General features: G+C 36.3%; 7 protein-coding genes and 3 long non-coding RNA genes across 10 annotated transcripts; 7 read left to right on the top strand and 3 right to left on the bottom strand.

The window, feature by feature from the left end:
• Positions 1-22,618: 22,618 nt before the first annotated feature.
• Positions 22,619-23,503, top strand: LOC138324292 (uncharacterized protein KIAA1958-like). The gene has a single exon (XM_069269373.1). It carries the CDS (start codon positions 22,619-22,621, stop codon positions 23,501-23,503), a length of 885 nt encoding a protein of 294 aa, XP_069125474.1.
• An 11,153-nt stretch (positions 23,504-34,656) lies between these two features.
• LOC138324519 (uncharacterized) lies at positions 34,657-44,528 on the top strand. The gene is made up of 3 exons (XR_011208637.1): positions 34,657-34,723; positions 43,184-43,296; positions 43,914-44,528. It is a non-coding gene; the product is annotated as an uncharacterized lncRNA (long non-coding RNA).
• A 403-nt stretch (positions 44,529-44,931) lies between these two features.
• On the top strand, positions 44,932-86,006 carry LOC138324293 (mucin-17-like). Its single transcript, XM_069269374.1, is given in 15 exon segments — positions 44,932-44,947; positions 46,494-46,837; positions 55,416-55,483; positions 56,249-56,412; positions 65,067-65,953; positions 66,131-69,577; positions 69,689-70,000; positions 70,103-73,706; positions 74,591-75,117; positions 75,119-79,046; positions 79,170-80,443; positions 80,882-81,139; positions 81,388-81,615; positions 81,788-85,208; positions 85,990-86,006. Coding segments are annotated over 15 exon segments (18,495 nt in total).
• A 461-nt stretch (positions 86,007-86,467) lies between these two features.
• LOC138324294 (uncharacterized) lies at positions 86,468-105,789 on the top strand. Its single transcript, XM_069269375.1, has 11 exons — positions 86,468-88,178; positions 88,527-90,995; positions 91,421-95,437; positions 96,144-99,725; positions 99,951-101,948; positions 103,356-103,663; positions 103,960-104,024; positions 104,382-104,527; positions 104,723-104,905; positions 105,219-105,338; positions 105,764-105,789. Exons 1-11 carry the CDS (start codon positions 86,468-86,470, stop codon positions 105,787-105,789), a joined length of 14,625 nt encoding a protein of 4,874 aa, XP_069125476.1.
• Positions 105,790-105,947: 158 nt separating this feature from the next.
• Positions 105,948-134,900, top strand: LOC138324295 (polycystin-1-like protein 2). The gene is made up of 35 exons (XM_069269376.1): positions 105,948-105,969; positions 106,249-106,365; positions 108,622-108,744; positions 108,862-108,981; positions 109,320-109,436; positions 109,570-109,686; positions 109,978-110,103; positions 110,588-110,704; positions 112,082-112,201; positions 112,694-112,821; positions 113,471-113,687; positions 113,878-114,027; positions 114,190-114,400; positions 114,728-117,361; positions 117,627-117,802; positions 117,997-118,167; positions 118,331-118,590; positions 118,717-118,875; positions 119,120-119,335; positions 119,843-119,971; positions 120,831-120,933; positions 121,253-121,470; positions 121,787-122,032; positions 122,278-122,767; positions 123,193-123,356; positions 125,991-126,224; positions 126,539-126,712; positions 127,021-127,181; positions 127,430-128,288; positions 128,541-128,670; positions 129,375-129,604; positions 130,164-130,338; positions 131,317-132,000; positions 132,415-132,975; positions 133,362-134,900. The coding sequence occupies exons 1-35, from the start codon at positions 105,948-105,950 to the stop codon at positions 133,589-133,591; spliced, it is 10,089 nt and encodes a 3,362-aa protein (XP_069125477.1). The 3' UTR covers positions 133,592-134,900.
• On the bottom strand, positions 123,689-125,902 carry LOC138323048 (uncharacterized). Its single transcript, XR_011208517.1, has 2 exons — positions 125,715-125,902; positions 123,689-124,205 (listed from the first exon to the last, which is right to left on the bottom strand). It is a non-coding gene; the product is annotated as an uncharacterized lncRNA (long non-coding RNA).
• On the bottom strand, positions 134,668-155,967 carry LOC138323049 (uncharacterized). The gene is made up of 24 exons (XM_069267377.1): positions 155,828-155,967; positions 154,920-155,519; positions 149,278-152,240; positions 149,007-149,045; positions 148,373-148,498; positions 148,058-148,151; positions 147,483-147,883; positions 146,877-147,063; positions 143,681-144,396; positions 143,259-143,409; positions 142,505-142,855; positions 142,107-142,225; positions 141,613-141,843; positions 141,203-141,373; positions 140,922-141,082; positions 140,271-140,601; positions 139,756-140,143; positions 139,460-139,599; positions 138,910-139,048; positions 138,297-138,535; positions 137,612-137,789; positions 136,697-137,127; positions 136,262-136,520; positions 134,668-136,032 (listed from the first exon to the last, which is right to left on the bottom strand). Exons 1-24 carry the CDS (start codon positions 155,880-155,882, stop codon positions 135,512-135,514), a joined length of 8,991 nt encoding a protein of 2,996 aa, XP_069123478.1. The 5' UTR covers positions 155,883-155,967; the 3' UTR covers positions 134,668-135,511.
• Positions 155,968-169,596: 13,629 nt separating this feature from the next.
• Positions 169,597-174,214, top strand: LOC138324520 (uncharacterized). The gene is made up of 3 exons (XR_011208638.1): positions 169,597-169,759; positions 170,711-170,958; positions 174,184-174,214. It is a non-coding gene; the product is annotated as an uncharacterized lncRNA (long non-coding RNA).
• A 33,645-nt stretch (positions 174,215-207,859) lies between these two features.
• Positions 207,860-234,411, top strand: LOC138323050 (bone morphogenetic protein 7-like). The gene is made up of 5 exons (XM_069267378.1): positions 207,860-208,794; positions 223,089-223,231; positions 224,845-225,004; positions 228,702-228,866; positions 231,762-234,411. Exons 1-5 carry the CDS (start codon positions 208,467-208,469, stop codon positions 232,466-232,468), a joined length of 1,503 nt encoding a protein of 500 aa, XP_069123479.1. The 5' UTR covers positions 207,860-208,466; the 3' UTR covers positions 232,469-234,411.
• A 13,208-nt stretch (positions 234,412-247,619) lies between these two features.
• Positions 247,620-269,542, bottom strand: LOC138323051 (uncharacterized). Its single transcript, XM_069267379.1, has 4 exons — positions 269,353-269,542; positions 266,725-266,846; positions 248,492-248,597; positions 247,620-248,100 (listed from the first exon to the last, which is right to left on the bottom strand). The coding sequence occupies exons 1-4, from the start codon at positions 269,492-269,494 to the stop codon at positions 248,078-248,080; spliced, it is 393 nt and encodes a 130-aa protein (XP_069123480.1). The 5' UTR covers positions 269,495-269,542; the 3' UTR covers positions 247,620-248,077.
• Positions 269,543-272,964: the final 3,422 nt, after the last annotated feature.

The following is a 272,964-nucleotide window of genomic DNA, read 5'->3' on the forward strand; positions in this document are numbered from 1 at the left end:
ATTTTCCACGAGCATCACTCTACTGCTCATGTACCGTGTATTATGGATACGCCATTAAGCTGACTTAAAGACTAGATGTTTGATTGCACTCACGTCACCATGTCATAGGCATGTGTCACCATGTTATAAAATCGTGTCACATGCGTATAACTTCGTGTCACCATGTTTTATAGCAATCGTGTCACCATGGTTTAACTTCCGTGTTACCATAATATAGCATCGTGTCACAATGTTATAAACATCGTGTCACATGTTATAGCATCGTGTCACCGTGTTATAGCATCGTGGTTCACCATATCATCGTGTCACCATGTTATAGCATCGTGTCACCATATTATAATCATCGTGTCACCATGTTATATCGTGTCGTTATAACATCGTGTCACCATATCATATTATAGGCATCGTGACACCATGTTATAGCATGATGTCACCGTGTTATTGCATCGTGTCACCATGTTATAGCATCGTGTCACCATATTATATGTTATAGCATGATGTCACCGTGTTATTGCATCGTGTCACCATTAATAGCATCGTGTCACCATGTTATAGCATGTGTCACCATGTTATATAGCATGATGTCACCGTGTTAATGCATCGTTGTCATGACGTCCTCCCATGTTATCGTGTCACCATGTGTTATAGCATCGTGTCACCATATCATTGATGTCACCGTGTTATATGCATCGTGTCACACATATTATTGCATCGTGTCGTCATGTTATAGCATTATGTCACCATATTATTGCATCGTGTCACCATGTCACCGTGTCGCCAAGTTGCATCGATGTCACCATGTTATTGTCATCAAGCATGACATCCCGTCACCATGTATATTGTCACCATGTTGTTTAGCATCGTGGTACCATGATTATAGCATCGTGTCTACAGCTACAAAATGACAATGTTTAAATGACTTTTTTAATGAGAGTTAATTGAATAGTTTATAGTATATATTGCATCGGGTCAACCATTATTAGTTTCGTATCTTTGAAAAGTTATAGCATCGTGTCACCAGCACTATTATTGCATCGTGTAGCACCAAATAGCATCTCACTGTCCGCCTGTAATTATTAGAAATGCATCGGTTTAAACCAGTACTACTGTATATCGTGTTTCAAATATTTTTAATTGGATGATATTTTGTTTATTATTTGCAAGCATTTTTTTTATTTTATTAAAATACAAGAAAATGCGAAAAGACATGTTTATTTTTTTTAATCCTGCCCGGATTCCCGACCATTTACCCGGATATATTAGAATAACCATTATGGCTGCCTACGAGGAAATTATTCCAGTTCTTTAACATCGTTTTTGTAACTATTAATACATTTACTGATCTGATAGCTGAGATGGACTTATTTGATGGTTTGTATATTTTTTTCTAGAACTAGTGTTGCAAATTACGTAACTTCACATGGAAATGCGTATGCATTTTTATTATATGTCGATACAGTCGCTCTATTTTTGCGGTGTACAGTCAAACAGAAGTGCTTAGTTTAAAAGGTCCCAGTGAAAAGATTATACACAACGGTTCTGGTTTCTATTAAAATTCAAGAAACATATTACGGCTTTGTTGTTTATTAATATTTCAAACTGTTTACGTTGAATAGTTCAAAGTATTGTGGTATGAAAGTACATGTACATGTAAATAAAATATATAAAAGTAAAATCGATCAATTAATAATTATCGTGTTTTTCATCTTTCTATTTTTCATATAATTGTCTTAAAATACTAAATTGCTTAATGTCTAGAATTGAGTTTTTTATTGCTTCGGTAGTAAATAATCATAGGCATAAATATATTTATTACATTTTGGCTGATTCGAAGATATCAAGTGAACAAGTTAGGCCAAAAATTTCGCGACGTCTCTCTAAAAAAATCCCTTTGAAGTCAGTTGTTAGAGAAAATGTGGAAAATATGAGTCAAATATAAAGTGTTTTTTTTTTTTAAATTACGTATCCTGTATTATGAAACACTGATGTCCGATAGTTGTTTGTCTTCAAATTTCTTGTGGTTAACGCGGCATTTTAGTTCTTCAATCTGTACAGATACAGTCATTAACACTCAGGGGCGTGGGAGGCGGGGGGGGGGCAAACATGTTTTTGCAAACATGTCCCCCCCATTTTCGCCAAGTGAGATGTTTCTAAAAAATGCACATTGAAAATAAAATAAAGGGTCATCCTGCACATTTTTCCTAATTCATTTTAGAAAATTTCCCGCTGCGCGGCGTGTTTCCCAAAAACTTTCAAGCATGTAATGTTCAAACCTTGTAATAATGATAACTCAATATACACAAACAAGACTAAAATGTCCATCAAGAGATTATAGTGTTTCAGAAAAATGTCTCTTAAAAAGATTCATTTGTTTATATGTTTTAGCAAGACAATTAATGCATTATTATTTTGAGATACACAACAATATGCCCATGGTGTGAATCCGGTATACATGTACATATTCAGATCGAGCAGGGTTGCATAATGGTATGACGACATTCACAATTATCATTTCTAAATGCAGGTACTTTAAATAAAAAAATTACCGTGTTAAGAACGCTTTTAAATCAACCGAATACACTGTAAAACTCATCTCAATCATTCTAAATCGTAATATTTTTTCCCGGAGGACACCCCTGGACCCCACAAACATCAAAATCTCGCGTCTTCGGTGCTTGCAAAATCATCGTAAAACTCATCTCAGCCATTCTTAATCGTAATATTTTTTCGGAGACCCCTCGACCTTCCAAACGACTATAATCTCGCGCCTTCCGCTCCAAAATCATCAAAATACATCTTAAAACTCATCTCAGTCATTCTGAATCTTAATATTTTCTCCGGGGGATACCCCCAGACCCCCCAAACATTCAAAATATCGAGACTGTGGCGCACGCACGCTACTTTGTGTATTCATTAATTTCCTGTTAGCGACGCAACTGTCTATAGATGTGTACAAGGATTATTAGCAATGATATATGGAAAAAAAATTAAAGTATCCATGTGGGTGCAGGGCGCTTGGGGGGGGGGGGAGGTTTACAAAATATTGAGGAACCTTCCCCCCCCCCCCCCCCCCCCCCCTTACGTTTCATCTTCCTACGCCATTGTCACTGTTCTTGCAAAATAAGAAAGGTATATTTGAAAAATCCTTTTAAAAATGCAATTGACCTTGTGCGTCATTAACACATAAAATAACCTTTTTGCCTGAGGGGTGGTTTAAGTTTTTGTTTTCTTTCTTTCTTTTTTACATGTCCGTTCTGCCACACATCCCGCTCAAGTTTTTGTATTTTGTACACAGTGACCGGTTTAGTTACATGTCTTTTTAGTCACACAAACCTAAGCATTAAATGATAACTAATTACATTGTAGTGTCTCTATGATTCTTTAAATTCTAGGAATGCGATACTGTAGTAAAATCTATTTTAGACAGCGATAATGGACCGTAAATGTTTTAATGACATCAACAATTTTGTTGAAAGTGAACGTTTTTATAACATGAATCTTATATCTTCACTCTTCTCACTGTGAATTGCCCACAGACAAAGGAAAGGTCTTCAAAGATAGAACTTTGGAGTGAAAGTTTGACAAAAAAATGCATATTATTATATCTATAAGTCAATTAAATCAATAAAAAACAATCTACCAGTTCGGTAAGTCACCTAACTGGTACATACCCGTATTTATAATTAGAAGAGGCGTTTGTTATATTTACGATAATGTTTCCTTAATTGTATATATTTATGTATATATACATTGTATTTATAAATTATTTTCTGTAGAATACATTATTTATGATATATTGATTGAACTGATGATGCCGCGCAACCAAAATCACGCACTGAAGCCAAATTAGATATAAACGTCTATACAGTTTCTTATGATAAATAAACAAAAACTTACCGGTGTATACACAACGACATATATATCATATGTATCTGGCCTTTGGAGTTCCAATATCGAACGATCATCATACATAATTACACTGATATTTTGGTAAAAAATTAACGGTTTAATAACGCACAAACTGGGGTACAATGACATTACAGTATACACAATCTTCAAAAAATGAGTAATGTGTTAAGTTATATATTCTATTCTTAAAAGGTTATCGTTGGATGAATTTCTCCAATGCACATGTAGAAAAAATTGTAGAGATATGAAATAAGGTAGACGAAAAAAAACGCTTTATGATTTACAAGGGAGGTAACCCCCCTGTGATACATGTATACATGTACATGTACAGGTAGTAGGTAACTTGGCCGTTGTCCTGCGGATCTCAAAACAGTTTGTCAAAAAATAGGCGAGGTGTTCCGATTTGGCCTAGCAGATGATCGGGATCGTCTTTGTGCTTGACTGTATGGTAAAATCCAAATGCATTCCGAGTAGTCTTAATAGAAAACGTCTTAATAACTTGGCGACAGGATGCAATAACGCGGTGACACGATGCTATAACTTGGTGACACGATGCAATATTATTAGTGACACGATGCTATAAAATGGTGACACGATGCAATAAAACGGTGACATCATGCTATAACTTGGTGACACGATGCAATAATATTGTGACACGATGCTATAAAATGGTGACACGATGCAATAAAACGGTGACATCATGCTATAATATGGTGACACGATGCTATAACATGGTGACATGATGCAATAACACGGTGACATCATGCTATAACATGGCGACACGATGCAATAACGCGGTGACATCATGTTATAATATGGTGACACGATGCAATAACACGGTGACATCATGTTTTAACATGGTGACATCATGCTATAATATGGTAACACGATGCTATAATATGGTGACATGATGCAATAATACGGTGACATCATGTTATAACATAGTGACACGATGCAATAACACGGTGACATCATGCTATAATATGGTAACACGATGCTATAACATGGTGACATGATGCAAAAATACGGTGACCTCATGCTATAACATGGTGACACGATGCTATAACATGATGACACGATGCTATAACATGGTGACATCATGCTATAATATGGTAACACGATGCTATAACATGGTGACATGATGCAAAAATACGGTGACCTCTTGCTATAACATGGTGACACGATGCTATAACATGGTGACACGATGCTATAACATGTTGACACGATGCTATAATATGGTGACACGATGCTATAACATGGTGACACGATGCTATAACATGGAGACGTGATGCAATAAAACATCTAGCTTAAGGCAGCTATGGCGTTCCATATCATACAATGCACAGTCGATGTCGGGAACAGATCCGATTTGATGCATTCAACTCAAATATAAAAAAAATAAATGCTATTGCCGAAACCTTTTGGACTAGAGATAGTCTTAAGTCTTCAAAGATCGCTTTTATAATGAATAAGGGGGGAAAAACCACGAATAAATCACGATAGCAACTCGCAACCCAGTGGTACCGCGGTTTCATCGGTTTTCGACGGCGAAAGACCAAAATAGATTTTTTACACACAATGTCAAACATATTCAACTCAAATCATTAATTATATGTTTCAGAAGCATGTTAATGATGTTTTTGTGCAATATTTCATGAATTTCATCTACTAAACGAAGCATTGTATCCACAAACGCTGTAAGATTTACATTGTAGCCTACGTAGGCCTACTGTTTCTTTTTGTCAAAGTGACGTTTAAATAATGAAATGTTTCAAGATAAAGTAACACTATTATTTTAAACTATGTTAAGCAGTATATGAGTGCAAATTGCCACCATGATACCACAAATGAATGCTTATTCAATCCTTCAAAACGTCAGCTTGCAAGGTCGAATCACCCGGACTCATAGAGCACTAAAAAGTGACGTCATTGGAATGTTCGGGATCAAACCGTCAAATTAAGAAATGGTAATCAGAATAAAGAAATTAATCATTTATTTACTCACATCGCAATATTTTCATATCGCAACTGTTACAGGAAATTCTTATTACCTGGTATCGAGTTCTATGCCTGATTAATCTCGATATTAGTGCTGAAAATATCTGGTTTATTGATATTGTTCCGCTACTTTTGTTGAGTTTGAATTCGCAAATTCGAAGGGCGTCAGAACGCTTGTTTTCAACCGGAATCAACACCGTAGTGATAAAGACCTTCCAAGTGACTTATAAATCCTTGCATCGGGGGAAGAGGGACATAACAAGTTGATTTTATCAAAAAGTAAGAAAAATAAAATACATTAATTTTGCTGAAACTTTTAAAAATTATTCTGATTTCGGCACAGTTGGAGTCATGAAGATACCTCTAAAAATAGTATTTTTATTTATTATTAGTTGAAGTCATGAAATTACCTGTAACAGTATTTTTATTATTATTAGTATTTATGTAAGTAATTATTATTTTGTGTACATGTTTAGTCTGTCAAATTTGATAATTTGTTACTTCGTGCTTATATTTGCTGTGTTTGTTTCATAAATAGTGATTTTTTATAATCTTGTCAAATAAGAGAAATGTAAGCATCATATTCCACAGGTTATACCTATTGAACTCTGTATTGATGAGACTATCGTCTAATACATGTATGTCTTTGAAGGAAGATCGAATATGACTTGAGTTTTACAAACGTGTTATAAATTATAATTTATAAATACCATCAGATGTGATATAATATATTAGTCTCACCTATTTCGACGTATGTCGACGAGCACTTGATATAATCTGTATATATTCGTATTTTATGTGAGTATTGATATTTACACAACTCTGTTTAGTTACATTCCATACAATGTATACTGAGAACATATCACGAATTGTCCTTCATAGTAGATTTATGATACGGAATTTAGAATTTTCATTTTGGGAAAAAAACTAGAACAACTAATGACGGATTATTTGTATCATATGATGTTGCATGACTGTCTGATGCTAAGATGTACTAGCTGTTCGCGCTGTGGTAAGAAATTGTAATGTTTTTTTTATAGATTATTATTCAAATTGACACGAGAAGGTGAAGTATGGATTAATACTGATTTTATGCACCTTTTTTAATCTTCTTATTACGTGAATTGACTGATACTTTCTGACATTGCATTGTTATTAGGATCATGTTACGCCAATTACATTGTACCTCACGAGCAAATTATATAGAGGTTACACACTGAGTGGTTGTTGAATATTGAATTTATTCCACACGAGTGATTCATTTTTTAAAAGTTACCACAGACACTAGCTTTAGCGAGCTTTAGTGAATATTCAACATCCACGAGTTGAGTGACCTGTTTTTACCGCAATGATATTCTCTTTATGCCGATAGAAATACAGTGAGGATAAGATTTATTTATCTGTATTTCCTGAAATATGCAAATATGGTGTAGTAGTATTTTCATCAGCAAAAAGTACTAATTAATATCAAAAAGTCAAATTCTAATAAAGAACCCATTGATATCCTTTTCCCAATAAGAAATATCTTTAAAATGAAATGTTTCTCACTTAACATCTTATTGAGTTTAATTTTTCATAGTTGCTTCAATAATATAAAACCTATTGTTTGACTATATAAAAGCATGCGCACGGCACGGTGCCGTCTCCCTCCGCCAAATAATCACCAGGTCATTGTAATCAAGCTCAAGTCCGTTTCGGACTCGTTTTATCTACTAACTCATCAGCGAAATCCTTTCCGTGAAAATCCGTTACACATATTTTCATGCCGATTTTACACCCCGCATGAACAAGTCACGTATTTTGACACAATGACCACGACACATACGCTTTCCAACACCAGTTTGGACGTCAAGCGATGATCATAACATAGTTTGACGTCATTCGAATATTGATGAAGTTAACAAATTATGACGTGACACCAAGTTCGGTCAAAGTTCACCGTGTCAGCCAATCAGAATGCGTTTATAGTTTATAGCACGTGTGGTATAAACAAATAAATCAACAACTGCACTGTTAATTTAATACACCGAGAGTTGAATAACATCACCTATTGTTATAGAAATTGTTTTATTTTGCAAAATAATTCGTAGTAAAGAGAAAGTTATCTCCCACGTGCAGGAATACCTTTCACAAGGAACCAACCAATCATTTATGTAATGTCTATGAAATGGATTGTGAAAAAATACCACATGTTTTCATCATGTTTCATTTTATTTCTGCATTGTGCTTTGTTTATTTTATTTTAGAAATTGTATGTCGAGAAACGCTTATTTTGCTAAAGACTGTATACAAATAGTAAAGAGATACGGTAAATCATAGATCCTAACAGGTATAGTGTTATTAGCAGGAAAGAGCTGGATCAGATCGAATGATAATGATTAACTACATTAGCTACAATTACCTGCTAAACAGACGGAGATATATAGTCAAGTAACCAGTAAAATATCGACATAACATTTTTATCTTAAATTCAAAATATGTTGTATCTATTATCAAAATGTAAACACTTTGACTAAAGAAAAAGAAAAGGGATAGTGTAACCACGTGATTCGGAAGCTATTTGGAAGCTATTTCTTTTTCATCTATAGCGTTCACAACTATGAGTCGGTATTCGTATGTAACTCTTGTAAGCACTTGATTTCCATCTACCACATTCCATAATAGCTTCAGTAGCATTGTTACATAGGGATGCAGTTCTAGAGGAATGTGCTTTGTAGTACCTACTGTTATAGTTAAAGAGTGCATGAGGGGCGTAGGAAGCGGGGCGGGGGGGGGGGCTAGGGGGGCATGTCTTTTTGCACACACACCCCACCCCCCAAACTGCACATTTGAAAGAAAAAGGGTCCTCCTGCACATTTTTTTTTGTACTTCAATTAAGAAAATTTTCCACTGCGCGGCGCGTTTCCTAAAACGTCCATGCACGTAATGTTCAAATCTTCAATAATGAAATTCAATACATTTCAGCCATTTCAAATCGTAATATTTTTTCTCGGGGGAGACCTCCGAACCCCCCAAACAACAAAATCTCAAACATTCGGTGCTCACAAATTCATCACATACATCAGAAAACTCATCTCAGCCAATCTAAATCTTCATTTTTTCCCCGTGGGAGACCCCCGAACACCCCCCCCCCCCCCTCCAACACCAAAATCATTCAACAAAATGCATCGTAAAACTCATTTCAGCCATTCTAAATCGTATTTAGAACGCCTTCCGTGCTCAAGATTCATCATAAAACTCACATACAACAGAAAACTAATCTCAGTCATTCTAAATCTTCATTTTTTCCGGGGGAGACCTTGATCCCTCCAACACCAAAATAAAACTCATTTCAGCCATTCTAAATCGTATTTTTCCCGGGGGGCGCTCGCTAATTCAACAAAATGCATCGTAAAACTCATTTCTCAGGTAATAATAAGGTGTCACCTTCTTAGGTGGTGGGATGGAAAAGGAGGGAGAAAAGTGCCCTACGCCTAGTGACCATAACGACAGACCTGTGTGCCTAAAGTTTACAGTAGCAAGCTACATTTGTAAGTCATTTATGCAGGTACAGTATATACCTGTATCCCCGCGTACAATGTACAGTGCATATATATATCAGTGTATGTAACCGACTTGTGTACCAATTACATTGGGTATATCCAACACATCATTTATACATGTACATACATCTACGTACATTTAATAATATGATAACAATTAAAACACGGACGTATCTATAAATCCTTGATATGTATATGATGAATATATTGTATTTTGTGTGTATGGGTAACCACAAAAACAGATTAATGACTAAAATGTCTCTTGGCAACATGTATTATATATGACACTCCACAGTATTTTAATGTACATTTAATCACTTTTAGTTAATAATATTCTAATAAATGTACACAACTTTTGCTTTATTTCAATATAGATTTCTTTTTTATATAATATATATATAGATTTATATAGATCGCCCAAACTGAAAATATAATGAATAAATCAATATATATATCAATCAAAATGTATTTCGAATATAATGATGCAATATACTGAGCGCCGATGAAAACGCAACACTGTTATAATATGCAAAATTTAATGGCAACAAAAAAAAATTAACAGAAAAAAATCTTTATTTCATTACAAAGGTACACATTTCGAGAGCCGTTTCCTACCAGTGAGTTAGTCAAAGATTGCCCGTGAATGGGGATGAGACAAACGTTTCAACGCTACCCCCCAAATTCATTTTCACACTTTCAATATCTGATGTGGCCACCATTTGCCTCCACACAAGCACGACACCTACGTGGCATGGACCGAACCAGACGCTGAATTCTAACTGGCTGAATGTTCCTCCATTCCTCCTGAAGGACAATTTCAAGTTCGCGTCGATTACGCGGTTGTGTCTGACGTCGTGTCACAGCTTGACCTAACTGGTCCCACAAGTGTTCAATCGGACTGAGGTCAGGGAGAAGGCAGGCCAGGGCAGTGTTTGAATGTTATGTTGATTAAAGAAGTCTGTGGTCAACCTTGTTGAGTGCGCACGAGCATTGTCTTTGTGTAGAATGTCGACGGCGGGATGATTTCGAAAGAACGGTACAACGGTAGTTTGAAGGACTTCGTCGATGTCGAAGGATATCCCTCCCCACACCATGACACTGCCACCACCACACGCACGAATCGACGTAAAGCTCTCCCCGTCGTCCCCACACGCGTCAATATTACGGAGATGGAAGCAGGATTCATCCGTGAACAGTACGCGTATCCATTGGCGCATGAGCCATGTCGACACCTCCGGGTCCACGTCAGGCGATTTTGACGTCGACATTGTGTCAACATGTTCCCACGGAAGGGTCTACAGACTTTCAAACCGGCGCTACGCAGACGTCGGCAGACAGTAGAAACCGAAATTCGTCTTCCATTAATACCTTTCGTTGTTCTGGCCGTTCGGGAGGCACTTTGGAAGCGGTCACGGAGATGGGTGACCCGGATGTAACGGTCCTGTCGATCCGACGTCACTCGTTGCCTCCCAGGGCGCGGTCTATCATTCAGAGAACCCGTTTGAACATACCGCTGATGAAGTCTCACAATAGTAGAAGGCAAACATCCCATTCTTCCCGCAATTTCACACCGCGGAAGTCCGCCTACCAACATACCCCTAACTTCGTGACGCTGTGTATCCGTAAGTCGTGGCATCGTTTTCCAAACTAAACGGCGTTTTCAAAATCTGAATGTGGAAAACAGTCTTCCTGTCCACATGGACTGTACACGTGTAATGAGTAGACCAAACGCGCATTGATACCGAGTGCACTTGCAGACAGGTATTTTTTCAGCAATCGACCGCTTCATGGCCCGAGAGTAAGTTCAGTCATGCGAATCATTATTGTAAACATAGGTAAGGTGCTCAAAGTTTTACATTATTAATTTGTTTGATATGAACAAAAAATTTAATTGTAAAATATTCAATTATATAATAAAAAGTTTTGCGTTTTTATCTGCGCTCAATATATCACACGTGTAGAAACATATGTTTAAACAGAAATTAAGTCTTTGATTTAGATATCACTAAAATGACAATACATACAAATAAGACTCATCAACACTGTCCGCTTATGGAACGATTTTGCAAATTTAATTGACTTATCGTTCCAATCGCACAGCCCTGTGGTAAGGATCGCACACCGCACAGATATGCGGACGATGTGGGCACGATTTGCGCACGCAGTTTTTTGTACGTTGTGCGGTCACACAACTATACTATATACATCTACATGTAGCTCAGGCGATCAACATCAATTTAGTAGATGTAAGTAAAACATAACATACATATACACACACACATATATATATATTGTAAAATGTCAAGCAAACTCTGAATTCTATATAAATGTAAATATTGAAATATGTTCTTAAATCTGGCACTTAATGAGATTTTCCATATGATTGCTCGAATAAAATAAAATCGGTATACGAGTCAACAATATGTATAGTGGATCATAATTACCCTGCAAAAGTGTTCCCAAACTGATGAAACATATCTGAATAACTTAAACGTGAAATGATAGCACCTTAATATGAAATAGGCCGTAATTAATATACGACTCGCTTGTATTGCTAGTGTATTTTTTAACTATGGATGACTTGAATTATAAAAGGAGTAGATTGGTACAAACTGTTTTGTATCTGATGAAAAGGTTTCATACGTAGCGGATGATATGTCAATTACAAACAGTGAAACAGAATAAATATTGATATAATTGTAAAGAATGACAAATAAGTGAGAAAACATAAACTTTTTACATATTACCAGTTTCATTCACTAATATTTAAAGTCAGGAAACATGCAATGGCTACTTTGTTATCATTCGAAAATCCCTGAAAACCTGATTAGGACGCCATGTTTAAGGAATTCAAATGTTTCGCGAATAATTGTATCAACCAAATATGTATGTAAGACGCGAAATATTGTATAAACAAATATAAATATGGTTTACAGTGTTTCATAACAGAATAAAACAATACAAACAAACCAGCAATACCAATACATACATATTAACATTGTTATGTATGACACTAAATACATGTTGTTATTAGATAAGGGAGATAACTCCTATATCTTTATTATCAATACATCCTATAAAGGTCATATCATTGATTTAGGTTATAGAACTTTCTAGAATATTATCATGTATAAACAAATATGTTTGTAAACATGTTGATTATAAGTAGAGATCTAGAATGATCTATTTCCAGAAAGTTGTGTGTTTATTTGTTTACTGTTTTTAGTTAGATATTTCTAGGAGTAGAAGGTTCTCCAATATTCTTGAATTAGGGTTTAGCTATATATACTCCAACTGTCCAAAGCTAATCAGAACTGTAATGAGAACTGTAATGAGAACTGTAATGAGACCTGTAATGAGACATATCAAGAATTGTACAGTGCCATATTAGATTCTATTGGGAGAGCTATTGTGACTTTATCTGTGGATTATTACAACACTTTGTGTGGATTTATTCATACTGCCTGGAACTTTACAAAACATCTGTGGATATTCATTTTCGTCGTGGATTTGTCATTATTGTTAATTTGAAACCTGGAAGGATCAAGGATTATACCAGGACATTCGCATACAGATAAGTAACACTTTAAATCATCGTATTACTCTTGTACCACCAGCAATTACTTTAGATATTGTAAACCATCTCTGTATAATATTGTATATATAATTAAATTGTGTTTTGAATCTAGCTGCTGGTTTCTCATTTCTGTTATTCTGGGTCATAACAACATGAACGTTCTCACAATGTAATATGTTTGGTAAACTAACTGTGAATTCAATTTCGTACAGTATCATATTTGCACAATGAAACAAAAGATGTTCATCATTCAAAACGATCACAGTTATAACCTCTCATCTGTGACTATGATTTGTATTTGTTTTATTGTAATCCATTTATTAATTTAATTTTGTATAGATTGTATTCATTCTTATGACAAAGGCGTTTTCAATAAAACAATGATATCATGTCATTCACGTAAACTAGAGAATAGCATGAATAAACATATGATGTATGGAAATCAACTTACCTATTCACATAAATATGAATACATTTATTTATGAGCTGCTTCGATTTTGAATTGATGCTTAAGTATAGTTGGTTTTATTTTGTTCATTTATTATATTGGTGAACACATATTGATAACACAGAATCGCTGATAAAAACGTGTATAAGAAATACCCATTTAAATATTTTAGAAATTAAAAAATACACATGAAGCATTTGTCTAGCATATGCCTAAATTATTAAACACATTAATATGTAAAGTATCAAGATATATCATGAAATATAAAGCTAAGTCTACGTTACAAATTGAACACGTTGCCTTAAATGTTTTTCCTAGACATAACTTATATGATGGATAAACTGATATTGAATATAGATGTAAAGACATGCAATCTATGAAGTGTATCATAGCTTTGTGATTGTGATAAACGGTGGTTTATGGAATTAAACATTATACATCCTTAGCTAACCATTAGTCATGAAAGACGCCTATGATATTTGGAATCTATAAGTGCGATTCTTTAGAACTACACAGGACCTTGATTCCATCTTAACAAATTAAATATAGGGCTATCTGTAATCATCGGTAGTTATTGGTTATGACGTATGTATTTGTGAGTGTTTTAATAACAGTCAGAGTTATTTCCCCTTCTATCTGAAATCGACTATTTTAGTTTTCATTACCAGACTTAAAACGACTCAAATTAAAGTTTGGTACAAATAGCATATGCACAGATACTGTAAAAGAACATACGTTAGAGGTAATGCTAATCTAGCGCTTTCTGACCTAGAATTGTTGAGCCTAAAATATGATAGTGCTAATCACATTTCTGTAAATCTATAAAAACAACCATCATAGTGATGAACACTGTAATTGGATAACACCACAAACGTCTACAGTACAGATATTGTTATTAAATGTAACACCACGGCTAATAATAATAATTTCTTACCTAAAGATTGTACTTAAAACACAATGAAAACAACAAAAAATGTTGTTAATAATGAATGAATAAATTGCAGAATGCATAAATTTGGCTAGATGCCTAGAAATACTATGTTATGCGCTTCTAAAAGAAAAAAAAAAGTTACTTTCCTCTTTAGAGTAATTGCCATTTGAGTAGAAGATTATATCTCTATTTGAAGCAATCTATCGCAGCTTCGAAAGATTCCCCGGAATCTGGATCGATTGCTTCCACTTTCAGCTCTGTATCCCAAAATATCATTTGCAGTTCCACTGACCTGTCCAAGCCCCTCGAAGTATCGGGCATTTCAACAGAGAGCTTTCCTATTCTTTCACAGCTGGGGTCTGTGACATACATAGGGTCACTCTTCGTTGACCGAAAGATGGGGAAATCCATGCCAGTTGAATCTGCCTCAGAAATATCATATGTCATTGTGTGCTGTGGTTCGCCAATGACGACAGTATTATCTTTCACGGCGTGGATATCAAATATATCTTTGCATCTAACTTCGCCGTCCTTGGTTTCGTACCGCTTGGAACGTGTATGCACATCTTCTCTATACAGCACAGTTGTGTCCACACCATATGTATAGCGCAAAATTCTGGAATGAATGATCGGTTTATGACCATACATGACCGCACCCTTCAGCACAGCTAATGATGCTTCTTTTGGCCTGATGATATCGATATGACTTTCTTTTACTTTTGTATTGTTCGCAATAGATTCTTTAAGCAATTCCGAATCAGAAAAACCCCCAACCATCATAATCGCCTTGATCCCCTTCATGTTAGGGGTTCTGATTATCTCTTCCAAATGTTGAGTAATACGTGTCACTGATCTGCGGAACCACCTCTTCGCTAGAGCGTCGTCAACTTTGAGCTTGTTTTTAACGACAGAGACGTGTGAATTGAAGCCACTGGACAATTTGATAACGTTCGCAATAGTTTTTCCATTGAATCGTTTGCAACATTCATTCATTGAATGTGGTATCGTAAAGATGATTGGACTGTCTTACGCTTTGTACTCAACCTTTCTTTTCTTCATTTCCAGGTCTTGGCTCAGTTCCAGAAATTCAAATTTGTGCTCTGAAATAAAGTTGTTAAGCGCAGGCTTGCCTATGATTTCCGCAAGAAAATCAAAGAAAGCGTTATCCACTTTGGTTCCTCCCCAATTTCCACCACTGGCACAACTTATTGCTTTAAGCTTATCGTTTTCATGTACTTCTTGTACAGATATGTCTACAGTTCCGCCTGTTATAAAACAAACATGACATTGTAGGAATAATTTGAGTTAATCACATTTTGTAAAATTATGGCAACATAAAACAATCAATAAGTTTGGTTTTTGTAATGTCATAGTATTAACCTTAAGAGAAGTACATCTCTTAAAAAACTTTTAAGAAGTTTACAAACATTTATCCTTTTAGTTCAGGGTTGCATTAATAGATACAAGTTTTTAACGTTGAAAAGTCCCAAGGAAAGCCTTATTTTAGCTTAACATGCTTAATGTAGTAACTATACATTTTCTCCCATACTTCACAGGGATATCACGTGGTTGCTAGGGAAAAGATAACTATGTCTTTCACAGGGAGCCATGTAAGATAGAGTTGTCCCATGAAAGACAGCTATGTAAGATAAATCTATCTTACATAGCTGTGACGTCACAATTGCCGAACAATCAGATGACGTCATATCAGGCAAAGTTGACGTCATTTTTCTTCTATTTCGATTGATTTGCCGGATTTATTTACCATTTCATTTGTTTAATTTGCATTTCAAACCGTTTTACCTAAGATTTCTTGTTTTATATTTATTAATATAAACCAAACTTTGATGAGCTCTTTCGAATGGCGTTCTTATTTCTAAAATCGATCAATTATTTAAGAAGTTAAGATTTTGTAACAAAATGGCTGCCTCACCTTTTGTGCAAGTAACTCGACAAGCAATGTGAGAAAATAACTCTTTCATATGTAAATTATGTAGGATAGAACTATTCCACCCTCGGGTACAGAATTTTGGGTCAGAAACCTCGGCAAGCCTCGGTTCTGACCCAAAATTCTGTACCCTCGGGTGGAATAGTTCTATCCTACATATGTACATATGAAAGAGTCATATAGTCTTACACAGGGGGTGTAAGACAGCTCACATGCCCTAGACAATTACGTTACGTCATAAATACATCGGGCGTAACCGCAGGGTTCATTGTAGATGACGTCATCAATTTTGACCCATAATGACGTTCCTGCATAATGGCGCAACGAAACAGCTGGAAACAAACAGAAATTTCGTCTTTTTTCTACAAAGTATGGGAGAAAAAGAATCAAACATGGGTCTGTCAAGTGGACAGGGATATCTCAACCTTCGTGAAAGATATCGGCCGTCAACCTTCGGCAAGCCTTGGGTTGACCAGCCAAAATATTTCACTCAGGTTGAAATATCCCTGTTCAGATTCTATTAATCTGCACTTATATAATGGTTCAACGTTTGTCAAAGCCTATCATGTAAAGGAAAATTATATGAAAATTATTGTTTGGTTCAGCAATTAATAGTGAATATCAATATACATGTCTATTGACATTTGGTCGTTGTTTCCCATTAATGTTGACAATTTTCTGAGGTGTCTTTGTTGACTTAATATCGACACATTTGTATAGTTTCCATGTCAGCTCAACAGTAGATTGATCGTAACATTTTTACTTCGTATAATAATAAAAAGTATCCGAATATTTAGATGCTTATATTTTACCGCACAAATGGGATACAAAATACTTAATGCATTTTAATATACGGTATATAATGTTTACGGTGTTTATGATGCGGTACTTTGTGGCAGAAAATCAAAAACCCACCACTAAGAGTAAGTTCAAATAGTATCTTGACTTTATTCAGGTTACATTCATATTCCTATTAATTCTTATGATCTTTTCATCTTGTTATCTCCATGGAATTCGAAAATAAAGGGGTTGTGAACTTTTTATACATGTGATATTTTGTTCCGGTCACATGCCGATGTGGACTGGTTAACGAAGACATTATGTTTTTGTTATAAAATAACGTTTGATCGGCATTATATTTTGAACTATGTAGATAAGGCAATTTCTTTGTGACCTTAAAATTGAAAAAATAGAGTCTCACCTCCTGCGTCCAAAACGAGATAACGAGTGCCGGGGGGTAATCTTTCGAGACTTCCTGTTGTACTTTTCTGAAACGTATTTTGCTTTCCATAGATAGAAGCTACCTCAGACTCAAGAACTATCCGAAGTCTATTGCTTTGGATCCCAGCCTACAAAATAGAAAATTGATTGACTGACCTTCTTAGACTGACTGACTGATTGATTAGAGATGATACACCGCCGACGAATGGTATGTCTCTTTTATTGAAAACATGAGCAGTCGGATAAGTATTATCATTTGTAGCAACAGTAGCTTACTTCACGCTGTGACAATCACAGAAGAGTTTGAGCTTCCAATTTACTTTAATACTTTATTCATGCCGTCATATATATACCATCATGTGATCACAATCAGCCAATGAGAATTCAGTGTCATCGTTAAGCTAACAAGCAAAGCTTACCAGAATATATAACAGATTATTAACATGATTTTTTTTTATATTAGAGTTGTCTCCCCTTACCTGACATATTTGAGGACAATTTTATTCACGATGTAAATTAATTATTGCAATTACAAATATCAATTTATTTTGAATGAATATGGATTATTGTACTTCAGTCCTTCTGTGAAAGGAACATAATGCTATTTATATGTCTATTGAATAAAAAAAAAATTTAAAAAAAGAAGATAAAAAAAGATGCAGTCTCCCTTATTCAATGTAAAGTATTATATACAAAAAAAAGTGTTGAGTTATTCTTGTTATGTTGCACTATTATAATATTAGAGTTAAATTCTATATTTGACGTAATCTAATGATATGTTATTCACAAATAAACCAAGTTATAGATCGACTGCTTTGCAATCTTAAAAATCTAATGGCAACTATTTATTTAACAACAATAATATCTGAAGTCAAATTCTGACATATCATTCCTAATTTCAGTTAATAGAAATCTTAAATATCTAAACAAAACAAAAAAACAGCATAAAATTGCACATATATAACCCTAGAATGACTGTTTGTTTCTATATTGGGAAAGTTTTGATCACACTCTATTGCTTTGGAAAATAAAAAAAAAACCAGGGATTGGTCATTATTTGTTCCTTATGTTAGTCTACATCTTTCCATGAGAAAACAAGATATTCATTATTTGGTATGTAAATTAAAATGAATGCTAGTCTTTAATAAGCCCATCAATCTTCCAATTTCAATCAATTTTACCGACACATGGATATTAGACTATAGAAGTCTTTTCCCTAATGTGGTCGTCAATAGAAAGCCTTATCCTCACCATTTTGTATAACTGTGGTTTTCCTTTTTATTGCTGCTCACAAGGAACTTTTGTAGTTTACTAAATGATGAATCCCATTTTTTTAATTAGTCTATGCTGTGAATGAATCCTTAAAAAGACAACCAGAGGACTGATTATTTTAAATACACTGTACAGCTGAAGTGTTTCAAAAGTAAACCAAAAAAGATACATGTATATTTACATGTATACACTGTGTCTATATATGGTACATATATCTCTACTGCTTCTCAAAATAAAAAATTAGACAAGCATTTTTCTTTAAAACTCTGCTGAATTAATATCACTTCTCATTCTGCTGAGTACTTCCTTAATTAGAAACTTATCTGAAACTCACGAGAGAAAACTTAGTGCAATGCATACGTATACTTAAATGTATACAATGTCATTTTCAATAGCAATCCGTTTCTATTTGCATAGACATTTTCATAATATATGTAAATTGTCTATGTTGTCAAAAAGTATTTAATGTTTATTGTGTTAAAAAGGAATAATGTTTATGTACACATACAAGTGTTCATTGCATAGTACTGTAATGTGCGGTGTACATGCTTTACGGTGTAATTACGGTATCGGTACAGACACAAAAATGATACACAATCATTTCTGAGTATTCCTTTAGATATAATTTGCCATTAAAATCACGTCATATAAAAAATTGAGGATTCTTTTTTTTAATATTTTCCATCTCTGCATTCCGTACAAATATAACTGATCCTTATCAGAGTGTGTATATAACATAACGTTACAACGTTACATTCATCCGTGACTGTTTTAGAATTATGAAGATAGCAGAAAGATACATTTGTACCTCATTCAAGTACTTTCTATCTACTCATAAGTTGTCACGCCGATATTTACACCGAAAACAATGCGTTTCTGCCAGGTTTAGACAGGAAGTGCCTTTTTTATCCGATGTTCCTTACGCCATTACAAAAAGGCCGCTTGCATCATGCAAAGGGTCTATTGAATATTTTTGTAAATTTTAGCTTTATATTTCAAAGGTCACCACGGTAACCTGGTAATCATGACAGTTTCGACAAATTGTCCAGTTAAAGTCATGCTATTTTTTTTTACGTAAAGCTTTGTGAGTATATGCCAGATCTCCTCTTTGTCCTACATTGGTACATGTATCAGGACACATTCCAGTTTAAAGCTCAAAATCCGTTGACTAATGGGCTATTGACTCTACAAAACCTGTGTATAGTGACCTGTGTACCATGACAACCACCAATTTCGGAAATTACGGCCCCGCTCCACATACATATTCTCCCTGTTAAATTTTGTTGAAAATCGGTCCGATTGTTTAGGAGGATTTGTTAAGTTTTGCTGACGACAGACAGACATTCAGACAGGCCGGGTGAGTCTAGCATACCCCCCAGCATTGTTGTGGATATATGAACATTATACATATGTACGAAGTGTTTATAAATGAGTATATATAAATGAGTTTATCATGACGAGGCCCGGATAGGGCACGAGTCAATAAATTGTCATGCTTTGTAAAATTGTGTTTCTTTGATATTTAATATTTACTAAACACAATGTATCATATGCACTATGTGTTGTTGATCCGAATATTTAATTTGACAATTTCCACAGTGATCATGTCAGCATATTAAACCGACTATCACTTCGTCATAGAAACGTCTTTTTGGGGGGACGTGGATATGGCGAACTGGTAAAAGGCGCAGGTATGTTTGGCTAGGCGATTGGATGCCGTAGATCGTGATTTCGAGGCCCAGATAGGGCACGAGTCAATAAATTGTCATGCTTTGTTAAATTGTGTTTGTTTGATATTTAAATCATTATGACAGATACCAACGTACCTTCTTGGCAGCCTCCCTCATAAACTGTTTGGCAGCATCTGACCATATCGCAGGAACTGTGAGCACCCATAATATGTCAGACTCCTCAAGATTTGTAACAGTTTCGAAACAATTTTTCATCGCATGTTCCTTAAGGTAGCGGATCACTGCTGTAATGACATGCATGGCTGACATCTTGTTACCATTGACATCGGTTATGGTGAGACGTCGATTCAATTTCTGTAAATATAAAATCAATTTAATGGAGATGCATATTAAATGGCATTATTACTACACCAGGAAAGATACAGTGCATATAAAAAGTGTATCTTTAGATTGAACAAGTCATAAATGGCCTCATAAAAAATGTGGTAAATTGAACTGTTTCATTTTAATGATTTCATACAGCAAATTTCAGCTGCTGCTGTGGCAATATCATTTTTATACTACTTTGATTAGTTAACTAGAGGTTATTCTATGACAAGTTTGTTATCGCATCCAATATCAGCCCCAGACAATCATGTGTCAGCCGAATGGCGTAGGTCCGTGTGGTGATATCAGGTCAAGATCTGGTAATAATAACAATTCTTTGTTTCGCATCGAGATTATACTGGTCATCGATAAGGCCAATGTAATGTTGAACAAGTGGGAAGTATTTCATTATATGTTATACAATTATGGAATGCCTGGTTAAATGAACGATTCCAATATATGTATTTAAGCAAAGTATAGGCTAACTATTACTTGATCATGATTGATAAAAATAAATTAAGACAGGAAAATTGTATAAGTAAACTGGTAAAGTGCTCGTTTATGTCGGTACTTTGAATACCCGTATAATCAAAAATTAAAAAAAAATTATTGCACTACATCTCAAATAGAATTTAGAAATAAAATTTAGATAAGATAATATACTGTTAGAAACTTTACCTGCGTTTGATATAACTCCATCTTGAATCGTTTAAATAACTTCCATTTAGAGTGTTTTTTCTCTAAAGCTAGTTCTGCATATTTTTTTTCAGCGTCGTAACCAAATGAATGAAAATTTTCTTCAGCATCAAACAACACACTTGTCGAAGTCTTAGGGGATTGACCACATCCATTTGGCCAGGAAAACGTAGAAATATTCAACGGGTCTCTCTCGAAGTCGTTATAAGTGGAGAAAGCATATCCAGAATATGTCGTTCCAAAATCTATAGCTGCCACTATTAGGGGACGTTCAGAATACGCCATGTTTTGATTTCTGTTTAAATTAAAGCAAATTTGGAGTAAAGACACATCAAGGATGTTTTGTTGGTGTATTTACTATTGTATCACATACATGTTGAATCTGGTTATAGTATTACAAGCAAATTTCAGACCATGAAATACATTGTTTTGTATTGCACATGTACAATACGGAATGTTGTATTCACCTACTAGCCGGAACTACTTTTTAGGGGAATTCCCTTGTATTGCATTGGTTTATTTTGGGAAGAAAAAAAGTTTGCTTCTTAATAAATTGTAAATTTTATTTTTGTACTTTATTTAAAATATAAATTAATAAAAATAATGTTGTGGACTTAGAATAGTTCTGGGTAGAATTTAAATTTGGAATATTAATAGGAGGATGTTGGCAGCAAATAACAACAAGTTGTCGTCTGCTTACACCTTGATATCAGAGCCAGTGTTGGCTTTGTTTATAATGGCATTTTGTTGGGGATTTCGACATTTTACATGATTTACTGATGGATCCAGAGACAGATGATGAATCAAGCATTCCTCAAGTTGAAGGTAACGAAACACCGAAGTCTGGAAATGAAATTAGATCTAGTTCATCATCCTCGACCATCGCGTCTTGTGCTCCCCCTCCTCCTGACCCCACCCCCGATACCCATGGCCATGTTTCATCTGATTTAGACGACGCCGATGACCCTATTCCATCCAATATTTACACTTCCGGTGTCTCAGATCTGAGAAATTACATCATGAGTAAAAGAAATGAAAACACTGTTAAGAAAACTGAGGGATGCATTAAAAGATTCAAAGACTGGATCCAAGCTCCTCCTAGGTCCGACCCCAGGGAAGTTCTTCAGATTCTGCCATTTGAACTAGATACATATATTGGTGGGTTTTTGCTGTCCCTTCAGAAGAATGATGGTTCTAATTATGAGCCTGATACTCTTACCAGCTTTCACAGGGGTATCGACCGCTATCTGAGAGAAAATGGTTATAGTTTCAACATTTTAACCTCAGATTTATTTGCCACGAGTCGTCAGGTACTTCAGTCTAGGCGTAAAGAGTTGAAACAGAAAGGACTTGGGAATCGTCCCAATAAAGCTCAGCCTGTCTCAGACAACGAGGAGGAAATGTTGTGGGAATGTGGTCAGCTGGGTCATGACAACCCACATGCTTTGCTAAACACCGTCTGGTTCAATAACACTAAACTTTTGGGGTTCAGGGGGTGTGATGAAAACAGACAATTAAAATGGGGAGATATAGAATTGAAGCACGATGAAACTGGATCAGAATACCTGGAATTTAACGAAAGAACAACAAAAACAAGAGGGGGAAACAGTACTCACATGAGATCGTTTAATCCGAAACAGTTTGGAAATCCTGAAAATAAATCGCGATGTCCGATCGAGGCCTACAAACTGTACGCAAAGCATCGACCTCAGGCGATGAATACACCGGAATATCCATTTTACGTTGCTGTTAATCAAAACAACAGTGGTCAGAAGTGGTTCAAAAATCAACCCGTCGGAAGAAACAAACTTGGTGTAATGATGAAAACAATGGCAAGTAATGCTGGTTTAACTGGTAAGAAAACAAACCAATCCTTGAGAAAGACTCTGTGTACTGTTACATGAACGAATAACAGAAAGGAGAAACCAGCAGCTAGATTCAAAACACAATTTAATTATATATACAATATTATACAGAGATGGTTTACAATATCTAAAGTAATTGGTGGTGGTACAAGACTAGTACGATGATTTAAAGTGTTACTTATCTGTAAGCGAATGTCCTGGTATAATCCTTGATCCTTCCAGGTTTCAAATTAACAATAATCACAAATCCACAAGGAAATTGAATGTCCACCGATGATTTGTAAAGTTCCAGGCAATATGAAAAAAATCCACACAAAGTGTTGTAATAATCCACAGATAAAGTCACAATAGCTCTCCCAATAGAATCTTATATGGCGCTGTACAATTCTTGATATGTCTTATTACAGGTCTCATTACAGTTCTGATTAGCCTTGGACAGCTGGAGTATATATAGCTAAACCGTAATTCAAGAATATTGGAGAACCTTCTACTTCTAGAAATATCTTCTAACTACATTATCTGTTTTGGGACTATCGGACCTTCGGAATAAAAACTACGTAGGGTATGAGAGACATTTCTAGATTTAATATGACTTAGCCACACAAAGCTAAAACCAAACACGAAGTGGTAATCAATTAGCGTCTTTATGGTACATTAATGCTAGGAATGGGGTACATGTGGCTACTTCAAACAGCGATATCGGACTCAAAAGTTTTTAATGGACATCACCAATTTTGTTAAAAGTGAATGTCTTGTAACATGTAATTGTTTTATCTTTACGTATTATTAAAATGATGATTAAGATATCATTCAAAAGGTTTTGAATATTCTATGAACTTCTTTAAAACCATGATTACAAACTAATGAAATTAGCGGTATATTAATAGCTGCAGTATTAGTAAATTTGTTTGTACATGTATGATTATAATGGCTGATAAGTAAAATCAGAAGAGGAGTTTGTAATAATTACGATAATGTTTCCTTGATTGTATATATGTTCACGTGTATATATATATATATACATTCTATTTATATCTCATTTTCTGTATCTCTTATTCGAGGAAATAAAGTTTTAACTATGGAGAATTAAATTTTTAATGATATATTAATTGAACTGATAATGCCACGCGACCGGAATCACGGATGAAGCTTGTAAACAAATTAGATTATCGTCTATATCGTTTTCATATGAAAAAAATGTATCTTATCTGGTCTTCAAGTTGGAACAGTCACAACACAAATAAATGGATATTTCGGTACAAATGTGTTTTAAGATGCTCCATCGCCGACAGAGAATAAACGTTACTCATCATTTGAAAAAAAATGGTGTTTACTCATGTAAATGTATGTCTTACTAACACAAAAATATGTAAAATAGTATATTGTACTAAATGGTGCATGCGTGATCAGTACTTTATTCCATATAGGACATAGTGCTATGGACTTTTTTGGAAAGCAATTAATTATTTTTGACATTTTTTATTTTGAAGTAAAATTAGAAGCTCAAACTTTTCAATGACGGTAATGGTGTAAAGTATGTAGCCCGAGATACTCTGGCCCTGACACCAGACTTAGACATTATGACAGATAGATGTCTGGTTTAGGGCCAGAGCGCAGTAGTACTCGAAAACATGGAATAAGTCGACACCGTTTGGTATCGGGCCAGGCCCTAAACCAGACATCTATCTATCATAATGTCCAAGTCTGGGTGTTTGGGCCAGAGTATCTCGGGCTATAAAGTATGTAACTTTTGAAACTGAAAAAAACTTGATTCGTCCGCTCCTGTTTTTTATACTATAGAAAAAAAAATACCATTGGTCGGCGGTTTTAATGGTATAAATAACGCACGAACTGAGGTACAATTTATGAACATTCTGAGTATAATGTATTAAGTCATATATTCCATTCATAAAAGGTTACCGTTGGATAAATTCGAGCATTCATGTTCATTCCAACAAATATATCTCATACGTCTTGTAAAACACAAATTTAGATAGTATAAATCAGGGAGTTTGTTTGAAGTTCTTCTTTGTGGTACATATAGAGATTTGAAGCAGACAAAAATAACGCTGTATGTTTCACAAGGGAGGTAACCCTCTATGATATAGTCCTACAGGTAGTGGTAATTTGGTCATTGTTCGGCGGATCTTCATACAGTTAGGTCCGAGCCTATGTTCGAAGAAGTGGGCGAGGTGTTCCGATTGGTGCAACTAGTACGGCAACGATGTTTTTGATCCGTTTCCGGTATCGCTTCGGCGACATGAAGACCACGGTACTGTGCTTTGTATCACTAATTTGCTGGCGTTACGGATGATACCATGATTCATGGTATGTAGTGATTGCTGAAGAGTATGATAAGTTTCAACCAAACCAAAAAATATATTATTATCTGTTTTCTTATATTTCAAAAAATGCATTTGAATATCACACATGACAGAAAACACAGCTAAATTTTTCGTTCAGCTTCGATTTGCCGACTTATATTGAGGTATAGTTTTACTGTGATTCAATATTGGAAATCTTTAGAATTTCCCGTTTCCATTGGTATATAATTTGTTTACAATAATGTTGAAAATACTTATGAAATTCAACAATTTGTGTTCGATATCGGACAAGTGTCGCAACGGTTTTGAATTTCAATAGTGTGCGGTTGAGACACCAGTCAAAACAAAAGTGAGTGTACGGTTTGGATTTCTTTCTTTCAGAAAATGACATGAAAAATGGACCAATTTGTGTGCTATTTTTAGAATTAAATTCATTTGACATAATATTTAACGTTTATCCTGCAACTGTCCCACATACTGACCGATAACTACTGCCGGATAAACTTGTGCTTTATCCGTCAATACGATATGCTTTATCCGTCAATACGATCACGTGAATTTGTTCCATATCTGACGGAACTTTTTCTAACTTGACCCAGAACTTGAACCTTCCGGTGAATGAAACGTCATTCAGTCCCGCTAAAACGTGACGTCACATTCACCGAAATGACGTCATTTTTACGATATCAAAAAATCTCGTATGGCGGTGTCGTTTTTTCTTGGCTCATGACAAAGGTATGTATTGTTAAGTAATTCTTTAATGGGTATTTATTGTTATTTTAGTATTTTCCTTTCCTTTCATTGATATATCACAATGAATAGAATAACAGTTACTGTTTGTGAATGCGCTTATTTATTTCCAACGGCAGTAAAAAGGAGTACACTCTCATTCGGTTAAGTGAATGAATCTTTACCTCCGCATCAAAGAAGCGTCGCGCTTCGAGCGAAACAAAGTAAGGAACTGTCAATTTGCTTTCGTTTTGAATGACATAATGGTTGCAGGATAAACAGAATACACGGTTAGTATCTTACAATACAAGGTTTAGTTTGGTGCTCGACACGGAAAGCCGAGATGACTCGGCAAAGCCTCGTCATCTCGGCTTTCTTAAGTCTCGCACCAAAATAAACCTTGTATTGTAAGATACTAACCGTGTATTCTCTATGTATGCGCTAAGACGACTTAGGAAAGCGTTCAAGTAAAGTAAGTTTCAAATACTGGTAATGCTATCTTAATTTTGTAGTAGACTAGAAATGGGTATACTAATTCCTACCACAAAAGCCAGTGTTATTCAACTCTCAGGGTATCAAATAAACGATGCAGCTGTACAATTTGTTTATACCACACGTGGTATAAACTCTGTACGCATTCTGATTGGCTGACACGGTGAACTTTGACCGAACTACGTCTTTCTGAGTGTCGTGTCATCATTTGTCGACGTCATCAATAATCGAGTGACGTCATGCTATGCTGTGATCGCCGCTTGACGCCAAAACTGCTGTTGGATAGCGTACTTATCCCCGTCCTATTTCTATCGGCTAAAAGCGGATATAATTGTGGTAGAAACAGGTCACACGACTCGTGGCTGTTGGATATGGAATTTATTCCACACTTATAAGGTTTTTTTTAAGTTACAAAAGACACTCGCTAAAGCTCTTGTCTTTTGTAACTTTTAAAAAATAACTCACTCGTGTGGAATAAATTCCATATCCAACAGCCACTCGTTGTGTAACCTCTATTTATCCCGTAATGCGCTTGATATACAGTAACATTTTTGCATACATTGTACAGTTGTACATCGGCTATTGTAATTAAAAAAAAACATATCAAATAGCATGCACAAGGACTTAAAATATACTTACAGATACTTGGTGCAAATTAACACACCATAATAGAAATACATATCATGTGACTGTGGTTTAACATATATCCGCACCATAATAGATATGCTAGAACAACCAATTTTTGTCAAACACCAATGCATGTCAAAATATGACAACGCATGCTTAATTGCACTAGTGATTCACGGGCAAAGTCACTAATCGTTCAAGTTATAAAGGAAAAAAAGCTAAAGTTTAATAACAAAACGTGTTCGGATACGTCTTTATAAGTAAGAATATTATTTGATAAACAGTTGATGATTTTGGGGGAAATACTTGGTTCGATTTCTTCTTGTGTGTTGTCATGAACAACCGATTAAACAATGACCGATAAACCAAATATACAAAGATATATTTACTTTATCAGTTTTAAGAATACTTTAACGTTATTCAAGGAATTCTAACATTGACTTAAACTCAGTTTTTGTGACCTCTTGAACTCTGAAGAAATTAGTGCACCAAAATCTACATGTAACTGCCAATGTTAATATTGAGAATAATCATATATTGGGTTTAATAGCCAGACATAGGTACTGTACATGTGTACAGTGACAATATAAATATCGGTTATTAACGGGCACGAAATTCAATCTGACGTAATTTCAAAAATGATGAAGAGACATCAAGAAACCAAGACGTTATGCCCACAAGAGTATGATAATTAGCTAAAGTTTGTATCAATGTACACCCAACCCAGTGCCCATGGACTATGCCATACGATTTTAAACAGAAAAAGCATCGCTCTTTCCATCGATAAACATCCTATTCTACATTATTGTATTACGCGTGTTTAATGTAGAATAGGATTTTTACTGGATTTTTTTTTATCTAGGTCACTAAAACGTCTAAAAATCTCTAGTCTATGGGCACTCTGGTGGGTCTCTAATTATATAAACTGTAACTAATGGTTAATATGTTACGGTTAGATTCTATTTCGCATGGAGATGTCATCATATAAATAATACCAAACCGTTGCAATCTCAAACTCCAAACCGTACACTTTTTCGCAATATCATCGATCAAAACCGTTGCGCAAAGACTGACACAACGATGTAAACAATGGTTCAAACACTCTTTATTCTTCATCAAATTTAGCAAAGTGCATATCAGATTGATACATACATGAACCTAATAATTTGTTTCTCAGTCATATTTTGTGAATATCTTGAATAATAAGCAAGATTCAGATGAAAACTTAAAGTTTTTGTTAGGAACTCGCATTAAGCTGTATGTAAGTGTCACAATTGTGTGATAAATAGGAGTACTTTGAGTGAAATCACGATCATAATACAAGGTAGGATATCTAATTAACACTTGAGCTGAATATCGGTCTGTAACACCATGTGCAATGTATTTAAAGTGAATAGTCGGGCAAAGGAAACCAGTCTAAATGCGTTCTTTGGCCTTCCAAAAGTCATTGTATACCATAATGATGGTCAAGTTTCTGCTTACGGTGTCCAGTTTTGACCATTGAAATTTTGGGGAAGTCCCGTGTAAATTTAGCACAGTTCTAAATATAAATTCGCCAAACTCTTTGAAAACGAGGCTGCGTGGAAATGTCAACATGGACATGTGTTTTCTCAGTCGTGTCGGTTTCGTTTCGTGTGATAAACCACTAATGCGGTATGCAAATAGTTGTTTTGAGATGATACATTTGATGCAAATGAAGTATTCTTACATTAATGACAATGCTTTGTAATAATTTTTCGATAAAAGCATATTGTACATGGAAATCGACACAAATATTCGGCCGATGCAGAGATGGGGCCCCGGCAAGGGGCAATTATTGCAGCATCGCATTCGTCGTATTTTACATCAACCGAATCATGAAGGTTAAGTACTAATAATCGTAACATAATTTCCCATTTAAAACCACACGAAAACGTTCCATAGAACGTCCATGCATGTAGCTGTCAAAGATGTGAAAATAAATTAGCTCATACATAGATATTTTACAAGTACAATCAAGGACGTATATGAGAAGGATAGGTCACACTGGGTTTTGGGCAAAGACAGCGCAGGCGCTTTTGTGTATGTGCACTGACCGTGACGTTGGACGACGACTGATTTCCTTTGATATCCGCCGCGGCAGCCTTTGATGTAGCATTGGGGGGTGCGAGGGTTACCGTCTTACTTTCTGAAGCGTGCTGCCATTTCATGAGCGGTCTTATTTTTTTAACGATCGTTTAAGACATTTCTTCTAAATCTTCCATCTTTAAAGCAAGTTATAAACGTTGTGAAATTTAATTTACTTTACATTGGTGTTTCGTTTGACTCGATGAGACAAGTATTTGTTGAGAAAAACGGTTTTTATTCCCGGTTCATAAGCGTCTCGCGTGGTGTTTAGTAGTGTAAAGAGACAGACACGAATCCTTCTCACTTATAAATCCTTGGTACAATATATGTGTTCAATTATTCGTGTATTTTTTTGCAGAGATTTAATTAAATTATCTATGTCTCTGTTTGTTTTTTTTTTTGTAAACAATATTTGAGTTCTGGAGAGAGATGACATGAATGTCCAGCTGGAAGGAAAGAAACTTTTATGATGTATATGTATCGTACAATGTATATATGTAAACGTACATTCCATGTAGCTGCTATAGAATTACAACTAGGAAATTCTCTCAAACATTGATAATATTTAATTCTTCACATTCATGTAGGCCTATGCTGTGAGAATTAACACATCATATATATTTCCAGAAAACATATAGGCCTACATGTATGTTACTTTCCTTTTCTGTTGTTTCCTGTTCTTTTTTGTGCTCTGGAGAAAAAGATGATTGAGTTGAAGAAAAGTAATTAATTAAGAGAAATGTGTACCACAGTACTTTGTCTGTAGCCAAGGGGTTCTATACTGTTTTAATAGTCCAGTAATTAATAATTAAATTGAAGATTTCAAAATTAAGATGAAATTGTAAATTCCATTTTTGAATGAAGTGGTTCTCCTCCTTTGAGAGTACACAGTGTGTATACCCTTTTTGGTTTTTAGGAATAATACCTGAATAGGAACCTGAAATAACATGACAATCAATCAGGTATGTGTGTGTTGGGGGGTGGGGGTGGGGGGTGGGGGGCTAAAAGACAGAAGAATCATGAGGTTGGGAAGTTGTAACTTGAGTGGGGGGTTGAAATATAGAAGAAATAGCTACAGATAACTGGAAGTAGAAGGGTGCTTTATCATTGATCTGGTCATTGCATATTTGGGGTTTACATGGCTTTTGTTTGGTTATTTAGTCTCATTGATTTTGGAGCAACTTTGAATCCATATGGTACTGTATATCTTTCTTTTTTCCATGTGTAGCTATTTCTTCTGTATTTCACCCTCCGCCCAAGTCACAACTTCCCAATAGGTACCACTTTTTTGTTTAGAACTCAAATCAAAGACAGATGTACATAGTACTACATACTACATTTTAGTCTATGTGTTTGTAATCACTGTTACTACAGTATTAATACATAAATGGTCTATGTACAAGTTACACATAGACAATAAATGTGAAATTTGGTTCAGACAAAAAGATTTTTAACATTTCAGATAACTTGCTAGTTTTATGGTTTTATTTATATGTTGAGTCTACTCTCTTGTAAAGTAGAATTTAGAAATCCTAAGACAATGGTATCTATATTGCTATATGTAAAAAAAATCCTTATTTATTTTAAAAGTAATTGAAAAGCTATCTCACAAGCCCTGACAAACAAATGGGCCGGCATATGGATGCAAGAATTATAATCACTGGATCTAGAGGACTAATATAAACAAATATTTCTACAAAGTTAAACAATGAAAAAGTATTGCATCATAATTTTATTTAATGATTACAGTTGAAAGGAACATTTAATAAATTAATACTGTTTAAATGTTCTGTTCATGATCTTCTAGGTCCATATTGGAAAAGTTTACTTTCAAGAGAACTCATATCAACATTCTTCAGTCTTCATATTATGCTAATTGTATGTATATGTATACATACACTTGTATACAGGTCCAAGGGATGAACTTTCTGTATTCATGTCACTATGCATGCATGGTGCCTGAAAAAAAGAACCAAAAATTTTTTTATATCTGTTGAATATGACAAAAATTGAAATGATCAATTTCAAATATATATAAATGAATAAATGTAGGTTCATTCTACAGGGTTTTTTTTTTTTTATTTTAGAGAAAACATTTTATAAGTTGTGAATGTGTCACTGATGCATTTGATAGAATCAAATATTGTTTCAAAAACGATACAAAATTCATTATCTATAGTTCCAACAAAAATTCAGAATAATTATAAATGATACATGGCTGCAGTACATTTCAACTCTGTAAAGTTTGTCATATACACATGAACCAGGTACAGCTGTAATAAATATACAAACATTATTTATTATTATGACCAGAAATAATACTGTATGTGTCCTCCAAATATATCTAAAGAACAAGCTAAAACCTACATGTACATATGTATATGTGTATATCAGAACATATACAATACAATTTTACCAATTAACCTACAATGTAAATCCGGTATATACAATGTATGTGTATAACACTACCAGAACATGTACAGAACAAAAATTTACAAATTAAAAATCTATAAAATATATACATCAGAACTGTATGAATTGACCGGTAGCATAATATTATAGATTAATTGAAACAAATCTTAGCTTGATAATGCACTAGCGGTTACATTCTAACTGTACATGCATTACAACGGTACATTTTATAAATATACAGGGCATTCATTACCCCTAAAGAGGCCCCACGAAAGAACCGCTATTTACCCCAGGGTTACGTTTTACGCGATTGGGGAACAGGTATGAAACATGTGACCATATGTGACCACTCATTTATGAAAAAATACTGCTAGGGACTATTTACATAATGATCAAAATACGAAGACTCACTCACTATCAGCTGAGCAGGGAGTACCGGGTAGTAGGCCTACATGTAGGTACGTACAGTAGCGGTCCGGAGCCGCGTGCTCGTTTGAACTGTTCTCTTCACTATAACAAGTTGTATTAACACTCTCCATGCGTCGTAATGTTTACCGAGTCAGTTGTTGGGATTGTCGCTGCTCCATTGCCTTTCCTTTCGCATTTTAGGTGAGTCAATTGGTTGTTTTGGCGGAAACCTTTTGGTTCAAAACTACGGTAGCCATGTTTTGTTTACTACGGAGAGTGGTGGATGTTGCGCATGCGTTAGGATTGACCTGCACTCATAGCCGGTCGGGAGGACTTTTAGGATTCCCATAGATATTATTATTTTCTTCGCATGTACAGCGATTTTGACGGAAAGTTTTAATTTTCTAATTCATAAGAAATTATACCGGATATATTAATACCATTTTTACCGATTTTACAGTCACTTGCCCGACTATTCGCTTTAAAGGTAGGTTTCGTCCAATGAAATATAAAGACTACGAAATTGAAATTTATCCTATACATAGATATAATCTTCAGATCATTTTCAATGCATACAGCGAACAATATGGGTGGTCAGTTGCCTAGCTTGACCAGGAAAATACTTCTCTAAAAATAGAGCGAAGTCAAGCTTTACATAGAACATGACGTATTTTTTCCAAAACGAGGCCGCAGCAACAAACGGAAGCGTGCAACAAAATGTCGAGATGTCAGATAGAAGTGACAGTCTTGCCACGGCATGTTTAGTTAAAATACAACAACAACAAATCGAAGTGCGAGGGACTGTTTATACATATCATATAATCTAAAACACTTCATGTTACTTACATACGCTCGCTAACTTTGTACACCAAATATACATGTAGTTAGTCTGCGGCTATCTGTGCGCTGGCATATGCATATGTGTTGAAATTTAACTCACCACGTGCAATGCCGTTACACGAGTCCCAACAGATCCCGGCAAGTTCCGCTTGAGATGTGGCTTCTGTTTCTTCTATTGCTACATGCCATCTCTGAATTTAAATCCCTATAGATCTATCCTAGGGTGCTACCGAATCCATTATAATTTCCTCCACTTTGTTGCCGATTCAGATATATTTTTTTCATCTCACACACTTTCGTTCAGCCATTTTGTTTACGTTTAGTGCGTGAAAATGCGCATGCGCCAAACTTCGACAACGCAATCCATCGCAGCTTCATTTGCATATTATTTTGTCTGACGGACACCGTAATATTCCGAAGGATTTCCTTCAATTTTGTATTCAAGACACATTTGTTCAATCTCAAACACATAAAGAAATTAAATTGAGATATTTTAATATGTTTTTCATCTTTTCTTCCGCTTATCGCATTTCACAAAAAAATATTTATTTGGTTGGGCGAAACCTACCTTTAAACTCTACAAGTTGGAACCTACCTACTCGGTACTCGTATATCGAAGCGATACCGGAAACGGATCAAAACATCGTTGCCGTACTTCAGTGTGGAAGTAATTCCAAATAATACGTACATTTGTCCAGTTTCACAATGTTTATTTTTTATTTTAATTTTTTAAAACTTTTAACCGGTTGAGTGTTTTATTTGGTCACGGTTTCCGGTAAATCGAACATGACCACTCTGTCTAACGGAGGTTCTCCTATGCAGGAAGGATCTTAACTGAACTGAACATAGCGGCGTATTCAGTTTGTGTTGTGTTTGCCTTGGATTTTACCACCAATACTTGATGAAACATTATATTCGGAAGGTTTGTGAATTGAATATTGATCATAGTTGTCAGAACAATACAGTTACATAAAGATGCTCCACCGCCGACAGAGCATAAATGGTACCAATCATTTGAACAATATTTAATATTGGTGTTTAAAGGTGATCAAAACAGAAGGGACATGGAAAATGAGATAATACGCTAGAAACATTTGTATGTCCTATTTAAACATATATCAGTTTGATATTTGCTTATATTTTGTCTCTAAATAGTAAAATTAATGAAAGCAAACTCCACATCTTTTTGACGACAGATTTTTTTTTATGACTTACCTCCCTTGAGTTCCGATGAGTTGTGACGTCATCTGAGACAATCAACTAGCGGAAGCCGGTGTGCCGATCGCGGAACTGTCAACGTGCATGTGGATTTTAGCCACAGGTCTAAGTACTTTCGGAAATACACACGGAGAAAAATATATTTCAACTTATTGGGTTAGCGTGTTTATCCCCTACATAATGACACATTATTGACGTCATAACCTATAAAATGACATCACTATATGTAAATGATGATATGTCATTAATGTCGAGTATATCATTTCTCATCAGTTTCTCATCAGTCCAACATCATTGGGAAGCCACAAACGGCTTGTAAAGATGTATAGTGATATTTACAATAATGGTAAAATATTTATAAATGATTGCTTAAATCCTTAATAGTATGTCCTAGGTTTATGTGTAATATACTGTCTTTCCAAGGTTGATGGTGAAAATTTCGTGGCGTGGTTTTACCACTGCTTGTTTAGCCTATTTTTGAAAATATTCAGGTTTTCAGCATTGACCACATCAACAGGGAGAGAATTCCAGGACTCCACTATCCTGTTACTGAAAACATTTCTTGCCGAGTTGAGACGAAAGGGTTTCTTGTAGAGTTTTTTATTATGACCTCTTGTACCTGTGTGTCTCATTGGAGTACACATGTTCTAACTGGTAACAATATCGATTTTGTTGATAATTTTGAAGGTCTCCACCATATCGGCCCTCAGTCTTCTATATTCAAGTGTTGGGATACCCAGGGTCTTCAATCGGTCCGGATAGGAGAGATCTTTGAGGTTTACTAGTCTTTTTGTGCCTCTTCGTTGGACGTTTTCGATGGTTTTTATATCTTTTTTAATCCAGGGAGACCAAACGACAGAACAGTATTCCAAATGAGGTCTAACCAGAGTCTTATACAGTGTTTTAAAAGTTTGGTTGTCAAGATACGTGAATGTTCTAAAATGATACCCATGATTTGGTTTCCCTTTGTTGAAGCTTTATTCATCATGTGGAGTATCATGTGAGGGGTTAAACATAACGTCATTTTTCACGAATGAATAAGTATTAGTGTATGTATGTAATTTATAGTTTACACATAAAATTAACCGGGGAGTTTTGATATACATACTGGTAATTTTATGTGCAAAATGATTGCGGCCCACCTCCTTAGACTTACGTTTTGATGAAAAAATCATCCGTTACAAACATACGGAGACATAAAAAATACACGTAGATTAAAAGAAAAACAAGCCTAATTTATCTGTTGTGTCTTTGCTCGCCTTGAAAAGAAAAAAAAGGTCCTCCTGCACAGTTTTCATATGTTAAATATCTACAATCGCCAATACCGCAACACTGCCACATTGAATTTCCTGGCTCTTGTGTCACAGCTGTTTGTCTCAGATGACGTCACGAATCTACGGCCACCTGGTGATATCAGGGGCGATAAGCGATGCGATTCTTCTAGACAAGGGTCGTTGTGGACTTCGTTTCAAGCACATTTTATTGAAATAACATCTTTTTATACAACCTGTATTTTTTGTTGGAAATCATAAAATGCACCACAATAAACAAATATCAACATAAAAATAGCATATTTAAAATCTGTTTTTATCACTTTTAATCGTGTATATATATGTTTAATTAACTAAAAAATAATATAAAATAATTCATTTTGCCTTCGGTGCATGCGCAATCAGTACTGCATTCCATATAGGACATAGTGCCATTGATTTTTTCGGGATGCAATTAATTATTTCTAATATTTTTATCTTGAAGTAAAACAAGAAGCTCAGACTTTTCAATGGTGGTAATGGTGTAAAGTAAGTAACGTTTGTAACTGAAGAAAAATACTAAATCGTCTGGTCCTGTTTTTGATAGAGAAAAATTGTCATCGGTGGAGCATCTTTAAGGATATTACACGAAAAATATTTTTTATCAGCCTCAAAGTGCCCGGTGTGGATTACATCGGGGCTTTCAACACTATCGGCAATGGTGGGGTAGAATTCATAACCTGCCGGGAACGGAGGGGAGGCAGCGCATGATTATTTGTTCTAATAGACTTTATGGAAATTACCAAGCATCACAAATGAAAAGACTTTTTTCATCTTTTGGCATAGGTAAGAATTATTGTACACGATTCCTCTAGCATTCCAGGTTTCTATACGAAGTGTCATTAAACGATATAGCACAAGCAGTAACATTGACATATTAGTAAGAATTTTGGAGACCTCCGCGGTAAGAGAAATGACATTTTTTGCTTCCGTTTTCTCATCAGCTGTTTGGAATCCAAGGATCCGGATCAAGGAATAACTTCAAATCATATCACACTAAACTAGGATTGGATTTACATTTCTAACATCTTTAACATCTAAGGCTGAACCACATCACGCCAATCTTTCTTTTTAAATTGATGCCAACGTCAATGTACATAAAGGGATACTTGAAGTAACGTCAACGAAGCTGTTGCATATTAATATATTATTGTATACGAAAGAATAACAGACCCCAGAAAGCTTCATGCCTTTGTGAAATTATATAAATTCAAGAAAGTGGTACTATCAATACCAACGTCATATACAGATATAAATCGAAGCTGAATGGTAATTTGGAAGTTGTTTCCATTTTCCACGAGCATCACTCTACTGCTCATGTACCGTGTATTATGGAACGCCATAGCTGCCTTAAGACTAGATGTTTTATTGCATCACGTCACCATGTCATAGCATCGTGTCACCATGTTATAACATCGTGTCACCATGGTATAACATCGTGTCACCATGTTATAGCATCGTGTCACCATGGTATAACATCGTGTTACCATAATATAGCATCGTGTCACAATGTTATAACATCGTGTCACCATGTTATAGCATCGTGTCACCGTGTTATAGCATCGTGTCACCATATCATTGCATTGTGTCACCATGTTATAGCATCGTGTCACCATGTTATAGCATGATGTCACCGTGTTATTGCATCGTGTCACCATGTTAAAGCATCGTGTCACCATATCATGGCATCGTGTCACTATGCTATAGCATGATGTCACCGTGTTATTGCATCGTGTCACCATGTTAAAGCATCGTGTCACCATATCATGGCATCGTGTCACCATGTTATAGCATGATGTCACCGTGTTATTGCATCGTGTCACCATGTTAAAGCATCGTGTCACCATATCATGGCATCGTGTCACCATGTTATAGCATGATGTCACCGTGTTATTGCATCGTGTCACCATGTTAAAGCATCGTGTCACCATATCATGGCATCGTGACACCATGTTATAGCATGATGTCACCGTGTTATTGCATCGTGTCACCATGTTAAAGCATCGTGTCACCATATAATAGCATGATGTCGCCGTTTTATTGCATCACGTCCCCATGTTATAGCATCGTGTCACCATATTATTGCATCGTGTCACCATGTCATAGCATCGTGTCCCCATATCATAGCATGTTATAGCATCGTGTCACAGAGTTATTGCATCGTGTCGTCATGTTATAGCATTATGTCACCGTATTATTGCATCGTGTCACCATGTCATAGCATCGTGTCGCCAAGTTATTAAGACGTTTTCTATTAAGACTACTCGGAATGCATTTGGATTTTACCTTACAGTCAAGCGAAAAGACGATCCCGATCACCATCTGCTAGCCGGAAATTATCTTCAGTGTTGTTTGGCGGGAGGACGTTTGGTAGGTATGATTAGATCTATGGTTAGATCTACAGCTACAAAATGACAATTTTCAAATGACTTTTTTAATGACTAATGAAATAGGTAGCGAATATATATTATGTTTCCTAATAGTTTCGTATCTTTGAAAAGGTGTCTCTTTTCAGGGGTGTAAAAATTTATTTCAAAGCACTAGCCCAGGGCGAGTAGACACCAAAATCTCACTAGCCCGGCCTAAATATCTACTAGCCCAGCCAAAAAAAAAATGAAAAATTTATAATACCAGTATTTTTATACTGTATAAATTCAAATATTTTTAATTGAGTGAGTTTTTTTTATTATTTGCATCTACTTTTTTTTATTTAAATTCAAATAAACATTAAGAAAATCTTTAATCTGTGATATTTCTAGAACACAATTTTTAGATTTTTTTTTAATCCTGAAACCGGATTCTGGATTCCCGACCTTTGACCCGGATATTAGAATAACCATAACAAATATGGCTGCCTACTGCAGGCATGGCTTTGCCTTTGCAGCCGACTTTTTGAGGAATAGATTCCAGTTCTTTAACATCGTTTTTGTAACTATTAAAATTTACTGATCTGATAGCTGAGATGACTTATTTGATGGTTTGTATATTGTTTTTCTAGAACTTGTGTTGCAAATTACGTAACTTTCACATGAAATGCTATGCATCACTATTCACTGTGGTGATCGGGAGGTCTACTGTACCTGTCTACAGTCGTAAATAAATTAGACAACATGACTCCAGATTAATATTTAAAGTTAGATACAAATATTACATAGAATTGCAATGTTTTAAAGTGTTATTATGACTAAATATTGATGTTTTTCGTTTTGAGATATCTTTGAAAAAAGTCACTAGCCCCGGGCTAGTATGGCTAAAATTTCCACTAGCCCAAGCTGAAAATTTGGTAGCCCCGGGCGTCGGGCTAGTGGATTTTTACACCCCTGCTTTTTTATTATGATACAGTCGCTTTTTTTGGCGGTGTACAGTCAAACAGAAGTGCTTAGTTTAAAAGGTCCCAGTGAAAAGATTATACACAACGGTTCTGTTTCTATTAAAATCCATGAAATATATTACGGCTTTGTTGTTTATTAATATTTCAACTGTTTACAATGTACGTTGAATAGTTCAAAGTATTGTGGTATGAAAGTACATGTACATGTAAATAAAACAATAGAGAGTAAAACGATCAATTAATGTTTATCGTGTTTTTCATCTTTCTTTTTTTCATATAATTGTCTTAAAATACTTAATTTATCTTAATGTCTAGAATTGATTTTTTATTGCTTCTGTAGTAATAATTATAAGCATAAATATATTTATCACATTTTGGCTGATTCGAAGGTATCAAGTGAACAAGTTCGGCCAAAATTTCGCTCGTCTCTCTAAAAAATCCTTCCTTGCAGTCAGTAGATAGAGAAAATGTGGAAAATATGGGTCAAATATAAAGTGTTTTTTTTAATTGCGTATCTCTATTATGAAACTGATGTCCGATAGTTGTTGTCTTCAAATTTCTTGTGGTACCGCGGCATTTTAGTTCTTCAATCTGTACAGATATACAGTCATTAACACTCAGGGGCGTAGGAGGCGGGGGCGACATTGCAAACATGTCCCCCCATTTACGCCAAATGTGATGTTCTAAAAAATGCACATTGAATGCACATTGAAAGAAAAAAGTGTCATCCTGCACATTTTTCGTACTTCATTTTTAGAAAATTTTCCGCTGCGCGGCGTGTTTCCCAAAACTTTCAAGCATGTAATGTTCAAACCTTGTAATAATGATAACTAGATATACACAAACTAGACTAAAATGTCCATCAAGAGATAATAGTGTTTCAAAAAATGTTTCTTAAAAGATTCGTTTGTTATATGTTTTAGCAAGACAATTAATTCATTATTATTTTTTGAGATACACAACAATGTGCCGATGGTGTGAATTTGGTATACATGTACATGTTCAGATCGAGCAGGGTTGCATAATGGTATGACGACATTCACAATTATCATTTCTAAATGCAGGTACTTTAAATCGAAAAATTACCGTGTTAGGAACGCTTTTAAATCAACAAAATACATTGTAAAACTCATCTCAGTCATTCTAAATCGTAATATTTTTTTCCCGGGGGACACCCCTGGACCCCACAAACAACAAAATCTCGCGCCTTCGGCGCTCGCAAAATCATCGTAAAACTCATCTCAGCCATTCTAAATCGTAATATTTTTTCGGAGACCCCTCGACCTTCCAAACAACAAAATCTCGCGCCTTCAGCGCTCCAAAATCATCAAAATACATCTTAAAACTCATCTCAGTCATTCTGAATCTTAATATTTTCTCCGGGGGATACCCCCAGACCCCCAAACATTCAAAATCTCGAGACTTTGGCGCTCGCACGCTACTTTGTGTATTCATTAATTTCCTGTTAGCGACGCTACTGTCTATAGATGTGTACAAGGGTTATATGTAATGATATATGAATTTTTTTTTATAAAGTATCCATGTGGGTGCGGGGCGCTTGGGGGGGTTACAAAATATTGAGGGCCTTTCCCTACCTTCCCCCATTACGTTTCATCTTCCTACGCCACTGTCACTCTTCTTGCAAAATAAGAAAGGTATATTTGTATAATCCTTTTAAAAATGCAATTGACCTTGTGCGTCTTTAACACATAAAATAACCTTTTTGCTTGAGGGATGTTTTAAGTTTTTGTTTGTTTCTTTCTTTTTTACAAGTCCGTTCTGCCACACGTCCCGCTCAAGTTTTTGTATTTAAAGCGATACTGTACTTAAAGGTATTTTAGACAGCGATAATGGACCGTATGTTTTAACAAGGATTTATAAATATACGTCCTTGGTTTTAATGACATCAACAATTTTGTTGAAAATGAACGTTTTATAACATGAATCTGTTATCTTCACTCTTCTTTCTGTGAACTGCCCACAGACAAAGGAAAGTTCTTCAAAGATAGAATTTCGGAGTGAAAGTTTGACCAATAAAAATGCATATTATTATATCTATAAGCCAATTAAATCAATAAAAATTCAATCTACCAGTCCGGTAAGTCACCTAACTGGTACCTACCCTCACCTATAATTAGAAGAGGCGTTTGTAATATTTACGATAATGTTTCCTTAATTTGTACATATTTATGTGTATATATATACATTGTATTTATAAATTATTTTCTGTAGAATACATTTCCTATGATATATTGATTGAACTGATGATGCCGCGCAACCAAAATCACGGACTGAAGCCAAATTAGATATAAACGTCTATATAGTTTTCTTACTATATAAACAAAAACTTACCGGTGTATACACAACGACATGTATCATATGTATCCGGCCTTAAGGGTTCCGATATCGGACGATCATCATACAAAATTACACTGATATTTTGGTAAAAAATTAACGGTTTAATAACGCACAAACTGGGGTACAATGACATTACAGTATACACAATCTTCAAAAAATGTGTAATGTGTTAAGTTATATATTCCATTCTTAAAAGGTTATCGTTGGATGAATTTCTCTGAAAAAAATCACAGCTAAAAAAAAAATCTTCTGATGATTCTTGTTCAAGCATTCGTGTTGCTTTAAATAAATAAATCACAAACACACCTTCTAAAACACAAATTTAGATAGTATAACAGGGAAGTTGTTCTTGTCATTAATTTACTTACATGTAGATCTACAATGCACATGTAGAAAAAATGTAGAGCTATGAAATGGACAAGAATAAGGCTTTTTGTTTTACAAGGGAGGTAACCCCCTGTGATACATGTATACATGTAGTCCTACAGGTAGGTGGTAATTTGGCCGTTGTCCTGCGGATCTCAAAACAGTTTGTCAAAAAAAGGCGAGGTGTTCCGATTGGGCCGAGCAGGTGATCTGGATCGTCTTTGTGCTTGACTGTAAGGTAAAATCCAAATGCATTCCGAGTAGTCTTAATAGAAAACGTCTTAATAACTTGGCGACACGATGCAATAACGCAGTGACACGATGCTATAACTTGGTGACACGATGCAATAATATGGTGACACGATGCTATAACATGATGACACGATGCAATAAAATGGTGACATCATGCTATAATATGGTGACACGATGCTATAACATCGTGACATGATGCAATAACACGGTGACATCATGTTATAACATGGTGACACGATGCAATAATATGGTGACACGATGCTATAACATCGTGATATGATGCAATAACACGGTGACATCATGCTATAATATGGTGAATCGATGCTATAACGCGGTGACACGATGCTATAACATGGTGACATGATGCAATAATACGATGACATCATGCTATAACATGGTGACACGATGCTATGATATGGTGACACGATGCTATAACATGGTGACACGATGCTATACCATGGTGACATGATGCAATAATATGGTGACATCATGCTATAACATGGTGACACGATGCTATAATATGGTGACACGATGCTATAACATGGGGACGTGATGCAATAACACGGTGACATCATGCTATAACATGGTGACACGATGCCATGATATGGTGACACGATGCCATGATATGGTGACACGATGCTATAACATGGTGACACGATGCTATGATATGGTGACACGATGCTATAACATGGTGACGTGATGCAATAAAACACCTAGTCTTAAGGCAGCTATGGCGTTCCATAGTGTATACAGTAGTCGATATATTGTCCTGTACATCACCCTGATCAGCTTTTCTAGCCCCTTCAGAATCCTATGGATCATCGGTGCACTACACTTCTTCACCCTACTAAATCGAGACGTGTGTTAACAATTAAGAGATACTTCCGGTTTAGAAGGTATAACCAGTAATATGTTCAATAATTTTACGACGATTGTTTGTGTACAGATTGAGTACTGATGCCCCCGGGAAGCTTTCATGATAATTTCTGCACGGAACCAGCACAACAACAGAACGCAATGTCGCCGCCTTACAGACCCACCGATGTCTTTGATGGAAAGGTAGGGCCAAGAACTATCGCGTGAACCTGACATATATATAAATGGCGCATTAAGTATTTAAACCTGATATAATTACGTGTATTCGTTCACGGACTCCGTGATCATATTAAATACACCGGCTATTTCTCAATGAATTGTAATCAGCACCTAGTTAAATGTGATACCAACAAGGTACGGATCAACTTGACATAAATAGTTAATTGCACATTTTGGAGATATCTTGATTTTTGTAACAAAATGAACTACCATCAGAAATCATTTTTTTAGTAATCCGTTAGCAGTATTTTCATATGTGCCGTGAAGCTTTCCAATAAAAAATAAAAAAAAATCAGTCATTTTGAAGGCAATCGCCGTTTGTAAATTCTTCATTCGAATCCCCGTATTGGATATCTATGCCAAGGTTATTCACAAATGAACATTACTGTATATTACTCTTGACGGAATATAATGTTTTGCTATCGCATCACCCTAAATTTCTTAAGAATTTTGACGGAACGTTTTCTATTGGTTTTAATCAAAAGAACAAACATTCTTGGTAATCCAGTAATAAGCCTACACTGAGTTGTGGTTTCCGAAAGTTAAACAAACATATGCTTATAAAAATGTCTCATTTATAGGTGCTGAAGAACACATGCATTTATAAATGATGAGAAAACTTCTGCGATAAGGATGGCTGTGGTGCATTGGAGCCAGGGACATTGATCAAGGTTCCAGGCAGAGGATGTCTCCAGAACATCGATTCCTAATTAAACTCCTAACCTGTCTGTCAATGCAGAAAATTGACACTGTGATCAAAGTAGAAATAATAACATTTTAAAATGTTGGAAAAAACATTGACCCGGATCATCACAGTCACATGCACGACGGATTATCTGAAGCCCGGCGGGCACGAACTGGTGAATCTCGCTCATTTTGTTAGCCATTGCATCACAGGGATATGAGAATTAGTTACAGATTATATAATCATGGACCCACCAGAGTGCACTAAGACCATTTTTAGACATTTTAGAGGTCTAGATAAAAAAACCGGTAAAAAATCATACTCTACATGGTCCTATATACGAGAAAATTGGACTTCTAATTCTCAGATCCATGTGCATTGCATCACCAATCTTGTTAATTCGAATATAAAACTAGCAATCTACTAGGCACTATTGTCCAACGAAACTTACCCAATATAATGGGCAATTATTCGGGACATAATGTACATAAGAACAAGAATTTTCATTAAAATGCGCTATTTTCAAAGTAAAAAATCAATTTTTAGAATCTTTTAATGTCATATTCTGCCTTTTACAAGCTGCCTTCACTGCATAATTATAAGACGTGATAATATTTTTGTTTTGTCCCTAACCCAAATTCCATTATGTCTCTTCCGACACCGCCCTATTTAATAATTTCTGCCTTCGAACTGTGGAGTATGTCGTCTCCACATTAGTATAAGGAAAGTAGTCCCGTCTCCAGTATGATATCATTGGTAAGTATACTGTGACCTGGTTGTATACCGTCACTACAAAAAGGGCAAGAGTATCACTATCGCAGAGAAACACAACACGGATATACCACAGTCTCCCAAAACATACAGGTTTAAACATACCCAACACACTGCACATGGGAGACCGTCCTCAAATGACCATGGCTGTTACAGGACGTAAACCAAACCAAACGCCTCGATAAGTGTTCCCGTCATCACAAGGTATTAATATACTGCAGTCTCTCAAAACGCTCATCTTTCTCTGCACTCTGTATGATTGTAAGCAGCGACCGAAGTCGAGATTTTAATACTGTCATCTAACTGTGTTTGATCTCTTAACACCTCCATGTAATGTCTCAGATTTTAAGTTTGAATGAGCGGTTCAATCTTGTAAAGAGGTCTTCTGTTTCAGTGCTGTAATTCTGACTAAAATTTGATCATGACATGACATGTAAGACGGATGTCAATGACAGGGAACACTCACTCGTCTGGAACCACTGGTTTTATTTTCATTTGTAGTATTTCATCATACACATTATGTTTTGTTTTGTTTAAATTTCTCCCTTTTTGTTAATTCATATTTTGAACAAAGAAACTAAGTAGCTATTACGTCGGTACTTATACAATTTTAAAGCGAGTTTCCGTTATCAAGAGATGAAATGTAAAGGAATGATGTCACATAAATGTGTTGTCACACATATATGTCAGTGTGTTGACGGCTAATTTTAAAAGCAAATGATCCTGCATTTAGAGTAACGTAAACTTACCTTCTAAAATTCACGGAAGTTTGTGCTTTATTATAGTGTTTTATTTAGTGTTATTTAAGAAGAACATAAAGCAATAGGTTATCTCTCTAAATCTCTATTGAACGTGTAATAAATTTTAGATGTCGCCGTAGCTTTCGTGTGAATAAATGTATTATCTTGAGTACCGTGTTTAAGATGCCTTGCGTCTTCTTGTTGGCGAGCTAAAATGAAGACTTGGAACCATTCGATACAAACAAGGTGCATTAAACATGAGTCGTACACACAATTCGTCTGGTGACATATCCGCTTGGAAATGGAATTGGGAGCGTTTTTACGTTGTATCTTTTCTGATTGTTTATACACACGTAATATGTTCTGTGGGAGCACCTGCTCGGGACATCGTTAGGGACGCTGACAGTCAGGACGAACAGCTATTTCCGGTGAGATCGATACAGTCGGATCCTACCCGGAATCCCAGGCAACTGTGTGTAGTCAGTCTGGTGTGGACGGTTAAATTGCAATGCTGAAAATCTTAATTCGTTTGGCTATTTCATCGGCTTTTTTACAAACAGGTATGTTTTCAATTTCAATATTGATATTTTTTACTTTATAACTTAGTTTGAAACAACTTGAAAGTTGATATATTTAAACAGAATTAATGTGATATTCAAGATTTTTATTTTTATTTTCGATGATCAATTTCACCAAGTATAATCTATATAGAGAAAGAAAATATGACTATATGATTACGATATAACACTCAAAAACTTGGGGAAAATAAAAATATATACGTTGTATTTGAGATAATATGTGGAAAAATGGAAGCATTCCGAGAATATTCCAACGGGTTTAGGATTATCGATATGTGCTATGAAACGATACGAATTCAAAACGAATAGGACATCATAATTCTAAAACAATCTTTGATATCATGTAATTAATGCGTCTTTGTTTACTTTACCAATGTTCTTTTTCAGCATTCGGGGATCATTACGGCCTTTCCTCCAACATTGACGATGTAGACGAGAGCGCCAGTGAGGAGGAGAGCGTGGAAAACTTGGCAGGGGACACATGGCGGGTTACTCCTCCAGAAAACTTACATATAGACACGGAACATTATCTATATTTTCTGGACGAGAAGACTTTAAATGATGTACATAGTGATATATCCCGCCACCGGTCCCGGCGGTCAGTGGATGAATACCCCTTTGTGTACCACACCGGACATTTATACATTGACCAGGGGATTGACTGGCAGGATGACCTTGAAGAGAAATCATCCGGGGCCTTCCTTGACCTTCAGAACTTTCTCTTGGAATGGGTAAGTCAATTTTGTTCTGTAGAACTTACGATTTTACCCTGAAACAAAATTAGTCTCATAATGTGGTAGGTTCCGTTGTTGCGTCACAACTCCAAATTATTATATGTGTATAGAAGGAAACTATTTAAAATGATTTGAGCGATTTTTCCGATATTAATGTTGTCTGTAAATTGTGCCATTAACTATGTTGTAATACCAATGTAGTTATCTCATTACAGCAGTCGAAAAAAGTCGTTTCGAGTAGCAGTTACTGTTGAAACAGCGATGCTAGTTCTGACAATTTTTCAATTTACCTAAACTAATGTTTACCCAGTAAAATGATTTTTTTAAAAATTCTAGTCTTATTCTTATCGAGAATAAATTTGATACTGTCGTTTGATTGCTAATTAATTTTCTGAAACACACGCCGCATGGCCTCATATATTCATTTAATTTACTTAATAAATAAAAACAAGCAAAACACACACGTCAGATAGTCATGCATTTGTTTACTTGTGGTTACTTCTATACATTTTATGACGTTTGGACCTAAATATTTAACAAAAACGACATTTAATGCCCCTGACATGTTATTACACCTGAAGACGGTTCAGGTCGGGGTATTGGGGTCAGCCTTCAAAAATATAAATAAATATAGAAACTGGACCTAAATATTAGTTCCTTAGTATGTTTATACTGACGAGTGTAAAATTAAATTTTGGACAAGCAGCAGTCTCCGCACACAGGGACCTGGCATGAAAAAATTTAACCAATAGTATACATATATACTGTTAATCAAAAAAAATCGTGCCAGGTCCCTGTGTCTCCGCACGACTCCAAAATTGCAAGATATCCAATAAAAACGTGTATCAGATCAATACTGAGAGTTTATCAAATGATTTAATATACAGCCGTGTGCCAAAAGTCTTTGTAATTTATATTTTTTTCCTATATATTCTATGTATTTTTACATTTTTTCTTTGATTTTTCGTGATCTCATCTAGGCGTGGATTTTAATAAGATTTGGCATACTTGTAAAAATTATCAACACTTTCAGCTAATAGTATTTACATAATTTTCCTTTTTGCACTTGTTGAGAAAACCGTATTTCATTACCACGCAAAACTTTTTCGTTGCCATTTTAGTAAAAACAAAGAAGGAAATGATATCATAAGTTTAAGTGGTGCACAAAAAATATATATTTTGCAAACAATATATCGGAAAATTATACATATATTATGAGCTGAAAGTGTAGATAATTCTCTACAAGGGGACTTGGCTTTGGTGCTTTATAAACCCCTACGTTTGATGTCGCATGTCTTAAAACATATCGTATATGTGTGCTTACAAGAGATGTCGTTGTTACCCACATGAACCGTTCTGGAATAGGGATATGATCGCTAATTCATGCGGTTATGAAAATTATCTTCAGATATTGTAAAAACCACTCCAGAATGTCATTGTTATCAAATCGTTTGTTTTCACCGAAACGGCGAGGTTCGGAAGATGGCGAAATGTGGCCATCTACTATAAAGTAAATATGTCCCAGATTTTTTTGCTGGTTTAAATAAATAGCTTTGCATGCACCGACTAATTTGTCATATTCTAGAATCCGGAAAGATAATGAGTAGACTATTAAGGGATGCATTTAGTAGGTCTACTCATGGCGGAATCAAAGAATATGAATTTAAGGATGTATTCTTCTGAGGTTTCAGTCCCGTTGAAGTCTCGTTTCAACATAGATCAAAGAAGTTTTGAGATTTTAAAATACAATTTATCAGTATCTGTCGCAAGTTGCCAGATGCAAATTTTGTCAAAAAATTACATTTCTATTTTTAGGAGAATTTTTTATACGGGGATTTTAAGAAATGGCCCATTTGGCGGCCATTTTGAAATTGTGTCTTTTTTCGCTTCAAGTAGAGCCACAGTTTTACCATTTTTTACTGAAATTGCTTTTACTTAAATCATCACTGCGCCAGCATTTTTAGCTGTATTGAGCTAATTTTTGCTGCAAATTGTTACTAGGTTCGTAGTAATTAAAATATTGAGCATTAATATGTGTATTGATACACTTTTGTGACTTTATTTTTACATTTAATGGTAATTTGGGCACTTTTATTTTTTACTCTAAAATACTGAAAAATAACAAAAATTCAAATGGAGCAAAAAAGTAAGCACACGGACCCCCAATTTTTCTTCCTGATTTATAAAGAACAGCCGTTTTCCTATTGATATGCAAAATAATAACAAAAGTTTAATACCAGAACTTTTTCTATAAAGGGTTAAATTTGGCAAAAATGGCTGAAAATGGTGCATTTTGTAGCTCAAAATTAAGGGGTAGGGGTAGCATATGTTGTTATTCTGAGAAAAAATATTAGTCTAATTGATAAAATCTGGTATATTTTTAAAAAAGACTACCAGAAAATGAATTCTACAAACATTCATACATATCAAACACCTCATTAGGAAATTATGGCTTTAATCTCTGTCTTATATGGTCAAAACGGCAAAATTCCCATAAAATCCAATATTTTGCCAACTAGGTGTCTTTGAGGGACAAAAGCTCAAAAACGAGCACACGGACATATGTTTTTTATTCCATTTTCTTTTATTGTATGAGCTCCTTTTTCAAAAAATCTATATGAGAAAAAAAGTTTAATACAAGAAAATTTTGACTTCTCAGAGGTGTACATCCTTAATGGCGTCACGATTTGTTGTTGTGACGTCATATGGTCACAGCGACGTCAATGTTGACAGAAGAGTGCGGTTTAGAACACGACGCTACGAAAAAAATGTGATCAAGGATTTCTGTAACGAGACAGGAGTTATGAGTCCGTCTTTGTGTGATCAGGGACTTCTACAGCAAGACAGAACCTTAGTTATAAGTCTGTCCATGATGTGATCAAGGATATCTACATCGAGACAGGACCTTAGATATGAGTTCGTCCATGGTGAGATCAAGGATTTCTACATGGAGACAGGACCTCAGATATGAGTCCATCCATGATGTGATCAAGGATTTCTTCAGCGAGACAGGACCTCAGTTATAATTCGGCCATGGTGTGATCAAGGATTTCTACAGGGGGACAGGACCTCAGTTATGAGTCCATCCATGATGTGATCAAGGATTTCTACAACGAGACAGGACCTCAGATATGGGTCCATCCATGATGTGATCAAGGATTTCTACAGCGAGACAGGACCTTAGATACGAGTTCGTCCATGATGTGATTAAGGATTTTTACAGGGAGACAGGACTTCAGATATGAGTCCATCCATGATGTGATCAAGGATTTCTTCAGCGAGACAGGACCTCAGTTATAATTCGGCCATGGTGTGATCTAGGATTTCTACAGGGAGACAGGACCTCAGATATGAGTCCATCCATGATGTGATCAAGGATTTCTACAGGGAGACAGGACCTCAGTTATGAGTCCATCCATGATGTGATCAAGGATTTCTACAGCGAGACAGGACCTCAGATATGAGTCCATCCATGATGTGATCAAGGATTTCTACAGCGCGACAGGAATTCAGATATGAGTCCATCCATGATGTGATCAATGATTTCTTCAGCGAGACAGGACCTCAGTTATAATTCGGCCATGGTGTGATCAAGGATTTCTACAGGGAGACAGGACCTCAGATATGAGTCCATCCATGATGTGATCAAGGATTTCTACAGCGAGACAGGACCTCAGATATGGGTCCATCCATGATGTGATCAAGGATTTCTACAGCGAGACAGGACCTTAGATAGGAGTTCGTCCATGATGTGATCAAGGATTTCTACAAGGAGACAGGACCTCGGATATGAGTCCATCCATGATGTGATCAAGGATTTCTACATTGAGACAGGACCTCAGATATGGGTCCATCCATGATGTGATCAAGGATTTATACAGGGAGACAGGACCTCAAATATGAGTCCATCCATGATGTGATCAAGGATTTCTACAGGGAGACAGGACCTCAGTTATGAGTCCATCCATGATGTGATCAAGGATTTCTACAGGGAGACAGGACCTCAGATATGAGTCCATCCATGATGTGATCAAGGATTTCTACAAGGAGACAGGACCTCAGATATGAGTCCGTCCATGATGTGATCAAGGATTTCCACAGGGAGACAGGACCTCAGATATGAGTCCATCCGTGATGTGATCAAAGATTTATACAGCGAGACAGGACCTCAGATATGAGTCCATCCATGATGTGATCAAGGATTTCTACAGCGAGACAGGACATCAGATATGAGTCCGTCCATGATATGATCAAGGATTTCTACAAGGAGACAGGACCTCAGATATGAGTCCGTCCATGATGTGATCAAGGATTTCCACAGGGAGACAGGACCTCAGATATGAGTCCATCCGTGATGTGATCAAGGATTTCTACAGCGAGACAGGACTTCAGATATGAGTCCATCCATGATGTGATCAAGGATTTGAACAGGGAGACAGGACATCAGATATGAGTCCGTCCATGATGTGATCAAGGATTTCTACAGCGAGACAGGACCTCAGATATGAGTCCGTCCATGATGTGATCAAGGATTTCCACAGGGAGACAGGACATCAGATATGAGTCCGTCCATGATGTGATCAAGGATTCCCACAGGGAGACAGGACATCAGATATGAGTCCGTCCATGATGTAATCAAGGATTTCTACAGGGAGACAGGACTTCAGATATGAGTCCATCCATGATGTGATCAAGGATTTCTACAGGAAGACAGGACCTCAAATATGAGTCCATCCATGATGTGATCAAGGATTTCCACAGGGAGACAGGACCTCAAATATGAGTCCATCCATGATGTGATCAAGGATTTCTACAGCGAGACAGGACTTCAGATATGAGTCCATCCATGATGTGATCAAGGATTTCTACAGCGAGACAGGACTTCAGATATGAGTCCATCCATGATGTGATCAAGGATTTCTACAGCGAGACAGGACCTTAAATATGGGTCCATCCATGATGTGATCTAGGATTTCTACAGCGAGACAGGACCTCAGATATGGGTCCATCCATGATGTGATCAAGGATTTCAACAGCGAAACAGGACCTCAGATATGAGTCCGTCCATGATGTGATCAAGGATTTCTACAGCGAGACAGGACCTCAAATATGAGTCGGTCCATGATGTGATCAAGGATTTCTACAGCGAGACAGGACATCAGATATGAGTTCGTCCATAATGTGATCAAGGATTTCCACAGGGAGACAGGACATCAGATATGAGTTCGTCCATGATGAGATCAAGGATTTCTACAGCGAAACAGGACCTCAGATATGAGTCCATCCATGATGTGATCAAGGATTTCTACAGCGAGACAGGACCTCAGATATGAGTCCATCCATGATGTGATCAAGGATTTCTACAGCGAGACAGGACCTCAGATATGAGTCCATCCATGATGTGATCAAGGATTTCCACAGGGAGACAGGACCTCAGATATGAGTCCATCCATGATGTGATCAAGGATTTCTACAGCGAGACAGGACCTCAGATATGAGTCCATCCATGATGTGATCAAGGATTTCCACAGGAAGACAGGACCTCAAATATGAGTCCATCCATGATGTGATCAAGGATTTCCACAGGGAGACAGGACCTCAAATATGAGTCCATCCATGATGTGATCAAGGATTTCTACAGCGAGACAGGACTTCAGATATGAGTCCATCCATGATGTGATCAAGGATTTCTACAGCGAGACAGGACTTCAGATATGAGTCCATCCATGATGTGATCAAGGATTTCTACAGCGAGACAGGACCTTAAATATGGGTCCATCCATGATGTTATCAAGGATTTCTACAGCGAGACAGGACCTCAGATATGGGTCCATCCATGATGTGATCAAGGATTTCTACAGCGAGACAGGACCTCAAATATGAGTCGGTCCATGATGTGATCAAGGATTTCTACAGCGAGACACATCTCAGATATGGGTCCATCCATGATGTGAACAAGGATTTCTACAGCGAGACAGGACCTCATATATGGGTCCATCCATGATGTGATCAAGGATTTCAACAGCGAAACAGGACCTCAGATATGAGTCCGTCCATGATGTGATCAAGGATTTCTACAGCGAGACAGGACCTCAAATATGAGTCGGTCCATGATGTAATCAAGGATTTCTACAGCGAGACAGGACATCAGATATGAGTTCGTCCATAATGTGATCAAGGATTTCCACAGGGAGACAGGAAATCAGATATGAGTTCATCCATGATGAGATCAAGGATTTCTACAGCGAGACAGGACATCAGATATGAGTTCGTCCATGATGTGATCAAGGATTTCCACAAGGAGACAGGACATCAGATATGAGTTCGTCCATGATGATATGAAGGATTTCTACAGCGAGACAGGACCTCAAATATGAGTCGGTCCATGATGTGATCAAGGATTTCTACAGCGAGACAGGACCTCAGGTATGAGTCCATCCATAATGTGATTGATCAAAGATTTTTACGTCGAGACAGGGCCTCATTTATTTCTCACCAGTTTCTCATCAGTTTAATCTAGTTTTGAAAATGTTCAAGTTATCAACATTGACCACATCAACAGGGAGAGGATCTCCAATATCCTGCTACTGAAATCATTCCTGGCTGTATTGAGACGAAAAGACTTTTTGTAGAGTTGTTGTTTGTGACCTCTTGTACCTCATTGGAGTACACATGTTAACACTGGTAACAATGTCGATTTTGTTGATTATCATAAAAGTCTCCACCATATCAGCCCTCAGTCTTCTATACTCGAGTGTTGGGATACCCAAGGTCTTTAATCAGTCAGGATAGGGGAGATCTTTAAGGTTAACAAGTCTTTTTGTACCTCTTCGTTGGACGTTTTCTATGGTTTTTATATCTTTTTTTTCCAGGGGGACCAAACAACAGAACCGTATTCCAAATGAAGTCTTATATAGGGTTTTAAAGGTTTGGTTGTCAAGATATGTGAATGTTTTGAAAATGATTTGGTTTCCCTTTGATGTAGCTTTATTGACTTGAAAATTTCAAGGTGTTATCCATTGTAACTCCCAGGTCTTTCTCACTGTTAGTTTTCCCAAGCTGGATTCTGTAGTTGTCTTCTTTATACTGTACTGTCTGTTAATAGCGATATTACCAATTTCCAAATGTTTGCACTTTTCTTTATTTAGCTTCATTAAACAGATGTCAATCTAATCGGAAATTCCATCAATATTTTTCAGAAGCTCTTCCAGTCCTGTAGGGTGCTGATTTTCGAATACAATTTGGTATCATCCGCAAATAAATTGGCAACACAATTCACAACCTCTGGGATGTCGTTGATGAATTAGAAATAGTATGGGCCCGAGTACACTTCCTTGAGGTACACCGCTCTTTACTTTTTTGGTTTTGGAGCTTGTTCCATTTATAATTACCTTTTGTTGTAGTCACGATAGAAATTGATGCATCTTTGATAGAATTTTGCCTCCAATTCCATAGGATTTAAATTTATGTATGAAGAGTCTATGTGAAACTTTGTCCAAGGCCTTGCTAAAGTCCAAATAAATTGCGTCTATGTTGTTGTTGTTGTCAAGTGCCTGTGTTCAGTGTTCTAGTGACTCAAGTAGCTGTGTTATGAGTCCATTCATGATGTGATCAAGGATTCTTACAACGAGACAGGACCTCAGATATGGGTCCGTCCATGATGTGATCAAGGATTTATACAGCGAGATGGGACCTCAGATATGAGTCCATCCATGATGTGATCAAGGATTTCTACAGCGAGACAGGACCTCAGATATGAGTCCATCCATGATGTGATCAAGGATTTCCACAGGGAGACAGGACCTCAGATATGAGTCCATCCATGTGATCAAGGATTTCCACAGGGAGACAGGACCTCAGATATGAGTCCATCCATGATGTGATCAAGGATTTCTACAGCGAGACAGGACTTCAGATATGAGTCCATCCATGATGTGATCAAGGATTTCTACAGCGAGACAGGACCTCAAATATGAGTCGGTCCATGATGTGATCAAGGATTTCTACAGCGAGACAGGACTTCAGTCCGCCCATGTATTGGTCAGGGAAATAGTAGCGTATCCAGTTTGTCATGAAAATAAACTTTGTCGTTCACGTGTTGATCAGCGATTCTTCTAGGACGTAGATCACAAAATATGAGCCCGCTGATATTTTGATCAAGGTTCCTGATCATATCTTCATTGCAACCAAGGATTTGTAAGGCGTGTTCTGGTCCTAAGTTTAACCCTTCCATGTTATGACTCACGTATCCATGTAACCATCATGAACACAACTTGATCTATTCTATATAAATGGCTGTAAACATGTCAGTAGATATCAATAATTAGATACGTTACACGTCCTGATAATAACAATGGTCTGCCCCCGTCACATTGAGCAACACAAATCTATGGTACCGACAAGCGATCATTAATTATATTACTGGCGATAATGATTTCTGGTAAAATATCATCATTAATTGTTTTTTTAGAATTTCACTTTTCAATGATGGACCATCACCCACTTAATTTATTAGACGCACATATAATTTATGGTCTAGTAAAAATAATAAAAACTCGATAAATCTATGTTACAGTTTGACGACATGTTCTCGATTGGGCCGCTGTCGGAGACGTATCACACCACCCTTATCCACGGCTTCAGGTATGTCACGGCGGTCTTTATCAACACCTTATTTATTACACACTGTCTGTGTATCACTCTTAATATTAATCCCATACATGATTTAACCTGTTCAAGCAGATGATATAGGCAAAAATATCGTAAATGTTAGAAACCTGCGTTTTAATATTTTCTGATGCATTCTTTTAATGTGTGGCTTCGATTAAAAACAAGTCGTTTTGGTTTTATGCAAATTCTGAAGGGCAGAACTGATCTGTCATCAAAGTGATTGAATAAATGTATATTACATTTATATAGATACATTGATATTTAATGCTAGGAGATAACGAAAGGGGTAAATGATATCAGATCAGGGGATAGTAGGACCGATATCAGTGATATCTCACTAGGAAAGGGCATTCTAACACGGGATGACATATATGAGAGTATAATAACTTCTGCATGTGTAGTAAAGAGATCTGTGATATTCCGGGGGTAGGATAGAATTCAGTGGTATCCCGGGTGTAAAAGGGAAATGGATGGTACGGTTGGGATTAGTGATATCCCTTAGTAGAATAGAAAGCTAGGGATTAGTGATTTTCAAAGGAGTATGGATTAATGTTATTATTTTCGGGTTAAATAAAGGAACCATTCATAAAATCTATAGACACTGCTTGGTGTCAAAGCTATTGGTCCATTTTTCATATATTTTGAAAATGATACACAATGGCAATTGACATAAAGATATGAAGAAAAGAACATAAAATCTTAAACTTTGGACTGTGATATTATGGATATTTGCTGTAGGGAGGGCAGTATTGTGGTGACTTTCTCCATGGTCCTCAGTGCCAATGGTACTAACACTACCGTCACTATGGACGACGACACGGTCACTCAATTACTTCTCGACGCCATCACCAATACAACCATCGGTAACTTCACCGTGGACGCCAACAAGACATCCATCGTAGGTAAGTACTACCCCACATTTACCCTCAAATCAACCTTCATATATATTTAACTTAAGGGTATTAAGTGACCTTGAAGATGCTCCACCGCTGACAAATGGTATTTTTCACTATAAAAAACAGGAACAGACGATTAAATATTTTTCTTCAGTTACAAAAGTTACTTACTTTACACCATTACCACCATTGAAAAATTTTGAGCTTCTAATTTTACTTCATGTTAAAAATATGAAAAATAATTAATTGCATCCCGAAAAAATTCCGTGTAGCGATATCCTATATGGAAGAAAGTACTGATTGCGCAAGCATCAAAGGCGAAATAAAGCACTTTATATTATTTTTTTGTGTTAATTAGACATATATATCCATGATCAAACACCAATTATTTTAAACTAATGAATATCATTTATGCTTTGTCGGCGGTGGAGCATCTTTAAGATACTGAGGTGAATATCCTCTTAATTATATCCTGTCCATTATTCTCTAATAGACATACAGTACTTAGTAAATACACCCAAATACAAAATGTACGCTGTAGTATTGAAAAATGCACAAAAATAGTCTAATACTCTGTAGTAAGTACTTTCACCTGTAGTATGGTGATACCCTCACATTGACTGTCGTAAGTGTCCCTGAAATGTACTGTAGTATACCCTGAAATATCTTAAAATATTCTGTTGTAAATGCTGTTGTGAGCATCCCCGCATGTATTACATCAAATATACTCCAACGTTTTCGTGTAATGTACCTTGGTTACTCTCCTCAAAATCAATGAACTGAGGTTAAAACCCTCAACTGCAAAATACTCTTAGAGAGTCAGTGCCCTCAAATGTATTTGTAGTAAGTAGCTTCAAATTATACTGAAGTAAAAGGTGTTATAGATTATTAATTTATTTTACTTATGTAATATGTATCTATACGAGTCTGGCATAGAGGACATAGATAGTCATGAACCAGTAAATCTTATCTTATATGAAATGCCTTTAAACGGATTGTAGTTTTTGTCTAATCAATTATAATGCAGTAAACACCCTCAAATGTACTGTTGTAAATTACCTTAATGCGCTATAGTGTGCGCTATAGTGAATAATAGTCAAATATTGTAATTATCGTCAAAAGGTTGTTGTGGGAATAATTGAGTTTGCAATGCTAAATTTTCCTTTTAAGATGTATAATTTTTTGGGATATTTTAAATTTTGTTTCTATAAATTATTTTATCCTCACACATGGATATATTACAATATTGTCACATAATATTGTATCTTCTTGTTATAAATACAGCTATAAACAACATCAAAATATCGCAGCACATAGTTCCTTTATCCAAACTTGTTTCAACAAAAATATGTTATGTCTAGTTTCTAGATAAGGTTATATGATATTAAACTATCTTTTGCAAACTCAATTATGTACCACAACTGTACTATGGAATACACTGACACCCTCATATTGTAAGTAACTACTCTCATAGTTTGTTTACTAAGTGTTAAGTGGAGAGGTTTTAATGATGGGTGGAGGGAATCGGAATTAGTGGAACTTGGCCAGACGATTTAAACACTATTACGCGTTCAGACGAGGAATCAAATCCGAGGGGTGGGGTGTACCGCATCACTGCGACAATCAAAGTGTTCCGTCAGAATGCTGACAACCAGAAACAGTCGTCAAGGGATATAAGTATACGTCATCGTTGTTTTTTTGACTATATAATTCAAATATGATGAACTTCTACAAATTTATTTTATGAGTCTTTTCATAATTGATTATTTTATTTCGTGAATTCGGTAAATACACCTGTAAATGCTTTACACGCCACTTTCCTCAGCATCCTCAGCGAACGTGTCATTTTTTTTAGAATATCGAATAATTTCAGGAAAACAAAGTAACAAAATTTTAATTTGTTAGAGTATAAACAAATGATACTTCTTTATCTGACTATAAAAGTTAAGTACAATAACCTTTGAAATAAATGGAAGAAAACTCCATAGAAAAAAATGTGAAAAACCTGAAGAAAAAAACAACAGAAAAATAATGAATGACGAATACTTATGTGCCTTTACCTTGGGTAGCGTCCAGCATGAATCCGATATGTCTGTTGGTGTAACAGATTTGTCACCATTCTGGTACTCTTTAACTACACGTAAATCACTTGTGCATGCAATGTTATCATCACAACTGTCGCTCCTATACATTTTGTCCCAGCTGACACCGACTAATCATCCTATGTCTGCGACAAACCATTTTTATTTCAACCAGGAAGAAAACCATGGTCAAGTTTATATTACTCAACAAATTATCTAACCTGTTGCTGCCGATTTTCTATCATCAAATTGTTGTCATTTATTGTTTAAAGCACAAGGTGTAATTACCAGCCAAGACATTCTCTGTTGGTTTTGTGTTCTTGTTATATGTTGTACATTCTAGTGTCGAGTTTATTGATGTATTCGGATGCTTTTTCCAGCACTGCTTAAATTGTTTAATGAACCTGTTGCAATAAAGTACACAAAAACCTATCATACTTGATATTTGATTTTTTTGCTGTTTGCTAGTTATATTTAAATGTGCACTGTAGCTAATTTTGTAACCTTACCAACAACAGCTGGCATTTATGACAATATGTCTGCCAACCGATTACCATTACGTCATTATCATTATGACCTTACAGTTGTCATGCCGACACTCATGATGATGATAACAAATCAAGGCATTTAAGGAAATTAGATGATATATTATGTAAAATGCTTATTCAATATAAGAACAAACATTGAAATGTTGTCCTTAGACAGTCATGAACCGATGAATGACAGTCATGAACCGTTGAAAGAGAACTGTGCATAATCAAAGTTCGCTTTGCCCTTTTGAAAATCACTATCTGAAAACTGTTAAGAGAAAACGTTACTGTACACAGAATTGCAAAAGTGAACACTTTTAAAAGATATCGGCCTTTTTGGTGATTGAGGTGTGAGAAAAAGTCACAATTCTTGGGCGAAGATCGAAGTGATAAGATAATGATACCTCGATTGTCTCCGGGTATAACGATAACCGTAGTCATTGTTCGACGGTATCGTGCTGGTTGGTACCAAGGTAGCCCACACATATCAACACATATCCATATATGTCTTCTGTGGTCCACTATCAGATGGACACATCGTTATCGAAGTAACCGGACGGTAGATCATAAAACAGTTATTTTGAAGTATTTTGGATAATTTGCATCTATTTTAAATCATATATATGTATGCCATAGAATATTTATTGATGTTACGCAGTGTCGTCTGCTTTGAACAGTGACAATTGCTCATCATTTACGTCCAGATCACATGACCCGGAATAATTTATCAATGCTATCGATGTCTTTAGATCGTTAGTAACATGCACTGACATCTGTAACTGAATCATGGGTTTGAGAATCAAAATATCAATACATGTCTTTAGCACTGAAGTATTGTTTAGCACAGAGCATGGTACTAACATAATGTTAATAAGGTTCTCAAAATCACCTATATATTTAATTGATAAAGTACCAAAAACGTGATGGGATTTTAGTACGTCTAAAATGAAAATCAGAACAATGTTAATGAAATGGCAACAAAAATGTAATTAACAAAAACGTATCCTTATAGAATTGATCATCTTGTTATTAACAAGAGCGTATTCTTATAGAATTGATCACCTTGTTATGAATAAGAGTGTATCCTTATAAAATCGATCACCTTGTTGTTAACAAGAGTGTATCCTTATAGAATTGATCACCTTGTTATGAACAAGAGTGTATCCTTATAGAATTGATCACCTTGTTGTTAACAAAAGCGTATCCTTATAGAATTGATCACCTTGTTGTTAACAAAAGCGTATCCTTATAGAATTGATCACCTTGTTATTAACATGAGTGTATCCTTATAGAATTGATCACCTTGTTATTAACATGAGTGTATCCTTATAGAATTGATCACCTTGAACAAGAACGTATCCTTATAGAATTGATCACCTTGTTATTAACAAGGGTGTATCCTTATAGAATCGATCACCTTGTTATTAACAAGAGTGTATCCTTATAGAATTGATCACCTTGTTATTAACAAGAGCGTATCCTTATAGAATCGATCACCTTGTTATTAACAAGAACGTATCCTTATAGAATCGATCACCTTGTTATTAACAAGGGTGTATCCTTATAGAATTGATCACCTTGTTATTAACAAGAACGTATCCTTATAGAATTGATCATCTTGTTATTAACAAGAGCGTATTCTTATAGAATTGATCACCTTGTTATGAACAAGAGTGTATCCTTATAAAATCGATCACCTTGTTAACAAGAGTGTATCCTTATAGAATTGATCACCTTGTTATGAACAAGAGTGTATCCTTATAGAATTGATCACCTTGTTATGAACAAGAGTGTATCCTTATAGAATTGATCACCTTGTTATTAACAAGAGCGTATCCTTATAGAATCGATCACCTTGTTATTAACATGAGTGTATCCTTATAGAATTGATCACCTTGAACAAGAACGTATCCTTATAGAATTGATCACCTTGTTATTAACAAGGGTGTATCCTTATAGAATCGATCACCTTGTTATTAACAAGAGTGTATCCTTATAGAATTGATCACCTTGTTATTAACAAGAACGTATCCTTATAGAATCGATCACCTTGTTATTAACAAGAACGTATCCTTATAGAATCGATCACCTTGTTATTAACAAGGGTGTATCCTTATAGAATTGATCACCTTGTTATTAACAAGAACGTATCCTTATAGAATCGATCACCTTGTTATTAACAAGAGTGTATCATTATAGAATCGATCACCTTGTTATTAACAAGAACGTATCCTTATAAAATTGATCACCTTGTTGTTAACAAGAGCGTATCCTTATAGATATGATCACCTTGTTATTAACAAGAACGTATCCTTATAGAATCGATCACCTTGTTATTAACAAGAGTGTATCATTATAGAATCGATCACCTTGTTATTAACAAGAACGTATCCTTATAAAATTGATCACCTTGTTGTTAACAAGAGCGTATCCTTATAGAATTGATCACCTTGTTATTAACAAGAACGCATCCTTATAAAATTGATCACCTTGCACAACTTAACGCACTTCGTTTTTTAAGCTCTTACCGCACGTAATAAAACATTGGTCTTACTGGTTATGTTGTTTGCACATTGTTGTGGAATGCACAATTAGCATGTCACATTAAAACACAGGTAAAATATGCATTTAGGTCATTTTGTAAACCGGATGTAAAGTTTAACTTATCAAAGGTATTTCATTTACGGAATACGTGCTATAGTCACAATGAATATAATAAAAGAATGGTAGCACATGTTCTGTAAAGTTTATAGGTCACTTAATGTGGAGTCAAAGTTTATTATTTTGACACACATTTGAACAATAAAACCGTTTCTAAAAACACATTATTGAACAGACATTGCATACATGTTGATCACAACATATTTTATATACAACACACATTATATACTTTACATACAACACACTTTATATACAACATCACTTTATATACTTTATATACAACACACTTTATATACAACACTTTTTATATACTTTATATACAACATCACTTTATATACTTTATATACAACATCACTTTATGTACAACACACTTTATATACTTTATATACAACACACTTTATATACAATACACTTTATGTACAACACACTTTATATACTTATATACAACACACTTTATATACAATACACTTTATGTACAACACACTTTATATACTTTATATACAACACACTTTATATACAATACACTTTATGTACAACACACTTTATATACTTTATATACAACACACTTTATATACTTTATATACAACACACTTTATATACTTTACATACAACACACTTTATATACAACACACTTTATATACTTTACATACAACACACTTTATATACAACACACTTTATATACTTTATATACGACACACTTTATATACTTATATACAACACACTTTATATACAATACAATTATGCACAACACACTTTATATACAACACACTTTATATAATTTATATACAACACACTTTATATACTTTATATACAACACACTTTATATACAATATACTTTATATACAACACACTTTATATACTTATATACAACACACTTTATATACAATACACTTTATGTACAACACACTTTATATACTTTATATACAACACACTTTATATACTTTATATACAACACACTTTATATACTTTATATACAACACACTTTATATACAATATACTTTATAAACTTTATATACAACACACTTTATATACAACACACTTTATATACTTTACATACAACACACTTTATATACAACACACTTTATATACTTTATATACAATACACTTAATATACAATATACTTTATATACAACACACTTTATATACTTTATATACGACACACTTTATATACTTATATACAACACACTTTATATACAATACACTTATGCACAACACACTTTATATACAACACACTTTATATACTTTATATACAACACACTTTATAAACTTTATATACAACACACTTTATATACAATATACTTTATATACAACACACTTTATATACTTATATACAACACACTTTATATACAATACACTTTATGTACAACACACTTTATATACTTTATATACAACACACTTTATATACTTTATATACAACACACTTTATATACTTTATATACAACACACTTTATATACAATATACTTTATATACTTTATATACAACACACTTTATATACTTTATATACAACACACTTTATATACTTTATATACAACACACTTTATATACAATATACTTTATATACAACACACTTTATATACTTATATACAACACACTTTATATACTTTACATACAACACACTTTATATACAATATACTTTATATACAACACAATTTTATATACTTATATACAACACACTTTATATACTTTATAAACAATACACTTTATATACTTTATATACAACACACTTTATATACTTTATATACAACACACTTACATTTGTAATATACTTTACATACAACACACTTAATATACTTTATAAACATTACACTTTATATACTTTATATACAACACACTTTATATACTTTATAAACAATACACTTTATATACTTTATATACAACACACTTTATATACTTTATAAACAATACACTTTATATACTTTATATACAACACACATTATATACTTATATACAACACACTTTATATACTTTATAAACAATACACTTTATATACTTTATATACAACACACTTTATATACTTTATATATAACACACTTAATATACTTTATATACAACACACTTACATTTGTAATATACTTTACATACAACACACTTAATATACTTTATATAAAATACACTTTATGTACAACACACTTTATAGACTTTATATACAACAGACTCTTTATATACAACACACTTGATATACAACACACTTTATATACAATACACTTTATATACTTTGTATACAACACACTTTATATACTTTATATACAACAGGCTTTATATACAACACACTTGATATTCAACACACTTTATATACAATACACTTTATATACTTTGTATACAACACACTTTATATACTTTATATACAACACACTTTATATACTTTATATACAACACACTTTATATACAACACTTTTTATATACAACACACTTTATATACTTTATATACAACACACTTTATAAACTTTATATACAAGACACTTTATATACTTTATATACAACACACTTTATATACAACACCACTTTATATACTTTATATACAACACACTTTATATACAACACACTTTATATACTTTATATACAACACACTTTATATACAACACCACTTTATATACTTTATATACAACACACTTTATATACAACACCACTTTATATACTTTATATACAACACACTTTATATACAACACCACTTTATATACTTTATATACAACACATTTTATATACAACACCACTTTATATACTTTATATACAACACACTTTATATACAACACACTTTATATACTTTATATACAACACACTTTATATACAACACCACTTTATATACTTTATATACAACACACTTTATATACAACACACTTTATATACAACACACTTTATATACAACACCACTTTATATACTTTATATACAACACACTTTATATACAACACACTTTATATACTTTATATACAACACACTTTATATACTTTATATACAACACACTTTATATACAACACACTTTATATACAACACACTTTATATACTTTATATACAACACACTTTATATACAACACACTTTATATACTTTATATACAACACACTATATACTTTATATACAACACACTTTATATACTTTATATACAACACACTACTGAATGTATGGTACTTCCTTTATCGACAACACCCGATACTTCGAAACAAGAAGAAATGACAAAGAAATCAATCGATCAAAAATGAAACGTTTTTTGTTAACTTGTTTCTAGATTGCACATTTTCCTCTTTGTGTAGATTTCAAAACACCTAGTTTATATCTTTTTTCTCTTCTCAGTATTTCTGTCCTCATCCTATCCTTATTCAAAGCCGAAACATTAAATTTTAAAGAGAATTTTAGACTTCTCGATTGATTTCTTTTCGTTTCTTTTAATCCGAAGGACAAGTAGGCGATACAACAACGACAGTGGATAGTGTGGCTAGTACTGGGTCAACTGTCACCACAACACCAATAGATACATCGAATCCTTCAACTTCAACACAAGCAGGGTCTACATCGTCTACACCCGTGGCAGCAGAAGCGACTACAAAACCAGCATCTACAACCAAAGAAACAACGACTACCGAACCAAAAACAACGAACCAAATATCATTTACCACTCCAACCATTACTTCAGAATCATCAAAAACAACTACAACAACGAAAGAACCGACAACTGTTGAATCCACAACATCATCAGCTATACAATCAATGATAAGTGAACCGTCAACAACAGAATCAATAACTACAGAACCGTCAACTTTAACTACGGATGTGACAATATCTGAAACTACATCTATAGAATCTATATTTCTAAGTTCAGAAAGTATAACTACAGAACCAACAACTAGTAAAAGGATAACTACAGCTACATTACCGACGACTACAGCTTCATTACCGACAACTACAGTTACATTACCGACAACTACAGCTACATTACCGACAACTACAACTACAGTACCGACAACTACAACTACAGTACCGACAACTACAACTACAGTACCGACAACTACAGCTACATTACCGACAACTACAACTACAGTACCGACAACTACAACTACAGTACCGACAACTACAACTACAGTACCGACAACTACAGCTACATTACCGATAACTACAACTACATTACCGACAACTACAGTATCGACAACTACAGCTACATTACCGACAACTACAGCTACATTACCGACAACTACAGCTACATTACCGACAACTACAACTACAGTACCGACAACTACAACTACAGTACCGACAACTACAACTACAGTACCGACAACTACAACTACAGTACCGACAACTAACTACAACTACAGTACCGACAACAAGCTACTACAGCTACAGCACCGACAACTACAGCTACAGTACCGACAACTACAGCTACAGTACCGACAACTACAACTACATTACCGACACAACTAAAACTACATTACCGACAACTAACTACTACGACAACTACAACTACAGTACCGACAACTACAACTACATACCGACAACTACAACTACATACCGACAACTACAACTACAGTACCGACAACTACAACTACAGTACCGACAACTACAGCTACAGTACCGACAACTACAACTACAGTACCGACAACAACAGCAACAGTACCGACAACTACCACTACATTACCGACAACTACAGCTACAGTACCGACAACTACAGCTACAGTACCGACAACTACAGCTACAGTACCGACAACTACCACTACATTACCGACAACTACAACTACAGTACCGACGACTACAGCTACAGTACCGACAACTACATTTAGAGTACCGACAACTACAGCTACAGTACCGACAAATACAGCTACATTACCGACAACTACAGCTACAGTACCGACAACTACAACTACATTACCGACAACTACAACTACATTACCGACAACTACAGCTACAGTACCGACAACTGCAGCTACATTAACGACAACAATAGCTACAGAACCAATAATGTCAACTTCACTATCGACAACTAAAGCTACAAAACTAACAACTACAACTACAGAACGGACAACTTCAATTACATTACCGACAACAGCATCAACAACAACAATATCAACAACAGCAGCAACAGTACCGACAACAACATCTAAAGTGCCAAAATCTACAACTAAAGTACCGACAACTACAACTTCAGAACCAACAACTACAACAGCAGAACCACCATCTACAACTACAGTACCGACAAGAACTACATCTAAAGAACCTACAACTACAACTACAGAACAAATTAATACAACTACAGAACCAACAACTACAGTACCGACAACTACAACTACAATGCCGACAACTTCAACAACAGAACCGCCAACTACAACTACAATGCCGACAACTTCAACTACAGAACCAATAACTACAACTACAGAACAACCAATTTCAACTTCAGAACAACAAACTACAACTACAGAACTGACAACTACAACTACAGTACCAACAACTACAACAACAGAACCGGTAACTACAACAACTGAACCGACAACAACAGCCATTGAACCGACAACAACAGCCATAGAATCGACAACTACAACTACAGTACCGACAACAACAACAACGGAACCGACAACAACTACTACAACTGAACCGATAACAATCAAAATTACGGAACCGACAAAGTCAGCTACAATACCGACAACTACAACAAGAGAACCGACAACTACAACAACAGAACCGAAAACTACAACTACAGTGCCGACAACTGCAACAAAAGAACCGACAAATACAACAACTGAACCGACAACTTCAGTGCCGACAACTACAACAACTGAACCGACAACTACAACAGAACCGACAACTACAGCTACAGTGCCGACAACTACAACAATTGAACCGACAACTACAACTACAATGCCGACATCTACAACAACTGAACCGACAACTACAACAACAGCACCGACAACTACAACTACAATGCCGACAACGACAACAACTGAACCGACACCAACAACAACTGAACCGACAGCTAAATCTACAGTGCCAACTACTGCAACAACTGAACCGACAACTACAACTACAGTGCCGACAACAACTACTACAACTGAACCGATAACAATCAAAACTACGGAACCGACAAAGTCAGCTACATCTACTGTACCGACTACTACAACAACTGAACCGACAACTACAACTACAGTGCCGACTACTACAACAACTGAACCGACAACTACAACTACAGTGCCGACTACTACAACAACTGAACCGACAACTACAGCTACAACAACTGAACCGACAACTACAACTACAATGCCGACAACTACAACAACTGAACCGACAACTACAAGAACAGAACCGAAAATTACAACTACAGAACTGACAACTTCAACAACAGAACCGACATCAACAGAACCGACAACTACAACAACAGAACTGAAAACTGCAACAACAGAACCGAAAACTACAACTACAGTACCGACAACTACAACAACAGAACTGAAAACTGCAACAACAGAACCGAAAACTACAACTACAGTACCGACAACTACAACTACAATACGGGCAACTAAAACTAAAATGCCGTCAACTACAGCTCCAGTACCGACAACTACAACTACAGAACCAACAACTATAACTATAGTACCTACAACTACAACAACAGAACCAACAACTACAACTATAGTACCTACAAGTACAGCAACAGAACCGACAACTACAACAACAGAACCGAAAACTACAACTACAATACCGACAACTACAACTAAAATGCCGACAACTACAACTCCAATACCGACAACTACAACAACAGAACCAACAACTATAACTATAGTACCAACAACTACGACAACAGAACCGAAAACTACAACTACAATACCGACAGCTACAACTCAATTGCGGACAACTAAAACTCAAGTACCGACAACTACAACTACAGTACCGACATTTACAACTCCAGTACCGACAACTACAACAACAGAACCGACACTTACAACTACAACATGGAAAACTTCAACTACAGTGCCGACAACTCTAACTACTGAACCGACAACAACAACCACAACAGAACCTACAACAACCACAACTACTGAACAGGCAACATCAACTACGATACCGACAACAACACCAACAGCACCGACAACTTCAACAACAGAACCGACAACTACAACAGCAGAACCAACAACTAAAACTACGGTATCGACAATTACAACAACAGAACCGACAACTGCAACTACAGTACCGACAACTACAACTCCAGTACCGACAACTACAACTACGGTATTGACAACTACCACAACAGAACCAACAGCAACCACAACTACTGAACAGGCAACATCAACTACAATACCGACAACTACACCAACAGCACCGACAACTACAACAACAGAACAGACAACAACAACAGAAGAACCACCAACTATAACTACGGTATCGGCAACTACAACAACAGAACCGACACTTACAACTACAACATGGAAAACTACAACTACAGTGCCGACAACTCTAACTACTGAACCGACAACAACAACAACAACAGAACCTACAACAACCACAACTACTGAACAGGCAACATCAACTACAATACCGACAACAACACCAACAGCACCGACAACTTCAACAACAGAACCGACAACTACAACTACAGTACCGACATCTACAACAACTGAACCGGCACTTACAACTACAATACCTACAACTACAACTACAATGCCGAAAACTACAACTACAATGCCGACAGCTACAACTCAACTATTAACAACAATAACAACAGAACCGTCAACAACCACAACTACGGAACAGGCAACATCAACTACAATACCGACAACTACATCAACAGAACCAGCAACAACTATAACAACAGAACCGTCAACAACCACAACTACGGAACAGGCAACATCAACTACAATACCGACAACTACATCAACAGAACCAACAACAACTATAACAACAGAACCGTCAACAACCACAACTACGGAACAGGCAACATCAACTACAATACCGACAACTACATCAACAGAACCAACCGACAACTGCAACAACAGAACCGACAACTAAACAACAGAAACTCAACAATACGACAACTACACACAGAACCCAACAACTAACAACAGAAAACAACACAACTACGGAACAGGCAACATCAACTACAATACCGACAACTACATCAACAGAACAACAACAACTATAACAACAGAACCGTCAACAACCACAACTACGGAACAGGCAACATCAACTACAATACCGACAACTACATCAACAGAACCAACAACAACTATAACAACAGAACCGTCAACAACCACAACTACGGAACAGGCAACATCAACTACAATACCGACAACTACATCAACAGAACCAACAACAACTATAACAACAGAACCGTCAACAACCACAACTACGGAACAGGCAACATCAACTACAATACCGACAACTACACAACGAACCAACACAACTAACACAACCGTCAACACAAACTGAAGCAACTCACTACAATACCGACAACTACAGAACCGATACAACAACTATAACAACACGAACCGTCAACAACCACACTACGGAACAGGCAACATCAACTACAATACCGACAACTACATCAACAGAACAACAACAACTATACAACAGAACCGTCAACACCACAACTACGGAACAGGCAATCAACTACAATACCGACAACTACAACAACAGAACGAAACTACAACAACTACAACAGAACCGACAACTGCAACAACAGAACCGACAACTACAACAACTACAACAACAAAACCGACAACTACAACAACAAAACCAATAACAACAACAATAGAACCAACAACTACAATACCGACATCTACAACAACTGAACCGGCACTTACAACTACAATACCGACAACTAAAACTACAATACCGACATCTACAACAACTGAACCGGCACTTACAACTACAATGCCGACAACTAAAACTACAATACCGACATTTACAACAACTGAACCGGCACTTACAACTACAATACCGACAATTACAACTACAAAACCAGCAACTACAACTACAGTCCCGACAACTACAGTGCGGACAACTACAACTACAGAAACGTCAACTACAGTTCCGACAACGACAACAACAGAACCAACAACTACTGAAATGACAACTACAACTATAATATCGACAACTACAACTACTGTGCCGACAACTACTACTCAAGTACCGACAACTACAATAACAGAACCGACAACAACTACAACAGCAGAACCGACAACTGCAATTACAATACCGACAACTATAACTCCAGTACCAACATCAACACTTACAATACCGACAAATATAGTACCGACAATTACATCTTCAGAACCAGCAACTAGTGAAATGACAACTACAACTACAGAACCGACAACAAAGACTGAAGTACCGACAACTACGGCTACTGTACATACAACTACATTGCCAAAATCTACAACTACAGTTCTGATAACTACAACTACAGAACCAAAAACTACTACCACAGAACCACCAACTACAACTTCCGTACCCACAACAACAACAACTACAGAACGGACAACTGCAACTACTATCCCGACAACTACAACTACAGAACCAATAACTACAACTCCACTACCAACATCAACAACTACAATACCGACAACTATAGTACCGACAATTACAACTACAGAACCAGCAACTACAACTACAGAACCACCATATACAACTACAGTCCCGAAAACTACAGTGCCGACAACAACAACTACAAATCCAACGACTAGTGAAAGGACAACTACAACTACTGTACCAACAACTACGACTAAAGTACCGACAACTACAGTTACAGTACCGACAACTACAGAACCAATAACTTCAACTTCACTACCGACAACTACAACTACAGAACCGACAACTTCAACTACATTACCGACAACAGCAACCATAACTACATTATCGACAACTACAACTACAGAACCAATAACTACAATTACAGAACCAATAACTACAACTACAGAACCACCAACAACAATCACAGTACCATCAACAACTACAACAACTACAGAACCGATACCTACAACTACAACTAATGAAAAAATAAATACATTTACAGTAACGACAACTGCAGAACCGTCAACTACAACTACAGAACCAATAACTACAACAACAGATCCGACAACTTCAATAACAGAACCGACAACTACAACTACAGTACCGACAACTACAATTACAGAATCAACAACTACAGTACCGAAAATTACAACTACAGAATATCTATCAACAGTCCCGACAACTACATCTACAGTAACGTCAATTGCAAATGCTCTACCAATAACTACAAGTGCAGTGCCTACTACAACAACTACCGGACCGGCAACTACAGAACCAACAGCTTCCACTGCAGTGCCAACAACCACAATGCCGAAAACTACAACTGCAGAACCAACAACTACAACTGCAGATCCAACAACTACAAATACAGTCCTGAGAACTACAGTGACAAAAACTACAACTTCCTTCCCGACAATTATAACTATCGAACCAACAACTGCAATAACAGAACCAACAACTACAACTACAGAACCGACAACTACAACTACTGAACCAAAAACTACAACGACCGAACCAAAAACTACACAGCCAACAACTGTAACAACAGAACCAACTACTACAACTACAGTACCGACAACAACTACATCTAAAGAAGTGACAACTACAATACCGACAACTAAAACTACAGAACTGACAACTACAACTACAATACCGACAACTAAAACTGCAGAACTGACAATTACAACTACAATACCGACAACTACAACTAAAGAACCAACAAATACAGTACCAATAACTACAACGGCTGTACAGTCAACTACAGCTACAATTCCAACAACTACGACTACAGAACCGACAACTACAACTACAGTACCAGCAACTACAGCTGCAAAACCAACAACTACAAAACCAACTACAATGCGGACAAGTACAACTACTTCAACTATAGAACCGACATCAACAACTGCAGAACATACAACTAAATTATCGACAACTGCAACTTCAGAATCGACAACTACGGTACCGACAACCACAACTACATTACCATCAACTACAACTACAGCACCTACAGAACCAAGAACAATTGCAGAACCGACCACTACAATTACTGTACCTACAACTAAAACTACAAAACCGTCAACAGCGGCAACAATAGTACCAACAACTACAACTACAGTACAGAGAACTACAACTGCAGTTCCTACAACTACAGTACCTACAACTACAGAACCGGCCATAACAACATCGACAACTACAACTATTGAACCGATATCTACAACTACAGAGCCGACAGCTATAAATACAGAACCGTTAACTACAACTACAAAACCGGCAACAACTACAGTATCAACAACTACTACAGTACCGACAACTACAACTACTGAACCAACAACCACAGTATCGACAAATACAGAACCGCCTGATAAATCAGAATTCACTACAAATACAATACTGACAGCTACAACTTCAGAACCTACAGCTACGTCTACCACATCCCCAACAACTACTACACCTACATATACCCCTACAAATACACCTACCACTACCCCTACATATCCACCTACCACCTCTCCTACAACTACACATATTACCACTCCTACAACTCCACCAACCACCACTCCTACAACTACACCTACCACCACTCCTACAACTACACCTACCACCACTCCTACAACTCCACCAACCACCACTCCTACAACTACACCTACCACCACTCCTACAACAACTACAACTACCACCACTCCTACAACTGCACCTACTACAACTCGTACAACTACACCTACCACCAATTCTACAACTACACCTATCACCACTCCTACAACTACACCTACTACCACTCTTACAACTACACCTACCACCACTCCTACAACTACACCTTATACCACTCTTACAACTACACCTACCACCACTCCTACAACTACACCTTATACCACTCTTACAACTACACCTACCACCACTCCTACAACTACACCTACCACCACTCCTACAACTACACCTACCACCACACCTACAACTACATCTACGACCATCACTTCTGGCAGTCAAACAACCCTCATATCAATAGTAGATTCTTCCCCTCGGATATATTCTACGTCCATTTCACCGAAAGGTATATATATTTTAATCATAACATATAGAAGAATATCCATTAATTTAGTTATTCACTGCTTGATGTGCCTTTCATTAAAATATATAGCTATATATCCAATGATCTTGTGTACGTAAAATTTAATATCTGGTCACGTCTTAACAGACAAATAATAATGTTTAAGCTTTCGTCTAATCGTAAATATAAGGTATGCTTGCAGTCAAATGCTCAGGTTCTATTAATGCAGTGGCAAGATGTTCTTTCGTTCGTGAATATTGGATTAGTCTACATATTAATTATATTGATACCAAATGATTATTTTAAGCAACATTTATAATAATTTTGCGCAATTGTGTCTTCTTACCTACTGTTCAATGCGAGTTTTATATACGTGATCAAGTCAAGCGTGGTCAAACACTTTCTTATTTAACAGAAATGCCTACATTTTCGACCATGGATAAAATACTAATTCTGTTTCTCTTATCCTTGACAGGGATATCCGCACTTTCGATGAGTGTAAGATATCTTTTCAGGAAAGCAACGGAATACTAAGTAGGGAGAAAAAGAATCAAACATAGATAGGGACAGGGCTATCTCAACACTCGTGAAAGATTTTGGCTGTCAACCCTCTGCAAGCCTTGGGTTGTCATGCCAAAATCACTCAGATATCCCTGTAAACTCTCAGTAAATACACACAAGGTTGAACAGGAAAACAAGACAATAACATTTCTCTTTAGGGATGTGATGATTAAGAGAAATCGTGCCCTTCACCATCTTAAGAAATGATAAAGGAGATCAGGTTCCCAGGCAAATCAATTTCACTTCACGAAAATGATGTTTCATTTATTATTTGGCGATGTAAATGAATGTGGTGATAACGACGACCTCTTCATTTTTTGTTACAGGTTCATCTGTGATTGAACCAGGAACGGAAATGACGTCGACAGTTACATCCGAGGCAACCACCGTATCCGTACCATTAACGACGACTACAATTATCTCAGAAACAACAACCATACCACAACCTAAAACTACCATCATTGAACCAACTACAACAACCACAACAGTTCCGGAAACTACTACTACCACAGAACCAACTACGACAACCACCACTGTTCCGAATTCTGACACTACACCAGAACCAACTACAACTACCACAACTGTTCCAAAAACTACTACTACCACAGAACCAACTACGACAACCACCACTGTTCCGGAAGCTACTACTAGTACAGAACAAACTATGACAACCACAACTGTTCCTGAAACTACTACTACCACAGAACCAACTACGACAACAACCACTGTTCCGGAAACTACTACTACCACAGAACCAACAACGACGACCACCACTGTTCCAGAAACTACTACTACCACAGAACCAACAACGACAACCACCACTGTTCCAGAAACTACTACTACCTACACAACCAACTACGACAACCACCACTGTTCCAGAAACTACTACTACCACAGAACCAACTACGACAACCACAACTATTCCGGAAACTACTACTACCACAGAACCAACTACGACAACCACCACTGTTCCGGAAACTACTACTACTACAGAACCAACTACGACAACCACAACTGTTCCGGAAACTACTACTACCACAGAACCAACTACGACAACCACCACTGTTCCGGAAACTACTACTACCACAGAACCAACAACGACGACCACCACTGTTCCAGAAACTACTACTACCACAGAACCAACAACGACAACCACCACTGTTCCAGAAACTACTACTACCACAGAACCAACTACGACAACCACCACTGTTCCAGAAACTACTACTACCACAGAACCAACTACGACAACCACAACTATTCCGGAGACTACTACTACCACAGAACCAACTACGACAACCACAACTGTTCCGGAAACTACTACTACCACAGAACCAACTACGACAACCACCACTGTTCCGGAAACTACTACTACCACAGAACCAACTACGACAACCACCACTGTTCCAGAAACTACTACTACTACAGAACCAACTACGACAACCACAACTGTTCCAGAAACTACTACTACTACAGAACCAACTACGACAACCACAACTATTCCGGAGACTACTACTACCACAGAACCAACTACGACAACCACCACTGTTCCGGAAACTACTACTACCACAGAACCAACAACGACAACCACCACTGTTCCAGAAACTACTACTACCACAGAACCAACAACGACAACCACCACTGTTCCAGAAACTACTACTACTACTACACAAACAACTACGACAACCACCACTGTTCCAGAAACTACTACTACCAAAGAACCAACTACGACAACCACAAATATTCCGGAGACTACTACTACCACAGAACCAACTACGACAACCACCACTGTTCCGGAAACTACTACTACCACAGAACCAACAACGACAACCACCACTGTTCCGGGAACTACTACTACCACAGAACCAACTACGACAACCACCACTGTTCCAGAAACTACTACTACCACAGAACCAACTACGACAACCACCACTGTTCCGGAAACTACTACTACCACAGAACCAACTACGACAACCACAACTGTTCCGGAAACTACTACTACCACAGAACCAACTACGACAACCACAACTGTTCCGGAAACTACTACTACCACAGAACCAACTACTACTACCACAGAACCATCTACGACAACCACAACTGTTCCGGAAACTACTACTACCATTGAACCAACTACTACTACCATCGATCAAACTACGACAACCACCACTATTCCGGGAACTACTACTACCACAGAACCAACTACTACTTCCACAGAACTAACTACGACCACAACTGTTCCGGAAACTTCTACTACTACAGAACCAACTACGACAACCACAACTGTTCCGGAAACTACTACTACCACAGAACCAACTACGACAACCACAACTGTTCCAGAAACTACTACTACCACAGAACCAACAACGACAACCACCACTGTTCCAGAAATTACTACTACTACAGAACCAACTACGACAACCACAACTGCTCCGGAAACTACTACTACCAAAGAAACAACTACGACAACCACCACTGTTCCGGAAACTACTACTACTACAGAGCCAACTACGACAACCGACACTGTTCCACAAACTACTACTACCACAGAACCAACTACGACAACCACAACTGTTCCAGAAACTACTACTACCACAGAACCAACTACGACAACCACCACTATTCAAGAAACTACTACTACTACAGAACCAACTACGACAACCACAACTATTCCAGAAACTACTACTACTACAGAACCAACTACGACAACCACAACTATTCCAGAAACTACTACTACTACAGAACCAACTACGACAACCACCACTGTTCCAGAAACTACTACTACCACAGAACCAACTACGACAACCACAACTGTTCCAGAAACTACTACTACTACAGAACCAACTACGACAACCACCACTGTTCCAGAAACTACTACTACCACAGAACCAACTACGACAACCACCACTGTTCCGGAAACTACTACTACCACAGAACCAACTACGGCAACCACAACTGTTCCAGAGACTACGACTACCTCAGAACCAACTAGGATAACCACAACTATTCCAGAAATTACTACTACTACAGAACCAACAACGATAACCACCACTGTTCCAGAAACTACTACTACCACAGAACCAACAACGATAACCACCACTGTTCCAGAAACTACTACTACCACAGAACCAACAACGACAACCACCACTGTTCCAGAAACTACTACTACCACAGAACCAACTACGACAACCACCGCTGTTCCAGAGACTACTACTACCACAGAACCAACTACGACAACCACAACTATTCCGGAGACTACTACTACCACAGAACCAACTACGACAACCACAGCTATTCCGGAGACTACTACTACCACAGAACCAACTACGACAACCAAAACTATTCCAGAAATTACTACTACCACAGAACCAACTACGACAACCACCACTATTCCAGTGACTTCTACTACCACAGAACCAACTACGACAACCACAACTGTTCCAGAAACTACTACTACCACAGAACCAACTACGACAACCACAACTGTTCCGGAGACTACTACTACCACAGAACCAACTACGACAACCACCACTGTTCCAGAAACTACTACTACTACAGAACCAACTACGACAACGACAACTGTTCCGGAAACTACTTCTACCACAGAACCAACTACGACAACCACAACTGTTCCGGAAACTACTTCTACAACAGAACCAACTACTACTACCATCAAACAAACTACAATAACCACCACTATCCCGGGAACTACTACTACCACAGAACCAACTACTACAACCACCACTGTTCCAGAAACTACTACTACCACAGAACCATCAACGACAACCACCACTGTTCCAGAAACTACTACTACCGTAGAAGCAACTACGACAACCACAACTATTCAAGAAACTACTACTACCACAGAACCATCAACGACAACCACCACTGTTCCAGAAACTACTACTACCGCAGAACCAACTACGACAACCACCACTGTTCCGGAAACTGCTTCTACCACAGAACCTACTACTACTACCATCAAACAAACTACAATAACCACCACTATCCCGGGAACTACTACTACCACAGAACCAACTACTACTACCACAGAATCATCTACGACAACTACAACTGTTCCAGAATCTACTACATTACCACTGACCATCGATCAAACTACGACACCACCACTACCATCGATCAAACTACCACGAACCACCACTATTCCGGGAACTAACTACTACCACAAGTCCGGAAACAACTACTACTTCCACAGAACTAACTACGACCACAACTGTTCCGGAAACTACTACTACCACAGAACCAACTACGACAACCACCACTATTCCAGAAACTACTACTACCACAGAACCAACTACGACAACCACCACTGTTCCGGAAACTACTACTACTACAGAACCAACTACGACAACCACAACTATTCCAGAAACTACTACTACCACAGAACCAACTACGACAACCACCACTGTTCCAGAAACTACTACTACCACAGAACCAACTACGACAACCACCACTGTTCCAGAAACTACTACTACTACAGAACCAACTACGACAACCACAACTACGACAACCACAACTGTTTCGGAAACTACTACTACCACAGAACCAACTACGACAACCACAACTATTCCGGAAACTACTACTACCACAGAACCAACTACGACAACCACAACTGTTCCAGAAACTACTACTACCACAGAACCAACTACGACAACCACCACTGTTCCGGAAACTACTACTACCACAGAACCAACTACCACGACTACGACAACCACCACTGTTCCAGAAACTACTACTACTACAGAACCAACTACGACAACCACAACTGTTCCAGAAACTACTACTACCACAGAACTAACTAGGACAACCCTAACTGTTTCAGAAACTACTACTACCACAGAACCAACAACTACGACAACCACCACTATTCGGGAACTACTACTACCACAGACCAACGACAAACACTTTCCGAACTACTACTACAGAACAACTACGACAACCACAACTGTTCCGGAAACTACTACTACCACAGAACCAACTACGACAACCACAACTGTTCCAGAAACTACTACTACCACAGAACCAACTACGACAACCACAACTGTTCCAGAAACTACTACTACCACAGAACCAACTACGACAACCACAACTGTTCCAGAAACTACTACTACCACAGAACCAACAACGACAACCACCACTGTTCCAGAAACTACTACTACTACAGAACCAACTACGACAACCACAACTGTTTCCGGAAACTACTACTACCACAGAACCAACTACGACAACCACCACTGTTCCGGAAACTACTACTACTACAGAACCAACTACGACAACCAACTATTCCGGAAACTACTACTACTACAGAACCAACTACGACAACCACCACTGTTCCGAAACTACTACTACCACAGAACCAACTACGACAACCACCACTGTTCCGGAAACTACTACTACCACAGAACCAACTACGAAACCACCACTGTTCCGAAACTACTACTACTACAGAACCAACTACGACAACCACACTATTCCAGAAACTACTACTACCACAGAAACAACTACGACAACCACCACTGTTCCAGAAACTACTACTACCACAGAACCAACTACGACAACCACCACTGTTCCAGAAACTACTACTACTACAGAACCAACTACGACAACCACAACTGTTCCAGAGAACTACTATACACAGAACCAACTACGACAACACAACTTTCCGAACTACTACTACCACAGAACCAACTACGACAACCACAACTGTTCCAGAAACTACTACTACCACAGAACCAACTACGACAACCACAACTGTTCCGGAAACTACTACTACTACAGAACCAACTCGACAACCACAACTGTTTCAGAACTACTACTACCACAGAACCAACTACGACAACCACAACTGTTCCAGAAACTACTACTACTACAGAACCAACTACGACAACAACTGTTCCGAAACATACTACACACAGAACCAACTACACAACAACTTCCCAACACAACTGAACTACTACTACTACCACAGAACCAAACAACTACCACCACAGAAACTACTACAACCACCGGAAACTACTATTACTACAAAACGACTACACACAACAACCACAGAACTGTTCCGAAACTACTATAACACAGAACCAACTACCACCTCAGAACCGGCAACTACAACTACAACTGTTCCGAAAACTACTACTACCACAGAAACATCTACGACAACAACTGTTCCATTCTGATACTTCCTCCAGAACCAACTACAACTACTACCACAGAACAACTACTACAACACAAACTATTCCGGAAACTACTACTACCACAGAACCAACTAGACAACCACAACTGTTCCGGAAACTACTACTACCACAGAAACAGCTACGACAACCACAACTATTCCGGAAACTACTACTACACACACAACCACCATTTCTACGAACAACACACACAACTGTTCCGGAAAACTACTACTAATACAGAAACCACTGACACAACCACAACTGCTCCGGAAAACTACTAAAAAGAAGTAACTACGACAACCACCACTGTTCCGGAAACTACTACTAATACAGAACCAACTATGACAACCACCACTGTTCCGGAAACTACTACTACAACAGAACCAATAACGACAACCACAACTATTCCGAAAACCACTACTACCATAGAACCAACTACGACAACCACAACTGTTCCGGAAACTACTACTCTACAGAACCAACTACGACAACCACAACTGTTTCGGAAAAACTACTACTACCAAAGAAACAACTACGACAACCACAACTATTCCGGAAACTACTACTACCACAGAACCAACTACGACAACCACAACTGTTCCGGAAACTACTACTACCACAGAACCAACTACGACAACCACCACTTTCCTGAAACACTACTACCAAGAACAACTAGACAACCCAACTGTTTCGAAAACTACTACTACCAACTATACACAAACAAACTACGACAACACACAACTATTCCGGAAACTACTACTACCACAGAACCAACTACACAACCACAACTGTTCCGAAACTACTACTACCACAAAACCAACTACGACAAACCACTTTCCGAAACTACTACTACACAGACAACAACGACAACCCACTGTTCAGAAACTACTACTACCACAACAAACTAAACTACGAACACAACACCACTGTTCCAGGAAAGACTACTACCACAGAACCAACAACTACTACCACAGCACCAACTACTACTACCACAAAACCAACTACGACAACCACAAACTATTCCGGAAACTACTACTACTACAGATCCAACAACGACAACCATCACTGATCCGGAAACTACTACTACCACAGAACTAACTACGACAACCACAACTGTTCCAGAAACTACTACTACCACAGAACCAATTACAACAACCACCACTGTTCCGGAAACTACTACTACCAAAGAACCAACTACTACTACCATCAAACTAACTTCGACAACCACAACTATTCCGGAAACTACTACTACTACAGATCCAACAACTACAACCATCACTGATCCGGAAACTACTACTACCACAGAACTAACTACGACAACCACAACTGTTCCAGAAACTATTACTACTCCACGAAACTACTACTACCACAGAACCAATTACAACAACAACCACTGTTCCGGAAACTACTATTATCAAAGAACCAACTACTACTACCATCAAACTAACTTCGACAACCACAACTTTTCCGGAAACTACTACTACCTCAGAACCAACAACTATAACCACAATTGTTCCAGAAACTACTACTACCACAGAACCAACTACGACATCCACAACTATTCCAGAAACTATTCCTACTACGAAACTAACTACGACAACCACAACTATTCCGGAAACTACTACTACCACAGAACCAATTACAACAACCACCACTGTTCCGGAAACTACTACTACCAAAGAACCAACTACTACTACCATCAAACCAACTTCGACGACCACAACTTTTCCGGAAACTACTAATACCACAGAACCAACAACTATAACCACAGTTGTTCCAGAAACTACTACTACCAAGGAACCAACTACGACAACCACAACTATTCCAGAAACTATTACTACTACGAAACCAACTACGACAACCACCACTGTTCCGGAAACTACTACTACCACAGAACCAACTACTACTACCATCAAACCAACTACGACAACCACAACTATTCCGGACACTACTACTACCACAGAACCAACAACTATAACCACAACTGTTTCAGAAACTATTACTACTACGGAACCAACTACGACAACCACAACTATTCCGGAAACTACTACTACTACAACTGTTCCAGAAACAACTACTACCACAGAACCAACTACGACAATCACAACTGTTCCAGAAGCTACTACTACCACAGAATCAACTACGACAACCACAACTGTTCCAGAAACTACTACTACCATTGAACCAACTACTACTACCACAACTGTTCCAGAAACTACTACTACCACAGAACCAACTACGACAACCACAAATGTTCCAGAAACAACTACTACCACAGAACCAACTACGACAACCACCACTACCACCACAGCCGACAATGTTCCGGAAATAACTTCCGTTACAGAACAAAGTATCACAATCACAACTATTCCGGAAACTACTACCACCACAGATTCAACTATCACAAGCACAACTATTCCGGAAACTACTACTACAACAGAACCAACTACGACAAAAACCACTGTTCCTGAAACTACTTCTACCACTGAACCAACTACTACATTCACAACTGTTTTGGAAACTACTACTTACACAATACCAACTATTACAACCACCACTGTTCCAGAAACTACTACTACCACACAACCATCTATTACAATCACAACTGTTCCGGAAACTACGACTACCACAGAACCAACTACAACAACCACAACTGTTCCGGAAACTACTTCTACCACTGAATCAACTATGACAACTACAACTGTTCCGGAAACTACTTCTACCACTGAACCAACTACGACAACCACAACTGTTCCGGAAACTACTTCTACCACTGATCCAACTACGACAACCACCACTGTTCCGGAAACTACTTCTACCACTGAACCAACTATGACAACCACAACTGTTCCGGAAACTACTTCTACCACTGAACCAACTACGACAACCACAACTGTTCCGGAAACTACTACTACCACTAAACCAACTACGACAACCACAACTGTTCCGGAAACTACTACTACCACTGAACCAGTTACAACTACCATAATTTCCAACATATCACCAACAACTCTTCCTGAAATAACAACCATCACAGAACCAACTACGACAACAACAACTATTCCGGAAACTACTACTTCTACAGAACGAACTACGACAACCACAACTGCCCCAGAAACCACTTCTACCATAGAACCAGCTACGATAACAACTGTTGCGGAAACCACTTCTTCCACAGAACCAGCTACGACAACAACAACTGTTCCGGAAACAACTTCAACATCGAAACCAACTATTACAACAACATCTGTGCCGGAAACTACTACTACAGCAGAACCAACTACGACTACCACAACTGTACCAAAAACAATTACCACCACAGAATCAACTAGTACTACAATACCACCTATAACGACATCAAACATTCCTTATACACCACCGTCAACAACGGTCACATCCTTCCCGGGAACAATAACTACCACAGAATCATCAATAACGACCACATCCGTACCGGAAACAACAACTACAATAGAGCCGTTAACAACGACCACATCCGTCCCGGAAACAACATTAACTACAACAGAAACATCAACAGCGACCACGCCCGTTCCAGAAACAACAACTACCACAAAGCCGTCAACAACGATCAAATCCGTCCCGGAAACAACAACTACCACAGAACCGTCAACAACGACCACATCCGTCCTGGAAACTACAACTGCTACAGAGCCGTCAACAACGACTATGCCTATCCCGGAAACAACAACTACCACAAAGCCGTCAACAACGACCACATCCGTCCCGGAAACAACTACTACTACAGAGCCGTCAACAACGACCACATTCGACCTGGATACAACAACTACTACAGAGCCGTCAACAATGACCACGCCTGTCCTGGAAACAACAACTACTACAGAGCCATCAACAGAGCCATCAACATCGACCACGCCCGTATCGGAAACAACAATTACTACAGAAACGTCAACAACGACCACATCCGTCCCGGAAACAACAACTACCACAGAGCCGTCAACAACGACCACATCCGTCCCGGAAACAACAACAACTACCACAGGCCCGTCAACAACGACCACATCTGTACCGGAAACAACAACTACTATAGAGCCGATGACAACGACCACATCCGTCCTAGAAACAACAACAACTACAGAACCGTCAACAACTACCACGCCCGTCCCGGAAACAATAACTACTACAGAGCCGTCAACAAAGATCATATCCGTCCCAGAAACAACAACTACTATAGAGTTGCCAACAACGACCACATCCGTCCCGGAAACAACAACAACTACAGAACCGTCAACAACGACCACATCCGTTCCAGAAACAACAGCAACTACAGAACCGTCAACAACGACCACATCCGTTCCAGAAACAACAACAACTACAGAACTGTCAACAACGACCACGTCCGTCCCGAAAACAACAACAACTACAGAACTGTCAACAACGACCACGTCTGTCCCGAAAACAACAACAATTACAGAACTGTCAACAACGACCACGTCTGTCCCGAAAACAACAACAACTACTACGAAACCGTCAACAACGACCACATTCGTCCTGGAAACAACTACTACCATGATACCAGTGTCATCTGAAATTACCTCATCTGTTCCGGAAAAAACTACCATAACACAACAATCTACAACTACAACTACAACTGCTCCAACAACTTCTACCGCAGAAGTTCCAACAACGAGCGTTCTTGAAACATTTACCACTCCTAAGTCTGAGACATCACCATCGACCACAGTGTCAACTGTTCCGCCTTCTACCACTGCAACTGATGGTAAGTTCTCTTCTAATGATCTAATTAACCCAACGTTTGTTCATGTTTGTTCAAATCACCATGTTTTCTTTTTTTCATGTTTTTATGTTTATTCAGTTTGATTTATTTTTTCGTGTCATTGAAATATACGTTAAAATCCCTAGTATTAGTCAGTCAAATATTTATACACGTATTTATATTACGTAAGCAAAAATATACCCATGTATATTTACCAATTGATAGCTGTTCAACCAAGAAGAATCATTCAAACAACATGAATTACTGTTTTTATGTTCTGAAAACATTCGCTCTGTCTACTGTACCGGAACCCAGAAGAAGTAAATCGTCTTGTCCTGATATATCGCCATATCGGTATTGTCCACGTCTAGTGATGACAAGGAAGGATAGGAATTCATTTGCACAGAAAAAACTTAATCGTCGTAATATAGTCATACAAAAGAGAAGTGTTGTTATCGGTTTACCTGTTTTTAAAGCAAAGGTAAAACAAAACGTGTGGAAATCAATATTCTTTCTCTCAAACAAATGATCTTTAATCGTCTTGATTCTCTTTACATAATGTTTCACACATCTATAAGAACTTCCACAAATGGTATGATGCCAATTAAATACTACCATCCAATTGAACTGGAAAACATGAGGGTCACAACAACAGCTACGTTGATGGAACCAAAACGTTAAATTAATGCTGATAAACTAGGTTCATCAACAACAACAATTTCACAACAATCGCAGCATCATTATACAGAATCTATCTACAAACCTGAAACTTGTATAATTGTAGCTAAGTCAGGTTTTTAATGATTCGATTATATGCATCATGATTAGTTTCATTTATTTATTTTGATATTTCTTTCCTGGTTCTTCGCGTTTTATCAGTAGATGTTAATTTTTGGATTTACTACAATGGTACAACTATTCTACACTTATATATGGTACTGAACAGACATGTACTTCCGGTAAGGATAAGCTATAATTCTATTGTCGGAAAATTCTGCACATCTATAACACTCATGTATGACTTCACTGAAACATGGTGATGATTTTGTTACCTATAGAATTAAAATTAAAGACACTCAAATCACATCACTTGTATTTTTTCTTTCACTAACCTATCTTCAGTATAACTCACTGACGATAATAATTAGAGTATATGTTAGGAAACATTGAAATATGACATCAACTTTAAAATATCACTTTCTGGTTTGGTATACCTCTTTTAAAAGCTATGGGGTAACACATTAAAGTATTATCCAGTGGCAATGTTTTCAGGAACATCAGCTAATACATCAACCTCAACAAGAGTTTCTGACCCAACTACGAAACCGACACAAAATACACCTGAAATCATGACTTCATTAGAAGCCACATCAACGACGACATCAAAATCATCTACAATGACAGATGTTCCTAGAACATCGACTACATTCATGAAATCTACAATGACAGGTGTAATTGAAACATCGACAACACCATTGGAATCTACAACGACAGATGCTCATGAAACATCGACAACATCCGTTGAATCAACAACGACAGATGTCCCTAAAACAACGACTACACAAATGGAATCTACAACGACAGATGTAACTGAAACAGCGACTACACCAATGGAATCTACAACGACAGATGATACTCAAACAACGACTACACCACTCGAATCTACAACGACAGAGGTTAATGAAACAACGACTACACCAACGGAATCTACAAAGACAGAGGTTAATGAAACAACGACTACACCAATGGAATCTACAACGACAGATGTTACTGAAACAACGACTACACCACTCGAATCTACAACGACAGAGGTTAATGAAACAACGACTACGTCAATGGAATCTACAACGACAGATATTAATGAAACAACGACTACGCCAATGGAATCTACAACGACAGATGTTACTAAAACACCAACAACATCACTCGAATCCACAACTTCATTCTTGACATCTATATTGACAACTGCTACAGAGTCAACAGTTACCTCAGAATCAACACGAACCACAGAAATTACAGAGCGAACATCCTTGCCCGTGGCGTCAACATCAACAAAACCAACATCAACAACCCTGGCATCAACATCAATCATAACAAATACAGAATTAACAACCTCGTCCGTTGCGTCAACATCGACCACAACATCGACAGAAGCAACGACATCATCCAAGGCATCGACATCGTCAAATACATTTACGGAATCAACAGCCACATCGACCACAAATTTTGCAGAAACAACAATATCGCCCGTACCATCAACAACGACTACAACAGTTGCTGAAATAACAACCTCGCCCGTACCATCAACAACGACTACAACAGTTGCTAGATCGCCCGTACCATCAACAACGACTACAACAGTTGCTAGATTATCAATCTCGCCCGTACCATCAACAACGACTACAACAGTTGCTGAATTAACAACCTCGCCCGTACCATCAACAACGACTACAACAGTTGCTGAACTAACAACCTCGCCCGTACCATCAACAACGACTACAACAGTTGCTGAATTAACAACCTCGCCCGTACCATCAACAACGACTACAACAGTTGCTGAATTAAAAAGCTTGCCCGTACCATCAACAACGACTACAACAGTTGCTGAATTTACAACCTCGCCCGTACCATCAACATCAACTGCAAGTGTTGCAGAAACAACCAACTCGCCCGTAGTATCAAAACCGACCACAACTATTTCAAAATCAACAACGTCACCGCAAACACTGACCACACTTGTCTCGGAAGCAAAAACAAAAGTTCCCGTAACAACGACCCGAGTTTTCCCGGAAACGACTATCACTAATGTCTCTAAAACAACTACCACAACAACGCCATCAACAACAGACATAAAACAGAAATCATCTACCAAACAACCAACGACCACAACCCTCCCGGAAAATACTACTTCAACCTTGCCATCAACCACCAGAATAGCAACTTCATCACAATTGTTAACTGATACGGTAGTTGGTAAGTTCTGTTTTAATTTTCCGATAATTTCCTTACTCTTTTAAATTAACGATTTTGATTATCATTTTGATTAATGATTAATTTGATACCAGTGGTATTAACTAGCGTGATGTAGGGGTATGAAAGTTATCTATTTAGTCATATAATATAGGTCTATTAGCAATTTTATTTTTTAAAAATCAGTAATGAAATTTATAGCAAGTTATGCCTTTATATACAACAAAACTGGTACTACAGAATGATCTGCTGTTCCAGTAACAACTTCCATCTCAGCACTTTCCACGACGGCCACTACTTTTGATAATACTCAAACCACAATGTAACCTAAATCAACCATTATTATTCCAGAAACAACTACCTACACTATTCCGACAACAACTACCCTGACTGAATCAACTACTGCAGCCACAACTGAACCAATTACAATTACCTCTACTGAATCAATTACAACTACCACCACTGAACCAACTATAATTACCTCCACTGAACCAATTACAATTATCACCACTGTACCAACTACAATTACCACCACTGAACCAACTACAACTACCACCACTGAACCAACTACAATTACCACCACTGAACCAACTACAATTACCACCACTGAGCCAACTATAATTACCACCACTGTCCCGTCAACAACTACCTCCACTAAACCAACTACAATTACCTCCACTGAACCAACTACAATTACCACCACTGAACCAACTACAATTACCACCACTGAACCAACTATAATTACCACCACTGAACCAACTATAATTACCACCACTGTCCCGTCAACAACTACCTCCACTAAACCAACTACAATAACCTCCACTGAACCAACTTCAATTACCACCACTGAACCAACTACAACTACCTCCACTGAACCAATTACAATTACCACCACTGAACCAACTACAACTACCACAACTGAACCAATTACAACTACCACCACTGAACCAACCACAATTACTACCACTGTCCCGTCAACAACTACCTCCACTGAACCAGCCATGACAACCACAACTATTCCGGAAACTTCTACTACTATTACCAAAGACCCAACTACGACAACCACAACTGTTTTGGAAACTACTACCACCACAGAACCATCTACAGCTTCCACCACAGAACCAACCATGACAACCACAACTATTCCGGAAACTACCAACACTGAACCAACTACGACTACCACCACTGTCCTGTCAAAAACTACCACCACTGAACCAACAACTACAACCACAACTATTTTTGAGACAACTACCACTACAGAACCAACTACTACAACCATAAATATTCCGGAAACCACTACTACCACAGAACCAGCTACAACTACCAAAATTACCACCACTGAACAAACTAAAACTACCACAACTATTCCGCCAACAATTATCACAACTATTCCGCTAACAATTACCACAGCTATTCCGTCAACAACTACTACAACTATTCCGTCAACAACTACCACACCTGTTCCGCCAACAACTACCACAACATTACCATCCACATCTACCACAACTGTTCCAGAAACAACAACTACAACAGTACAATCTTCTGTGCTAGAAACAACAACTACAACAGTACCATCCACATCAATCACAGATGTGCTGAAAACAACAACTACAACTTCGCCTGCCACATCAACCACAGCTTTACCGGAAACTTCTACTAGCACAGAACCAGCTTCTACTACCAAAACTACAACCACTGAACCAACTAAAACTACCACAACTATTCCACCAACAACTACAACAGCTATTCTGTCAACAACAACTACAACTATCCCGTCAATAACTACCACAACTATTCCGTCAACAACTACCACTAATGAACCAACTACAACTGCCATAACTGTTCCACCTACAACTACCATAATTGTTCCGCCAAAAACTACCACCACTGAAGCAACTACAACTTCTACAACTGTTTCGCCAACAACTACCACAACTATTCCGTCAACAACTACCACTAATGAACCAACTACAACTGCCATAGCTGTTCCACATACAACTACCATAATTGTTCCGCCAAAAACTACCACCACTGAAGCAACTACAGCTTCTACAACTGTTTCGCCAACAACTACCCTAATTATTCCGTCAACAACTACCACCACTGAACCAATTACAACTACTACAACTGTTCCGCCAACAACTACCAACTCTGAACCAACTACCATAACTGTTCCGGAAACTACTTCCACAACTGTTCCGCCAACAACTACCATAACTGTTCCACCAACAACTACCATAACAGTTCCACCAAAAACTACCACCACTAAAGCAACTACAACTATTCCGCCAGAAGCTACCGCCGCTGAACCAACTCCAACTACAACAATTCCGCCAACAACTAAAAACGCTGAACCAACAACAAGTACAACAGCTATTCCGCCAACAACTACCACAACTGTTCCGCCAACAACAACCACAGTTGTTTCGCCAACAACTACTACAACTGTTCCGCCAACAACTACAACCACAGAACCAACTACATCAACCACAACTGTTCCACAACTAAATAGCGGTACAAACCCACCGACAACGACCACATCTGGTCCGGAAACAGGTACCGCAATTTTTTTCTCAACACCAACAATTGATCTATCATCAACTGGCACCACCTCTGCCGAGACAGCTACCACTACAACATCAAAACCACCAATTCCTACAATATTACCAATCACATCAACAGTTCCTAATGTGACAATAACATCATTCCCATCCGAGACGACTCCAACTGTGCCAACAACTACCACAGTAGCTTCCACAACGAATACGGATGTACCGAAAACAGCAACAGTGCCGTCTACTACAAGTCTTCTAGAAACAGGTATATCAACAACACCATCCTTACCGATAACATCTGATACCGAATCACCTACGACATCGATCAAAACTGATCCAGATCCAGATTCAACTACTGTCTGTCACTATTTCATCCACAATTACCTCAACGCTTCCGGAAATTACATCAGCACATTATCTGATGTCATTTATTATTATTATTATTATTATTATTTTTTATTTTTATTTTATTTTTTTTTTCTTATTTGATATTCTTAAACTTAATGCTTGCTTGATATTTGATTATTGTTGCCAACATCTGAAAACTTCCTAGAACAAGTATTTTAAAAACCGTCTTGAACTTTTTTGATGTATAATCAGCTAAAATTTAAAGTATGAAAATATTTCATGGGAATCAAATCTCTGTGACATATCTGCAACAACTTTAACAAACAACAATTAATTTTCCAGAAACAAATACTATAACAGTACCATCGACATCGACTCTTCAGGAAACAACAACTAAAACATTACCCCCAACATCGACATCTACATTACAGGAAACAACAACTACAACGTTACCCCCAGCATCGACCATTACTCTACAGGAAACAACAACTACAACATTACCCCTAACATCGACCACTACATTACAGAAAACAACAACTGCAACGGTACCCCCAACATCGACCACTACATTACAGGGAAAAACAACTTCAACAACACCTTTGACCTCAACCTCTACTGTACCGGAAACAACAACTACAACAATATCCTCAGCAACTACAACATTAACCCAAACATCGACCACTACTTTAGAGGAAACTACAACTCCAACAACACCTTCCACCTTAACCTCTACTGTACCGGAAACAACAACTACAACAATATCCTCAACAACTACAACGTTACCCCAAACATCGACCACTACTTTACAGGAAACTACAACTACAACGTTACCCCCAGCATCGACCATTACTCTACAGGAAACAACAACTACAACATTACCCCCAACATCGACTGTTACTGTAAAGGAAACAACAACTACAATGGTACCTTCAGCATCAACCACAGCTGTACAGGAAATACCAACAACAATAACATCTCCCACATCATCAACAATTGTACAGGAAACAACAACTACATCAGTACCTAAAGCATCAACCACAGCTGTACAGGAAATTACAACAACACCAGAAATTCCCACATCAACTATATATGTACAGTTAACAACAACTATAACACCATCTCCCACATTAACAACAGCTGTACATGAATTAACTACTACAACACCATTCCCCACATTATCCACAGTTGCACAGGAAGCAACAACTATAACCACACCATCCATATCAACCACAGCTGTACCGGAAATAACAACTACAACATTAACATCCGCATCAACCACAACTCTGCAGGAAACATTAACTACAACATTACCATCCACATCAATCACAGTTGCACCGGAAATAAAAACTACGACAGTGCCATCCACATCAAGCACGGCTGTGCACAAAACAACAATTACAACAGTACCATCCACATCAACCACAGCTGTACAGGAAACAATAACTACACCAGTACCATACACATCAACCACAGCTGTACCGGAAATAACAACAACAACAGTACCATCCACATCAACCACAGCTGTACCGGAAATAACAACAACAACAGTACCATCCACATCAACCACAGCTGTGCAGGAAACAACACCTACAACATTACCATCCACATCAACCACAACTGAACCGGAAATAAAAACTACAACAGCACCTTCCACATCAACCACAGCTGTGCAGGAAAATTTAACAACAACATTACCATCCACATCAACCACAGCTGTACCGGAAATAACAACTATGACAGTGCAATTCACATCAACCACAGCTGTGCTGGAAACAACAACTACAACAATACCATCCACATCAACCACAACTGAACCGGAAACAACAACAACAGCATTACCATCCACATCAACCACAGCTTTACCGGAAACCACAACTACAACAGCACCTTCCACATTAACCACAGCTGTGCAGGAAACAACAACTACAACATTACCATCCACATCAACCACAACTGAACCGGAAACAACAACAACAGCATTACCATCCACATCAACCACAGCTTTACCGGAAACCACAACTACAACAGCACCTTCCACATTAACCACAGCTGTGCAGGAAACAACAACTACAACAATACCATCCACATCAACCACAACTGAACCGGAAACAACAACAACAGCATTACCATCCACATCAACCACAGCTTTACCGGAAACCACAACTACAACAGCACCTTCCACATTAACCACAGCTGTGCAGGAAACAACAACTACCACATTACCATCCACATCAACCACAGCTGTACCGGAAACAACAAATACAACAGCACCTTCCACATCAACCACAGCTGTGCAGGAAACAACAACTACAACAGTACCATCCACTGAGCCAGAAACAACAACTACAACTTCACCTTCCACATCAACCACAGCTGTGCAGGAAACATTAACTACAACATTACCATCCATATCTACCACAGCTGTATCGGAAACAACAACTACAGCAGCCCCTTCCACATCAACCACACCTGCACCGGAATCAACGGCTACAACATCTCCCATATCAACCACGGCTGTTAAAGAAACAACTACAATATCACCGTCTACATTTACCAACGGTGTAGCGAAAACAACAACTACAATATCATCTTCCACGTCATTCATAGTTGTACAGGAATCAACAACTACAACTGTACCTCTCAAATCAACCACGGCTGTTCAAGAAACAACAACTACAACATTACCATCCACATTAACGACAACTGTGCAGGAAACAGCAACTACATCAGAACTATCCGCTGTTCAAGATACAACAACTACAACAGTACCATCCACATCAACCACATCTGTACAGGAAACAACAACTACAACAGTGCCATCCACATCAACCACAGTTGTACCGGAAACAACAACTACAACATTACCATCCACATCAACCACATCTGTACAGGAAACAACAACTACAACAGTACCATCCACATCAACCACAGTTGTACAGGAAACAATAACTACACCAGTACCATCCACATCAATCACAGCTGTACAGGAAACAACAACTACAACAGTGCCATCCACATCAACCACAGTTGTACAGGAAACAATAACTACACCAGTACCATCCACATCAATCACAGCTGTACAGGAAACAACAACTACAACAGTGCCATCCACATCAACCACAGTTGTACCGGAAACAACAACTACAACATTACCATCCACATCAACCACATCTGTACAGGAAACAACAACTACAACAGTACCATCCACTTCAACCACAGTTGTACAGGAAACAACAACTACAATATTACCATCCACATCAACCACATCTGTACAGGAAACAACAACTCCAACAGTACCACCCACATCAACCACAGTTGTACAGGAAACAACAACTACAACAGTACCATCCACATCAACCACATCTGTACCGGAAACAACAACTACAACTTCACCTTCCATGCCAACCACAGCTGGGCAGAAAAAAACAACTATAGCAATGTCATCCACATCAACCACAGCTTTTCAAGAAACAGCAACTACAACATCACCTTCTATATCAACGGCAATTGTACCAGAAACAACAACTACAACAGTGCCATCCACATCAACCACAGCTTTTCAAGAAACTACAACTACTTCATCTCCTTCCATATCACCGACAACTGTAACAGAAACAACAACTACATTAGTACCTTCCATATCATCCACAGTTGTACAGGAGCCAACAACTACAACGTTAACATCAAAATCAACATCAGCTGTACCACAAACAACAACTACAACTACACCTTTCACATCAAACACGGGTGTTCAAGAAACAACAACTACAACAGTACCTTCCACCTCAACCTCAACGGTCCCGGAAACAACAACTACAAACACCACTTCCACATCAACCACAGTTGTACCGGAAACAACAACTACAACAGCATATTCCATATCAACCACGGCTGTTCAAGAATCAACAACTACAATATCAACATTTACATCAACAAAGTCTGTACCGGAAACAACAACTACAACAGCAGCTTCTACACCGACCACAGCTGTACAGGAAACCTCAACTACAACAACACCTCCCACATTAACCACAGCTGTTCAAGAAACAACAACTACAACGGTACCTTTCACATCAACCACGGATATACTTGAAACAACGATTGCAACGGTACCCCCAACATCGACAAATACTCTACAGGAAACAACAACTACAACATTACCCCCAACATCAACCATTACTTTACAGGAAACAATAACTCCAACAACACCTTACACCTCAACCTCCACTGTACCGGAAACAACAACTACAACAGTACCACCAACATCGACCACAACTCTACATGAAACAACAACTACGACAACAACTTCAATATCATCTTCTACAACAACAGTACATCATCCTTCTGATGCTGTTGTTGGTAAGTTTTGTATAAGCATTATCTTTATATAAATATGTGTATGGGCATTTAGCCACAGTGTTCGTAAGCTAACTTATTTAACTTTGGTGTTTATGTATCGCAATTAAGCTATATCAAGCATGGTCATCTCTTGAATGGGTGACCGCTACGTGTTGTCTCTTTAGTCTCTGCACGTTACATTTGGTAGCAGGGAACTGTATTGGAATCCTGTAGGACTGGGACTGGTTGGTAACTAAGTTGGTGAAGTTATGAAGCGGGACCGCTATGGCAACAACAGAGACAGTTTTGTGTGCTGAACTTAAAGATGCCAGTTTGAACCCATATAGAATTCGGGAATAACCCAGTTGTCAAGGAGTATTAAGATCATTATTGGACATGAGTACATTGGCCGCATAGTCCTATAACTTGCATTTGTTGTACATTTTAGTGCCATGTCTATGTATCGTAATGTATCGAGGGCTCTCTGGTAGTTCCGTTTATGCACTCCGGCCTCTGCAAAATATACTTTCCCTTAATGGTATCGCATCATTTTCAAGTTTAACATATCAGCATTTATTAAGCAAGGCAATCAACATTTGATTCTTCTTAATTCATTAATTAATTCACTATGTTTCTTTTCATAAACATTGTCAATACAATTTCGACTTGAATATGAAATGTTGTTTAAAGAAAAGCTGGTTTTAAATATCAACAACTTTATCTGCAGGTTCTGTTGCAACCACAACTGTTCCAAGAATCACTACTACAACTGTACAGGAAACAACGTCAACAGCAGCACCATCTACAACAACCACACCAGTTGCGGAAACGACATCAACAACAGTACCATCTACAACGACCACAACTGTTCCGGAAACAACATCAACAACATTACCATCTACAACGACCACAACTGTTCTGCAAACAACGTCCGTAGCAGTACCATCTACAACAACCACAACTCTTCCGAAAGCAACATCAACAACAGTACCATCTACAACAACGACAACTGTTCCGGAAACAACATCAACAGCACTACCATCTACAACGACCACAACAGTTCCGGAGACAACTTCAACAGCAGTACCATCTACAACGACCACAACTGATCCGGAAACAATGTCAACAGCAGCACCATCTACAACAACCACAATTCTTCCGAAAATAACATCAACAACGGTACCATCTACAACGACCACATCAGTTCCGGAAACAACATCAACAGTAGAACCATCTACAACGACCACAACTGTACAGGAAACAACATCAACATCAGTACCATCTTCAACGATCATAACTGTTGCGGAAACAACATTAACAACAGTACCATCTACAACGACCACAACTGTTCCGGAAACAACATCAACAACAGTACCATCTACAACGACCACAACTGTACAGGAAACAACATCAACATCAGTACCATCTACAACGACCACAACTGTACAGGAAACAACATCAACAACAGTACCATCTACAACGACCACAACTGTACAGGAAACAACATCAACAACAGTACCATCTACAACGACCACAACTGTTTCGGAAACAACATCAACATCAGTACCATCTACAACGATCACAACTGTTGCGGAAACAACATCAACAACAGTACCATCTACAACGACCACAACTGTTCCGGAAACAACGTCAACAACAGTACCATCTACAACGACCACAACTGTTCCGGAAACAACATCAACAACAGTACCATCTACAACGACCACAACTGTACAGGAAACAACATCAACATCAGTACCATCTACAACGACCACAACTGTTCCGGAAACAACATCAACAACAGTAGAACCATCTACAACGACCATAACTGTACAGGAAACAACATCAACATCAGTACCATCTACAATGACCACAACTGTTCCGGAAACAACGTCAACAGCAGTACCATCTACAATGACCACAACAGTTCCGGAAACAACTTCAACAGAAGTACTATTTACAACGACCACAACTGTTCCGGAAACAACGTCAACAACAGTACCATCTACAACGACCACAACTGTTCCGGAAACAACGTCAACAGCAGTACCATTTACAATAACCACAACAGTTCCGGAAACAACTTCAACAGCAGTACCATTTACAACGACCACAGCTGTTCCGGAGACAACGTCAACAGCAGTACCATCTACAATGACCACAACAGTTCCGGAAACAGCTTCAACAGCAGTACCATTTACAACGACCACAACTGTTCCGGAAACAACGTCAACAACAGTACCATCTACAACGACCACAACTGTTCCGGAAACAACGTCAACAGCAGTACCATCTACAATGACCACAACAGTTCCGGAAACAACGTCAACAGCAGTACCATCTACAATGACCACAACAGTTCCGGAAACAACTTCAACAGCAGTACCATTTACAACGACCACAACTGATCCGGAAACAATGTCAACAGCAGCACCATCTACAACAACCACAACTCTTCCGGAAATAACATTAACAACGGTACCATCTACAACGACCACAATTGTTCCGGAAACAACTTCAACAGCAGTACCATCTACAACGACCACAACTGATCCGGAAACAATGTCAACAGCAGCACCATCTACAACAACCACAATTCTTCCGGAAACAACTTCAACAACGGTACCATCTACAACGACCACATCAGTTCCGGAAACAACATCAACAGTAGAACCATCTACAACGACCACAACTGTTTCGGAAACAACTTCAACAGCAGTGCCATCTACAACAACCACAACTGTTCAAGAAACAACGTCAACAGCAGTACTATCTACAACGAACAAATCAGTTCCGGAAACAACATCAATAACGGTACCATCTACAACGACCACATCAGTTCCGGAAACAACATCAACAGTAGAACCATCTACAACGACCACAACTGTTTCGGAAACAACTTCAACAGCAGTGTCATCTACAACAACCACAACTCTTCCGGTAATAACATTAACAACGGTACCATCTACAACGACCACAACCGTTCCGGAAACAACATCAACAGTAGAACCATCTACAATGACCACAACTGTTCCGGAAACAACGTCAACAACGGTACCATCTACAATGACCACAACTGTTCCGGAAACAACACCAACAACAGTACCATCTACAACGACCACAACTGCTCCGGAAACAACGCCAACAGCAGTACCATCTACAACGACCACAACTGTTCCTGAAACAACGGCAACAGCAGTACCATCTACAACGACCACAACTGTTCCGGAAACAACATCAACAACAGTACCATATACAACGACCACAACTGTTTCGGAAACAACGTCAACAGCAGTACCATCTACAACGACCACAACAGTTCCGGAAACAACTTCAACAGCAGTACCATCTACAACGACCACAACTGATCCGGAAACAATGTCAACAGCAGTACCATCTAAAACGACAACAACCACAATTCTTCCGGAAATAACATCAACAACGGTACCATCTACAACGACCGCATCAGTTCCGGAAACAACATCAACAGTAGAACCATCTACAATGACCACAACTGTTCCGGAAACAACGTCAACAGAAGCACTATCTACAACGACCACAACAGTTCCGGAAACAACATCAACGACAGTTCCATCTAAAACGACCACAACAGTTTCGGAAACAACGTCAACAGCAGCACCATCTATAACGACCACAACTGTTCAAGAAACAACAGCAGCACCATCTACAACGATCACAACTGTTCCGGGAACAGCATCAACAGCAGTACCATCTACAACGACCATAACTGTTCCGGAAACAACGTCAACAGCAGTACCATCTACAACGACCACAACTGTTCAAGAAACAACTTCAACAATAGTAACATCTTCAATTACCTTCACAGTTCCGGAAACAACATCAACTGCAACACAATCTTCAACAACCACAACAGTTCCGGAAACAACGTCGACAACAGTACCATCTACAACGACCACAACTGTTCCAGAAACAACAGCAGCGCCATCTACAACGACCACAACTGTTCCGGAAACAACATCAACAGCAGTACCGTCTACAACGACCACAACTGTTCCGGAAACAACATCAACAACAGAACCATCTACAATGACCACAACTCTTCCGAAAATAACATCAACTGCATCACTATCTACAACGACCACAACTGTTCCGGAAACAACGTCAAAAGCAGTAACTACGCCTGTATCAGAAATAACTTCAACAGTTGTACCAATAACAACGACCATTTCGGAAACAACAACCAGCAAAGAACCATCAACCACAACGGAAACAAAAACTACATCTAGCCCATCCACTTCGACCACAACTACAACATATCCTGTTGTTGGTAAGTTTTGTGTGAATGTTTTATTCCTGTCTAATGACATTCCTTTTGTTGAATTAATGTCCCCCATTATGTTGTCTTTTGCTTGGTAGATTCGTCAAATGTATATATATATAAGTACCTATTTATTATATCTATCAGTGCCAAACTATATTTGTTACGTTTATCGTTAATACTATCATCCTATTCTTGAGAACGAGCTTTGTCGGCATCAATATATATCTACAGGTTCCAGCACGACCACAGGTGTTCAAGAACCAATTGCAATAGAAGGACTATCGCAAATAACAACAACTGTTCCGGAAACAACTACAACACATGAACTATCGCAAATGACAACAACTGTTCCGGAAACAACTACAACACATGAACTATCGCAGATGACAACAACTGTTCCGGAAACAACTACAACACATGAACTATCGCAAATAACAACAACTGTTCCGGAAACAACTACAACACATGAACTATCGCAAATGACAACAACTGTTCCGGAAACAACTACAACACATGAACTATCGCAAATGACAACAACTGTTCCGGAAACAACTACAACACATGAACTATCGCAAATGACACCGATTGTTCCGGAAACAACTACAACACATGGACTGTCGACAATAACAACCACCGTTCTAGAAACAACTACTGCAGAAGTACTACTTGAAAAGACAACAACCGCTCCAGAATCAATTATCACTATTCCGGAGGCAACTACGACAATCATACCGTCTACAAAGACTTCCACTGATCCGGAAACAACTACAACTATAGAGTCATCAACGTTTCGAGAAGATACGTCAACAGCGGTATCACCAACAACAACAATTGTATCCACTACAGGGACTTCATATGTTCCTGAAACATCTACCACACCAGTATCAACGATTTCAACTGTTGCCGAAATAAGTACCAAAACAGTGTCATCTACATCGACTTTAATTATTGCTGATACAACAAAAACACCAGTATCATCCGCGACGCCTACAACTGTTCCTGAAATAACTTCAACAACCATATCACACATAACGACAAGATCTATCCATCAGACTCTTCTAACAACAGAACCACCCACATCGACAGCAGCTCATATGGAAGGAACTTCCACAAACGTACCGCCAACTTCAACAGTTACAGAAACAACTACCACTTCTCCACCATCCGCAACTACTACATCTATTACCACAACAGAACCATTCATAACGACAACATTTATTCCTGAAGTAACTACCTCTATAGTACAATCTCCGACGACCACAGCTGTTCATACAACAACTCCGACAAAGGTACTGTCCACATGGACAGCAACTGCTCCTCAGTCATCCACAACCACTGCGACTTTTTCTGATACAGCCGCCACAACAGGGTCATCAACAATGTCTAATTCTGTTCCGGAAAACACCACCAAAACTGTACTATCCAAAACGACAACGACTGTTTCTGATACAACCGCCACACCCGGGTCACCCCAAACGAGTTCTACTATTCCCGAAACCACCACAGTCGTGCCATCAACAACGACTAATTCTGTTCCTGAAACCACCGCCAAAACTGTACGAACAACAATGACAACGACTACTCCTGAAACAACTTCTACAACAATGCCATCAACAACGTCGAGTGTTGTTCCGGAAACAACCGTCACAACAGTGCCATCTACAACAACTTTTCCTGAAACAACAGCTACTACCGTTTCTGAAACAAATGTCACAACAGCTCCATTAACAAAGGATAATTCTTTTCCTGAATCAACCCCCACATCAGTGTCTTCCACAATAACTACTCATCCCGAAATCACTACCACAACTGCACCATCCACAGCTACTACTCTTGTTCCCGAATCAACCGCCACATCCATTACTACTGTTTCTGAAACAACAAGAGCGCCATCAACAACGACTACCTTCGTTCCAGAATTAACCACAACTGCAACCACTCTTTTTGAAACAACCGTTACAACAGCACCATCTACAACGACTACTACAGCACACTCCACAACGACTTCAACTGATGTTGAAACAAGTACCATTACAGTGCCACCTACGACGACTACAACTGTTCCCGACACAAGTACTTCTACACTAACATCTACCACACCAGTAATTGATCCGGGAGCAACAAGCACCACCACAACGGTCCATAAAACACCTTCCACGACTGCCACATCCACAACAGATTATCCGGAAACATCAACACTAGTACAATCCTCATCTACTACAGGTGTTGGTAAGTTTTGTGTTATTTTGGCGTCATTTAATTGTATAATTTCTCAGGAAGAGTCAAGTAGACATCTGGTTAAGCAATCATAGCTTAACTAATATAGTTGTGGTTGAATACGAATCCAATCTAACAAAAGTGTTCTAAATATGGTCGGAACTAACACTATTTCAAAGAATATGGTTTTATTCCGTCCACGGGTGCCATTACCTTCATCAATAAGTATTTAGCAGTCGGAATATCTTGATCCACCCAGTTAGCCAACGAGATCAAACGCTGTACATAACACTTTGCAACAGATCATTTAGCACCTGTGTACTCAGTGTTGGCCAGTTTCAATGAACTTGTCTATTGCGGGTTTCAACTGAATCCGAGATAGCAAGCGCTTCATCCGAAGGAAACAAATACAAGAAAATACCGAGAAAGCCAGTCTGGACCTGACCTAATCCAGAATTATGGACCTGACCTAATCCAGAATTAGTTCCAGCACAAGGCATTTATCCCGAAGTTCTCAATTACTTTGATAGTGTGGTATTGCGGCAACATCGAAGAAAAAAGAAACGCCACCCAAAAAAACTACATTTGAACAGCTTTTAACATTTATCTCAACACTTACATAACAGTTTTCGTCAAAGGCAGCCACAACGTATATGGAAGGACCTTCAATATCAATTTTAACTCTCGGAGGAAATAAACCTTGGTATCATCTATGTATTAGTCACAGACTGATGCTCATACGACAAATGAAAAAAGAAACAATACTTGGTACATCTCTTAGTAACGGCAGCCTACCATTTGTTGTGTTACCTGCTATGAGGAAAACAATTGATAACAGGAGAACACAGGACCCTCGTTGGATATGTTATTAAATGTTGATGTGTTTGGCTTACGCTTTGAGGATTGAGACGAATTACTAAAAAATATCGAGACATTCTGATAACGTGTTTTATTTGTTATGCATAGCAGTGTGAGCCATAGCAAGTGTAAATGTGAGCAGTGCATGACAGAATGATAAACATGTTTATCCCATTTCACAAAACCCATGTGATAAATTCCATAGCAGTTGGCGCCTCTGATTGATCAAATCTAATATCTCTTGATTCCGGTTGGCTTTCAAATTCGAGCTACTTTTCATAGCGCATTTCCTTTTAAATAGCATTGTAGTTACTGTATAACAGGTAGTTGTTTATTCAAAGCTAAAGTTATGGTATATTACTCTCGTTAGTTAATTATCAAATTTCGAAGACACTCACTAAAGCTGGTCTCTTTTTCTAAATTTGAAAATTAACTAACGCGAGTGTGATAAACATGATAAACAACAGTCAAGCGTTGGCGAACCTCTATTTCTAATAGTGACATAAAGTCTACCTTTTTAGTAATTATATTTAATGTCTACTTTTGGTTGCCCATAAATAGATACAACAACGGTAGCACTACCCGCAATAACCACAACGAACGCACCAACGATTGGGACAGCTCCAAACCCCACCATTGCGTTGCCAGTTACTACGCTTGCTGGGCAACTAGCGACTACGCCAACATCACCACCAATGACAACACTAGCTTTGCCTGACGTAACTACCAAGACAACGACAACTGCTGAGAGTACACCGGAAACCACCCAGTATTTATCATCCATAGCGTTGGTAGGAGAATGGGACGCGGCGTATAGTGACCCTAACTCCGTGGAATACCAGGAACTCATGCACGCCGTTATAGCATTTGTAAGTTTGTGCCTATTGACACATATCTTTATTTTCTGATATATTTATTTAATATTTCATCCCGTTGAGTGGGGAATTCTTTAAACCTATATTCCCAATGATCATTGCCTTAAGTCCAGATTTCAGATTTGAGTAGATAGGGTTACCCTGTAACTTATTTAAGAAAGACAAAAACGTCGTCTTACTTGAATTAAATGATGTTATATCAGTAAAACAGTACATGAAAAGATTGTCTCTCCTTTGATGACAAAAACGAAGTACACAGTATCATTTCATATGATGCTTATTACTTTCAGATAATGCAGTTGTATAGGGGAGCACAGTTTGATGGCGTTATCAGCATTACGTTTGTGAATTTTTCGTAAGTATGGTATCTCTAGTAATCTATCAGGTGTCAGTATCTTGGAAAGTAAGGATGTTTGACAACATTGTTACATTTATATAGTTATATTAATCGATTATATGGGTCAAAGAAATACTATCAACTGTACCATCCGGGTAACACAGAATCCTTACAAACTTATTTCTGTAGGGTATGAAGTACTCCAATAGAAAATATGGGGCAAGGTTGCAATCTCAAAACTTTACGCTAGATTTTCTAATGTGTCGCAGTTGATATCTCGATAATACAGTATAATTCTGGATTCAAAAATGCGAAATAATCGATTTCTTTGTTTAACAACAGTTTGTAAATTACATTCGGTTTATTGTTGTTTAGACCTGGTAGTATCAAAGTCGACTACGAAGTGGTTATGGACTACAAACAGGAAGAAGTGGATACACTAAGGGATGCAATATGGGCTGCTTATGGAGACATTGATTTCCCGTCTATGTTGCTAAAAGAGGATGAAATATCATTCATGGGTATGTAACTTCCATGTATAAAGGACTTTTCTTTGACTGTTACAAAATATTAATATAGATATTTGTTTTACATGGTACGCAAAAAACAATGGCTTTTAAATTTTCGAGCATTTTATGCATCAGTTTCGGCTTGATGAACACACGATACAGACGAAAGGTGGTTATTGTTTTACCACAAATCACATTAACATTCAGATGAGAGCAAGCTTGCCGAGATCAATGAGCCAGGCTCCATCGACACATCTCCAACTGAGGCAGCCACACTTGACTTGTGCGCCTTACATCCTTGTGCGGGCGAAGCAGTTTGTCATGTCGTTAGCGGCACCGCCATATGCAGATGTCAAATGGGATATTTCTATAACTTTACCGGCTGTTCTGGTGAGAATTTTTTTAATAGTTGCCACTGTAAAGTTTTTTATGGAAATCCGTGGATCAATCACATTTGAATTCCGATGCGTTGAGATACATGTACTGCCTAGTTGAATTGAAGTTTAATCGCTATCAACAATCATTATTTGGCTTTTACCTTCGTTATTCTGAAATTTGAATAATTGGGACGATTATTTTTTTTTAATTTACCAACGATTTCGATGTTACCGAATATCACGGTATTTCAAAATCAAGTAGATATTTTTGTACTTACATTCTGATATTCAAATTTAATGATAATTGCATTGTAATAACATTACAGATGTGAACGAATGCCTGGCCGCCTCGGCATGTCCATATCATTCTGATTGCGTCAATAATATAGGCAGTTTTACATGTCAGTGTAAATCTGGGTTTGTTGTCTCGGCGGGAGGTTGTGAAGGTATGTAAAGTAACATAAGCCGACAAATAGTTAAGAATACATTACTGAGTGGTTAGCAAACTGAGTTATACAGCTGTTTATTAGTGATGCTTGAAATTGCTAACTTTTCCTAAAAGATAGAACACTCAAAGACTTTTAGAATGTAGATGAACATACATTATATTACATTCAGAATATTACACAATTAGGTATTTGGTAAGTTAGAATTGTCCTTAGAAATCTACATAAACTATTATCTCATACGATGTCCGGATATGCATGTTTGTTATTATAATTAATCCAAAAGCATTGTACATATAAACCCATTTGTATAAAAATTCACCAGGCTAGGAATTTCTACAATCATTTTATTTTCCATTAGTAGGATATTGTCCCAGCTTTGGCATGTTTAATACAAGTAAAACAAGATTGTTTTGTGTTACCAGGATTTGATATATGCTCAGAGCTTTGATTTGCAGCTTCTTTAATTAATAGTGTAATAATTTAGACTAGATAACATTATATCGTGACACAGACGTCAACGAATGCTTGGGAAGCCCATGTGGAGATCATGCTCAGTGTTACAACTCTCCTGGTAGCTACGAGTGTGTTTGTAATCCGGGCTACACGATGGTCGACGGTGGATGTACAGGTAGGTTCCTGGTAAATAGTAGTTATAAAGATGTTATATCTGCAATCATAGTGTACTAGTTTACCAAACAAGTTGTTGCAGATTTGCTTCATCGAGGATTGCAAGATTTAGTTTTTTGGCTAGTTTTGACTTAACAATAGGTTACAATATATCTCTTTTGTTCAGAACAGCAATATAAAAAGAAAGAAAACCAACGACGTCAACATTATATCAATGCACGATGAGATGAAATTACTGGATTTATTGAAATTACAATTTGTATCATGATTATGTTTATAGATAAAAACGAGTGTCTGAGCTTCCCGTGCCATGGTAACGCTCACTGTAACAACACAAACGGAAGCTACACTTGTACCTGTTTCGACGGTTTCGTCAGTGTTGGTGACACATGCGAAGGTGTGTACAATCTTCCGTATACTTTATAGCCTTTTATTAGGTCTCATAGGTCTCAAGTAACCTATTCTAATCGCCTTTTGTCCGTCGTCGTGCGTCGTCCGTCGTCCGTCGTGCGTCGTATGTCCGTAAACAATTTGCATTTTCGACTTCTTCTCCAAAACTGCTGAAGCAAATTCAATGAAATTTTGTACTAACCTTCTTAGGCATAAGGCCAATCAAAAATGTGAATTATATGGCCCCCACCTCCCAGGGGGCTGTGGGAGGGGCCAAAAGGGGTTAAATTGACTAAAATTTAAAAAAATCTTCTTCTCCACTCACAGATGTGGTAGAATCAAATACTCTTCATAGATAGAAAGGTCTTAAGGTCCTTTACAAAAATTGTGAATTATATGACCCTGGGGTCTCTAGTTTCCCCCTGGGGAGGGGGTTAAGTTTACTATAGTTTATATTGGAAAAACACATTTTTGCGCATTATTTGGTCATTTGTAATAGGAATTTGTCAGAATTATCAGTATGAGATGGCCATTTAATCCTATTAACAAATTTTCTATGACTGACCCCCAGGGGCCTTAGGGGCAGGGTCAAATAGGCTAAAACTTCAAAAATTTTCTTCTGAAATTCTGGAAATGGTAGAATCAAATACTTTTCCTAAATAGAAAGGTCTTAAGGTCCCTTACAAAAACTGTGAATTATATGACCCTGGGGTCTCACGTTTCCCCCTGAGGAGGGGGTCAAGTTTACTATAGTTTATATTGGGAAAACATATTTTTGCGCATGTTTTGCTCAATTTTCATTGGAAACGAGTCAAACTTGGTTAGAATTATTATCCTATTTTAATATCACATCCACATTGGTCCTGGCCGACCCCCCTGGGGGCAGAGGGGCGGGGCTAAAAAGGGGTTAAATAGGCTAAAACTTCAAAAATCTTCTTCTGAAATTCTGGAAATGGTAGAACCAAATACTTTTCATAAATAGAAAGGTCTTAAGGTCCCTTACAAAAATTGTGAATTATATGACCCTGGGGTCTCACGTTTCCCCCTGGGGAGGGGGTCAAGTTTACTATAGTTTATATAGAGAAAACACATTTATGAGCATTTGTTGCTCAATTATCATTGGAAACGAGTCAAACTTGGTTAGAATTATTAGCCTGAGATAGCATTTTAATATCATATCCATATTAGTCCAGGCCGACCCCAATGGGGCAGAGGGGCGGGGCCAAAAAAGGTCAAATAGGCTAAAACTTCAAAAATATTCTTTTAAAATTCTGGAAATGGTACAATCAAATACACTTTATAGATGAAAAGGTCTTAAAGTTTGTTTATAAAAATTGTAAATTATATGACCCTGGGGTCTCACATTTCCCTTTGGGGAGGGGGTCAAGTTTACTACAGTTTATATAGGAAAAACACATTTATGAGCATTTTTTGCTCAATTTTCATAGGAATTGAGTCAAACTTGGTTAGAATTATTAGCCTGAGATAGCATTTTAACATCATATCCACATTGGTCCTGGCCGACCCCCTGGGGGCAGAGGGGCGGGGCTAAAAAAGGGTCAAATAGGTTAAAACTTCAAAAATCTTCTAAAATTCTGGATATAGTACAATCAAATTATTATAGATAGAAAGGTCTTAAGGGGTTTTATAAAAATTGTGAATTATATGACCTTGGGGTCTCACGTTACCCCCTGGGGAGGGGTCAAGTTAACTTTAGTTTATATAGGAAAAACATATTTATGAACATTATTTGCCCAATTTTCGTAGGAAATTAGTCAAACTTGATTAGAATTATTAGCCTAAGATATAGCATTTTAACATCCATATCCGTCCTTGATGACCCTCTGGGGGACCAGAGGGGCAATTAAAATTAAAAAAAAAATACCTCTCAGTTCACAGGTTTGATGGAAGCAAATACTCTTCATTGTCTAAAAAGTCAAATTTATAAATCACTGACCAACTTCAAGGCCCAGTATATAGTGTTTATATGTCTTTAATTTTTTCATTATTTGTTTCATCATATATTCTAACTCAGGTGACCGTTAAGGCCCATGGGCCTCTTGTTACACGTACTTTGTAGCCTTTATGACAAATCTTATTCATTTTATTAAGAAATTAAATTGATCATATTTCTACGGAAGAATATCATAGGACAGCTTCCTTCGAAAAGGTGAACAGAGACCGTTTGAAAGAGAACATATAATAACAATGGGACGCTTTATGATTTTATAAGTGCTATTTTCATATGTTTGATATATTTTAGACATTAACGAATGCGAAGTTAATCCAGGCACCTGTCCTGCTAGCTCGGACTGTGTGAACATTGACGGTGGACATCTGTGTGTTTGTCTGACTGGCTACAACAAGGTCAATGACATATGTGAAGGTAAGATATCATCACCTTCTTTCATTTCACCTTTGTTGTTGATATGGTGCGATCTCACATTTTCTAAACTTCTTTTTGTTTTCTGTTATATTATGTTAACTGTTATGCCATTTTCAGACGTGAACGAGTGCAAAACACCAGGGATATGTCATTCTAATTCTCAATGCAGTAACACAGATGGTAGTTACAGTTGTGTGTGTGAAGAGGGCTTCTTGGACCGATCCACTTACTGCGAAGGTTGGTATACATTAAAACACGTTTATAACGCTTACAACGAATTCATGATTATCACGTAGTAATTTTCATTCCCCTTCAACTACAATTTAGAGTTATTCGATACTTGTATATCAGACCAGAATGTGCAAACTAAGCCTTAGCCAACAGTCTCTTTCATTTTCAAAATATTTATCTAAGTATCTTTGATAGGCATTGAACCACATATCTATAACCATGATGTAGAGGTTCACTTTAAAGTGCAATTGATATTTTTGTTTGTCTCAAACCATGTCAAGTTCTTTACAATAATTACAAACTGTATTTTCTTTCGATTGGGTTTCTTTGTTTAAATTGTTTAGATATAAATGAATGTCTATCTGGTGTGTGTGGAGAGAATGCAGACTGTCTCAACACAAAGGGAAGCTACCAGTGTTCGTGTACACCTGGCTATACCAGCATCAATAACAACTGTCAAGGTATTTATAAATTTTTACCTAATCCAAAACATAAAAGCATAACCATTTATGATAGTTAATTCATTTTCTTTATTATTTTGTCTTCAGACCCTTAATGATGATCTGTTCTAGATATACATTGTCTTATTTTCAGATATCAATGAGTGTCTGTATGGAGTGTGTTCATCTAACGCTAACTGTACCAACATACCTGGTAGTTATACCTGTACTTGCCATACAGGCTATATCGATATAGGAACGGAATGTGAAGGTCTGTATACTTTTTGTAAAAAACTTTTTGTATAAAATATCTGAATGAGATAGTATATATATTGAAGATGTCTTTGATTTATTCTTAATGCCCAGTTTGTTACACGAGTTGACTCTCCTCATTTGAGTTATCTATCTTAATAGGGTTTTCTTTCCTTTATTAAAGTGATCTCCCTTTAATTGGGTTATCTATCATTATTAATCTTTAATATGGGTTTCTTTCCTTTATCAAAGTTATCTCACCTTAACTGGGTTATCGATCCTTAAAAAGATATCCTCCTTTAAATTTCAGATATAAACGAGTGTAACGATGATCCTCCCCCGTGTCCTAGTAATTCAGCATGTGACAATACGGCGGGTAGCTACACTTGTACATGTGACACTGGTTATGTAATGGTGGATAGCGGGTCTTGTAATGGTATGTCATACATATTGGATTGTAAAACACGTCTTGTGTATTGAAGTAATGTTAAGGTAGATAATGCAGCTGTTAAACTATAGTGAACATATATCCATGCATACAAGTGTAGAACGAATGTATGCTTTATCCTTCAAACCATGCCATGCACACCATACTGCATGGGTGAAATATACTTGGTTACTTTGATTCTTTCATCCAGAAATATCTTACGGGGGAAGAAACTGTCTTGAATATCCCAGAAAACGAATTGTAGAATATTATGTTACAAGCTTCATGATTGAGATCTTGGTTCCGATGACAAGATTTACGATTTGGAATAGTTTTTTCTTCAAGCAAAAGAACATTTACACTTCCAATGGACATATTATACGAATTTTATTTCGTCTGTATTATGTTGTCGGATGTGATTTAAACGTGGGTCTGACTTTCCGCATCCAATACACTAAATTACCCTAAAACACGTCTTTATCTGTTTATGTAGATGTAAATGAATGCCTGTGGTCACCTTGTATGGACTTTGCCACCTGTACCAATACTCTGGGTAGTTACCAGTGTTTATGTCTCCCTGGCTTCAGGATGGACGGCAATACTTGCGTCGGTACGTATATATCATTGGTATTAAAAACAAGTGTCCATTATGTTAACTTTTTGTGTGTTCATACATCATTAATTAAAACATAGTCGTGATTTCATCTATTGTTGTTTCTGTACTTTAACTCCCGAATTATCGGACCATTACCAATAACTGTCCTATACGTTACCTTTTACTGTCTTATATGTGACTCTAATATAAGAGTTACACAATACGGCTGAGTATATGTCTCCGGGCACAATCCCATAATTATGTTTACACACAACACACAACCTGCCGAAATATTCTATTATTTTTTAATCCAAATTACGAAAAAAATCCCATACAGTGAATATGAAGAGAATTCAATCCTCTATTGATGCGGAATTAAACACATCCACATAATGTCTGTATATATCCCATATAGAGTTTTCCACCTTATAATGAATTCACCATTTAACACTTATCTACAGCATTAACTCCAATTTCTGCTTTCTGAAACCTTCTTGTTTTTGTACACCACTTTTGAATTTCCAAATCATCTACTCTGTAGTTTTACACTTATTTTGGTGTTGTTTCAACAACATTTCAGAATTTCACCTAAATCCCATTGGCTTGTTGAATACAATTGCACATGGTATAAATAAATCCAAAATTGTCCCTAAAGAAGTCGAAATTTTAAATCCTCTGAATTCAATGAAAGTTCTGGGGACACAGACTGTTTTCTACTGGCCTAAAATCACTGTTAAATGCGATTATTTTAGCAATTAAGACGCTTTCAAAAAACGTCTGAATTGCAAGTCTAGTTTCATATGTCATTTCTTTACCACATCAGACATTGGAAGGAAATGTTCTTTTAGCAATAAAAGTTACTAAAGCCATCTTAATATATCATTTGAATTGAGAAAGTAATATCCCTCCATCACTGTTGGCAGACTTGGTGAAAATGAATTTACAGACAGTTGTCCAACCAAAAAGCATGATTCATGCATTCTGTTCATGAATGCTATTCATCACATATAACACAGGCAAAGGTAATTCTATGTTGCCATTGTCTATATCGGATTTATCTTGGTTGAATGCACGTTGATACAGTTACCTGAGCTCATACACAAAGGCAAAAATGGCTTATTTTAGAAATAAAAATGTACTTTATTAACACAAAGACTCGCTATGTTTTAAGTTAGAGATAAGCCTCAAACTGTACAATATGTGGGAGACAGGACAGATCCCGGCTCTGACGGGCCTTGATACAGTTCTCTCTCCCACATATTGTACAGTTTTCGGCTTATCTCCATAACATACTAGAATGAAATCAATACTGTATCTTACTTAATCTTTCACCAATCTAAAATATCAAATCATTGTATTAACTTACCAAACATGACGTGGTTTACTTTTCAGATATCAACGAATGCACTAGTGGTCCATGCCCGAGTCATTCAAAATGTCAGAATATCCTTGGCAATTACACTTGCGTTTGTGAAAATGGATTTTACCAGAAATCACCTTACGAATGTCTAGGTAATATCACTTTCTGTTTAACTTATCAACAGTAGTTCTTTATGTCAACTAAATTCAGATACCTTTCATGAATTCGTTGAAAGTTACAATGAGGAATTTTAGTGGGTTTTTTCTCCATCAATTTCGCTGTAATGTTATTTAAAGATTTTAAAACTTTTATTTTCAAACCAAGTTGGCCCCATCATCATAACACCGAGTTACAGTTAGCTAAATAACACTTTGGTATGGGTTTAAAGCATTTTATTGCGTTGTTTGTTCTTTCAAAACTTGTCTGATACATTGTATAGAAGTTGTGAGAACATACATTGATATAATTTCTTTTTAGTTCTGAAACCTGTAATCTATTGCAAAAAACATTGTTTCAGGATATTTTATGATGAAACGTGGAATCATTATTTATCAAATAGTAAGTTAGACATAATTGTCACATACAAAACCATTTCTTGTTAAATTGCACTTGTTATACAAACATTGTATGATTTTATTTGACAGATGCCAGAGTATTTAACACTACAATACGAGTACTGAAGGTGAATGACAGTGACGCTGTTTTCACGGATGAGTTAACTGATGCTGGCTCTCAACTATACACGGCAATGACGTTCTCCTACACTGCGTCGGTAGGTGTATTATGTTTTATCAGATAGAGTTGTATCCCTTTGTGCCACTCTATCAAATATACGTTATCAATCTGTCCCTGTGTGCATTGCGTTCCTCATCTCTGTAAACGACCCACAGTAATTTTAAGATTCTTGAAAAACATATTTGGAACGCATACTTCTTTCTTTGATAAATATTCTAAGTTTCCATTTGTATCATTTGCCTTTAAAAGACTGCTAGTTCTGACAGGAGATAATTATATCATTCAAAAATAACCAAACAACTATTTTGTGAGTACACAAAATTTACTTGTAAGCAAATAGTCACGATTTGCATACGACGACCGCCGTTTTAAAAACATTCACTGCGACGTCATATATAAAGAAATGCCATGTATGAAACAATCGTCACGACGGAATATCCTGTGACCCTAGTCACCAGAAGCCAGTCCGTGAGCCGTTGATAGGGGTTAATGTGGGACCGCAATGAACCCCGGGAGAGATTGATACATTGTTTATTGTGTCCTTGCTATGTGAAATTATGAATAATTCAATGAATCAAAAAAGACAAAAGAGGTACGGAATTATCTTAAAACTTCTTCTTTGTTCATTCGTAACCAAATTATAAGAAATGATGACATTTGTAATGTTTCGTTATTATTTATGATAGGTTGCCAGGATTTTCTCCGATTCTGGATTCGGAGACAATTATCTTGGAACATCGATAGGTGGATATGCCGACGGAAGTATCATTATAGTGTCCAGCGTGTACTTCCACGTTGACAGTACGGCTCAGGAGACAGACATTGTGGATTCTCTGGAATCAGGGATCCCTGTTTTAAGATCAGAGGGACTCGAGGTTCTACCCGAAGACATATCCGTAATAGGTAAGCTGTTCATTTGAATATTTCCTGGCTAGTTCAAGCATATTACTAATATCCTTTCACCTCTGAATTTCTAAACCAACTTGGGTAGTAGTCGACATGTTCTTTAAATATCTGAAGCATTGCATTATGAATGATACGGAATGCATGTGTCAGATCAAATGTTGTAAAAAGGGTGTTGCTTTACTGACAGCCATAAACGAGTGTGACGATGAGGATTGGAACAGTTGTTCATCTTACTCCACGTGTACCCAGACCTCTGGTGTATATACTTGTTCGTGCTTTACTGGCTACATGGACATTGGAGTGGGTGATGACCAGCCACCCGGAACGGCATGTGCAGGTATTCGTTACTCTTATTACTCAGCATTCATTCAACATATTTATTTGTGTTCAAACCACTTTGGTTGCAAACGGAAAAAATATTTCTATACGATAGTGTAAACTAATGATAAAAAAGTGAGGTTTCAGTCGTTGGTATTTAAACATGATATTTGTTTTTTAGTCATTAACGAGAACAATCAGGATCCGATCACAGGGTTTACAGCCTCCACTGAGTTCAGTTTCTATCGAGTGGGAGATTCGGTGGTGTTCACTTTACAACTGACCAGGGGCTCGCACGTCAAATACACTGCTAACTACGGTGATGGGGGAATGGTAGTCGTGGAGGATCCAGAGAGCCTTGCTTTTCTTTCTCCAGTCACAATTACTCACAGGTGAAACATTAGCAGAGTTCATCTCATACCGTATTGTATGTAACGTTTTTTCTCTTCCTTAAAATTGTCCGAGTTTCGTATCCATTATTGGTTAACACGACTATAAATATAAATTTGAAGATGCAGAAATCAAAAATTTAACAGCTAGGGTCATTTTAGGACGGCTTCTCTTGTATGCAACATGTTGCGTGTGTGGATGTCTGTATGTTTTGGGAGGCTTCGATATATTCAAATTGTGTGTCCTTTGACACTTGGACTCTTGACCTTTTTATAATGAGTGTGATGTTGTATTAAATAGAACAGTAATAACAGTTATTTATTTTCCAGTTATTCTGTCGCCGGGAATTATACTGTCACAATATCTGCTGACAACACTGTTTCTCAGGATACGGTCAGTCATCAAGTGTTTGTTCAAGACTCTATCGAAAACTTCCTTTTGGACTGCAAAGAGACGAACCTAAATTACCCGGGAGATATAGCGTTCTTAATCACATCCAATTCTTTGACACCGTTTGCAAATATCCACATAGACTGTGAGTTTGGTGATGGAAACGTTGTTTACGAATACGTCGGTGACACGCAATACAATTCGAACTTCACCTTTACCCACACCTTCAATCCGGGGGTTTACCAGACGACTGTAAACATATCAAACATGGTCAGTTTCCTTATCGCGAAGAAAACCTTCATTATTGAGGAGCCTATTTCTGGTTTAAGTGTCGCCAGCAGTAAAAACGTGATCACCAAAGGAACGGAAATAGTTCTTACAATACGTACACTAACGGGATCGAACATATCACTGAATGTTGATTTCGGAAATAACCAGAGTTCTTCCCTCTCTCTGAACAACATCCGACGTGGGCAGTCATCTGTCCATATCCCTTTAACTTATACGAAAGTGGATACCTATATGGTAACCGTTGTCGCTAAAAATGTCAATTCTACTCAGACAGCGGTGTCTCCTTTCATTTTCGTACAGAATCCCGTGAGGGACATTGTACTTGAGGTATTTAATCCACTTGTATTGTCTCCCCCTGGAGATGTTTATTCCGAACTTTCATTTACCGGAGGTGAAGATCCACCATCTCACATGGTGTGTTTGATAATGCTTAATAACACCTACGCCTCCAGTGTCTACATTGAAATTATGGACAACTCATTCCCAACCTACCTAAATACTTCCTGGGACAATGTGGGCTCAGTCGGAGATATAGAAATGTTTGTCAACTGTTCCAACAAGTTGAATTCAGTGCTGTTGATTAACTGGATTACCATTCAAAGAAAAATAGAAGGAATGTCAATCAATGCAAACAAATTGTACATACCTGTCAACGGTCAGGTGAATTTTGATTTCTATGTCGAAGTTGGATCACATGCCAAATACGAAATATCTTTCAAAGATGGACACGTGCTCTCTGGGTCCTTGGAGCAAGATATATTCTACAATAAACAGATTCCCAACACACATACCTTTCAACAGAAAGGGTTATACGATGTGACCTTCACGGTCCGAAACGCTGTATGGACAGCCAAAGCTAACCTAGAAATATGGGTACTGACCGAGGTCAAGGGCCTTGCCTTTGTGAGGTATTATGCAATGTCTGATAGGTTTGACCTGCCTAACTACGGACACGGAGGCAGAAGTAACATATTTCCACTCGAGAGGGATATCATTATCAACGCCTCTGTATCTAGTGGTAACAATCTCATGTTCGATTTGATATGCGGTGACGGTGTCACCTTAACAAGCACCGACGAAGTTATGAGGCGAAAGTTTGATAATCCAGGCACTTACAGCATCAAACTCAATGCTTCAAACCAGCTGTTTTATGACATAGCTGAGGATACCATCACCTTACAACAGATAGTGCAGATCCATACCATAAGTAACAATGGACCGTCTGACGCCTATGAGACGATAACGTACGTTTTGGAACTAGCACGTCCAGGAACGAATTCATGCTTTATCTGGGATATGGGGGACGGTTCACAAGAAACTATATACGGAGAGAGTTTATGTGAAGATATCGCTAGAACAAATAAATATATTTATGCTAATTGGTTGCCAACTGGTGTTTTGGAACATTCTCATATGTACCGAACTAATGGTACCTTCACGGTAAATGTGACAGGTTTTAATACGGTGTCGTCTCAGACAGTCACTGACTTATCAATTGTCACTGGTATAAGTTGTTTTTACCCTAAGGTACATATAGAAGGAGGAGGACAGCAGATAGATCTTCCCGTCCATTACTATAGATCCGATCGAATCATTCTCGAAAGCACGGCAGAAGTGAACTGCAAGGCTTCACAGGAAGTCAGTTATGAATGGAAAATTTACAAGATCGATGAAGGAAAGACGTATTTGGACTACATCTTTAACGAGTATCATGCACCTCTTGTGGCCACTGATCGCTTCAGAATATTGTTACCGCCTAGCACCTTTGTAGCCGGTCACTATAAAATTGAATCAAACGTATCGATGTTTGAGATCCACGGCCTCTCCTCTGTCCACTTCACATACCTGAATATCACCCAAACGCCTCTGTTCACCAGTTTCGTAGGAGGTATCATGAGAAGTATTGGGTTTAACACAGAATTTGACATGGACGCATTGACAGATTCATACGACCCGGACGTTCTTGATACTACTAATAAAACAGGGTTAACATTTTCATGGAGGTGTCGTCTGGCACACGAAGTCTTCCCCACTGGTAGTTTACCGACTATTGAGATCCCGACCACTGAAGAGAGACAAAATATGACCTGGGGAGAGGGTTGTTTTGGAACTGGAATCGGGAACTTAGATATAGAGACTGGCATATTCTCCTTGGATTCATTTTTATTTCAGCCCAAATCTGAAAATGTATTTGAGGTAGTTGTACGGAAGGATGAACGAACATCGATAACACAGCAAACGTTAGTTGTGGTAGACGGAGAACCGAAACAGTTACATATCAAGTAAGTTCAAATTAGTATCACAATTCTGTTAAAACACTAATGTTATTAGTATGTGATGTGAGGAGTCGTTACATATATATGAATATGCTTTATTTATAAAGAATTGTTCTTCGCGCAAGAAAAAAAGGCGCCGAACACTTAATTTTGAAAAATAACTTATTTTCTACTTTAGTGTGTTACAATGGAGAAATGCCATTAAATTGCAAACTTACTTGTAAATACAATTGAATTGGCCTGGATTTTAACCTGAATACTTTATTTGTAGATGTGAAATCAACTGTAACTCAAAAATGAATCCTTCGGGTGAATTTCTTCTACTCGGAAGTTGTCGGGACTGTACTCCATTTGATACGATACACTATAAATGGTCGCTATTCCTACAAAACTTAACAACATTGGCATTTGAAGAGGTCGTCGAACTTCCCGACTTTGCAGTGGCAGGTAGGTTTTGACGGTTATTAAACTTTAATCAAATTTAAGTATTCCTTTTCGACGATATCCGACCTAGCCTTGAAGTTTCACTTCAAAAGTATATCTTTGAACTGTATATCAAAATTAAGATGTTTCAATCTTGGTTTCATTTTATATGTTCACAATCTGATTGAGATGATACATTTTACCTTTTTTCTCTACAGACATATCAAGTTCTGTTTTGGTTTTGAAACCGGCGACGTTGACAGGAGGCAGAAAATATCGTCTAAAACTGGAGGCACAGATCCATGGATACGCCGATTCTTTCACTGTGTACGAGTTTGTCACCAACCTCCCACCATACGGTGGTATGTGTAGTGTCATACCCGAGAAAGGTACTTATTAGATCAATGTTATATCCACTATCTTCTTTAGAAAGCAATGCTGCTAAAAATGTTTAGTGATAAGTTGAAAACAAATTAATTTTTGGAATATGGCAACTGACTACGGCAATAAAATATGCGTCTAACAAATGCATCTCTTTGATGATATTAACAGGTTTTGCTCTGGAGACAACTTTCACGATTGCATGTCACGGTTGGAAGAATCATGGTGAGGATCAGGAAAACTTGGAATATACATTTTGGTTGAGTCCTCTGGATAGTAACCACAATCAGCTGGTGTTCTATGGCCGACAGCCTTACACACCGGACTCGCAGTTTCCACTGGGACCCAGTAAACATAACTACACTATCGACATCATCGTCAGAATCCAAAACCCGATCGGAGAATATATTGAAACCCCATTGGAGGTTCAGGTATTATGTGTATTACTCTGTTATCAATACCGTCACAGTTTTATGATATCTTATTTGAATGTGACTGAAAGTTAAGACTTTTCTTCAACGCGAATGAGCTACTTAAATGTGTCCGTATATTTGAAGGTAATGAACCCAACAAAAGATGAAGATGTAGATTCCCTGATTACACTTGCGTCTGGTGAAAACAACGAAATATCTAATTTACTCTTATCTGGCAAGAGTCAGGAGGCCAAACAGTTGATCGTAGCAATGGTTTCTTTGATCAATGATTCTCCGCTGAATGTGAGTATATATATATTATTTTATTACTTTCATATCAAAGATTTTATTTCTAAAATGCATTTCGCTAACAATCTATTCATTTCAAGCTGTTACGCCATTTGTCAACGAATATCTAAAGTAAAACAAAAACTTTTAAACGCAAAATTGGCGATGACAATGGCGTGTATTTCAATATAAGAATAGAACGTTTGAGAACACTGAATACCGAGTGATTTCAGATTTATCATTAGTATATTGTTTATAGTTCGCGGGAGATCCTCTCACGGTATTAGGGGCGTCTACAACAGTACAAATGTGGGATAATACTACGTTTCCGAACACAACAACAATGGAAACCACCACAACCGCCAGTCGCACCACTACAACAGGTACGACCACTGTTCCTACAACAGTCGACCCAGTCCAAGCCGAGGAAGACAGACTCAAAAAGGAACAAGAGGAGAAAGCAAAACGAATTCAGGTAACTTTTAAAGGAGGCGATTAACTTTTAGCACTTTAACTGAGAATGTATCGGTGTCGTTAAAAGTTTCATATATATAATAATCGAAGACTAGGTACAATATTAATTTTTGTTTCAATATTCCCAGTGGTTACCATGAAACTCTATTTTCTAAATGATTTTCAAAGAGACAAGAGATTAACACGTTTCAGACCTTTAGGGTATTGAACAACTATTTTACACGGTTCAATTAGATAACCGATTCTGTGGTCTAGGAATACGTGTGCGTACTTAAACACGCACTTGTACTAGTGAATCTGCTGTGAACAGACTATGTTTGCAATTTGGCTACATGGAAATATAAAATGTCTGGTGGGCGTTAGGGATATTAAATTAAGAAATATTGATGATGTGGCCAAAAAGAATAAAAACAAAAGTTCTAACCTGAATCAATAAAAAAGGAATAAAATGAACCAATAATTTTCCAAAGTATTAAACTTACAAAATATAACTTGATGTTTTGTCCAGTTTCGTGAGGTGCTGGCCACCACTCTGACGGAACAGACAGACTCACTGACCATTAACTCACTACAGCAGACGGCGATGTGTTTTGCTGTGGTCACTCACGAGCCGGGTGAACTCTCCGATAACACACAGGTACGAATCTTAAAACGGCTACAATAGACATAATAATATCAATATAGCAATGTAATAATTTACGGTATATGTTGTATTGTTTCATATATGTATGGATTACTCTCAATTCATTGTGTACTAAATTCGGTAAAAAGAGTCTTTTAATATACTACATTTAACTAGATTTATTTAATTTATGAATAGACAGATCGCCAGATGTTATATAACCACGCCTCGTGCTTGCAAACGCACAAATGCCTATTCAATGTCGGAGTAAACATCGTAGCATACACATTACAAAATGTAAAGTCACGTGCAGTTTGATTGACAGCTGGCGATCGATCAATTTATGTTCACGAATACTTTACTATATAAACACGAACACGCCTAATGCTTGGAATGGAAATACTTAAGCATTGTACGTCTTTTAGTTGGCAGTCATAGCCTATATAAATATAAACTAGACAGAGACAAATTCCATAAAACGCGCTCTTCATTTTGAATTTGCCTTTGTTCAATACCAACTGAAAGACGTTCAATGCCTATATTTACCTTTGCTTTCAATTTTATAATGAAATCCCAAGGAATTTTGCATCCATAATGAATGAATCTTTCGTTACCGTCAAGGATGGAACAGCTCTTTGAACAGCCATTTTCCGTGATCGCTGGCACGACAATTATAACGTCACAATGATAATGACGTCAAAACAAGCGACTGTAGTTCATAGACAATATGAATGCAAACTGCGCTTGGTAAAGTTACATAGTGGGACTGCAGTGAAAATATAAATATTTGAAAATGTTATTTAAGGATCTATCTTATCACAATAGATGTAGAAAAAATGACATCTATTTAAAATGTACTTTTTTCTACGAACAGGATATAGTTGTGTCGTCAATGCTAAAGATGGCCAATTCTTTGGATGCGTTGGTGGACAATTCGAAATCTGAATCGATGGATCAAGAATGGGACACTGCCGTTGGTATGTCAATATAACGGGTTAATGGTGACTGTATTGTAATATTTGCGTCCTTTGTTTTCATGTATTTTCTCTTGTTAAGTCCAGATCACGTCACTGTGTTTGTTTATTTGTTTCTTTGTAAAGAACCAGACTTGAAAATTTGACAATCCATTTTGTCTAAACGGTGAAAACTATTTCCTTGTCCCACGATTACTGGTTAATGACATATCGTGCCATTTTGACAGGTATTCTCTATGTAAAAAACTATATACAGTTGTTTTAAATTAGTGTTCATAGGATCATCACATTTTACATATTTTCTAAATTAAATTGTGTTCAGACATGCTGGCCTCTCTTGGGAGTGTAGCGATGGCCGCTGTTGACATGAGTTTAGAGGAGGTCCTTGTCAGTGCATCTGTCACCGTAACACGGAATACACAGAGTCCTACCCAACCAGTCGGAAACGACGATCTCAACACAACTCATGCCCACTCAACTACGACCGAGAGTACGAGGGCATCAACGTCAATGACTAACAAAGAACTTCGGCGACAAAAGGTAAGAACACAGATGTCTTGTATATTTAATAAAAATGTTATGGTGTTGAATCTGTTAAATATTCAAGAAAATGTAAGGAATATATAAAGGAATAAATTTAAAGCTATGTTGCAGCTAAATTTATTGTCCGTGGCTTTTCACACACATTTTAGATATAGCTACTATGGTTATAGAAGTCAAAAGAATATTGTATTATAATTATGGCATAAACCAGTTCTTAAAACACTTCAGAAAAAAAGATAGTTCTACCAATGCTTAAGAGGTGACTGGAATATTAAAATATGACCTGGTGCACTGCACTTCATTATCATTCAAGGTGAAAGAGATAGCCACCAAGGTGATGGAGGTGACTGAGATAATATACCAGACTGCTATCAAGACCCGCGTCCCCGGGGGCCCACCACTTCGTCTCGAGGCAGAACATATGTCTATAGTGGCCGAGAGGAGGGAGGTTAAGAAGCTCATCAAGGCAGTACTAGATGTTTCCAGTGGTAGTTTCGCCATGCCATCATCAGATGAAATCGTTAACAGTACTGCAAATACGTCTTATATCGATTCCAAGGTGAATTCAACTATTCTCACGATTATTGCAAAGCCATTTAGTTCTGAAGATTTCCCCACATTAACGATTCTTTTATGCTATGGAACAGTTTCCAAATCAGAAAATATGGAAGGTTAGAATGCAAACATATTTATTGGGACTATTGATAAAACATTTTATTTTCCGTATAAATATTTTAATAGTGCATAACATCTACCCTTGCATTTGCGTAGTGCTGATACATTGTGTTTTGTTATTTTACATAGGTTTTGAGCGCTACTCAGAACACGTACGTTTGGGATGATAGCTCCAGTAAAATAAAGACCCCGGTGCTGTCCCTCTCTCTATATGACAGCGACAAAAACGAAATTCCGATAGCTGATCTGAAAGACGACATCACCATTGACATCATCCTTCCCACGAATCCCTCAGACAATGCCCGGATGATGAGTGTCTCGAATTTAGATGAGAAACTTACTGAGTTTGTTGTGGAGGCGAGTTCTAATGACACTTCCATTCATTTTGTAATTCGGCCCGAGGAAGATGCCCTTGTAGAAGTGTATGTACGATATAACGTGGCGCCTACTGTAGACATTTATGACAATGTTTTTCTCATTCCCAACTATGACGCAGTTCTCTCTAGCAATGTCGAGGACAGCAGCATAGACGATGAACTGGCGCATACTGTTTTCATATCACCAGAATTTGTCCAGGAGCATGGCATTGGTTCCTACGTGATTGCGATTAAACCATTCGGTAAGTTGTGTAAAATTGTATCTTTTTCATTGTAATGTGAATTGTGAATGTAACCCTGAAATTATCTGGTGATTTAACAAATAATCAAAATGTTATCCTGCGAGTTCACAAATACATTTTAAGCATTTCACTAGTGTCATGGTACTATTGTGACATCGTGATAAGATATGTATATAATTCAATCTTGTTAGCATTTTCATTGGCTTAAAAATTTATCTCATAATGTGAAAAAGAGTCCCTAGGGAAGTTTGAAATTCCACGGTAACGTAAATGGATCTTTATGTGATGCAATACAAAACTCGGAGTGTAATCTCGTTATGAATTGGTGCGTGATTAATTTAGAGTACACTATTATTTTTGAGTTATATATCTATAACATGATAAAGACTAATGAAGTTAAATAACCGTGATGATAATCTTTACAGAGAACAAAACAGGGGAAGTGGAAACATATGACGACTACTACGCTGATTACGTTGGACCAACAATCGAGGATGAAATACGAGTGAATTTCAGCATCACCTACAGAACATCTGGATGTCTCTTCTGGAACGCCTCGGAGGATAGATGGATGTCGGACGGATGTAGGGTAAGATATGGCAATTTTTTCTTTACCGCGAAATAATTTGATTGCACACAAAAATAAATTGGTTTACAGTAACATACACGTTTTTAAACATTTCAATGGATATTAGTTCTGCTATTTTCTGGTGACTTTCAAATAGCTCAATCCGTGGATTGTTTTTTACTTAATTAAGAAATTAAAGATTACCTCCTTCTTTTCCCGATAATGATGATGATGTGCTCTTAATCTTTTATTAACATAAATTGGATATCATGGCACATTAATGCTATTGAATGTTTTTAACGTGGGACAAGCGTCGGTTACCTATACGGGAAATGAAAACGGAGAATATTGAAAACAAAACAAAGATGATATTTATTTACAGATGGAATAAACGACATATGCGATAAATTTATACAAAATAGTCATACACCCTCACTAACACGCACACATTCAAACAGTTTCCCTAAAATGTCTTAATGATGTAGCCTCACACAAAGTTCAAGTGACAAATAGCTGACAAATAGCTATTGAGGAAAAAACACTCAATCCAGAGCCTCTGCAGTATGCAGTCCAGAGTTAAGGAAGATGAACATCATCCATCCACCATCAATCCAGCTCAATCCAGAGCCCATAGAGTAATAGCTTACTCCATTCACGAGTGTCCAAGACACGACAGGTATTTACGTTACGTTGTTCACAAACAACCCTCGCTGTAAGACCACCCTAGCTCACCATAGCTGACCTTGACCTTGATGGAGAATACATATATGTTCCCGGTCGGTCCAGTTGCTTGGGATGTTGCTGGGATATCTAAAGCCTGGTCATGACTGTTGGTTCCGTGGGCTTGCTTCTAACTCCCATTTTGTGAAGCTACAAGTAATTTATTAACAATTATTATTTCCATTTTCCACACAAACTCCATACATTCCGAATACATAATCCTATATAGAACTATACTGAAATCACACTTATTTAATTAAGTATTTTACTAATAAGATATAAACCAATTACTAAATAATATATTAACCCATTATACAATGAAAAACACTAATGTGCGGCTCCAAAATGAACAAAAAATACTATAAACAGGTATAACACTCAGAGTTGCTCTCATCGGCTTCCATACATTTTTCACCCGCGCGCGCACACATTGCGCTTTTCCATTATAACAATAGAACTGGGCTTCCGTAGTTTTATAATCGAGTGAAACCCGTGATACATAATGATGAATTACATATATAGTTACCAAACACATGCATAAAGTAAGTACATATTGTATACTATGTTAATATATATGATACATATGAAATATGACATGAACTAACATAAATACAACGTATTTCAATCTACTCGTTAAACAATAGTCACGGCTGACAATGCAAGTTAAAATTATTAACATGATTTTTTTTAAATAAGTATACTCGTTTTTCCAAGAATCGTTTATGAGACATTCCCCGGTTGAGGACAGCCATTTTTGTTTTACATTCCGACGACTCACCGACCCCTATATAAAGCGCGTGAATCGACACACGCGCGCTCATTCATGTACCTATACACCTAGCAGTCCACAGGTTATATCACCTACAAATAGGTAAACAAAACCCTCACCTGTAAAACTATATGGAACTATTTTTAGCAAGAAAACATGTCAACTCCTCTAAGTTGTCATTTAGATGTTTCTCAAAATAAAATTCCAACGCAAGTGAATAGAAATCCAAAAATAATCCGTCCACATATCTCCACGTTTATCATCGTACCCGACGCACTCAACTGACCATATACACGTGACTACGTACCTGACCCGAACGAGCGACAACTATCAAGGACACACACGTGTCGTTGTACATGTACGTGTAAAACTTAGTTTATATTGAAGTGTTTTATTAGTTCGTATTGGACATATGTTGGGATATAGCTGACAACACATTCATCTATTACTTCAATGAAATATTGTCAGGTGAGTGCAGTGTTTATTTTCAATTTGACATTGTTATTTGCAATATCGGGGCATGTGTATCTGAGACAAGATATGTTTAGAATGATACACGTGTGTCAAGTGTCCCGTGCTTTATATAGGGGGTTGGCCAGTGAAGGTTACTAAGCAGAGCAAAAGAAAAATGGCTGCCACTTCCTTAGATACCACACTGTCATAACAAGGGGATGTCTCAGAAACAATTTTTGAAAAAAAATATTTCGTTAATATTTTTTTTTTATTTCAACTGCATGTTTTTAACTTGCATTGTCAGCTTTAAACAATAGTCACGGTCGACTGGAGAACTGGAGCGCACAGATACCTAGATTGTCTGACACGATAATATCAGGTACAATACAATAATACCAACTAAAACAGAATAGAAGTAAGGTAGAAAGAGTACTTACCACAGTCTGATGTCTGTGCCTGGCTCACAAGTTATGGAATCTCCGATAAATCTTATCGGGCACGCGGACAAAGAAACATGTCCGTCACTACATAGCACCAGCCATGAACACCTACCCGTGACGTAGTTTCCGCTTAACGGTACTTACCTATTTAAAACCCCAACTTACCGCTCTATTTCAAATACAACAGATACAACAAAATTACATGATAAATACTTATACAGTCCCAATTATACATGCTTCCGTGACAATGTTGAACATTGCATTGTTTTACAGGTCAGCCCACTTTCGAACAGTAAATATACCAGATGTCTTTGTAACCATTTGACCTCTTTCGGGGCTGACTTCTACACACCGCCTAACAAGATAGACTTTAACACCGTATTTGATAACATTGGAGCAAAGATCGCAGACAACTGGGCAGTACTAGCTACGCTGTGCACAATCTTTGGGCTGTTCTTCGTTTTGGCTATCTGGGCGCGTCATAAAGATAGATTGGATGTCGTAAAAGTAAGGAATATGATTATCTTGGTTATTTTGATATACAAATATTGATGACAGGAAAGTTAATATAGGTTCAAGTATAAGTAACAACTCGCATACGTAGTACATAATATACCTGATATTCTTGATTTTTGTATATTATGACTCTTTGATTTCTATTAGCTAATGACAAATAACAAGGAATTGGGATAATGCTGAAAAGTCGAGAAGCACGAAAATGTTTGGTTTTGTCTGAGGTCTAACATTTTCCCGTTTAACATTTTGTTGTGTTTAATCCAAATTTACGTTCATATACTAACTAAACCTTTTTTGTGTTTCAGTGGGGCGTGGCACCACTGTCTGATAATGTGGTCAGTGATCCGTACTATTACCAAATCGCTGTATTTACGGGGATGAGGAGGAGTGCAGGCACGAGGTCAAAGATCAGCTTTGTACTAGCTGGAGATAATGAAGACACTGGTGTACGGAATCTGGCAGATGAAAAGGGCATCAAGGTATATATTGTGTTCAATGTTTGATATGTGATGCACATTACACAAAATATATCTGAGTAGTAACTAGCTGAGTTGAGGGGTGTAACATATATATCAATTTGTTTTGTTTAATAAGGTTGTCAATAGTATCATTTGTTTTCGATGCTGATATGATTTCGTTCTTTTAAAAAAAAATACAGCAATATTCGTATTTCCTGAATAGATATTTGACAAGATGTTATTGTCTAGATAAACATGAATATCGATTGTATATCTTTGTCAGGTTTGATGTTAGAATTTATTTAATTTGATTGCGTACATTTGTCCAGGTGTGCAGTAGAGGTAGTGTCAATAACTACGTGATGAGTACCCAGCAGTGGCTGGGACCTCTTACATACTTACGTATCTGGCACGATAACAAGGGCAAAGGCAAGCAGCAAGGCTGGTACCTTAGTAAGGTCGTCGTATCCGACCTCCAGACGGGACAAACGTAAGGATTAATGATGTATATATATTATTCTGTTCATAAAGTAAGAAAAAAACAAAGCGTTTACTTCATTTCTATTCGGCTGATATCAAACACACTACTATCACTTGTCATAAGATTTCCTGTTGTCTAGATTCATTCACATTAGTAAATGTCGTATGTCTTTCCAAGATGTTACCGGATGACGTTTGCGACTGTAAGACTGAGTATGACTGGCTAGACTACACACTGTTAAATTTATTTATTTAAAGGTATTACTTCATGTGTAATCGTTGGCTGGCGGTTGAAGAAGATGACGGAATGATTGACCGGATGTTACCAGTGGCAGGGACTGAAGATCTTACTAGATTCAACACTTTGTTCCTAACCAAGACGAAGCGGAGTTTGACAGATTCCCATCTGTGGATTTCGGTGTTCTCACGGCCACAGCGAAGTCACTTTACAAGGGTACAGCGCCTCTCCTGTATACTGTCTCTTGTAATGACGACTATGGTGGCTAATGCGATGTTCTACAGATCTGAGGATAATGTTGAAAACAAAGAATCCTTCGTGATAGGGCCAATAGAGTTTTCCCTCAGTGGACTTTACATTAGCTTTATCAGCAGTCTAGTTGTACTTCCTGTTAACTTGATTATTGATCACATATTTCGTAAAACTAGACCCAGGCAGAATAAGGTGACGAATTCCTTTGTGAGTAACATCCAGCCATTGAGGACCCTCTCACAAGTAGACCTTCGACCATGCAAGGTAGACGACGATACAAAAATATCTGACGTGACAGACGACGATTTCGACGTTCAAAAACAAAATCTGAAAAGTGAATCCGCTGATACTATCGGTGCAGTATCCACTGCCTCGGATAAAGCTTTGATCAACAGGGAGTCCGCAGCTAGCCCATCTTTGACCAAACCCAAGCAGACGAAGGCGAAATTTAGCCTACCTCCTCCGTGTATTTATATAGCATGGGCTTTGGTGTTTTTATCTTCAGTTGTATCGGGTTTCATAACCTTCCTCTACAGTATGGAATGGGGAAAGGAGAAGTCGCTAGCTTGGCTTTCCGCAATGCTGCTGTCTATTGGAGAATCGATAACCGTAATTCAACCAGCAAAGGTATGATGCAATAGATCTCTTTAGCTCATAATTTATAATAAATAAAACATCAAAAAAAAGGAAATTAAAAGTGCAGATAATGCTGTGAATTCGTCCGTTTATTCAAAACCAATGCGATTCTCGATTCCGTTTTTATTCTCGTTCGAAACAATTTTTTATAGTTCCAGTTTTCATTTTCGATAAATGACGTTAAAATGGATGTTCACCTCGTAATATCTTTTTAACAAATTCAAACGGGGTTATATTTTACAGATCATCACTATTGCCGTAATTATATCCGCCCTGTTAAAGAAACCAGACGTAGAGGAAATAGAGGAAGATGATGACACACCAGTGGCACCAAAGCGGGACGAAGAACTTCTCTTTACAAAACCAACCAAAGGTTTGTAAATATTGATTCTGATCAGTAGAGAAAGCGACTCAATTGGTCTATTCAGTTATAACGTCTATTGACGAAGCATTGAACAAACTGATTAAGTTAAGGTGTGGTTTCTTCATTAGAATTAAGTTATTGACCAAGCAGTGAACATACTGATTAAATTAAGGTGTGGTTTCTTCATTAGAATTAAGTTATTGACCAAGCAGTGAACATACTGATTAAATTAAGGTGTGGTTTCTTCATTAGAATTAAGTTATTGACCAAGCAGTGAACATACTGATTAAATTAAGGTGTGGTTTCTTCATTAGAATTAAGTTATTGACCAAGCAGTGAACATACTGATTAAATTAAGGTGTGGTTTCTTCATTAGAATTAAGTTATTGACCAAGCATTGAACATACTGATTAAATTAAGGTGTGGTTTCTTCATTAGAATTAAGTTATTGACCAAGCAGTGAACATGCTGATTAAATTAAGGTGTGGTTTCTTCATTAGAATAAAGTTTATTAGTTTATTAAGAATGTGCAAACTTTTTTTGACACAAATTTTTTTTACATAAATACTCCTTAGACCAATTTCTAAACAACATAATTTCTATTTGATTCTACTGGTTTTATACAGTTAATTCGAAAAAAGTCGGAATCTCGATTTATAGAATAACACATATATAGAATGATTTTTCATAGTTTTTTTTTCTTTTCTGTACAGCACTGCGACCGCTTGTAAAAGTGGATACACCAGACCCCGTGAAATTGGCCGAAGCTCGAAAGACTCGCCTGAATGAAATCCACATGCATCAGATCATCAGAGAAATTATCTTTTATTTCATCTTCTTGGCATTAATACTTCTTGTCGCTAGCCATAACAGGGACCCTAAAGCGTACACCGTGAAAACAGCCATGCTAAATATGCTGAATCCGAAAAACGCTATGGTCAAGGTGAGAGTTTAGTCATTTTTGTTTTATTTTACTTCAGATGGAAACTCTCGTGTATCACAAAATAGTCATTTACTTCAGATGGAAACTCTCGTGTATCACAAAATAGTCATTTACTTCAGATGGAAACTCTCGTGTATCACAAAATAGTCATTTACTTCAGATGGAAACTCTCGTGTATCACAAAATAGTCATTTACTTCAGATGGAAACTCTCGTGTATCACAAAATAGTCATTTACTTCAGATGGAAACTCTCGTGTATCACAAAATAGTCATTTACTTCAGATGGAAACTCTCGTGTATCACAAAATAGTCATTTACTTCAGATGGAAACTCTCGTGTATCACAAAATAGTCATTTACTTCAGATTGAAACTCTCGTGTATCACAAAATAGTCATTTACTTCAGATGGAAACTCTCGTGTATCACAAAATAGTCATTTACTTCAGATGGAAACTCTCGTGTATCACAAAATAGTCATTTACTTCAGATGGAAACTCTAATGTAATACAAAATAGTCAATCAGATATAGTGTGTTCATATACACTTGTTAAACTACAGGTGAAAACGGTGTCGGATTTCTGGTTCTGGTTGGAAAAGATATTACTGCCTAATATGTACCTAACCCACAAATGGAACGGGGACCTGGCTGATGACGAGGAACAACGCCTTATATCTACCCGCACAGCGTACCGAGTGGGGCCCATTCGTATCCGCCAACAGCGTGTTAAAAGAGGTATTTCAGTTTCACGAAGATGTGTCGGATAATCGAAAGAAATTAATTAATTCACATAGTCATGTTACCACAATTACATGGATTGATTTTTTTCCAAATTCTATCGTTGTTATTAACGTTAAAGTGATTACTTAATGTGTAATATTATAAGGTTTCAGTCCCGTTGAAGTCACGTTTCGACATAGATCAAAGAAGTCATGAGCTTTTCAAATAAAATCTATCAATATCTGTTGCAAGTTGCCAGTTGCAAATTTTGTCAAAAAATTACATTTTTATTCTTAGCAGATTTTTTATACGTGGATTTTAAGGAATGATCCATTTGGCGTCCATTTTGAAAATGCATCTTTTTCACTTTGACTAGAGCCAAAGTTTTATCGTTTGTTGCTTAAATTGTTTTTACTTAAATGACCACTGCGCCAGCATTTTTCAGCTGTATCGAGCTAATTATTGCTGTAATTCTTTACTAGTTTCGTGATAATTAAGATATTAAGCATTAATGTATGAAATTATATGCTTTTGTCACTTAATTTTAACATTTAATGGTAATTTTAGCACTTTTATTTTTTACTCTAAAATATTGAAAAATACCAGATTTTGAAATGGGGCAAAAAGTAAGCACACGGAACCCCCAATTTTTCTGCTCTATTTAAAAAGAGCAACATTTTCCCTATTGTAAGCAAAACATTTCCAAAAGTTCAGTATCAGATTTTTTTTCTATAAAGTGCTAAATTTGGCAAAAAAGGCTGAAAATGATGCATTTTTAGCCCAAATCAAGGGGTAGGGGTAGCATATGTCGTTATTCTGAGAAAAATATATGAGTGTTATTAATCATAACTGTTATATTTTAAAAGAGACCACTGGAAAATAAATCATGCAAACATCCATGCATATCAAACACCTCATTTTTAGATAAGACAATAATGGTTTTAGACTACACATACTAATTCCTTCAGAAAGACAATGTAATATTATTTTCAGAGGGCTGTATAGTATCTGACTACATGAGGAACATCATCCCCAGTTGTGCTGTAGACTGGGACATTGATGACGCTGACGACAAGGCGTATAGCGAATCATGGAAGCTACCCAAAATTAACGAATCCTTTACCCACATTGTAAACTATCCCTGGAAGTATCGCTCATTCCTGAAAACTGGCGGACTTCCGTATGCCGGAGAGATAGGTGTTTATCCTGGTGGGGGATATATAGCAGATTTTATCGGAAAGAGAGAAAGAGCTTTCCAGTTCCTTAGCGACCTGCGTCAGAAAAACTGGATAGATCGGTTTTCTCGTGCAATTTTTGTAATGTTCACTGTCTATAATGCCAATGTCAATATGTTTTCAACCGTAAACATTGTATTTGAAATGCCAAACACAGGAGAATTTATGGTGAAAGAAAACATTCACACCTTTAGACTGTTCTCTTATCTTGGAGGGTACGGAATATTTATCATATTCTGTGAGGTGTCGGCAGCCATCAGTGTGGTATACTTTTTTGTCAGAGAATGTAAACGAATACGGAAGGAGAAGAAAAACTACTTCAAAAGCTTCTGGAACGTGTTGGAAATGCTAACGATGATGACGGCACTTGGATCCATCGTCATGTACCTCATCAGACATTTCATCACAGCTATTGCCTTGTCGAATGTGACCAAACTGCGAGGTAGGCGACACTAATTTAATGCACTTTCGACACTGGTTTGATGTTATCAGTAAAGTTGTTAATGCTATTTTATGAATATGGGAAAACAATGTCATTCTAATGCAAGTTCTTTCCAAACAAACCTGTGTTAGCTAAATTATAACGAAACTGTATTTTGAATGACCTTGATTCAGACCATTTGAAAACTTATTTGCATGTTTTATGTTATGGTATTGTTACAAAACAAAGGAACATTGTGTATTACATTAAATAGTAAGATGCATATATTGTCACATTCCCTATGCCATGCTTCCCAACACGAAGAGTTTTTTTATAATTTAAAAGTAACCGCCATACTATTGTCGGATAAGTCATTTCCCATTTATCAACCCAGTTGATCTTATAATGCTTATATCAACATATTGTTTTTTACAGATAAATTCTACAACTTTGAAAAGGTTGCCATGTGGGATGAAGTTTTCGGCTATGTAATGGCGTTTACTATCTTCGCGTCTATCATCAAACTTATCCACATGTTCCGATTCAATAGAAAGATGTCCATGATAGCAGGAACACTTAAAAACTCCACCAGTGATATATCAGCTTTCTCAGTTGTCTTTCTGGTGTTCCTGTCAGGGTTCGCTATCTGGGGGTACATCATGTTCGGACCAAACATGGCATCATACAAGAGCATGATCCAATCCATAGAGACCTTACTGGCGTTTTCCTTAGGAGAATATGATTACTTGGCTTTAGTCAACGTCAATCGGATCTTCGGGCCTTTGTTTTTCTTCTCGTTTTTCCTTTTCGTAAACTTTATTCTTCTTAATGTCTTCGTCACGATCTTGAATGAGTCCATCACTGCTGTCCGGAAAGACGTGTCTAAACAGAGTAACGAGTTTGAAATTGTGAACTTCGCATGGACAAGATTCAAAGGCTGGATCGGTATCGATCTGGACAGAATCCTATTGGATGTTCAGCGGAAATACATGATTGGTAATATTTGTTTGGATTTCTTTCTCATCTTTGTTCCGTAAAAAATGTAATATACAGAATATATTTTCATCCAAAAGAGTATAGTAGCGAATAAGTAGCAAAGAGATATCGCAAAATTTTCACCTCGGAAAATTAAACTGCAATTACATCGTATTATTTAATTCAATTCCCATAATGCATCTTATTCAGTATCAATGTCATTTAAGTAGAAATGGTTGATATTTCGTTTAAGACATTTTAAGTCGGAGTTATTTTAATTTTGTGTCACGTTTTATATGAAATACATTGAAAATGTATACCATAAGTTAATTACCTTTTAATAGCGTGTGAATTATCATTATTAAAGCTTTGGCTAACCCAAAGTTAATATCATGGTTATTTTACAGGCAAAGGTGACGAAATACCCCCTTCAGTCGACGATTCGATGAAAAATATCGCCAGTAAACTTGATACTATCATCAGCCGATTAGAAAAACTTGATCAAGCAGAGCGGGACACTCATCAAGGGAAAGGAGGCAGACGACAGTCATCCCCTCAAATCATTATCCGCAGTGATACTCCTCTCTTTACACGGCTGTTCCCTACAATCGGTCGGCAGAAGATCAATCTTGAATGATCAACAAAATTACTGTGAAAAAACTGTGTAGCTTAGTATCAAACTTGCATGAAAATGAAGAAAAATTGTTATCTTATTGAAGGAATTCATATATGGCGGTATTTATAAATGTACAACGCAATTAGTTCGTTTCAAAAATATAAAACCGTTGATTATGTTAAATCTAAATTCACTTTTTTTTTGTTTCCGTGCACAATTAGCAGTCTATAAGTTTACTAAGTACTGTCTCCTTTAGCGTTTATTGAACCCGCTCAAGTTTAGTATATTGTTCACCACTTTGTTGATAACTTTCAAAAATAGAAAATTTGACCTTAGCACTCGTAAGATATACCATTTAAAATATTCTTAAACATTTCCCTCTGACTGTTTTTTAATAATCTGTTAGCTATGAATTGTTGGTTTTTTTCTTTCCTTAATTCGTTGTTCCCTGTTACCCCGAAACCTTGTATATAGTCTGTTGTAGACCAGCTGGGATATTTACTGTTACTTGTTATGACGTGCCAGTGTAACCAAGGACTGCTCAAAGGACATAAGTACTCGTATTCATCTAGATAAACTGTCCGCTGAAACAACAATAGCTGATTTATTGAAACAATGGGAATTAGAATGACGGATGGATTGACTGGATAAAAACTAAAAAAATCCTGACATATTGAAATGGCTGATCGAATTGCTAATGTATTAGAATAACCAACATCAAAGAATAAAGATGTAGATACATGTGGTCTGGATTACAATACTGGCTAATAAATGGCAATGAAAATCAAACGGGTTTTATTTTATTTAATACCATTTCTTATTTTCTTGAATCCGTAATGAAATTTTACCGATATAAAAATACGGTACTTTACATAAACAACTAGTTTATTGCTCAAATATATCTTGAAACCAAGAGCGTACATAAAACTTGGTTTTCCGTATAATGTGACTTGAGAAATTTATATTTTCAAATTATATAACTGTATAGCACATTTCATCGCTTTTGGAGACATTGATATATTTCAATTGCATAAAGGAAACACGTCCATTTATCAATCATAACCTCGTAATGTAAGCTATAAAGACAAGAAAAGCAATTAAATTCAAATGCTTTATTTCTAACCTTAAAATCTTACATGTATTGTTTCTCAATAAAACCGATGTTATAGGCTTTTTTTAAAATTTAGTTTCATAGATCTAAAAAGAACACGAATTCTTCAAAATAGCAGTAAAAATAAATATTACTTCGAAATGTAAATGGCTTAATTGCCAATTTAAGATTTAGTTTTTTCATCATTTTGCTTTTTTACATTATGCCAAACAGAATTTTGCTGATGCATATATACATGTGTGACACAACACCTATGTGCTAAGGAATCGTACTATATACGTGAATGACTAAGATCTTGTATGGTGTATTTTGTATTATAAATAACCGGACATATCTCAATTCACGAAAACATTGTATGCTTGGAATAAGCCTTTTGTTTAAACTGTGGCTCTAAATAGGGAATGCAAGATATCCTGAAATGAATTCAAATGTTTACATTATCCTACAATTGCAAGTGTTCACTATTGCATAGAGAAAATATTTTATATATGTTTCGACAAGAAAATGATTTATAAACCAATGCTTTTATGGATAAAAATATGTTCGTATACAAGGTATGAAAATTATTTTAATAACAAATAGTATTAGACGAAAGAACAATAAATTTTTATATTATTTTATTTGTTTTCTTTTTCCCCGGCTTAAAACTCAGCCGAGTCGTCAGTAACAATGAAAAAGTATCTGGAGTGAGTCGTTTGTATAAAAACAATCATATCTATCTCTTATCTACGTGTTGATCTATCTATCTATATTTATGACCAATAATGACTGGGTAGTATCTTCAGTAGTTTCAGTAGAGGTAAAGGAGTGATCTTCCAATACAACACACGTTATGTCAACCCCAACACGCCCTTGATCTTCTTCCAAATGAAGGAGACTATTTCGTAGTCATTAGTGCTGGTCTCGACATTAGCCTTGACCTCTGTGAATGCATCTCCAATGATGGTGAAGAACATGCTCATTAGACCTACGTACACAACACCGACAAACGTGAAGAAGAAGAGAGGGCCGAGAACCTTGTTTACGTCGGCCATGGCGGCAAAGTCAAAACTTCCGAGCGTAAAGGCAAACATCGACTCAGCGGAACCTACCAAACTTGAATAAGCCAGAATGGATGTTCCGAACAGAAGATGGGCACAAGCTGTAAACGCGAAGAAATACAACGCGAATGCTATCGAAAACACCTTCAGATCTTTGGTAGCCACTTTGATAGTATCTCCGAGCATGTTCATTTTCTTGTTAAACTGGAGCAGTTTAAGGAACTGCACAGTAGCCAAGAACACAACGCACGCCATCATCCAACCAAAGAGTTCGTCATACATCGCCATCGACTGGAAGTTTACGTAGTCGGCTGTAAAGATAAAAGTTTGTATGTTTTGTGTTGCAGTCTCTTCATTAATTACAATTTAAAGATATCAACAAGTTTGGGGAGCAATTTACTTAAGGTTAAAATACTGAGGTAACTCTTACGTGCGATAACTAAGACATGTATTCATAGACTAGATATAAAAAAGAATAGTAGAATGGGATTGCGAATACATATACATATTGCAAAAATGACAAATCTTTTATATACATACCCTTATCGGGATCTTTCAGTGCTCGCATAGTCAGCTCAGACAGGATTTGTTTGAAAGCATACATTGCTATAACAGCAATACAGAAGCACAAAAGAATGAATTCCAATAGGTTCCAGAAACGGGCAAAGTACTTCATCTTTTCTTTGCGTACTTTCTTGATGCAGCGTATGAAAAAATACAGACTGAAGATAGCGTAGATAACTTGGAATATCAACACCAGGATTCCGAAACCTCCAACGTAGTTCAGTAAGCGGAACACCTGTAGAGTAGAATTCAATGTTTAAATAATTCCAGATATGAAAATTGAGATTCATTATCTCATGCAATATCTTAACATTTGAATAGGTATCTTAACATCAGAATATTATTTAAACCCTAGTATGTAAAAAGACCATCGGAAAGACAAGAATAGCTCGTCTTATTTAATAATCTTACTTTGAACTCGATCCTAGCAACAGCTCCGCCGGATGAGACGAACTCTGTCAGTAAAACTGCTGAACTGAACAAGTTGATGTTAGGATTGTAAACGGCGAATTCTAAGAACACTCCTCGGGTATATACATCAAGCCACACATCTCTCTTCAACTCCTCAATGATCCGTTTCGTCCAGGTGACATTTCGCTCGAACAGAGCAACATAGCCGCCACCCTTATATGTCGATATGGTTCCAACATATGGGGCGCTTTTTAACTGTACAGAGTTTTGATAAACCCATGGTGTCTTTTCTTTCTTTAAAGCTGTGATGTTTTCCTTTGGCGGTTTCACCCAGCCAGGTAGATAATGTTTCGCATCGTCGTCCGACCAGCCGTATTCGTCTCGACAGTGTTTGATTAGCGTAGCTAACTTGGGGTTCACGACACACGTATCTAAAAGAAAACCGTACAACATTATAAGACCTTTGACGAATATTGGTGTCCTATAAAACACATTCATGTTTATTGATATCATTTGAAGATATATGAAAAAAAACGTAATTAAAAAAATCTTCTTTTAAAAAAAAACTTTCATTACCTTGTCATTGGGACTTACACATTACCGTTATTTGTTTTCTCTTTGGTATATTTTAATTGGCTAATTATTCAGTTATCAAATACCAAGACACTATAAAATAATAGTGACTGAATAACAAAATATTGCAATGCCATCATTTAATTTCATATTATTTGATACGGAAGTATTATTGAAGTCTATCGTCATACTGTACAATGCTATGGTTGTTTAGTGGTGTTTCTTAACGGCTGTTCATAAATATGTATCACGATCTGATTTCCAAATATATCAATCAAGAAACTGCCAATATGCAAGAAATAATCCTTCCATGACATACGAGAAAATATCTATAAATCCCACCTTCTTTGACTCGAAGCTGTCGTAACCTGGGCAGGCCAACCCGCCGAGCCTCTAGGTCCTTTATACATCTTTTGTCCCACCATGGTTTGATTACCGAGCCATCGTGATAGTGTGTTGCGTACAAGCTTGGAATAAGCTTATTCTCGAGCCAATTCCAATAGTCAGTCACTGTAGAAATCTAAAGCAACGCAATAAATGTATGTTGTACACATGGATGTTTTTGTGTGCTGAATTATTTTCGTCTTAGTCAACATTCAAACAGTTCGTGATGTTTCAATTTTCACGATGTACATCTGTGATGAACTTATTTACATACACAATAAGTGAATTTTCATTTGTTGATAATATACTTAAAAGAGAGAAATATGCGGCCATTAAGCAAATAATTCCTTTTACCGTTTTGTTACTAAAATAAGAAATATTAGATATCACACAAAGACTGCTATTCGTTCTATCATAACACACTATATATCTGCTGATATTGATAAATACTTATGTTTTTCTTTTACCGAATATTTTTCGAGTGCTTTTCGAGTTTTTGTTTAGAGAATTGCTCTTTTAATTAAATCGTTTGATAACCTGCTTTGATGGAACTTGTAGATGGCATTTCCAGCTAGATTTGTTATTGTATCGTTGTTGTATTACATGAAGGTAGTTGCATGTCTATATCAAGTGACATACTAACCTTGTCGAATCCACTGCCTAGCGTACTTTTGAGGTTGTCAGCCATCAGGAAGGAATCCGAATCTCGTGTTTGATATGACAGGAAGAAGAGAATAAGTACAAACAGAGCATATATGCCTATCTCCCGAACCACCTCCTCCATCTTAAGTTCCATCATCCGGAGCTGTCTTTGTTCTTCTAGGGTTTTCATATCGGGGGGTTTGAACTCACTGTTTTGGATCTTTCTCCTTTGTGCGATTTCTGTTGGTATACAATATCGTTATAAACTTACGTCACTATTGCTCAATTAGTAAATAAGTAATGATTTAAAGAAAAGGCATACCTAACTAATGACTTATGACAAGTTGAAGCTAATCCTCGATGTTATACTTCAACAATACAAATATATTTTAAAATAACTATTGCCTTTTATCGGTTTTACTAAATTTAGACAAATACATTTTTTTGCATATAACTGTGTATCATTGAATATACAAAAATAATTTACACATTACACAAACATGTTACCAACGACGTTTATCCTGATTTAATAGAAAACCTATAATATCTTTTAACAAAACGTAGTTATAATTTGTCATTAATAAATGGCGGTTATAATAATGAGTCTAACTGACCATCAATGGCCGTGTTACTCTTGGCCATGAACTCCTCGTCGTGAGCTGCTATAACATTGTTAAGATCCTCGCCGGGGTCCTCGTCAGACAAATCAGGCTTCTTTATGATACAGGCGACGAAAGTGACCAGACAGAACACCTGTACAAGAAGAGGAGACATATGTTTATATATAAACAGGCGATTATTTCGACTTAAACGATACAAACAAAATATTCTGTATTTGCACATTACAGTTATCTGCCCTTGTGCGTTACCTGATATTTTTATGAGTGCAACGTCATATTTTATAGAGAAACGTTCACAAAATCGTTACTTCACATTAGATATATACTAATAAGGGAGATAAATATGTGACGTATAAAGACACTTATTAAACTTACTTATTAGATAATTAATTGAACAATCAATAGTAACCTCAGCTCAACTGCAAAGAACATTTAGCTGATTTAAAGAACTATTACAAAAAATAAAATTGGAAACTTTAGATTAATATAGAAAAAAATGGTGTCATGAAAACGGTTAACAATATTGTGTATATGTATTTCTCACCTTGATGGGTTGGACCACTATGACAGATTGGAAGAAAGACATGAGGAAAGTTGTCAGCCATTCATTGGCCTTCTCTGGTCCCCATTCCATACTGTACAGGATCGTAAAGAAACCTGACGACGTGATGCTAAAGAAACATACTACAAGACAAAAACACATCAAATTAATATTCATTTCATGAATTTAATTTATTTATTTTATACATAAGATAGGTGTGATGCCAGTTTGATGAAATTATGTTTCTTTTCAATATTATAGATCATACATAGGATGTGGGTTTGCTTAATGATACGCACAGACCCACGCGATGTAAATACACCAATGAGGTAAAGTCCCAGGCTTCTTCTTCCTTTTCTTTTTCTTTCCGGAATCAGGTATCCCTGCGATTTTCATTTCTCTCACACATTCATCAGGATCCGGTTCAGACTGATACTTGGATTTGTGACGTTGAAAGTTTATAAAGTTGGCGATGGCTTCCTTAAATCTCTGCCATCTGCTTTTCATAGGTACACGGTTCCATGTTTGCGATTGCGTGGCTGATACGCTCTTCCATTTGCCTCGTTTTGGGACATTCTGGTTTTTATGCATTATGCCGTTTTTCTTTGGACGACATTTCCGGAAGAACGTCATAAGAATGAAATTCACAGGAAACACGATCAGGGTGCTGGCAAAACTAACGAAGACCTGAAATTATAACCCAATAAATATAAGACACATAATATATCATAGAAGTAACACATTTGATTTTATGTTAGTTCTATATTGTATAATCTCATATGTTTTGTTATAATATAATAATATGGTAATTTACCTGTTGAAGTGTGAATGAAACTGGTCCTATTTTCATGGCGGAGGTGTTTGCGTTGTTGTCCTCAGACTTGAACCACATCGCGTTGGTAATCATAGTCATAAAAAGTAGGGATACACAACACGAGATTCGCTGTACTCGTGTGAAGTTACTTCTGGTAGGACGGGAGAATACAGAGAACCATATATGGTCATTTGTCAGTTTTTTCTTCACTGAAGACGAGAAGAGCTGTTTGAATGCTGCTAAGTCATCTAACCCCGCTACAGGTAAAATCCTATCAACCATACCATCGTCTTCCTCTACAGCTAACCAGCGATCACAGAGGAAAAAGTATCTGAAAATGGTAAAAATGATCAACAATATTGAAACCACTCGGTACGACACGGTTCTAACTCAAAATTACCAGTGTTTGACAAAAATACATTGAAAATTACAATACGTGTAGGAATACACGTGTCTGAATAGTCTCTTCAATAATATCCAAAAAACAACTATTACAGCATCACGATTTCTTCTGTGGAGAAATAAATGTCGATTTTGTGTTGGCAGCAACATTGCCGCCATTCGGTGTTTTTTTTAAAAAACAGTATTAGAAGTGTGTCAGTCATAATTACCAATATCGCCAACAAAGCGAGATAACCGTTAAGCCCTCACCTGTCCCCAGTTTGAAGATCCGTAACCTGCACCTGGTCTAGATACCATGACCTCATCTTGCCTTTTCCAGTGTTGTCATGCCATATTCTCAAGAAATTCAGAGATCCAAGGCAGGATTCAACACTCAAGATGTAGTTCATTATGCTGCCACGCTCGAACACCTGAACAAATTTAAAAGGATTTTGGAGACTTATGATGGTCTACACAAGGAGAGACGATGCAATATTCAACAAGACTTTTCTATCAAGAATCTAAGTGGTTAAATACTGAATTTTACCTACCTTTCTATTTCCGTCGTACATACGCCGGACACCAGTGTCACACTCCTCGCCAGATAAAATAAAGCTGACCCCAGACTTGGTCGCCGCGAGCTTGCGTACCCCTGTCTGTACCGTTACTTGGTAATGATAGTTATCGGTAGGCAGGTTGTCATCTAAAGGTGAGGCTCCCCACTGTAAAAACATACATTAGACTACACCATGCACAGGTTACATGTTCTAATAATATGTCTCATCAGTCTCCTTTTGTTCTTATTGTATTCCATTGGGTTTTTTTTCTATCAATTCAAAATTGTTGGATAATGATAAAATGAATACTTACTATAAAATAACGCGAAACGTTTGTCAATATTTTTTTTCAAATGGTGTTTTGGCCATTAAGATGCATATGTGACACTATAGCAATAACCTACCTTTTGTATATCCTTCTTGTCCATGTACCGGGCCCATATCATAATGATGATATATAGACCAATTAAGGCGATGACTGTGGAGAACACAGCTGCATTCTCATTCAGATTCTTGAACTTCGCCCACACGTTGGTGAAGTCGATAGTATTTGGTGGAACAGCGAAGTCTCCTCCGAATGATGTCAGATGGTTGGTCATACAGACAGTCACCTCAGGAGTGGTCAAGTTACTCACCTGTTCAGAACAAATAAAAGTGTTTTCATGAACCAGCAGAATTTGTTTTCCTTAACGCTTTTATTTCCATTAGTGCCATCTCTTTAGATGATTTGTATTGTAAAACAATTTGTCTTTTCTTCTTGCTATGTTATAATCATTCTATATGTATGATATCTGCTTGCAAATGAACAAATGCTAATATTTCTTTGATTTGGACTCTCTCGTACATATCTAGTATAGAACCTGACCATTGTTACGGTTGTTGTAATCATGTGACTTACCCTTGTGCCGTTCCCTATAAAAGATTCTGTGGTTTCGTCCCAGAAGAGACAACCAGAAGTCCACAACTGATAATCATACACAACCTCCGTGACGGTTTCTCTGAAGTCAACGTGTCCCTCTGTACAAAGAAAAATTTAAACAGTGTAATGGATACAGTAAAAATAATCATAAACTTCTAACACAGAAATTAAATTTTCAAGTCTTACAATAAATTTCAAATGTGATTTGATTCCCTCATCATATAGCATGTCCACTTGATATTACATCCACGTATAATATCATCTAAATAAAAATTTAGTAATTTTCGCCAAACATTAAATATAGAAATTGCATTATTTTGTATGAATGCCACTACTATGTAATGTGTGAAGAATGCAGTTAACACTCCAATACTTGCTTTCGAGACTGACGGCCACGGTGAAGTCTCCATTCGTTGGTGTATAGTTCTGAGGTGGGAAGTAAGTATTTCGAAGATTTATCCATTCTGTATAGTTCTGTTCTCTTATCTCTGGAAACACGTCCTCTCCCAGGGGCATGATGGCCTCGTGGATGCACGGAGGGTCGACTGTCGACGCGTTGTACACCAGACATATCCGGAATTTCGTCATTTCCCAGTTCTCGCGTGCTGCTATTCGGAAGTGGAGGGATGAGCCATTGTTTTTCATAGTTATAGAATGGTAGAGACTGACTCGCTCTGCTCCCCGTTCCTGTCGGATTGTAGCGTTATATATTGGCACCTCGCACTTCGCTGTAAAACAAGCAAAATATTTAATTCTTCCATGATTCTCATTGAAAACACTGTAGTTATAGAACCTCTGTTACGACTTCTAATGACTTCTACTAAGTACTCGGTTACCATGCTTATTATTTCTTATGAATAACAACGTTACCAAACCATACATTTTAACTAAGACACTCTGAATTATTCTCTCAGTGAATCAGTATCAGTTTCATCATCATTCCTCAACAAACACAGATGTCACAAGTTTAAAAAAATAATTCAAAGTATAGCATATTGAAGAACATGTAAATTACCTAATCTATGTAATATATAAAGAAGAACAGAGACCATTCATATCATTCTACACAAAAGGGATTGGTTTATTCCGTAAAATTACTCGGTTATGGATGTGAAATTGCTCTTTACTTACAATTGATCAGAATAGGCATTTCTTCATCTGAATCCTCCACCTTGATCGGTTCTCCTGTTTCTGGGTCAACAAGATTAAGAGAAGACACCTCCGATGTGACTCTGGCCGAGTTGGAACCGTATGTATATGGATTATCCTTATTCACCGCGTTCTAAAACAAGATACATACATTGTGACTAGAACAATTCAGCGAACACACTATCATACTATTCGTGGTAAAAATGGAGCATTTGAAGAGTGTTGCATTCATCAAATTATAGGCGGCGTTATAAAAAGACATATATCTATTATAAGATAGACTTCTTTGGGATAGAAATTTGTATTCGTCACCTATCTAAACTAGAGTGATATTTGATATATGAACTGATAAAAAGTAGACGGGACACCTTTGTCATATCATCACTGCTTAAAGGAAAACTTACCACTGATCCAGTCCCTGCTTCGTCTGTGAAATCTTGTTCTTCTTCCGTACCGTCATTTGTCCCACTTTGACCATCTGTTCCTCCGTCCGTACCGCTACCTGATCCGGTGTCAGTCTGACCGTCCGTTCCTCCGTCCAATCCGCCACTGGATCCAGTGTCGGTCTGACCGTCCGTTCCTCCGACCGTTCCGCCACTAGATCCGGTATTAGTCTGACTATCTGTTCCTCCGTCCGTACTACCACTAGACCCGGTGTCAGTCTGACCATCTGCTCCTCCATCCGTACCGCCACTAGACCCGGATTCTGTACCGCCTGTATTTGTTCCACTATTCGTCCCTGTGCCTCCATTCGACTCAGATCCCACACTCGGCAAAGTAGATATAAATCCGTCCGAGTCGACGATAACAGAGTCTCCGCCTCCAACGTTCATTTGTGTGGTATATCTCAATCTCCCTACTTCGTCTCCTTCTGTAACGCCATCATGGCCATTCATAACAGCCGCTGTACTGGTCGTACCACCAGTCATCCTCGCTGTGGGTGAATATGCTGTGGCTCCTGGACTTGTCCCAGTGTTCACCGGAGTAACCACTCCCACTGGACTAACTGTAGACGCTGCAGCAAGTTCGGCGTCATATTCTGCATCATGCACGCTGCATGGATCTACAGATCTCTTCTTTCTTTTCTTCCTCGCCACTTTACTTGCAGCCGAGCCTTCCTCTGTTAAAAAATAATTGTGATTATGCAATCATTTATAGCATGTTTCGAATCGAAATTCTCGTTTCGACAGGGTTAGTGATGTCATGCTGAAAGGAACAGATACACGTAACTACTTTGATTGCGTAGTCATGGAGACGGCGTTGATGGTTTGTAATGACGTAAGTGATGACGATAGGCTGAGATGTCATGATGTTTGACGATGCAGTTCACTCATTATGATTTCGATGTTTACTTGTAAAACTAATATTGTAATATGGTTGTAGCGCACAGGATAGTGATCTAAGTAGATTGTGATACATACCACTTGTATTGGTCTTTGTGAACAATGCTGATAGTCAAAATGGGTTGTGTGGGACTAATGATGATAGTGGTAGTGGGTTGTGTGGGACTAATGATGATAGTGGTAGTGGGTTGTGTGTGACCAGTGATGATAGTGCCAGTGGGTTGTGTGTGACCAATGATGATAGTGGTAGTGGGTTGATTATGACCAATGATGATAGTGGTAGTGGGTTGTGTGGGACCAATGATGACAGTGGTAGTGAGGTGTGTGTGTGACCAATGATGATAGTGGTAGTGGGTTGATTGTGACCAATGATGATAGTGGTAGTGGGTTGTGTGGGAATAATGATGACAGTGGTAGTGAGGTGTGTGTGACCAATGATCATAGTGGTAGTGGGTTGATTGTGACCAATGATGATAGTGGTAGTGGGTTGTGTGGGACTAATGATGATAGTGGTAGTGAGGTGTGTGACCAGTGATGACAGTGGTAGTGAGGTGTGTGTGACTAATTATGACAGTGGTAGTGAGGTGTGTGTGACCAATGATGATAGTGGTAGTGGGTTGTGTGGGACCAGTGATGATAGTGCCAGTGGGTTGTGTGTGACCAATGATGATAGTGGTAGTGGGTTGATTGTGACCAATGATGATAGTGGTAGTGGGTTGTGTGGGACCAATGATGACAGTGGTAGTGAGGTGTGTGTGTGACCAATGATGATAGTGGTAGTGGGTTGATTGTGACCAATGATGATAGTGGTAGTGGGTTGTGTGGGAATAATGATGACAGTGGTAGTGAGGTGTGTGTGACCAATGATCATAGTGGTAGTGGGTTGATTGTGACCAATGATGATAGTGGTAGTGGGTTGTGTGGGACTAATGATGATAGTGGTAGTGAGGTGTGTGACCAGTGATGACAGTGGTAGTGAGGTGTGTGTGACTAATTATGACAGTGGTAGTGAGGTGTGTGTGACCAATGATGATAGTGGTAGTGGGTTGTGTGGGACCAATGATGATAGTGGTAGTGGGTTGTGTGGGACTAATAATGATAGTGGTAGTGGGTTGTGTGTGACCAATGATAATAGTGGTAGTGGGTTGTGTGGGACCAATGATGATAGTGGTAGTGGGTTGTGTGTGACTAATGATGATAGTGGCAGTGGGTTGTGTGTGACTAATGATGATAGTGGTAGTGGGTTGTGTGGGACTAATGATGATAGTGGTAGTGGGTTGTGTGGGACTAATGATGATAGTGGTAGTGTGGGACCAATGTGACCAATGATGACAGTGGAAGTGGGTTGTGTGTGACCAATGATGATAGTGGTAGTGGGTTGTGTGTGACCAATGATGATAGTGGTAGTGGATTGTGTGTGACCAATGATGATAGTGGTAGTGGGTTGTATGGGACTAATGATGATAGTGGTAGTGGGTTGTGTGTGACCAATGATGATAGTGGTAGTGGGTTGTGTGTGACTAATGATGACAGTGGTAGTGGGTTGTATGTGACCAATGATGATAGTGGTAGTGGGTTGTGTGTGACTAATGATGATAGTGGTAGTGGGTTGATTGTGACCAATGATGATAGTGGTAGTGGGTTGTGTGTGACTAATGATGATAGTGGTAGTGGGTTGTGTGTGACTAATGATGACAGTGGTAATGGGTTGTGTGTGACCAGTTTTGATAGAGGGTTATGAATTTATGAACGACAGTGGAGGGTTGTGTTTATTATTTTTTTGAAAATTGGTTGAAGGCTTTTCAACGACAATGCAACCTTAATATTAATCCTTAAATATTCAGATTAACTTTTGTCTGCAATATTGAAGATAATATTTGTACAGAGGTATTCGAGATTCGCCATGAACATTAATTGTTGTCAAATACAATCAATGAACGAGTGATAATTACTACAAAACAAGTTATTATCAGCTTTCTGAAAAACAACGACACGATTCAAATGTTTATGATAAAGAACACACTATATAGTTTGTCACCTAACCATAAAAGGTAGCCAATTAAACGTTGTTTTTTTTATCATCATTTTCCTTTTGGAGGCCTAGACGTCGAGGTTAGTTTCTTTACCGAAATAATTTTGCGCTCTTATGAACTTTTCTATTATAAAATTCTAAACACTCTAAACCCATTTTATTTAATTAGCAAAATAAATGGAATTCATATGTAACTAATATGAAGTATTTGAAATGTACAATTACCTGCTATTTTGATCGAGACTCGAATTTTCGAGCTTTTAACCGTCATCGACAGAGGTTTTTCATCATCTGTATTTATTCCACTCCTACGCCGACGCCGACGTCGACACCGCTCTTTTTCGAAGTTGTTAAGAACAAGACCAGACATGGAGGACACTGCCCCAGCACTGCCGGCCTGTACTAGCTTATCCTGGAAGTGCAATAAACAGTGTTAGTTTTTTTATTATCAATTCGAATGAAACTGATTTAATCCGTAAAATATGGTTGGTCGAAATCACTGAAATCATTTTTTTGTTATATACATTGTAGTCATTAATTGAGATTATTTACCGATCTAACTATATTTAGAAGAAGGAAAGTCAGAGAACCCTCAAAATATCATCGACCTATGACATTAATGACAACTATCCCATGTGGATATAATGTCAAGCTCGCAACACAGAGTCGAAGATCAGGTGATAATATGTTGCAAAAGAATATAAATATCTATGTTTGTGTTTTATTAAAATCTAATCACGTATTGTTATTCCATGGACATATTAAGGAAAACGCTAAATACTTAGCCGACGGCCCCTTTCATCAATTGTAATTTATAGCCATATTACTTACCGCCTCCTTTGTTCGTGCGATAGATAGCTCTAATTCAATCTCACAGGGATCCAGAATGACGTTTTGAATATCGAATGGATCCCATTCCAATCCGAGCCGAAGGAAAAGATTGGTGGGTTCCTCTTTTAAAACATCTTTTGGGAGCTTGACATTGTCGATCCTGTGTCGAACGGCAGTTCTGAACTCTGCGTAATGATGAAACAGAAAGTCGTACAAATCACGCAGAATGGGGTTAGAAATCAGGTTCTTTCTCTTCACAAGGGCCTCGTAGCTAGTCGCCGACTCGATATCCTCGTCTGGTGCGTCAGGGTTTGCTCGACGTTTGCATCGCAGTGCTTTCTTCTCTTCTTTCTTTTCTGCTTCTCCACTGGGTGCGACGTTACTTAATGTGTTAACTTGGTCTGAATTCAAAAAGAAACGTGCTTAGATTATATTGTTTATGTTCTTCCTTTTGAGTTTAACTTGAAAAAATAAGCGTAAAAGTAATATTTTAGGAATAAATGCATGACTTGCCCGATATTCATCTTTACGTCCGAATATTATACATATTCTTACTGTTACAGTTATACATGTACCTCCAAGAGTCGACTCCAGTGCGGCGTTATCCTGGTTGGCGAATTTCGTCTTAATCAGGTCACCGGTGCTGTTGATAGCTCCAGCAGCTTTTTCCTTTCACAAAAGGAAAACAAACATTAGACAGAGACTGCCATTACTGCTTCATTAGAGAAAGGACATTTGTTGGAATTATCTTGTTCTGTATCTTAATTAGGAAAATATTGACATTCCTCCAACTAGAGTCTAGGTTGCTAAATGACTACTTTATCAGAACAATTACGTTCAGAGCCAGTGCAGTGATAAACAAAGGGTAGAAAAATGGATCTGCATCTTACCCGCGCTTTGTCTGTCGACTTGTCCGCGGTGAACACGGAGCAGGTGCTCACAACTCGATTCACCTGGTCAGTACTGGTAGCATAGTTCGTAACGGCTGCTACCACGGTCAGTGCTAGCTCCTTCAGCTGTAAAAATAAATAGTACACGTACCAATAATATTGAAATATCACCTTGACTACCACGGTCAGTGCTAGCTTCTTCAACAGTAAATATTACCAATGACATTGAGCATTAAAATATCACCTTGACCAACGTGATCAGAGCTGAATCTTTTAACAAAAAATATAAAAGGCCACTCAAATTATTAGCGATGTCAGCATTCTCACCCAAGGCTATAAATAAGTCCTTATTCCTTCAGTAGTTTTCTATTATCTATTGTAGGTTTGCATAGTGAGGTGCAAAAGAGAAAGAAGAGATAGCAGAAATGCAATGAAAATGTCAGCCCGGTCAGCAAAGACTATGTCATAGCAAAGTGACCCATTCCATGACGACTTGACCATCTAAAAGTCGATCTTTTAGATTCGTAGTTTCTACTAGATTTAGTATCAAATTGAATCAAATGGAATTGGCGAAAAAGTATGAATCATTGAATCATAATAAAACAGCAACTCTTTACGTTACTGTCACACTTACCTGATCTTGTTGTTCTTGAGCCTCCGAGTCGTTTCCTCTCTGTAAGACAAGTGCACAGATATCACTAACGCATCAATACCACAAACCTACATGTAGCATTAACATTTTCACTTCTCATTTGACAATTGAGATATACACTTATTTACAGTTGGCATTAGCAATTCTTATATTGATATTGGTGTGATGGAAATGTGATTATTCCTTTGTCCCATCCTTATTGTATTGTAACTGACAAACTTATCAATATTTATCATAATGAGGGAGTACTAACCGAGCCGCCAGTTCCGATCTTGTTGACAATATCGAGAGCTTTCCCTGTATCCTTCAGGTTAGCAGCGTTAGCTAGCATGTTCATCTGTTCCTCAAAGTTGTCATACTCCATACGTATTACCTTGCTGACCGTGCTAAAGCGACCTTCCTTGGATACTATCAGCGAAAATACTGTCTCCGTGGCAACGAAGTAGGAGGTGGAAGTCGTGATAACGCCATTAGAGATAATAATTCTATTCATGAATTCGTCTAGGTCCGAGAGACAGTTGTCGTACTGATAGATCCGCAAAGGGTTCATTGTTTCCGACTCGTATATGACGTCTTCGATCAGAAGCTGAGTTGTATTGCTTTCTAGGAAGTTTTCTAATGTCTGTGTTCCAACAGAGTCGTACGCCTCCTTCTGGAAACATATTAGATCAAACTCCACTCCTTGTCTAGCGTTTGAAGTAAGATCAGGGTCGTGGGATCCCTTGAAGTCCAGCGTGAGTATTCCGTTCGAGAAAAACGTTTCTGTTTCCTCTCCCGTAAAAGTAGCAATAGGATTGGATGGTATGATCTGGATGAAGATCTCCTTGTTACTGGCTTTACGTTTGTATCCTACGGGAGACACGGTTGTCACCAGCCTGTAGAGTCCAAATGCCAGAGACACTGGTGGGATGCTGAATACGTTGTTCTGTTGTTCAAGTGTACATAAGTCAACATAAGGTACTTCTAGACCGTCGACGATGTTGACAGCCTTCCATGTGTACTCGAACCCATTACCTCCGCAGTTGGGTGTCTGGGCCTGTACGTCGATGTCAATCTGTGTTGAGCGGATATGAACATACGGGTTTTCACGTGACGTATGGTAACCAGGCATCTCTATGGCAGTGTCACCACAAATGGTATCGTCACTGTCGTCTACGATGATGAAGGGACACAGCACGGCGCTGGCCGAGGAAAAGACGTTAGATATATTAGCTTTCACCTCATAGTAGCCGGCAGTGAAGTACAAGTGTCGGACAGTGACGACACAGTCGCAGTTCCTTACAGCCAAAGATCTTGGCTTGGACTCGTCCTCCTGGTCATCACTACTGTCGTTGTAACTTGGTAGTACTGTTGTAACGACTACAGTGATATTGTCGTTAGTATCTATCTGCATGTCATCAGTTTGGCGTCTTCGTCTTAACTGTTCGGTCTGTCCTGTATCATTTGTTAGTATGATGTCGCGACCATAAAATGTGAATGGCTGGTCATCTCCGAAGTCTACGTAGTATGAGATGTCACTTCCGGTGAGAACGGTGATGTTTACTTCAGCGTACTCACCGGTTCTGACTCTACCAATGGTTTTTGTTTGTAGGTCCATGTAGGTGATGTTCTGACCGACCTGGACTAGAATACAGTCCATTACCCGACTGATGCTGTTAGCCGCCGAAACGCAGATTGTGTAAATGCCCCAGTCTTTATAGATATAGCTGTTGTTGTACTGAGTAAAGTATCTAGATGGACTCCTGTAACTATACTGAAGAGTGCTCCCATCGTCGTGGTCGATCTCGAAGATGACTTTATCCGGGCCGTCAAAGCCGTCGTTAAGGTCGACCCTAAGGATGACTGGCTCGTCTTTGTTTGTGATGTTACTGACCGTGAGTGAGATGGACACGATAGGGACTTCTACTGATATCAGGTCATCCACTTCCGTTCTTCCCAGGTCGTTAGAGACGATGGCGTGTAATGGATAATACCCAAGGTTCTCGTACTCAACCTCGAATGGAAATGTAACGGGTTCAGTGGCTTCGTAAATATAAAAGGATACTTCCTCCCCGAGCCCGAATGTGCAGGTGACAAACATGTTATTACCTGGGGGCACAACAATGGAGATGTTGGTGGTAAGGTTCCATGCCCCCTCTCTGTAATCAGGCAATATTGAGGCGTTAGCCGGAACGTTTTCCACGAAAAATATAGTTTCGTGAAATATTTCACCGTTACGCTGTAACGAAATGATGTTTTCAAATGGTTTTAGGAGTGTTGGCGGTACTGTTATGTTTTTGTCTGACTTTTGAACATCCAATGGGTTTTCATAGTTACGGACGACTGCAATATCCGTCACAAACGATTGTCCGCCTGTCAGTGGAACATCAAACGCGTCACCAAGGACTTTGTACGAGAACGGTACGTCAAAACGCTTAGAAAGGAACATCAAGGAACTAGAATCGAATCCATAGTCATTCTTACAATGTGCTGATACTATATACTGTCCAAACGTGTTAAAAACGTATTCAAACTCTTCGTGGTGAAAATATTGAGTGAAGTCGAATCTGAGGGGATTACTGTCACCGAAGTCTACGTCACACTTTGAGATGCTGGTGTTGTCTGTAAGGAACAAGTCGAACGAGCCGTGGTATTGCTGTGTCTCGTCATGGGAACCGAACAAAACAACCATCTCAGGACCCGTGCCCTCATCTACGTCTCGCACCTCAAAGACGAAGTTAGACTCGAAGAACAGAATGCCTACATGGGATCGGACTGTGATGTTATGTACGCCCTCCGATACCCAGTAGTAGTCGATTGAAGTCTTGTCGGTGGTGAATCTAACGCCGTCCCCACAATCTACTTCATAGTCTGTCTGTGCTATGTGGTTAGGCTTGATCTCAATAACCACGGTCTCCAGAGGTTTTACGTAATCTCTCGTCTGTAACGTCCTCACGTTCATCGCCATCGAGTACGGGTTGTCGTTCTTTACACCGGAAGAGCTATACACTAGCCACACCGCGTCGCTGTCACACGAGCCATTCCGGGTATCAATTTGTGATAGCACATCACGGGTGGCACATGAGCATAAAGTATTGGTCTTTATGAGCGCCATCGCCAGGTTACACATACTACGGCATGCCTCCACTGGATTTTCAGTACCTGATACATCGACAGAAGTAGAGTTTCCAATATCCGCTGTCTCTGGAACACAGCCGGGGTAGGCCAGGGTCTCAACTGCAACAAAAACGTCACAGAAATATCGCAATGTCAAACGAGAAGAGAAATTTTCTCGACAATAAAAATGTCTTGTTCTTGTTTCTTAGTTTTCGTTTGTTTTTTTTTTTTTTTTTTTTTTTTCCTTTTAATATATCAACCACACACTTCACCATATTTTACTAACAACATTCTAAATAACGTAATCATAATTTCCATGCATTTATTACGTTTTCAATGCTTTCTTTTTCATAATGTCTCGCCTTATTTTTGTGATTAACGCCATCTCTTTGCCGAGATATACCATAGTCTATAATGTTGTGTATATACTTGTTTACATGATGTTACAGATTGACTGTGCTATATGTAGACCTTGTATTTCTCTTTTCCAAAAGAGGACCCAGCGAATAGCGCAGTACCCAAAAGTACGCCGTATATTGGTAAAATAAAGGCAGACCAAAACAGTTGGAAAGGTCTGTTTGTGAAAGAAAACCACATTTATTCATCAAATCGATATTTACGAACTTGGGTGACTGCTAAATCTTTGGATGGGATGATGTCGGACATGTGCAGCATATCATTGTAACAGTTTTAGTACTTTACCATGTATGCTGCATATTCCCGTCATCGGTGCCTATTTTTTGTATCCCATCTTTGTTGAAACATATTATCATAAGTCATTGTACATCATAATTATGTGTTCACTTTTTACAGTGTCACACTTTTATGAATGTCATTAATAAAATGACCTTAACAACATTTTCTATCTCTGTTGTTTTTACAATGTTTCTACAAACTAGCTGCAGTCTCTGTACAGTATACCTAGCTACCATAAATACTTATTTATATAACATTTGTGTCTGAGTATCTAAGCGGACTTCCTGGGCGATCACCTTTTACCTGTTTATTGGATAGAAAAAGCTCGATCCGTAAAATATTTATAGTTAGATCAGAGTGAGGACCAGAGGTGTTATTTACCGGAGGGTAGCACGTCACGGAAGTCTTGTTTAGCTGTCTATATTCTATTGATTTATACTCAAGACTTTGGTCCAGTAAACGACTGACGTAATGCGGTAGTGTTACCATAGCAACCCCACCATCACTAGCGAGTACTCGGGATGGCAGCCAACACTCGATAATTAAAATCTGGCATAATGAGACTGCTCACACTCATTCGTCTGGTTAGTTCCGATAGGGCCAAGATACGGTAACTCTGGGTGTTAAATCAGATCGTCTCACAACTCTTGGACTCCAGAATATTCATTATATAGTTATAGATAAGAATTAGACTAAAAGTAAAAAAAAAATGCATCCGGGCGAAGTTAGGGGGTCCAAATACAAACTTTTAAAAGTAACTAAAGGTAAAGATAAAACAAACCGGACATTTGAGGTGAAGGGTGGAATTCAAAATAGAGATTACAGGACCAAAGTTAACAAATAATAAGGGGTGAGGGGTTGAAGATTTAGGGAGAGCACTTTAACTTCTGTAAAGCCATTCTATGTGGATTTTTAAATTAAGGAAATTTTTGAAGTGATGGAATGTTCGTAAAATTTTGACAGATAGTCAGTGCTGAGGGGTCAAACACTAAATGTTAATTATTTACAGGTCAAAGTTAAAAGTACGGCGGCACAGAAGTGACAAGAAAAATATTTTTTTTAATGTAGGACAAAAAATATATATTTTGTGTAGAGTGGAAAATATTTTTTTCTTTTACGTGCTCACGTAAAACTTATTACGTGAGCACGTAAAACGTTTACGTGCTCACGTAAAACACTTTGTGTAAGACAAGAAATATTTTTTTATGTATGGTGAAAAATATTTTTTCTATGTAGGACGAAAAATGTTTTTTTTTAATGTAGGACGAAAAATGTTTTTTAATGTAAGACAAAAAATATTTTTTCTTTTACGTGCTCACGTAAAACTTATTACGTGAGCACGTAAAAGAAAAAAATATTTTTCACCATACATAAAAATATATTTCTTGTCTTATGCAAACTGTTTTACGTGAGCACGTAAACGTTTTACGTGAAATATTTTTCATCCTACATAAAAGTTTTACGTGAGCACGTAAACGTTTTACGTGAAATATTTTTCATCCTACATAAAATCCTTTTTTTTGTCCTATATTAAAAAAAATATTTTTCGTGTCACTTCTGTGCCGCCGTATTAAAGGGTTTCGGGTGTCGAAATAACTAAGTAATCAGAAGATATTATAAGGATAAAAAATCAAATGGTAAATATAGGTACATCATGTCTATCAATAAAACCAATTCTCAAACACTCTAATTTAATCCGACAGAATGTAATGAAAAGTCTAATCTGCATCTGTTCTTAGTTCTTTACTAAACAATTAACTTATGCACAGACATCTTCCAAAGCTTCTAATCTCCCATGACAATTTAAGAGTGGGCGACATAAAACTGTTTTCCCTTTTATTTCAAACAAAACATGTTTGAGAATAACATGTACTATTTTTGAAAAAACAGATTGACAAAGAAGGATCTACTTGTATGGCATTGTCGACAGTTATTCAATATATTATATTAGGGTGTATCCATAAAATGTTTGGATTTTGTTTTTCAATACCTTAATTTCAATAACTTAGACTTACTTTAATGCAGTGTTTTGAATCTAATTAGCTGTAATTATGTTAATGATGTTTGATATCGATTTTATATTAAAAAAACATAAACACTCACCAAAAACAGCGTTTTCCGTGGTTGAGTTGATCCGTTGATCGTGGATTACGATGTTCCGTATCTTAAACAGTTCATCCACATCGATAATCATACCATCATTCGTGGTTCCGACGACAACCTCGACAAAACCGTCAAAGGCGCCCGGAAAGTAATCTCTGGTTTCCGGTGTCTTCTGAACCCATTCGGTACTGTCGACGACAAGTGTCAAACCATTTGTTACGTCCCACTCGGCATGAATTTTGACCCATGTGTCCGCGAATAGACGGAAATTAACTTTCCAAACAAGTTCGTTTTTAGAAACTCCAAATTCATACTGATCTCCGAACCGCTGTAAAAGATACAGTCCGTCGGAAAAATAGAAGTTTCCGCCGGAAGTTAACAGTACTATTTCCGGTGCGTCCTCTGTGACGGGAACGGCATTTATCCAGAAGTCGACTGTGATTCCGTGACGACATTCGTGGATGTTGCCGAGGCACCAGTGTGGATGCACCCCCAGATGGGCATAAGAGCCCAGCTGAGGGCCGCTCTCCGATATCGTCAATGTCTCATTCTCGAAATAATGTAGTTTAACAATGTCTTCGGATACACCATACGCAATCCCTGGAAAGAATGAGCGTTGTTTTCAATTAAAAAATGAGAATTACAATAAAATATTTGAAAGTTTTTATAATTGTTGTCATGTTAATTGTCTTTAAATCATCATTCGAGACACGTCTGCCGTGCTTGTCATATAAATAAGGAAAGTAGGAGACTTCCGTAACTTCAAAATTTGTAAATTTCAAATCAAAATTATTCAAATGTAAAGCGCAAAAGTCGTATATAGTAGTAAAATCGGGAAGACATATGGATATTATAAATAAAAAACATCCAAACAAATATATTATGTCGGAAGTAATGCGAATACGTACCCGTAAAGATAACGAAGAAAACTATGGTTTTCATAAATTTTGCCGTTTTGACCATACCCAGTAGGTAAGGTTGTACGGTCCTTATGCCGCCAAGTCACCTTTCTTTCTGGGCTATCTCAGGTAAGTAACGGACATATAGGTAGCTAAAGTCAGATTGACCAAAAACAGACCCACACTACAATAAATAACATGAAAAATTGATGGTGCTGGAGCCAGGATCGATTTCATTAAGACCGAGGTCTACTTGTACATGTTATCCTGGGAATTCGCTTACCTGCTGCCTCGGTCTCATTAATTATTCACTGCCAATCAAAAGGCGAATTTAATTAAGTCCAGACGCGATCCCTTTTATCTTACCTGAGACGTCAATAAAGCCACTATCTACCTGACTTACCTGGGTACTTATAAGGAGGTACATCTAATAGTGGTAGCGTGTTTATTTGGTCATGTTGTTTAACGGCGAAGCTGAGGCACAGAATCTATCATCAATTAATCCTGACTGTATTCTTTCACAACATTATGTAATCCCCAATCATTACATAAGATATATGTAATGTTTACAGTTTTTATCTAAGTCATGGTCAATTCTATATCAGCCATGTTTTGTTGCAGTTCTTAAGAATTTTTTTTAATGTTTCCGTTTCTTTCCTCTTATGTAAAATCGCCTTTATTATTTATAACCAATCAAATGTTTTTTTCTTTTCTGTTGATGTTTCAAACAAAATATTTTTGACAGTTGTAGACTCAATAAACAAACACATCCGACTTGGAATCAATTACTTAAAAACACATAAAGAATCTGGCTATCTACAATGAATAATCTCAAATTTCCGGGGGGGAAAAACCAACACAAAACACTCATTTTGTTTGTTTTTCCGTAGGATGTATAATTTATGAGCATATAGGGTTTATTAGTCTAACGTCCTGTTAACAGCCAGGGTCATGAAAGGACGTGTCGGATTTTATTGGTGATGGAAAGCCGGAGTACCCGGAGAAAAAACACCTTCCAGTGGTTAGTACAGTACCTGGCAACTGACCCACATAGGATTCGAATTCGCGACCCAGAGTTGGAGGACTTGTGTAAGTGTGTCGAGACATCTTAACCACTTGGCAACCCCATTTATGAGCATTGCAATAATGTCAAGTGTGTAAAGGTAAATAACAATATATGTAGTAATCAACTATTATTTTTTTAATATCTACCTTTTAGTTCAATTGAAATAATTCAGTGAAAGAGCGATATTTGTTCTTGACTCAAACTTCGTGTTAGTTTATGGTATCGACGCAAACATGATAAAGTTCATTCCTTTATATAATTAAAAAGATAAAATAGGTTTGAGGATAATAAAAAAAATACACAGGAAACGATCTTTAGGAATACAAATTAAAAAAATCTTAACCTTAATCACGAAGAAGAGTTGTTTATTGCTATTGTGGTAGCAGTACAGTAGATTTGAAAAATTCAGCAAAATAAAATGCAGTCTTTTATTTTGTACACACAACTTTTTAACCTTGCATAAAACCTATACAAAAGTATACATATGTATAATCTACACAACATTTGCAATTGTTATGCTGAGTTCATTTTTGGACAAATCTGCTTTTTATGGTTTTGTGAGCCTGTAAAAACAATGTTAACAAAATTCGTTTTTGAAAAATTGAAAAAAATGAGATTTTTAACCCAATATTACACCACCTCTTGGTAATTTTTTTACTTGAACACAGTTTAAAACCAAACATCACTGTCGTGAGAGCGAAAAAAAGCCTATTTCGACATAGGTATAACATTAAACTTTTGAGCAATCTTAACCAGGGGCGTAGGAAGCGGGGGCCCAGCGTTGAGGGGGGCAAACATGTCTTTTTGCCCCCCCCCCCCTCTTTTTCGCCGAGTGAAATGTTCTAAAAATGAACATTTAAAAGAAAAAAAGGTCCTCATGCACATTTTTGTACTTAATTTTAGAAAATTTTCCGCTGCGCGGCGCGTTTCCTAAAACGTTCAAGCACGTAATGTTCAAACCTTTAATAATGAAAATTCAATACACACGAACTAGACTAAAAATGTCCATCAAGGGATTATACTATTTCAAAAAATGCTTCTTAAAAGATTAATTTGTTTATATGTCATTATTACTTTGAGTTATACAACAATGTGCCAACAGGAATGTGAACAGGAGCAGATAGTAAAGGTTCATTCCAGTCTAGCCAACCTTTCAAGTGAACATCATTCCAGTCTGGCCAACTTTCCCGTTTTCACACCTTGGTCAGACTTGGTCATACCTGAGTGACCATCAGGAAATGAATTATGTTCAAGTTAAAGTTATATGTGCCGTATTTTTCATACTCACGAATCAAGATAAGCTTTTAATATGTTATTCATCACCAAAAGTTATTAACATTTTGAAAATTACATTACTTTCAATGCATTGGTTTTAATTTCACAACTATAAATAAGAGCAGACTGTTAAAAATCATTATATGAGTACCTACGGTCAGACCATGAAACCAAATTGTGGTCTACAATTTCATTTCACATTTTTACAATGTTATTAGTAATTATAAAGTGATTTCTGCAGGAAAGTTTACATCTAAATATACATAAGGCATAAACAACAACAATTTTCCAGTACATAATTTCTGTGTTGTAACTAACGTTTATAAGGCATTTGAAGCCATTTGAATGATTTTCACGGCTTGATTAATCAAAGCTGATGATTTTCAATAGATTAGCGAAGAAAAATCAACATGCCAAAATTTTCGCCCAGTTACGGCACATTTAACTTTAAAAGTAGTCACTTACCTATATTTATTGTAAGATTTGATTCTACTGTTCACAGCACTGTATTTAGATAATGTACTTATTTTTTAATTTTTTTTACAACTTATTTGAATGAGGAAACATAATACATGTATATACATATACAGCAATAATGACGCGTCGCAAGATACTGGTGATACTTAATATTATAATACCTTTCAGTGTAGCTAAACTACGCGGTTATACATCTTTATTGATATAAGATGGAACACTTTTCCTTTTTTTCAATCCTTATGTTTCAATTCAATCGTAGTTAATTGACAGATTGGAATATTTCTGTATAATGATAAATGTTTCGATCTAAATCTCACTCAGACACACTAAAGGTGTGACAAGAGGTACAATGTATGGTACTGTTGTTAACGGTTTTTGTTAAACTTCGTTCTTTAATTAAATAGTTAATACAGTGTGTGTTACACCATTTTTTTGATATAAAAATATTTTTGATCAAAATGATCCATTTGAATAGCATTTGTTCTGTTTCTTGAAGTTAATACATCAGTTTATACAAACATGTACGGCTTGATAATTTATTTTATTAGAAACCAACATAAACCAACATTTTATCATTCTTAATCAAATATCGACATCTAATGAATATCTACTAGGATATGGTTTTCCCTGATGTTTACCTGTGCTGTCAGTGCTGTGACAGCAGAACTAGTGTTGTTTTAGTCAAACACACCTATTCCACCCTGGCCAACCTTTTACCCTACCTGTTTCTCACCTAAAATCCCAAAAGTTGGCTAGACTGGAAGACACCAAAGTTACCAGGGTTGCATAATGATATGACGAGCTCACAATTATCATTTCTAAATGCAGGTAACTTTAAATCGAAAAATTACCGTGTTAAGAACGCTTTAAAATCAGCAAAATACATTGTAAAACTCATCTCAGCCATTTCAAATCGTAATATTTTTTCTCGAGGGAGACTCCAGATCCCCCAAACAACAAAATCTCGCGCCTTCGGAGCTCGCAGATTCATCAAAATACATCGTAAAACTCATCTCAGCTATTTTAAATCTTAATTTTTGTCCCCGGGGAAGAACCCAGGACCCAAAAACAACAAAATCTCACGCCTTCGGTACTCACAAATTCATTAAATACATCATAAAACTAATCTCAGCCATTCTAAATCTTAATTTTTCCCGCGGGGGAGACCCCCGGACCCCCCAAACACCAAAATCCGGCGCCTTCTGCCCTCACAAATTCAACAAAATGCGTCGTAAAACTCATCTCTGCCGTTCTAAATCGTAATTTTGTTTTCCTAGGGCAGACCCCCGGACCCCCCGAACATAGAAATCCCGCGCCTTCGGCGCTCGCAAATTCAACAAAATGCGCCGTAAAACTCATCTGTTCCATTCTAAATCGTAATCTTTTCCGGGGGAGACCCCCCGGACCCCCCAAACACCACAATCTCGCGCCTTCGGCGCTCGCAAAATCCTCAAATTCCATCGTAAAACTCATTTCAGTCGTTCTTTATCATAATTTTTCCCAAGGGGATACCCTTTATTTGCGTATTCATTAATTTCCTGTTAGCGACACCACTGTTTATAGAAATGTACAAGGATTATATGTAATGATATATGAAAAAAGTATATCAATTACCTACTGTGGGTGCGGGGCGCCCGAGGGGAGGGGGTTGTTACGAAATATTGAGGACCTTTGCCCCCCCCCCCCCCCCCCCATTACGTTTCATCTTCCTACGCCACTGTTACCTCGTGCCGCGCTAAAATTTCTGCTGCTATACAGACAGTATTGAGTTTTTCCGTCATACACGCACATTCGGATACCCTCTATACTGTTCAAATGATGAATATCATTTATGCTCTGTAGGCGGTGGAGCATCTTTAAGTATAGGTCTATTTAATTTTATATCAGTAGTTTCCATTTCTTATCTTAAATTGTCTATATTACGTTTTCAAAAGTAAATGTTTTATGGGTAAATTGCATTAAATATATATATATATCATTTACATCAAGCATTTTTACATGTCAAAAACAACTACATAGGCAATCGGATCACCTCGTCATTTTCTCCGAAACTAGAAGAAGTGGGCGAGGTGTTCCGATTGGAACATAGGCTCGGACCTAACTGCATGAATACACATGAAAATGATGTATTTTGTGTGATCCGCCGGACATTGGCCAAATTACTGCTAGCCGTTGGACTATACCACACGGGGTTACCTCCCTTTTGATACATACAGCGTTATTTTCTGTCTGCTTTATATTATAGCTCTATGTATCACAACGAAGAACTAAAACAAGCTCTCTGATTTATATTATCTAAAGAGTTTTACAAGACGCGTGTTTTATACATGTATTTATTAGAATGAACATGAATGCTCGAGCAAGAATCACGAGACGAAATTATTTTCTTCGGTGATTTTTTATTTAGAAAAAATCATCAAACAGTCAGCTTAAATTCTATAAATCGAATATATGACTTAATACATTATAATTGTTTGAATAATGTCCAGTTAATAAAGTTGGTAGTAGACTAAAGGTTACACCCTTGTGCACACGGAGTGCACTACGTTTAGACTACAGGTAGACACGGAGTGCACGAGGTTTAGACTACAGGTAGACACGGAGTGCACAAGATTTAGACTACAGGTAGACACGGAGTGCACTACGTGTGAACACGGTGTCCACTACAGGTGGACATCGTGTCCAGGTACATTGAGACTTAGACAGGCAAGGTGATGTGTTACAGTTAGGGATCGGGGAAGAATAAGTTCTTCAATTTGAAATAATACATAATAATAATAATTTTTAAGTGTTTATTTTTTTTAAATTACAACATGTACAATTTAATGTAGAGAATATATAAATATATTATACGATATTTTTTAGTATACATGAATAAAACCTTTTCACTGTAAAAGTAATAAAGATTAATTTATATTCATTAAAGATGCTCCACCGCTGACAAATGGTATTTTTTCACTATCAAAAACAGGAGCAGACGATTTAGTATTTTTTATTAGTTACAAAAGTTACTTACTTTACACCATTACAACCATTGAAAATTTTGAGCTTCTAATTTTACTTAAAGTTAGAAATATGAAAAAGAATTAATTGCATCCCGAAAAAATTCCGTGTCACTATATCCTATATGGAATGAAGTACTGATTGTGTTTGCACCAAAGGCGAAGTAAATTATTTTAAATTATTTTTTGTGTTAATAAGACATAAATATAAACGATTAAACACCAATTACTGTTCAAATGATGAATATCATTTATGCTCTGTCGGCGGTGGAGCATCTTTAAGTATAGGTCTATTTAATTTTATATCAGTAGTTTCCATTTCTTATCTTAAATTGTCTATATTACGTTTTCAAAAGTAAATGTTTTATGGGTAAATTGCATTAAATATATATATATATCATTTACATCAAGCATTTTTACATGTCAAAAACAACTTTGAATTGCAGCAAAAACCAGTTCTAATATGCTTTTGAGACACTTTTTCTTTTATAATAAGCTATCAGTGATACAATCATATACCGGTTATACCACAGGTATTCGTTTCTAATATAAGTATAAGTATAATACTGGGTCAAGGTCTATAACTCGGCCGGCCATATAACACTACCCAATTTCAGAAAAAGTATGATTATTAACCAACCGTATAGGATATAATAATAGGAATACTCTCAATCGACAGCCAGATAATTTATCTTTAATTTGGTATATGATACAATATATATCATGCCGTATAAATGTCACTAGGTATCCAGAAACATCGAAAAACAGCCAGATTTCAACTGGTCGGACACTGTGGTGTCCTCCGATAAACACGCCAGGGCTCTAATGGGTAGCTCAAAAACCATTGCATGTCAACACTTCAGCGTCATAAGAATGAAAGTTTGGTAGAAAACAAACTTACCGGTTAGTAAATCCTTGGATAAATACCATCCATTTGCCTAACGTAGCCCTTTGAAATTTCCGATTGAAAAATTTATGTCTCTAGCCGCCATGTTAGTATGTGTGCAGTAGATTTGTTTTGTCGGCGTTGATTGGCTCTCGAAAATTAATTGACCAATCAACGCCGAGAAAACAAATGTACTACACACATATGAATATGACGGCTAGAGATACACATTTTTTCAATCGGAAATTTCAAAAGGCTGTATTGAGCAAATGGATGGTATATAGATAAACACTAACATACCGGTAAGTTTGTTTTTTACCAAACTTTAATTCCTATGAAGCTGAAATTTTGACATGCAGTGGTTTTTGAGCTACCCATTAGAGCCCTGGCGTGTTTTATCGGAGGACACCACAGTGTCCGACCAGTTGAAATCTGGCTGTTTTCCGATGTTTCTGGATACCTAGTGACATTAATACGGCATGCTATATATTGTATCATATACCAAATTAAAGATAAATTATCTGGCTGTCGATTGAGAGTATTCCTATTATTATATCCTATACGGTTGGTTAATAATCATACTTTTTCTGAAATTGGGTAGTGTTATATGGCCGGCCGAGTTATAGACCTTGACCCAGTATTACACTTATACTTATATTAGAAACGAACACCTGTGGTTATACATAGCTTTAAATAAAAAGATTTGGTGCCTATCAATCAGTTGTCTAGCGATACCCTTGTAGATCGTATTTCATTAAAATATATACACTTTTATAATATATATTTCTTGCTATTTTATGTTCTAAAAGTATTGTACGTAAAAATAGCTTAATTACATATTCTTTATTAAAAACTGAACGTCGTCTTTAAAAGATCATGCAGAATTAAATCCACTTCAAACTATATTGACGTCCTCCACTAATTGGTGGCTAGTCTACCTACAAGTACCCAATTCAGCTTGTTTTGATTCTTAATTACCGGTACACACAATAAGTTTATGATCTCAACCCCGCAATTTATCTTGACCGTATATTGCGTCAGGGTCCAATAACTTGCCAAACATACAGGTAAGCCACAGTATCCAGCTATACAAGTGCGTCAAGGTGACCATCGATAGATGGCCAGAGGGCAGAATCGGGGGGTGTTCTCTTAAACGCCAACATAATTTATCAACAAAGGTAGGTGTTGTTTTAGGAAACAATAGGAAGGCAATTATATACTGTTTCATATAAGCTGTCTTTTATTTTCACCTGTAAAGTCACTTGAGATATACCTGTATTTCAATCAGTATCATAGGTAACATTGGTGGGTTTGGGATAAAAATTCCTTCAATATATTCCGTATTATATACAACGTAAATTATTAATCAAAGATAATCAGTGCTTTAATATATATGCTAAGAATTAATATGGAGCTACATGTGGATTATTAAGAACGATGCATTTTGAGTTCCAGGTGAAATATTTTTTTACAAATCATATCTCAATTTTATCAGAAAAAACAGGTTTCTTGATCAGTGTATATTCTAATGTAACAGTATTCTGTTTTGACATAGGAGTTCCAGTAGGGCTACATTCTTAGCCAACTTTCATTTCTTGTGACCGTGCATAGTTGCGCATGATTTCTCTTATCGCATAGACGTACACCGTGAAGTATTTGGTTAGAAAATGAGTGGAGAAAAACAATATCACAAAAGTTTAAATTAATATTGTCGGAAAATTTTGACCTGTTGATTATAGTTTAAGTTGGTAATCTATTGAAGCCGACACAAAAAAGCCACAAACACACATTATGATGTTTTATAAACATTGGTAATAATATATCATTGGGGTTTAATGCTCTATATGTATTTTTGATACAAAATATTTTTAGAAGTCACTTAATTATGTAAAAATACTAAATGAAATGAGATTGAAGACTGTTACTTTGGGTCTTAACCATATTCATTTTAATACACATTGTAGATGTTAATGTTGCAATACTGGCAAAAATTATTTCAAGTCCATATGTTGAAGGTCTTGTAATTCTCAAAATGTTGCAAACTTTTATTGCTCAGAATACCAAATTAACAGTTTTCTAATTTTTTCTGTTTAAAGATTTATAAGTACATATACCAATTTGTATCTAGTAACAATGTTTGACCGAAATTCAACCATAGGAAAGAAATTTATATGTTATTTCTAACATGCACAAAAATATATAATTTTACTGCTGCGCTGTTAACGGACAACAGTTTAATTATTGGGTGCATTTTTGCTATAATGATATACAAATGTACATGTACATTTACATTATAATGTAACATCACGCTGATCTAGAAATACCATCATAGATAAGAAAGCAGGAAAATTATATAATTATGATAAATGATGCATCATAATGCAACTTTCAAAATATATTGTAGTATCAAGTAATAATTTTCTGTTAACTCTTAAAAAGGTCAGTACAAGTACAAGTAAAACCTTTGGAATATCACTATTTCAACAGGCTTGTGGCAAAAGACTATATATAAATTTCACTTTTTAATCTTTAGTAGTTACACTAATTAACTGGCAGATGTTACATGTAAAGTTACGTTCCATGTTATAATCAATAGGCCATGGCGATAAATAACGCAATCTTAAGCAAAAACACTAGAAGTTTTGGTGTGCTGTGATATGGACATCCCACTGCACAGGTATCTTGTGTTGTAACGTCTCTGGAGCTATACGATTGTAGATTGAGTTAATGTGTTTAATGATTAGGAACTTTAATCACATTAATGTTGATGAAACCTTTGAATAAATTGATGATGATTAAATTCTTAATTAAATTTATGTGATTAAAGATAAATGCATCTGAAATTGCATTAGATGTTAATATACATGTACGTTTTTTCTGAAATATCGTGAGATTTACTTCTTATGTTTTTTTGTAAAAAAAAATAATCTTGAGATAACAGTGAAATGTAAATCTTGCTTAAAAAAGGAAATTTAACCACGAAAATTAATCCAAAAAAAATTACCATATAAAAATCCTTAAAAATTCATAATAATACGTTTTATAGTGTAAATGAGTTCTGTTCCCACCCATCCGGTAGAGTCCATGTACTCGGGTAAAGTCATTTATTTGGTGGTACAAATAAGATAATGCATGACAGCAATGAAACAACATTGGATATCCAGTTCTTGATGATGTTTCCCCTGGTATATAGGTATAAATACATAACCACACATACTTGTTAATTTTCAGAATATGAAGCTAAAACAAGATAAGACAGCCACAACAACCAAAAATTTCTTACTTAACTGCAATAGCATCAACCATGTCTTTTTATTAGGTCATCTGACCCGAAGGGTCAGGATGACCTATAGTCATCATGTTTCGTCCGTCGTCGTCCGCCGTGCGCCGTGCGCCGTGTGCGTTAACTTTTCACATTTTGAACTTCTTCTCAAGTTCTACCGGTGCAATTTGACTGAAACTTGCATGAAATGATCCTGACATGGTCCCGACAAAGTGTTGTTATTTTTCGGGTCGATCCGAAATCCAAGATGGCCGCCACAGCCGCCATCTTGAAAACACATTTTGAACTTCTTCTCAAGTTCTACCGGTGCGATTTGACTGAAACTTGCATGAAATGATCCTGACATGGTCCCGACAAAGTGTTGTTATTTTTCGGGTCGATCTGAAATCCAAGATGGCCGCCACAGCCGCCATCTTGAAAACACATTTTGAACTACTTCTCAAGTTCTACCAGTGCGATTTGGCTGAAACTTGCATGAAATGATCCTGACATGGTCCTGACAAAGTGTTGTTATTTTTCGGGTCGATCCGAAATCCAAGATGGCCGCCACAGCCGCCATCTTGAAAACACATTTTGAACTTCTTCTCAAGTTCTACCGGTGCGATTTGGCTGAAACTTGCATGAAATGATCCTGACATGGTCCCGACAAAGTGTTGTTATTTTTCGGGTCGATCCGAAATCCAAGATGGCCGCCACAGCCGCCATCTTGAAAACACATTTTGAACTTCTTCTCAAGTTCTACTGGTGCGATTTGACTGAAACTTGCATGAAATGATCCTGACATGGTCCCGACAAAGTGTTGTTAATTTTTCGGGTCGATCCGAAATGCAAGATGGCCGCCACAGCCGCCATCTTGAAAACACATTTTGAACTTCTTCTCAAGTTCTACTGGTGCGATTTGACTGAAACTTGCATGAAATGATCCTGACATGGTCCAAACAAAGTGTTGTTATTTTTCGGGTCGATCCGAAATCCAAGATGGCCGCCACAGCCGCCATCTTGAAAACACATTTTGAACTTCTTCTCAAGTTCTACCGGTGCGATTTGACTGAAACTTGCATGAAATAATCCTGACATGGTCCCGACAAAGTGTTGTTATTTTTTAAGGTCGATCCGAAACCCAAGATGGCCGCCACAGCCGCCATCTTGAAAACACATTTTGAACTTCTTCTCAAGTTCTACCAGTGCGATTTGGCTGAAACTTGCATGAAATGATCCTGACATGGTCCCGACAAAGTGTTGTTATTTTTCGGGTCGATCCATAATCCAAGATGGCCGCCACAGCCGCCATCTTGAAAACACAATTTGAACTTCTTCTCAAGTTCTACCGGTGCGATTTGACTGAAACTTGCATGAAATGATCCTGACATGGTCCTGACAAAGTGTTGTTATTTTTTAGGTTGATCCGAAACCCAAGATGGCCGCCACAGCCGCCATCTTGAAAACACATTTTGAACTTCTTCTTAAGTTCTACTGGTGCGATTTGACTGAAACTTGCATGAAATGATCCTGACATGATCCCGACAAAGTGTTGTTATTTTTTGGGTCGATCCGAAATGCAAGATGGCCGCCACAGCCGCCATCTTGAAAACACATTTTGAACTTCTTCTCAAGTTCTACTGGAGCGATTTGACTGAAACTTGCATGAAATGATCCTGACATGGTCCAAACAAAGTGTTGTTATTTTTCGGGTTGATCCGAAATGCAAGATGGCCGCCACAGCTGCCATCTTGAAAACACATTTTTTTTAACTTCTTCTCAAGTTCTACCGGTGCAATTTGGCTGAAACTTGCATGAAATGATCCTGACATGGTCCCGACAAAGTGTTGTTATTTTTCGGGTCAATCCGAAATCCAAGATGGCCGCCACAGCCGCCATCTTGAAAACACATTTTGAACTTCTTCTCAAGTTCTACCGGTGCGATTTGACTGAAACTTGCATGAAATGATCCTGACATGGTCCTGACAAAGTGTTGTTATTTTTTAGGTTGATCCGAAACCCAAGATGGCCGCCACAGCCGCCATCTTGAAAACACATTTTGAACTTCTTCTCAAGTTCTACCGTTGTGATTTGGCTGAAGCTTGCATGAAATGATCCTGATATGGTCCTAACAAAGTGTTGTTATTTTTCGGGTTGATGCGAAATCCAAGATGGCCACCACAGCCGCCATCTTGAAAACACATTTTGAACTTCTTCTCAAGTTCTACCGGTGCGATTTGGCTGAAACTTGCATGAAATGATCCTGACATGGTCCCAACAAAGTATTGTTACATCTCTGGTTGATCACAAATCGAAGATGGCTACCATGACACTATATCTAATTAATTTCCTATATGTTAAGGCCCTTGGGCCTCTTGTTTGAAATAAAATTTGTTGAAAGAAATTGAAAATGATCCTGACATGGTCCTGACAAAGTGACACCATATATAATTAGTTTTACTGTTGCCAAGGTAGTCAGATGCCCGTTAAGGCCCTTTGGGCCTCTTGTTGTCCTATGCAGCCTAAATCAATTAATTACATTGTAGGGTTTGGTGGTAGAGGAAAGTCAGATTTCCCAAAGAAAAATCCCCCACTTCTAATTATTTGGTTTTATTAGTTTAACATCCTCTTAACAGCCTGGGTCAATTAAGGACATGCCAGGTTTGTTGGTGGAGGATAGCTGAAATACCATGAGAAAAACTGCCCTACATGGGATTCAAACTCAACCCAGAGGTGAAGGGCTTGTGGTAATATGTCAGACATCTTAAACCATTTCACCCACCGCGGCCCCATTTTCCAATCAGTACCTGGCAACTGCCCCACAACGTCCACAAACATGTGACCCCACATGTGATCCATACTGGTGTTGGAAAGACGGACAACTTGGCCTCTTGACCATTTCTTGATTTGACCTTTGTGTTACATATGACCTTGATGACCTATGTTTTACTTGTGTTTGTAATTGTAGTATTTGTTCTTAATTCACATTGCAATATGTTTGTTTGGCATTTTTTGTGTAAAAGCGATCTCCTTAATGCTGTTTTCACACTGCTAATCAAAATGTGTAAAAGCAACTGTTCTGGTGTTTTCTTAGTTTCAGTCAATCAATGATATTGGCATTTGCTGTATCAAACTAGGTGACATGGACATTATCTCTATTTGTTTTAAACTAACACCATTGATATTTGCTGTTTAGAACTGATGACCTTGAGAACTTCACTGTCACTTCCTTGATGACCTTGATGTATTTCAAACTCGCACTTCTCTGTAGTGTTACTATCACTTTAAATCTGTAAACTTGATGTTTTCACTGTTAATGTTTTGTTCACTGATACTTGCTCTTTGATCACAAAACATCAATGTTTCCTGAGTAATTCTGTAAACTTGTCATACTCATTATTTTATGTCACATTCTTCAGGAGATAATTATAAAACATCATCATGCTTGTTTTCTTACCAATATTCTGTACTTTTGGTCACTATAAAAAATAATTTTGATATCTCTGTTAATTCTTCTCTGCTTTTTGATCACTAATCACTTCAACATTCTGGCTTGGCTTAAAAAAACTAATCTGTTTTATGTGACACTCTGAGTGACCTTGATGTACTGTGTTGTGACCTTGTATTTGTCCGTGTCTGTGTTAGATGAGTATAACCCCCCGCCCCGGGGCCCACATTAGACGTCGTCCACACCCGGAGTAACGTTTCTAATGTTGACACTGAGGCAGGAGGGGTTAGGTTAAGGAGATCTTTTCCTATTTCAGCCGTGTATGATATTGGAACACAAACAGACCCCCAGATTTTGTAACTACACCATCAATGGAGTGAGGAGGCCGTCGGGTTTCATTCTCTCTCCTACCTATCCGGGATTCTACCCCGACCGCCTACACTGTAACTACCTCCTCCAGGGGGCGCCTGGTCAACGCATTCACATCAAGTTTCTCGACTTCGCCTTGTATCATGGGGGAGACTAGTAAGTATGAGGAAAGCTTGTTCATTCCTATATGTTGGCGTTATTCTTTCTCCCCTACTGTTTAACATGAAATTTTTGTTGTGTCACAAACAAAGAAATATCTATGCAACAAAAATTTCATATATAGCACATCACATTAGTTTAAATATCCTTATGCATGAAGATATAAGATGTACAGTTTAAGTGTGGTAACATTTACTGATATCATCAATACATGAATGCCTCACCATGAGACATCGCCATAGCCGCCATCTTGAAAATACATTTTGACCTTCTTCTCAAGTTCTTCTGATGCGATTTGGCTGAAACTTGCCTTAAATGATCCTGACATTGCCCTGACAAAGTGTTTCGGGGTTTTTTCGGGTCAATTAGAAATCCAAGATGGCTGCAACAGTCGCCATCTTGAAAACACATTTTGAACTGCTGGTGGAAAGTTTTGGCATTTCTTTCTTATACATGGATAAGATGTACAGCTCATGTGTGGTAACAGTTACGTGACATCATCAGTACATAAATGCATCACCCTGAGATTCATGGTCAATATCTTATTGCTTTTGATTCATAATGACAAGCATATTAGGATGGTGCAGTGAAAATCATCCTTAGCAAGGATGATTTTATTGTTTTCTTTCACATGAGGGATAAAAAGTTTCAGTTGAAGAAAGTGGCTGGTCAGCACTCAGCAAGCCTTATGCTCACATGAAACTATCTTTCATTCAGATAAAAATTTCTTATTGACACACCTGTTACAATGATTCTTTTCATCTGAAAATTGTCTATTTGATGGACATGGATATCATTTAACCATATGACTCAACCTATGAATAAAACTTTACACAAATGAGGAGATATTCTTGCACACGAAATAAAGTCAAGCTTAGATATAACTGTCATGCATGTTAACGTAAAAAATTATATTTTATTTGTGACCTTGACCATGGTTATTTCCAGCTGCCCTTTTGACTATGTCAAGGTCAGGGATGGCCGAGACAGATCTGCGGCTATTATTGGTACCTTCTGTGGTAGCTATAAAGACGTGGAGTTCTACTCGAGTCAGGAATTCCTTTACATCGAGTTTGTTACCAGTAGTGGACGGGTCGACCTGGAAAGTACGACTCTGGACAACAATGTTGACTTTGCATTCGACCGTAAAGGATTCAAGATATCGTACCAATTCAGCAGTTCATTTGTTAACTTAGGTAAGTTTAATTTGTATGTTTTCATTCCCTAGTCATAAAAATGGATTGGCATAGTGATACCAATGTCTCTCTTGTCTTTTCCTGTCGTGTCTCATCTTAATGCAGCGTCCCATTCTGTCATGTCCCCTTCAATACATGAAGACAATATAATTTTTGTCTAATGATAATTTTAGTCATTGGACTGGTTTAAAGAAAGAGAAAATAATTTGAGAAAATTCCCCAAGAACAAGCACCCTGTTCAGATGTGCGTTCTTGTTCATACATAAGGTTTCTAGAGGATACAGTAGTGGTGTAGCAGGTTGAGAGTAGCGTGCCACCAGCCAGACTTAAACCTGCAACCCTGGACTTCCTGGTCCACTGCTCTGACAATTAGCTGAAATAAAATATCCTCTAGAGTGAAGCTAGAAGGCAACTGAATCTCTATGAACAGTATTTACAATAAAACCCTGCTACAATGGTATAGAGAGACCTCTGGGATCATCTGATTTGATGTAATGTGTATGATCGAGCTGTAGACTAGGATCTTATACTGAGACACCAAAGAATATTTAAAAGCAGTTGAAATTTGTAGACAATCACATTAGTTTAAGCCTTTGTCTCTAGCGACTATCTAACAAAGTGTGAAAAAGAAAAGCACATTGTCTTCAGACTAATCTTCTCTAGTATCTACCAACCTATTGTCACTTCTACACGATAAATTCTCAAACATTTTCACAACTTGGGATCGGCACATTCCACCTAATGGGGTTATAAGTTCATTACGGGATTGTTTTAATGCTCTGGGTTTTGGATTAGACCCTGTGTAAACTTCATCCAAGGTCATGAAGACTGACTTTAGGCTACAAAAGAATATTTGTCAAATCCGCTTTAAGTATTCTTGAAATTATAAAGAACTGTTGAATATTGTGGTTTCATTCTAATTCTTAGAATTCTTCTGTAAAATGCCTTATTCCTTTCCTGGTATGCCAAGCAGTGTTGAAAAACTGATCGAATTACGTTGTAAAATAACAGCTAATGGGTGATATCTCCATAAAAAATAATTAGGTTTATTAATTTCCTCTTCTTTAAAACATGTCCATAAGCAAGTCTCAGCAAAAAAAAATGTTTTTCAGGTTTTTTTGTGTGTATATAAACATGATTATATTAAGTTGATACAGACTAGCCAATCAGATTTACATTTGAAGGGTCAAATGTATGTTCCTTAGATTGTCCTGTATTTCACATCACCTCCAGCAAACTTATTGAAACTTTATAGATAAATTGGCAATTTTTCTTTCCACCCATCACTCAGTGTATTTGTAAGGTAGTTTTAGAGAGAGGCAGTGCCTACAGGTCTTAAATCAGATGTGTCTTCACTAATGATGACAGCCCTGTACCTAGCTCCAATATAATCAGGTACCTAAATTGGACACAACTGCCAATATGAGAACCAGTACATTAACAATACTAGTAGGTTTGGTTCACATGGATACCCATGGATTTCAAACTCTCCAAATGTTTTGTATGCTGAAGTCACCAAATCAACATTATATTGCTTATGTATAGGCAATTATTGTGTGCTAGATTTGTTAAATTACGATTTTTATTTTGAAATTAAAGATGGAAAAATGTAGCATTTTAAAAACTGAGAACTTATTGTCTTTTCATTTTCCAATCACATTGTTTATCCATAAGCAATCCATAAAATATAAACCAATAGTCTGCAAAACAGCAAAATATACATCCCTATGGGAAAAAAATGATTGATTCTTTTCTGCATAATTATATCGTGATATGTATACAGCACTGGTATATATTATGTCAAGAATTATTGCCAAATTGCCAATTAGTGTTTTTGTTATATCCCTATCTGAACATGTACACATTCAATGCCATTGCAACATTAACAATCCACATTACAATCGCATACAGTACAAAGGTGGTTTGATTGGCAGATGGCCAGCTGTCAATTTCAATCATACAATTTCAAACCTTTAAAGTATTATACCAATGTCTGCATCAAATTAGAAGGATACCATAATTGAAAGGGAGAAAAAACCATAAACCAGCTTTTCGCCATTATCAAATATAGCCATCAAGTTCTGGACAAAAAACAGGAGAATATATGATAAGGGATTGTTCGAAATATCAAATTCTGCCATTAAAAAAAAATATAAAAGGTTTTATTTGAGAAGATGCTTTATTGCCACATCTGAAACCAATGTTATAGAAGTACATGTGCACAGCTATATATTGTCAAAGGATTTTTTTTAAATCACCCATTACAATAAATATTGTGGAATTGTTTTTTGCCTTCCAATGATTTAGAATATCTGGTAAGTGATATCAGAACTTTTTCAATTTTATAGATTCTACACTCAAAAATGAAATTCCATATACGTAGGTTTTGTATTAAGTGAAATCTTCAGTTTTGTCATTAAATCTTTGGAGTTGTCACAGCATCAGTTGATCCTTTTTGTTGACAGTACCTTTTTAAGTGAAAATGGACATTACATCTTTACAATGTCCTTTAAGGAAAATTGATGGAATCACTTCTTTTTTAATGAAAACATTTGTTGATTAATTTATACGAGCCATCAATAAAAACACTCATGATCTTTAACAATGCTATTACACAGGACACTCAATAGTCGTGACAACTTCCTTTTAAAAGATTAAAATAAAGAATACCACAGCAGAAATCGGCTTCATTGTGGTGCTTAAAGATGCTCCACAGCTGACGAATGGTGTTTTTTTACTACCAAAACAAGAGCAGACAAATCAGTATTTTTTTCGTTACAAAAGGTTCTTACTTTACACCATTACCACCATTGAAAAGTGTGAGCTTATGATTTAACTTTAAGATAAAAATATAAACATTAATTAATTGCATTATGAAAAAAATTCCATTGCACTATGTCCTATATGAAATGCAGTACTGATTGCACATGCACCAAGAGCAAAATAAATTATTGTATAAGTACTTTTGTGTTAATTAGACATATATATACACAATTAAACATCAATTGTTCTTCAAATGATGAATATTGTTTATTCTCTGTTGGCGATGGAGCATCTTTAAAAAGGCATAGCCTTAAACAATGTTAGCTTTATCTAAACTGAGTTGAAGCCAGACAATAATGAAAGTCTTAAGTGTATTATAGTCGCATGATTTTACATTAGTAAAAGTATTTTAAAATCATCAGAAGTTCTTATTTAATGACAGATATCTTTTTGTTATTTCAGATGATATGAATGAAGGACACATTCAGCATGTTTGTTGGCACAGGTAGGCTGTCGTTCTGTGTAGACCATCAGTTGTCGAGAGCATCGCTTTTATAGAAGTCAGCTTTTCTAGGCATACACCTTTGGGGCCAAATTTCAGCACATCGTGTTAAATCAAGTTACCTTTTCTGACAGCAAGACGAGAATCAAATTAGAATTAGAGTGTAACCATGGCAATAATTTTAGAGAAAAGGAAAAACCTGCAGAATGTTCCAGTACTGCATGGCTGTGTTGATGAATAACAGAACAGTAAGATATCCCCATGTTGTGGGGTAATGGATGTAAAGTTCAGAAAACTGTGTGTGTTTCATCTTGGTGTATTTATATGACTACATAGATTGAGGTAGCTCATTTGGTTTCTGGTTTGGTGGCAATTCGGGTAGATTGTGGTATCTCATTTGGTTTCTGGTTTGGTGGGTAGTCGGGTAGATTGAGGTAGCTCATTTGGTTTCTGGTTTGTGTGGATAGTCTGGTAGATTGAGGTAGCTCATTTGGTTTCTGGTTTGATGGATAGTCAGGTAGATTGTGGTAGCTTATTTGGTTTCTGGTTTGGTGGGTAGTCAGGTCGATTGAGATAGCTCATTTGGTTTCTGGTTTGGTGGGTAGTCGGGTAGATTGAGGTAGCTCATTTGGTTTCTGGTTTGGTGGATAGTCAGGTAGATTGAGGTAGCTCATTTGGTTTCTGGTTTGGTGGCTATTCAGGTAGATTGAGGTAGCTCATTTGGTTTCTGGTTTGGTGGATAGTCAGGTAGATTTTGGTATCTCATTTGGTTTCTGGTTTGATGGATAGTCAGGTAGATTTTGGTATCTCATTTGGTTTCTGGTTTGATGGATAGTCAGGTAGATGGAGGTAGCTCATTTGGTTTCTGGTTTGGTGGATAGTCAGGTAGATTGAGGTAGCTCATTTGGTTTCTGGTTTGGTGGCTATTCAGGTAGATTGAGGTAGCTCATTTGGTTTCTGGTTTGGTGGGGTAGTCGGGTAGATTGAGGTAGCTCATTTGGTTTCTGGTTTGATGGATAGTCAGGTAGATTGAGGTAGCTCATTTGGTTTCTGGTTTGGTGGATAGTCAGGTAGATTTTGGTATCTCATTTGGTTTCTGGTTTGATGGATAGTCAGGTAGATTGAGGTAGCTCATTTGGTTTCTGGTTTGGTGGGTAGTCGGGTAGATTGAGGTAGCTCATTTGTTTCTGGTTTGATAGATAGTCAGGTAGATTGTGGTAGCTCATTTGGTTTCTGGTTTGGTGGGTAGTCAGATAGATTGAGGTAGCTCATTTGGTTTCTGGTTTGGTGGTTAGTCCGAGTAGATTGAGGTAGCTCATTTGGTTTTCTGGTTTGGTGGCTATTCAGGTAGATTGAGGTAGCTCATTTGGTTTCTGGTTTGGTGGGTAGTCAGGTAGATTGGTAGCTCATTTGGTTTCTGGTTTGGTGGTTAGTCGGGTAGATTGAGGTAGCTCATTTGGTTTCTGGTTTGGTGGATAGTCAGGTAGATTGTGGTATCTCATTTGGTTTCTGGTTTGATGGATAGTCAGGTAGATTGTGGTATCTCATTTGGTTTCTGGTTTGATGGATAGTCAGGTAGATGGAGGTAGCTCATTTGGTATCTGGTTTGATGGATAGTCAGGTAGATTTTGGTATCTCATTTGGTTTCTGGTTTGATGGATAGTCAGGTAGATTTTGGTATCTCATTTGGTTTTCTGGTTTGATGGATAGTCAGGTAGATTGAGGTAGCTCATTTGGTTTCTGGTTTGGTGGCTATTCAGGTAGATTGAGGTAGCTCATTTGGTTTCTGGTTTGATGGATAGTCAGGTAGATTGTGGTATCTCATTTGGTTTCTGGTTTGATGGATAGTCAGGTAGATTGAGGTAGCTCATTTGGTTTCTGGTTTGGTGGTTAGTCGGGTAGATTGAGGTAGCTCATTTGGTTTCTGGTTTGGTGGCTATTCAAGTAGATTGAGGTAGCTCATTTGGTTTCTGGTTTGGTGGGTAGTCAGGTAGATTGAGGTAGCTCATTTGGTTTCTGGTTTGGTGGTTAGTCGGGTAGATTGAGGTAGCTCATTTGGTTTCTGGTTTGATGGATAGTCAGGTAGATTGTGGTAGCTCATTTGGTTTCTGGTTTGGTGGATAGTCAGGTAGATTGAGGTAGCTCATTTGGTTTCTGGTTTGGTGGATATATTATTGGTTTGGAAGTAGTACATTGTTGGTTTGGAAGTAGTACATTGTTGGTTTGGAGGAATCTATTATTATTTTGGAAAAAGTACATTATTGGTTTGGAAGAAGTACATTGTTGGTTTGGAAGTAGTACATTGTTGGTTTGGAAGAAGTTTATTGTTGGTTTGGAAGTAATACATTGTTTGTATGGAAGTAGTACATTGTTGGTTTGGAAGTAGTACATTGTTGGTTTGGAAGAAGTTTATTGTTGGTTTGGAAGTAATACATTGTTTTTATGGAAGTAGTACATTGTTTGTATGGAAGTAGTACATTGTTTGTTTTGAAGTAGTACATTGTTAGTTTGGAAGTATTACATTGTTGGTTTTGAAGTAGTGTGCATTGTTGGTTTGGATGAAGTACATTTTTGGTTTGGAAGTAGTAAATTGTTTTAAATTAGATATTGTCTGGTTTTTGCTCCTATTGACAATTTGTACAGTCAATAAGTCCAGATCTATTTCTTTCTGATTTAGCAGTACATTTTGTAGGTTTGAGTTACAATTATTTACTGTGCCTTAGAATGCAGTTGTAGTCATGGGTACTCTGCATTAACTAATGCTTTCCTGAAATTGACTCTGCAATGCTGCAATCACTCAAGTGACCTAATATTACTGGGACATTGCAATTTGTTTGTGTCCTAATGACAGTGCAATAACACTTTGGCTCTGCTGCATCGCAAGAAGGAAATGAACTGGTTTTCATCACTAATTCTTTTCATCTTCCATACCAAAACTAATCAAAATGTTATCAAAATCTGCTGCTATTAGAAGTATAAAGGACCCGGAATGTACCTGTTGCTCCCTTGATCATCAATAATCTGCAATCTTGAAGAACAGTACTGCCTAACTCTATAGTCATGTGCCTAATCTCACTGTACTTTTATACTCTCTGATAGTGTTGATTTAGCTGGTAAATCAGTATTCAAAATGACCTGTCAGTTAGAGTAACCAGGAAAAAATAACGTTTTATGGATTAGTTTAGCCTCTGCACTCCAATTCTGAACTGTAGCTCATGGATTAGTTTTGTCTGCACTCCATCGCAGAGGAAGCAAGCCAACAGTAACTTCATATAGGGGTTATATTTAATAGCTGCACAATGGAAAAGGAATTGCTAACCCAGATCTCTCAGGAGTGCAAGCCGTTATTAATACACTTTCTAAACGTTGTTATATGGGTACTTCTAAACATTGGGGATATTTAGGAGTAAACATGTTCAAGTTTAGAAGCAATTATTGTAAGTGTATTAAGACTTGAGCATCTCTAATTTTTGCTCTCTGTATCTGTGCAAGTGCAACCTCATACCTTGCTATTTGAACCACACTGATATTGGTTGTTGATATTCTCCATTAGCAGTCAATGGTAATTAGAAAAATATTAAGATGGAAGCAAAGTCACTATAATAGTGAATAAATTTGTACATATTAACACCATAGGTTGGGGATTCAGGAATGTTACTATTAAAAAAGGGTACTAGAATTGAAATCTTCATGAGCTGTTCATGTTGGCATTGTTCTCAGTAGGATTGTATGGGTAAGATAATGATATCTGAGATGTCCTTAACTTTAGGAAAGCCATGATAATATTGCCAAAGGTTATATTGTGTGCTTTATAAGTGTATTTTACTGTATTTTTATGATGACTTAATTTCAATGGTTTAGATATATAATGATTTCTGATTACAGAGTGTGATGTCAAGATTGTAAGTAAGAAAGGATCAAACGGTACAGTAAGATCACCGGGGTATCCTCGCGATTACCCAATCAATGTAACGTGTCGCTACATCCTAGACGGTATGAGCAATCCATTAAACTCAGAGAAAGTGATGGTAGCTTTCACAGACTTTGAACTCTCAGGATCCATGACCTCTGGGGTCATGACCTCGTAAGTGTTTACGCTGATTATCTACTGTATAACCTAAAATCTTGGTCCATTATAAGTGTTTCTTGTTTTAATCAATTATATAAAAACAATGAATCCTTGTCGTATTGCTCTATTACTTTGTGCTAAGTCTATGTAAACTGTTGTGAGGATATGTGGAATATTGCTAGGTAACTGGTTGTAGGTTGCTGGTTTCTTTGCAAGTACTTCGGCTTTCCTTTGCAACCAAACCTGACAATGTCTTTCCATGGCCAGAATGTTGAAAAGATATCAAACGCAGATAAAGTTAAGGATGAACTGTGAATTTTTTCATACTCAAAAGTTTTCTTAATGTTGAAATACTTCATCAATTTATGGTAAATTGAAAACTAGAGGCGCTTATCAAGTTTTTAATTTGAATTTTTTTTGGAGCTGTACTAGAGGACATCTATTGGTAGAGGGACACAAGGACAACAATGGATCAGAAAAATTCTGTGGGTCGTTATTTCCACCAAATCTGCACAGTAAAGACTCGCGCATGGTACTGACCCTGGACACACATGGAGCATTTGCAAAGAGAGGATTCTCGGCCAATTTTGAATTCATCATCGGTAAGCAAGGGAAACGAGACAATTAATCCTTTTTTTGCACTTTTTTGATTTCATTTGTTCCTTTTTTTGGTTTTGTTTGTAACAGATGTTTTGTTGCCTGCATCCAGTATTTGAATTTTTTCGGCCTTGCAATTCCTGATGTTGTCTCTATCGCCTAAACCTTGCAAGAGCAGTAGAGCTTTTGATAGCACCACCACCACAGTCTGATTGTTCTTTTCACTTGCAGATAGAAATTTATCATCATATGTCTGAACTTTAGACTCTGCTTAAAGGATCCTTAGTAAGACTTAAAGTAATACTTAGATCATTAACAGTTGATATATACACTTTGGTAACGGCTATGGAAACCATTACATGCTTGAATAATTTTTATTTCTCCTGCTGTCACATTTGATGCCACCCCTTCCATGAATGGTCTTAATACACAACTTTAGTTAGTTTCGGTGTGTGACCGATATGATACACCTGTGCTGGCACATATTTGAAATTTTGATTTTATATTTTCGTTTGTTTTTGGCGAGGATCACCTCGCCATTGTGATCGTGGTTGCAAAATTCTCTTTCAGTCAATTTCCTTAATATGATTGGCTTAGAACTTGCTCGCAGATACTAGCGCTCCTAACGGCAGTGTATTCAACAACTTTGATTTTACCGGGAATTTTAAATAGCAAATTTTGAATATGAAAGTTACTGAAATAAGCGTATCTGTAATGTTGAAATAGGAGAAGTAGATAACTGCTTTCATATCCTTACCATATACACTATCCAAATGATCTTAGGTTGGAAAATTTTCACTTGAATTGTTTACAATGTATCTAGACTTTCCGTCCCGAAAATGTTGTTAACAATGCATGAAGACGTTTCGTCCCGAAAATGCTTCGCTTCGCCCCACGCGTTTTGTCCCTACTAGTGACAATTATCCCGCACCCCCAAGTGACAATTACCCGCAACGGAAAAAATGAAATCAATGTTTCACCTCAAACATCAAAATTTTTACAATAATGATTTTTGTAATTTGAATCATATTAGTTCGGGGAGCAAATAAATCTCAGGACGAAATGGAGATTTGTTTATCACGGCTGCGTTATGCCACATGTGCGTGTAAATCCACAATGGAAGAAAGACAACTCTAAGAAAATTTAGGATAAACTTTGTAAACTGATCAAATAGCGCGTGAGAGACGATGAACATTTTCTAAATGTCCAAGCTGGCGTAATCTTCCAACTTACGGCAGTTAATAAGGTATGAATATTTACCACATCCATAATTATCGATAATTTTATAAGCACATGTATACATTATCAGATTATACATATTAAAGCACGTATAGAGGTTGTCACTAAAAACATTTTAGCCACTGTCATCAGAAGTAGGCCTACAGGAGCTTGACGTTCTGATAATATATATAACGTATTCAGTAAACTACGTAATTAACGAAGTATTTTTGGTCCGAATGTCAAAAATCATACATAAAATGTTCGTATAATCTCGAAGTGAGATTTTTTTTTGGACTACTTCATTTGTAGATCGATGAAAATACCGATTTCTTTTCATAATTCTTCCGTAGAACGGCACTTAAAAAGCTGTTTCAATCTACAACAAACGTGGAGAAAAGGTTAAATGTTTTAGCAATTATCCTGAGTTATATTTTATCAACAATCATCAGAGATTAGTAATTAAAACTTACATAAACATACTCCCGATTCTCACTTGCATTGTGTGATCACTCGAGCGGAACTAATCACTAACCTGGCACAGTCTTACAAAGGGCGTTCTCTTAACGCCAACATATTTATCAACAACAGGTAGGTGTTGTTTTAGGAAACAATAGGAAGGCATATAAGCTGTCTTTATTTTCACCTGTAAAGTCACTTGAGATTTTACCTGTATTTCAATCAGTATCATAGGTACGTAACATTGGTGGGTTTGGATAAAAATTCCTTCAATATATTCCGTATTATATACAACGTAAATTATTAATCAAAGATAATCAGTGCTTAATTAATATGCTAAGAATTAATATGGAGCTACATGTGGATTATTAAGAACGATGCATTTTGAGTTCCAGGTGAAATATTTTTTTACAAATCATATCTCAATTTTATCAGAAAAAACAGGTTTCTTGATCAGTGTATATTCTAATGTAACAGTATTCTGTTTTGACATAGAAGTTCCAGTAGGGCTACATTCTTAGCCAACTTTCATTTCTTGTGACCGTGCATAGTTGCGCATGATTTCTCTTATCGCATAGACGTACACCGTGAAGTATTTGGTTAGAAAATGAGTGGAGAAAAACAATATCACAAAAGTTTAAATTAATATTGTCGGAAATTTTGACCTGTTGATTATAGTTTAAGTTGGTAATCTATTGAAGCCGACACAAACACACATTATGATGTTTTATAAACATTGGTAATAATATATCATTGGGGTTTAATGCTCTATATGTATTTTTGATACAAAATATTTTTAGAAGTCACTTAATAATGTAAAAATACTAAATGAAATGAGATTGAAGACTGTTACTTAGGGTCTTAACCATATTCATTTTAATACACATTATAGATGTTAATGTTGCAATACTGGCAAAATTATTTCAAGTCCATATGTTGAAGGTCTTGTAATTCTCAAAATGTTGCAAACTTTTATTGCTCAGAATACCAAATTAACAGTTTTCTAATTTTTTTCTGTTTAAAGATTATAGTACATATACCAATTTGTATCTAGTAACAATGTTTGACCGAAATTCAACCATAGGAAAGAAATTTATATGTTATTTCTAACATGCACAAAAATATATAATTTTACTGCGCTGTTAACGGACAACAGTTTAATTATTGGGTGCATTTTTGCTATAATGATATACAAATGTACATGTACATTTACATTATAATGTAACATCACGCTGATCTAGAAATACCATCATAGGATAAGAAAGCAGGAAAATTATATAATTATGATAAATGATGCATCATAATGCAACTTTCAAAATATATTGTATGTTCTGTTAACTTAAAAAAGGTCAGTCAAGTACAAGTAAAATTTGGAAATCATATTTGACATAAATTCACTTACTCTTTGGTAGGTTATTAACGCAGATGTTACATGTACATGTACTATATATGTATATAAGGTCACTTAACAGACATATATGGAAGACCTTGTGGAATATATATCACTTTTCAACAGGCAAAAGGCTTATATTATTTCAAACTTTTAATCAAATTAGTGTTACACTAAGTTGAAACTGGATAATTCCTTTTTGGATTTTTTCTTTGATATTACTGAATGGTAAAGTTACTTCCATGTGAAATAAGTTTCAAAGAATTTTGCTTGATTTTAGTATCAATCGATTGAAAATCTAATGAGATTTATACCAGAGATTTTAGATATATCAAGGAAATCTTTAAAATTCTTGAAATAAAATCATTGTGAATTTAATTTAATTTCATTTCATTCATAGATTATATTGTTTATATTTTCATAGATATTAACAGAAACATATATTATGTATATATGTATCTGATATTAAATATGAACACTTATTGAAATGAAAATTAATCAATATACACTTAGATAAGTATCAACACAGGTAACTTTTACAGGTAAATTTGCCTGTGGCATTGGGTCTGCCTTTAGGAAAAAGACTATAACCACTGTCACAACAAACTACCCTACAGCTAAATCCAAAATGTTGGCGTTCAGAGATACACCCGGCAGAATCGTTGCCTTCTGTGTTTGGACAGCTTTATGAGAATGGAGGCAGTATCTTTATATAATATGTGATTTTAGAATTGTTTCTATGGAAGTTTGTTAAGACAAACAAATATACTTTACCGTTTAAAAATCATATACATGTAGGTTCATGAGTTTCAAACACATAAGTACCATTCTTAATAGATACATGTACATGCTTGTTGTAGAGCCCATGTAAACATGTACACCGTGTCCCGGGGGGGGGGGGGGGGGGGGGGAGAGAGATTGGGATGAGATGGGGTAAAAACTAGCTGGCAAAACATATAGTAAGTGATGCTGAATACACCTCAATTATTGTCATGACAGGCAGCCGTGAAGTGGAGCTGACGGGAGCTGTACAATGCGTAAATCATGCATGTCTGTCACAACCTTGAATTTACCAATAATACATGTATATTATAATCAAAATTAATTTAGATTAGGTACTTATTCAACATTGTAATATGGTATATTATATACATAGTCATGATAATCAGGTTTCTGATATATGTAAAAAGCCAGTGTGAAAAAAATTAAATTAATGAAAAGATATTGGATGAAATATGATATTCCAATAATCTTCATACAACAATACGTCCTTGTCTTGAAATAAATGTTTTAGTTAATTATACACCTGGTATTTTGATTATTTTTAATTTTAATATATAAAGCTTCATTAACAAATAAATTAAAATGCACTACCAGTTAAAACACATATCCCTATTGACTAGCATTGTTGTATAACTGTACGTATTTGTGTGATGAGTACAATGTATGTATGTAGAGAGGCTGCCACCTAAGTACAGCATGCTATAAATGGACCTCCTGGGGTTGGGATAAGGTACGTACTACATGTATACAGGTGTTGTTAGTCTGTGATACACTTGACTGAACATATTGAAGGGTGCCAAAAGAAGGCCCCAGGCTCCTGGCCCCACTCTGACCAATGTTAGGTAATTTAGATTATCATACCCGTGGTGTGGTTGATGGAACAGAATGAAGTCCAATTGACCATGGCAACTGCAGTCCTAGACTAGGGGTCTACCTTTCGAACGCCAACATTTTGGATTTACCTGTAGGGCAGTTTGTTGTGACAGTGGTTATAGTCTTTTTCCTAAAAGCAGACCCAATGCCAACAGGTAAATTTACCTGTAAAAGTTACCAGTGTTGATATCTAAATGTATATTGATTAATTTTTATTTCAACAAGTGTTCATATTTAATATCAGATACATATATACATAATATATGTTTCTGTTAATAGCTATGAAAATATAAAAAGTAGAATCTATGAATGAAATTAAATTAAATTCACAATGATCTTATTTCAAGAATTTTAAAGATTTCCTTGATAATCCTAAAATCTCTGGTATAAATCTCATTAGATTTTCAATCGATTGATACTAAAATCAAGCAAAATTCTTTGAAACTTATTTCACATGGAAGTAACTTTACCATTCAGTAATATCAAAGAAAAAATCCAAAAAGGAATTATCCAGTTTCAACTTAGTGTAACACTAATTTGATTAAAAGTTTGAAATAATATAAGCCTTTTGCCTGTTGAAAAGTGATATATTTCCACAAGGTCTTCCATATATGTCTGTTAAGTGACCTTATATACATATATAGTACATGTACATGTAACATCTGCGTTAATAACCTACCAAAGAGTAAGTGAATTTATGTCAAATATGATTTCCAAAATTTTACTTGTACTTGACTGACCTTTTTAAGTTAACAGAACATACAATATATTTTGAAAGTTGCATTATGATGCATCATTTATCATAATTATATAATTTTCCTGCTTTCTTATCCTATGATGGTATTTCTAGATCAGCGTGATGCTACATTATAATGTAAATGTACATGTACAATTTGTATATCATTATAGCAAAAATGCACCCAATAGGTGTACGTCTATGCGATAAAAGAAATCATGCGCAACTATGCACGGTCACAAGAAATGAAAGTTGGCTAAGAATGTAGCCCTACGAGAACTCCTATGTCAATACAGAATACTGTTACATTAGAATATACACTGATCAAGAAACCTGTTTTTCTGATAAAATTGAGATATGATTTGTAAAAACATATTTCACCTGGAACTCAAAATGCATCGTTCTTAATAATCCACATGTAGCTCCATATTAATTCTTAGCATTTGCAATATTTATGATTTTATGTATATTAAAGCACAGATTATCTTTAATTAATAATTTACATTGTAATTGTACGGAATACATTGAAGGAATTATTTTCCAAAACCCACCAATGTTACCTATGATACTGATTGAAATACAGGTAAATCTAAGGTGACTTTACAGGTGAAATTAAAGACAGCTTATATGAAACAGTATATAATTGCCTTCCTATTGTTTCCTAAAACAACACCTACCTATTGTTGATAAATATGTTGGCGTTCAGAGAACACCCCTTTCATAACATAGGGGTCTACCTTTCGAGCAGGCAAATTTAAGTGTACAATATACTACATGTATGGATCATACATTGTTATCATGTAACTCACGCAGTTTGTAAAAGAAGGTCAGAATAGGATATTGTCAAATTATCAACGTTTCTAGAATTAAAATAATTATGACAAATTCAGAATATAATCAACAACTATGAATCTACAGTTTAAATGGGTAGAAGTTGGATTTATTTTGATTCTGTCTGTTTGATTTGTTATTAGCGATCGGTCATTTAATTAGCGATCGGTCCTTTGAACAGTGTTGATGCTCACGAGAAGCCACATGCCCGATAATAAATTTTTGCTTTCTTAAGCCAGTGCTTACAGGTTCCTCAATCGGTTGACACAATAAAGTGTAATTTCTAATGCCGATTTTTAACGTCTATGGACGATTTCTCATTTTTCCAATGCTTTGCAACGCGCCAGGTTCCATGTAGCAAATGTATACATATTATACGTTTGACAGGATTAAAACTATTTCGCGCACCTTGCCGTTTAGAAAACTATATTCCATACATGCATAGTTAAACATTTTATGAAGAATTTAATTTGTTTATGTTTATATGTCCTTGCTTTTATTATGCCCATCAATATATTCTTTTTAATCAAAATAGTTTGCCGATCAAAATATGTCTTTGGCGACGATTTGCTTACACTAAAAATCTTACTCCACGCAAGCTTAAGGTGCATCACTTTATGCGTACGAAAAAGAATTTCATCTTTAAACTACGTATCATTAATAAGAAAAATAGTTTTTACTGGGAACTATCCATTGATGAGACATAACCAGTATGTGGTTTACCGTACGCAGTTAATTTGCAACGCAGTTAATTTGCTTTTATAAATTCTAATTAACGTCCTTATTTATAAATTAAATTGTATGATAATAATGTATCTATTAAAATAAACATTACAGTGCGAATGATTTCCAGTAATTAACGGCAATTTTTATGTTGCAATAAATATTATGTTTCTGATCGCAATAAATATTTCTATCTGTCAAAGTCCATATAGACTGCAGAATAAATACATATTTTCTCATATCTCTGTGGCACATCATCTAGTCTGTCTGTGGTCTGGATGTAGTGGACATTTTACCTGGACACGATGTCCACCTGTAGTGGACACCGTGTTCACACGTAGTGCACTCCGTGTCTACCTGTAGTCTAAATCTTGTGCACTCCGTGTCTACCTGTAGTCTAAACCTCGTGCACTCCGTGTCTACCTGTAGTCTAAACCTCGTGCACTCCGTGTCTACCTGTAGTCTAAACCTCGTGCACTCCGTCATTGAAAAGTTTGAGCTTCTTATTTTACTTCAAGATAAAAATATATATAAAAAAAAAATTGCCTTCCGAAAAAGGTCCATAGCACCATGACCTCCATAGCACCATAAAGTACTGACTGCGCATGCACCAAAAGCAAAATAAACTATTTCACAGAATTCAGGTTTTGTGTTTATTAGACATACATTTACACATATCTGAGTAAATACCAGAGAATCGTTTATTCCCTGTCGGCGGTGGAGCATCTTAAAACATATTTGTACCGAAATATTTACGTGTATTTGTAATGACAGTTCCAAAGACCAGATAAGATATATACAGTGTACATGGCGTTGTGTATCACAGTACCTGTGGTTTTTTTTTTTTTTTTTTTGTGTTGTTTTTTTGTTTGTTTTATTTTTAAATGAAAACGATATAGGCGATAATCTAATTTGTTTACTATAGTACATGCTTCATCCGTAATTTCGGTCATCAGTTCAATCAAATATCATTAAAAATTTGATTCTTCATATTTATAATAACCTTTATACCTCAGATTAGAGATACTGAAAATAATATATAAATACAATATATATAAACACATACATGAAGATATACAATCCAGGAAATATTATCGTAATTATTACAATCTCCTCTTTTGATTTTACTTATCAGGCATTATAAGTACACATATACATCTGTACTTATACTGCTATCAATATACCGCTAATTTCATTAGTTTGTAATCAATTTTTTAAGGTCATAGAAAAGACTGCACCTTTTGAATTATATTCTCAATTCCCGTTTTAAGAATAGATGAAGATAAAAAAATTGCATGAATTTTCACGTTCACTTTTAACAAAATTGATGATGTCATTGAAAACACATTATCGCTGTTTAAAATAGCGATATGTATCGCATTTCTATCATTATAAAGTCTCATAGAGTCGCTATGTAATTACCGCTTAATGTCCAGTTTTGTGTGACTAAGTCATATTTAAACTAGAAATATGTCTCCATGTATTTGAGCAGGACACGTGTACGTTGCAGCACAGACTTGCGTTAAAAAACAACAGCAACAAAAACAAAACATTTTGCAAATAATAATAAAAAAAACAACTGCCCCTCCTTCAATCAAAAAGGTTGTCTTGTATGTTATGAAGCACAAGGGCATTTGCATTTTAGGATTTTTGCAATAACTCGTCTTCTTTCCCAGTGGTACTTAGAAAAAAAAAGATTTTTTAGAACAACAATGCCGCGTTACTACAAGAAATTTGAAGACATAACAACTATGGGACAACAGTTTCATAGTTGGGTTACGTAATGGGGAAAAACTCTAGGCTTTAAGATTTACTTTAGGTACGAACTCTCCAAACTATCTACATGTATTTTTCATTTATAAGACCGATTCTAGAATATTCTGATTTTATTAGGGACAACCTACCAAATTATATATACCAAATTTTAGAAAATATACAATTGGAGGCAGCAAGAATAGTAACAGGTATGCAAACTGTATAAAGATTTAGACTTGAAAATCATCTAAAAGGATTATCATATTATCATAAAATTTTGCAATGCCACAAGATGTATCATAGGAAAACTTCAGGTTATCTATCACGTCTAATTCCAAATAAGGAATCAGGAGGTCATTTGTATAATACCGATAGAAATTCAAATAATTAAAAGCCAAACTGCTACCAAACTACAAAACACAGTTTTAGAAAGATTCTTTTTTTAATTCTTCAATTAAGTTATGGAATGCATTTCCAGTAGATATTCGTGAAAATCCGTCTATTGGCATTATTAAAAGCTTTTTGCAAAAAAGTATAATTTCCCACCCCCCTCCCCCCCTCAAACCCAAACCCCATTATATTTTAACTCAGGAAATAGATATATTCAAATTTTACACATATGTTTAGGACTTAAATGTAGTAATCTCAAACAACATTTATATACAAGAAACTTAGAAGATAGTCAACTTTGTACCTGTGGTTCGATCGAAACTAATCATTATTTTTTTAATATCATGTTCTGACTATTCCATAATCAGACAAAATACACTGAATCAATTAGATATTGTTCTTACCGAAAAAACTTTACTTTGGGAAGATCACATGATAGCTATTTAATAAAAACGAAGAATTATTTCTTGCAGTACATACATATATCAAATTAGGTAAACGATTTTGTTGAAGTGTAATTTCATCAGCGTTGTTCAACTGGAAGTTTTAATGAGGCTTGATATTTCAGGGAAAGGAATTTATTTCAGCTCTAAGCTTGTTTTCCCATTCCAAAATGTGTTTATGTAATGTATGTATATGTATCAATATATGAATAAAATACTGTTTAAACTAATTCTAGGCTACATTAGACCAACATTTTCTATACCATTACTCCAAGGGAAGATTTTGAAAAGAGATGTGCGATTCACTTGATCTCCTCCATTCAGCCAAATTGTGATAAATACATGTATGCTTGATTATTACTACCCATAGAAAGGCAATTCCACATATTAATATTAATCTAGTATTTTACTAAAGTCATTTTTTGGGAAAAAAGATGAAATAGAAGATCATCGATATTTGATCTTTATACTTTCTACTAATTTATTTACATACACTAGGTCTATCATACAATATTACTTTGAACTATATATACAACGTATTTTTTATGACTAAATAACGGAACTGTTTTCACTGGGACCTTTTGAACCAAGGCATGCTGTTTGACCGTACACCGCCCAAAAGAGAGCGACTGAATCATTATTAAACATGAGGCAATTAATTAAATTCCTAGTTGTAATGTATATACAAAATCAAACAAACTAACATCTATAACCCATGTACTATTTACGTTGATGCAATTCGAGGAATAAATACCTCTTATCGCCAACTGATTACGTCGAAGCGTGTTACCATGGGCGCCGCCATTTTTTTTATTTTTTTTTACCGAAAGTAGTCCAAAATGGTTACTACTTAGGTCCGAGTCTAGTTTCTGTTTGATTAATACAAATGTAAAGTCTACATAAAGTCTCTAGATTTAATTCACAAATTTTAAGACATATATATGTATTCTTTATTTTTATGCATACATCAAAACCACGGGGTTATGGCCATTCGGTCTCCCTGTACACTGCTACCTGTTTCTTACATTTGAACTTAGGTATATGTAAAACAGTGCAATTTATTCCATATAATAGATTAAAATGTAACTGGGTTACCGTGGATCGTTAAAAATGAGATCTCGGAGACAACCTGTTAGTTTGGTTTAGTTTATCAGGCACATCTCACATGATGCAGGAGCGTATAGGAAACAGGGGCCGGGGGAGGGGCAGGGTTTTTTAATTCCCCCTCCCCCCACGTATTGTTTAAACTTTAAATAATGAAAATTCTTCAATACGCACGAACTAGACTAAAATGTCCATCAAAGGATTATAATATGACAAATAATGCTTTTTAAAAGATTAATTTGTTTATATGTCTTAGCAGGACAATCAATTCATTATTATTTTGAGTTATACAACAATGCCGATGGTGTGAATTCGGTATGTTCAGATCGAGCTGGGTTGCATAATGCTATGACGACACTCACAATTATCATTTTGAATACATGTAACTTTAAATCGAAAAATTACCGTGTTGAGAACGCCTTAAAAAGTATCAAAATAATTGTAAAACTCATCTCAGCCATACAAAATCGTAATATTTTTTTCTGGAGGGAGACCCCGGACCCCCGAAACAACAAAATCTCGCGACTTCGGCGCTCGCAAATTCAACAAAATGCATTGTAAATCTTATCTCAGCTATTCTAAATCGTTAATTTTTTCTTGGGGAGACTCTCGTACCCCCAAACACCAAAATCTCGCGCCTTCGGCGACTGCATATTCAAGAAAACGCATCGTAAAACTCATCTCTGCCATTCTAAATCGTATAATTCTTTTCTCGGGGGAGACCCCCAGATCCCCCAAACCAAACTCTCGCGCCTGCATCATAAAACTCATCTCAGTCGTTCTAAATCGTTATATTTTCTAGGAGTTACTCCAAACTCGCACGCTAATTTGCGTATTCATTTCCTGTTAGCGACGCCACTGTCTATAGATGTGTAGAAGGTTATATGTAATAATATATGAAAAAATATATATCAGTATCTCCTGTGCGGGGCGCGCGAGGGGGGTGTTGTTACGATATATTGAGGACCTTTGCCCTACGCGACTGATGTGTATATTTATATAGTATAAGGTTTTGTCGTCTACATGCGATATCAATTTGCAAAAGAGAACATTTGACATTTTTCCGTATAAATGATAATTTCCAAAATGTGAATGGGAAAATATAGCATTAATACGGTGTCAAAGGTCGGTTGTTTGGCTAACAACGTCCTTCTCCTGTGCATGCGGTGAATTGCGTGTATGAAGTGCGTGCGGGTTTTGGGAGACTGCGGTACATTCCTGATGTGACTCGTTGTAATGATGGAACTCTTGTCATTTATAGTGCTATTCCACAACCAAGCACGTCCTATCCGGTCATACTGTAGTGACAACTCACTTTACACTTTAGGCAGAGCGCTAAGCATGAGCAGAAACTAGAATTTTCACAGAATATAATATGTCCCACTCAGGGAACAGAACCCAGAGCATTCTTCAAAGAGGCGAACGCTCAACTCAAAGGCCAAACATGAAGTGGCAAAAAGATTGAAAGGAAGACAACGGCCATAATCAATAATTCATTGAGGCACTCGGAGTCCATGCTAAACCTTAGGATAAAGAAGACTCAAAACATATGTGTCACAGCGGTATGGAGGTCAGATGAGAAAGTTTGGACAAACGTGATAAAACACGGGACGCAGAGACCGCATCACAATAATAAACGTTGATGTCAACAAGCTACAGTGGAATCATGTGGTAAGTATGTATTTCTGGTCCAATTTTCATATGTAACATACTTATGGTTTTTATGATTTTAGCGTTTGAATCGTTTTGAAAAAAATTACAAGTTTTACCCAAATTCACATTTTCTTTTATCCAAGGCAGCCGTCTTTTCGAGGTTAGATTTTTGACGGCTGAATTGCATTCCGATGTGTCTTATTTGTGTGATTCTATTTACAACAGATTTTCTATTCCAATGGAACACAATGTAGCACCAGCGAGCATTATGACGCACACTTTTGTTTTTTTACTTTTTTTTTTACTTTAAACATAATTTATTGTCATAAATGTACAAATGGATTAGGCACAAGTTATTTCAACTTAAGAAGCCTTCTCCAATCAATATGAAATATTTACAGGTGATGACATACATTCTATAGGTATAAATAATAATTATAGTTGTCAGAGTATATAATAACAAGATAAATACTATATATTATAATATTATGTAGAATTCAAAATCTTCTGCTGGACTTTATAAATGATTGCACAAGTTCAAATACATGGCAATTTACTTCCAATGCCAAGTTTTCATTTCCGTAAAGTAATAAGTTTAAATTTACTTGTATATCTAAATTATTTAAAACTTGGAGCATTTCTGTACGGGCAGCAGCATAATTTTGACATGCAAAAAAGAAATGATTAGCATTTTCACAAGTGTAGCCACAATTTATACAAATAGAATTTGGTGCCAAATTTACACTTGACTATATACTGCAAATAATAAGACCCGAACTATTTGCATTTTTTCTTTAAAATTGATTAATTCGTATATTTTGCATCTATTTACTTAATTTAACAATGAAAGGATTATTAGATTGCAATGATTGGAGATATAAATGCAATCTGGGTAGCAGATCAACAGAAGTACGGGCGCTATGAATATTTATATGCCATCTAGATTGTATTTATATCGCTAGTCATTGCATTATAACTATTCTTTAATCACATTATTTTTCTTTTTCACAGTAAAACATTTTTAGATGTAGAGTGAATTTCACGCTTCAACCATTCAACCTGAACAGCCAAATAATCCCTGTAAATAATTTGTAAAGAAAACAAAAACTCGCTATTTTTATTAGCTTTCTTAGTTTACAATTAATAATCCAGACGTTTAAAAGACTTGATAACTAGAAAATATATCTCATATACCGCAATAAAACTGCAATTTTAGTACTACATCAAGTGTAGGATGAATTTATTCGTTTTTACTGCAGATCATGATTATAATTGAAGTCTCCGTTGCTACATGTAAATATAAACAGTTGAACGAACCCTGTTTCAGTATTTCATCATCACGGCATACAGGCAGCCGCAATGGATATACTGTATTGAATAATAAATAAAGTTATCTTATTTATGTTCCTATTCACCCGAGTAGTTATCCTAATCTAATAGGCATTTCAAACATCAATAGATTTCAACTAGGACCTTAGTAAGGACAGGTTGTTTACGATCTCGTTCGCATAGAATTCATTATTAATCTTCTAGTTAATCGTAACAAAATATTGAGTTTAAACCATATTTTAGTAAACTGGTTAACAAATCTAGAAAGTGTATTAGTTGTAAATGGTCTAAGAAAGAAAGCAGTCATACGATAAACAGATTTTTCATGACCAAGAATAACAACTCTTTTTAAGGATGTACTCCTCTGAGAAGTCAACATTTTCTTGTGTTAAACATTTTCCCTCATATAGATTTTTGGAAATAGGAGTTCATACCATAAAAGAAAATGGAAGAAAAAGCATATGTCCGTGTTCTCGTTTTTGAGCTATTGTCACTCATAGATACCTAGTTGACAAAATATTGGATTTTATGGGAATGTTGCCGTTTTGACCATATACATAAGAGATTAAAGCCATAATTTCCTAATGAGATGTTTGATATGTATGGATGTTTGTAGAATTTATTTTCCTGTAGTTTTCTTTAAAAATATACCAGTTTTGATTAATAAGACTTATATTTTTTCTCAGAATAACAACATATGCTACCCCTACCCCTTATTTTCGAGCTACAAAGTACACCATTTTCAGCCATTTTTGCAAAATTTAACCCTTTATAGAAAAAGTTCTGGTATTAAACTTTTGTTCATATTTTGCATATCAATAGGGAATGGGTTGTTCTTTCTAAATTAGGCAGAAAAATGGGGGGTCCGTTTGCCCCATTTGAATATTTGTTATTTTAGAGTAAAAAATAAAAGTGCTCAAATAACTATTAAATGTAAAAATAAATAGACAAAAGTGTATCATTTCACGCATTAATGCTCAATATTTTAATTACCACGAACCTAGTAAAGATTTACAGCAAAAATTAGCTTGATACAGCTAAAAATGCTAGCGCAGTGATGATTTAAGTAAAATCAGTTTCAGTAAAAAATGGTAAAACTATGGCTCTACTCAAAAAAGATACAATTTCAAAATGGCCGCCAAATAGGCCATTTCTTAAAATCATTGTATAAAAACATCTACTGAAAATTGAAATGTTCTTTTTTGACAAAATTTGCATCTGGCAACTTGCTACAGATATTGATGAATTGTATTTGAAAATCTCATAACTTCTTTGATCTTTGTCGAAACGAGACTTCAACGGGACTGAAACCTCAGAAGATTACATCCTTAAACATCAGAACACAAACAAATTATGATTACAGTATTACATTGGACTAATGCCTTAGACCTATGCACATTTCTATGGACTATTATAGTTGTCACAAATGATAATGCTTGGTATCGTAGTACTTTTTTTTCGAAATGTAAGACTCTACCTCATTCTGAAAAATGGAAAGTTCGTGTAAACATAGTAATACATCAAAATAAGGTTTTAAATATATAGGCTTACGTAACTCATACCATAACTGTCAAATTTGAATTTTACCATTTAGTGCAAAAAAACGTGTTGTTGGTTTTTTATCCGTATTAAAGGAGTTATTCCCCTTCGACTAACTGAAACTTTGGGCTTAAACATTTACAAGTATTCGTATTGGGATTTTAAAAAAACGAGTTATTTCCCTTCAAATGGTTTAGTGATATTTTCAGGAATTTAGTGAAATATCATGAAGTCTTAAAACAAACATAATAGGACGCTTTTCAGTCAATAATATCAGTGGGTGATCAGACAATAAACATTGATAATAGATTTAGTTAAAGATGCTATACCAGCTACATAACAAAAATCAAATTTTATTATTTGGACAATAAATGTCATTGAGTCTGTGTATACATTTGTACCGGACTAATTGACATGTACAAACAAATACTTAAGTTAATTTGCTTTTGGCGCATGTACAAGCTGTATTTGTTTCATTCAAGATAGGGTTAGCCTTTTTTTTATCTTTTTTTTTTTTTTTTTTTTTTTGGGGGGGGGGGGGGAGAGGGTGCGCATTTAATAGTTTTGTTTTTATTTTCTTAGCAAACCCAATTTTTCAAGGGTGGTAAAAGTTTGATATTTGTAAATTTTATAACACAAAAAATACATAATGACCTTTTCTAGTTTAATTGATGAAATATAACTGTTTGTCGGCTATATAGCAAGTTAACTATACATTAATGTAATGGTTGGTTTTGTTGTGAAGAATGATATGTTGTATAAAATATATTATTCTTCCTGTTTCTTTTAATAACTTAATAACGAAACATGTATAAAATATAACTACATGTACCTCGCCTATTGTCAATGCAATCAAACCCTTACGATTCGAACTGCGATGAATCGAATTTCTTGCTGTTTGGTCCCGAATTTCTTCACTATATAACATTACTAACAAACCCATCTATAAATCGAAATTCGTATCCTCACGTCATAGTTACCCTGAGTTCAAGAATGAACGAACTAGTTATTATACACCGTTAGAAATTTTAGAGTTGTGTGGGATATTTAGGGTCATGTGGGATATTAAGATTTGTGTGGCATATTTAGCGTTGTGTGGGATGTTTAGGTTTGTGTGGGATATTTAGGTTTGTGTGTATGGGATATCTAGTATTGCATGGAATATTTAACATTGTATGGGATATTTAGCATTGCATGGGATGTTTAACATTGTATGGGATATTTAACATTGCATGGGATATTTAACATTGTATGGGATATTTAACATTGCATGGGATATTTAACATTGTATGGGATATTTAGCATTGCATGGGATATTTAACATTGTATGGGATATTTAGCATTGTATGGGATATTTAACATTGTATGGGATATTTAACATTGCATGGGATATTTAACAGTGTATGGGATATTTAGTATTGCATGGGATATTTAACATTGTATGGGATATTTAACAGTGTATGGGATATTTAGTATTGCATGGACTATTTAACATTGCATGGAATATTTAACATTGTATGGGATATTTAGTATTGCATGGAATATTTAACATTGTATGGGATATTAAGTATTGCATGGAATAGTTAGCATTGTATGGGATATTTAGCATTGTATGGGATATTAAGCACTGTATGAAACATTTAGCATTGCATGGAATATTTTGCATTGCATGTGATATTTAGCATTGCATGGGATATTTAACATTGTATGGAATAGTTAGCATTGCATGGGATAATAAGCATTGTATGGGATATTTAGCACTGTATGAAACATTTAGCATTGCATGGAATATTTTGCATTGCATGTGATATTTAGCATTGCATGGAATATTTAACATTGTATGGGATATTTAGTATTGCATGGAATAGTTAGCATTTCGTGGGATATTTAACATTGTATGGGATATTTAGCATTGTATGGGATACTTAGCACTGTATGGCACATTTAGCATTGTGTGGGATATTTAGCATTGCATAGGATATTTAACATTGCATGGGATATTTAACATTGTATGGGATATTTAGAATTGTATGCGATTTTTAGCATAGCATGGGATATTTAACATTGTATGGGATACTTTTTGATGAATATGTGTGGATTCTTGTAATACCTTATGCCTATGTGTGGTCTTTAAGGACTATTTACAATTTCAAGTACTTTTGGTGGTTTCGTTGGATATTTTGCGGTTTTATTGGATATTTGTGGTTATGTGTGAATTGTGATCCTATTTGAGTAGGTTCATGAGATGCGAAGTGTTCCATGTGACATTTGTGATTACAGTTTTATTGTGGTTGTGAGATATTTTTTCTGGTTATGTTTGAATATGTGACTTAGATTGACAATAGGTGGATGGAATATTTGTGATGGAGTGCACGGTTTGTTGTTCTGTAATATTGTAATGTCAATGTTTGATTTTATTCCGTCGAATTCTTATTTCTATGTGTTATATGATTATGAATAATGTTTATAATGTGTGATATCATTCTGTATATTTATGTGTAAATGTGATGTTATTATGTACACATTGCATTTATGTGTATGTATGGTAGTATTATTTCGTATATACATGTATATATGTCTATATGTAATGTAAATCTGTGTATTTTGTTTCAATATATGATATCATATTCAGTACATTTATTTGTACTAGGTATTTTATGTCATTCCGTATATTTATGTGTATGTATGGTGTCATTCCATAGATAAATGTGTATGTATGGTGTCATTCCGTATATTTATGTGTGTGTATGATGTCATTCCGTATATTTATGTGTATGTATGATGTCATTCCGTATATTTATGTGTGTGTATGATGTCATTCCGTATATTTATGTGTATGTATGATGTCATTCCGTATATTTATGTGTATGTATGATGTCATTCCGTATATTTATGTGTGTGTATGATGTCATTCCGTATATTTATGTGTGTGTATGATGTCATTCCGTATATTTATGTGTATGTATGATGTCATTCCGTATATTTATGTGTATGTATGATGTCATTCCGTATATTTATGTGTATGTATGATGTCATTCCGTATATTTATGTGTATGTATGATGTCATTCCGTATATTTATGTGTGTGTATGATGTCATTCCGTATATTTATGTGTATGTATGATGTCATTCCGTTTATTTATGTGTATGTATGATGTCATTCCGTTATTATGTGTATATGATGTCATTCACTATTTTGATGTATGATGTCTCCGTATATTTATGTGTATGTATGATGTCAATCCGTTTATTTATGTGTATGTATGATGTCATTCCGTATATTTATGTGTATGTATGATGTCATTCCGTATATTTATGTGTATGTATGATGTCATTCCGTATATTTATGTGTGTGTATGATGTCATTCCGTTTATTTATGTATGTATGTAAGATGTCATTCCGTATATTTATGTGTGTGTATGATGTCATTCCGTATATTTATGTGTATGTATGATGTCATTCCGTATATTTATGTGTATGTATGATGTCATTCCGTATATTTATGTGTATGTATGATGTCATTCCGTATATTTATGTATGATGTCATTCCGTATATTATGTGTTGTGTATGATGTCATTCCGTATATTTATGTGTATGTATGATGTCATTCCGTATATTTATGTGTATGTATGATGTCATTCCGTATATTTATGTGTATGTATGATGTCATTCCGTATATTTATGTGTATGTATGATGTCATTCCGTATATTTATGTGTATGTATGATGTCATTCCGTATATTTATGTGTATGTATGATGTCATTCCATATTTATGTGTTGTATGATGTCATTCCGTATATTTATGTGTATGCATGATGCCATTTCATATATTTATGTGTATGTATGATGTCATTCCGTATATTTATGTGTATGTATGATGTCATTCCGTATATTTATGTGTATGTATGATGTCATTCCGTATATTTATGTGTATGTATGATGTCATTCCGTATATTTATGTGTATGTATGATGTCATTCCGTATATTTATGTGTATGTATGATGTCATTCCGTTTTTGTATATGATGTCATTCTATATTTTGTGTATGTATGATGTCATTCCGTATATTTATGTGTATGTATGATGTCATTCCGTATATTTATGTGTATGTATGATGTCATTCCGTATATTATGTTGTATGATGTCATTCCGTATATTTATGTGTATGTATGATGTCATTCCGTATATTTATGTGTATGTATGATGTCATTCCCATATATTTATGTGTATGTATGATGTCATTCCGTATATTTATGTGTATGTATGATGTCATTCCGTATATTTATGTGTATGTATGATGTCATTCCGTATATTTATGTGTATGTATGATGTCATTCCGTATATTTATGTGTATGTATGATGTCATTCCTATATTTATGTGTATGTATGATGTCATTCCGTATATTTATGTGTATGTATGATGTCATTCCGTATATTTATGTGTATGTATGATGTCATTCCACATATTTATGTGTATGTATGATGTCATTCCGTATATTTATGTGTATGTATGATGTCATTCCGTATATTTATGTGTATGTATGATGTCATTCCGTATATTTATGTGTATGTATGATGTCATTCCGTATATTTATGTGTATGTATGATGTCATTCCGTATATTTATGTGTATGTATGATGTCATTCCGTATATTTATGTGTATGTATGATGTCATTCCGTTTATTTATGTGTTGTATGATGTCATTCCGTATATTTATGTGTATGTATGATGTCATTCCGTATATTTATGTGTATGTATGATGTCATTCCGTATATTTATGTGTATGTATGATGTCATTCCGTATATTTATGTGTATGTATGATGTCATTCCGTATATTTATGTGTATGTATGATGTCATTCCGTATATTTATGTGTGTGTATGATGTCATTCCGTATATTTATGTGTTGTATGATGTCATTCCACATATTTATGTGTGTATGTATGATGTCAATCCGTTTATTTATGTGTATATATGATGTCATTCCGTATATTTATGTGTATGTATGATGTCAATCCGTTTATTTATGTGTATGCATGATGCATTTCATATATTTATGTATATTATGATGTCATTCCGTATATTTATGTGTATGTATGATGTCATTCCGTATATTTATGTGTGTGTATGATGTCATTCCGTATATTTATGTGTATGTATGATGTCATTCCGTATATTTATGTGTATGTATGATGTCATTCCGTATATTTATGTGTATGTATGATGTCATTCCGTATATTTATGTGTATGTATGATGTCATTCCGTATATTTATGTGTATGTATGATGTCATTCCGTATATTTATGTGTATGTATGATGTCAATCCGTTTATTTATGTGTGTATGTATGATGTCATTCCGTATATATTTATGTGTATGTATGATGTCATTCCGTATATTTATGTGTATGTATGATGTCATTCCGTATATTTATGTGTATGTATGATGTCATTCCGTATATTTATGTGTATGTATGATGTCATTCCGTATATTTATGTGTATGTGTATGATGTCATTCCGTATATTTATGTGTATGTATGATGTCATTCCGTATATTTATGTGTATGTATGATGTCATTCGTATATTTATGTGTATGTATGATGTCATTCCGTATATTTATGTGTATGTATGATGTCATTCCGTATATTTATGTGTATGTATGATGTCATTTCCGTATATTTATGTGTATGTATGATGTCATTCCGTATATTTATGTGTATGTATGATGTCATTCCGTATATTTATGTGTATGTATGATGTCATTCCGTATATTTATGTGTATGTATGATGTCATTCCGTATATTTATGTGTATGTATGATGTCATTCCGTATATTTATGTGTATGTATGATGTCATTTCGTATATTTATGTGTATGTATGATGTCATTCCGTATATTTATGTGTATGTATGATGTCATTCCGTATATTTATGTGTATGTATGATGTCATTCCGTATATTTATGTGTATGTATGATGTCATTCCGTATATTTATGTGTATGTATGATGTCATTCCGTATATTTATGTGTATGTATGATGTCATTTCCGTATATTTATGTGTATGTATGATGTCATTCCGTATATTTATGTGTATGTATGATGTCATTCCGTATATTTATGTGTATGTATGATGTCATTTCCGTATATTTATGTGTATGTATGATGTCATTCCGTATATTTATGTGTGTATGTATGATGTCATTCCGTATATTTATGTGTATGTATGATGTCATTCCGTATATTTATGTGTATGTATGATGTCATTCCGTATATATTTATGTGTGTGTATGATGTCATTCCGTATATTTATGTGTATGTATGATGTCATTCCGTATATTTATGTGTATGTATGATGTCATTCCGTATATTTATGTGTATGTATGATGTCATTCCGTATATTTATGTGTATGTATGATGTCATTCCGTATATTTATGTGTATGTATGATGTCATTCCGTATATATTTATGTGTATGTATGATGTCATTCCGTATATTTTATGTGTATGTATGATGTCATTCCGTATATTTATGTGTATGTATGATGTCATTCCGTATATTTATGTGTATGTATGATGTCATTCCGTATATTTATGTGTATGTATGATGTCATTCCGTATATATTTATGTGTATGTATGATGTCATTTGTATATTTATGTGTATGTATGATGTCATTCCGTATATTTATGTGTATGTATGATGTCATTCCGTATATTTATGTGTATGTATGATGTCATTCCGTATATTTATGTGTATGTATGATGTCATTCCGTATATTTATGTGTATGTATGATGTCATTCCGTATATTTATGTGTATGTATGATGTCATTCCGTATATTTATGTGTATGTATGATGTCATTCCGTATATTTTATGTGTATGTATGATGTCATTCCGTATATTTATGTGTATGTATGATGTCATTCCGTATATTTATGTATGTATGTATGATGTCATTCCGTATATTTATGTGTGTGTATGATGTCATTCCGTATATTTATGTGTATGTATGATGTCATTCCGTATATTTATGTGTTGTATGATGTCATTCCGTATATATTTATGTGTATGTATGATGTCATTCCGTATATTTATGTGTATGTATGATGTCATTCCGTATATTTATGTGTGTGTATGATGTCATTCCGTATATTTATGTGTATGTATGATGTCATTCCGTATATTTATGTGTATGTATGATGTCATTCCATATATTTATGTGTATGTATGATGTCATTCCGTATATTTATGTGTATGTATGATGTCATTCCGTATATTTATGTGTATGTATGATGTCATTCCGTATATTTATGTGTATGTATGATGTCATTCCGTATATTTATGTGTGTGTATGATGTCATTCCGTATATTTATGTGTGTGTATGATGTCATTCCGTATATTTATGTGTATGTATGATGTCATTCCGTATATTTATGTGTGTGTATGATGTCATTCCGTATATTTATGTGTATGTATGATGTCATTCCGTATATTTATGTGTATGTATGATGTCATTCCGTATATTTATGTGTATGTATGATGTCATTCCGTATATTTATGTGTATGTATGATGTCATTCCGTATATTTATGTGTGTGTATGATGTCATTCCGTATATTTATGTGTATGTATGATGTCATTCCGTATATTTATGTGTATGTATGATGTCATTCCGTATATATATTGTTTTTATGTGTATGTATGATGTCATTCCGTATATTTATGTGTATGTATGATGTCATTCCGTTATATTTATGTGTATGTATGATGTCATTCCGTATATTTATGTGTATGTATGATGTCATTCCGTATATTTATGTGTATGTATGATGTCATTCATATATTTATGTGTATGTATGATGTCATTCCGTATATTTATGTGTATGTATGATGTCATTCCGTATATTTATGTGTGTGTGTATGATGTCATTCCGTATATTTATGTGTATGTATGATGTCATCCGTTATATTTATGTGTATGTATGATGTCATATTTATGTATATTTATGTGTATGTTATATGTGATGTCATTCCGTATATTTATGTGTATGTATGATGTCATTCCGTATATTTATGTGTGTGTATGATGTCATTCCGTATATTTATGTGTATGTATGATGTCATTCCGTATATTTATGTGTATGTATGATGTCATTCCGTATATTTATATGTATGTATGATGTCATCGTTATTTATGTGTTGTATGATGTCATTCCGTATATTTATGTGTATGTATGATGTCATTCCGTATATTTATGTGTATGTATGATGTCATTCCGTATATTTATGTGTTGTATGATGTCATTCCGTATATTATTGTTGTATGATGCATCCGTTATTATGTGTTCATGATGTCATTCATATTTATGTGTATTTATGATGTCATTCCGTATATTATGTGTATGTATGATGTCATTCCGTATTTATTTATGTGTATGTATGATGTCATTCCGTATATTTATGTGTATGTATGATGTCATTCCGTATATTTATGTGTGTGTATGATGTCATTCCGTATATTTATGTGTATGTATGATGTCATTCCGTATATTTATGTGTGTGTATGATGTCATTCCGTATATTTATGTGTATGTATGATGTCATTCCGTATATTTATGTGTATTTATGATGTCATTTCCGTATATTTATGTGTATGTATGATGTCATTCCGTATATTTATGTGTATGTATGATGTCATTCCGTATATTTATGTGTATGTATGATGTCATTCCGTATATTTATGTGTGTGTATGATGTCATTTCATATATTTATGTGTATTTATGATGTCATTGTATATTTATGTGTATGTATGATGTCATTCCGTATATTTATGTGTGTGTATGATGTCATTCCGTATATTTATGTGTATGTATGATGTCAATTCCGTATATTTATGTCTATGCATGATGCCATTTCATATATTTATGTGTATTTATGATGTCATTTTGTATAATTTATGTGTGTGTATGATGTCATTCCGTATATTTATGTGTATGTATGATGTCATTCCGTATATTTATGTGTATGTATGATGTCATTCCGTATATTTATGTGTATGTATGATGTCATTCCGTATATTTATGTGTATGTATGATGTCAATCCGTTTATTTATGTGTATGCATGATGCCATTTCATATATTTATGTATATTTATGATGTCATTTTGTATATTTATGTGAGAATATGATGTCATTCCGTATATTATTTATGTGTATGTATGATGCCATTTCATATATTTATGTATATTTATGATGTCATTTTGTATATTTATGTGTATGTATGATGTCATTCTGTATATTTATGTGTATGTATGGTGTCATTCTGTATATTTATGTGTATGTATGATGTCATTCCACATATTTATGTGTATGTATGATGTCATTCCACATATTTATGTGTATGTATGATGTCATTCCGTATATTTATGTGTATGTATGATGTCATTCCACATATTTATGTGTATGTATGATGTCATTCCGTATATTTATGTGTATGTATGATGTCATTCCTATATTTATGTGTATGTATGATGTCATTCCGTATATTTATGTGTATGTATGATGTCATTCCGTATATTTATGTGTATGTATGATGTCATTCCGTATATTTATGTGTATGTATGATGTCATTCCGTATATTTATGTGTATGTATGATGTCATTCCGTATATTTATGTGTATGTATGATGTCATTCCGTATATTTATGTGTATGTATGATGTCATTCCGTATATTTATGTGTATGTATGATGTCATTCAGTATATTTATGTGTATGTATGATGTCATTCCGTATATTTATGTGTATGTATGATGTCATTCCGTTTATTTATGTTTGTATGTATGATGTCATTCCGTATATTTATGTGTATGTATGATGTCATTCCGTATATTTATGTGTATGTATGATGTCATTCCGTATATTTATTTATGTGAGAATATGATGTCATTCCGTATCTATATGTGATGTCATTCCGTATATCAATGTCTATGTGTGATGTCATTCTATATATCAATGTCTATACGATGTCGTTCAGTAGATTTGCTGGTATGTGCGATGTCATTATTTGCTATATTTTTATGTCTATGTGTGATATTATTCTATCTAGGTATGTCTATACTTAATATCTATGCCGATGTGCGATGTCATTCCATGTGACATTAGCCTCCTGTGCTGGCCCCTTTTATTACCCCACATGTATCTGTGTAAAGGAGATTTGCGTCTGACCAAACAAGCAGGTACCGGATTTTGTCGTGCTATTACATATCACGGGTTCTATCGCTCACAGGTGTGCTCTAAGCTTTTGCCTACAAATTTTCTCAACATTTCAATTAAGTGTTAGTTAATTTTGGCTTGACACCACACCTGCAGTCTGTATGTGGGGCGGGCTGTTATAGCCGCTTCCCCGGTGATCCGGTCTATAGGCGCGATAGTTATAAGGACACTCACGTACTCACTACGTATATGTATTATTTCTTAATTAGCACATTTTCCTGACGAAATCCTCGTGATTCTATTAAATGTGTATTGCTGGTTTCTGACGATTACTTCTCAGCTTAAGAGAGAATTCATAGATACATTTGGCTGTGTAAGTCGTAAACATCCCTCGTTTCAAAAACGAGTTAACTGACGTCACGAAACTTTTGAACAGTCATTATGTGCTGGAGACTGTATTGCTATACATTGACATTATTCTGTTTTTTCATATTACAGAGTTATCTGCCCTTGTGGGTAGGTAGTGATTGTGACGTCATGTGTTTAGTAGCGTAACGCCATACTTTTAGGAAAAAGCGACATGAATTGCGTAAAAATCGATACCAACCGCATGGGAGCTAACTCTGTAATATGCAAAAACGGAATACTTGCGATAGTAATACTTCAAATTCCGATTAAGAACAAATTACAAATTCCGATTAAGAACAAATTACCTTTTTATCATTTTTTAAAATCCATGTCTTAAGTAATTAGAGCGTTGCCTAATTAGTGATCGTTAATGATATATGCGTTAGTTACATACGTAAGTAAAAAAACATTGTGAAAAATTGTCAATCACTCTATCAAGATTACCTTAATTTGTTGTGTTGCGTCAATTAGGTTTATTATATTAGTTTTCCAGACGTAACCTTTTTAAGTTAAAATGAGAAGAATGTATCGACAAAATTAACTTAAATATAATTATCGTCTGGAACTTTTACCAACAGATCAATGTAGTTTGCTTTTTTCTTTGGAAATATTTCCAAAACGAAATGTTTAAACCTTACATTGCATACGACCGACCTGCAGCGTTGCTGACAGGTATGTCATTTTTTGTATTATTTATCAGCAGAGGTGCTAACAAAGAGACCCCCTGGTCTAGTGGAGAAGGCGCGTGGCAGCAGACATATGCATTGTTTAAACGGTGCATACTTGGCGACAGCCTAAAACAGACTCGGCAAAAAAATCCAATAGACGTATTGAACGTTAGCATATCATTGTCTGCTCGCATAATGCTTAGTTGCGTATTCTGCAAAGATATAAATACACATATTTACAGAAATTGGCAACTTATTTTAGGAGATCTGTATATTGCTGACAATTACAATTGACTGCCGCTATCTTGTTGTTTAAAATCTATGTTTCTTTGTTGCCTACGGCAGGCTGGTCGACGCCAGTAGTCGGCCGCGATCACACCTACACCCTCACTGGATTCTTACATCATACCACTGTCTTCAACAATTGCGCTATATTTCATTTCTGCGTTTCAAATTTAAATGAATTTGTGACAAGATCATTATTGGATTCCGCCAAGAGCCGCGAGAGCTACAGTTCTTTCTGTGGTTTAATTCCGTGTTCCCATCCCACCTTTGGTCTCTCCAGTAGTTCATTATCGAATGTTCAGTCCACAAATAAACCAGACAACAGGGACTCAATGGTGAGGCTCCCTAGCCCATGGATACTACTGGAGAACAACCAAACACGACAATCGCTGTATGTAATTCTCAATGTCCATGTCAAAGTTCAATGCTCTCACCAAAACGTTTATCTCCTATTCTCATTGCCGTGTGCTGCGCTAACTAGCTATCATAGTTCTTTTCTCTGTACCAAATACAAAATTGTACATAGTACGCATTTTGTGTCTAAAACTCAACTTTCCGAAAATATTATTGTTTCTAAACTCATAACTATTTTCAGTTTCCAAAACTCCTCGCCGTGCTCTTTTTCTGTCCCTAAAACTGAATGAATTATTTCAGTGTTATTTGTTCACGAATGTGACATTGTTCCATTGTCTCTGAAAGCCGTCTATGCTTTCCTATTATGTACACCTATCACCATTTCATTGTCACGTCTATTCCCTGAAACATCATCAGAGCTCAATCGCTTTCTTTCAAACACCCAGCACTTATCGCCGTTCTCCTGTCCCTTAAATTTCATCTCCCGAAATATCATTTGTGTTCGTTCCTAAACCCATTTGCCGTTTTATACCCGACAACCATCACCATAGTATGTCCCAAACTCTCGTTGTCATTGTCTACTAAGGTCTGCAAAGTCACCATTTTGTTAGTTCTATAATAGTGGGCGGTGTTGCTACATCAAAAAGTACTTCAATATACATTGTAATGTGTATGTAAATCACTCAATTCAAAGTTATGTAAACAATGATGAGAATGTTATTGATATCAGTACTTAAACATGGCCATATATACCACCATTGCATCTAATTCGGAGTGGTGTTAATGAATATGACCGGAAGTAGAAAGGAGTGATCAATACTTCAAGGTGTGCGATATTTGGCTCAAATGTCATCCTGATTTCAAATTCTAGTCCTGGGTTTGAGGATCTGATTATGTAGTTTCAAATTATTATACGTGTTTGATTATCATGGACAGATAAGAAGAACGATAAGCGATTCCGAACTCTATCGAGAAAGCGTGCTTCAGATTTAGGTACATTTGCTATAGAGTGGAACTCGGATGTTTGCCTTTATCTTATATGGGTGGCTAATCGAACGAGAACCAGGAAAGAGTGAGTCTAATATTGATATCAGTCATTCTCGCCGAGCAAAACCAGGAAACGATGATGAAAACCAACACTTGACGTGACGTCATTGAAGTTATGATGATAATTTATCAAATATATTTGATATGTTTACAGTTCGGCTTAATCAAATAAGGGCCCACTCGGTTTGAGACAGCATCATAGCTCACTATACGATCATCAAATATAAAGTATCGACTTTTGTTCTGTGTCCATGTGACAAGGTAACGCTAGGTAGTTAGTAAGAACTAAGCCAGTTTTTACATCACAAGGAGAAACTGGATACGGCCATCTGTAATTGTCGGTATAAAGAAACAAATTACCTCGTTTGAAAAGTCCTTGTGTAAATTACAACAACACAAAAATCACACGTCAACCATAGTTCGTAACCCGTTAATAAACCGTCTGTTTCAATTGGAGCCTAACAGGTAAATTTGTAGGTGGCGAACCACACTCATTACCGCGGTGGTGGTGAGGGGTGCGCGTCAATTCCATGGCTTTGTGTCGGGCTAAATGATCTGCCCATTAAAATCTACATTTGCCCTTTATCATGTTAACTATTTTGAGTGACAAGAAACTCCGACTGTTGAGGGTGGTACGGCGAGATGGACACAAGCAGTGGCTGAGATATCTTAGTAAACTGACGGCAATCGCTCATTCGAAAAGCGAATCCCTCTAGCCAATCAGAGACGGCGGGGAGGAGTCGATCGGACCCACACCGACACCACGCTCACGGGTTCTATCATAGAAACTCGTACCTTGTTATCCATAAAAGCTTCAAAAAGCACTATGTTTTTGATTCTATATGAAACAATATCCACAGTTAGCTCACGTTTGATTTGGATGTATGAATGACATGTTAATTTAATTGAGTCAGCGAGTGTTTTTTGGCAGTCGTCTATGTTACTATCTTTTTGGCCAGAAACACGTGTATTTCCCGAATAGTGTGTGATGTTCCCGGTAGTATGTCTAGAGAGCTGGTGAAGACCCACTGGACATAGTCCTGGATGTGTTTGTCAGGTACAAGTGTTCGCAGGTGTGCCAATGGACACTTAAGGTCATTACAATAGCTTTCTTAAACTGACCAGAACCCCAGGTATCTGACAATGTGGGAAACCGAAACTTAACAATGACGCTCCCACAGCATTGTACTAGGACGGTATCCGACTTGTGTGTGTTCTCTCAGAGAAATTAAATGCCAGAAATTGTGTATTGATATATGGTTCTCTAATCTAAACCAATATACTGGCTGGACGCGACCGCAACAGTTGAACACGCATGGACGCCTGGCCTTCTACCTCACTGTCAGCATCCGTGTAAGGTGTCCGTCCACGGAAAACAATGATTGGAAAAGTGTTAACAAGACATTTTGGAAATAGACGGATTTTAGTGATAGTTTTATTCGTTGTGGTTGGTTTTGGAATACCTTCGCACGCGCGCATGAAAGCGCCAACGGGTTTAACACCCTCTACTAAATCTTCCAACCAAACAGAAGTTATTGAGAGACTTTCTAGGTTTTTCGGAATAGATAGAGTGCCAGCTCGTGTGATACATAAATCGCCTCCACAATTTATGATCGACTTATACGCTAGTATCACCGAGCCAGGGGGACTAGTTAAACGGGAAAGTCCTTACCGAGCTGACGTAATCCGGAGCTTTCCGGACAGGGGTAAGTTATGGTGACCATCGCCACAGAGTCACCAAAGATTGATTGTATACTGATTAAGTGTTTTATATACCTTTTATATGATTTTGTATATATGAAAATGTTAAAGTATCATGTGTCTGTTTCAACCAATCAATATATAAGATGTACCATCATATTGACACTTTTGGAACAATGATAATACATTTCAACATAATTAAACAACCTATGGGTGTCATTAAAATACACTTTCCCCATCCTGTTAATCAAATCAAAAAATGTGTAGTGCTTTTCCCTCACCAATCCAATTTCTCGTCCATTGAACAATGTCCATTTAACTTGTCCATTTCCCCTAACCTTTACCTCCCTACACCTTTTTCTTCTTTCCATGTCACCTCTCCAAATCCGGTTTTTTTTACTCGCGACCACTGTCCCTCTCTACGGCCCCTCTCCCCGCGTGCACATCTCCCTCATCCCCTTATTCCTACACCCTTTATCCTCTCCGATTCCCCCACCCTACACACCCCTCACAATTTCAGCAGTAAGATCCAAGCAAGTGTACTTGTTCTCTCTGGCACTGTTCATTTAGTTCATAAGACGAAACACATGGCCTTTACAATAATTGCACGCAATACGTTTTATTTGCAAACTGTTTCAACACTTTGGGGAGTTGTTTCACAGACAGTGCCAACCACGGGCGCTACACCGTAATTTTATCATTCTATATCTCCACGGACTTTATCATTCTCACTGAATTCGCCATTTTCACAACACGTCAACGTTACACTTTGCACACCATTTTAGAATTACGATTTTCACACCACACTATATAACTATTATCACACCGAGCGTATTAAACAGTTACACAGCATTCGATACATTTCAGCATTGATATTTCACAATGCATTAACCTTATTATTTTCACATTACAAAAAGTTCATCATTTTCACAAAGTGATCTTTTCCTGTCACAAACGTCAATTTTGACATTGTTCTTTGAACGAGTTTACCAAGGAATAAATACTTTGCGGAACCAAAATAAATCTAGACATCGAATACCATATACAAGGAATGTTTGGTATAATCGAACAGGTATACACTAAAGCAGTTGTAATTGTAGTGAATGTCCAGAGGAATATATTCAGTTCTGGTTGCCCAGGTAAAAGTACTAAAGGTATGTAATTATTGTAAAGCAGGTAAATAGTACAACAGGTATGTGATTATTGTTAACCAGGTAAATAGTACAACAGGTATGTGATTATTGTCAAACAGGTAAATAGTAAAACAGGTATGTGATTATTGTCAAACTCCATTTCAATGTAAACAATATGTATTAGATTTATGTCAAGAGAAAGCAGTTTTGTTTCTCATAAGGAGTGTTATAGCATCGAGATAGGCCAGTGATGTAGGAGGTCCCTATCGGAATGTATTAGTGTATTAACCTCGCAGGTGTGAAATACAGGTGTATGGGCCACAGTGGGGGTAGGTGTTGTCACCTGTAGCCAGGGCTGTGTGACACAGGTACCCAGCATGGTTATAAGTATTCGGCTCGCAAATATTACTCTACCTCCTCACAAAGATTAATACCTTTATCTACAGGTGATACATATGTAATTAAGGATTAAGGCGAGCTAATATCTACCTATAATAGTTTGTAGCTCAAGATACGGAAGTAGTTGAGGCATTTCTGAATGGATATGTAAACAGATAAAAGTCTTAAGACTCTCCAAACACGCCAAAACTCACTTTACTGTTAAACTTGTTAACTTACTCTTGAAACTTGATACACTTACCCAACTTATTACACTTATTCTTAAAACTTGATGCACTAAAACTTATTGCACTTACTCTTAAAAATAGATATACTTACAGGTACATACGAACTTGTTACACTAAAACTTATAACACTTACTCTTGAAACTACCAACTTGTTAGACTAAAACTTATTACACTTACTCTTAAAACTGGTTATACTTACAGGTACATACCAGTTTGTTACACTAAAACTTATAACACTTACTCTTGAAACTGGTTATACTTACAGGTACATACCAGTTTGTTAGACTAAAACTTATTACACTTACTCTTAAAACTGGATATACTTACAGGTACATACGAACTTGTTACACTAAAACTTATAACACTTACTCTTGAAACTGGATATACTTACAGGTACATACCAACTTGTTAGAATTAAAACTTATTACACTTACTCTTAAAACTGGTTATACTTACAGGTACATACCAACTTGTTGGATTAAAACTTATTACACTTACTCTTAAAACTGGTTATACTTACAGGTACATACCAACTTGTTAGACTAAAACTTATTGCACTTACTCTTAAAACTGGGTATACTTACAGGTACATACCAGTTTGTTAGACTAAAACTTATTACACTTACTCTTAAAACTGGGTATACTTACAGGTACATACCAGTTTGTTACACTAAAACTTATTACACTTACTCTTAAAACTGGTTATACTTACAGGTACATACCAGTTTGTTAGACTAAAACTTATTACACTTACTCTTAAAACTGGTTATACTTACAGGTACATACCAGTTTGTTAGACTAAAACTTATTACACTTACTCTTAAAACTGGTTATACTTACAGGTACATACCAGTTTGTTAGACTAAAACTTATTACACTTACTCTTAAAACTGGTTATACTTACAGGTACATACCAGTTTGTTAGACTAAAACTTATTACACTTACTCTTAAAACTGGGTATACTTACAGGTACATACCAGTTTGTTAGACTAAAACTTATTACACTTACTCTTAAAACTGGTTATACTTACAGGTACATACCAGTTTGTTAGACTAAAACTTATTACACTTACTCTTGAAACTGGTTATACTTACAGGTACATACCAGTTTGTTAGACTAAAACTTATTACACTTACTCTTAAAACTGGTTATACTTACAGGTACATACCAGTTTGTTAGACTAAAACTTATTACACTTACTCTTAAAACTGGTTATACTTACAGGTACATACCAACTTGTTACACTAAAACTTATTACACTTACTCAAACTTGATATACAATTACTTACCGTTACAGTAAACATATTACACTTACATTTAAAATACGATACACTTACATGTACACTAAAACTTGTTACACTTAACTTGTTTCATTAAATCCCGAACTCGTTTCACTTTCTCTCAAAACTTGTGGCATGATCAGGCATTACTCTAATATTTCCTTAATATCACAACTTGTAAAACATACTCTTTATGCTTCTTTCATTTAATTAAAACTTACACTTCCTTTCAACACTTGTAAAGTTACTTTAACAGGTACATCTCACACTCGATAAACAAAATCTCAGAAACATTAACAGTCATTCTTAAAACATGACACATTTATCTCAAACATTCAATTTGAAACGGTTTGTACTTTTTGCATGTCTCATTTACTCTCAAACTTGAATTATGTTAAACTTTTTGTTGTACCTCCTTTTTAAAGCATCGTTTATTTACTGTACTCTCAAATTACTTACACTCAAATAACCTATACTTATTAACAAAGTTCGCCGCACTTTTTCAGAAAAAAAAACGTACATTGAATCTCTTTGTCTCGATGTCTTATTCTCCAAGTTAATAACCACTACCCTAAAACTACATATTTCATTTTTACTTTTAAAATCTAATATAATGACATTACAACTAGTTATACTGACACGTACTGAAAACACTATGTTTGGAGCAATGTTTTCAATATTTTGACAAGTTTTTAGAGACAACACGATTTTTTTTCTTTTCATGAACTAGTGAGTACTGTAGTAAGGTATCGTGTATGCTGATCTATCCGATACGATCTCCCCCACAATAGTACTGGGCCTGACATGCACACCGTGACGGCGTTAAAACTGAGCTGTGGAGATACACTGATACACTTGTCTCACTCCCCTCTATCGCTAACAAATGTAAACTGTTCCTCCTAAGATATGAAAAGGCAATTTCAAAATGCCTTTATCATTACACCACATACTATCAACTGGAGGACATAAGAACAGATTTCGCTTCCTTCAGGATTGTCCATTACGTAAGAAAAAGTCTGTCAGCAGGGTCGAAGAAATCTTACTCAAACTAAAATATAAATTCTTTCCACCAACTCGAGAAAATAAATAAAGCCATTATGTAAGGTCATATAGGTTAGGTTTGCCGATGTATTGTCCCTTTTATTACTTCTAAGTAGGACTGTTTTGTCTTTCTATTACTTCAGAATAATGATAGAGACACCATACTGTTGTTTTGTCGCCATCCTGCAGGTACGGCACTAGGATTGTACCTGCTGCCCCCATAACATGACTGTGAAGGCGATTAGATTTGGGATATCATCGATACTCTTCTACCTTAATGGGTTTCTTCTTCCTAACGTCTCCTTTGATACCGCCTCACGTTTGGCACTGAGTTACTACGACGATTCTGCTCACTGACCGATAAACCCATATAAACGTGGCATTTTCTGTTCCTGCTTAGCAAGAAGGGGTGATACGACTGGTTTGTGTGTCGTCAGTATTATATGACTGGACGGGGTGTGCTATTCGGTGTCTTTGGCGACATGTGGCAGTGTCATAGCACTATAAAAAGGGCAATAGTTCTGTTATTACAAGTAAATACAACACAGATATTCTAGATACAGTCTTTCACACAGAGGGGAGACCATCCATTAGCTGTATAATAGAACGTAAAGCCTAATATGCCATACTAAATTTTGATATTCCACTCAGTAAAATAAGGGACAACATACAACTTTTTATTACTCGTTAGCGATGCTCAATTTATTGACTGACAGAATGCAAACAATATGATTACTCAAGATGGGTAAAATCTGGATCACCTAATAATTTCAATAGTTTCACGTTTACCATATACATCATATACATCACGCCACGACTACCTGTCAATGATTTCTGATATCCCAGGTGTTATTGCGACTGTAGTATGGAGTTCTTCAATAATATCTATTATATTATAAAATACAATGCAAACATAGGAGTTCAATAGAAGTATAAATACCCAATTTACGTCCTAATCTGGAAAATCCTGTGATATTTGGAGTTTAGAGCGTAAGAATGTGTGCTCAATCAGTTAGGCTGTGTGTTGGGTCAAGTTCAAGAGTGTTGGTTCAAACCGTACCAGGTGTAACAAACACGTCGTAGAGCTCGGCAGTGGATCAGGTGTGGTGTAGTACTGGCCCCACGTAGAGTCTGCCATTATAGGCTGACGGATAGCGGGTATCATTCTAATTAAGATATATACAGAAAATAACAGTGGTATCGCTGACTAATGTCAGTGGCCCAGCCATTTTTAACAGAGGAGCTGCGGTGGCCAAGAGTCGACATATTACCACTAGGACTCCACCTCTGGGTTAGAAGTTCAAATCCTACGTAGAGCAGTTGACATTAACTGAACGTAATAGGTGGTTTTTCTTAACGGACTCAAGCTTTTTTTCATCCCTTTAATCTGTTAATATATGGTAAAACAAACTGAATCCGTGACCTATATGAGAAGATTTGAATTGTTGTTTGTACAAAAATATAAGGAGATGATATTACGATGGACACACTTATTATTGATGTTGTTATTCATTTCACAGAAAAATATAATTATAAAGCTGGTCAAAATGTCAATTCAAATTAAAAAGATAAATCTATCCATGGAAGGTGAAAAATAATACCAAAAATGTGTTAATTTAAATCTAACGGCAACACTCTTACAAAAATAAAAAATAAAAACCGTTCATGAAGATGGCACAATGGGAAGCGATTCTAAAATAAATGGATATTGTAGGCTATGGCACCTTACTGCCTCGTAGTCTGGCGGTACTGTCGGCGGGCAGGCGCTAACTGGTAGTGTAGGAGACAATAATTAGAGGTTTAGGAGGCCATAATGATATGTTTGTATAGGAAACCAATCGTATTGGAGCTGTAACTCTACAGTGCTTATCACCACGGAATACATCGGGCTTTTACTATCGTTAAACTACATGCACACAAGAAAAGTGAACATCTGGAAACTAGACTGAAGATCTGGTTCAACATTAAGTGAGCAGCTCTTATGATATATTCATCTTAATATCCCGTAATATTAACACAAATAATTAATAACATTTTAATGTCCCGACTTTTTGTTAATGTCTAAGCATATCTTAGACAAGTTCGGTACATGTACCTCAGACGATCAGGATGACCGTCTATTGCTCCAATGGCTTTCCCCATTCAGATACGGTTATATTTATCGTAAATTATCACCACCAAATTCCTATAAATAAAGTTGTCCATATTGTTAGCTAGAGATTTTGAACATTGAAGAAAGATTAAAACAATTTTGAAATGCACACAGCCAATAAGCTAAGAACCAACATCTAAAGGATAATAAATGCAAACATGATGGAAGAAAATTGAAAGAAAAAAAACCCGATTACGACAATACAATTGATTTTCGTTCATTGTAGATTTTAACTCTAGATGACAATGATACTTGTGTTGATCAGTTATCACGAATATTTCTAGTATCCTACACGTGTTTCTGGTAAGGGAATCGATTAAACACACATCTGCAGGTAAATTAATTATTGAATGAACTACTTGAAAGACTCTCCCTTCTCTTGACGAAGTTAGCCTCTCCACCACCGTCCTGATATATCAGTGTTTGGCAGTAGCGTTCCGTCGTGTCGCCACTTCAGACTCGGTTCTATAGCGGCTCCACCATCAAGGATTCATAATAGATGACATAACGCAAACAATTTGGGAGGTGAGTTTTGACCCCAATAACCCTGCGTCGATTTTAACCACATCTGCCTCTTAGCAAGAACCTTCAGTGGTATCACATTCCCAGCCTAGGTCACTGGATATATTAATTTTATGAATAAACTATTCTTTTTGCTTTCAATCTAACTTGAATGGCGCGACAACGTGTTCAATGATGGTGTTGTTGTCACCCAATCATTTCTATCCGAGGGGGCGTGGTCATATTGTAGTCAGAGACACGCCTACCTCGTTTTTATCACTACCTATCTCTACATGCGGTCTCTGGCTTTACTTGTACAGCAAACTACAAGATATTGACTCCAAGCTTCATTAACATCAGCAAATATAATTCAATCACTGAAGAACATAATTCACCGCTTAATGAGCTACACCTGTAGTCCCCGCCCACCAGACAATGAAAACACGTCCAAACTCACACTGACACCCGTGAGTACGACCAACGTCTGTCACCGTACGCGTATGTGAAATCACATGGACACGTACATTACACTTGTATTCATATTATATCCGTACACGTACAACATTATATATGTACTATTACACGTGCAATCACATTATATCTGTACACAATTATTACATGTTTAATCACATTATGTTGCCTTATCCCTTTGTCTTTTGTTTTGACAATAAAATATGTTTAAACTAAACACATTATATCTGTACACGTACATTACAAGTGAAGTAACATTATATCCGTACACGTACATTACATCTGTAATCACATCATATGTGTACACGTACATTACATCTGTAATCACATCATATCTGTACACGTACATTACATATGTAATCACATCATATCTGTACACGTACATTACAAGTGAAGTAACATTATATCCGTGCACGTACACTACACGTGTAATAAGATTATAACTATACACGTACTAAAATACATACATCCATATTTTACAGTTGCACTTATGTAAAATATAATATTCTAATGCAAAACAGCACACACAAAAAAACTGAAATAAGCGAGTAAATCATCAAAACAATATAATATAAAACGATTCGGTCCAAATTTACACAAATTATATAATTAATAAACCGACGTTAAATGCAAAATTTAAAGATAGACCACGTCAAACCAAACAGGTAAGAGAGGAACAAAATTGTAAACATAAAAGAATACGGGGCGAAACCTCAAATAAAAAAAATGAAATAGAAGAGTATGTAAACATGTCAACCTGCAAATAACAATGTCAAAACAAAAGACAATGAGAAAGCAAATATGTACAAATTGGACACAATGCCGAGAAGTAAACAGCTAAAAACAAAAGCCACATAAACAAATTGCGTCAAAATATAAATATAGCTAAGCTGAGGCAGTGCAAGGATAATAACAGATGCTATCAAATATCAACAATTCAGTTTCTACCTAAGTTGGACTCAATAAAGCCACTGTAAGTTATTCGTTTCATTAGTTGATGACGTTGAACAGTTAACATCGATCTCTGTCACTGAAAATAACACCCAATGAAAATATTCATAAATAAGAGTAAAAACACGAAAATAGTTGTATGGGTGTTCGATTTACTAAAATGACGTGGATAAAGTACGATTTACCGTCAATTGTCAAATATGACGTCAAAGTCACCGGAAGGTAAGACTAATCGACGGTTAATCGTAGTTTATGTACGACGTTTTGGCGACGATTCGGTGACTTTGACGTCATGTTTTAACGTGATTTATATCGTACACTAACGTCAAAAGTCATTCAATTAATATCTAGCAGCGTCAAAATGCAAAATATAGATAAACAATATTACATTGATCCAAAAAAAGCCCCAATATATGACCTTAATATGCAGAAAAGAGTAAGAGTAACGAAATAAAACTTCAGTGAATAAGATCCAGAAATACGCAGAACATCTGCTTTGAGACCTAAGCAATACTTGACTTGTTGTCGAATATTTTTGAACAGCATTTTCTTCAATATGATATGTATATACTGTTTCTAGAATCACCTCATATGAAAGTATTGGGCTTTTGTCAAGTTTGTTTACTAAAACAATGTTTGAAATAGAAGAGAGCTTTAGAGGTATGGAATACCATCAGAGGTTTACACAATCCCCAGTTTATATCACTCCCCGTCGAGCACGCGGCTCTCTCTTATCTAGTCTATAGTGTACACTTTATATAAACGATAATAGATGTTATTGGTGTGAATAATCGACAGCAAACACCCAATCCCTACACCTAGTATCATAGGGATCACTCACCACGAACATGTGTAAAGCTAGTATATCCTACATCGTCTTTGTTACTATAAACAGGTCAAAATATAAAGTTATGTCAATCGGGTTAATATCAGGTGAACTGAAATCGAGTGATAGACATCAAGTTTCTAAATACTGTTTTTTTTCCATTTTTTGTATCCAAGAGCTTTTATCAACCTTTCTTTTCATTTCTTTCAAGGTTGATAAATAAACAAAAAATTAACCTCCCATTTTGATTGATACGAAGATCATTTTACCTTAAATCTTTGAGAATATGGAATATTATGAAAATAAATTCATCAGTATACATACATAGTCATGCATTTTCTTCGTGTTTCTAATTTTTACTTGTGATTTCCTCCCCTTTATCATTGGTGCTTATTACCCTTCGTTTACCTGTACGTATGGTTTATCATATATTTAAAGTGTTAATCTTTTCTGTGGCCTTTACGATCTGACGATAGAACACTTTTCATTAAGAAAAGAATTACATTATCGTTTCATCATCCGGGTTACGCATTACCTATTAATTAGAGTTGATCTGATTATGACACGTGATTCGGGCTAATGAGGGATTTCGTGTTCTATTACATCACTGACTTTTCTGCCACGTGTTTTCAATTGATCAAAATGTGTTCCGTAACCCTAATTACACCGTACTTTACGGAATAGATCGTCTAGGAATTGGTATCAAATATTCATCTACAATTCGGAATTGATGATGTATCATAATTAACCATAATAACTTCAAAACGCCCAGTCAATCTGTTTCAGTTTTAACTAAATGCTTGACGCTCGTTAATAGTGTCGATATATTTATTAGAGACAGACTGCTTGCCAGTAAATTAATGTTATTACCATTTCTTATTAATATAACGTAGAGTTTGGGTTATACAATATAGGATGATTCTACACAGGTCCGACTGGGCCATGGCCTGAGATATAGACAATTAACATTTGAAAGTGCTGCATATATACTTTCGTGGTCCTTGTGGTATTTCACCAGTTTGTTTTGTCAGGCTTCAAATAATTTTTAAAAAGAACTTGAAAATAACATGCTTGCAGTATTAAAATCATGAAATTATTTTATATTAATGATTAAATTGAATGAGTTGTGTGCTGTGAAGCAGCGATTGCATCTCTTTCTATCCGATAAAGAATACATTTGTATTTTTACAATATTTAATATTCCTTGCTTTACTTACTATAATACATGAATATTGGTCATAATATAATTCCGCCCCCGTTTATTATGTATGCTTTGTCCACTTTATGTAAGTATTAGTATATACTAAAATGATAACCGGTTCTGTAATATCACTTGATGTAATTGGATATAAATGGTCATCCTATGGTTTTAATGTTATTGTATGAAATCTTGAAATACAAAAAGTAACATTTTATGAAGCAAACTAGGTTGAATAATAAAACAAAGACAAAAAATACATATTATTTCCAGATTAGTTTAGCTTGATTTAATTCAACAATAGAAAATGATTAGCCTTATATTATATCATTGATAAACAAGAACGATGATTATACAAGAATTTCCTGAATATATATGTGATTCCGTGAAGCTTGCCTACAAAATGCATGTCGATATGGGCGAACTAGTGTGCACTAAAAGTATAGGGTAATTACACCCTCCTAACATATCCTTCACTTGTCGCTACCCCAGATAAAAACCCAGTTTTATTATTTAGCATTGTTGGACATGCGATGTTGGGAAGAGATAAAACGTTTTGTTTGTTTGACTTTATATTTCAACAAACATAAAATCATTTTTAAGTTGGCAAAATACTAATGGCGCATTGAGACAGGGTGATCGGGAGGTATAGAGGTAGGCTGTGATCTGGATCTGTGGTATTGACAGTATCTGAGGGCTGTATCACTAGTAGACAGACCGTGTAGGAATTTTACTATACCGTCAGGCGGTCATAGATCTACGTGTTAACTCACACACATTCCCAGTGTCTTAAGCCCATTGTCTTTTACCCTTGTTTGTGAAAACTATACACAGCGTTATTAGTAGATATACCGATAACACTGTCCATCTCGTTACTGAATATCAGGATTCGCCATATCGCAACAGCTATCACCTGCTGGTATGTAAACCTTAGTAATATTAACCGTATTGATTAACATGGAAAGCTGACAAATAAAATCAAAACATGTCTTTTTATTACGACAAACCCATAACACCCGTTGTACCCCTTTGTATTATCACATATCTTTATTTTTGTGAAAATGTAGATCTTGGTTTGGATTATCAGTACCTTATTTTGAATCATATGAACAGAATTAGGAATATATTTTGATTCAAAACACTTTTTAGCACTTAGAACAAGAAATTGATAATAGTACTACTATCATCCATCTTTTGGATGTTTTAATCCACGGATCTCCTAGTGCTTTACAGTTTTTTCCTATTTGTGGTAAGGTCCTCGTATCCATATGTATTTTAATGGACTAGCAGATTTAATTAAATGGCATGTTGAATTAATTTTAATACAATTTAAACATTTTAAGTCGGCACAAAATGAAAGTAGAACCAAATAATTACTCTCATTAGAAGTTTTAGAAATAAGAATAAAATTGGATCCTTCAGTATCATTGACGACACAATAAGTAACAAATCAGGGGTAAATTTACTATCATGGTGACGATAGAAACCAATAACTATATTTACAAGCACCTGTCTTAATTAGAATTATAACATGGAAACATTACACTTCCATATGTCTAATATATAGGACTCTCGCATACAGGCATCCAAATAAAAACACCAGGGACAAATATTTCAAGTGAATTCTCAGCAAAACCAGAAACCTTTACTGATAATAATTCGGTTCAAAACAATAACCTTGATCCTTCATTTCGAATAAAAAAATATTAACGAGCAAATTTCAAACATCGTCAAATCATCATAAATGAGTCAATACAGATCAACTACATAATTCAACTTCTTCATTCAAGATGCCTAACGGTATTATGGACATTGCTTCAACAGAATTTTCATTTTTTAGATTCTATACATGCATAATAAAAAAAATCTAGTATAGTTCCTTATCGTTGGACCGTAGACAAGATAAACTACTTTGTCCTCGTTTGAGAACATCCAGGGGTTTAACAATAAGCATAGAATGTACATCAGATAAACTTTGTAGTAGAATGATACATAATACAGTTTGTAGGGCCTTATACTTTGATATTGTAAGATGTGTAGTTTCTTCATCATCAGGGCACATTCCACTCTAGTGTTATGTTCGTGCATTAACCGTTCGTGAAAACTACACTGTACATAGAACCTTGTTTTGGCTTTAACGACACGCACAAATATGCCGCTTTATTGAACAATTTCGACAACAAATCATTGTAAAATGTCTTTGCACAGTTTCATATTCCCCTACCCCACAGTAATAAAAGTTATTTGAGTAGTAAGTGCAGCAGGGAACACGAAATATTGCAGTCATATTGGCAGAGAAATGTATTCTGTATCGGAAACAGAAGTTCCAGGATGCCAAATGTATAACGCCGGTAACATTATCGTATCTTTCCAATGCAAAAGTTAAAAAATCTAAATAATATTTCATTTAAACTGCCCAATGTGAATGACAGCAGATATCTAACAAATGCAGGTGCATTGAAAGTCGGGCCTGGTTAAGATGTCTCGACATTTTACCACAAACCCTCAACATCTGAGCATTTGCCAGTTACTGACCAAAGGTCGGAAGTTTTTCTCCTGGTACTCCGACTTTCATCTGACCATTGGGTCGGTGTTTTCTCATCTGTTACTCCGGCTTCCATCCACCTCATAAACTCGCCACGTTCTTAACTGACTGGCTGTCAATGTAACATTAAACTTAGGCAAACACTAAGGCATTGAAAGTTTACTGGATCACTCTGACATATTTTTATTACTGGAAACGTAACAATTTATTTACAATATCAGGGGACGTTGTCCTGGTACTTTTTTGAAAAAGCTCCCTTAATGCTAGGACGGGTTTTCTATCTGCACATTTAATTAAGGTTTATACATCGTGGTGGGTTTCGTTGCATTATTGTATATAGGACACTGAGGGACATGGCTTACTTGTCGAATTACTGCCTTCTTTTTTTATTCCATATCCATTTTACCAATTGATACCTATGGTTTCATTTACCTGTTTGCCCTACTCTTAACTGTGTCCTTTCAGCGTGCGACACTTCACATAATTGGGAATGTAAAAAAACAGTAATGATGTTTCTATATGAGCAAATCGCTTCTGCACGTGGATCATGTCTGTCAAGTTAGCTGAAATAATAATATAAATACTTTTGTGGTTTTGTACCGGATAAAATACCCAATTCATTTAAACACATTCAACTAGATCAGTCGGAAAATATCCGATTAGTATGCAAAAAGAAATATAAGAACGCCTTGCGTAATCTAAAGGGGACACTGGCGAACACAGGAGTGTGAAGGGCCTACCTCACAGGTGTCTTGATAAAAAGGGTAAGTTGTTGATACAGTGGTTAACGCCATGACATGGACACACAAAGCCTACTAATGCCCCACTGTATACCCCTAACTAAGCACCTCCTACATCTCTATTCAATCTCCATTGCAAATATGAAGTGTACCTGGTCTTTTCAATCGACGTGTCGACATTCGCACCTGAGATTCAACAGGTGTTCGTGTTTTGATCACATTTTGTGGGAAAGAAGAAGAAATAGTATTAAGTCTAAATATATCAGGTTGTAACTGGAACTCTCCGATTTATAGTCAACAATAACAATCACAATACCAACAATGGTTGACGTAAACATATTATTTTTGAGAATAATAGATATATATTCGATTCTAAGCGATTGTTTTCTGGAGGAATAGAAAACATTTTACATAGGTGTGTTGATCTTAAGGTACATTTACCCGGGCTCAGGTTCATTCTTTTACTTACATTCGCCGAGAGGATGGTAGGGTACATGGTAAACAAACATACACTACACAGTCAACTCACAAACACAAGAGAATGAATACCACAGTATCAAAACAGCCCTGGAGTTAACGATCCCTATTGTGTTTTTTCTTTCATTGGTCGGGTCTTTATTAATGATAGCTTGTTAAAAGTTGGCCTAATTATCAACGTGGTATATTTATATAGCGTTTTAGGTTAAAGAAGCAACATCAACGGTCACAAACGTATGTTTGTAGTTTATACAAAGCAATACGATCTGGAAAGTGAATATGTGACAAAGGTAAATACTTTCTTTGTATCAAAATAGAGTTATAAATATATAGAAGTGTTTCTATTTCTGTTTCAGAATGGCGGCAACAGATGCATTTCTACTATAATGTATCTTACTTATCAGAGGGAGAGAAATTATTAGCTGCTGAATTCCATATATTTAAATTGAACCCCCGACCTTCATCAGAAGGTGAACAGATGCCTCCTCATGTCATAGAGGTACGTACGGCAAACACTCCCGCCAATGTTGGCCAACTCTCCATGACGTCACAGCAATCATCCCGTAAACAATGATGTGCTATATATCACTTAAACGGTCTATTGTATGTCTGTTTCGGCACGTGCAATAAACACGCACTAAATTCAACCCCAGCTGCTCTTTGGTGAGGGAGACTGACGTTTTATCTTGTGATCAAATATAACATTTATTAGAAATATAAATACCAATTTTCAGATTGCCCTGTTGTAGAAGTACAGTGCAATAAAACAATACTGTCTAGGGGCATCTAATGTTCATGATATCGGTGCGTTAGGGTACACACTGGAAACCCATGTGACTATTGCGCGTGCCGACTGACAAGCATCTCGCGAGATTTTATCACGTTCTCTTAATTCGAAGTTAAGTACGCAGCATGTTTGTCTCCAGTCAAACCATTTAAAACATGACATATGAAGTAAACTTTTTAAATTACCGCCAGTAATTTTATCTTTATTGATATCTTTATTACGATATCATCAAATTACTGCAAGGGATCTAGCAATGGGGAAATAATTTATAAATTATTTATTTTAATAATTAATAGACAGCTCTAATGTGATTTTAATTACTGCTTTCACATTGCTGGACTATTAAGACCTCATGGATTTAATATAATTTAAAAGTTATCAAAGATTATCATTATCTTATACAAATCTATTGATTAATTTTTGAATTGATTTCTATTTTAAAGCAAACACTGTTCGCCATAGACCTCCACTATAATACTACTGAATGTTTATTGTTGATAATGACATTGGAATGTATTGAAATGTCACACAAGTTAGGGCAACAGGTTAAAGGACATTATACTCACGAATTTCATGATTAAAATAGAGAAAAAACAGCGAATGGGTAAACAACGATAGGGAAGATCTACCGTTAAACAAGTATCCGTATGTTAACAAAAACCTCTTATCAATTCACATAAATTAAAATTGGAATCCCCTAGAGCACCGATAAATAAGAGAACAAAATTTGTATTAAAGCATATGTTAGTTTCTAAATATTTTACTGATCAAGATGGTTATCGTAAAAATATATTTGAGACCAAGCATAAACAATCTTAGTTCTCTTATAAATGAAGCATGAAAGCAAATAATATTAACACCAACAATCAATAAACAGACCGTGTATGTTGATATACATTTTGTAGTTGCCATTGAGATAAATGTATACATTATGTAGAGTTTATTAATATAATGTATTATTGGTAGAATGGCAGGCTTACACGCCTTGGTAACTTGAAAATAACAAAACGATTTTTTTTTACCCGAAGACTGAAATTTGTTGCCATCTATCCACGACTTTGAAATGAAGATTTGTATCAAATATCCTTCGGTATGCGTGGGACAGTTTGCATAAATCATCAACAGTAATTTATTAGTAATAGTAAAATAAAATTTATATATTGAAATGAACTACATTATGAACATTTACTATACATTTTGTATTTATTTTCAATGATGGTAAACAAAAGCCAAACGAAATCGCTGGATCTTTCTTCAACGTCCTTTAGTATTATGTTTTCGACATGTCCATTATCGCTCTAATATTCTGTTATTTTCCATTTCAGATAAAAGTGTACCAAGTGTTAGATCCTGAACATATAAATTCTCCACAAGGATTAAAATTGTTAGATGCTAAACGGACTAGTGCCCACCTACATGGGTGGTTTGTGTTCCAAGTAAAAAACGCCGTCAATGAATGGATCAATGGATCGGCTGTCAATTACGGTAGGTACTGTTGTGCGATCTAAGTAATATCATACGCATCGGAACTGGCGTTGTGCTGGAAAGTCATATCCTTACAATGAATTAGCACCAAGGTTCATCTGCACAGAAGAAACTGTGAAAAGGTTGACAAAGGAATGCTGATTGACGAAAATCAGGATTTGTTTTCTTTTTCATTTTTTTCCGTTGCTCTATTGGAGAAAATCATGCATTGAATTGATTTATGACATATTATAAGCATGTATATTTTTAATAATATGTCAATATTAAAGATAAAGTAATGTTAGTCGCGTCCAAAATTCGATATTTTCAAACGTCATGCTAATTCGGAAGATTACTTAAAAATTTTGATTGGCGAATTATTTATATCACCGAAGAGACTAAGAGGAAGAAAGTATTTCATTATTCAACATATGGAAACATATGGAATGGTATCACTTGTAATGTCTTACATCCATAGTGTCTGATATACTAAAGTTTAGGTTGCAGGTCTCTATATGCTATAAAAGTTTATAGCGATATGTCTGAATAAAATTGAAGTAAGGCATTAGCTTTTTCTATCAACGAATATCTGATAAACAATTAAACTTTATCATCTTGACGCCTTCTTCTACATTATTTGTAAACATGAATTTATTTTTAGATTATCACAAGATTCCACTTAAATACAATATCGATTCATCTCTTTTACTGTTCATGACGTTTTAGCAAATCTAGATCTGTTCCACGAACCGAGCATATGGGTACATCTTTCCTGTGGTGATTTTAGTATGTCATCCTTTACGACTCCACTTATGGTTAAGTACCCAGAAAATAGATGATATTAAAATATAGAGTTATCTTCAACCGGAAATCTTTGAGCGGAAGTAGTGTAATTGGCTGCTATGGTATGGTTCATGGTTTCTACGCGCATGGGTGAAAAAACAACCTGCACATCGATGGGCGGAAAACAAGGGCTAGTTAAAGTAGCTAGCAAATTTAGATTAGTTGGACTACAGCAGAAAATTGTCAGATTAAAGTAAAGCAAGAACAAATTGTTTTTGGAAGCGAACACATTTCATCTAAATGCCTTAGGGGACCCGTAAGCTTCATGCCGTGGTAGTGTTAAAACGTGCCCGATAAGCTTGATGTAACCCTTGAACTGTAGACGTGCCGTAAAATGTTTCTTCCATCAACCGTTCTCCGTAACATTATGTGAATGAACACGGTGACGAATGGATTTAATAGAAGTATTACGAACAACTAGATTTGATAAATACTGTCAATAGATCTGAATAAACACGGTAACTATTCATATGAAAGTGTCGGTCTTTCTATATTATCGAACATGAGATAGTACCATTATTTAGTTACCCTATTTAGTACGTTAAGAAGGTTCCTTGACATACTTTCGATGCAATAGTTCTTTAACTACTCTAGAAAGAGCCGAAGTATTCTGTCAGTCCCCCTCAGAGATCCACACACCTGGGAAACCAGATCAGGCCCTCGGTGTGCCTAAATTGTTTATAGAAAATAATTTCAAGTGGATTTAATTCCGCCAAAGTAATGTAGTTTCATCTTAAACGCATGCTTTATAATAAGAACGACGAAGCCTTTCGCTAGTTGAATTTTAAGAAGTGCTTGCTTTTGTGTACATAGAGAACCCACTGAGCTACTTGACAAATTGACATTTCGACAATGCACTGTATAAGGCTTTTGACAAAATACTGGTTTAGAAGCCTGATTCCTTGGAAGTTTAATTAACTAAAATGACAAATGTATGAGACTATAGCTCTGGTGTAGAGAGGTTACACAATGAAAGTCATTGGTAGGGGAGGATCGCACACCTGACGGCGAGGCTTACACCTGGGCGCCCTGTCCTCTGGTTGACACTACACCCAGTAAGACCTAACTTAAGAACATGTCTAACGTATTGCAGACACTGTGTACAGGAGTCAAGGACTACCTTAAATACTGCCTATATTATTGGAAAATTCATAAAAGTTTTGGTAAGAGACTGCGGGTATATGACGTATCCAAAACAATCCGAAATTTCTTGTATAAAATTTCTTACTATTAAATTGTCGGGACATTTCGGTATGTGTACTGATGCGGTATCCAGTATAAAATATTACGATAGTGTGCTGTTGGCAATTTTCAATAATCGAAAATAACAGTTACCGCAATTATCGTCATCCAAATTTAAAAAAATCAAGATAGGAAAAAGAGACATGCATATGAAAAGTGTATACATAGTACTATATGCCCTAGAAGAAAAAGCTGTCTTGGCTTCATCGATGATTATTTAGGTTAAAATCTAGGTCAAAGTTCTAATATAGGTCAAATCCAGGTCAAAACACAATCTTGTGCTGATAATGTAAAAGCTTTGATCGACATGGAAAATGACCCTTGAATTTAATCAACATATCCTTACTTGTTTGCATTTTTGTTACCATCCTGGGCTACCATCCCAGGATGGTACCTATTATAATCGGTCGCTCTGTCTGCCATGTTGTTGGGATTTCACTTAGATATAAATAATTTATTAACTTTGATTGGTTAGCAAATCTATTTACGTGCGTTGATTGGCTACTTGTTGTTGAATATTTTACGTGTGTACCAGTGGGGATATTATTGCAAACACATTATCATATATTTAGATAAACCGAGAGAAGTCTGAATGCTTTTTTCTGGTTGTCGGACATTATTCTCAGAAATCACACAAGGCGGCGCTACATATACTAAATAGAATACAAGGGTAAGTCTAGAGAGATTTCAAATGTTCAGTGATATGCCGAGTTTTGTTCATCTATATATAGCATAACTGTTAGCAGACTGATCATGACCTACTTTTAGTAACTGTCCTTTCATGGGAGATGATGAAACAAAATGTAAGGCTTTACTTAAGGGATATTTGTGGAACTGTATGCGCTAATTAATTTTATTGCAGTTTTAACCAAAATATTACACTTGTTTATATGTGAATGTATTTCACCAACTTGTTCAAGTATGTCCGTACTTCGTACATTGTATATTAGACGGAAAACTTGTTAGCATTAGGAACAGGTCCACTTCACCTTCTAAACAGCTTTATTAAAATATTCAAAACGTTATTTTTTATCACGCAGGTCGTATAATGTTTCCCGATGTCGTCCTAATTACCGCAGTTGACTATTACTGCGCCAGACGGTAGAACAGAGACATGAACCTTCACTGTTAACATATAGATTTGAATTTGTTTGGTGATGTAACCTCGTCTTTAGCCATCCTTATCAATTTTATTATGTTGTATTTGTTTTAAGGAAACTTTTCATTTTTGTTTCGGAAAGATAGCCTAGTGGCCCCTTTTTATGAATATCATGAAGTTGGTTATCTTTTAAATTGAATGTGAGAAAATTTAAATTATCATTCTTCAAAAATGAATTGTCATAAAAAATATGCCACCTATCTGTGAAAAGAACAATTCGTCAAGCTTTCCTATCATTACTTTCTAATAAATAATGCTGTATGGAAGCCTTCTTAGCTTTTTAGGAAGCTAATACATAGATTATTATCATTTTTATTGTTATTAATTTTCATCTACGACACCAGTCTCGTCAAGGTTAGATCTGGTTACAGTATACGTATTAGTGCTGTTGACAGACGACAATACTACAATCCTCATACCCTACTTCCAATGTACTATCAGTGTCCCGTAATGAATTTTTATTTTTCATTTCAGGGTTTTTAGTAACAACCACATCTTCAACTGGAAGACACGTTAACGGAAGTTACGTTCGGTTTGCTCAACGTAAGGAACATCATGAAAGTAAACAGCCAATACTGGTAGCGTACACAGATGACGGTATGGCACGACATCCAAGCTACATCTCTCCTAATGACGAAAGTAAGTGTACAATCACCGCTATTGTTCAAATTGATACACAGTATAACTTGCCTAATCTGGCCCTTGTCTAAAATCCTCATCTCTGTGTATCCCGCCGTAATTATATGGCATTTCACTTCTAATTCTTAGTAACTAAATTTTGCAATCCGGAAATCTGAATATACTGGTCAAATATTATGGTTCCAGTGACATCCGGTTTAGACAATTTACTGTAATACTTTAAAGATCATCCATATATGTTTGTATCACTAGTAGCATGCTTCAGCGAGATAGTACTATAAAATATATATAAAAAAGGCATGAGTTCCAATTTTACATAAAGATTCACAACAGGAACATACTACAATTACCCAAAACAAGCACGCACGTCATACACGCTACACACCGCATACACGAGAGGCCGCTTTAAATGACCCTCGCTGTTAATAGGTCATAAAAATTTAATTTTCCTTTAACATTGATTACAATTTTCTCATTTTCAAATGAACATTTTGAATAAGAGACATCTAAAAACGTCATCGTTCATGAATTTATTTCCCATGATCAATTTAGTGCAGTGTTATCTATATGATAGCCCATCAATCATTGTAGAATTCTGCCTAGTGGGGTATTATGTAAATGAAACATTCATAGGAACACTTTTTGTTCGAAAAAATTCATTTAGAGTTAGAACTGAGACAAAATGAGAGAAATTCAACACTTTTTCTTTTCAAATATGCCAACATAAATATCATTTTGAACATATAATTTTTGAAAGGTACAACACAGTAGCGAATTTTGCCTGCCATAACTATGTCCAGATGACAATAGACGCCGCTATGAACATGTATCTAACGTTGTTTCTGAACCGAAACTCGAGCTTTGCCGAGCTGTTCAAATCTTGTTATAAACGAAAACCAATTATAAAATACTGTGCAGAAGTCTCAAATGCGTACATGATGGCATGATAAGCGGACAGTGTTTTCCGTATTGTTGTCAAGTATTCCCAATTTTCATTGTTTGAGTCCTAGGGCATCTTTTTCGGAGATGCGAACTGTCAACTCTAATTCTTCATTCACGAAACTTAACATATAACCGAATCAGAAATTGAAATGCTGATTTTTCAGTCGGACGATATTATTTTGGCACAATATAAAATTATATGTGACGTAGAAATGATAGTTCTATTGACGTATTTAAATGTGCCTGTCTGCCATCAGAAATGGTAGACATGCTATCCTGAATGGCTCTCGGGCCTATCGTAACGCCCATCAGGGGGAATACTTTCTCGACGCCATAAAATAAAGCTTTTGAGACTGCCGCTTGGCATCAAAGGCGATATTTAGGAAGTAAAATATACATTTGCACGCAATTTGTAATTGATTATGTTACAGGGCCCAGTCGACATTGTGCAGACACCGCTCCTCGCGATTTGCATATTCCATCATGAGTACTAGACTTTTGCACCAACCGTCGAGTCGTAAAATTGTATTATATCCACATTGCGGCGAGCCAAGAGAATTCGATTAACGCGCCAATGTACCAACATCATAAGCATTTTTTCTCCTCTAACGAAGGAAACTAATAAGAGATATAATATCATCATATCATTTGTTAAATTTTACATGATAACAATTTGAAATTCTAACATTTCCACGTAATATCGGAAAAACCTGATAATACAAGCATCACTCGTCTTCAAAGTGTCGAGAACATACCTTCGTTTTACTTGTATAACTAACGGATTAATGTTCTCTGACGTGAGCACGCAGGGGTTCAACAGTTTATATAGCGGCTATCGTAGTCTCGGCAGGACAGCTAACTTCATGACACGATATGAATGTAAAACACTTGATTTTTTACGATACTGATCTGCGGCCGTCGCCTCCGTCGCCCCCTCATCCCTTGGGCTATGTAGGAAGCATTCTCGGTTAATGTCTTCAGTCATCAATAGTCCTATCATAACACTCTCGTATCGTATAGGCTTATACGGTTAGTGTAATGGACGTTACGTAGTTATTGTATAGCTAATTAATAATTAATGACGCGTATCCGTGATGAGCACACTATGATACACTTTGATACTTTTAAAGAGGCCCGTGATGAGATACAGAAATTATTATTAAGATGATCACAAATCATAGCATCTGAGGTTATCAAATTATACAACTGCTGAATCATTTTCATCAATCCTGCTCGAATCTTTTTTCAGAGTAATTGGAATAAAGCAATTTTGATGGCAGTATACGTATACGTATGTCATGTAGTATTTAATAAAATAAAATTCCTAGGTGTAACCTTTTCTATAGTGCTGCTCTAAAAGTGGCTGGGTGGATCTTGTATTCTATGCATAGGATGGGGTTAGTCATATATTAAGTCTTCTTATCTTTGGTAATAAACAGGTACAAACCTCTTATGAATACATGCATCAGTCAAAGAATGATCAAAATCACTGGTTAAATCAGCTATGTCTAGCTTTTTGTGGTCGTTTTAATTAAGATATGTAAATTGATTTCAATATTAGATGTACCATTATTAAAATCCGACAAATGATGGATGGACCTTCAAAAACTATAAATAGACTGTCTCTTACACTCAATACAATTAGGCAGATATGCCTTTCGAAAAACGTAGAAATAATTCATGTATGGTTTGACCCGTCCATCAATGCTGCAAAGAAATGTTTTGTATGAGATGATGCCTGATAAAAATGTAAGCTAACATCGTATTTTCCATACGAATGACAGGTCTTTAGCTTACATTTGTCGCCATGCATTCTATGATTTAGAAATGACAGAAATCAAGATGACTTTCAACAAACTCGTTACGCGATGTGACCGTGTTACCAATTTAGGTAGAGTTAAATTGATTGGTACCGATCAGCAACATTTCATCTTTTTTTCTTCATTTTTTCAGATTACATGCAAATTAAAAAGGACATATTAAAGAAACAGAGACAGAGGATGCGCCAATTCAAAGGAAAAGATTTTCTTCAAGCTGTACGTCTTTTGAATGAAAGAGAACGCGAGGAAGACCAACTAAGAAACAAACACTTGCAATCGATATTGGGCACGAGCGAACATACCCGTCGACGTAGAAGTACTGACCAAGAGAGTGACTCAACGACTAGTACCAGTGATCAGGTGAAGAAAAAGAAGAAAAAACTTTCAAAGGAGGAGAGGCGACAAAGAAAACAAAGACGTCGCGAGGAAAGGCGCAGAAAGCGACAAAAACGAAAACGTAACAAAAAGAAAGGAAAAGATAAGCGAGCGCTTGATTACTATCGACCTTACCGTCGTCAACGGAGGAATTGTGCCCGGCACCAAATGTACGTAGACTTCGATGAGATCGGTTGGTCAGGCTGGATCATATCGCCCAAGGGCTATAACGCATACCACTGTAAAGGTGCGTGTCCGTTCCCACTCGGGCAGAGTCAAAAACCAACCAATCATGCAACTGTTCAAAGCATCGTGCATGCACTCAAAGTGGGGAAGGACGTTTCTACGCCGTGTTGCGTCCCCAACAAGTTGTATTCTATAAGTCTTCTATATTTTGATGACGACGAAAACGTTATTTTAAAACAATACGACGACATGGTCGCTGCCAGCTGTGGATGTCATTGATATTTCTATTTGCTGCATTTGCTTATATTTTTCCATAGTAAAACATTTAATCTAAAAGACAGAAACACTGGACCATCCAGATGTTTGGAAATATTCATCTTGTGATTTTCGAAAATCGCCTATTAGAAATGGGGCCATAATAGTGTGTGCTGCCTGATTGGACAACTGACAGCTATTTTATGGATTCAATTGTGGCTTTCAACGACGTTTATCGTGAATTGTATACATTTAAAAAAATGTTGGATTAAGTCAACATTTAAATAAGGATGAACATGATTAATCGAACTGGATGTTGTAAATAGTCCAAAGTATAGTAGATAGAGAATATGGTTTGCACGTGGAACTTTTCCACACGTTATCTCGTGCTTTGCGCTCCTCTGATATTCAAAGCGCTGTTCGTATTGATAAGGCACGATGAGAACCAAAGGAAGTAAACAAAAGTAATGTTGTGTGAAGTATTCTCTCAGCCATGTAAATTCTACAAAGTGAGAGGAATATTATTACTAATATTCAACAGGTAAACGTGATACTCACGTGACCAATGACACGTGACAAGTGACACTCTCTGTGCCGTACGTCATCTGTCCTAACTATGGCACAATGTATGGACGGAAACTGATGCTTATAGGACATCATGTCTTATTTATGTTCCTTTTGTATGTATATTTCGACTATTTGTATTTAAACATGTAAGAAAGTGATCAACGTGGAAAGGATATACATATCTCGTGGAAAGAATGAAATGCATATGTGATTGAACTATTTGTAAGCAAGGAGTGCAATCGATGTTGTTTTTGGATACTGTTGAAAGAATGATATTACAAATGTTCTATGATACAAATTTTCGGACACACATTTCAGTGTTTGAGATATCAGTATTTAAAATTTCTAAAAATATCAAACTGAAATTTGTTTTAGATCCCTCCCCCCCCCCCAAAAAAAAGTACATCAGATATAACTTCTTCTGTGACACATACTGCTTCTGATCAATGTATATACTGTTATCTTGGGATTCTTCTATTAAAAAGTCACAAAATATCACATGCTTGGGACCTACTCATTTCCGATATGTCTAGCATATCACGAGATGAAAGCATATTGTGACGTCATCGCTTCATCTGTAAGGTGAAGGATTACGCAACAGGGAGGTGTCGTACTTTATCATACATTGGTCATGTGGTATACATTTACACCCACTGCGTGTTCAAAGTTTCTGTCCGCGTGTGTTGTATTACTGGGTATACGTTAGGAATGGCAACCGGGACAAAAGTCATGGAACAAGTATTCGTTACATAGACAAAAGGTTGTGTCGTTACCATAGAGCATGCAGCTCAATGCTAACTTTTAACTTCCGTATGTGATACTAGAGAGATTGGTATTACTCTGTAGATCTCAGTTTGGAGACTCAATTTGGCCATGTGATCGCTTTAATGTGTAATTATTTTGTAAACAAGCAAACTTATTTATAATCATTTAAGTGCCACAAGGTATGGTTGACAATTTACAAATCTTTAGCAATTTAACGTAGTATATTGTTTTTCTATTCTTTCTCTTTCTGGCGAATGATTGGTCACTAAATCAACCATGACGAACGTATTTTGTGGGACGCTGAAAGTAACTTTAGGAAAATGCTAATCAATCCTGGGTGATTGTATTAACAGGAGCATTAGCTAGTCTTTCTTGGACATTGAAGGTTAGCAAACTTGATATTCTTTTATGAGACTACTAGTACCTTAACATTTCCGTATGATAATAGTTCTCGGTACTGTGAAGGCGCAGGTTGTATGTTGTTTTTGCTTGACAAAGGTCATACTTTGGTGCTGCTTTGTGTGAAAGATGTACGTATGGTAGGTGTGTATGATGTTCCATTTATATATTGTCATTACTGTGCAATGTATGTCAATTCCAAATCTTAATGATGAAATAAAATGATGATCCCAGAATCGCTAGTCTTTACAGTTATTCAGTGATATGATCTGGTACAAATAGATGCGAAACAGTAAAGTGTTTTCATGTCATTATCTGCTGTTTTAAAACGGTATATATGCAGCGATACATCATTGCATAGGTGATTTTGTCACTACAACGATATTGGTATGCAAACGCAAACACTGTTAGTACATACACATGTATCACTAAATTATGCTGGAGTAGGATGTTTGATTTTAAGGGTCCTCTACCTTTCCGAAATGGATTTTAATTTTTAAAGTGGAAATGTAAAACAAATTTGATGTTTTTGTAGACTCACAAAGGTTATAAGTTTACCATTAATACTACACTTATCATCACCTTCTGAACAAAGTAATTAAAATAAATAGAAAATTAGCATTCATAACGCGGGTCGTCTCATGCTTCCCACTGTCGTCCCAATTACCACGCGTTAGTAGACTATTAATGGGCCAGACGCCAAATCTTCACTTTTAACATAGATTACGTAAGAAATTTTGCATTTGTTGAATGTTGTAACCTCCTCTAAGGTTATCGATGAATATTGTCTTATTGTTTTAAAATGAACCTGTTTTGTGTCGGAAAGGGAGTGGGCCAAAGTGGTTCACACAAAGCTAGTGGTTTTCATCTCATTTTCAGAAAACGTGTGCCATTTTTAAGAAATCGGTATATTATAATAGGTCTAATACTTAAGAGCTAAAATTAAATAGTGGAGAAATAATTAACCAATCATAGTTATCCTATCTATCGGTACCTGTATTACAGATATATTATAGCAACTTGTATCACAATGAAGAAACTCAATATAACGGAAAATTTACTTTAATCGGATGATTTATTTTTTTCTACATTTGGAAAATAAAAAGGAATTTTGTTTATTTTCCTAACAATTATAAAAAAATAATTCTGTTAGAACCCCCAGTAAAAATCAAAGGAAACTATACCGAATATTTTTGTATTTTATTCACACCCCTGTTATAATACATTATCTAAAAGAAGAGAGCTTAGAGTCCACACTCCCACAGAATAAATAAATATTCATCGAGTTGGCCAAGAATCCTTTATATTTATGTTAAAAGAGAAAGCGCACTTGCGTCAGTTGAACAGCACCTCATAATGATGCTGGTTTTTTAAGTCAAGTAAAGAACACGTGTCATCAGCTACAGTTTATCACAATTACATCTATTATCTACAGATATAAATAGAATGTTTTTTTCTCTGTAGGTATATTTTAAGACTTCAGAAAAAGAGAAAATCAGAAGACATAGATTTATTACTTATCGACGACCATCTCGCCGGCGAGTAGACAGATCCAGATCTAGTCAGAGATGTAGGAATCTTGAGAATTTGTCGAGAAAATATAGTTTTAACAATAGCATATGACACTGAAGACTATCTTCACTGTTTGTAGCATTGTAAATCACAAACTCCTAACAATTTTACATTTCCCGGTACTTAAACATGAAAACTACATTGCTTAGTCATCTCAGCTCACAATACATTGTGATGATCCTACCGTCTTTGGTTTCTTGACAGCGTATGGTGGATCCGATAGACTTTAAAACAAAAGTAGATTATCGGCAAATCTGAGGTATAACAAGAGTAACAATCGGGACAAAAACATTTTCCAAATTGTTAGGTATAATTGTTTTGTTACACATGTTCAATGCGGCTGATATTTTACCATAAACAGGTGTCCCTCGCTACAACAACAGTTGGAGTGACGTTCCATGTTCATGTCTTATGTATACAAATAAAATTGTTAATATCCTGTAAGTTATTATAAACCAGTATACAACCTTTACACAAAATTACGTTTAAACGTTTCCATGCAAAGTTGCATATATGGGACAGTTTAGTAAAGCACAACTTGAAATAAAATACACCGTGGCTCTTCAAATAGATTTACACCTTTATTTTACTCTCAAGTTTACCAACAAGATTGGTTTAAAATTAAGGATGATTTCGAAATCGTAATGGCGATTTTCCCATTTTAAGATAACAAGTTATATACTTATATATTATAAATAGATAATAAACTTATATCATGCATGCATAGCATCAACGTGAATTCTGTTCTCTGAAATAATAGAATTAGACACTGTGCTTCCAAATTACTTGGAAATATCGTGTAGTTAGATATAGGCATTGAATAGCAGAATACAGATGCAGCATATCAAATTAGGTAGGGTAATAATCTAAAGACATACTATTTCTGAACAATGACGACTATATAAAACTACATTTGTAGTTCATTAAAACCGTAAATCACAATGTTCTTTAAAAGGATTACAACAACGAAAATGATGGGAAACTATCGTAATTATTTTAAAAGTACTTTGTTCTGGAATGAATTCTGTGAAAGCATTGAGTTATGTCACTTCATTATTAATTCGTCCAACAGAGCGGAAAGCTATCAGCCTATCTACGATATAAAAGCATCACTTCATGATAAACTTTTCACGTTCAGAACTGCAGGAGATGGAGTATTAGTGATAATGCCTCACGGGTTCCTATCGCCCATACAAATATCGATATATTTTCGCTTATGATAATGCAGAACTGGACAGCATCAAACAAACCATCTCAAATATCTGCTGGTCGACTGCGATAGCGAACAACCACTGGCGCCATGTCTGATCAATGCTAGTATTCCTCACAACACAATCTGCTTTTTTATTCATTTATCTTTGCTATCAGATTTTTCAGACGAAACATTACGCTGGAGTGATAGAATGTATTTTGACCCGTGAAAAAATGTTCTGGAGGCTGGGTGATTGATTTTAGTCCGGGGTGTATGACAATGTTGATTAAGATGAAAGTCCGTTCGTCACCACAGGGACTTTGTCAAACGCCGAAATGTCTCCGTCGGTGCTTTCTGACACAGGACGTGATATGTATCATGTCTCCCTCTTCCGATTCCAAGTTTTAAATGTCACTGAATGCAATTGATGGAAGACTTTCATTGTGTTTCTGAAGAAACTTTTGCGCGATACCAATTCTCGAGTGGAGAATGAAAGACGTCCTTTCCTTATCGCACAGTGTGGCTAAATAGACGTGGCGTTACCTCAATTTTTAAAGCAATCCGCTGACACGCCAAACTGTGAGGAAATGTGATGCTCTACATGTCATTTTTCTTTCAATTTTTGAAATATTTTGCTTTTACAGTTGAAAATTGAAACAAATGAGAGCAGAAAAACATGGCGACACGCGAGTAGAAAATAATCTGCGTATCAATCATTAAAATTTATAGTGGAACGCTTTAACGTCATAATGATAAAATGAAAGACCTTTTTGATCAAATATTATAATCCATATTAAAATGTTACCATACTGAAGTGAAAAGCCGTATACCCCTCAGCTGACGAGACAACCTCCCAATAGTACGCTAAAAGGTGTCTAAACGATGTTTCTTATTATGTATTTTGGGAGTGCAATCAACGTACCAAGGAATAAATTATGTATTTTTATAAACTATGATTGGCGATAACAACTTTACACTAGTAACGTAATTATCAACGTACATCGTAAATACAATTAAACGATGGAACTAAGCATTAGGATACGCCATCAAACACCGGAAAATTTTACAATCAAAATGTATTCATTTACTCTTCCGTTTAGAGATAAAGGAACATATAGACGATTCGATAAAAATTGGAGATTTGATTTAGATAAAAATTATGGAGTTTTGTATATAAATGATTACACGTTTTTTCAGTGTGGCGTCTGCCGGGTCTTATAGTCGTCAAAACTTGATATATCTCATCTTTTCCTATCTTAAATGTAGGTGGATACTCAAGTGGTTTCCAGTTTTAACTTCTTAGCCGATTTTTTCATTCACCATTCCTACCTTTTACCGCTAGCCCAGTAGTATTTACATACACCTCTATCCATTCCCCATCATATCTACCATAAGAATTCCATTCAAAAGTTGCAATGCCACACGAAATATCAAACATACCCAACATCCCATTCTAACATACGTTTTTGTTGATGAAGGAAATAACAAATGTTATCATCTTGTAAACATGCCGTAATACGTCGTTGATGGCTTTCTGAAAGCACTTGAGACGAAGATCTTTTAAGAAACTACACAAATACTAATTGGGTCTTAGAACCTCGTCTCCAGAGTCAGATAGTTTAAATTCAATGTCGCCGTAGGTGCGAGGCAAATGTCTATAGAATGCACTATTTTCAGTGGAAGATAAGATAAATTTGGTCTTAACATAAAATTACTTTGATGCCAAACTTGAAGCCGCTTAATGACTAACTAATGGGACGATATCGTGTTGGAGGAAAACTAGAAAATTATAAATAAAAAACTGGGCTGTTGGGGGCTGAACCCTGATGGTGTCGATTTAATACAGAAGATTAAGGAAGTGTCTTAGAGATGAGAAACAGCGTGAACAATGGGGAGGAACTGTGGCAGTCTGTCTCTCCGCCCGAGCCTGCCAAATTCTGACGGTTGCACAGCCTTTATCCATTAATTATACATTATCAACTTCAACAAAAATTAACAATCCTGTCGTGTTTAATGGACAGCATCGATGTTCAGATGGATATAATTCCTTAGTTTTTTTAAAACTATTCTGAATCGTCTTTTTACAATGCTTATTTGCCAGAGTTTTAATGCAATAATCGATTCTGCTTTGAATTATTTGTAGAATATACTTTTTAAGAGTAGAATTAGGTAACAAAGTTTTAATTGATAATTCCCCTTGACTAAAGCATTTGCATTTCCTAGTTGGTATGAAATATACACATTTTAACAGTGAAAAGTGTTTATCTATGGATATGATAGTACTCTATGGAGATGTTACCGTTATAGCATTGACTCTTTCTAAAGAACCTACTTGATTATGTAATATAGTCTGTAAAAATAATTCAATTAAATGACGTGGTAATTTACTAACAAATAAAAATAAAACTGTATTCCTTTTATTTAACCTGCTTCATTTTATGGGCGTTTATCACAATTACATTTTTATGTGTGGTGAACGCTTTGACATCATGTCACATGAGAGAGGAGAAAAACTCAAAAATGAGGCGAATCTCCTACACTGAATTTCTCATTTACACATAATACCTGGCTTTATGTAGATTTCAGCAGCACTTCGGGTTCTAACTATAAGTAATCATGAGGTCAACACCCTCACCTTCTCTAAGATTGGCCCCAGACACTAAATTCTGAAATCAAACTCAAAGGAATTTCGCCCCATAAAACTTTCCCAGTTAAACTAAATATGTGTACAGTTCTACCATTAATTTTAGAACTATAAATCATTCAGCTAAACCATCCTAATTTTAATTCGAACTCGGGATAATCTACACCTTCCTGGCATTTCACATCCAGATATTTCATTACAATATTTCCTGAAACGGCATAGACATAGGTAACTCTAACTTACTGCTAGACATTTGAGTTATATTTGGTAAAAGAGTCTGTATAGCTTGTCTTTCACAATAGTCTCCCTACCGGAGTTGTTTAGGCTGCTAGCTATCAGGCGGAGGTGAAGGCGTGAAGCACAAGCTGTTTACATAGAGGTGGTATTGCTTTTATCATTTCATCAGCCAGGTACACGGAACACACCTCTTTGTAGGTCCCTAGGTGGCAAATACAGGAGACGGAAGTTTAAAATGTCTGTTTCCAACTTTTCCTTTTTTCATCATATGGTTAAATATTATGATAACGAGGGTATGTCTGAAACGTTTTCCCTGTAGGGCTGGTAAATAAAATAAAAATTGTACTTTAGGATATAAAACTGTCGAGGATGGTACAAGCCAAATCTCCATTAGTTCAGAAGACAAAATTGTACTGTATTTACAAAATATAACACAGCAATATTCTGACATTTATCCAAACTGTCAATATCTCTTTTAGTTTAAATCATACTCCCGACGAACCAAGTGTTTTACTCTCAATGTATTAGTGGCAGTGTGGTAATAAACGAGTGTAGGAATCAATGTCTGACGGATAGAGATCGATAGAAACTATAAGGTTATCAGTTAATTCCTCACACCTATACATAATTATGAGTAACTAGTCGGACGTCCTTGCTACCACGCCGCAGCCCTCACAGATTCTTACTCATCAACGTTAATTCGGAACCGTTTTCCACACTTTGAGGTTTGTTATTTCGACACGTTTCTACATGAGTTGTACTTCATATTACGTTAATAAAATCAAATTAAAACCATATCAGCTGACTCAGCATTTGTTACACCGCACACAAACACGGGATCCCTGCTAGGAAATGGACGAGCATAGCTTTATATCGCTGACGTGTAGCAATTGTAAACTCAAACATTTAATATGAAAATGTTGTTCAATGCCAATTCGAATAACGTGACATAACTGTTTATATTGATTTGATTGGCTCAGTCATACGGACTGAAACAAACGGCATAATAGTTCACAACTTGGCACCCAACCCCGTATCGCAGAGAAAGTATGACTATACGTTAATTTCACCATTCATTTTATCCTTGCTATCCTACAATGAGTCACACAAGCAGTGGCGAGAACATTTTATTTTCATTCTGCTAATCAAATAATATATAAACCACGTGTGTAGGCTTGAATGACGCGGTCGCAAGAACGTGGTCAGTCGATGTTACGTTGAGGATAGGGTTATGAAATCAAAAATATACAAATTATGTGTATCATTTGATTGGCAACCACTTTCAAACGTTTGGTTAAGAACAAAGTGAAAGAATGTCTATTGGTATTTGTAAACAACTGCGTGGTGTCAATTACATGAGATCAGATCTATTTAAACTGAATTGGATACCAGACTTAGAATTGGAAGCTCTAACTGAAACATACCAGACATTACTCGTCAATAACATTTACGGTAATAGGTGTTATTTTAAACGCCAGTCTAAAAACATTCTTTACAGCAATCACACGTAATTTTTATATTAGTCAGTGCAATACCGATCCAATAGCCCACAAAGAATGTGTGATCAAGGCCAATATTTTGTCTCCCACATTGTCGCTCAGTTGATATGTACTTACCATCATTAAAAGACAGCTTACCAATTATCAATATTTTAGTTTATTCATTCTGTGATCTTTTCATTTCTGTATGTCATCATTCCTGCTTTATCAATACACAAATCAAACTGTTGAAGTCGATTTAAGGGCATATACATTTACAGTTAACATCTATAACATTTTTCATTCTTATCTTTTGTTAAAGCTATCTACTTTAGCTCATAATACAACTCTTATCATCTCTTCCTGAACAATTTGAAATAGATGATTTTTTCCCTATAACGCGGGTCGTCGTATGTAATGTTATAATATTACCACGCATTTACAAAGGGAATACTGGTGTTATAAACCCACCTTAGGCAAAGAATATAGATAATTTGACGTTATAATTGTATTAATTTATTTCATTATTATCATTGTACTCATTTTAATTAATCAATTCATTTATTTATTTTTGTGGAGGGGTGGGGGTCGGAAACAAAGTGGGCCTTTTAAGCCTTATAAAACAATCAAATCTGATATAGATGAGGACTGTTAAATTTTATTCCAACGAACACGATAGTTCCATACAACCCTAGTGTATCATTACCAATTGTGCAATGACAGAGATGAGGTTTAATAAGCTATTTAGTCCGGACATTTTAATGTCTATGAGTTACTATTGCTTTCTTAATCGGATGGCAGTTGCCGGTATCTTCAAGTTAACAGTAGATTTTTGTTCATTGTTTTGATTTTTTTTCATGACCATTCATTCCAAGGTAAAATCATTCGGCTAGTAAACTATACATCATTGACAAAGGGATTAGAAGACCAAACCATAACATGCCATTACATTATTAACGATAAGAACACTATTAGAGTTTTTGCCTTTTTATGTTCTGCCCTTCAAGGTTATGAGAATCGTGAACCATGTAATGTACAATTTGGATCAGGCCATCGCCACAGATTTTCCATGCAAACTTATATCGAGTGCTGTTTTATGAAGAGGGAATGAACATTATTATTATTTTTTCATTTTAATTAATCTATTTATTTACATATTTTTTGTATAGGGGTTGGGGGTCGGAAACAAAGAGGACCTTTTTAAGCCTTATAAAACAAAAAATCTGATGTAGATGAGGACTGATAAATTTATTCCAACGAACACGATAGTGCCATACAACCCTAGTGTATCATTACCAATTGTGTAATGCCAGAGGTGAGGTTTAATAAGCTATTTCGTCCGGATATTTAAAAGTCAATTATTTACTATTGCTTTCTTTATCGAATGGCAGTTGCCGGTATCTTCAAGTTAATATGGTAGATTTTTGTTCTTTGTTTTGATTTTTTTCCAAGGTAAAATTCCAAGGTAAAATCATGCGGTTAGCTAACATCATTGACAAAGGGATCAGAAGATCCAACCATAACATGTCATTACATAATTAACTTTAAGAACACTATTAGATTTTTTGCCTTTTTATGTCCCGCCCTTCAAGGTTATGAGAATCGTGAACCAAGTAATGCACAATTTGGATCAGGCCATCGCCACAGAATGTTCATACAAATTGTAATCGAGTGCTGTTTTATGAAGAGGGAATGAACATTATTATTATTTTTTCATTTTAATTAATCTATTTATTTACATATTTTTTGTATAGGGGTTGGGGGTCGGAAACAAAGAGGACCTTTTAAGCCTTATAAAACAAAAAATTTGATGTAGATGAGGACTGATAAATTTATTCCAACGAACACGATAGTTCCATACAACCTAGTGTATCATTACCAATTGTGTAATGCCAGAGGTGAGGTTTAATAAGCTATTTCGTCCGGATATTTAAAAGTCAATTATTTACTATTGCTTTCTTTATCGAATGGCAGTTGCCGGTATCTTCAAGTTAATATGGTAGATTTTTGTTCTTTGTTTTGATTTTTTTCCAAGGTAAAATCATGCGGTTAGTTAACATCATTGACAAAGGGATCAGAAGATCCAACCATAACATGTCATTACATAATTAACTATAAGAACACTATTAGATTTTTTGCCTTTTCATGTCCCGCCCTTCAAGGTTATGAGAATCGTGAACCAAGTAATGCACAATTTGGATCAGGCCATCGCCACAGAATGTTCATACAAATTGTAATCGAGTGCTGTTTCATAAAGAGGAAATATGTACTGCTTATGGACTTTCATTGAACAAAGAAGTAGAGCGACATTCAAGCGATTTACGATGTCCCGCCTACTACAGCAGTCGGGAGTATTTTAGTCATACGCTAAAATCGTCAACCACAGGCAATACCTTACACGTCCATCCTCTTAAGAACAATTGTGACGGTTTAGTTGACATAATCGAGATATAGAAACGTTTGCAGTCATACAGACTATCTATGACCGATCTTTCTGGGTTTTTTTTTATATTTTCGATTTGCTATTCTTCACGTTAAAATTTATATCTGATATATACCTCTATGTTCATTGGAAAAATGAGCATTCCAATCGAAAGCATGAAAGTCATATCGATATCCACATATAACTATTCTTTGCTTTATAACTAGCTATTTGTATGCATTGAACTATTTCTAACGAAAGAGATAAAATTATAATATTTAAAGATGGCCTAATATATCTTTCAACATTTCCATAAAACCTAAATGCTTAATGAATGTTTGAAGTGCACAGAATCGCACAACCAGGAACTGTGCGCTATAAAATGTACTTGAATCTTTAATTGGCTGACAAAGGTAATGTTTGGTGACATGGGAGTCGGGTCAGTCAAGGTGCGGTAATGTATCGTCCGATTTCTTGTATCTTTTACCCCGTTACCCACACATTGTCAGCACGAAGACATTAACATTACCGCCCCCTTCATTGTTACAGAAGTCTTGTAGGATGAAATCGAGACTGTTGTGGTTTCCTGCCCATCGCTGATTTATTGTGGGGTAGCCGGTACTGAAAAGTAGAGTACATTAATCTATTTCTGATCTAGTGACAACTAGGTTTCCCAAAATAAGAAAGTAACAACCACTTTCTTTTTTCTGTTGTATTTTGAAAGGCATTCATGGGCTGTATTCATTTCAATAAAACTTGGCCAGTGGGATGATTTACCGAACGTCTATGTGTGGTGAATGGACGACTAGCTGTCTATACAGGGTTCAGAGATTTGGTAGATGCTATCGTTGCGACATCTAGTCCCCTAAACACAAGACCTTGACTTTAGTTTGCGTGACTTTGGCATCTTAGTGAGTAAACATGTCCCCGTATACCCGACAGTCTGCGCGAACCTCGCTTCACACAACACGTTCAATGGGCCGTGATACGAGGGTGAAACATGAGTTCGGATAACATGGTAATCGCCTCTTTCACATGTCCAATTAGGCCGGCATTTAACACACCAGACAAATCAACACGAAACATGATTCCCTGTTTGTATCGTCCATTGGGCGAATATTGGCGATCCTATGTCAATGATCTGCATAGGTTACATGGTATTTAATAGATCAGGATTGTCATATATGTTATGCATGTTCCAACTGAGATGTGAATACGTGTTGTTCTGTTTGCAGATTATATATTACGTCTATTTTGTTAATAGAGCTGTTTTGAATGACAACAATATAATGTCAATCATGTGACATTATCGAAAATTAGTTGCATTATGTTTTGATAAGAAACAGATTTTGGTCTGATTAGTCTGTTAATCACTTTGGTTTTAGTAATTATCCAGACAATGACTTATATTACACGTTGATTTAAAACAGAATTTAGGCCCAATTCATCTAATGATTCTCATGACTATTCTGTTACTTTGTATCGTATTAAACCATCAGAAATGTAAATAATTCATGAATATCTTCTATTTCAAATGGGACACAATCACGGTAAGATAAATGTCCCATTCACATGGTCCAAATAATTCCAAATTTAGCAACTCGGATCGCAGATACCATCATCTAGATCCTGTTTGAAACAATTGCGGATAAACAATCGTGTTTCGATCTTACAGTATCGACGAGATGGGCGTGGCAGATTTGACGCCCCGCCCCGATAACGTCCGTGCAAGTTATGTCATTTTCTGTGAGGTCGGTGAACAGTAACGTTGAACCTCTACTTTGTGATCGTCAGGCGTCTTTTCAATTAAGTCCTACCGATAATGATTTCCTCAACAGATTGTCATCATATGAGACACAGTGACAATATCGTCAACGGAAGAGCACTGCTTATTACAAAGTGCGGCCGATTATTCTGTCATTATGACGAAGATAGTGATCTTTCTTCGTACCAGATCGACCATATACACGGAATGCCCGAGATGTCTAGTTTGCTTGGCTTTAGTCACCTTGCATCACAATCGTCTATGTGATACATTACAGCTAACAGAAACAACGAGATAAAAAGTACCTCGGGTAGCACAAGAATGAGCACCACAATTGGTAACACAGAAGTTAACGCCAAACGCTTCATCGTCAAATTATCCTCTAAATAAAGCTGTAAGGATTACAGAAGCTTCATATTTAATAGCATTCTTCATATTTCAAATAGCTAAGTGTCCCCCCCATAAATTACTAGAGACCTATTACTAACACTGTATATCAGTAGATCAATATCGGCACATAATGATCGTGTTTTGTCGCGCTGTCATTACAAGGGGGACATGAACGGCGACGGCAGCAGCAAGGCCATAGCCTCTACAATTACACACTAATGAAATCATTATGGTATTTTAGCGTCGAAAACCCGAGAAAAGCATCCTTTGTGATAAATTTGATATAAAGTGTTACCTACAACACCTGTGGTAAATGTTTGTAAATTGTAAAGCGCATCAACAGTATCAGCGTATTTAATCGTGACCTAATTACTTAACTGTACCAATATAGAATATCTGTCAGTAGTTACAATAAATATCATCGTGACAAAGCAGGTTTTAACTAGGTAAGTGTTTATATTGCCATGTTAACAATTAACTGTTATGTATGCCGATATTATTTATTTTGACTGCAATAAGTTATAAGATAATTCAGAGATAGGGAATGATAAGAACTGTTCCTTCAAAAACATCGATATTTAACTACTTTGAGTTAGAATGTTTGAGTTAATTTTACTCCCGTCAACAATTCAATAATTATTTTAATCAAATTATTTCCCTTTATCTCCTTATCATCAGGTTTTAATTGTAGTTTTGTGATTACTCAATCACTGATTTACTGAATTGATAATGAAAAGCCACAAGTGCATTCAAAGTGTCTATGAACAATGTGGTCTACACATACAAATACCTGTGTTACCCAAGATGTCTCCCTTGGATGGGTTCTGTACAATATTAACACCAATTGTAGTTATTATTTCTACAAAACTGGAGTCAAACATTTGCGTGATATGTTACACTAAAACCAGGAACTCCGACATCTTTATTCTTGAAAAGACACACAAGATAATGTTAATACAGTAGCCAGTTGTTTATCCTTAAATCAGGTTAATATACACATATATTACACATCTTCCTTTCTCTTTGGGATTTGATAATATTGTTCTAGAGCAACTTCAATAAATGCAAAAGAAAATTACAAAACAAATTAGCAAATTAAAGAAAGTATAATGCCCTATCTTATGCAATATGAACCTATCAAGATTAAATGATATCAGAATGTTGAAAAGCAGCGTCAACACCCTATTATGCATAAGGATTTAAAACATTGATACAGATTGAACTAAAGATTCAGGAACTGACTCCATTGAAGTTAGTTTTAAAAAATATGTTCTATAGGGCATACTTGATTAACTACTCTTTTGTATTACACCAGTACACATTGTTACAGTGCAGATGAATAAGAAGGGGAAATGAAATCTGTGATGGCCTTGTTACTACACGGCACGAAGCTGATGGTAACACACTACGATAAGGAAATCAGAATGGTCAAAATGTTATCAGCATCTACATGGCAATTACTTCCTTCTCTAATAAGGTAATTAAACACTTCTAAAGTACAAATGTGTCATTAAATGGAAATGTAAAGAATCTTGCTTACGAAAATACATTGAACTTAATCGTCAGTCATTGCTTTATGTCCATGAATTGAGGGAAATGAGAATCAAGCTGACTCAATGTGTTGTGTGATACTTATTTCAAATTCAAGCCATCCTTATAATCTTCAAAGATGTCTGTTTTCCCAAAATCCATAAACCCATCTAAAAGAACACCTCAAATCACCAGATACAAGAACAAACATCTATTTTGTATATAAATATGACTTTATTTCACTTAACGTTGTATATTTTAGATGGTGAATGTATTCGACAAGTTAATGAGCCAAGCTGGAATTGGTAAGTTGTTATACATTGTATCGTGAAATAGTCACAACAAATCATAAATACTGAAGTTTCTTCGGTTACATCATAATTAAAACTGTATATAACATTCATTCAATATTATATAACCCCTTCCCCCATCGGTACATAGATGAATGTCAGTAAGTATCGACAGGGGGGATAACCGGCCCAATACCTTCCCTGTCCATTAATGATATCGTTTATCGGTCACCACCTGAAAAGGTATATCAGTTGACGTCCCGTTTACCACAAGGAAAGTGAAGAATTTGTCCATCGTATATTAACATTGATGATTACGTTAAACAATGAACAATCGCGCACACAAACTACTAGAACACACATTCTCGCATTATAACAGTCGTTATCGTTTCTTTTCTCCATGTTCTGAAAAGGAAAAAAATAATTGAACTTTTCTACTGAATCTACGTGATAATTTATGTCTATCATTATGTATAGTGGTTTACCATTGTCATCAACTCTGTAATTTACACGAATAAGGCAAACGTCCCTGGAGTAAATAATTCATGCATTTAAATAGTGATGATAAGAAGATGAAGAAAATAAATTGCCCCCTAGAAGTCGAAATTAAACCTTTTCGGAATTCCATTTTTTATCAAATTACGTAATTGTTTTTAAGAATGAGAATCACACATGTAAGCTATTGCTAATGATTATCAAATTACATGGTGTTAACCAAAACTTCCGTAATAATATAGGTCATTGCTGACTTCCGACACCTAATGACAATTACAAATATACAAATTAGATGACTTACTTATCTTGAGAGTCATCGGTGGTTGAGGAACAGTTTTCAACAGTTTGTTTATTTTCCTAGTATTCGGTCGAGATTTGAAAGAGTCGTCACTTTGGGCCATTTTCTTCTACAATAAACAGAAAAAAATATAATAAATTAGCACATCATTGATTGCCATTTGTGTTATGGGAGGTAATCAGTTTAAAAATCTAGTTAGATAAAACCGAAACCTCACGAATTGATGTGATGAGGTGCAGACTTATTTAAAGTACAATAGTTTGAATATGATGTAACAAAGATTGTGATGAAGTGATGGATATCATGTAGTTATTCAAAGAAGATACTTTGAACAGCTTTATTTTTGTATACGATTTATACAATATCTTGTGTCATCGTCTTTTTATAAACATATTCGCGAATGCCTCAAGTCGCAATCATGGGATCTTACTGACTATCGTGTATTCCTATATACAGGGAATCTTACTGACTATCGTGCATACCTATATACAGGGGATCTTACTGACTATCGTGCATTCTTATATACAGGGAATCTTACTGACTATCGTGCATACCTATATACAGGGAATCTTACTGACTATCGTGCATACCTATATACAGGGGGTCTTCCTGAATAACGTGCATTCTTATATACAGAGGATCTTACTGACTATCGTGCATTCCTATATACAGGGGATCTCACTGACTATCGTGCATTCCTATATATAGGGGATCTTACTGACTTTCGTGCATTCGTATATACAGGGGATCTTTCAGACTATCGCGCATTCGTATATACTGGGGATCTTACTGACTATCGTGCATTCGTATATACAGGGGATCTTACTGACTATCGTGCATACCTATATACTGGGGATCTTACTGACTATCGTGCATACCTATATACAGGGGGTCTTCCTGAATAACGTGCATTCCTATATACACAGGATCTTACTGACTATCGCGCATTCGTATATACTGGGGATCTTACTGACTTTCGTGCATTCGTATATACAGGGGATCTTTCAGACTATCGTGCATTCCTATATACTGGGGATCTTACTGACTATCGTGCATTCGTATATACAGGGGATCTTACTGACTATCGTGCATACCTATATACAGGGGATCTTACTGACTATCGTGCATACCTATATACAGGGGATCTTACTGGCAACCGTGCATTCATATATATACAGGGGATCTCACTGACTATCGTGCATTCCTATATATAGGGGAACTTACTGACTACCGTGCATTCCTATATACAGGGGATCTTTCAGACTATCGTGCATTCCTATATACAGGGGATCTTTCTGACTATCGTGCATTCCTATATACAGGGGATCTTTCTGACTACCATGCATTCCTATATACAGGGGATCTTTCAGACTATCGTGCATTCGTATATACTGGGGATCTTACTGACTATCGTGCATTCGTATATACAGGGGATCTTACTGACTATCGTGCATACCTATATACAGGGAATCTTACTGACTATCGTGCATACCTATATACAGGGGGTCTTCCTGAATAACGTGCATTCCTATATACAGAGGATCTTACTGACTATCGTGCATTCCTATATACAGGGGATCTTACTGACTATCGTGCATTCCTATATACAGGGGATCTTTCTGACTACCATGCATTCCTATATACAGGGGATCTTACTGGCTACCGTGCATTCATATATATACAGGGGATCTCACTGACTATCGTGCATTCCTATATATAGGGGATCTAACTGACTATCGTGCATTCGTATATACTGGGGATCTTACTGACTATCGTGCATTCCTATATACAGGGGATCTTTCAGACTATCGTACATTCGTATATACTGGGGATCTTACTGACTATCGTGCATTCGTATATACAGGGGATCTTACTATCATACATTCATATATACGGGGGATCTTACTGACTACCGTGCATTCGTATATACAGGGGATCTTACTGACTATCGTGCATACCTATATACAGGGGATCTTACTGACTATCGTGCATTCGTATATACAGGGGATCTTACTGACTAATATACATTCCTATATACGGGGGATCTTTCAGACTATCGTGCATTCGTATATACTGGGGATCTTACTGACTATCGTGCATTCCTATATACAGGGGATCTTACTGACTATCGTGCATTCGTATATACAGGGGATCTTACTGACTATCGTGCATTCGTATATACAGGGGATCATTCTGACTATCGTGCATTCCTATATACTGGGGATCTTACTGAATAACGTGCATTCCTATATATACTGGGGATCTTACTGACTATCGTGCATTCCTATATATAGGGGATTTTACTTACTGACTATCGTGCATTCGTATATACAGGGGATCTTTCTGACTATTGTGCATTCCTATATACAGGGGATCTTACTGACTACCGTGCATTCCTATATACAGGGGGTCTTACTGACTATCATGCATTCCTATATACAGGGGATCTCACTTACTGACTATCGTGCATTCCTATATACAGGGGATCTTACGTACTGACTATCGTGCATTCCTATATACAGGGGATCTTACTGACTATCGTGCATTCCTATATACAGGGGATTTTACTGACTATCGTGCATTCCTATATACTGGGGATCTTACTGACTATCGTGCATTCCTATATACAGGGGATCTTTCAGACTATCGTGCATTCGTATATACTGGGGATCTTACTGACTATCGTGCATTCCTATATACAGGGGATCTTACTGACTAACGTGCATTCCTATATATACTGGGGATCTTACTGACTATCGTGCATTCCTATATACGGGGGATCTTACTGACTATCGTGCATTCCTATATACAGGGGATCTTACTGACTATCGTGCATTCCTATATACAGGGGATCTTTCAGACTATCGTGCATTCGTATATACTGGGGATCTTACTGACTATCGTGCATTCCTATATACAGGGGATCTTACTGACTATCGTGCATTCCTATATACAGGGGATCTTACTGACTATCGTGCATTCCTATATACAGGGGATCTTACTGACTATCGTGCATTCCTATATACAGGGGATCTTACTGACTATCGTGCATTCCTATATACAGGGGATCTTACTGACTAACGTGCATTCCTATATATACTGGGGATCTTACTGACTATCGTGCATTCCTATATACGGGGGATCTTACTGACTATCGTGCATTCCTATATACAGGGGATCTTACTGACTATCGTGCATTCCTATATACAGGGGATCTTACTGACTTACGTGCATTCCTATATATACTGGGGATCTTACTGACTATCGTGCATTCCTATATACAGGGAATCTTACTGACTATCGTGCATTCCTATATACAGGGGGTCTTACTGACTATCATGCATTCCTATATACAGGGGATCTCACTTACTGACTATCGTGCATTCCTATATACAGGGGATCTTACGTACTGATTATCGTGCATTCCTATATACAGCGGATCTTACTGACTATCGTGCATTTCTTTATACTATGTAAGTTTTTAAAAATATTCGCGATTAATTTGAATTCGAAAATTGTGTGTGGTTAACAGTCAAAAAAGACACAAAGATGTATCAAAGCTTAAGGCATAGGAGGACAGTAAATATTACGACATTTCATGAAGAAAATACAGGTATTGAACCAGTATCTACCAAGAGAAAGATTAAAATATGTTGCCTTTAAACATTAAACATATACTGCTTCTTACAAAAGGTTTAAAACCGACAAATACTTGAAACCTTTTTCCATCAAAGTTTTTGGTTGTTTATTAACACTTTTCATTCAGGTTTTTTTTGACAATCCAACACAACATTTTCATCACGTAATTCTTGAACAATGCCAAGTCTAACTCAAAAACTGAAGTGAAGCTGTGAGAGAGAGTGTTGCTGGCGGAGATAAATCGAGACTGTATATGTCCTGTAATTACCAAAGCTGTGAAATACATGGTACCACTCAATAGCAAACACTCCATTATCGTGGAAAACCAATTATAACTCACCCACGACATAATGTACTAATTAACTAAATGCTTCTATAATGGCCACCATCATTTTGAATGTTCCTGCGAAGAGAAACGTTTCTCTTTCACAAATGGTTGTTAGAATATATTGTGGGTTAACTCCCATTCTAATGAGTTAGTGGGAGGCTCAAATTGAAGTCAAACATTTTCTGGCTCACTATAAATATCACACGCATATATAACGTTCCGTTGTTGCCTCCAGGTCGCTTCATTCTATAGTCCTATGCGAATAAAGCTTTCGATCTTCCTCTAAAAACAAATGCAGTTTGGCATACATTGTAATCGTATTGAACAAAAAAGGACCAAAGTTCATCCTGTTTACATGTTCGTACACGTTTTCCTTAGCGAAAATGAAAGACAAAAGCTTTTAGGCATAATGAAAACCATGGAATGTTAGTGAGACCTTTGTCTTGTTTTACATCAATGTTCCACAATAACCAAGAAAACAAAGTTTCTATACCATGGACATGTAATACACTACATACCTCACGGTAAAGCAATGCTCATACTTATATGCAAAATGCACTTCTTTTAAGCTATAATTCATCTTTATCTAATTTCTGGATCATTCATAGAACCTCTTTAACTTACTTATTTTACAAAACAATCAAATTTGACACCTTTCTTAATCTTAATGAATATAATATGAAAGGTAGTGTAGAAACTTGTTTTTGTGCATCCGGCTGCAACGGAACGATGGACATAACAACAACGAATTGTATTTGAAGCATTACTTTAACCATTATTTCAAGGACTATCCACTAATATTTCAGTCTATGAAATGATTTGAAAGATCAAAAAAATAAAACCATGAATAATCTACGGGAAACAATGAACAATCCATGTTATACAGCACATAGATATACCATATCCAAAACGAGTTTAATTGTACATTCCTTTGATTCTTTGGGTATTTAGATAATCAAGCAGACATGACATGATATTAGCGGAAATCAAGTCAAGGTAAACCCACAAAAAGCGACATCAGTTGTCCGGAAGCTTGAACAACATTTTCATTTACAAAATATAGAAAATATTACATTTTATTGTTTTTGGCTATAAGTATCACATACACGTGATACTATCTTACATTTTAAGCAAAACACGATGTAGCAATCAAAGTATCAGCTAACAGATACCAGTTAAACTCCGATGTAGTCACTGAACACTTCATCATCATTTCATCATAGGTTTAGTATTACACTGCTATCCATCCATCAAACAACATATCAAGCAGGTGAGTAAGTATCAGTCGCACTTTGAAGTATTTGTAGTTGTGGGTTGACTGAAATTATGAACTTATTTATACAATTTAGCTGGTCACTAAGTTGAAAGGTCGTAATATGAAAGAATGAACGCATGTGTACAACAAGTCGTGTATACAGAAATATTCTCAAATTAAGTTTGTACAGCTATTCACGAGACTGAAAGTGTTCGCCATTCTGTAAGAAAATGGTTTTAATATGTAAATGGAGTCCAGTAATATTAACGCTAAAACATCAACACAACTACCAATTACCTATACTTTATCTTTAATTGCTCTTTATATTTCTCTACATTTTGTAAGCGGGCAACCCTTGATGGAAAAAAAGTCAAAGACTTCATGACAGCAAACCAAATTAACTTTTCCGTTTTGTTTTTCAGGACTGACCCAGCTATAGAAATGATAGCACACTATCTTAACCTAAATGCAAAGAGAGCTACACCTGCTTTCTATTTCCAAATCGTTCCCAGGTATATGCTGTGACAAAATACCGCCTGATCAGCTAACAGATAGAATGATAGCTTGTGGAGATTTCACCTGTACAGCGTAAAGCTCAAATAAACTCCTTGTCTCATCAGTGTAGAGTTCAGTCTGACAACCATCCGAAACAAAAGTACAAAGTGGCTGATGGCAATTTATCTGGTGAATGGGTTGTAGATGGTTTATCTTCCCCTGTAGTCTGGTTCATAAAGACCAATTTACACCGAGACAGTGAAGGGAAACAAGTGATGGGGCCATGCTGCCTGCCGCCACAGTCAGTCTCTGCAGCCTGACTCAGATTGGTGGACAAATGGTACAGTCACTGTACAACTAGAACCCCTGTCGTAAATCATAGCTAGGAATCACCCAGATCAATAACAAACACTAGGCAATCAGATTCTACAATGATAACAGCGCCATATCACAGATCCGCATCATAAACAACACTGAAGGGGCATTATTTCTTCAGATGTTTCATGCAAAAATGATCATCCCCAATGTCCAAAAGTGATGTTTAACACTCCCTAACCAAACACACAGGCACAATTAACTCTGATGATAGCGACTGTTAGCCAGTTTTATATCCATTTGCTATGGTGCCACTGAAGGTTAGGGAAGACGTTTTGATACTGCAATAGAACAAAATCTTACATCAATATATTTGTATAATAGACTGAATATGAGATGAGTTTCAATAAATCACTATGATTCATCTTTGGTGTTACGACAATATTGGTTAGGAGAATAAAATTTATGATTTATTAGATATTCAAATTATTTTCTTTGGGTTGCCAGTGACCAGAGGCATTTAGTTTTGAAGGTACTAAACTTTGTAGTTTCATCAGTTGTAAGTACTAGAATTGCCGTATGTACTAAAGTTTCAGTTAGTAATTGTAGATATCAAAGATTTTACATTTCGTGTGGATATTAGAAATTGAATGTATGTTATATAAGTACATGTTCATGAGTTTGTAGTACTAAAATTGCAGGCTCTTGGGTTTGTAGGTACATGAGCTTAATAGGCATTACGTAAAGTTTGTGTATGTAGTAGTGTTGTTTGTACTAGAATTGGTAGGTATGAGAATAGAATTTGGAAAGAAACTAAGTTGTGTATGTAATAGGTACAATAGTTTGATTGGGTGCTTTATGTGGTTGCTAGAGTTTGTGTGGGTACTTTTAGTGAGTACTAGAGTCTGTGTGGGTACTTTCTATGGATGCTAGAGTTTGAGAACTTTTTGTGGGAACTAGATTTTGTGTGTATACGTTTTGTGGGTAATAGAGTTTGTGTTACTACTTTTAGTGGGTACAAGGGTTTGTGCGAGTTGGTATTAGACTTTGTGTGGGTACTTTCTGTGGCTGCTAGAGTTTATGTGGGGACTCTGTCGATACTAGAGTTTGTGACGGTACTTTCTGTGGGTACTAGAGTTTGTGTGGGTACTTTCTGTGGATATAAGAGTTTGTGTGTGTACTTAATGTGGCTACTAGAGTATGTTTGGGTAACTTCTGTTGGACCAGGGTTTGTGTGGGTACTTTCTGTGGGTGCTAGTTTGCGTGGGTACTTTTGGTGGGTACTAGAGTTTTTTTGGATATTTTCTGTGGCTACTAGAGTTTGTATGGTACTATTTTTGGGTACTAGGGTATGTGTGGGTACTTTCTGTGAATGATAGAGTTTGTGTGGGTACATTCTGTGGCTGCTAGAGAATGTGTGAGTATTTTTAGTGGGTACAAGGATTTGTGTGGGTACTTCCTGTGGGTACTAGAGTTTGAGTGGGGACTCTGTCGATACTAGAGTATGTGTTGGTACTTTCTGTGAGTGCGAGAGTTTGTGTGGGAACTTCTGGTGGGTACTAAAGTTTGTGTGGGTACTTCTGGTGGGTACTAGAGTTTGTGTTGGTACTTTCTGTGGAAGCTATAGAATGTGTGAGTATTTTTAGTGGGTACAAGGGTTTGTGTGTGTACTTCCTGTGGATACTAGAGTTTGTTTGGGGACTCTGTCGATACTAGAGTATGTGTAGGTATTTTCTGTGGGTACCAGAGTTTATGTGGTTTTTTTGTTGTTTTTTGTTTTTTTTTTTTTTGGGGGGGGGTACTAGAGTTTGTGTGCGTACTTTCTGTGAATGCTAAATTTTGAGTACTATATGTGGGAACAAAATTTTGTGTGTGTATTTTTTGTGGGTACTAGAGTTTGTGTGGGTGCTTTTGGTGGGTGCATGAGTTTGTGTGGGTATTTTCTGTGGGTGCTTAAGTTTGTGTGGGTACTATATGTGGATACTAAAGTATGTGTGGATACTTTCTGTGAGTGCTAGAATTCGTGTGGATTCTTTTGGGGTACTAAAGTTTGTGTGGGTACTTTCTGTGGATGCTTGAGTTTGTGTACTTTTTGTGGGAACTAAATTTTGTGTGGGTACTCTCTGTGGGTGCTAGAGATTGTAAGGGTACTTTCTGTGGGTGCTAGAGTTTGTGTGGGTGCTATATGTGGATACTAGAGTATGTTTTGGTAACTTCTGTTGGACCAGGGTTTGTGTGGGTAATTTCTGTGGGTGCTAGAGTTTGTGTGGGTACTATATGTGGATACTAAAGTTTGTGTGTGTACTTTCATTAGGTACTAGAGTTTGAGTGGGTCCTTTTTGTGGGTACTAGATTTTGAGTACTTATTGTTGGTACTACATTTTGAGTGGGTCCTTTTTGTTGGTACTAGATTTTGAGTGGGTCCTTTTTGTGGGTACTAGAGTTTTAGTGTGTACTTTTAGTGGGTACTAAAATTTGTGTGTACAAGAATTTTGGTGGGTACTGTACTAAAGTTTGGGGAAGGTACTTGCATTGGATGTGTAGGTACTAGATTTATAGATTTTAAGAAGTTGGTAATTTCTAGGTACAATGGTTTGGTTAGATACAAGCATTTCAATTTTTTTATTTGTATTGGTACTTAGAGTTGTTGGTATACTATTATAGAGGTTACAAATTGTAGAGGTTTTCTATGTACTCGACATAGGTACCAAATATGTTAAAGATACTAGTGTTTGAAGGTACTAGGTGCTTGAGATTAAAGACATCGAGGATACAAATGTTTGTAAACACTAGAAAGTAGAGAACATGACTGGTATTGAAGTGTGAAGGAACAGAATCGAAGCGAAAGACAGTGACTGGATTTTTTGTTTTTTTATGATGAGTATTGTGACTTCAGATAATTTGAATATCAAATTTGACAATTGTTTTATTAATAAGGGAAGGGACATGTGCCCTACTAGGACATATATTCAATTTGTATTCCACCTGTTTCTAGACAAATATGTAATCAAGTTATTACCCTTAATCCATTGGCTAACTCAGACCACAGGTAAACAAAATATATAAACTACTCAACCAGGTGGCAACCCATGGAATCCACTTGTAATGACAATATTTTTTCAGTAATCTGATTTAAAGATTTAAAAAATTCAGAAAACTTTGTAAATATTTCATCAAAAGTATCATTGGGCCACTATTACGTTATAAAGTTGAAGTTGGAATTAAAAACAAGTTCATCAGAAATTATTGTGTTAGAGGAATTTGGGCCAGGCCTTTCCCTCTGGTGGTGTTGACAGCCCCACAGGTGTGGACTAGAGTTGGTAATACACTCCTTGTCATAGCGGACCATGCACGCTCATGACTGGCATTGGATTGGCAAGATCTCTGACTGTTAGAACTAAATACCAACACAAAACCAATTCAAGCGAGTTTCTTTACACAACCAATATTGCCTGACATAGATGTAACTAATTTGTGTGTCACTACATCTGGGCCCCAAAAGACATGAATACAGCCCGCAGAGTTTTCACAGGTGTGACCAAATCAGAAGTCAAATAATATTGATAAGTGAATCTGGTGCGAGTGTAACAAACATGCCAGGCCGTAAGTGAAACAACACCCCAGTATCCCCTATTGACAATGTCCTTACCCCAATGAGTGGGGCGAGAAGCCAGGTAAGTAGATTCATGAACAGGCTTAGGTATTGTAATTACTGGCCAGGTATAGGCTGGTCACACCTGCAGCATCTAAACCCAGGTAAATAGGAGCTCAGCTCACATACCTGTACGTACAGCATACAAACCTTATCCTATACCCAAATAAGTGAAATAACACAACATAAATAGTTCACTTTCATAAACATCTAAAAAGCATTAAAAAGTTTATAAAATTTTAAATTTCATAACACTAAAAAATTTTGTAGATTAATCAAAGAAAAAATTGAATTGAGGCCCTAAGTTGTCAAAAAATTCAGTTTTGTTGCCACATCCAAGAATTCATGAAAAATAATGTTCAATAGAACTTTAAGCCTGAAAAGTAACAAATATTATATTTCAAGTGTAAAGCAGTCCACATCTTCTTAATGTGAAGTACTGTACCATATTATTTCAATCAAAGGATGTGTTTATCAGAAATATTTAATTCTATATGCGAGATAAAATCTTCAAAAGACAAACATTTTGCAGACCAAGCAAGTTTTACAATCAATGCATTTAAATTAATATGACTTTTCATTGTAGTTTAACTTGATTATGAATTTCCTATGAAGTAATAGCTGTGTGAGATGGCAGAAAAGGCCTGCAGCTATGTTATGTTATAAAAATAATATAAATTCAGACAAATAAAACTGAAGTGATAGCTATATACCGGTGGTTGTCTTTACCAATTATGACACATGACAGTCATGTTTTCCCTATTTCTAAACTTAAAAAAGAGTATCAATGATTTATTACTTCCTTTTCAGAGACAATGCAATTTGAAACAAAGAATCAAGATTAATTGGATGTTTCCCAAAAAGTGACACAGAAGAAAATATGTTTATCATAAAATCAATACCATATGTCAAAACTCCAATTTATGACTGTTTCCATATGTTTGCTGTGACTCGGCTATAAATAATGATAGGATGAGTTTTGAATTGTCCATTTTATTGAGCTGGCTGCTGTTGTACTTGTTCTAAGGTGCACCCTCTTCATGTATACCAACAAGTTTTGGTTCTGTTCTTCAACAGAGGTTGTGGTAACAGAGTGGCTAAGATGTCCCAACATATAATTACCACAAGCTCTCCACCTCTGGGTCACAAGTTTGAATCCTATGTGGGGCAACACTGACGATTTGAGGCTTCCTGAGGCAGTGGTGTAATCCAAAACAGTTGGATGCTTTGTTTCTTAAAACAGTCATATTCATAAGATATCGAACATGAAGTTGGCCGTGTTATAAATTTTGAGTTCTTATTGTCCCATGTAAAAAGGACAGGTTTTAAGTCCATAGTAGTCCTTTTCTTTCAACAGAATCTGTCAGGCTTCAACACATTTTTTTTAACCTCAGCAATGTTATCTGTGACAGAACCTCAGCAATATTAATGCTTACTTTTTTGTTATTACTGTGATAGAAAAATTGCCAAGACCCCCTCAGCAATCAGTTGCAGTAATGCTAAAGAATCAACCCTGTATCTACATTGTAATTTTTAACCTTAGAAAAAAATTTTCTACATAAATATGTAATACAGTTCAATTAGACTATTATTATTGGGAAAAAAGGACAAATCAGAAAATTACATTCCTTTCCTTCACTCTCAAAAGACAAACATTAAAGAACTGTAATATTGTTCATTGCAAAAAAAAACCCACCTTAATTTCAACATGAATATACATCACATCCCTCTCCACTTTACGATCTGAGCAGAAACAAGTTACCTCTCTGTCTATAAAAACTAAAGTGCCTGGTTATCTTTACAATCAATCTCAACTGGCATTAATACAAGAGGGCAGGATCATCCACATGACCTAAGTATACAGTACAAAATTCTTTGATATACATTTCGCATATACTTTTAGGTTTTATACAACGATGACATAAAGTGATACAGAGATGTTTTATTAGGACGAAACTGTAGAAATCAGATGAACTTAATAGACTTGACAGACATATGAATTTATTTATTTTATAATCAGTTATAAATCTACCGTAACAATCATGTGAAGGTAATGATCAAGTCCTGCTTACAAAAAATATGTTAAAAACTGTTAAAATTCGTAGAGCAAATTTCTAGAACCAATGATTCTATGAAATATTGAATACTGTATATCTAAGAGATCTAACCATATTGTTTTTGTGCTGAGTTACAACTCTGTATGAAGGACCAACATGCATAACCCAGCTGTTAATCATAACCTATTACAGATCTATATCTTGTTCTACAGACCAGAAATCTCTATGAGACATGGATATCCCGCTTCCATATAAAATGAGACATGATGTCTGTGTACAACAAGACAGGACAGCATGACGACCATGGGTAATACTATAGTATGTGACCACCCCAACTCCCTTTTCCCATTGCCCATTGAATTGGCAATCAAAAGATTCAACATCCAAACAATGCCATTCTTTATCATTTTTTATATAAACTCATGTTTACTACTGTCTATGATAGTCATTTAGAAATTAGCTTTGTTAGTTATAGACTAGGATGTATACCGAGCGGGTAGACTCAACGTCTAAAGGGAGATAACCAGTATAAATGGTAGTGACTGATCATGGTTCCTTTAATTTGTTCTGTTTGTGCAGTTTTAAAAGCACTTTCAAGAGATACAAAATACAGGATCTTTCAATTACTGATTATATAAAATAAAGGACTGAAATTGAATATTTTTGAAATACAAAACCTTTCCACCATAATATGTAATTGGTAACATTTCATATACATGTACACCATTAATGGAATCCTCCAGTTCACAGATAAAATGGGGTTCCCTAATGTAATGTGATTGGAATGGAGTTTCAGAAAAAAGTGGGGTCCTTTTGATTGTCTATGTTTATAAGGCATAAATACAAACCCTGTTAATTTATTTACCAAGGCAATGGTACCACTTATCATCACATGTCATAGCTGGGGTTTTTTATCAATCAGTGTAATGATTTTTGTTCACCACAATTATAGTCAATATCCTTTTTGCAAGGTAAGGATTATTGCATGGCTTTCGAGTAATAAGGGATTTATTACTCCCGAACGAAGCGAGACACCGGGGGTAAGAAGTCCAGAGATACAAGAAATCATGCAAAAACTGACTTACTGCGTGTTTCTTACCTTGAACAAAAAGACAGGTTGATTGAAAAAACACACCTTTCCATCTCTATACAGTACCCATTCTCCCATTGTTCTCTGTTTGTATTGCGTGATGGTAATTGTATGATACCAAGACACCAAATGATTTGAGTACCAATCACAAGATGTCGAGGTGTCATACAGTGACCAGCTTAGTACATACTTCACCTCTCACAAAATAGGAAACAAAAGTTCAACAGATAAAGTGAAAAATACTCACAAGTTTATCCCATTTGTTCTTTTTGATCTAACTGCACCTTTTAATCTAGTAGGTATTTCCCCGTATAAGAGGACTTGGCTAATATGCGAATCCATCATACTGTAGATACCCACTGCAGTGAACAGGTTTTTTTTTTTCCCTTGGGTTTTATTAGTTTCACGTCCTATTAACAGCCAGGGTGATGTAAGGACTTGCTAGGTTTGTTCATGGAGGAAAGCCGGAGTACCCGGGAAAAAACCACTGACCTGTACCTGGCAACTACCCCACATGGGATTCGAACTCGCGACCCAGAGGTGGAGGGCTTGTGGTAATATGTCGAGACATCTAAACCACTCGACCACCGTGGCCCCCAAGTTTTTTTTATATAAAAGAGCTGATAATACTGGCTACTGGAACTATGAAACAGTTGGATTATCACACTATCAGGTTAAAACATTTGAAATTGTACCATATAATTTTTGGATAAAAGAAGTACTTAAATCATAAAATGTAAACAATATTTACTAAACAATGAAAAATCAGGGAAATTTATTTTTGCTTTTTGTTTCCAAAAGGATTTTTCGTCAATGTAATGATAATCTATTACTAAGGTATCATGAAACTTCTGAATAATGCTTATTTTATCAAAATGACTTCATTATAATGTAATTGTACTGGCTTTAATTTATCATGATAAATAGATCTTTATGTTGACACTTTTTTTCATCTGAATATTTACTATCATGACCAGATAATTGAATGATAATTTCCCCTTTCTTACAACATACATGCCCAGCCCTTTTCATAGCTATATACGGTAATCCTGATTGGCTAAGAAAGGGGATTTGTGTGCAGTGGCCTACGGTCAATATGTAAAGGTTATTGCATGGCTTTCGTGTAATAAGGGATTTACATGTATAAGCAAAAGGATTTTCGATGTGTAAAGATAAAACTTGGACTATGGGAAATGCTGCATCAAAATATTAATTTTAAAGAATCCAGATATTTATTGAATTATTGTCTCTGTTCAACTATTGGAAGAAAATTAAGTAAATGAAAAAAGTATTGTCGGAAACTTTACATGTAAATAAATTGTATTTATTAAATCAATTTCATCTGTTCAGTTGATGTAATGCATATAATTTCAAAGCATCATTTGTTGATAAAAAGGTTCCAGAAGTATTAAAACTTTTCTTAACAATACTTTACGAAAGCCATGCAATAACCTTTACTTGTATGTATTATGCTTTCAAGTAATTTTTGGTACTAGGGGTTCTTGATTCAATCTTATACATCAGTTTGTCATTATCCATCGTAAGGTACACATGGATTTTTGCCATATGTAGAGATAAAACCTTTGCTTATGCAAAATGTTGCACTAAAATCTTTTTAGGGGATATGTACAGTATGAAGTAATTGGATTATTATCAAGCTCTATTCAAAGACTGGAAGAAAGAGAAGTATTAAATGAAAAAAAAAATTGTCAGAAACTTTAAATGTTAGTAAATTGTAATTAAAATTGATTCCATCTGAATGATTCCAAAGTGTAAAGGTTCCTGCATGACGAGCTCAAACTTTTCCTTGCAATACTTTGAAGTTGCTATTCAGCTGTCATATGATAATTATTAATAAACTAATTGAAACATTAACTAATTGAAGTTTTTTGACGTTTAAATTAAATAAATGTGATTTCGTTATTGCATTTTCTTTTGAAAAATCTTGTAAGTTTTGGTTAATTGGTCTATTGATTAATCATCAGAACAAGGTGAGTAATGATTATCTCCCCTCTCTTACAGCATTGGTTACCATGGTTGACTGCACACATGTCCAGCCCCTTTCATGGTCATGTAATCCTGATTGGCCATGAAGGGGATTATGTGTCAGGGCTCAAAGTGGCACCTATTTTGGTGGCCATGGCGCCTTAAATTCATCATTGGCGACCACACATTGGCCTATAAGGCACCTCATTGGCGACTAGGAAATTTAAGAAATAAGATCTAGCTTTCATTTAAACTTATTGCAACAGTGCTTTACAAAATGACTGAAGTACACATGTGTAAATTTCTTTTAAAGACAGTGTACAATGTACCTCTCAATGCTCAAAAGATTCACAATAATATAAATATTGCATACAGATGGCTATACTGTTCTAAAACATTAAAAGAAAATGTTTTGAAACCTTTTAAGAACTGGGCTGGCAACCAGCTTTTCCAGTTGGCGCCTAAATATTTTGGCCCAGCAGCCCAACTGGCCACCTGATAAAAACATACACTTTTAGCCCTGTGTGTGGACTCAACTGTAGTGTAGTATTGTGGTGAATATGCTCAATGTGCATATAGTGCTGATATGGTCAGTCATAGTCTACGGTCACACGCAAGTACAGGTTCGAATGATACGTCCGAATATTAGCATGACCAGGTGTAAACTACGCGGATAATGGTCACGGACTTCAGCACATCACCTTTGGGCGAGTTGACTCGGGAGAGGTGAAACCCAACTCCTTGGAACCCCAACTCGCCAAGTGTCCTCACAACAGAAGCAAGATATTTATTGTCCACAATTTTCCTTAGTGAGAGGTTGGAAGTATTGGCCACACTTTTCCTTAGTGAGAGGTTGGAAGTATTGGCCACACTTTTCCTTAGTGAAAGGTTGGAAGTATTGGCCACACTTTTCCTTAGTGAGAGGTTGGAAGTATTGGCCACACTTTTCCTTAGTGAGAGGCTGGAAGTATTGGCCACACTTTTCCTTAGTGAGAGGCTGGAAGTATTGGTGTGATAACTCTGTCCCCCTCCCCTAGGGAGTGATAACTCTGTCCCCTTCCCCTAGGGTGTGATAACTCTGCCCCCCCCCCTCCCCTAGGGAATGATAACTCTGTCCCCCTGCCTTTGGGTGTGATAACTCTGTCCCCTTCCCCTAGGGTGTGATAACTCTGTCCCCCTCCCCTAGGGAGTGATAACTCTGTCCCCTTCCCCTAGGGTGTGATAACTCTGCCACCCTCCCCTAGGGAATGATAACTCTGTCCCCCTCCTTTTGGTTGTGATAACTCTGTCCCCCTCCCCTAGGGAGTGATAACTCTGACCCCTTCCCCTAGGGAGTGATAACTCTGTCCCCCTCCCCTAGGGAATGATAACTCTGTCCCCTTCCCCTAGGGTGTGATAACTGTCCCCCTCCCCTAGGGAGTTATAACTCTGTCCCCTTCCCCTAGGGAGTGATAACTCTGTCCACCTCCTTTTGAGTGTGATAACTCAGCCCCCCTCCCCTAGAGAGTGATAACTCTGTCCCCCTCTCTTTGGGAGTGATAACTCTGTCCCCCTCCCTTTGGGAGTGATAACTCTATCCCCCTCACTTTGGGAGTGATAACTTTGACCCCTTCCCTTAGGGAGTGATAACTCTGTCCCCTTCCCCAAGAGATCGATAATTCTGTCCCCCTCCCCTAAGGAGTGATAACTCTGTCCCCCTCCCTTTGCCAGTGATAACTCTGTCCCCTTCCCCTAGGGAATGATAACTCTGTCCCCCTCCCTTTGGATGTGATAGCTCTGTCCCCTTCCCCTAGGGTGTGATAACTCTGTCCCCCTCCCCTATGGAGTGATAACTCTGTCCCCTTCCCCGAGGGTGTGATAACTGTGCCCCTCTCCCCTAGGGAATGATAACTCTGTCCCCCTCCTTTTGGTTGTGATAACTCTGTCCCCCTCCCCTAGGGAGTGATAACTCTGACCCCTTCCCCTAGGGAGTGATAACTCTGTCCCCCTCCCCAAGGGAGTGATAACTCTGTCCCCTTCCCCTAGGGTGTGATAACTGTCCCCCTCCCCTAGGGAGTGATAACTCTGTCCCCCTCCCCTAGGAAGTGATAACTCTGTCCCCTTCCCCTAGAAAGTGATAACTCTGTCCACCTCCTTTTGAGTGTGATAACTCTGCCCCCCTCCCCTAGAGAGTGATAACTCTGTCCCCCTCTCTTTGGGAGTGATAACTCTGTCCCCCTCCCCTAATAAGTGATAACTCTGTAACTTCCCCTAGGGAGTGATAACTCTGTCCCTCTCCCCTTGGGAGTGATAACTCTGTCCCCTCCCCTAGGGAGTGATTACTCTTTCCCCCTCCCTTTGGGAGTGATAACTCTGTCCCCCTCCCTTTTGGAGGGATAACTCTGTCCCCTTCCCCTAGGGAGTGATAACTCTGTCCCCTTCCCCTAGGGAGTGATAACTCTGTCCCCTTCCCCTAGGGAGGGATAACTCTGTCCCCTTCCCCTAGGGAGTGATAACTCTGTCCCCTTCCCCTAGGGAGTGATAACTCTGTCCCCTTCCCCTAGGAAGCGATAACTCTGCCCCCTCCCCTTTTTATTTTTGAAGTTATTTATTCTGTAATGTGATGATAGGCTTACTTACGAGACAGGCTTATTTTTCAAATTATTTAAAACATTCAAATTAAAACAAAAGAAAAAAATACATTAGGTACATGAACAAATTTGGCAATTAATACAAATATGCATTTATTTATATGCACATATTTATGTATATAATAGAATAACAACACCACCACAGAATATTCTGAGAACTTCATGTGACCACCAACAAAAAAAGTTTTTTTCAGATAATTTCCTTGGAAGGAAATCAAGGCTAACTTTTCAGTGCGGCCTATATTCAAAACCGGCATATTTCTAAGATACATTTGACTTTAAGAAATTTAAAGCTTACTACTTCTACTTTCAAGAACATCCTATTTTCGATTCAGACTTATTATCGAGATTTTAGGGTATGTATACTAGGTAAACAACGTATGTAGCTAAAACATCTTTTCATAATGGGCATGTAACAACTATGCTTGATTCAAAGTGTGCTCCATTCCATTTGTCTTACCTTATTGTAAATTATGTTTATCTTTTATAAGGAGAAATATTTGGTCATTTTTTTAAAACCCAATCTACCATCCAAAAATTGATTTAGACTTGGTTATAGGGAAGGGAAAACAAACATTTGTTTACTAGAGTGGCCCAATCTGTAACCAGTTCCCAATTTCTCAAAACTACATGTAGGTCCAAAATACTTTTAAACAGATTTTCAGGCAGAAAAATTTTGCCATAAGTTTAATACATATAAGGAGGTGACTTTAGTTTTGACTTATTAAACTAAAGTACATGTACACAGCTTTTGTTTTGAGAAACAGGGGTCAGGTATACCAAACTTACCTTATAATCTGCCATACAAGTTTCAAAAGCATGAATTTGTGTATCACATAAGCCTTTGTAATTGAAGTCGTGCATCTTATAACAGTCTAACATTACTTTCAAGGAATCTGTGCAAGGTCGATCTGAAAGAGAAATTTGTAAATGTAATCTATTTTGATATCATAGTTATATAAAATAATAGGAAAATGTATTTATATGACATTAGTAGTAACTTCAAATCAACCTGTTTGGTCAACCTGCAAAGATGCTGGAATGAAAGATCTCTTATGAGAAATTATTAAATACTCGTTGTGAGCGTACCAGGCCATCTAAAAAGGAGTGTATATAACCAGGGCACCCTTGACTTTTAGCAGATCCAGAAGTAAAATCTCTATTTCTTAGAAATCTGAAGAGTCAAAACATATGACAAATATATTACATGTGCTTCAAATTCAAGAGTCAAACCTGATTTTTGAGAGTCAAAAACATACTCTCAAGGGCAGTGTTCTCCCTTAAGGAATTTTTCCTGCTGGTTCTAAGGACGACTGACCCTAAAAGTTACTGTTCCTGACAGAAAGTAGCTGGTCCTTACAAAGTTACAATTCATCCTTATCTTTTATATATTTAATTACTAACAAAGAAACAGTTTTACTAACAAAATACATCCGCATATCCGGATTAGTATCATGCACTCTCAAAAAAGTTAATTGAAAACCAGAATATCACGAAAATTTGTTTTGTACGTAAAGTTTGATCTTCATCATTTCTACAATTTTACTGATATTTTTTATTTTGTAATCCTTTATCTGGACCAAAAATCGCCAGTCAAAGGATCAGCTACATGGGAAAAAAGTCTGCTTGACTAGAAAGTTGCTGGTCACGGGCAGACAGACAGGTGTTAATTTCGAACGTTGCTGAAAGGTCTACTGGATGTTCTGTATAACCCTGGTAAATATTAGTCATGGCTAAATACTATATAAATTAAATAGATCAATCAGTTAAGCATTAAACTATAGCTAGTAAAGCCATTTATGTATTGAAGTTAATAGCAAATTCGTCTGTTGACTTTTTGAAACACTCACCAATAGAGCAAGGGTACACTGATGTCACATTTATTTCCATGTGGATTACTGGGTCTGGTGCATGGCCTTTAATTACTTAATATTTTACATAACCTAAACCTACATGCATTCAATGATTGACATACAATTTTATAATGACTACTTAACTAGTATAGAATACTCGGCCCCCTAACAGTGAAGAATGCTCCGACACCAGTTTTTATCTAAGCAGGAATGTGTTTGGCAATTCCTGCGTTAATAATTAGCGAACATGGCTACCCAAGGCACATTTATATGTTCAAAGTTTGATAACTTACAAATTCGGTAATTAAATTCTGATTAATTTTGTACTCTACAAAATATATTTCATTACTTCTGACTGAAGCATACAAATATACATGTATACATGTAGGAATGTTTAAAGGGAGGTAACTCATAAAGGATAAGCTTATTCTTCTATACAGCTGTACTGCGAGTACTAGTATACTGTAGGCGATATAGCAATGATTCTCAGTATAGATTGTATTAAAACACACAAACAGGGTTCTTTATCAAATTATATCTTTATCAGAATGATTTGGGAAGATTGAAGTGAGATTCACCAGCTACAGCACAAGAGCTTGACGTTCTGTTAATAATATATTGTATAAATATTTAAAGATGCTCCACCGCTGACAAATGGTAATGTTTCTCTATCAAAAACAGGAGCAGACACTTCAGTATTTTTCTTCAGTTACAAAAGTTACTTACTTTACACCAAAACCACCAATGAAAAGTTTGAGCTTCTGATTTTACTTCAAGATAAAAATGTTAAAAATAATAAACTGCATCCAAAAATATTTCCGAACCTAAAGCAAAATAAAGTATTTAAAATTGTTTTTGTGTTAATTAGACATATATATACACAATTAAACATCAGTTATTGTTCAATTGATGGGTATCTATTTATGCTCTGTCAGCGGTGAAGCATCTTTAAGCATTATTCTCAATATCTTTTGGGGTTTGTGAATTCATAGACAAATGCTTATAATTTAATTTAGATACCTCAATCAGGTATTAATTAGGCATATATTTATCTTATCCAATAGTTCAGTTTGGCCGATGACGGTGCCACTTCTAAAATATCTTGCGAAAACATTCTGCATTATTTCGGTCTATTGAAAAGTGACCCTTAGATCTAACCAATAGAAATGTATGTAAGAAATGAAATTAAATCATATAAAAATACCCATATATATTACATAAAAACAATGTTTAGAAATATTATTTTCAAATAGTATACAAGGGTATTTTTATATATTTATACTTTATATTATTGACAGAACGTCAAGTTCCTAATCTGTCGAAATGTCAAGTGACTGTCAGACACCCATTGAAATTTTTAATTGCGTTACAGTATAGTAACGTTAAAAGGCGTTTAAATCATTTCTTCGAGCCCTACTGTTCGATAAGAGAGAACCGTTAACAGATGATATTGCCAGCTGAGAGTCAACATTTCATTTGACTGTTTGACATTGATAAATACCAGAATACTGGAATGACACTGACAGGGCAAAGTTAGGAGAAACAGTTTCTTATAAATTCTTACCTGATGCTAATTTGTCCGCCGTTATTTTAAGTCTGTTGTCAACAATAAACGGTGCATTCCAGACCTTGTACCGACGAGGATCGGGCTTATAGCCAAATGCACTTCTGTGCTTCCCTAAAACAAATTCTGTGAAGCGAGGCATCGTTTCATAAAAGCCGACTGGGAGCTAAAAGGGATAGAGTAACCTCCCTTACCGACGTAATCATACTAAACATAAACCAAATACGTGAACGGAAAGTCAATCCGGAAAATTTCACAATTTTAGTTTAAAAATATGTTATTGAAATACTAAACAATGAAGACAAACAAATACATACAGTTAGGATGAGGAAAACGAGCTAAAAGCTTGTATATCAATACCTTTCATATTTTTCTATTATATGTAGGTACTATTTTTCTCCTCTTTTCATACGAATCATGCACGGCATGGGAAGACCGAAACTCTACTTGCTTATTTTATTTTCTATTTCATGTAGAAGACATAACTTATAAATCAAAGGACGTACATTAAACTATAGAAGTATATGATATAATAATTGTCTAGCATAAACTCAAAGATTCGGCTATTCCTCTGTGTCAAGGCCTGTGGTGCCACGTATGCGATTCATATGATTTCGCGCCATGTGTTGACGTGATGTGACGTCATAATTCCTTGTGCTCATCTTCGCTTGATGGATATTTTGACCATACCTTTAATTTTCAAAGTGTTATTTTTTTTATTTAAAATATAATAAAAGATGTTTAATTACTCCTGTTTTGCATTTGCATTCGTTAAATATATATAAATTTACTGGGGAGAGCAGTACCTGAGCAGCGCACAACCGAAACAGGTTAAACCAGAAACCGGAAGTAAATTGCTATCCATGCATGCCATTGATCTCAATATGTACTTTTGCTTACGCACATGTTACCGGAATAGAGCTTCGATTTTTAGCTCTTCGCTTTTAATAATTAAAGAATATATCAAATAATTTGAATTCTGTATGATTTTAGGAATTTTGATAAATGCATTTTATGCCATAACCTACAGTAACCGCAACATGTACTGACAGTAAAGTAATCCGAATGTTCTGATGTTGAATAGATCTTTTAGAAAATCCAATCATGTCAGATTTCAATTTTTGTAGTTATAACAACCGACGCATTGAATTAAGTTATTTTTCCACTCGCATGCATAACCCTTGATACTCTGGCCCTGATACCAGACTCTGACTTATGACATAGACATCTATCTGTCATAATGTCTAAATCTGATGTCAGGGCAAGAGTATCATGGGTTACCCTGTTATATAATTTATGACTGACCCACCAGGGTATCAGACCTTATTGCAAGCAACGTATTACTTTATCCCTTTCAAATCCTTTTTTCTCATGTATATTATACTGTTGCATCCGGAGATGAACTTTATTCTTGCATAATTTGCATTTTACAACATTAGGTCACAGTGATATATTTTTGACAGTAAGTTAAATTTTCCATTTGTTTTATTTTCGACAAATCAGTGTAAAATAACTTTTTTTTATTATTAAAAAATGCGAGTTTTTGGGCTTCTGCAAGTCTATAACGAGAGACGTAAGAAAAAAAGTGCGTCATTAGAATACAACTAATTAAAAATATTTGCACAAATATTACAATTAGTCAAACATTTATTTAAAAACAACTTCATGATCAATGCAATCCATATGAAACATAAAACATTTGCATAGATTTAGAAGTGATTGCATAAATGGTACGCCGAAAATGCGGAAGGATATTGTCTAGACTGTGTGACACGGTTTTCTCCCGCTTCGATTCAAAATGGAGAGTCATCGTCATGTGATGGGAACGGAAAGGTTCTAGTGGATTATGTAGCCTTTAGCCTTGATACAAATTAAACAATTGATTAAAGGTAAATCCACATTCCGTGACTTTTTTTCTAAACGTCGCTTAGGCTTCATTCTTTGTTTGTAACGAAGATGTTCTAACGTAAGCTTAGTTTCGACACATGTCACACAGGGACATGGCACATTTCATTCTTCTTCGGTAGGCAATGTTGCCCAACTCGAACAGTACACAAGAGTCAGTAAAACGATAGTTCATAAAAATGCTTTTAAATGGACAATTCAGTCCAAGAGAACATTAAAATTTGTATATATATCGGAAAACGCCCAGTTCTAATGGAAATAATATCAGTCGGTTTTACTGTGATATACCAGAAAAGCCCATGGTGGTGAAACGCGTGTGAAATGTTCAAACTCGCTCGCTGTCCGCCATTGTGAACGAACATCTTGTATGCCGAACCCTGTCCCATGCTCGTAGAGTAATGCTACTTTTGTCTAGAACTGCTCAAATCGCTCTGACAGTAGTGCGTTTACCTTATTATGTGATTTGTCTTGCCTAAAAAATCATTTTATCACCTCCTCAGTGGTTATGTAGTTCATGTATTTAATGTGCGTGACTTTGACTCGGGTATGGGTACAACGTACATATTGTACCTGCTTAATAGTGTTGGTCAACGATTTGTAATTACAACGGTATCAATTAAAATTCTAAACAATGACGTGGAATTTGTCAATATTTTATGTTATATGTTTCATAAGAAATGTAGAACAATTCATTTATGCCATATTTTGCTTCTTGTAAAAGATTTAGCCTGAGTGAATTGTCCCTTTAAAATTGTGGAAATCTGTCCGTAATATTTGCACTTTTTTTAAACCATCGCTGTTTAGATCTATGCCTAGGTCTATTAGGAAACCGCATGTACGTCTTCTTAGGCAGAGTGGGTCTAGATAATATATTTTCTTGCGCGAAAACCAATGTTAAGATACCCAAGGTCATACCCAAGTTCATGAGCAAATGAAACTGTTTTTTTAAGTAGTTTCATTGAGTCCAACTTCGATGAGAATTGAAATTTTTATCTTTTAGTCCATGTTTATCTTTCATGTCTCGTAGTATACGTAGTAGGCTAGATAATGAACGAGATGGGATAAATATTTCTAGCGTTAAAGGCCCAATATCCGTATCTTTCTTATTTTTTTCATGATTAAGAAGAATGTTGAAAAAAAATCCTGTTGTAAATTATGCAGAGACAGGACTAAATCGAAGTCAAGATGAGCGATTATGATTCGGAATATTTTGATAAAAATCAAATAAATATTAAACTTCGCTAGGTGGGTCCCACTTAGTCAAACAGGCCGACGTTAGCCGACATTGTAACGTCGTTGCCGAGAACGTCATGTGACTACCGTAACTACGTAACATCTGTCCGAACTCTTCCGAAAACGGGTCATGAACTTTCCGACTTCCGTTCGGCAATAATCGTAACTTCTATGGTGACCAGTTTAAAATGAAAGCATGTTTACAAGTATCGACTTTCAACAACTGCTGTACCAAAGTTATCAAAAGGCATTATAGATATTCTTTAATATATCCTAATTTCGACTACATCTACCAGTACTAACAATATTGGAGTCAAATTTAACTTGAATTTTTGTTGATAGTTACGTATAGTGTGGCTTTAATTTTATCATCCCATTCCCATTTTGATCACCGCCTAGTAGCTAAATCCGGTGTACCAAGCTAGGCCTCTATGCAGCTAACACAAAATTGTGCATTTTTAAATGCTAGAGATT

This window comes from Argopecten irradians, chromosome 5 (genome assembly GCF_041381155.1).
Source record: "Argopecten irradians isolate NY chromosome 5, Ai_NY, whole genome shotgun sequence".
NCBI classification, from domain to species: domain Eukaryota; kingdom Metazoa; phylum Mollusca; class Bivalvia; order Pectinida; family Pectinidae; genus Argopecten; species Argopecten irradians.

Excerpts from the sequence above, each read along its gene's own strand:
- LOC138324292 (XM_069269373.1), top strand. The coding sequence starts at position 22,619 with ATGAGTAAAAGAAATGAAAACACTGTTAAGAAAACTGAGGGATGCATT.
- LOC138324294 (XM_069269375.1), top strand. The coding sequence starts at position 86,468 with ATGTTTTCAGGAACATCAGCTAATACATCAACCTCAACAAGAGTTTCT. Across the intron at positions 90,996-91,420 it reads TACAAGTCTTCTAGAAACAG|AAACAAATACTATAACAGTA; the intron begins GTATATCAACAA and ends TTAATTTTCCAG. Across the intron at positions 105,339-105,763 it reads CTCGGCGGGAGGTTGTGAAG|GATTTGATATATGCTCAGAG; the intron begins GTATGTAAAGTA and ends TTGTGTTACCAG.
- LOC138324295 (XM_069269376.1), top strand. The coding sequence starts at position 105,948 with ATGGTCGACGGTGGATGTACAG. Across the intron at positions 110,104-110,587 it reads GGATAGCGGGTCTTGTAATG|ATGTAAATGAATGCCTGTGG; the intron begins GTATGTCATACA and ends CTGTTTATGTAG. Across the intron at positions 126,713-127,020 it reads CAGATGAAAAGGGCATCAAG|GTGTGCAGTAGAGGTAGTGT; the intron begins GTATATATTGTG and ends ACATTTGTCCAG.
- LOC138323049 (XM_069267377.1), bottom strand. The coding sequence starts at position 155,882 with ATGGTCAAAACGGCAAAATTTATGAAAACCATAGTTTTCTTCGTTATC. Across the intron at positions 140,144-140,270 it reads TTTCATTCACACTTCAACAG|GTCTTCGTTAGTTTTGCCAG; the intron begins GTAAATTACCAT and ends TTATAATTTCAG. Across the intron at positions 136,521-136,696 it reads TTGCTAGGATCGAGTTCAAA|GTGTTCCGCTTACTGAACTA; the intron begins GTAAGATTATTA and ends TCTACTCTACAG.
- LOC138323050 (XM_069267378.1), top strand. The coding sequence starts at position 208,467 with ATGATTGGAAAAGTGTTAACAAGACATTTTGGAAATAGACGGATTTTA. Across the intron at positions 223,232-224,844 it reads TGCCTCCTCATGTCATAGAG|ATAAAAGTGTACCAAGTGTT; the intron begins GTACGTACGGCA and ends TTTCCATTTCAG. Across the intron at positions 225,005-228,701 it reads TGGATCGGCTGTCAATTACG|GGTTTTTAGTAACAACCACA; the intron begins GTAGGTACTGTT and ends TTTTCATTTCAG.
- LOC138323051 (XM_069267379.1), bottom strand. The coding sequence starts at position 269,494 with ATGCCTCGCTTCACAGAATTTGTTTTAGGGAAGCACAGAAGTGCATTT. Across the intron at positions 248,598-266,724 it reads CTTGTATGGCAGATTATAAG|AAGAAAATGGCCCAAAGTGA; the intron begins GTAAGTTTGGTA and ends TGTTTATTGTAG. Across the intron at positions 248,101-248,491 it reads ACCGATGACTCTCAAGATAA|AACATGGAGAAAAGAAACGA; the intron begins GTAAGTCATCTA and ends TTTCCTTTTCAG.